Genomic DNA, 288,358 nt, shown 5'->3' with positions numbered 1-288,358 from the left:
TCGTTTGTTTATTTAATATAGGAAGAACACGGATGAGTTCGCTCGGTCGGTAAAGGCAGGACTGCTACATCACCTTAAGCGTCTCATTCTCAGATTATAAAAAAAATTTTGATTGTGTAGCTGTGTGATTGTTACAGTGGTATTGTTGTGTAGGGTATACGTATCTACCTATACATTTATGCGATTCTACGTGTTGGTGAAGATCTCGTGTCATGCACCATTATTTTCTGACGGTGAGTCATAATTCTTCATCTAGTCCATATGAATTACGTACTTTCGTCAATGTTTCGTATTTACTGAATTACTCGTGTTTTCAAATGGCTCTGTAACTTTGATATGATGCATTTCAAATATTATTACATCTTATATTAAATATTGAAACTTTTTTTTCATTCATTGAAAGAAAGACATCAATTTTACCCATTAGTACATACGAATTTTTCGAATAAAAATCTGGGTTTCCCTACTTTCAAATAAAAACATATTGAACTTCTATATATTTCTATCATTTATTCACACAAACGGTGTCAGTGCAGTTGGGCTTGAAATTGACTGAAATTCACATAGTTATTGAATTTCGATTAGTGCTTTGGCTTAAAAAATACATAGATTTGAATAACCGACTTGCAGGAAAAATCCAACAATGATCTCGATGAAAAATGTCAACAAGTTAATGAATAACACAGTTTTCGGTATAAGGATGGAAAACCTTACAAAATACCGAGATTTTAAATTCGCGGAATGGAACCAAAGATTTAGAACTCTCACTGTCAACCAAATTTCCATAGTTGTAGCGTTTTTCATTTTTCGTTTTTGATGTAGATATCGTTATAGTTGTGCATTTGACACCCAACTGCATAGCCTCGTTGTTGTGAACTGGGTCCTTAGAAATCGAACAAAATTGATGTACACTGATACCAACAACCTTATGTATCAATTTACCGTTCCTGATATACACGAATGCATGAAACAGAACTTTGAATTATCTAGAGTGTGTCTTGCGGTATTATGATTTAGTAGATATCAAAAAACTTGGAGGTGCATCGGTTGCAACACCACCTCAGTAGCGTGTTATCCGAAGACGTCTACGGAACAAGGGCTGCCCCCGTTCTCAAGATGTTGGGGTTCTGTAATGAGCTGGGCTTTTGCCACTTGGGAATCCTTTGCCAGCGACCAGACTAAGAAGGGAGGACGGTCCCGGCATCACAACGAACACTTTGTATTGCGAAGATATTGCGGAGGTTGTACCTTCCAATAGTTAAGAGAGTTCTCTTACAATTATTCGATTCAACAATGTGAATGATTATTCCAACTAAATTTCTGATTTGGAGCCGTTTATTCACCCTTTCATGTACTCGGATTCTACCTAAGTTTTTATTCCATAAAGTTATTATTCATTGACTAGCTCGGGTTTTTCCTTTTACGAGGAGTTGAAATTCGTCGGAGAAGGTCAGTTGAAGACATGTAGAAATTATGTTTCATGTTAAATAGCGACGTTACATAGCGTCGGCCTATTTGACAGAGCGATATTACTCTCAGATGCTAAATTCAGGAAGAAAAATCTTAAACTGGTGAGACACTCTACTAAAAAATGGTTACCCAATCAAATTGATTCTTGACATCCAATCACAAAGAATACACAAAGCTTATAATAACACCACCATAAGCGAAAATGACAAACCCAAAATTGTTGGGTCCATCCCCTTTGTTAAAGGCTTATCACAAAGTCTAAGACGCACACTAAACAATTGGCAAATTAACGTTACGTACAAAATTACAAACATACTCAACAACCTGTTTACGCATCTGAAATCCAAATGCCAACCATGAAAAAAAAAGATATTGTCTATAGAATAAACTGTAACGATTGTCCAAAATGCTACATTGGCCAGTCCAGTCAACATTTGAAGAAAAGAATAACTAACCACAAATATGATCTTAAATGAAGGGACCCAGACAAATCTGCGTTAGTGCATCATGCCTTAACCGAAGGACATTCTTTTGATTTTGATAATACCAGAGTAATAGACCAAGAAGGTCAATGGCATAAACGTCTCATAAAAGAGATGATTCACATTTCCAAAAATAATACTGTCAACAAGAGAACAGACATTCAAAATCTAAGCCATCTTTACCCTGATATCATACATCATCAAAATTAGCTTCATCTGTGCCCGCTCAAAATTCGAAATTTAAACTCATTCCCGCCATATAATCAACACATCAATTGTAACACACCACTTCATCCAAATCAAGTCAATTTGTCAGCCATCTTCATCCATGTCACGGCAATATCACTTCCTCTCCGATCGCCAAACAGAACACCTTTAGTTCTAGGAATGTCACTACTAAGTAAGTTGAATTTGTAGTCTTAAAGGTTTACTTTAGCCAAACGCACTCGGTATCTCATTATTAAAAAAAGTTTTGTTTTTGTTTCCCCTAAGTCCAGGCGAAATTTGAACAATCAGAGCGTAAAAGCATAGCTCTGAAACATAACCTAAACCAACATGTGGTAAAACCGGTACAAGTCTAACTTCAATATGTTAGCACATAGATAATTTATGGTGTATGTTTCACAAATTTTATCATCTAAGAGTACTGTTAGAATTTAGAATCTTATTATTGTTTTTTTTCTTTCTTTTCTTTTTCTCTCTTCAATAAAGAAAGCCTGATGACGGCAGGCAGGGCCCGCCGAAACGTCGCTATTTAACATGAAATATAACTTCTACATGTCTTCAACTGACCTTCTCCGACGAATTTCAACTCCTCGTATACTTAGTGGTCACGAATCTTCACAAATTGTTTTTCCTTTTACTCCGTGTGGGTTTTTTCGCCTCAGCAATTTGTTATTCGTTTATCAAATAAAATATCACGTGATAAGTAAAAAAGAGTAATTCCTTTTTTTAGAGCAAAGGGATATTGATTAATGGTTTCGAAATCGGTTATATTTTTTGTTCAAAATTTTCTTATTTCTCAGATTCCGATCACCTATCTGCTGCCAGTGAGACGTATCGCGGACAGTTTAGCAAAAAAAAAAAAAGACAAACCCTTCTGGCAGATAGTCGGTTAAATATTTGGGGATAACAATCGCATTCTCACTGCCAACAGAACTCCTTTTCATTAATTTTTTGGTGATTATTATGAATTAATAAGATCATTTCAAATTCCGCGTCTTCAATTCACTTATGTAACATCTCCGAAAATATTACAGGAATGATATTCATATTTTTTCAATACTTTCATGAATATTTTCAATATTCAGCGAATGAATGATCATTATCAGAGTGAAATTACCTGAAAAAAAGTAAAATTTAAGAAACAACAGAATTCTTAATTCTTACATTTAATAACTAGTAAGCGTTATTTTGTTAACTTTTTGCGGCACAGCGTCTCATATATGAGATACCTTTTGTTGAATCGGTTATTCAAGATTTAGATCCAATTTTGGAGATATCGCTGTCACTTTTTTTTGCATAATTTGACTTTTAGGACGTCAATGTTAATGTTTTAAGAGGGATTATGAGAGAATATGGCGGACTGAAAGTGTAAAAATTGATCTGATTTGCCTGAAATTTGTTACTGGCGGGTTTTCGGGGTCACTGAAGACGCATCCGACGTCAGAATTTCAAAATTCAAGGTAGCGGATCCAATATGACGAACTGAAAATATAAAAATTCGCTCATATTAGGTCCACTGTTTTGAATTTCTCAAATCTGACCTCATTTTTGCCATCAGTGACCTCGAGAAGTTTCGTATACCCAGTTTTAAGAAATTTGACTGCAAGAAAAATGTATATTTCAAAGGGTCAACTGAAATTAATATTCTTATCAGCATTCGTTGAAGTGCAGAGAAAGGATCGTTCGCCTTGTTTGTTGGCCATTTTCAATAGGGCATCAAACTGGCGAAATTGGTCTCATTATATGATAATCAAAAATGTATCTTTATTTGAATGCATAGATAGCAGGACAGCTGGTTTCACAGACGATGGAAAGTTGGATAGCTTCAATAGCCGGTCGGCACTCAGTCTTGCGACGAACATGACAACAAGGCCGTTAATTGGAATAAGCGCATTTGCTTGCATTTCTTCTTTGGCAGTCTTGTTACTTGCTGTGGAAACTAATTTTTTCAAAAAAAAATTCACACTTGCAGAATTAAAAGACATTTCGATGTATCCAGACATCCCATTCTGCGGTGCAATTATGCTAAGGGCCTGTGTTATCATGTCTTCAAATTGCTTCTCGGTGAGTATATTTTTTCGAGTATTTGTCAAATTTAAGGAGGTTGGCTGCTGGAAAATAGATGAAACATCATGAGAAGTGCTTCGAATTTATCAATTCGGGATATTTCTGAGTTAGAACTTCGTTATTAATATTTATACCACACAGGCAGAAAAATGTCTTACCATTTTCGTAAAAATCTATCTAGTGATGTGTTATTTTTCTTGTTACCTTAAATTACTGTCATGAATGTAAATCTGGTGCTCCAAAATTACATCGGTGTTTGGTCTCAGTGTCCCAAGGTCGTTAAGGCTGCTAGAAGGGTCCCCATGGTGATTCACACCGACGAGTGATTTCCGCACATTAAATTCTCGATAGTTGAAAAATGATTCATGACTTCATTTTGTAGAAGTGGTACCTTGGTCGTAGTTAGCCACAACTGATATTGTTACAGTAAAATGTTAATGGAATAGCTTCAGAGCAGCTAATACGCGAATGCATGACGGTGACACAACAAACATGGTCACCGGTTGGATCGAATGCAATCACATGGAAATCACATTTTGAATATACAATGCTTTTGTACACCCTAAAGGTATTAAGCACTATTTGTCCCTAAACAATATCATGGAAGAAGTAGTTAAATCGCAACCCTAAACTGTAAATTGAATCAATATTTAAATCATTCGAATTAAGCGGGTAAAAATCACTCATACATGTGTACATGTGTAAGTCAATATCCCCATCGCAGGATCCCCTACAAAAGCCTTAGATACATTTTTTACGGTCTGCACCCCATATTCAGTTCCTCGTCTACATTGTTACGTTCTTATATTTTTGATACGAATAAAGCTAAAGATCGTTTAATCATAAGAAATAAACGTTTGTGATTGAACAATGTTTGCATTGAGCTGTGTAGTGTTTGACAGGGATTTTGATAATTTCTGAGCATGGATGAATACAATTGACGGCCTCTGGAGCCTGGTACAGGTTGTTATGCGTTAGGGGCCAATCATTAATCACGTAAGGACCCCAAGGGAAATGAACTTATCTCGGTGGTGGGGGGGTGGGTGGGGGGAGGGGGTTAAAAGTCATTCTTACGTAATATTTTAGAAGTCGCTATGTGCATAATAGACATTTTCTACTCAGACAAAATGTCCGTACAGCAATGTCTCAGGAAACAAAAATCACACAGAAAATTGAGGCGCAGTTTCAAAAACTACAAAAAATTTCTATTTAGACGTTCCACAAACTATGAGACCTATTTTTTTTTTTTAATATACAGTTTAATTTATATATTGTTATTGTAACAAATTTCATTTCATAATAAGTTTTTAAAATCCTAAAAGTGTTCATATCATCGCACTTTGAAGCTTATAAATGAAAATTATAGATAAAATCTTACCTAAGAAATTGAGGGGGAGTCCAAGGAATCTTATGTGTTCTTACATGGGGGTAGGGGTTAAAACGGCTAAAATCGTCCTTACGTAATTGATGCATGCCCCCTTAGATCGTCATCCCCACTGCCAGTACTTTGTATTATAATTACCACCATCTTAACCTTCACGTCCACCTTCGAAAGTGATGGCCTATCGCTGTGGAAAAATGTCCTTTAGTTCCAGTCTACCATCAGGATGCTGCACTACGGAGATCACTTGCAGAAAATCTGCTTGGTGTTTTTCGATTTATTGTTGTTTTACAGTTTGTTTGATAATTATCGCAATCCCTTCACGAGCAATTTCGTTTGGGTACTAGGTGTTACGGATAGTACTTCGATACTTTTAAGTAACTTTATTTTATGGGTGTATTGAGTTTCGGAGATCAGCATAATGTCTATTTTTATGTTATAGTTGTTTATAGCTTATATATATATATATAGTTATAGTATATATAGTTTATGATGTCATACCTTCTAATATGATGTCCGTCTGCGCCTATGCCGATGCATCACCTTTTGTTTGTCGTCTGATGATTGGCTGTGTTGCAAATCATTCATTGGTTTATCCTCCAAGGTAATTTATGTTTGGACTTACTTTTTTATCGATGCTACGGAAAATAGTTTCTGCTGTACTTGATGGACAATGCCATCCCTATAGTGTATTGGAAGCAGAATATCGGAGAAAATCTTTGAAACAAATTTAAAAAAAAAACTTTTGCCGAAAAAAGGAGAAAATCGAATTCTGCAGGGGAAAAAGGTGTTAAATTTGTTTCTTCAAAATCTGCTTCACGCTACACGCTGTAGTGAATACCTTCCAGATTGTAGAAATATTTTTTTAGATGTATCGCTTACTCAGAATCATGTTCACCGTTCAATGCTTCACATCAATGTTAATAACTTTTTAATTACTGAAGCTAAATAACTTTTTCTCAAATGTGAATGAAGTTCATAAATGGAAATTCATATTGAAAAAAATCATGCGTCTATCGTTATTCATGACTTAAAAAATAATATTGGAAAAAGGCTCATTTTATGACTCACAAGGGTACCTAACCCTCTTAGGTGTTTTTCTGAGAATGTGACGCATCCGAGAATTCAATAATGCAGATTTCATTGCGTATTTATAGTATAAATGGTAATGCATACGTTACGGGATATCCTTTTTTCGTTTGACCATTCGGACCTTGATTGTACCTGTTTTCCTTGCTGCATTTCGCTTCTATTGAACAAGGGGGAGTTGTAGTGGTTTTTAATTCTTATTTTGAAGCATGTTTACTATTGTCTCGTTTTCTGATCATGTTTTTCTTTTCATTCCTGTATGAGTTTGTTTATGTCTATTGCAACGGACACGTTTCTTGATACTATTTTAAAGTTTTCGTCTCGTTTACTTTTAGGCCAGGTGGCAGGACGATAAAATTGATCAGAAGTGTAAAAAACTGCTGAAAAAGATTTTATTGTTTCAAACGCTTTATTGGGTATCATTAACAAGAATTTATGTTTTACCCTACCACCAAGATTCACAGTGAATTCGGCGATGGCGAAAAGGTACAAACCCTTAGATTTACAACAATATCTCGTTTGCTGACCATTATGGAGCAGAAATAGTTCAGTACAAAACTAGAGGTGGGAAAATTCTATGGAAATCAGGTCTCATCTGACCTTTTTTTGGACCTGTCTATACCATCGTAGTGGTTAACCACCCGTATTCCGCAGTGGACTGAATTAAAATGGAGCATAGAGTCCGGACCACGATAAAGTAAAGTAACGAAGAGTACTGTCACGACAGTAATTGCATTGTGGTTTGTAGTTTACATTTCATTTTACAGCTCAGTTTCACAGATCACTTGTTTCTCATTCGAAGATAATGCATTGATAGGAGAAAACTTTAACCGGTGACTTCTGAAGGTACACTGATTGACATCTGAAGCGGCAGCCAATCTCCTGAATACATCCTAGTAAATTAAGAGTATTCTATGTGGAATAACACATTCAGAGTTAATACTAACAAAATTTAATAGAAAATGTACTTGCATTTTATAGCCAATTTCCCACAATAGCGCATACTGCATACTGCATACTTCTTTTTTCCGAACTCCTGAGAAAGGTTCTGCAATATATGTTTTAAAAATTAATGAAATAATGACTGCATAGCTAATGAACATATTTTTACTTAGATTCAACAAGACCCAGGGATCAAATCTGGCTCAGGTCTTTATGTGCTTCACAGCCTACAGAATCATTCTTGCGCACCAAATACATTCAGGCACTTCGAGGGCTTGACTATGATAACTAGAGCATTAGATCCTATTGCCGTTGGTGAACAAATTTTCACTTGCTACGGCACTGCTCACGGCCAGATGTCACGGGATGAGAGAAAAAAAAAGATCATGGAAGAGTACTTTTTCGACTGTGAATGTCCAGCCTGTTACAATGATTGGCCAACATACAAAGAAATTTTAGGGAATCACATTGGATCGATATCCAAAAACAAAGATTTGGTTCAAAAACTGAAGCCGTTCAAGAAGAAGCTATTGGAGAATAAGTACGACATTCATGCAGTGAAGAGTCTTATAGAAATATTACATGAAGAAACAACAAAGCCGTGCGAAGAAATGATCCATGCAATGCAGTTTTTGAAAAGCTACTATTTAGGTAAATTAAAGTGAATTTTCGCTTGTTTACACGGGGTGATAGATAATTGAATTTGGTGTTTAATATGATCCTGCTTCAATGCGAATATAGATGATTCCCCGCAATAAGTGACAGTCAGGTCTGAGGTAGTTTTCCTAGAGTGCACGTTAATCGTCCACGAACAGTGATTATTTCCTGCCAATAATGATGTAAATTATTAACGTTTTTTCGAATGGCTGTCTTTGCTACTTTTGTAGAGCATACCTTTCTTCTAATTAATCGTAATCCTTAGAATTCATCAATCAAGTTTATATGACGCGAGCAGGTTTTACGCGTTTTTCATGGGTGTTTTTCGTACACAAAGTACCTGTTTCTATGACGGTCCAGTGAGTCTGCGAATGCGCATGCGCGAAGTATTGAAACGACGACTTTTAACTACTAGGACTTAAAAGTGATCATTTCTGTACAGCTTTCATGCGCTGTCCCGACAAACACAGTGAACCGATCTGACATTTCGTGACCCCAACCTTAATTTCGTGCTTCGTGAAAATATGCGTAACATGCTCTTGTTATATAAAATATATCGTGTGCAACATGGAGGCAACGGTCTTTTCGCCTCGCGTATTTGCAATATTTGTCTATGGCTCGTATGCGTGCTCACCTGTGACTCATATTGCAAACTTACGCTCGGCCCGAAAAGACCGTGTTTACCTCATTGTTATACAATATACTACTGTACATCTTTAATTAAGGTGCAAATTTTCTGGTAGTACTTGCAGTTTCCACAAGAACCAGGATATGTGGAAACACGCCCAGAATGTTATGAATTTCAATATTAAAACTTTACCCTCTTGAGAAAAAAATAACCTTTTTCTGTAAATCAGCCATTGAAAAATTTCTTTCGAGGTTACATATTACCATCCTGAAAGAGTAACTATTTGGCGTTATTCGAGAATTACGTAACGCTATTTTTGACTTGTTCCGGCCCTCTCCTCCCCCATAGTAACACATAGCAACCTTTGCCCCCCCCCCCCCCCCCCCTCCCAAGTGTTAGGTTATGCCACTACTTGCTAAGATTATGACAAGGCGCTGAAAATTTCCAAAAAATAAAAATTTCAACTCCGTACATACAGTTAAACTGCCTGGGGATGTGAATACACGCTTTTTTGAACTTGAATAACTTTTCGATTTAATAATCCAAAAAAAAAACTGTTAGGTAACATTTGACGATGCGCCTCCTCCTTCCTGGGAGCGTTACGTAATACTTGAATGACGCCTTTCTTGCGAACAGAATAAAAATCTGTATTGTATCATTACAGGGGTATTATGAACTATTAAAAAATAGCATCTGGCTTGGATTCATATCATCAACAAAGCTCAACACAGCTCAACAAAATCTTAATAATTTGTGTTACTAGTTCGATACTTTGCAAACTAATCTAATTCTTCGTGGATTATCGACGTAAAATTTAAAAAATAATCCGATTTTATACTAATTGATTTTCTTGCGACCTGATTAAATCCTCACACGTGGAATCATCTATTTATAACTTTAACGTGATTTACATGCAAATACATAATATAGTTGCTTCTCAGAGTCCCTACAGAGTGATACGCTTTTCGGCACGGGTGATGCGCTTAGCTCACAATTTTTAGTATGAGTTGCATATAATACTTTTAATACTTGTAGTATTTGGGTTCAGTTCAGCCAGGCCGCTAACCTCCCCGGTTGTGTAAAAAGTTTGACATGATATATTTTATTTACATCAGTAAAATGTATCATGCAGTATTTTGCTAGGTTTAGACGTATTTTCATAACTGCGATATTCGAAAAATATTTTGCATTTTCGTAGAGTTTTGAAAATTTAACAAAGTGTTTTGCAGTTTCATATAAATCCCATGTAGCTCGTATCCTACATAAATTTCTGAAACCTCACGAAATCTTCTGGTCCCGAAATTCGTCCTTCGATTTGATTAACTAGAAGACTAACGTAATGGAGCAGTGTTCACATACGAGGTATAATTCAAGATTTAACAGGTTGCTACGGTCGTATCCATGGTGGAGTAGCGCTTCATCATTATCAGTATAGAGGGTTACCTTTCATAATGAAGGCGTTCCTTATTCTACAAGGATTCTCATCTTTTGGGGAATCCAAACCCTTTGACCATGGTACTTAGGGGTAAAACTGTACTCAATGCGCCAATATCCCCCAAAAAATTCATATATTCTGTTAAATTCAATGAATTGCCTAATCATCAGTAACTGAATTAAATCTAAAAGTGAGTAAGAAATGACGCGTGTAAGATACGCAGGAGAGCAAAGTCATCAAAATAAGGTTTCTTTTTATTCGTGGTGTTAAATTTTCATGTTCAATTAGAAAATATCCACAAAAATTTCCAAAAACAATAGCAATACATCGTTTAATGTTGATTGGCTTCTAAATAATGCAAAAGAAAAAATGTATCCTACTTGAACCACATTTATTATAGTACGAAAAACTGGCCACGAAATTACAGGACATGGGGTTTACTGCCTGGCTCAACTTCTGCCAGTCGAAATATTCTAAAATAAATTCCATCCGTTCAATATTTTTCAAAACGTGTTCAAGCTACTGGGCAGTTATCATGCAGCTTCTATTACTATACTTTCCAGGTAAGATCATCTGATTTAATTTATGAGGTTAGCACGTTGTATAATCTTATATGAAGAATCTAGCTGAAAAGTTCGAAGACTGCAGATATCCTAAAGTATCTATAGCTGTGGTGAACAATTTAATTGGGTTTTAGCGGGTTGCACGCAATCCACTCAACATCTAGCTTACATGAACTTTACGGAGATTCGATTCCTTTGATGAAGATGATCGCCAAATTGTCCAAAAAATTTCTGTTAATTCATTTTAATGATAACAAATTGGTGCTCAAATTTCATGAAGTTTAGAAAAATCGTTTGCATGGTACATTTTAAATTCGCGTTTGATATTAATAAAGTATTATCAATGTTTTGTAAATTTCATTAGTATTTTTCATAATCAACTCACCAACTTGAAATTTTCGAAAAATATCATCGTGTTCCCACTTCAATTCTAAAGAAACAGTGACAATTTAAAAATGGAACTCAAACGGGCTCTATATTTGCAAAAATCCTTAAAAGTTCTCGTCAACAATATTGACTACTTTATAAGATAAGAATCGGAAAAAATTAGTCACAATAAAGACGATGAGAAAATTAATTCGCATCATAATAATGTCCAAAAGTTGTCAATAAATAGTTTAAACAAAACATTGCTCAACGAATTTTTAGAAAATGTTTTCAAATTTCATGTGTATTTAAAAAAATCGACGAATTCATTTCACATGACAAGAAACAAAATTTTCCCTAAAAATGTTTTAAGCAATGTTTTGTCTAGACAATTTGCTGATAACTTTTAGGCATTATTATTATTTAAATTCAATTTTCTTATCATCTTTATTATGGTTGATTTTTTCCGATTTTCATCTTATCATAAGATATTCAATATTGTCAACGAGACCTTTTGCAGATTTTTTAAAAATATATAGCCCGTTTGAGTTCCATTTTCAAATTTTCAGTGCTTCTTCAGAATCGAAGTGGGAACACGATATATTTTACAAAATTTTGAGTTGGTGAGTTGATGATGGAAAATGCTAATGAAATTGATAAACAAATTGATAATAATTTATTACAGAAAAACGCAAATTTGAAATATACCACTATACAGAATAACTCAAGATCTTCAAAATTGACTGTTCACATTTTTTTGTACGTACATATTTTTGCACACGCGACGTATTTGTGATTTCTGAAAGCTTGCAACCGTGCATATCTTCTTCAAAATAATCGCAATTTTTTAATTTTAATTTGCGAAACACGCGTTCCATTATTTCATGTGTAGAATGCGGCGGTAAAATTCAAGGAAATCAGAAGCGCTGATTATAATTTAGTGTGGTTTGACACGGAATATGTCGTCAGCGACCTCTAAGTACCTATAACCTCGCTTATTTTGCATAAATTTGAAAAAAGATCTATAGTGCGATTCTCGAGATATCGTGTACACCGGTTTCGAAAACAACGCGTTCAAAGTTTTGTGTGTGGTTCTAGATTTTTAATCATCCGGCCGAGTTGTTAGCGGTTGGTATCAGAGCGAATAAAAATCCGTCAACAATAAAAGGTTACCAACCACATGCGCCCGGTAGCAGCGACTGGCTGCAACCACTCGTGATTAAAAATCAGCTCAAAGTGAAAATTTTCAACTTTACTTTCGGTCATCAATTCCATGACTCTTTGTAGCAGTGGCAGCTGCGTAAGAGATCGATTTCTGTTGTCTCGCGATCTCAAGCGCTCGAGCGGTCCAACCATTGAAATATAATAATACTGGAACACTCACTGCGGTGGTGGGGGTTCTGGAGAGGGAGATGGCTCAGAGGTGAAGTCCTGTCTGTTTGTATTAGCTACTGCGCATGCTTGGGACAGTTTAGGCAAAATGTAATCACGTGCGAAAGGGGCACTGATGTTCGATGTACCAGCTTTTTCTAAGACTGTACCGGTGAAAGAAAGACAGCACTTCACCTCCGAGTTTTCTCTATTTCCGAATAGCCAACCGTATACCGAGCCATGCAGTGAACGTGCCAGTATTATAATATTTCAGTTAGTCGAACACGTTTCATATAAAATCTCATAACTATTTCAATTTCGTATATATCGATGTGAAATTTCCAGGGAACATTCTGAAGATATGAAACTTGTAAAGAGTGCAAAAAAAAACGATTTTTTGAACCTTTCCAGATAGATGTGCCCCCTTAATCCAACTTTCAGAAAAATTCTAGCTTTGCAGACGAAAGCCAACCGTTTTCTTCCCAATATCCATCTTTACAAGTTAAACAATTTCAAACTCCGAAAAAGGAAAAGTGTACCAAAACTGAAGCGCCCATGATAATTTTGGATTGACTGAAGACATGAATCTTTAAAATATTTTTCTCAAAGTTATGAATTACATACAACTCCCTTATTTGATGTCAGGATCAGTCAGTTCTGAAAAATTATATAATAAAAATACATTTTTCAGATAGCATATTAGGTAATTTTTTTTTGAAAAGTATTGAATTGGATTGGAATGGAATTTTATATTATTGATGTCGTCAAGAGCACCGCATCAATTGCTTGGCACTTGTAGCTGATTCAAGTTTGGAATGATCGTCTTGGTGATGCGCATTATGCGGTGATGAATAGTATTTATAAAATATTTCTTAAAGTAGTGGAAATCTATTTACTGATTATGTCCTTAATAGTAAAAACAATAGCTGTGTGTTAAATTTCTTGTACTATTCGCTTATTAATTAGAGATTGACTGATATTGCTAAATGTGGCTTTGTTATATCTTATATAGAATTAGTATCAATAAGAATCTTTCGCGTAATGCTTTATTAATTTTTGGGAGTGCTTCTCAAACATTGTGCTTCAATTTATTGTGCATGTCAAACTCACCGAGACTCATTTGTCAGCGCAAAATTTTCAACACGTGTTACTTTTTAGATTTGTTTTACCTGATGAAGAATCTAGCTCTTATGTAAGGTAAGTGTTTGACTTAAAAATTACTGTGTATACTGCAGACCCTTTTCGGTAAAGGAATAAATCGTTACCGCATCCATAGGCCAGCAGTGGCTAACTGCAAATAGTTACACGAATGAACTAATAAGCGATGTCACCGCATACGATATATCTCCCAAACCTTGAAATATTTTGCGTCGAGACTTGTATCATCGTAATTAGATATGGGCATAAAAAGTGTGAATTGCAAAATTTGATAGAAATCAGAGCAGTATGATTTGAAACGTATTGCCGTTTAGAGATGATGTCTGGAACGTTACAACAAAAACTTCTATTTTGTCGCGCAGTTGTTCTCTTTTGATGTCAAAAATATTGCGAAAATTGAAAATTAAGTACGCGATTGACTTCCTCAAGCCATGAAAACATTTTAAATGTTATTTATCACGGTTAAAAAACACAAACAAAATAGTACTTTTTACAAAAATAATCCTATTCGACTAGCAAGGACGGGTATAATTTCTTTGGTTAAAAAAAGTGTGAAAATGCATATGCTGACTGGCAATGAGTATTGTTCTATACTACTTGCACCTGTTTCTCGCGTAGCGTGGCCTACATGTATGTGTCGGACCGTCACCTTGTGAAATGTGAATGACATTTACATGTTTGTACTTCGAATGAATCGAATCTTCAAATGAATGAACAAATGGTTGCAATTTCAGTTGAAACAATGATTTAAAATTCATGTGTTTTATATGGGTCGAAATTACAATGGAATAGCTACAGCTTTCTTGAATATTCACAGTATTCTCCAAGATATGGAAGGGTTGGGTAAAATGATCAAAACGGCTATTTATTTCAATTTGGAATGAAATTATTTATTGCACAAACGAAAGTTACACTTGAAGTCAAGTAAAAGTAACAAAAACATTATTTCCTATTGATCACAATAGTCACGAACATAGTCTGTGCTGCCGTTGTCAACTCTAGAACAATCTCGTAACCAAGACTGCCGGTTCAAATTCCTTTTGTAATTACGAGGCATCGAAATCAGTGGATAATCCATTCCGGGGCAGTAAGCTGATTTTGTTTACAGCATTGATAGCGCAAAAATATACGCGGGCGGATATCCCCATTTTACCATGCACTAAGGATTTTCATTTTGCTGATCGTGCAGATTTGTAAACAAATTCGGCTTCACCACGGTGCGATGAAGTAAACAAACGGGTCCCAGCGTTAATACGTAGCTTATAGTCTAAACTATCGGAGAAAAATATACATTCAAAAGTATACTGCGGCTTCTTCGTAACGCAGGCACTCGCTCTACCCTGAATCCTTAGAGGGAGTTCTGTAATAAAAAATATCAATAAGCGAGCGAACCATTCGACTTCCAGACAAGCCGGTAGTCTCTATAGTCCAGTCGGAATGTACATGAGTACTATTCAACAGCCGTGCCAAATCGCCATTTTTTTGTAGGTAGTTTGGACCCTAGCACTTGATCCACAAGGCCGAAAAGGTGCAAAAAAATTTTTTTTATCAATTCTCCTGTTAATCGCCCCTATTTTGAGGACCATCGGTCGTTCCAGGCCATAAATAATCCCTTATGTACTGGGAAATCCCAACTCCTATGACTCAAGGCCGCAGCCGACCCTTGCAGGTAGTTTAAAAGAAGCACAAGTGCGAGAGAGATGCAATAAAAAAAAAAAAATTTACGACAATTTATAAGGGATATATGGAAATTGTTAACTAAGCCGGGCGAGAGGAGCCGCGGGGCAAGACGCAGGCCCCCACCACGCCACCCGGCGGCACCGACGCTGCCGTCCGTATATTCCGCGCGGGAGCGACCGAATGCAGTCATGATCTGCCATGAGATTGATGCTCAAAACGGTTTCTATAATATAAAATATTATGCCTAACACTATTACGAGTGCCCCCGAACTTGAATTTCGCGAAAATGTTGAGTCAAACAGTAATAAATTAAACAAACGTAAAAATGATTGTATCTCGGCTTGTAATAAAGATATTGAGACTTTTTTTTTATTTAGATTACGCGTCTCGCTAAGACCTGTGAGGATCTTGAAGAACATTTTGGATAACTTGAATATTTAAGGCGTAACTTCTATTTGTTTATAAGCTAAAATTTTATATCCTCGAAAAACATGTTTTTTTTTTGAAAACCTATTCTTTTCAGTTAAATCCTGAATGTACATGCTGAAAAGAATCACCCTGATTTTTTTCCACCTTTTTCACCTTGTGGAACAAGTGCTATATCGACACGCCGGATTTACGAAAATTGGTCATTATTGCTAAACTGTATAACATGGCTGGATAAAACTTACCGATATCTCTTCGGGATAGTTTCTTTTACGGGATTGATGAGTTTCAGAACAGTACTTTATAAATAAACCACGTAAATACAATAATACATTTTTTGAAAAATTTTTGTTTAACAGTGATTTACCGCCAAACCAATAATTATACGTGATTTTTGCATGGAACTTATTTTGTAGATTTCATTACGGCGCACATTTTTTTGTAGAAAACATTTTTCGATAAATCTCATTCCAAAGATAATAACATCAAAATAGTGACTTTTTTTTCAAATAATTTTTTCGGCCAAAAGCCGTCATTTCTCGACACCTCAAATTTCACAATATATTCTTTGAGGTCCAAACTAGCTACAAAAAAAATGGCGATTCAGCACGGCTGTTGAATAGAAGTCGTCCAAATTCATGTACATTCCGACTGGACTACTACCGATGAATAGCACTACTCTATTAGTATGAACTAGAATAATACTTGGACGTTCACTGCAGTGGTTGGGTACTGGAGAGAGAGATAGCTCGGAGGTGAAGTGCTGTCTTTTTCTACTAGCTACTGCGCATGCATGGGATAGTCTACCAAGGAGAGTATCAGGCCTCCGGACCACGGAATCTGCTCAAGTTTGCAGGAGCATTTCCTTGGCCCTAAAAATGAACCCTCTCGTGATCCGTTCCATCTAATGGGCCTTTCTTCGTTCGCTACACGTCCTAAACTACCATAAAAATTCCATTTTAGATAAATTTATCAGGCCTTAACTGATCCCGTAATCTTGGGTATATTAGTGAAACTTTCTTGGTTGACCATGAAAATTCACATTCCGTGCGATAGCTCGCTATATTTGACCCTTGTCGCTGTGCAAGGCCAACGTAAATACCTATCGTAAATGGGCGATACTGAAAACATATCTGCGGAGCTAAACAAGAGCGTAACGATTAGTGCTGGAATCCGAATTATCCGGATTCCACAGATCCGATGCTTCAAATCCGGGTATCCGGATAACCCGAAACCTTCTGGATATGTAGACCGGATAACCCGAAACTATCTGAATATTTGGATGCGGATAACCCGAAACTAACCGGATGTTTGGATCTACCAGTTTATGTATTGTAACGCTAAATTCTGTTACCCTCTGACGAGGACTTACCGTTAGCACTTTGGCGCGATTCTCCAATTATTCGATACGATATTTAAAGATACGAAAAGATACTCGTTGGGAGCCAGACGCTTCAGTGTCAATTTTTAGAGAAAAGGAAAAGATACGATACGATAATAATAATGAGAGAACCCGTTGTATGGCTGGCTAGGCTCAGGTACTCACACGAACTGGTAGAGTGGCGGTATCCAAAGGCAGTTACAACAGTTACGGAAATAAGGAAATAAAGAAATCAAGAAATAAGCTCGAGTCAAGTAAATTAACAAGTCAATCAGTCGTGTATTATTGATCAGTTCATAAGCGGTAGATTAGTCAATTTGTTACAGAAAGTTAACAAAAGATAATTAGTCAACGAGAGGAATTTACAAGATTTTCGATAAAAGAAGCTAAGCGGTAATTCGCACAAAAATGATAGTTAACAAAAGAAATTAATCGTAGGTCGTGAGAAGCGATATAATGCAAAAAGTCTACTTAACTAGACGTCACTGGGCGACGTGATTTTACCCAAATTTCAAAAGCGGCACTACAAGAATTGTTAATTCGTTAAATTAAAGCAAGGGTGCAACTTTAGCGAAAATCGGTACTTGACGGAATTGACGGTAGCTTAGAACGATAGTTACAAGAAAATAATATTTAAATTACGACAAACGGTATTTAGCGAGAAAGATTGACAGTGATATACAATTCACAAATATCGGTAGCTTATACGAGAGAATTATTCACGGCGAGTGAATCGGTAATTTACAACAGTCAAAATTACGATATTACTTTAACAGGGAAATTCGAAATTATAGTAACGAGAGAGAATACAAAAATTATACGAGGTTGAGAGATTTAGAGACGGGATCGCAGAGTAAAAATAATATACTAAATACACCTGGTTACAATAAGTAACTTAAGTTAACACAGAAATACGATATTCGGGAAGCAAAAAAATATTACAAGGTAATAAGAAACGTAAATCAAATAATAAGCTCGATATACGATACGAGATTTCATGCACAAAGCAAATAATATAAAACAAGCGATACGATACAAAGCGATAGGCAATACTAGTAAGAAAAGTAAAGATAGCGATAGCAATAGACAGTAGAAATTACACAAGCATTTCTAGCATAAAATTACGAGAAGCAAAGAAAATCAGAGATACAAAAGATAAGCATTAAGCAAAGAAATTCAGAAATACAAAAGATAGTTATTCGGTAGTTACGAGGTCGCTCACAATAGTTTTCGGAAATTAATTACGAAACGAAATCATGCAGTCACACGGCGGCTTACGGCACCTCATCGTCCGTGGACCATGACTCACAATGATTGTAGCCCTTACTGACAGGAAGGCTGCGTCGATCCTCAGAACGAGGGTATATCAACTTTGGACGTAGTGTTTTGGGTTCGGTCCGGCTCCTGGCCGGTAAGTCGGTGAACGACAGGCTGCGGTCTGCCCTTAATGTCGAACTTACGGCATCCGAAAAAGTAGGCATTCAAAGTTGTACGGGAGATTCATGTTTACGGAACGGTAGTTGAATTCGTCGGTAGCTAGAACTGTAGTTTTCGGTAGTTGTCGATCACTCGGTGAATCAAAGAAACGTGTTGATCCCTCGATGATCGTGGTTGCGGTACCTGTTTAGCTTGCGCCGAAGCGCGGGATTACAAAATTTGTACAGAAAATATTAGTAACTAGTCTTTTTCGCCTATATCGTATCGAGCTTGCTTGGAGTACCCCGCCAGGGACGCGTTTTCGGTAGTCTCCTTTAGATTTTTAGCCTTGTAACGAGCCATTCTGAAACGCCACGTATATATTTACTTTTCGTGATGATGCAGGTGATTCGACGAAAGTCTTCGAAACTCGATTTTCGTCAATGTTCACGGACTGTATCTTTGGCGCAGTTTGTGCTAAAGCAATTTCATTGGAGACGATTTTCAAAGAACATCTAATTATCTGAAAAGTGCCAGAAAGTGGGTTCTCATATCTATAAATGCGGCTAAGTGAGCATCACTTCACAAGAAAGAAATTATTTCCCCATGCTTTTCAAATGGAAAAAATTGAAATGCACGGAACAACGTTCAAAAATTCGAATTTTATCACGTTTTCCTTGTAGGAGGATTTTTTTCTTGCCATACTAACAGATTTTCATGGAGCAGTTGGAAAAAATTGTTGCTTCCCAAAGAAACCTTCTAATATACATGTATTATACCCTTACTTGTCACCATTACTTTGGTGCTCCAAGAATTCGATTTGAATCCTATATTTCATGTGAATTTCAATTACCCAAATGATTTCGGGTATCCGGATAATTTCGGTAATCAGGATAGTTTCGGGGAGGTATTCAGATAATACCGGGTATCCGAATGTTGAATATATGCGGACAATTTCGGATATCCGGATACCCAGATTTGAAGCGTCGGATTGGATTATCCGGATCCAGGTACCGGCACTAGTAACGATAGACTGCCTGTGCAAGCTCGCGATATTCTGACTGTCAAGGCGTCCATTTCGATTTTGGCTCGCTGTGTCCCGCCAAGACTCCCAACGTCTCACTCCTCTCACTGATCATTGTTAGGAAGGATAGAAGAACCTACTCGATGCTGACTCACGATGAAACTACCTTCTAGAAGCTGACTGAACTTCGCGTGTATGTGGGTTCGTGCTTGCGCTCGATAATATCTCGATCTTGCTCGATACGTGTTGACACTGTGGTCAAGGTGGAGTGCGGGATTTTTTCTAGATGAACATAAAAAGCAACGGGACTTTTATCCGAAGATTGTCAAAACAATAGTAAGGTATGACACTGTGGTAAAGGTAGAGCACAGGATTTCCTATCAATGAAGGTGAAAAGAAACGGAAATCTGGATAATTTTATCCGATAATTACAAAAACGATGGTAACATAGAGCGCAAATCGGATGATTTTTTCCGGTGGTCGATAAAGTCTACATTTGCTATGAGGAATTTTTAATTTACTAAACATACTGCTGAATTTACTATTTTTTTTTTCAGTCCCCATCGAAAATGTTGTTCTATATGTCGAACAAAAATTCCCTAAAAGTTATAACCCTTAATATTAATACTAAATACTCGCCCAGGGCGTGAAAAGATTTCCCATATAAAATACACGTGAATCGAAGCGTTTTTTTTTTCAAATCTCTACAACTCAGTGGAATTTTATGATATCACATTGGTCTTGGTCGCAAATTACGCAGAATTGCACGATCTTCAAAAGTGTTTGGAACGGCGTAAGTGCAACTTACATTTGTGAGGTGGTACAGGGCACTAAAGTTGATTTTTACCCAAAATTCTCCTTTTTTCGCTGTTATCTCCAAAATGATTAACTGTACCAAAAAAATGTAAATAAAAACTTTGTTGGAAATTTGATTTTCTACAAGAAAGTTCCTCTGGACCAAAATGCTCATATTGATATATCTTGAGATATCGAAATTCAACTTACTTGACGTATAAAATTTTTATGGTCTATTGAATTAAACGTTTTAATCTAATATAACCAATAAACATTATGGTTTATTGAATCAAACGTTTTTAATTACTGATATTCCAATGGAATAGATTGATTGGATCGAGTCGAATCGAAAAAATCAAATTCCAATGCAATATCAATAATTTAAAACGTTCGATTCGATAAACCATAAAAATTTTATACGACAAGAAGTTAAAGTTCGATATCTCAAGAAATATCAATCTGAGCAATCAGGTCTACAGAACCTTTTTTGTAGGAAATTGAATTTCCAACCAAGTGTTTCTTCACATTTTTTTGGTCAATATGATCATTTCAGAGATAACAGCGAAAAATGGAGAATTTTGGGTAAAAATCAACTTCAGTGACCTGTACCATCTCACCAGTGTGAGTTGGACTCACGACGTTAAAGACACTTTTGAAGATCGTTCAATTCTGCGTAAAATCTGCGGTCAGTTTTGACAATCCGAGAGCGCTGACAGTTTTATACACCGCTCTAGTTCGTTCTCAGCTCGAATACGCGTCTGTGATCTGGTCACCGTATCAGCAGTCTTTCTCCTCGCTCTTCGAGCGTGTTCAGCATAAATTTCTCCGCTTCGTTTAATTTCGGTTAGGTACTCCCATGAATCTCGAAGACCATGATTATGGATCAATTTTGCGTCGCTTAAAATTACACACGCTCGAGACTAGGAGGAGGGTTGCTGATTTATTATTCCTGTACAATATTATTAGTGTTAAGTTCGATTCACCGGCATTGTGTGCTCTGGTGCGTCTTCGAGAGGGCGTTCGGGTGACACGAAATGGTGAACTGCTAGAGGTTCCATTTTATCGCGCGAATTATGCATTTTTCAGTTAGCTTCCTCGTTTATCTCGGTTATGTACTAATCACGCGTTAGAGCTAAACATGTTTAGGTGCTCTCTAACTGTTTTTAAGAGCCTTCTTTTCGGTATTTTTCCGTCAGGCTGACTTTGCTAGTTACGGCCAATTACTGTCACTCTGGACACTCGTGTGCCATAAGCCTCGCCTTTATTATTATTTTTTTTTATTTATTTTTCCTATGTTTCTTTCTCCGACTCTTTCAACTACCTAGTCTGTTTGGTAGATATGTACATTTTCTACCTGTAAGTGGGCCTCGCCTGTGTGTCATTCAATAAATAAATAAATAAATAAAATGCGACTAAGGCCAATGTGATATCATAAAATTCCAGTGAGTTGTAGAGATTTGAAAAAAACGCTTCGATTCACGTGTATTTTATATGGGAAATCTTTTCACGCCCTGAGCGAGTACTTAATATTAATATCAAGGGCTATAACTTTTAGGGAATTTTTGTTCGGCATATAGAACAAAATTTTCCATGGGGACTGAAGAAAAAATAGTCGTTTAAATATAATCACCCTAATATATATATATATATATATATTGTTACACTTTTTAGTGTAACGAATAAAACGAGGGTAAGAAGCTTAGTTAGGTGAGCAATTAAAAGGCGCTAAATGAGAAATATGCTTTGAGAAAAATGTATTTGGGGTAAAGAACGTGTTATCAGCTCAAAGTCTGAAACAGATCTGTTTTTACAATAATAGCGGTTGACGCAGCAACCTTATTCATTTGATGACATAAGAAGACTTAGTTTTCTTGCGTCACATGCCGACTACTAGATCATTAGAAAAGGGGGTAAAGCGGGTGATTTTACCCTTTGTAACACTACTCCCCCCTGAGGAAAAGAGTCGTCCCGACTCGAACAAATTAAAACAATAACGATCTTGATCTAGCATACGACGCTTGAAGGTGAGTCGGAGCTGTGGCTCTAAAAATTCAAAGACTCCCTTTCTGCTATCTGGCATTTGCCCACAGTCTCAAGGTAAACCACAGAAAACCTTGAGCAGATAGTCAAGCATTGAACTGAATTTTCAAAATTTTATGTGCCGTGTTTTCACAAAGGTCAGTGTAAAAAGTGTGTAGTGTATAGCTTCGTGTAAAATCCGAAGGAACGGTCAGTTTCCGAATTCCGGAAATCAGGAAAATCCAAATTTGGTCAAAATGATCCGGGAAAAGGACCACGGAAACAGGAGAGGTTCCAACAGAAGTCCAAATCGACGGTGGCCTTAGGAGGTTTTTAGGGCTTCTTCTCAACCTTCGGGAACGAGGGAGAGGAAAGGAGGCGAGCCGGTCCCGAATTCTTTCGGAAACTGCACACCCTAGATTGGGAGGACAAACGTGAGTGAAGGCAGACCAATCCGAATTCGCTAAGTGAATTTGAGAAAAGCACGGATCATATAAATTTTATTATTTTTTAAAAGAGAAAATAAACGATCTTATCTGGATTATCGTTGAGTGTTTCTTTAAAATCGGGGCCTTCAGTCATCCTCAAATACCAGGAGAAGGTAAAGGAAAATCAGGTTACGTCATAAAACAACCTGAAAAAGTGCTGACAAAAACTGACACATGGGTTAGAAAAATGTGAAAATCAAATAATCGCTTATCGACCATGAAAAATAACAATCGTGGCTCTATTCAGATTATAAAGTAATCAGAGCTGGTCCGACACAAAACTCGATTTCAAGAAGAATCTTCTAGAAAGAAACAAAAACTGACAAGAAAAACAAATAAAATTGTCTTCTGAGTTTTAAGTTTTTTTTTTTTTTAAGTAATAGCTAAATTCGAGTTTTGATAGTTATGCAAAAATCTGAGTAAATTCGGTTAGCTTTAGTTTCGACATTAATAACCAAAACGGGGGCGGGTGAAGAAGAAAATGTGCCTCTAATCAACCAATCTTCATGAACTTCATGAATAGTTCTAAGCAATTGCAGAGGAATCTCTGTTTCTTCCTTGCGTGCACGAGAATTAATCCGAACAAAAGAGGTTTCTGGGGAAACTCGCAAATAAACAACGAGATCTACTCTGAGTTTGAACGCTTGAACGAGAGGAGCAGAATTCTCTCTGAGTAAATGAGACTCAAAGTCTCGAAAATTTCCTAATCTGCGACGAGCTTCAATAAAATAATCGCCGCTGGAAAATCGATGTTTCCATAATTTTGTCAGGTAAAGAGGTTAATCCTAAGAGGTTAATTTGTTAGAGAGTTTTTTTGCTGAGTTAGAAGTTGGAAGAGGTACCTGCCTGTGGAGGATTATCTTCCCTGATCACTTCTCTATTTCGCCAATTATAAGCGTTTGAATCCGAGCTTTGCGTCTGAGACTCTGCTTTGCGTTTTAACGCGAAGCAGTGATTGGCGTCATGGCCTTTTTGGTTGCAAAATAAGCAAGTGAGGGTAGTAAACCTATTGTCTACTCTCTCATTGACGTACTGAGGTCTTCTAATGTGGTTCTGAGAAGAACCGCGACTATTCTTATCTTTAAAATTTCTATTATTATTGTAATTTTTATTATTTTTCGGGTTATGAGACTCGGTCTCTTCCGAACGACCACCTCTCTTTTCTATAGAGGTGTTATTATCCACCTGTACTTGGCGGAGTTTGCTCGCTCCAAAATATTGTTTTCGCATGGCCTCCACCTCGAGAGCTTTGGCCATTGCCTCTCGTAAGGAAGTTAAACCCGACGTTCCAACGGCCATTTTAACTTCCGGGTCGTTAATAGCGTTTAAAAAAGCTTGTGTCGCTAAAATATTACGTGACGGTTCGTGGTCTGGCAAAGCTATTCGCGACAGTCGCTCTATGTCTTGTCCGAGAGAGGCAAGGTCTTCGTCTCGTCCTTGTCCCCTAGTTTGTAATTGAGCAGTATATAATTTTGTCAAATGATCATTACCGTATCTTAATTTCAACGCGGAGCTGAGCTTTTCGAAGTCAGAAATTTCTTCTTCTGACAAAGCTGTCAATACGTTCAAAGCTGGCGTTCTAAGACAAGAGGCAAGTGCAAGGAAAGCACTATGAGCTTTCATGGCGGAGTCCCATTGATTATGTCTAGCAATTGTATTAAATTGTCTTTCATATTCTGCCCACGGAATTTTTCCGTCAAAAATAGGCGGTTTTAACGCACAGATAGGTTTTTCACATGTTTGAGAGGGGACTCGGAATACTCTCTGATTATCTATTTGATTTGATTGTGGGAAATGAGGTTGAGCATTTGATGGTGGCTCGGGAAAGAAGGTCTCGGTTATTATTCTAGGTCTCGAAATCGGAGAACAGTCAAGTTCTCTAATAATAGGGACAGACCTTGAATCCTGGGGAGCCTGATCCGAAAAGATCTGGCGAGGAGAAGGATGAGGCGTGGGGACAGGAGAATTTTGAGGTGTGGCTGCAGACTGGTGTAACGACTGGAAGGTGGACATCGTTGTAGTAAATAGATCATGGAACCGTTCTTCTGAACGTGTCTGAGACTCTTGTTGTCCCCGTAGAAGATCCATCAGATGCTGCTGATGACGTTCAGCTGCTTCACGTTGTTTCTCAGTGGCTTCCTGTTGAGCCTGAAGAACCTTCAGAAGGTCTAAAGCGGTGACGGTGGGCGTCAAAGGTGTTGTAACAGGGGTCACCGTCGGTGCAGCTTCTGGAGCCGCAAAAGTTGGCTCGGGAACTTGTAGGTCTCCTCTCAGTGAGGGGCTATCTCCACAACTTTCCCGGCGGCGTGAGCGGGTCGAACGACTGACACTCATCGTCAAATTCGCGCACTGAATTGACTCACGAAAGAAAAGCTTTAAATCCCGATTCTGACACCAGTGTTACACTTTTTAGTGTAACGAATAAAACGAGGGTAAGAAGCTTAGTTAGGTGAGCAATTAAAAGGCGCTAAATGAGAAATATGCTTTGAGAAAAATGTATTTGGGGTAAAGAACGTGTTATCAGCTCAAAGTCTGAAACAGATCTGTTTTTACAATAATAGCGGTTGACGCAGCAACCTTATTCATTTGATGACATAAGAAGACTTAGTTTTCTTGCGTCACATGCCGACTACTAGATCATTAGAAAAGGGGGTAAAGCGGGTGATTTTACCCTTTGTAACAATATATATATATATATATATATATATATATATATATGTATATATATCCAAATATAAAATTTATAATTGATAATATAAAATTCATTTTGAGTACCGAAATAATTCAATATCTGCTCAAGGTGAGCTATTCGAGAATTTTTTGGAATTTTGTGAACGTTAATAGCTTGTAAAACGCATTTAAAAAAATCTGCCTTAAAAAGGGATGTTTGAAAAAATCTAAACAAAATATGAGGGTGTCTTTTAGGCTCAATGCGATCATATAAAAAAAAATAAAAAAATTCCGAGAGGGTGAGGGTCATGGGTTTACACACTTGGGATGGAATACCTCATATACAGAAAAATGTAATTTCGAATATTAACTGGTTGACTCGAAAAATTAACGACGGAGCCACGAATCGAACCTGGTATCTAGAGATGCTTTGCCGGAGACTTACTCCACTAGACCACCTAGCCGCCCTGACACCAGTGTCATTAATTTCTCTCATCAACCTATATTCGAACTGTTTGTTTTCGTGTGCCGTATTGTATGTAGAAGAAATGTGAAATTCGTCGCAGAGGCACAATTTGACTGTGTCTGTGAGATGTTATAGACAGTACAGTATGTAAGACTGAGAGTGTAACTCAGTATCACTACTGAAGCCTGTTGCTATAGCAAACCAACTTCGCATTTTCGATATGACTTCTTCATATCCTTCTTGGAGGGCCGCGTCCGTCCAACAGGCTTGAGTACTGATACTGAGTTACACTCTCAGTCTTACACACTGTACTGTCTATAACATCTCACAGACACAGTCAAATTGTGCCTCTGCGACGAAATTCACATTTCTTCTATATATATATATATAGGTATATAAATTTGATTACTAATTCCAAAATTAACATGGTAATTCTTAGGGCTTTACTGAAATCTGATACTGTTAAGTATTTTCTACAAAATTTATACACGCATAATTTGAGTAGATTCACAAGGAAATTCCGAAATTTCCAAAAACTGTTGAGAAACTTCTTAAATACAGTACGTGTGACTGTGATCTTTATATATATATATAGTCACATATATATATAGTCACATATATATATATAAAGGTCACATATATATATATAGTCACATATATATATAGTCACATATATATATATAAAGATCACAGTCACACGTACTGTATTTAAGAAGTTTCTCAACAGTTTTTGGAAATTTCGGAATTTCCTGGTGAATCTACTCAAATTATGCGTGTATAAATTTTGTAAAAAATACTCAACAGTATCAGATTTCAGTAAAGCCCTAAGAATTGCCATGTTAATTTTGGAATGAGTAATCAAATTTTCAATTTCAGACAATTACACTGTAACTTTACTAAATATCAAACCATTTGCTAAATTTGGAACGTAAATGTTCTTGTAAATTTATTTAAAATTGTACTGTGAGTACGAATCCTGAAACTATAATCTTATTGATGAGTTTTCGATGACTGTATTATCTGTCATTTCCGTATGGACTGTGCATTGTATTATCAGTCAAACAAAGTCATAGTTTCCTATAAAGTAGTAGGTAGGGTGTCTGACTAGTAAACCGAACGTTGCGAACGAACGAGGTTCGAGCCCCGGTTAGGAAAAAATAAGGCGGTAAATTTTGTAATCGATCTAATATATATTTTCATTGAGTGCAGCTACTGATAAGTTGTTAAAATGGTGGTTGTACTCACAAATAATTATTAACATCAATTATACTCGTTTTACACCTATTTGTTCATTCAATATACCCATGTTTATTGAAATCACCCGTACAAAATGCACATTTTTATGAAAATTCAAGTACTTATGTGTATTTAATTTGCTAACTCTGACCTTGACAACAAAATTCAAGTTTACTGAAATTAGTACGTCATTGCGTTTGGAATATACAGACGAAGACAATTTTGCAAATTTTGACAATCCATAGAATTTTGAAGATCGTTAACGTTTTATAACTCTTTTGCGTTGGAAACCTTTAAAAAAATTAACATTAGCTATATGTGATGGATATAATCAAAACATGTACATATATGTACTGTAGGTCTTCCGATCTGAGTAGGCGCACGTGATTTGCTGGTTTGATAAACGAAATTGAATCCACACGAATTGTTATTAACATTTGATTTTTTACCAGAACCACATGTACTTTTTCAGTGTAATCGGAATTAGATTAAACATGTCAAATGTATCCTTTTTTCAGGTGTAGATTTAACTGCTGCCTGGTACGAGGAGTGAAGAAACGTAGAGCCATCAGGGACTATACCTCATATTTGCCAATGTATTTATTCCTTGATACATTATGTTAGTATAACAATGTACTTAAGTAATAAAATCCCAGATGAAAATCGGATAGCAAATTATCAAGATTGAATATACCGCACCTATTTAATCAATATTATAACTTACATGACGTATTTAATCCCTATCTTAAAAGATATATGGTAACCGACGTCCCTATTTCAATGTCTGCATTTACTAGAACTGTGTTTATACTGATTTTAAAGTTAACGTTCATCTAACGACAATTACTTTTTTGTATTTAAATGACTTATTCTAGTGAGCAATGAGTTTTTTATATCTAGATAACGTTCATTGCTAATAAACATAATTCCTATCTAACATAAGTTCGGTATTGAGTCATTAATTCCATGTCAAACCGAAGACGCTTAAAACATTGTGTATAGTCGGAAGGTCTTTCAATGCAAAGTTCCCCCGTAGTTTCGTATATATAATTTTTGCAGGAACGGGTGAGGTTGAGGTTTTTGTTACAAAATAAAAACTCGTGTTTGAGCCCTCGTATTTTGTGGTTTATTGGCTCTGGTGGGAAAAGCCTTGCGGCGTAAAAACCCACGATGATTTTAGTGTACAATGATTGTGGTTGTTGTCTTAGGGTTATGAATTCTTAGGAAGTAATGCGCGATCGCGCGATTGTGATTGTGTGTGTGTGTGAATGTACGTGTTGGTCCCATCAATAAACCCTGATGGGTGGGAAGTGTGGTTTTGGTGGGGGACACGGTCCCATATCGTCAACCCCGTTGGGTTGGAAGTGGTGGTTTTTGGTAAGGGACACGGTCCCATATCGTCAACCCCGTTGGGTTGGATGTGTATTGTATGTGCCATGGACGGGGATGTGACCCCGCGAGAGACGCGAGAGACCGTGTATCTCGTTCCGCGTCTCCGAGGCAACTGAGCTGGTGTTGAATGCGTGTATGCGCGCGCACGTCGGCCGAGTTCGGCACGAAGCTTGGCGATCATGCCCGAGCGCGACAGCGCATACCGCGTTTGTCGTATCGTATCGTGTGGGTCACACAGGCGCGAGTCGGATTGAAAATGTGTATGTAACAATAACAATAATTCTCGGCGCTTACACCAAACACATTGTGATTTTTAGTTTACCTAAATTTCTTTTATGTATTCTACGAAAGAAAGGAGTGCAAGCTTCAAGCTAGCCATGTGCCAGCCCTCGAAATTCTTGTTCTCGCACTGCAAGTTTTAAATTCACAGAAATTTTTTTTTATTCAATTCGAATTTTCGAACTACAAATTTAGATTCATGAAGGCCCTCACTCGCCATATTACACGAAAACATGATGATATTTTTTTGGTTTTGAACCGCTATAAAGGATCCACCATTACAAATTTTGGAAGTCTGACCTTGGATACGTTATCGGTGACCTAAGAAACCTCCGCCCACGATTTCTACCAGGATTTGAACATTTTCAATTTTTTCTTCTGCCATATTGGATTCGTCATTTTGAATTTTGCAATTCTGACCACAGATTTGTGACCAAGCACCCAATAAACCTTCGAGTATAAATTTTCAGAAAAATCCAAAAGTTTTTAGTTTTTTGTCAGCATATCGAATATGCCATAATTAAATTTCGTAAATCTGACTTTGGATTCGTGATAAGCCGCCCTAAAAACCTTACGGCACTAATTTTTATTAAAATCTATTTATCCATTCTCAATATATTATTATTTTATTTTTCGGAAATTTTTTATTCAAGTATCTCAAAAAGCACTAAACCAATCAAAGCCAAAATCTAATCCGTTCTAAGTTTGGCAAGGCGGAGTCGATTGAGACCAAAATCATTGAAATTCGGTGATTCGTTGTCAAGATATCGTCGGACAAATATTGATCACACACATACATACATACGTCGATCCACAAATGGTCGGAGGTGATTCTCTGAATCTCAAAACGTCGAGATCCAGTGAAAACTCGACTTTTTATTTTCGGGGTGATTGCAATAACTTCCTTTTTTCTTTGAAAACAGCGAAATGGTAAGTTAAAACAAAAGATTCGTATTTGTCGCAAAAAATCTAGTATCCTTATTCTCGATTTTAGAATACTATTTCAAATTTCAACTCATGTTGATAATTGAACAAGCAAAGAGGTATTATGAAAGGCATGAAATACCCTTCAACCGGACGTAATACAATTTTTACTATTCAACAATTTGGCCGTGTATTTCATTAGTTGAATTCTCTAACCTTACTTTTTTCCGTCGACTACCAATTTTGAAACTCTAAAAAAATCTGAGTGTGTATTTTTACTAATTGTATATCAACCAACCAATTTCCCAAGTGGATTAATAATGGGACCTTTCTAAAACAGTTCGTTCTGCTTGATGCCTTATTATGACTGTACTCACCAAGGTATGGAGTAATTTGATGGATTAGGATTCTGCAAATATTTAAACTCATATCATTAGTTGATTTCTTTTTTTTGACGTGGCACTTGAAAACTCGAATCTCACAGTTAGCCAACCAGCTACTGGTACTCAGTCATATATTGATTTCTACCTATTTCTACAATACAGATTTCTGTGTTTCAGCTAATATTTTTTATTAGAAGAAAGAGTTATACTTTCTACATGTAAAATATCCAAATGAAGCATAAATTGAAACTTTCGATATTTGCAGAACGGTAATTTACAAAAGAACCCTATACTTTGGTGCGTATCGTCATGAGGCAAGATCAAACTTTTTTAAACAGATTGCATCGCAGGTTCATTTTGAAAATTGGCGAGCACTTGATAATTAGTAAAGGAATACAAAGATGTTTTTATTAGGATTACAAAATCATTAGTCAATGACAAAAGAAAGATCAAATAATTCAACTAATAAAATTCACTGCTACTTCATTAACCCTAATTGTTCACTTGGGATGAATACATACCACCCCACACATTTTTCAAACTCCTTGTTTTCAAACTTCGCCGATATTTCACAATATTCAAACAATCAATAAACTTTGGTTAGGAAAACTGAGAGAGCTTTTTCTGCAATTCTTAAACAGTACCTAGATATTTTTTTTTTAGATTTTTAAAACTCATTCCTGAAGCAGGATGTCACTTTTTCGGACCCGGGGTGAATTTCATCCTCTGTGACCGTTATGCCTTTCCTACTGAAGTGCGAGCAATCATGGTTAATCTCAAGATATAGTCACTACAAGGAAAGCACGTGTGACTATTTTTGAAATTTGATATCATATTCTAGAATCGATAATATGAATACATTTTTTTCGTCAAACATGTATTCTTTTTTCACCCATAGAATACAAACTAAAAAACAAAAAAAAAGCAGGCCAATTCAAATTGTTGATCGATATTTTATATTTTCGTACCTTGAATTTTATAACGAATTTTGAATAAACAGATATGGAATTATGCGCCTATGACGAATTTAAAAATAAACCTATGAGAAAAACGTGCAGTAAATATACGTATATTTTGGTCGCATGAACGAAATATGATGATATTTTGACATTTCTGTATTTATTTCTTTTTATGTACGATTTGTTACTCTGCAATTAGTAAGGTTTTCAGCTGCACACTGAGTCATATTAAATAATACATCAGTATTCTATCAGTAACTGACTGAAACCAAGTGATCAAGCGAGAATTTGATAGAGGGTAAAAGCAAATATCAAATAACCATAACCGACAGTACACAGTGCTCGTATGCCAATATTCAGTAGTTTTGTCATACTTTCATACGGTATTTAAATATGTAATAACGAATTGTTAAAAACATGTCAACGAATTTTTTCATTCTGGCCTGGACGGCCAAGGGAATAGCGAGTTGTACTTCCTGGTTTGTCGGAACATATGACTTTTATTCAATTTTTAATAATAATCTTACTTTCACACTTGAGACACTTGCTTAGCGATTGATGTATTTTTCGCTAACTATAACGTGATAAGCATTTTGTATCCACATACATCACACACAAGTACGGTGGAAGCGCCATTTCTAACCACTATGTCATCTCCAACCAGACATGTGAAACGTTTTTGTTGCAACAGGTCCCAAATCTATTACTATAAATCTATTTAGTTCTATGTTGAATTAATCAAAGAAAAAGATATCATATTCAATATGGAAACGGAAGGTTTTATCACCGAATTGTCGGAAAGTCAAACTCTACAGCAATCAACGCGAACCAAATATTTTGGTACCATTTATCCCTTTGTCGCACGGTGGTACATACATATATTTCATACCTATATTTCATGGTTCGAGTCTAGATTTGCGATTAGCAGCCCGGAAAAGCCCCGGTACGCCTCGTAAACATAAAAAATATGACTTACAACAATGTGTGCAACAAAGGCTTATAGCCATCAGTTGCATTGTAGGTCATGGATATGGTCACAAATATATCAAGTGATGGCCACATGCAGTACTAGGGTGCCTGAAACAGGTACGTCTACTCACTCGTATTGAATATTTTCATCGGGTACATATGGAATAAACTATGAGAAGGTAAATGGTATTAGTCTGAGCATAAACTAGAATTGTGTTACAAACTGAAATACCATGTAGGCAACAATAAAAACATTTAAAATCAATAACTGAGAATAATCATTTGTGATTCTTTTGATTGCAAAAAAATTGAGCACCGAGCCAACTTTTCTTAATACGAATGATAAAGATTCGCAGTCTGTTGTGTTCAACAAGGTTTTATACAAAATAGAGATTTTGCAAGAAATTAAAGAGTCTGATAAAATATTAATTTTTGATGGTTCAGAAAAAAATTTCAGAAAAATCTGCTTGATCAGTGTTTCGATCTAGATCTCTTACAATTAGTAACTATTAGAAATAATGATTCAGATCTTTCCGCTCTACACTGTGTCACTTTATTACACCGACCCCTATATACTCTACTAGATCTCTGTTATCTTGTACCTCTCCGAATAAAATTTTCTTCATTAGATGTTCATTATCATAAACGTGTTCCAACCGCTTTGTTAAGCGTTAAATCACTTCTTCTGCGATTCTTCGTGTACCTCTGGACATTCGATGAGACAGGTTTGTAATCACTCTGAAAAGGCCTTTTCACTTTTGTCAATTAGATTGTTGAATTATTCGATTCTCAGGCTACTTTCTTATCATAACACCATGATGAGTATTGAAAGGCATGTCGTCGCAGGATACCCAAACTGATAATCTAAGCAAAGCTAACGATTTATCATGAGAAAATTTTCTGCGAAGTATATACTAATAGACGAAACGAGCAAGACTTATATTTACACTGAAAGTAAGTCAAAAGTGAGTTTGCCCAATTTTAAGAAATATAAGAATATATTTTTTGCTTCAAATCTTCAAAATATCCGGCGTTTTAGATAAAATAAGTTGAGCGCTCTCGTCTGGTAAGCATTCCAGGTAATTTACATCACGGGGATGTGATTATTAGCTGCTCAAATAGTGAATTTGGTCATTTCAGAATTAGAAATTGTTATTAACTTTTTCAAACTGAGATGATCGTAACGCACACATCTGATACCCATACTGTATGAACATGGCTATCCTGATTATAGAATTTCCAAAAAAATGAAATGGCTAGATTACAATCATAGAATGCAGTCACACTTGTTTGTAAACGCTTTTTCAATTCATCAGTATGTACAGAAAGAGAAGAAAAAACAACGTAAATTGCAAAAACGTAATTAACAAAGAACAAGTAAAATTTTTTGTTACGTTGAATGGTAAATCAGAAAATTATGAGTATCTTGAAAAATAAACGACCATAGCAGAAATCGGATGTAGCATCTGTGATTAGTGATCTGGTAACTTGAATTACTAGACAACCCAGAGACTCTAAACACTTTACGTGTAGTCTTTTTTCTCGCCTTTTCGAATTTTGAGTTTAGTACTTTGCTATTAACAATAATTCATGATTTTGGATTGGATTAGCCACATGTGTAGTAGTAAAGAATGCGCTTCAGCGAAGAACCATCAATCAATTTCAAAATAAAGCACATGAAACAAAAGTCGATAAGATAATAAGAGAAATTAGCGGCAACATGTTCAGGACGGCTAGGTGGTATAATGACGTAAGCCTCCTAAATCATCTAACAACAAGTCTTTTTCTCGAGTTACCATAAATTTTCGAATTTATGACTTAATTAAACTCATTTGACAAAAAAAAATTGATTAAAACATATATATCACCAAAATAAATAACCGTGCACTTTCTTATATGCATCAGTAGTGCATCACAACGTGTGTACTTACGTACCTACTATACGTGCTTAACAATGGATAAGGTGCTCTAGCAAGGATACATTAAATTTTTGGTTATATTTGATCATTTTGAAACTGAACAATAGACTAGGAACCGTGTAATATATGAGTAGGGAAGTCTGGTTGTAACAATACTGTGCAGATTTCAAGCCACACTCTGTATGGAGATCTAACGCTAGGACTCACCATAGTCTGTACCTAGGTACAATCTAGTGCGTGTCACAGAAATGAGACGTCATACATAAAATCAGCGTGAAATATACTTATAACACAATTTCGAATTGTTGAACAGAATAATAATTAACTATTCAGTTTTTGAAATCAAAATAAAAACGAATTAAGGCTCTTATAAGGTACAGTAGAATCTCGATTATCCTACCGCTCAATTATCCGAACCATGACTTGATTTATCCGAACGCCGACTCGAAAAATACGTTTTCGGAGCGAAATATACATATTGCATGATAACAAATGTGAAGCAATCGTTCATCAATTGGCAATAGACAACTATATAAGAGAAAAGTAATGAAATAATCGTTCGGTGTTTGAAACAGGTTTAATATGTATTTGGCTGTTTAATAGAGCCTGTTTGTCGATGTAAATTTGTTTTGTATATAGGTATTATTTTACCTGAAGATAAAATTGAATTTCGGTTACCCGAACTTTTGATTATCCGAACTAAGCTCGGTCCTAATTAGTTCGGATAATAGAGATTTTACTGTATATGGTTCAAATAAAAGTTTCTTTATTTTTTCATGTAAATGATGTAGATTTATTATTTGTAAATTGAATGTCATATATGGGGTAAGATCATCAGTGTCCTGAGAAACTTAAGACACTATAAACCTAAGTTTACTATAATAATTGTACTTTCCGCAAGCATTATGAATTCTTACTCAAAATTGAAATGATGCCTTATCCTTGACACAACTATAAATAATCGAACGCTAAAGAACATTTGATGTAGCTATTACTATGATTAGTCCAATTGATTATCTGATTGTTATTCATTACAGAATACTAAATTCTTGAGTGAATTATTTTTAAGATGTTGGGAATGTAATAATTGCAAACAGGAGCACAGACATACTATGTATAACGTCACATCGCCATGTAGAGTTCGAAATGGAACCTATTTCGCGAATGTTGAGAACACACAACTGAGACTAAGAAGAATTATCCAAAGCATTGGGTAAACAATAGAATTGTCGGAATTATTTTGTCCGATATGTTTAATTTTTCAGTATGATGCATAACTTATCCGGTCGGCAGCAAGAAAAAAATTTATTATGTGAATAACCATCAAGCCTATGACACATACTCTTTGTGGTTGTAATTTAAGAGAACGTTATCTTCAAATTCCATATTTTTTAATAGATAACGATTTATTGGTCAGCACATTCATTGTTCATTATATGCTTTCTGCACAGAACTTAATTTAACAATGAGAAGAGAAGACGCATATCATAGATCACACAGAATCGTGTATTCTAACATTCATAAGCTTGGCTAACAATTCATCACGAATCCAAGTAATATTATATTATAATATTATTAGTATTAGTATCTAAGTATCAACATAACTATTTGCTAAGCTTAAATCTTCTAGTGAGAAATGCAATGATTTTTGTAGATCAGAGAGTCGACTCATGAAGGGCAATTATGGGGAAATGTGAAAACTTCAAATTGACTGGTTCAATAACAGCATCAAGCCATATTTCCATTGAATTTTTCGAATGTGTTTTTCTTTCGCTCTCACTAGTATGCATTATGAAATTCCCTTCAAAAACGGCCGATATTGGGAAAAGCTGCAAACAGTGGTGTCGTGGCGGTGGGTTGATGATCTCCAATACTTTTCAGCAAGTTTCCTTGCAGAAGACTGTCCAGTGCTTTTTGTACAGTCGGATCATTGAGCAACGGCGACGGAGTTACTCCAGAATTTGGGGCTGCTGTAGTTGGTGCGGGTGTTGGAGCTGCTGGCAGAATACAATATATTTACAGGTTTTATGATTCATCATTATAAAAAAATCTTGACTGCTAGTTATCTTAGTCAAGCTGAAACAATCAAAACAAGTCAATACGCAAATTCAGTAAAAATATCGACAGAAGTCTAAAATTTTGTATAAAGCAATCTTTTGCTAATAGGAAGCAATAAGTTCATTAAAAAATTGTTTTCCGGTGGAGTCACTTTTCATATGCTTAGCCGGGGTTGGTCTTTGGATCAAAACTGACCACTAAATTCTTATATTTTCCAATTTGTATCAATTAATAAAACTCATTCGATGCAATGACAGGTTTAGTTCAATGAAATAACATTTATCAAAATTTGAAGGACAAACTGTGATGATCAGGGATGTATAGGATCACACTGTCTGGGTACTTGCTCATGTTCCAAATATTGGTACCCAAATTCATCCGAATTTAGTACAGGGTGTCCCATTTCAAATTACGCACCTGAATACCTCGTTAGGGGGGCCACCAATCCGAAAATAATCCTTGCAAAAGTTGTTGGGTTCAAAGGGAGACATTGGATGGTGACTTTCAATTTGACCTTGACCTTCAAAGCCCTCTGAAGGTCAGATCAAATTTTTTCAAACTAGAAACCTCTATTTTTGACCACGGATTCGGAAAAAGTGCAAAATTTTACGTTTAGATGGGTACTTGAGGCTCTTTTTTGGAATTACTCTTAGAGGTTAGTTTAAGGATAAAATAATTTAAGTTAAGCTAAATTTTGAAAATTTTAAGCTTCACAAAATTTAAAAAAATTGTCAAAGTTTTCAAAATTCACAAGATTTTTACGTCCGGCGTTCCGCCAAACGTGTTCCCCATCTTTTGCTACCTGCTAACTCTCCCAAATTCCCCATAGCAACCTCATAGTCTCCATCCTGTCCTCCTATTTCTATCCAGCGCTATCGCCCGTACTCTGCTAATTCTATTCCTCACTGTTCTGGATTCTCATACCTTTCGTATACTTGTACTCTTTGTCCAAGCACTTCAATTCTAAAGTCCGTCTAATACACTTCTATTCCATTCTCCGTCAAATAACTCCAATTCCAACATTCAAACAATCCACTTCGTTCAACTATACATTTAAATACGTCACTATTCCAATAAAGCATTTATACATTCAATCGTAAAGCTTCCTTACATCAAGTCTCACTACTTCCTCCATTCCTTGACTCGAGAACAGCGACGAGATCGGACACAAAAGATGCCCGAAACAACATCTCGGGTGGGAGACATGCAGCGGCGCTCGTCAGTACCTCGGCTCTATGACGTAACAAAATTTTGAATTGAAAAATTTTCAAAATGTACAAAATTTGGCCAAATTTAAAATATTTTGTTCTTGAAATAACCTCTGAAAGACATTCCACAGAGGCTCAAGTACCCATCTGGACATAAACTTTTGCGCTCCCTCTGAATCCAGGGTCAAAATAGGGGTTTCACTTAAAAAATTCGATTTGACCTTCAAATGACCTTGAACGTTAAGGTCAAGGTTAAACTGAAGGTCACCGTCTGACGTACCTCTTCGAACCCAACAACTTTTGTTAAAATGTATTCTCACGGATGTTGCGTCCACCTTCCTAATGTACTCGGTTCAGTATTATTGTTGTACCGTGGCAGTAGCAGGACCTGTTATTGACTTCAAGTACGCCTTTTCATTTAGACAACATCATATGCGTTTTCGGACTTTTTCTTGCTTGCACGGTTAAGTTGGCCAACGCAAAGCATGTTAAAGGTATGAATTCGCGGCCTTCTTACGAAATATTAATGACTAGTGTGTCGTATCAGACGGTATATATTTTATCATCCGCCAGGGAACATATATGTTGCTTTGTGTTGAGCGACTTTACCTTCGAAGCAATAAAAAGGTAAAAATGCATATGACGTTGCCTAAACGAAACGGCATGCTTAAAGTCAAGAACAGATCCCAATTGAAAACCTTGTCTCTGAACGTATACATATAATGGCACCACAAGCCATGTAGAGTGCAATGAATAAAGCAATTGTGACCCAAACATCATGGCGTAAGCTCAATGAATCTGATAGTCTTATGGCATTGATGATAAGAATTTTTTTTACCAATACCTTTTAATTACTGATAACAAAGGCTGTATTACTCTTATTCAACTCATTCGTAGTGTCTACCAAAATGTCAAATCGAAATCGCCTCAAAATTCCTATCAAAGGACTAGAAAACAGTTATAAATTTGATCATTTAGACATCCTGTCATTACACTGTTCTAATATTAACTGTCAAAAAACAGTCTATGACAGAAGTAGTTCTGTAGAAGAAGTTACTTGTACCCCAGTTTGCTGGTGTGACTGGTGTTGGAGCTGGAACTGGGCTGGGCACGGCTCCCGGAATAAGATTTGGTTTGTTACTGTTCAAGATGTTCAAAATTCTAGATTGAAGTTCAGCCTGCTTTGGGTCGCTTGCAACAGGTGTGGCAGATGCAAGATCTTTTGCATCTCCAAGTTCAATTTGGACCTGCTCTTCACGTTTCATTTCCAAGTACTTTAAAACTCTATCGTACTGTAGAACAGTTAACTGCCGGTTATCAGCTAACATGTTCAGTAAAACTTGTACAGCATCAGGATGACGATCTGTTGCACGTGGTACGTTTATTGGTACGGAGCGTGAACTTCCTGCTCTGTAGTTTGTGAAATCATGGTTTATCAGAGCAATCGCATCTTCGACGGGCATATTTCTATGTTCTGAAAAAAAGAAAATAACTCAAAGATAATAAAGATACCAGAACGCGTAAATGTTTTCGTCTTTATAAAATTTTCAAATCTCAAAATGAATGTCACCAATTACAATTCATTAATCGATATTTTGTAGCTTTGATAAAATATTAAAATTGTTATCAGCATTGTGGCGATTGAAATATTGACAGTGGATGTAGAATCAATATTTTGATGGCGAATCTTGTCATAGATATTATCACAGAAAGACAAACGTAGATGTATAAATATAAACTGTAATTGAATAGAGATATTAAATTATTCGCAAAATACACGGTAAGTAATATTACTGTAATTCCTTCACTATACGGTGCTAACTTTTTCCTCAGTATATCAACAGAGCACTCGATGAACTTGTGATGAAGCTGAAACTAGCAGCCAGAGATAGCAGCCGAACATGTTCAAGTCTTTGGAAATACAAACATGCAGTTTAGCTTCATTCTCATAAATCTATAAAAGTATTTCGGGTTCAAGGTATTTCACAAAATTTTCATTTCGGACTTCACTACCTTTGGTCCAGCCGGAATAGATATGAGACCTTTTCAAAGATTCCACCACGGCGCCAATTTTTTTGTAGGATTTTCGGACCTATGGGAACATGTCCTCAAGTATTCGTATTTTTCAATTGTGTAATTGTTCAAAATCTCTAACTATATTACTCAGTCAAGCATTATTGTAAATTGGAAATTTTTCGACCTAGTTCATATGTAAACGTAATTATATTGAATTGTAGGAGGAAATAAATATCAGTTCAGCAGGAGATGAATGACGTCAAGCACATCATGCTAAGAAACAGTTCTCGACCGATGGGGCTGAACAAGTTTGTCGCTGTTCATATGCGTTCGTTCAACGGTAGAGCGAAATTAGCCGTTCCGTCGCAGGATGGGCAATGGACGCAAGTAGTTCGACTGTAAACCCATCTCGTCCAATAAAGAGTTCACTCAATACTACGGTCGAATATAATCAAAATTACTAAGCTTTCTCCGACCGTCGACGCAGAATCCTTTCCTCGTGATAATTTTGATTCTCGTAGAATTTCTCCTGGAAGTACCAAAAACATGGTAACAAGGTCGGCATGACGGAATCAGATCCTAATAGAGACGATTCTTGTCTTCTCCTTGAGGGAGATGTCCACAACAACGATTTGGTTTTGAATGTCGAAATATTAGAAATGCACGGTATAGATAAGCTCGGTGATGCGATAAAGGAATGTACGCCAACTAAAAAGTGTTGCGATCGAGAAAAAGAGCGAACTCTGATCTATGGTTCGCAAATTAACGATTATAATCGAATGCGACCCCGCGGAGATTCGTTTGAGCACGAAATGTATGGCTTCAAAACTTCCCAAACAAATTGCATTTACTGGGCAAGTCTTCTTCTTTCGCCAGAGTAGTAGTAAGTTACGGAGGACGGGGTAGAAGATGGGGGCATTACGTCGAATATTCGTATCAGGTCACGGAATGAATTTGACGATACGAAAAAAACGAATAGGCCAAGTCTGATAAATTTGAATGAGATCCATATCTGATTGTATGCGTTGTGGTAGAAAATTGTTGATTGAGACCACACGGATGAGGTACGGGGTGTTACAGTGGGCATTCATAAAACGAAGAATACGATAGGACACCGTTTACTTGAAAATCGGACCGGAAGATGCCATATTCTGACTTTAGATTCGGATTCATCGATAAAAAGTACGCAAGAAAACATGTTTCGCATGCCGAGTTCAGACACTTTTTTCTTCTTTGTGGGCCTCTGTAAGTTTCTTATCTTTGTAGATTATGCCTCCTGGCAATGTGATAGCTAATATGGGTTCATTCACGCCCTTCTAGCTAAAGGCTGTTGCTACTAGTGTTATAAAACTTTATGTTGAAATCAGGGACATACCTTTCTGACAGTGACAAAAAAAATTCACATGATCATACCAGGCTATCTAGAAAATATGCACACCCTCTGAATAAAAAAAAAATTATATTTCGAGGGTGTGCAATTCGTCTAGACTGTGGAGTACGATGTGAATTTTTCTCAGATAGTAGCACTAACGCCCACTAAAACCTCGTAGTTACAAATTTTTTGAACATTATCACTCTTACAATAAAATATGTACTGAGAATGTTTCCGATACACGGGTATTTTAAACGGGAAAATCCATCCTGTTGGCGGCACGGGTTAGAGTTGAGGTGAGAATCTGAAAAAATTACAATTATTTGAAGTTGATTTGGAGGGTGAACCGGAAAAAAATCGTCAACACCCTAAATAAGTGTTAACCTAATATACATGTGTAGTATAAGGCACTCTCTAATCTCTATTTTCCCATCGGAGAACCAAAAACGCCTATTTGCACCAGGTTCCATCACGTAACGCCGTCTACAGGTAAAATCAGTGTGGTTAGAGGAGGGGATGAGTCCATAGACTTGAAATGGCCACGTCCGGTTACATGCCTCGTATTATTTATTAGAAATAATTATTTTTCTTGTAGTTTTGCTTGCACAAAGGAATACTGGAAATAGGATGAACATTTTAAGATTCGGTGATCGTTAGCGCCGAAACTATTTATAGAAGAGGGTCCCACCCATGGAGACTTTTTTTCAGAATGACAACATCTACAACACATCAAAAATCCATTAAGCTCATAAATGGCTTTTAAATTCCTAATTTTTTCAAATTTTTCTGAGCGAATTGGGTAGGAGGGGGGCGCAGCTTCTCAGACGTGTGACAGGGGAAAAAACTCTCGTAGCAGTCAAAACAACTCGTAACGTGCTTCCGCTAGCGGATAATCTGGGTGTTTCATTGCCAGTAGGATGTTTTCATGACAATGACTCACTTCACAGAATTCGATAACGCGTATTTTGAACAAGTGTATAGAGAATATCGTATACGCCAAGGGAGGGAAGTATATTTGTGTTATGCGCTTTATGCACATCTTGTTTTCGATCTGGCACACCTACGGTGCAGTGGATCTACGATTCATTCTGCAAACATCGCACTCAACTAAAAACCCCGCTTCCCTTCTTAGATGTACAATTAGTACACTGTACGGCAAAGGAAGAAAATGGGCCATTTGTAGTGAGGGTCAGATGAAGGTGCACGAGTCGGAGTCGAGGGTGCTGATGGTGCTTTTTATCTTACCCGAGCTAGAAATTGCCCCCCCCCCCCCCCCCTTGCCCCGCTGCGGCACACCCTGTGTCAACAACCGACAATAAGTTGACAATCTTATAATAAGGGACTTACCTACCCAATGAACCCTCTTTGTGCCGCACGAATTTCGGCAAATAAATTGCACGGATGAGGAAGTACAGAAAACGGGACGAGAGAGTATGATAAGATGTTTTCCTCGGCTCTGAGTGATCCGTAGGGTCCGTCATGTGAACAAACAGCTTGGAGCTACCAAGTCGACGAAGAGTCTGTAAGAGGATAGGCCTACGATGCGATGGTGATGCAGTATCCTCCTGCGCAAGAGACAGCTGCAGGACCGTACACGCGCATAAAAAAAGCGAGCCAGACTTGTAGTAATGTGGTCGGACACATTCGCGAGCGATGCGCTGTTGTACTGTATTCGCGTCAAAGGATAGTGGCTTACGAGCGTCTGTACAACGAAGTGGTGATGCGGTCTCAGAATCTTCCTACTGAAGAAACGGCTGGAGGACCGTACAAGCAACCCAAAAAGGGAGCCAGACATGAGGTAATGCGATCGAGCGCCTTCGCGAGCGAAACGCTGCTGTACCGTACTTGCGTTTGGGGACAGCGGATTGCGAGCGTCTGGACTACGAAGTAGTGATGCGATCTCATAGGTTTCCTGCGGTAGAAACGGCTCGAGGACCGTACATGCCCGCCAAAAAGTGAGCCAGACGTGAGGTAATGCGGTCGAGCACCTTCGCGAGTAAAACTCAAGACCAGGAAGGAGGCAATTCCGATCGCTTCCGCTCGTAGTGCACACGATATTGTTTGTTCGCCCCTTTTGAAGACGCGAATATTGAAAAAAAAACATCAGCACCATTGAGTTATTTAGCTATACACGGGAAAAAACGAAGCAGTAAATGTATATTTAATGTTTTATGAAATATATTTCTTAGAACAATTATTGACATGACAGCAACTGATAGTACGTATTTGTAACGTAAAGAGGCGCCGTATTCATTTCGGTCTGATTCCAGTGCGCCCGCTAGAGCTGAGTGGGAAGCCCTTGTCCGCCCGCTTTCGAATTGGCCTGAAACGCGCTACTTCACGCCAGCTTTACATGCATGAAATTACGCCTTTTCAAAAGCAGTCGGACAAAAAGTATCGGGTGCATCACGGGAGGAATGAGATTTGACTCGTGTGAAGGCTGCCCTCGCTTCACACTCCTCAAATTCGCCTCCTTTCCACCCTTGATACACAATGTATTATTTTCGGCATGTTACATGTCTCCAGCGTCCGATATGTCGCTGATTAAATTTCAACTGCAAGGTAGCTTCAAGAAGTTATGATCCCATACTGTAACGTTTAAGTTTCTGAGAGCACAATACTCGTTATTACCCATGCTGGTGGAAGTCTTTGTCTTTGTGTTGGTCAAATAAATCTCGAAATAATTAGGAGAAGGAGCTCTATCTTGGAAAGATGAAGGATGATGGTTAGCCTTTTCCTGATCAATGATCCCAGTTTTTTCCAGAACTATATTTCTGGTTGAGGCAGGATTTCACTCCGTAGCAGCGGATTTTACAGACGCAGGTTCCAATGATTGTCGTCCGTGCTTTCTCGCCGACTCAGGTTTTTACACCACCCCTGTGTTCGTGACAGATTCAGACGCACCAATTTACCGTTGCTGCAGTTTTCCAAACGCGTGCTTCAAAGATTGCCGTCCCTGTCTTTTTATAGACCCAGATTTACACCTTCCTCGTGATCGTCACAAATTCAGCCGCACTGATTCACAGTTGCTATTCCTAATACTGTTTACGGACTCGGAGTTTTAAACCCGTCGCCGTGTCCCGCCGCTAATTATGGATTTTACTTCTAGTAGCTTACCAATCTGCTTGATTTGCTCTGTCTAGCTAGCAGTCGCAGAGTTTTACCTCATTGCTGCCCAACAGATGTAGGATTTTATACTGTTGCTGCATTTTGAGTAGCCTTGAGCAAACTGTTAGCAGAGTAAGGATGCAAGGTATTGTATCGTAAAATATGCAGTGAATTAATCAAATTCAAGAAAACATTAAGTTTTGGCGCCAAATGCACCACACGGTCACGCAAGCAGAGTTTGTAAATAAAAATAATAACTATGAGTAATAGCAAAATAATGATTAACGCGATTATTAGGTTACGCTCCTGATTAAAATAGTCTTGTACTTCAACTGTTCTATCTCATTAAGGCTTGAAATTCCTTACATTTTCTCCTAAGGTTGATAAAGCCGCTACACAGCTATCCCATGAACTCTAATGAATTTATTGCATTGAAGAAGGCGCTTTGCCTGTGAATTTTTCTATGTATGATTTCGCTGTGAATCTAATTTTAAGTTTATTTAGCTGCCCGGCAATACCGTGGTGAGTCAGCTCATTACCGTGCCAGAGATTTGATTTCCGAAAGTAACGAGTCAGTCGGGTGATATGCCATGGGTCTGCTGATTAACGTATCCAAAACACTAATATTTATACCCAACTTTCAGTGCCGCGGACCATGTCCGAACAACGAAACGATTAGTTCCACTTCGTGCCTTGACCGCCCATGTGCATTGTCCGGTGTCTGCGTGCTTTGACAGTAGGCTGACAAGGAGAGGGCGCGAGCATGGGGTCACGGATTTCAGAGCCCTTCTGAGGTTGAAAAATACTTCGAAATAGTAAACCACAGGCCAAGTAGGAGCACCCAATTCTCAGTCGTTTTCGAGAAAAATCGATTTGAAAATCGTAGCCCTAACAAATAATTTTTCCTCTTTCTTGCCACCTGACAACGCACATTCACCTACCAACAATTTTATCGATCTATTTACAGAATGAGTGGATTGCGACACCATTATTTTTCATTCTTAAACACTGATTTATTATATCACGCATCGTATTTTCGTCTCGAAACCAGTTTGGTTCACAATCAATTCAGCGCTCTGAAATGTCACAATATGTTGAAATATGCTTGGTTTGCCGCCAAATTGATAGAAGAACTACATTTGTATCCATTAACGACGTATGTTTTCCGCTGTCGCTTTTGAAAAAAAATTACTGGTGTGAGAACGATGCAATCATAAAATGCGCATAGTGTAAGGAGAATTTATGTTTTTCATGCTTTTATGATAAGTACCATCCGAATACATGCAACACCTGTACAGACGGCAATGGTAGCGAATAATAAGGCATTGTCAACCAAGATACATTCTAAACAAAAATATTTTCTGAATCAAAATACATTATAAACCTTTGTAACATTTTGTAGTAAATCAGTTTTTAACAATGAAAAATAATGGTGTTGCAATCCACTCATTTTGTAAGTAGATTAAAAAAATTGTTGTAGGTGAACATGCGTTGTCAGGTGGCAAGAAAGAAAAAATTAATAGATAGCGCTACGATTTTCAAATCGATTTTTCCCGAAAGCGGCTGAGAATTGGGTATTCCTGCTTGGCCTGTGGTTTGCTATTTCGAAGTACTTTTCAACCCCAGGAAGGCCCTGAAATCTGTGACCCCAAGCTCGCGCCCTCCCCTTGTGAGTGCGACCGTGTGGTCAGCTGTTGTTGCCTGTTCGGCTGGCCGGTGTGGCGGCCGAACACGTTACAATATGTGGAGCAGAACCATTTAGAGAAGTTGGGATTTAGCTATACTCTAGATCAGTTTGTTCTATCCGTGGAAAATAAAGAGGATATGAGCCTTCTCACACATTATTTTACTTCAACAACTCAAATAGTGTTGTTTGATTATATGTATTTCGGACTCCTTAGACTCCCACATTATTTATGATTTCCATTAAGGAGGGATTCTAGTCTAAAGGGCTAAATATCAGGCATTTTTTCGGGTTTAATAATAAAAGAAATATTTTTTCACCATCTGAACTATTTTTTACAATCTTTTTTCATTGATTTTCACGAACTGACAATGACGTTTTTGTTAAAAAAAAATAAGAACTGAGAAAGTTATGGGCCTCCAAAAATTGCCGAGAAAAAAAAACGGATTGAGATGATTGACATGATTCTAGTGCTCTCATTAATCCAAAACAGATATAAAATCGATTTTCTTGATCAATAAGCATGTCATTCTGACCGGGACACCAAAAAAAATTTAAATTCAGAAATGTCGACCGTCTCAAGTAAAAATTAATTTATTACCGTAACTTTTTTTCCAATATTGTAAATTTTGAAAAAAAATTGAAATACATTATCATTATTTAGCGATTCCCGAGGTCTGGGCTATAGAGTTATGAAGATCCATACCAAGTTTGAAGTCAATCGGTTATGTAGAACTCCAGATTTTATTTGAACCGAATTCAAAAATGTAGTTCTGATATGAACATGTTTAAAGTTTTGACCTCGGACTTGACGTTGATTTCTGCATCAGATGAAATGGAATTTTTTTTCAACTTTTGATCCGCGATTCATGAGGTATGTAGGTGGCCTTTCGTCGCAATTACAGCTTCTTCATACGCTGATGTTTCTAGCCTTTAACTCCACTCGTTCTAAGTGTATACCAGGCATTTTTTCACTCGAGTGCCCATAACTTTCTCAATTTTTGGAAATTCGACATCGGCTTTAAGCCAAAACATACATAAAAGATGTAACTCTACTAATATGCAAAAAAAAACGATTTTCTCAAATTTCTAAACTACAATACCCCCTTAGTGAAAAGCATTATTTACTTAATCTTCATGAATCAATCGCATCTATGGATGGTGATTCGCTCTGGAATTTAGTAGTTTAAGATAATAAATTTCTAGGGTATCTATGACAAGATTCGACAAAATTGATCGATCGGATTGGAAGGCCAAATATTTGCCTTCTATTCTGCAAGATACGTAAAGATCGGACTATTTCACCTATACAGACTACAGTATCAGGGACATTAATCATAGTAATCACAGGTAAACTATCCTGTTCTTTGCGAAACTCGAGAATACACTGTTTTTAGTATTTCGTGATATAGGCGGTTCTTCGCATATTTTATGAAATAGCCCTTTCTTCTCGCCAGTGATCAATTGAAAAATTATTGAAATTATATGGACTAGGCACACGTGAAAATGATAGCTCTATATTAGATAAACAACCACAATGCTTCTTGAATATGCAAAAGAAATTTGGTGGATCACCTCTGATGAAATTGAAAACATAATCATAAACGAGGAGAAAGTGATTCACAATACCTTGAGGTAGCCCGTGTAAGATATTAAGAGTGAGAGATCTGTGTTCTTGATTTATATGCGTGACCACAACGGCATACAAACATCCACGACTAGCGATATTTCCAAGAACACGACTCAATGGGACATCTTCGTTAGGAAATAATAAATCCACTGTAAGACCAAGTTTCTTCAACCTCATTTCTATCGCCTCCGCATACTCACTATAAATTTCATAACAATAAATATGAATGGTTTTCAAATTGTTGTTGAAGAATAAGTTAACGCCGAATGTCAAGCAAGGCCAATGCATTTTTTATACAGTACTTACGTTAAAACCTTGCTCACCACGATGATCTCGCAATCGTTCTTTTCGGCTGCAACTGAGGATTGGTAATCAATTGCGCCAGAGAGTGACCTGAAATATAAGATTGAAAAACGAAGAAATAAATTATGGGTCTAAAATGCATTTAATTATTGAAATAGAGTGAACTGTAATGATCTCTCTGATGAGAAAACACTTAACATCCTGTTAAGTCATAGCTTGTTCTATTCCTCATCCGTAAAAAAAATGAAGAGGTTTAATTAGATCCGAATCTTGTCTTTATCTAATATGAAATGTATAATATGGCGAGGGAAAATCACCTACAGTTGAAATACTATGACGAAGAATTTAACAAATTCGAAATTTTATGCAGTCTTGTGCCATAACTCTCAAAAATTGATTCTAGATTTGCTCAATGCATCTATAATCGATGTTACCCCCAATTTTTTTTTTTTAAATCCTTCTGCAAAGGAATAAAAGCGGGTACACGGGAAGCCGTATAGTCAGTCTTCCATAAGTATTCAAGAAATATCAACGCACTTCCAACATCTCTCTTCACCACACGGAGATTAATCATGGTCGTGCAAAGTTCCATCGGCTATAGCAAGAAACTTATACCCAAGGAACTTGGAGTCATCAACATAAACGGATCGGACTTGTTGCACATCTTCTTCAAGCCATCCTATGATTTGGCTGGCATACGAGTTGCATGTAGAGCTACTAACGCTTGGTTCACACGCAATTACTACGGAATACCATGGAATCCAGGTAACAAATCTCACAAGGATATACAGAAGATTGTATGAAAAATCGTGAGAAATGCGCGTTACGCATACGATGAGGACGAAGGGAAGGAAAAGAAAGCATGACTGACAGAGATCTTCGATGACACAAAATCGGTCATTAATGTGGAAGATTCGCACATTCTGCCCCCTGCATTGGTAAAATTGAAACATATGGAAATGGTGCACTGCCTCGAGTTAAACCATAGTGCATTCCATTAGAAAAGATATATATATATATATATATATTTAGGCGGGTCGTATTAGTATGACGACAGCCCTGAATACATTCTAGCATAAAACTGCACCTTTGAGAACGTCCAGCCACTTAAGGCCCCGCTGACCTGGCATGTCATATACCGGGACCATCTCTAGAAACTATACAGCAACTGCGCATGCGCGAGTTTAAATCCGCCGTCCGTGCAGTCTGGCCACCCCGAATTTCAGCTGTCAACCTTTGTTTTTGTCGGCCATGTAGTTCATACGCTATTTTGAGGTTAGAGTGTCAAATAATCGAGGTAGTGACTCGCAAAGGCTTGGGAAGTATTTGTCATTGCGCCAGAAAGTTGATTCTTGAAAGAACGGTCGGAATTTAATGCTAATGCTCTTTTACAATTCGTCTTAATCGAGTGAAACAAGAAATCTGTTTAAATGTTTGGTGCTTGGAAGAAACAAAGCAGGTAAGTAGGGACAATTTATTCAATCATTTTCATTACTTCATACATTAAGAATAAAAATGACATTTTTTTCTATCAACAGACAATGCAGTAAGAATAATTGCATCTCTGCTATTCGCTGATATCTGCTCCCCCTATTCAATTCATGACACATGCAAACATTATCACTTCTTTTGTTGGTTGTTGGAAGAAGTTGTGGGTCTTACAGTTTCTTTTAATTTCATATCGCGTGCAACATATCTTTTAATCAACTTTGTCACTCTCTGGTAATTTCAGAAGGTAACATTAGATTTGATGATTCTTGATTGTTCAAGAAATTGGAATATCTTACCGTTAATAACACAACTGTGAATCTCTTTTTCTAGAATTTAGTTCAACAAAATTGTTGTTACGACTACAGAAAATTACCCAATAATTATTCGAGTTCATTTTGTGAATTTTCAGCAATGTTCGATTAAATAAATGAAAGGAACCTAATACTAAAATCAAAATATTTCATTTACTGGAATAATTTCTGAATTTCATGTTGGTGCAGTTCGAAACAAAGAAAATCTATTCCGAAGAGTAAAACTGAGGAACATTCTGTGACCCAATTTGAAAATAGACATTTTCAAAATGTACCTCAGTATCACAATTACCTTTCAGGATAACCATGTTTTAAAGAAATGTTCAGATCAATAATATGAAGATATTAACTTATCAAATTCAAGATTCTAGCCCTTGTTCCTTTGAAACAAATGAATACCTAATTTTGAACGAAGTTCATGAAAACATTTTCTCAAATAATCTCCTACTTGCTGTTATTTAAGAACAATAGACTCAAACCTAAATCCAATAAAGTATCTTCTTCATAGTGCTCGGAACATCATCCGGTAACATGAATATGCGGAAGGAATTCCTATGTCGCTGAAACCGTTATAAAATTCCTTGTTTTCAACTTGTGCCACTAGATAACTTTTGCGTTGCGAGTTCCATTTCCAATCTCAGGATGAGATTTTTTTGTTTCGGACAGTGTTAATATGGGATGCAGAAGTAATTGTAATAAATGTAGATTCACAAACTTTCAGTCTAAGTGAAGGACCATGGTAAGAGTGTAAAATTGAATCTGGTTTCAAGCTATCGAGAAGTTACCGGATAACTCCCTGATAGAGATTCATAATAAAAAAGTTAGCCAGCAAGTAAATCCTACTGTAGACCAAGTGATCATTTGTAACGTGTACTAGTAAGTGAATGCATTCTGTAGACGTTGCTGGAGTTGAACGAGACTGAAGCATGGATGATAGCTGCAACTAGCTAGTCAGATGATACCGTCAATTAATATTGGCTTCAAAGATATTTTCTACTGAAGTTATCCAACATTGTTAGATTGAGATTGGTTCAATTTACCTATCAAAACTCATTCGTAGAATCTGATTCAAGACTTGAAACACTATTCATCTGAATTGAATACCAAGAGAGTAAGAAATAAAATATCAAAACTAAAAAGAATAAAATTTGAAAAGAAATGCGAGCTAATAATACCGCTTGGATTACAATGGTGCACGGAATGATTCCTCGGCAAAATTAATTAGTAGCAACTGTTGAAAAACAAACTTATTACTATTGGCTCGATCAATCTAAAATGATCGAATATTTAGAAATCATGATCTGTGGCGTGTCGTGCTCTTTAGTTTTGTCTCAACTGATGTTCAGAAGGTGGCGACGACCTGAAGAAATTCCCTTGGGTATCTGTTGCCTGATGAAACAACGGAACAATCAGGGTCGATGGTTGGAATGGTGGCACCAATCGAGAAATCAGGGTCCTTGCCATCAACGTTTGGACCATTAGGTAAGGTATGATTTTCCTCCCATTAACCACACTTGAAACTTTGAGCCTACCAAAAAAGACGAATTTTATCATTAAATACACGTGAAAATATTGTCATATGCAAAGATCACAGAATCAGAAATTTACTTACACGCTTCGATGCCTGACAACTTTAGTCCCACTTCGATGATGGATTGTTTCCTATCTGAAAATATTAGAAGGTATCATGATCAGTTAGGAGCTTCTAATATTTTTGGACACAACTGATTTGTAAAAAATTGCATGAAAAATGAACGTTATTGTAACTCATTGCCATGTGACATCAACTGACTCCACGTTCGAAAATTACAATCACGAGTTACCGATCGTTGGATATCGTTTCAGGTGATGCGTTTGTAAGTTCCATTTATTGACTTTGAATTGTTAATTTTTCTTATAGTCCATATTTTCCCGAAATCAACAAAATTCATCGAATCGCGAATGTCACATCATGCTCGCGAGGTTATCAAAATTTGTTTATCCGAACCGCTGAACACGCGGTAATTAAACGTCGCCGTTCTCATCGCGGAACCATTTCCATGTTTTCCCACGTAATGATAAGGAAGGATATCGATTTCTTAAACTGAAAGTCAGAAACAGATCACCACGTGGTATTTAGCCAGACAATAGTACGTATCATAATTCTGTGCATACTGAAAAACACCCGCGAGGGCGCGAAAATCACGCAGCTACCACAATCTGATTGGATGAGACCAACGTCGCGACCGATATCAGCCAATCAAATCATCTATCTGTAAAGTTTCCCAACTTCTCCACCCGCGAATATAAACTCTCCCGCGCGCGTAAACTGGCCACTTTGCAAAAAGATTGCACGTGGTGAACCTCGTGTTTGATAAGTATCGTAATCCTTTTGTGAAGTTTTTTACAGGTTGAAAATGCCTAATTACAAGTTTTCTGTTCAAGAAAAAGTGGAGCTGGTGAAGCATCACCATCAAGGACTGACGTACCGGGAAAATAGAGATCATTTCGCGGCTGCCCACCCGGATCGACCGATACCGTCCATCGCGACAATCAGGAACATGGTCCTGAAGTTTGAGCAAACTGGGAGTGTCGACGAGAGGACGAAGAAAGTGGTCCAGCCAAACCGGCAACTAAGTTGGGATACCAAGCTGGACATCTGCTTGACCATCGAAGAGGATCCCTTCAAGCCAACCAGCCATGTTGCACAGGAGCTTGAGATTTCCAAGGCGTCGGTCAGAAGAGTGCTGCGTGAAGCTAAGTACAAATCGTACAAGTTTCAAGTACATCACGAACTCTTGGTTGGTGATGGCGATAATCGTCTTCGCTTCAGCCAAGAGATGATGGAACGTCTGAATGCAGATGAGGGCTTGTTGAGTCGCATTTGTTTCTCCGATGAAAGTACGGTGATACTTCTCGGAAAACCCAACAGGCAGAACACCAGAGCCTGGTGCCGAAGCAACCCTCGTCTGTTCATTCAGGCCGGCACGCAGTACCCGTTGAAGCTCAACGTCTGGCTCGGCGCCATTGGTAATCGGCTGATCGGGCCATTTTTCATCGATGGGAACCTCAACGGTGAAAAGTATCTTCGGTTACTTAGGGACCACATCGTACCAGCTCTTAGGCTGATTGAAGAAATCGTGAGTGTACCTTATCGTGTGAGGGGGGCCTTTTTATTAGCAGACTCCCTGTGATTTTGAAATAAATACTTGTTATGCTTACTAAAAGTAACGTGTCTTTTTCTGTATTTTAGGGCGAACCTGTTTGGTTTCAGCAGGATGGAGCCCCGGCTCACTTTACACGAGCCGTCCGGGATTACCTCGACCAAGAGTTCCCTGGACGTTGGATCGGTAGAGGAAGCCCGGAGGTGGAATGGCCAGCTCGTTCCCCTGATCTCGCCCCTCTGGACTATGGCTTGTGGGGCCATTTGAAAAATGTTCTCTATGCACAAGGTAGAATTGAAGGCCTTGCAGCACTGCAAGCCAGAATTTTGGACATTCTGCAGAACCTGTCGCCAGATGTTATATCGAACACAACAAATGCATTTTACGATCGGCTCGGTTACTGCGCTGCAGCTGCTGGAGGGCATTTTGAGCATTTATTGAAAGGGAACCAGTGGCCAGATGATCATGGGTGATCAGTAGGGAAGTTGAGATTGGTCTCCTTGAGTTGTAGGACGATTGTCCGGTAAGTTATCGTTTTGTTTACTTTTTCCTTCAATAATACGAGTTAGACTGTAAAATTGACTGCTGTTCTTTTTCTGTTTTTGGATGTCTGGTCAACCCTTCTTTGTTAACTGAACATCGACTGTGGTACATTGGAGTTGCGTAAACTTTGTCAACTATTCAACGGAGTCAGCGAGGATTTTTTTAGGGTATTGCATCAGGTACGTCTACTGTGACTTGCTACTTTTTGTACTCCTAAGCTTTGTGTTCAAGATACCCAATTTTTTTTTATTTCTCGTTACTGATTTTATTTATTTATTTCATGTTTATCGGTACGGATTACTGGCTTCGGGACCACTGCACTGTAACAAATCTACTCCGGAGGCACCTTCTACTGAGATTCAACGATCCATTTATTTTTATCACGGAAGTGAAGATTGGTCTCCTTGAGCTATGGGATGATTGTCCTGTACGTTATTGCGTTGTTTCCTAATTTTTCTTTAGTAACATGAGTTACACTGTGAAATTAACTGTTGTCCTTTTTATCTTTTCGTACTTGGATGTCTGGTGAACTCTTCTTTGTTAACGGAACATCGACTGTTGTACAATGGACTTGCATAAACTTTGTCAACTATTCAACGGAGTCTTTGAGGGTTTTTGAGGGTATTAGGACATTTGTCAAGTACGTTTGCTGTGATCGCTAACTTTTTGTGCTCCTAAACTTTGTGTTTACAATCAATAATTAATTTTTATTCCTTGTTACTGATTTAATTACTCATTTCATGTTCATCGGCACTGATAACTGGTTTCTGGAGTACTGCACTGTAAGAAATCTACTCCGGAGCTACCTTCTACTGGGTTTCAACAATGTACTTATTATTAATTTTATGTGAATAAAGAATCTTTTTGAGATAAACAATATTTTCACTTACCTGCCTCAGTTTGTCTAGACTCCCACTCGTTGATGACGTTTCACATTTTATTTCAGATTTCTTCAATAAATAACTAACCCAATTTCTGCAGCTTTTGATATTTGTTTCTCCATTCGAGCCTTTATTATGTCGATTGAATATCTTCGAATATCGACGACGGTATTGTTGAATGACACTATTCTTAGACAATTCTCGCGAAATAGGAATAAATATTAACATAACCTCAATCCGCTACTTTAGGCGCGAGAGATTCACAGCCTTGTCATATTTTTTGTATGTTGGTCCCCTTGGTTTGCTGACGAAAATTACGCCGCGGGGCAATTTCGCTGACCAATGAGATTGAATTATTTGGCGCATGCGCAGTTGCTGTTTAGTTTCTAGAGATGGTCTCGGTATATATTTCGTGACGTCAGAAGCGGGGAAATTGAGTGAAAAAGCCTATACGAATCCTGCGATAACGAGAGTATGAATCTTATTTGAAAATATTTTAAATCGTAGCTTGAATAATAGTGTACGTGTGAATCTCAGTCACTGCTCAGGCAAATCGCTGATAATGTTTATAATAAAGAATGATGAAGTGAATAAAATCACGCGACAACAAACATGGCCGATCGGAGCTACCGCATGTTGAATATTCACTGATTGCACTGTTCCACAATTTCTTTCACCCTCGCCAGGGAGATTCACACGTACAAAAGCACACACGTTATCCGGGAAAACTTATACTATCAGTTATTTTTTTGTAAACATGGCTCGATTCGTATACGCGTTTTTCATGTGACAGCAGCCCGTTTATGGTCCACAAGAAGTATGTTTCGATCTGTAACTGACATCATTGGTTGGATCTAACAGAACAAGCCAATGAAATCAGCGGCCTTAGTTCACTGTTCAACGTTCAGAGGCGCTGCACGTATTTATGACGTCACGATTTGATATTTTCAAGTCAGGTCAGCGGCACCTTAAGAAGTGTTGTTTAAAGGAGTTCACCGGTTGTCCAGAAAAATCATTCCGCCTGTACAATAAATGAAGTGGTTTAAGGAGTAATGAGATCGTACGACATCGCCTTCTCATCAAAAGAATTCATCTTAACATTCGCTTCAATCTCCATCAATGAGGTTTAGAATAAACTGCCTGAAAATATGAAAATGGATGACAATATCACCAGTTATTACAGATATCACTTGCTCTATAATTCACCTAGATCCTATGGTGATGTATTGGCCGGCCGAAATTTCGTAGTTAAAAACCGTCTATAGTGCGACCGTCCACCAAAAAAATGTAGACAATGTGTAGAGAAACATACTAATAGAATTTATTCCAATTGTACAATTACATACATATATTTAGAAAATAGAATTTATTACAATTATATACATGTCGGATAATTGACTGAGGGGTTTCGGTTAGGTGAACGAGAGGCCATGATTGCGAAAGTGATACGTCACGCATCCACGCCTAGGCCTCGAATTGGTCTTGGAGAAGTTCTTTCGTCTCAATCCAAAATGCGACTGCTCCAATCCGCAAACTGTTGCAGGCCGTTGCCCCGTTCGATACGTGCCCCTGATGTCTGGTACCCCGATCCCGCATCTTCCTCCTCCCCGCTAGTTCATTAAAATTTACATTATTGGACGTATTGCGGACTATTTCTAGTCACCATAGTAAACGCCACGCATCGACACGTTCCTCCTGACGGTCGCACGCCTTCATGCGCAATCATTGTATTCATATTTTATTTTCGAAGGAAACCTTAGTTCATTCTCTGCTTGCTCATTCTGACTGAACAACTTAACTAAGCGCCGTGTTCCCATATGTGCCATAGCTCAGCACTATACTTGTGCTCATAAAACTAAAACAATATGATTGTGATCAAATCAATTACAGAACTGTGAAATGATCTAACCAGATAACCAATGATTGAGCAATATTTGTGCATTTCTGTGCACCACAGTTGGTATCTCAACCAAAACATACAACAGTCAACCATATGACTAAAATAATTAACCATCCAAGGGGTCCCATTGGTACTATAACCAATGCATAAGTCAAACTAAACTGACTTTTTGACCAAAACATATGGCCCTTGGTCCTCTAGGACAAGCAGAGCAATCGTCGCTGTTACATCGCACCAACTCCGCTTACATAAGTGGGGTAGGATCTTTGTAATTTGCAATTACTAAGCAGACGCATAGATGATGTATACCACTGGTAAGTCACTGCTGACATCGGCGCTTTGTGACTGTTCATTACCACCACGATTATTACAAGGATTAAGGCTTCATGGGAACATGGAGATTACTATAAGGCATCAACCGCTAACGTTCATGCCCATAATTGTTACTTCTGTTGCCCTTGATGGCCTTCAAACAATACTTATCATAAGACAAAATTTCAACCACTTTATATAGCTCTCGGAACTTAGCATCTAGCTTACTTTGATTCCACTCATGATTCGATAAGAGAACGTAGTCTCCGACTGAGAATCTACGAACTCTCCATTGACCAATATCAAATATTTCTTCCGCTTTTGGAGTGTTTTTATCAACATAAGTGGTCACTTGCTCTTTGAATTTAGAAATATCCACTTTTCCCCCTCTTGGTCGTCGATAACCGATAAAGAAAGGAGTCTTACAACCCTACCGATTAATAGTTTCAAAGGACTATGTTTAATGGTACGACTTACTGCACGGTTCAACATCAGCAGTATTTCATCCAGGAATTCCCACCACGACTTGTCATTGTTCAGTTTTACTACTGTTAGCATATTTTGAAGTGTACTCATAACAAATTTAACCTGACCGTTAGCACGGCTCGTTTTTGTAGCAGTCAGGTGCAGATTGATACTACGAGCCTTACAAAACTCTCCAAAATCATCATTTGCGAAACATCTACCTCAATCCGCAATAATTCTAGATGGCGCACCAAATAAAATAACGCATTGTTTTATTAAAACTTTAAATTAAAGTAGTGATTGCACTGCAAGCATCTATCGTAGCGTATCCGTACGAGTACGAACTTAGTAAATGAATCATTGAATATAAAAATCCATTCTTTTATATCATTTTTCCTACCTAGTTTACCAGTAAGACCAGCATGAATAGTGTGCCATGGGAAACTGACTTTTCGGATCCAATAAGCTCGGCTTTTATTTTTCGGGAATGAGACTTCGATAGCTTGCAAGTTAGGCAATTTTCAAAAAACTTGCAAAAATATTTTGACATGTTAGGGAAAGAATAGTTTTGTTAGGCTTTCGTTCAAGTCTTTTTCCATCTAAGGTGCATGATAGATTCACGAACGTTACTGATAGCCAACCATGGAAAACTCACAAGTACTATAAGCAGATAACGACTACGATTTTCACGCTGAACTTTTCTATACAAAACACCTGAGCCTATTTAATAGGTATTCGCAATATCTCGATCAAGCTCATTATACTGTAGATTTGGAATAATATCACGTAGTGTGTCATCCCGTTATTCAGCTTGTAACCACTTTCGAAAATTTCAGCTAAAGGGCCCCGCAGCAACCTTATGGGAATTGGCTCTCGGTCGAATTGGCTGAAATTTTAGTATGTTGTAGTACATACATACCCTCCCGATCAAAAGTTCTCACAGGCACTAATGTCAAAAATCAGTAGTATCCGAGATACAAGCCTCGGAAGCGAGGTGCACGATTTTTTTTTTTGGAATTTGCGGATTACGCAATTTCGACGAATTACAAAGCTTCAAGGGGACTTGAAATCAAACAAATCACTTAAAAAAAACTGTACGGTCGATTCTCAAAGATAGGGAGGAAGCTGCGATTGATTCCATCAGTGCATTGATTCCAACCATGAAGTCGCTGGTTTACTGGAAGAATAACGTCAAATTTCGCGTGAAGAACGAGATCCTCCGACTCTTGCAATAATCGACTTGTTCTGTTTTTCACGCGTGTGCGGAATCTCCGCAAATTAGCTGTGCAGTTTTTGAGTGATATGTTTGTTTGATATTCAGTCCCCTTGAAGCTTTTCAATTCGTCAAATTCGCGTAATCCAAAGACACCAAAAAATTTGTGCAGACCCCTTCCTAGGCCTGTATATCGGAAAATACTGATTTTTGACAATAGTACCGTGAGAATGATCGGGAGGGTATGTACCTACTACAATTTACTCAAATTTCAACCAAGTCAACCGAGAGCCAATTCCTATAAGGGTTCTGCCAGGTCCTTCACTCGTCTTTGCTCAGCCCGATTAATAACGGTTTTAGTTTTCACTGGGTTGCGTGAAAAAAAGCATGGCCCATACGTTTGCGTTTTCGGTAAATGATGTCAAAATAATAAGCTCGAAGAAAAGCCCATCACCGATGTACCCGATGTGTCAGATCTAGTTTGTGACGCGATGCTTTGAGCGCGTTATAGTATAGAGATCATCTGCACTTTTGTTGGTTGGCGAAAGAAGTTGTAGGTTTTAAGATTTCTTTCAATTTCAAATCGCGTGAACCGTATCTTCTAAGTAGCATCCTGGCTCTCTCATAATTTCAAGAGGTAATACTAAATTTCATGACTTTTGAAAATGAAAGACAATAAACCAATCGGCTAAATAATTAATAGTAGGTATATTGTATAACAAGGAGGTAAATGACCGTTGCCTCCATGTTGCACACGATACTTTATATAACAAAAGCATGTTACGCGTTTTTTCACGAAACACGAAATTGAGGTTAGGGTCGCGAAATGTCAGATCGATTCACTGTGTTTGTCGCGACAGCGCATGAAAGCTGTACAGAAATGATCACTTTCAAGTTCTAGGAGTTGAAAGTGGTTGTTTCAGTACTCCGCGCATGCGCATTCGCAGACTCACTGGACCGTCATGGAGACGGAAACTTTGTGTACGGAAAATACCCTTGGAAAAAAATGCGTAAAACGTGCTTGCGTTGTATAAAATATCTTACTATCTGTAACAGAACTGTGAACCTCTTTTATTCTCGAATTTAGTTAATGTATTTGTTCCGATCAATAAATTATTGTTCCTACTATTAAAAATTTTCGAATAATTATCAGAGTTCATTGTACAAATTTTGCACAATTTTCGATTACATAAATGAAGTGGACCTAATACTAAAATTGAAAATTCAGTACTATTCGATTTATTAAAATGATTTCTGAATTTCATGTCAGTGCACTTTGAAACAAGGGAAATCTAATCCGAAGACTAAAACTCAGAAATGTAGCTCATATCTTGTGATACAAGTAGAAAATCAAGATTTTCAAAATGCACCTTAAAGTTACAATTAGTTTCAAGGACAACCATATTTTAGAGTAATGTTCAGAACATTAGTATGAAGATATTGACTTATTGGATTCAAGATTGTGTCCCTCGTATAGTTCCCTAGTTGCTGTTATTTAGGAACAATAGACTTAAACCTAAATCCGATACAATATCTTTTTCATAGTGCTCCGGAATATCACCCGATAACATGGATAATCGGAAAGAATCCCTGTGTCACGGGAACCATTATAAAACTCTTGGTTTTCAACTTGTGCCACTGGATAACTTCTGCATTTCAGGTTCGATTTCCAATCTCAGGGTGAGATTTTTTTTGTTTCAGACAGTGTTAACATGAAACGCAAAAATAATTGCAATGAATTGAAATCACAAACTTTCAATCTCAGCATAGGACCCCTTTAAGAGTGAATATTGAATTTGGTTCTAAGCTATCGATAAGTTGCAGGATTACTCCATGATTCAGATTCATAATAAAAAAGATGACGAGTGAATAAATCCTACAGTAGACCATGTGATTATTTGGAAGGCAACGCATACTAGTAATTGAATGCATTATTTACACTTGACTGGGATTCAACGAGACTCATGCATGTGTGATAGCTTGTAACGGATTTTGCTGCCTCTTAAACCTAACGCCAAATAATATATAATATGTGTCGTCACGGCATTCCCCCTCTTCGTTGTCCGCTCTGTACGTACAGGTAAGCGACGTCCGAGTGTCGTCATTTATCGCAGATCCAGGCAAACCGGCCACAGTGCCGGACAAGTATCATGCAACTCATATCGCAGGTATCGCTAATTCACGCAGTTCAAATTGGTGCACTTTACATCTCACCCGAAAGGGGTAAGTTAATCATATTTTGCGTCCTTTGGACAATGTTTAACATTGCTTAACGCTTAGTTTTTTTTTTTTTGTATATTATCAAAATTAGTGTTCTAGTACGTCTTAGTACGTCCCAGTACATCCTGGTGCGTCACGTCACGTTTTGATTTGATTCGACTCATCTCAGCGTGAAAAATATTTGAATAATCATTTTATACACCCATCTCGAATTTCCGGCTCCGAAAGCTGAGATGCTGAGTTTCGTTCTACCTCTCGGTCTAGAGAACTATTGATATAATGCTTTCCAGGTGTAAGACATTTGATATTTACGGTTTATAATGGTCAAATTATCTCAATTTGTTGAGTGCTACGACATGCTACGAGAACTTAGCATCTCGTGTGATTAAACTTTTTTTTAATCAAGAACCCCGAGAACTTTCGAAAATCTCGTTCGAAACCACAGAACTCTTCTGATATCTGTAATTTGCAGGCAAATTCACTTGGGCACCTGCTATCTGCCGGAACAATCAGGTTCGATGTAAGGAACGGTAGCATAGATAAAAAGGACCAGGGTCCTTGCTGTCAAAAAAATTTGACCATCAGGTAAGGCATGATTTGCCTCGTGTTAATCAACGTTAAAACTTCGAGCCTACTGAAAAAAAACTAATTTTATCATTGAATACATGTGAAAATATTGTAATACTGAAAGATTACAGAATTAGAAAACTTACATGCTTCGATGCCTCACAACTTTAGTCCCGTTTCGATGATGGTTTGTTTCCTAGCTGAAAATATTAGAAGCTGTTAGTATCAGACAGGAGCTTCTGATATTCTGGTATAAACTAATTTCCAAATTGCATAAAAAATTAATACTTAACAAAACGCGTTAGCACGAGCCATTAACTGGCTGAACGTTCGAAAATTGCAATCACGAGTTATGGATTGTCAGATATCGTTTAAGGTAATGCGTTTGTGCATACCATTTGTTGAATTTGTACTCTTAATTTTTTTTATAGTCCATATTTTCTCGAAATCAATGAAAAAAGAATTTTTCTTGTCACTTATTTTATTTATTTATTTCATATTCATCTGCACCGATTACAAGCTTCCGAAACACTGCACTGTAACAAATCTACTCCGGAACCTTCTACTGGGTTTCAACAATTCATTTATTTTCAATTTTATGTAGATAAAGAATCTTTTTACAGTAAACATTGTTTTCACTTACCTGCCTCAGTTTGTCCAGACTGGAACTCGTTAATGACATTCCACATTTAATTTCACATTTCTTGTTTCAATAATTAACCCGACGTCAAACAGTTATTTTTAAGCTTCCGTCACACAGATCGGTCGGTCAGGTTTGGCCGTAATTTTTTTTCTTAACACGATGTTGCAGTCGTACCTTCACCGACCGAGCGAACTCATCCGTTTTCTTCCTATATTAAATAACCAAACGAACGGAACGGGCTGAAATTTTGATGGAGCATAGCTTTTTTATAGTGGAATCGAGGAAGGTTACTCATATCCTAAAAATCGTCAAAAAAATATGTGGTTTTTTGACACGTGTCGCTAGTCCTACATTTCCCGCATTTGACAGAAAAAAGTGCATATTTAAGTGACTTTCTGCCAAAGCGAAAAGAGTGAGAAGTAAAATTAGCCATCATAAGACTGTTTTTATGGAAAATTGAGGCCGCTAGATGAAAACTAGTGATTACAATAATTTCGTAAATAAAACATGCTCTCGCGATCAGCTGTGCTAGTATAGCTGGTACGGCCGAGCGTTCCTTTGTTGGAATGTTCCTTGGTTGGAACGCTCGGCCGTGCGCCCAGCTGATCGCAAGAGCATGTTTTATTTACGAAATTATTTTAGTCACAAGTTTTCATCCAGCTGCCTTAATATTGCATGAAAACGGTCTTACGATGGCTCATTTTATTCCTCATTCTTTTCGCTCTGGCGGAAAGTCATTCAAATATACACTTTTTTGCCGCGAAAATGCGGGAAATTTGGGAATAGCAACACGTGTCAAAAAACCACACATTTTTTTGACGATTTTTGGGATATGAGTTACATTCCTGAATTCCACTACAAAAGAGCTATGCACCGTCAAAATTTCTACCTGTTCCATTCGTTTGGTTATATAATTAGGAATAAAACGGATGAGTTCGCTCGGTCGGTAAAGGTAGGACTACTAAATCGCATTAAAAACTTTTGGAAATTTTGAAATAATGCATGGTTACTCCTCAGCACTTCTACTACATGCTCCAATTGTCTTCAGAATTGAATATACTATGATTTTGTAAAATAAGCACGGTGCTAACCTATGTGGGTTTCGAAGATATTTGAGCGTGAAAATTTTACTAGGCCTTAACCGATCCACCTGTCTGATGGAGGGTTAACTAACCCAATTTCTGTAGCATTTGACATTTGTTTTTCCATTGAATCGTTCATTGCGGCGATTGAATATCTTCTGATATTGACACGTCTCTCAAAGTTGGAATAACCACTTCATCAAAATCGAAAATGACCTATATGGGGATTTAGTGCTCTTTATTTGCTAATTTATTCCCTAAATTTTGATTTTGTTGCTCCAGTAGTTTCGCCGAAATCGAAGGCGATGTCAAGTTTGAAAAAAGTTGGCAAAGCCTGACCAACGGATGACGGAATGATAACGAAAAAATGATGAGAATTTGTTGCTAATAAGTTACACTCATTTCGAACCAGAAAAATTAACCCCTGGTCCGAAAACCACCCCCGAGTCGATGGCAGGGGGCCACTGCTCAGCGGATGAAAATATCGCCCGCGCGGCGATCTCGCCGACCAATAAGATTGAATTATTTGGTGCATGCGCAGTTAATTTTATAGGTTCAAGAAATCTACAATCGTAGCGGTATAGGCGATAGTGACAGTAAAACTTTCAAAGGCATTGTCGAATCACAACCTTATGGTCAAAATTATACGATAAAAAAAAAGAATGCGTCGGACATGTATAAAAAAGGACGGGAGCCCGACTTCGTAAATTGAAAAAGGACACGAAAAGACTCGATAGAAGAGGTAAGCTCACAGGGAAGTTGATTGATAGGCTAACAAGTGGACAAGGACATAAAGAGAGAGAGCAATCTGGGCAACAGCGTTCCATAAATCGTCGACTGATGAGAATCCACAGCATGATAACTGTTCGCCTGGCGAAGACAGATGTTACAATTGGCAGAAAGAAAAAGCACTAAACAAACTGCGCGAGGATACCTATAAACCAGCTCTCCCCGATGTCATGCTGAAAGCAATTACTTCAATATACGAAGATCTAAGTGACGACATCTTGATAGCACGTTGCGTAGGAGGATTTACCCAGAACAACCACGAGAGTCTCAACTCTCTCATGTGGTCGGTTGCTCCGAAACGGGTATTTAGTAGCGCAAAGACAGTCGAAATCGCATCCTACATTGCAGCAACCATTTTCAATAAAGGCTACGGTAGTGTCCATCGAATCCTGCACATCATAAATTTGGTAATTGGACCAAATGCCATTGCAACGTGCGAAGCGGTGGACAACAGGTGAATTTCAATCGGCGAGGCTCGAGCATATGAGACCTCAAAAGAATGCCGCATCCAGCGAAAAACGATACAATCAGTGTTTGAAGAAGCTTTGCATGAGGAGGAAGGTCCACTGTAAGAGCCGGGAATAGCAGATTGACAGTGAGACATGTAAATTCATTAATTTTACAGAAAAAACTAGTGCTCAAACTTTAAATGCGTTTTTCTCCAAACTATGTTTTTCAAAACGGTGTACACGATATCTCAGGCTGCGATTTGGAACTGCTCATATTGTGGTGTCCGCTCTATCTTACCTATCCCGGTAGTTAATCGATGTATTGGAGCAGTGATTTGTGAAAATTTTGGAATAATTTTCGGAAATATGATGCGAGACCTATCAACTGTCTCAAGTTGTGTAAGTGTTCCTGGCGGAGAAGATTCAGTTAACGCTTTCAATTTTCGTGGATTAGATCGTATCTCACCCGCTGGGACGTCATGTTACAAGTAATCCTACTGCACAGAGTTTATCTAGAACCAGTCGAATTTTAAGTCTTTCCAACAACTGTTTTACAGAATCAATTCAACTGTTTAAAAGTTTCTCAACTGCCTTATGTACTGCCCTTTGCAAAATAGAAGGTGCATTCCGAAAACCAAAAGGCATAGTTGGATACTCAAATTGACTATCCGGGGTTCAATTCTTTCGCCGTGAATAGATAACTGATGAAAACCAGTTGCCATATCCAAAGTTCTGGTGGTCATTTACGAGCGGTAACAGATACCTATCAGGCACGGTATTACTACATATTGAGCTCGCGATCATCCACGCATAACCTATCAGAGCCATATGTCTTTTTAACCAAAAGTAGAAGTAGATGGTATTATTCGCTACGCGCAAGTCACATGGTGGCGCTGCCGTGGCCACTTCGCGAACTCCCCCCCCCCCCCCCCCCCCCCCTCCCCCCCGAGTTACATACAGGGTCCGTATGAGAGCGTGTAGTTATTTGCTCAACATTTTACTGTAATAGGGCTGAAATACGGGATAATACTTGTAATTAACATATATAAAAATAAGTAAACGAACTTTGGATCTATTACTTTTCAAAAGCACCATTCCGATTTGATATATCGATCTAAAAGTTAAGTTTCGTCTGCTGTTTACAAACAACTGAGCGGCAAGCGTCCGGGCGTCGTCCCCAGCGCGTACCCCAGTGCAAGATACGAATGTGTCGATGAGTTAATAAAATCAATTACGTTATTAATTATATAATGTGAATTTTGTAACAAAAAGATACACAAACTTGACCATCTATTACTTCTTATATGTAAGCATATCACAGTTGTACAGTCTGAATGAGTGATAAAACATCTAGGAAGAAACCAAGAACCCAAAAGAGGATAATTATACAGCTCTAACTAGACATTCTGATGAATTGGATCATGCTTTCAACTACGATAAAGCCAATATTTTATGGGCAGAGCCTCTCTATTATAAACGTCTGTAGTTATAAATGTGTAACATTGTTGCTCATCCGAATGCTGTCAATCTTAGTCAGGATATTGAACATCTCAGCATAATTTGCACTCCGTTGATACATCAACCATAACTACTCATTATCAACTGAGTTCTTCCTTATCTAGTGTCATACTCTCTTCTATTCAACATACTCATAGTTTACTTTCCACGTTGGAGGATCTATAGTTTAAAATCTATCTGGTTCTTGTTTTTTGTTTTATTAATTCCAAAACTAAGGTGTGTGCTTGGGAGTTACGTATTGCTCTTTTAAGGCGCCGTTGCACTGACTTGAAAATATCAAATCGTGACGTCACAAGTACGTGCAGCGCGTCTGAATATTAAACGGTGAAATAACACCGCTGATTTCATTGGCTTGTTCTGTTAGATCCAACCAATGATATCAGTTACAGATCGAGACATACTTCTTGTGGGCCATGAACGGGCTGCTGTCACATGAAAAACGCCTATACGAATCGAGCCATGTTTACAAAAAAATAACTGATAGTATAAGTTTTCCCGGATAACGTGTGTGCTTTTGTACATACGTGTGAATCTCCCTGGCGAGGGTGAAAGAAATTGTGGAACAGTGCAATCAGTGAATATTCAACATGCGGTAGCTCCGATCGGCCATGTTTGTTGTCGCGTGATTGTATTCACTTTATTATAAACATTATCAGCGATTTGCCTGAGCAGTGACTGAGATTCACACGTACACTATTATTTAAGCTACGATTTAAAATATTTCCGAGTAAGATTCATACTCTCGTAATCGCGCAGGATTCGTATAGGCTTTTTCACCCAATTTCCCCGCTTCTGACGGCACGAAATATATATATGACATGCCAGGTCAGTGGGGCCTTAAGATTATAATGGGCTTTCTGCCCATTCTTTTCATTCAATGTAACTTCGTTTTTGTCCAACATATGTGTATATCACATCATCAACAAGTAAATGCAGGTCAAGTTAACATGTGCTCTGGTTCTCTGACATTGTCTACATTCTGATTATGTAATACTCCTGTTTACATTTTTTTTCTTTGGTAATAGATGTTTTCTGTAAATAAAATTTCTTTGTGAGGAGGGCCCCCCACTCGGGCCGAAACGACAACAATTCTGTCGTCTATTAACTGAGCTTCATATCCAAGAAATACTTATTCATTATTTGTACAATCTAAATGTTTAAATGTGCTTATTCTTTCAATATTCTAACTTCACGACACTGCATTAATGTTACAGAATTATGGTGTCAACAGGATACGGTTCATAAAACTAAAAATGACAACAGAGTGTAAAATAACAGTTGATTGTTGTGTTGTGGGGTGTAAAAACAATAAATTGTTTCTTTGGGGCACGCATTAGCATCGACACTCGGATGCTTGCCGCGCGGTTGTTTGTGAACAGCAACCGAAACTTGACTTTCAGATCGATATATCAAAACGGAACGCTGCTGTTGAGAAGTAATAGATCCAAAGTTCGTTTCCTTATTTTTATATATGTTAATTAGAAGAATTATCCCGCAGTTCAGCCCTATTACAGTGAAATATGAAGCAAATACATACGTGCTCTCATAAGGGCCTGTATACATAACTCCGAGAGTAAAGCTACCACCATGTGCGCCTATATCGTTCTTCTTACCCCCTCCATGCTCTTGCACGTAGCGAATACTGGCTGATAAAAGTTCATCAATTTTATTATAGTCCAGTCACTGGAGACATAAAAGGGGGCTTTCACTGCAAAAGGTCAAGGAGAGTTCTAATTTGGCAGATTTGTAAAGTTCGGTGTCCTAATTAATATTCCGAGTTTGCGACCTTGAGCGACCGCCGCTCGTGCCGCCATATTGGAAAAATGGTACCAAAAACCAGTTTTTCGAGAATATCTTCTCTCCAGTGCGACCTAGGTCAAAAATAGTTATTAGAAAAATCATAGAGCATGCAATTTCCTGCAACTTTTGTATAAAATATTTTTTAATCAGATGAATAGTTCACGAGTTACAGCGGAGTCAAACTCAGCACATTTCTACAATTCGCAAAATCACTACAGTTTTTCTCGAAATTTCAGTAAATACCGATTACTTAATACGTACTACCGTTTTTTTATTCATTTCAAACAAATTGACGGTATTTACAAAACTTTTAGATTACATTGCTATGATTTTCTTTTAGGACTAAACGAATATTAGTGAAGACATGAGTAAATAATGAATCGTGGATTAGGCCTACTGGGGATACCACATTTAAAAAAAACGCGCCTCTCACTCTACCTCATGGTAGAGTTTGGTAATGCTAGGGTAATGAATCAGCTGGAGTTGATATCTTTCCCGTCCATTGAGGTTGTGGGGGTAGCCGTTCCCTTTGTAACTACTGTACGTAATTTCAGTGTCCTTTTGAACTGCAAGCTCAACTGGAATGAGCACATCACAGCTATTTCTAAAAAAGTTAACATGACACTTCACCAGCTGAAAGTTAACAGGGACCTGCTATCACCTTAGCTCCGTAAGAGTCTCGTCACATCACTTGTATTCCCACATATCGATTATTGCTCTGGTGTGTATAATGACCTCACAGGTACTCTTGACCTGCGGCTCCAACGCCTTGTAAATTCTTGTGTGCGTTTTGTAACTGGTGCTGGGTGCATGGAGCACATCACGCCGTATCGTCTTAAATTAGGCTGGCTTACACTTAAGAATCGCCGCCTTTACCTTTTAGGCTGCCTCCTCTATTGCATACTCAATAGTGGTAGGCCAAGTTACCTGTCACGATCCTTTCAATCATCTCAGCATGAGCGTGATCATAGTACACGATCCTCGATGCGGATACACCAGCTTGTTGTTCCCCATTGCCAAACCTCAGTTTACCAGAACTCTTTCGCGGTTACTGCGATTTACCTCTGGAACTCTCTTCCTCCAGATATTACCTCATGTAAATCATTGCCAACCTTCAGATCCAAACTGCACTCACACCTGATTGCGCAAGAACGTCGCATTATTGGCCAACTATGTTAAATTATTTATGTAATCGTAATTCATGATGATTAACCGTATCTCCTACAAACACTATATTTATTGATTAGCTGTACTTCTACGATAAGATATTCCCGTTGTAGGTGATCATTATCTCTATATACTACAGTTGGGTACATCTGTACGTCTAATTTATTCTATCTATTACGCGTAGATTATTTTTGTGATATTCTTTGTTAAATAATTTTCTGTATTGTAATTATTTTCTCATTTTCTATGTTTCTGTACTGACCTAAGTTACGCCTCCTAGGGGACATGTCCCATGGAAATAAATTATATTCTATTCTATTCATGGTGGTGCGGAAATGAGTAAAAAACGATAGTACGTATTAAATAATCGGTATTTACTGAAAGTTCGAGAAAAAATGTAGCGATTTTGCGAATTGTAGAAATGTGCTGAGTTTGACTCCCCTGTAACTCGTGAACTATCCATCTGATTAAAAAATATTTTATACAAAAGTTGCAGGAAATTGCATGCTCTATGCTTTTTCTAGTAGCTATTTTTGACCTAAGTGGCACTGGAGAGAAGATATTCTCGAAAAACTGGTTTTTGGTACCATTTTTCCAATATGGCGGCGCGAGCGGCGGTCGCTCAAGGTCGCAAACTCGGAATATTAATTAGGACACCGAACTTTACAAATCTGCCAAATTAGAACTCTCCTTGACCTTTTGCAAGTCAGAACCTACCCATTGCCTGGACTATTATGCATAACCTTTGATCTAAGCTGAGGTTCTACGGTCTTCGATTCTTCGTTGGGCAGTGCGGTTTAGTCCGGGAGCCAGCGACATTTTTTGTTACTATATTTGCTCAAGCTTGGATTATCTTTTTATCTGTCGTAATAATATAACCAATCGACAAAATCCACTCCTGCCACCTCAATCGCGGGACAACGCTTATCAGCAGATTATCAATTATGTTTGAAAAAAAACGAATGAATATGAAACATGCTGAAAACTAAAACTTTACGTATTGTTTATTGACATATCAATTAGAAAAAAATCACTTACTGCCACTTGGATAGTAGAAAGATGTACTTGTACCATCGACATAACAATGTTACAAAAAAAAATCAATAGACTTAAATACTGAAAGCTGAAGTTTTTTGTATCTATTAATTTATTACTTAAGACGGTGTAAGAATTCATGCTACCAGACATTTAACAGAACCTGGCCTCGGCAGGAGGTAGTCAAATTGTTGTTGGATAAATGACACACAGTAGAGGATGACTCTCAAGGCATTTCGAAAAATTATTTTTCATTAATCTTCTCTTTTTTTCGATAAATGATTTTACAAAATATTATAAAAATATAAATAGGTATAATAGTATATTGTATATCAAGTGCAGAAGGTTGGCAATTCCGGACGAGTGAGCCGAAGGCGAGTGCCGGCATTCACACGAGTCAGGAATGCTAACCCGCACGAGTTACACATCCTATGTTTTGTAAAACCTGTAATGGGAAATTTGACTACCGAAGATGGAAAGCAAATGAAATAAAAGTAATATCTACTAGAAAATTGGGCGAATGAAGTCGATGGGGAGAGCGAGGGGTTCCAGGGACGAAGCCCCACATTTATAAGTTTTAAAATATTGATTAAAAAAGTTGACGAATTGGGCCTAGCCTCGAGCCTCGAGTCCTCGAGCAGCCCCCTAACACTGGCAACATATCCCCATACGACGTAACGATCCGCGTTTTGTCGCTGTTTCTTAATTCTGCTAGCGCCCTGTACGTGGCGCTGGCAGTGACGTAACGATCCCATTACAGCAGTCTTGTACCTGCCAGCGCCACAAGCGGCAAAACTCTGCAACAAGTTTGAGCTACATTTCCCGAGCCGGTTTTAGCGGCCAGTGTCAGCCCCCGCCTCGAGTTTTTGTTTACCATACAAATAGAAGGGACAAAGTAGGCAACTATATCTGGAAATGGACAGGGGTTCTCAATTGAAAACAACTTACATACTTCTATCTAGCACAGTGAGAACCATAGTGCGAGATATACTGTATGTTTGCTCCTGCCGAAACCAGGTCCTGTCAAATGGCTGACAGCATAAGTTTTTGCACTGTATTAATTAATGAACTAGCATTCAAGTCGATTGATTTTTTGTTAACATCATTACGTCAATGGCAGGAGTACATAGTTCTACAATACAGATGACAGAGATGGATTTTGCTCTGACTGATATGTCAATAAACAAGAGGTAATTTAAACAGGTGACAGGCTTCTTCTTCCCCGAGACTTTACTAATTTATTTTTGCTCCTGCTGCCTTCTCTTTATTTTCCTTCTTACGATGTCAACAATCATGAGATTTGTGAACCATTTTACCACAAAAGAAAGAAGGCGTTCTAGGTCTCTTATCAGCAGTAGATTTTTCACCCTCTTTATTGGTGATAGAAGTAGCGGAGCTTTTTCGATACGCACTAGTCATTAGTTCTTGCAGCAAAGCACTTCGTGAAATTATGTCGGTAATGAACGCAAGTCGCTGTAATCGCTGCTCACGTTCAACACAATGCGCTAGCACCGTAGCTACAGCTATCTACACAATAGTCATGGATTGACAACGCGTCCTCAACGTAGTCACTAGTCTACCGGCATAGTATTTGGTGTTCCACTATCCACTCGAATTATCACCGCAGCTGGAGTCTCAATCAAACCATATTGAGCCAAGAAGAGTTTTTTAATTAACAAGGGAACACTACACTAATGACATTTTAGCAATTTTTCACACTTATGGTAGTGAAGCCTCAAGGCTCGAATAACAATTCTCCAAAGCCAATGGGCCAAATGACCAGAAATTTTCAAGAAAGTTAATTTTGAAATATTGCAAGGGTGTATGGACGCTAAACGGTAAGCTCTCAACACCGAGGACCGTGACTCACCGGCTAGCGCGTTGGTCTGGTAAGCGGTGTGACGCTGGTTCGATTCCTGCTGGGAGCAGTTTCTTTTTTTCAATTTCCTTTTTTTAATTCTATTTTCTTTTTTTTAATACGTATACCGGAGTATACCCCCATCATTCACGAGTGAAATTAATCACTTATGGTAATAAACGGATATTTCGTGATTTTCAATGACAAACGTGGACTTGCTTTCGCTTACCTCTCGCTGGAAAAGTCGGGCTTATTATTGAATATAGTAATTCTTAACTAACAATACATATGATAAATTAAATTTTTATTAAAAAATAAAAAAAAATGTTAGATCGAAAATTGATGTACAGTTCTTCTTTATTTCCGTGATAATTCACCACCGCGCCTACATTTTCGCCTGTTCCCTGCCGTGTAACATTTTTTTTCCCCTTGCTTCTACGACAAATATCACCAGGGCTCTTGCGAAACCCCGGCAGTGAAGTGAAAATTTCAACTTGCGATACGTTGTATAATTGTATGTAATTGAAGTTCTTACGTTTAATGTTTGTAAATTAGTCTCCATGGCACAATTGCAATATTTCCAAATCGATTTTCTTCGAAAACTTCTAGCCATCTGGCCTAATGACTTTGGGGAATTGTTTTTTAAGTCTTGACGCTTCAGTACTATGAGTATGAAAAGTCATTTCTAGATATATAAAATAAGAAGTTCTGAGCGATTCATCAACGCTCAGGCTCAACCCTTGGACCTAGGAACATGACCTTCAGCGAGCATCTTTCTTTCATCACGTGAGCAACTGCAAATAAGGATTTTTTTTTTTTTATATATTCCACTTCCAAGGGGATGAAAAGGGGTGAAACGTGTTTTTCGGCGATTTCTAAATAGCTCTTCAGCCCAGTCAATGAGATATCGATTTAATTTTTGTTTATAACGGGTATTCATTGGAATATCTAAAAATGTTTTCGAGGATTTCTTGAAATTCGACTCCTCACGGGATGAAAATAGGTGAAACGTGTCTCCACCGATTTCTCGGCATTTTCAAAGCCTGATGCAATATCGATTTGGTTTTTACTAAGGCTTATCATAGAAAACACCTGTAAGCGCATATCAGTATATCAAGTACAACTCATTAACCCCCAACAAGGCTAATGTAGTAGAACATTTTCATGGGTTTTTCACCTACCACCCTATGGGTAAAAATGGGGATTATTGAAAATGACCACTGAAAATAAATAGGAGCCCCTACTCTACCAATCTTGACTTTGAACCTTTCGAGCATACTTGTGTGTATTCTGCTGAAATAGGAAGAAAAAAAGATATACTTTATTTGTTGTTAAAAACAGCAAAGAGCATATAATGATGCTTCCGACTTTATGTCATTGGACATGCCAATAGTGTTTTGAGAAAAAAGATAGAAAGGTTTTATAATCATGTTGCCACTTTGAAACTTACATGAAATTCTACTCCGTGCATATAACGATGGTTTTACAGTTCAAAATGTATTAGTTGTCAAGGTACGAGAGAGCGTAGCAATGCGAAGTACTTGAGCTGATGAACGCTAACCACTAATCATTTACCCAACCGGTCTCATTGATGGTACAACTGTGACTCTGGTATCTATCGAATGCTAAGATTTGTTCAAACTGGATATTCGAATTGATGTGTGAATTTTAAATTACATCAGTTGTAAAATCATCTTAAAAATGACTTCTCCAAATTTTTCTGTAGTGAATTGATACGGTTTTAATGACAAACCTATTTTAATGGCAACAGTAGTAATGTGATAAGTTCAGTTTATACTGAGATCTTTTCAAAAATGTTTTTATGATGAAACAGATATCAGTAGATCGAAAGGTAGAATAATTAATCAGTAACATTATCACTATATGCTTGATCCTTGATAGAACTTTACTGCAATTACTACGTGATTGGTGGAGGGGTTACATGCAGAGAAACGCAATATTTATGTTGAATAAATTGAGTTCTAAGTGTACTGATGATTAATTTGCAGAAAATGTTTCTTTTCGTTCTGCTTCCCATTCGAATCTCTTCCCTCCTATGCAAGAATGAAAAAAAAAAATAAGAATTTACACTATTTTGCAGGGTCTGACATACGAATATGGTAACAGTTAAACCTTTAAAAAGTAAACTCGAAATTTAAAGCGTGGGTGAGTGAAATTGGAAGTTTAATCCTTACTGATTTTTAGCACAAATATATGTTATTATACATCAGAACTCTGAAAGAAGGCAATATCTGTTACAATTCAATTTGCATTGGCTGGAGTGTTTCAGTCAACTCATGTATACCAAAAACAGGACTGGAAATGTCGATAAAATCTCCCAATTGATTTCTAATTCACCAAAGGTCAAGGAGCCTTTAATTGCATAATACTTGTATTAAACACAGACTACAGTTTGCTGTGAAAGCATTGAAACTGTAAGGAAATACGTCAGATGCATACAAAAATAAAATGCCTCTCTCTGGCATGAAATAATACAAAAATAAATTAAAATACTATAACCACGTCAAACGCATACGTTGAGAATCCAAAAACTCGCACTTTCGTATAATAGTGTTATAAAATCACTCCAAGAGTGTAGTGCCTGCACTTTTGACCGAAAAATCCCTGTACATTTTCCGATTCATGCATTAGTACACTTAGTTTTTATACACGTATTGTATCCAACTTCATTACCAAGGACCAGCAACAATTATTGTTTTGCAAGCGTACCTCTTAAATAATGTGAGAAATCAAATTCTGTTCAATAACATACCTGTCTCCCTGTTTGCCACGATCCCAATCACGCCCTGTTTTATCTTCATTGTGGCTCCCTCTGCTTAATGGACTCCGATCTCTAAAGTTGACACCACCACTACCACCAGTTGTAACACCAACTCCGAGTCCACCGCCCCCACCTCCGATTCCACCACCACTACTGTCTCTGTTTTTATTTCTATTTTTACCACCTCTATTCCCTCTTGGCCTTCTGCCTTGACCTTGATTTTCTCCTTGATTACTTTGGTTATTACCACCAAACATGTTGCCTCCTCCTCGATTGAGGTTTTGGTTCCCAGCATTTCCACCTCCAAATTGGTCACTCCCAGCACCGCGATTCTGATTTCCCGAACCTCGGTTCTGATGACCAGTAGCAAATTGTTCTCCACTCCCCCGATTTTGGTTTTCAGCCACAAATTGGTCACCATTACCTGCACGATTTTGATTGACTGGCCCACGATTTTGATTCATATTGCCAAATTGATCGTTTACGGCCCCCCGAGATTGGTTTCCTGTTTGATTCCCCCCAAACTGATCGTTTCCAGCCCCCCGAGGCTGGTTTATTCCAAAGGAATTTTGATTAGATCCTGGATATTGTTCATTGGTGTTGTTTCGGCTTAGATTACCACCTCCAAATTGGTCATTAGGAAAATTTTGGTTCTGCCCACTGTTGAAGCCTTGATTTCCACTTGCGAACGAATCATTGGGGCTTGTGAATTGGTTATTGCCGAAAGAATTGTTGCCTCCTGGTTGCAGTGGTGGAAAGTTACCCTGGGTGTCAGATCCTCCCCCACCGCTGGATGTTCCAACACTGGCTACCCCTACATTGCCGGGTCCTCCCCCTCCTGCGGCAGCGCCACTACTCGCAGTCTGGCCATCCTTTTTAGCAGGTCGGACGTCTGGATGTAAAAGAAACTATCATCATCACAAGACCAAAATAAAAAGAAATTAATAATATGTTCATTCGTAAGAATAATTTTGTGATTGTCAATTGCATGATTGCTGGACTATGGATAAAACCAACAACTGTTGGGAATAATTTTCTTGTGCCTTTGTTATTATTCATTTCAGGATATCTTGGGGTGTCTCATCATTTTGGTAAGATTATGATGCATTTTTCATACAACGATTTCCAAGATTTAGTAATATATGTGAATTTGAATTACAGCACTTGGATGAACAGATTTTGATTCAATGTAATACAATTACCGATGAAAGCATTCTAGTGTAAAACTGACTACTAATGTAGGTTTTCAAGGCAAATGATTTTCAGTTATTATTATACAACATTAAATACTTGACATGGTTATTACAAATCAAGGATTTAGAATCAAAATCGTTTTTACATACAATTTTTTCAGGCAGTCCATACAATTAGGGGGACTGTACAGGTTAGACATTACGAAACTTTGTATGACTTTGGTAGTTTGTAACAATGATAAAAATGAATGTAACCTGCTCATACTTTTAGTGGTACTTATTGCCATATTTGTAAATAATTACATTGTATGGCATGGTTCCAAAGTCAATAATGTGGATGATCCAACATAATTAGTCCAAACATTTAAAATTGGGTTTTACTACAACTTAAACCAAATGGATAATCTTATCCAAAGTCTCATTGTCTGAATCTCTTTATTAGACCCTTCTCTATCAATCCTCCCTGAAATGTAATCCCTAAAAAATGCTGTCACGATTTTATAACAATAAATGCCCTGATTTCTTCCTAATTTAGCATTTTTTTCGTCAACATTTTTATACTTTTCATCTTGTTTTCAATTTTTCAAAGGGAATCGATAGAGAGGGGTCCAATACAGAGATTCAGACAATGACACTCCGGATTGGATAACCAGTTTGGCTGATATCGTGGTCAAACCCCATTTGACCTTGTTGGACTAATTACGATGGACCGACCACATTATTGACTTGGGAACTATACCATACAGTATAATTATTGACAAATGTGCCAATAAACACCCTTGAAAGTATGAGCCGGTTATATTCGTTTGTACCATTGTTATAAGTAATCAAAGTCACGCAAAGTTTCAACATCTTAAACCTCCACAGTCCTCTTAAGCACATTTCTTCGTATACACGTTAAGTTTGATAGTAATCGTGAAATATAAAAGTGATCTTTATTCAAGCATATTCGCAATTTCTCTTAAGAAACTTCAAGTTGACTCCCTGAAATTTCATTATGATTTAAGAGGAAACTTGGGTGAAAATTTAAAGAAAATAGATGTTTTAGTTTCTGAAACTACTAAAGAAGATGTAATCAAAAATTCCTTCCATTGGCAATTATTGGCAATTTCCAGCGCACCGAGGTCAAAAGTTCCTTGTGCATTACTATTTCATTGCAGTACATTGAAATTTTCAGGGTGCCTACTGCGATCGAGAATTTCGATCCCAGCACTGTTCCAGGAGTTTCCAAGAAAAATAAAGGGCGAGGAAGAAAGAAAAATAAATAAAAATTCAAGGACCTTACTTTTTTTTTCTTGTAAATTTTTGAGGACAAGGTAAATTGGTTAGTTGTTAAATCAAAAAATTTATATAGCAGTGTATATACAGAATTTTCAACGACTGTATGGTACGTTTGCTAAAATTTAACGTATTCAAGGCAGCGTGTTACAAATGAAATGTCACAGTATTCTGTCAAAAATTTACATATGTTAATTTTTTCAGGATAAATCAAAATATTCCAAGACTTTTCCAAGACTTAAAGAATAATTTTTGTTCTCCAGGATAGTTCCAGGATTTAAGGATATTCAAGGAGGTATATTACACTAGCGGGGCCAAAACTGCGGGCGACAACCAGACCAAATGGGTAATTTGTAGCCGATTTGTAGCGAATTTGTTGCGACAATGAAAAATTTGAAGCGTTTTCCGTTCAAGAGAAAAGCGTAACACCGCCAGCGTAATATTAACGTAGCGAGGACCAAGAAAAGTTTTTATCGAATGGATGAACTGCAGCGTTATGCGCATCAGAATTTGTAGCGTTGAAAATGCGATCGAACCTTGATAATATTGTTCCCCAGAAACAATTATTTAAGACGTGAAAATAATTTTTTTCGTTTCATAATATTAAAATCGCAAAATAAATTACTCTTGAACATCAACCGACAGGGGACCTATTGGAAAAACTCGAATCTGATATCTGGCACAACTTTGAAGTACACCCGCACTCGCAACAAATTGTTACGAGACAGTAGGAGGTCAAAATAGTTCAAATACGAATTTTGGAATCATTTTGAGGTCCACCCGCACTCGCAACAAATTGTTACGATAGAGTAGGAGCTCAAAATAGTTCAAATTCGATCTTTGGAATCATTTTCAGGTCCGCCCGCACTCGCAGCAAATCGTTGCAAGACAGTAGGAGCTCAAAATAGTTCAAAATCGAATTTTTGGAATAATTCTCAGGTCCGCCTGCACTCGCAACAAATTGTTGCGAGACAGTAGGAGCTTGGAATAGTTCAAATTCGAATTTGTTGCGAATGCGGGCGGACCTGAAAATAATTCCAAAATTCGAATTTGAACTATTTTGACCTCCTACTGTCTCGCAACAATTTGTTGCGAGTGCGGGCGGACCTGAAAATGATTCCAAAATTCGATTTTGAACTATTTTGAGCTTCTACTGTCTTGCAACGATTTGCTGCGAGTGCGGGCGGACCTGAAAATGATTCCAAAATTCGAATTTGAACTATTTTGAGCTCCTACTCTATCGTAACAATTTGTTGCGAGTGCGGGTGGACCTCAAAATGATTCCAAAATTCGTATTTGAACTATTTTGACCTCCTACTGTCTCGTAACAATTTGTTGCGAGTGCGGGTGTACTTCAAAGTTGTGCCAGATATCAGATTCGAGTTTTTCCAATAGGTCCCCTGTCGGTTGATGTTCAAGAGTAATTTATTTTGCGATTTTAATATTATGAAACTAAAAAAATTATTTTCACGTCTCAAATAATTGTTTCTGGGGAACAATATTATCAAGGTTCGATCGTATTTTCAACGCTACAAATTCTGATGCGCATAACGCTGCAGTTCATCCATTCGATAAAAACTTTTCTTGGTCCTCGCTACGTTAATATTACGCTGTCGGTGTTACGCTTTTCTCTTGAACGGAAAACGCTTCAAATTTTTCATTTTCGCAACAAATTCGCTACAAATCGGCTACAAATTACCCATTTGGTCTGGTTGTCGCCCGCAGTTTTGGCCCCGCTAGTGTAATATACCTTATTCAAGGAGCAGTAGAAACCTGAATTTTCTTTCAGGACACACACTGTAATAACTTCAATCTTGCAGAAAGGGATATTTTACTACATGTTTTTTAGTTACTCCAAAAACGTCAAGCGCGGTATTATTAAGATTTTACTAGAATCCTTCCTTTGAATGGTAATTTTTATGAGTGTGTAGTACATGTAAAGAAGAAACCTGGAATCTAATGCCCAAGAGACTAGCCTTCTCTGATAATAACCTGAACATCGACTTGAAAGTATTGAAAAAATTAATATAACTACTACCCATACCATAGACATTGTAGTTTGACATGTTTAGATTTCTAATGGTTCAAGAGTCGTAAGATTAGTTCGCATTGATTCACCTACATTCGACACTTGTGAAGACTTTCTCTGTATACGTACGGTAGAATCGAAAAGTTATGATATAGTAGATAATTGAGGATGCTTGTGAGGATGATAATGCAAGACACAGATAATGTGTCAGATTTGAAGGACATATTACCTATTCGTCTGCCCTTAAACATGCTTCCATTTTCATTCTGTATTGCGATGAGTGCTGACTGTTCATCTTCAAACTGCACGAAACCAAACCCTCGGTTAATTAAAGAACCAACAACGGTGCCATACTTCTGAAAATGCTCTTCCAATTCATGCTTGTTCATGTCTTCGGTCTGCAGGTGACCTACAAACACTCTGCTGTTGATGGTTGCCGGATCTTTCAATAATCGGGCAGCCATTGTGTAATAGATCTCTGTGTTTTATATCTGTAAAGAAACAGGTACAAATTTTTTATTTTTATAAATAAAAATAAGAACAACTTTTCTATAAAAAGACTGGATCTAAACCTAATTATGAAAAATTGGTAAAGCAAGTATTCAACTCTAGAAAGGCCCATGCTACCTTCGAGAGAATTGTAAACCATAGTTCGCAAAGATAGCTTGAAACTAAGAACTTATTACGAATTTACTTGAATACATTCTGAAGGGATGGATTTTCTATAAGATTTTCTATATGTATCTAGTTTAGTTATAGACATCAATATGTGTTTTCCCTCATATTTTCCAACAAAGATTTTTATTGGCAGCATTTACTTGTTTAAGATGTGTATGATAGTGCAGTGTCAGGCGTGTTAATCCAGGTCTTAACAGGAACCTGTCTCAATATACTTATGCTCCTTAAAAATGTGTTATACATGCAGATGACACAGTCTTTTATAATTACCAGGTCAAAGTTCATAATACTGAAGTAACGAAGCATTGAAAGAAATGTGTATTTCGCAACTTACGAATTGTTAGAAATGCAGTAGACCTTCAAGCATAAAGACCTGAATAAACCAAATATATTCATTTTGCTACTGTGTGCCATACAAATTAATTCTCAAATTAACAAATTGGATAGGATAAATACACTAATAAATTAAAACTGATCAATGAATGAACAAAAGGTAAAAAGGTGAATAAGTTTTTCTTACATCTGCTTGAAAACTTTAATTTTAAAAGCCTATGGAGTATGCGTAAGGTGCTCTATTCCGAAACAATGTGGAAAGACAATATTGGCATAAGCGTAAGTTACACAGCCCCAATTTCACGCGAAGTCAGTAAGCACATTCACACCTACGGTTAGAGTCGAGTCAGACTTGAGTTGGAGTCGAGTCAGAGTCTGGTCGGAGTTCGGTTAAAGCCAGGTGAGTCAGGTTAGAGTTTAGAAATATAAAATAGTTTTTGCAAATTTGTTTGATAGTAAGTTATCAGTGCTACTCCTTCTGAATTCATCATTGAAACCTCTTTTCCTGCACATCCGATTCACAGCGCTAACACAACTCTGACCTAATTCCAAGACAACCTTAACACAAATTTGACTCGACTCTAACCCTTGCTGTGAATGTACGCAGCGGCACCTTCCATACTTGACAAATCACTTTCCAAGACACGTGGTGCAAGAAATAATGTGTACCACATATGCTGATTCGCGATGTCTGCTTCGGGTAATTATAGCACTAGCTCTGGCTTATGCTGCGTTTATACAAGTACTCATGCAATTGCAGCACTCACCTTTGGTTTGTACAGACAAAACCACATGGGTATTTGTGTGAACACAGTACTAGCCTTCGGCTCACAGTGCAAACTTAATGTTCATCAGAAATCATTCACTTTTCGCACTATAAACACAACATAGTATTTTTGTCACTATGCAGAGATTTTATTTCTTAGGAAATGTCTTTGTTCGCGAAAGGCTTAAATCATCAATCGACATTCACAAATTAATATCAGACATGTGAAAAGACAAAATATCTGTAAGAACTTTATCTGCACGTTACACACTAATGACTTCAAAACTTACATTACTTAGAAATGAGTTTGAACATTCTTGTGAGTTTTTTTTCCATCATTGATGAATGTGAAGTGTATATTTTCACAATAGAGTACCCTGGATGGAATGACATTAGTTGCGCGAGATAAGAATTTTTTTGTCCTACGTTTGATCATCGCATAGGCCTCGAAAAATTATCATGCTTTGCTGTTACTCGAATATCACAGCCATGAAAACCTATTGACAACATTGCCAATGTTTATCAAACTCACAGAGGGTTTAATCACCACATGTAATGATCCGTATATCTTCCGAGTGACTGCAGGACTCTTGCATTACTGGTCTGATTGCATTCCAGTAACTGTACCATGAAAATAGACAGCATAATAAACGTGGAATACCCACTACCATCATGATTCGTTTCAATAACAATAAAACATAAGGAGGTGTTCTCGGAATAGTCAAAGTTACCGACAGTAAATTGTCATTTTATACTTACGCAGTGTAAGATGCTCGAAAGTACGTGTATGTTAAATTACTGTCGAGGTTATGTTCGCCCCAATCAAACTGAGCATCGGTAATTAACGACGTTGATATCACTATCCTGACTGCTCGAGGAATACAATTTTTTCCTGCGTTCTCGTCTTAGCCTGTTTCCTCCTCGTACGTACAGGTGAAATAAAACCTTTGCACTGTTTGTCGAAACTAAACGTGATGTAGAACGGAAGATCAAGTTATATTATTGTTCCAGTGCTCTATGCACGATTATATGGTTAATATTACATCACGTAATACAGTAATACATAGTCTCTGCAAGTACACTCGAAGTACACAAATGGTAATTTTATGTCACGTTCTATTTTCTGCTTTGCAATAACAATACTTAACGCTTACGCGTAGGGATATTGCTGAGGGCTCGCAGAACTTCGTGTCCTGTACGCTTGCGTATGTAGAGATGCCGTCATATGACAGGATCGTGGAACAATGAAATGAAGTGGACAAAAGTTACTAGATCCCGAATTCCGTGGTGTAGTGACGTCAGAGCGGCACTCCACGAAAATTCCCCAAGTTCGCCACTAGAAATTATCGTGAAAGTTCTGCAGGTTCTGCTAGACTTCATATCAGTAGTTGTGGGTCGCCAATAATGATTAATCACCAAAGTGAAATTGACAACGTAGACAAATTCGCGCGATTTGGATGAAACCAGAAGAAGGGAGATTTATTGTAATTTATTGGAATAAAGCTCTCCTTACGTTTTATGAGGTACTTCTTTTGTGACGTCAATGTCATCGTCAAACGTGATGGTGTTCAGCGTTGAACTTTTGCGACACCCTTAACGCGTTTGCTCACTCTCGTACCATTGACGTGTTTTTTCACATCCTCGCCCATCGTTGTAAATGCAGTGTACAGCTTCGCTCGCAATAAACTCTGTCATCATTTTCCCGTTGTTCTCGTCCTTCATCATACCCAGACGTTTCTTGTTCTTGAGCGGAATACCGTACACATTGTCGGGAGAGTAGTCCGAGGTGTCAAACATTGAGTCAACATCACGTTTGACGATATCGTAGATGTTGGGTACGTTAAATTGGTAAATAAGGCTGCCTGTGTCAGTGTACAACAATTTGGCTTTTTTGTCAGGAAAATTCGGCTTTATATAATTGTAATGAAAATCGTACAGAATAATTTTCGATAGGTGTAAAATCGCCGCACCAATATAAATTGGTTTGTTAAACCACACTTTAACTAGATTCATTTCTATAATAACCATATCAGTGTCAAATACGGTGCAACTATGAAAATTTGCCCTAGCAATGAGCGCTCTCGCACCACCTCTTCCGTCCCATTTTGTGATCAATTTGACATCTGTGTGATTTCGCACATTCTCCATAGTTTTACCAAACACGGCGTTATTCATTACCTTATACATTTTTTTCTCAAATTCAATTCTAGACTGTTTGCGCATGTTGGTGTTGAGCGTGATGTAAGACTCGAGCCATAGAGATTGTGCGAAATTTAAAACTCTATGCACTTTGACTAATATTTCAAATGTAAACTCAAACATTGTTTCAAATTTCTATAGTGTAATATACACTTCGTTTTGGGGTAAAGGGTAGTGGCGAGTTTAGTGATTTTACTACCTAGCGGTGTAAAATGCTCAGGACAGAGAGGTAAATCTCTGTGTTCCTCATGGAACTCTGTATGATAGTACAAGTCCACCTCCAGGATCTAACCGATTGGCGAATCCTTGTTATGTCCAGTCGGAATGTACATGAGTTCTATTCAACAGCCGTGCCAAATCGCCATTTTTTTTGTAGGTAGTTTGGACCTCAAAGAATATAGTGTGATATTTGAGGTGTCGAGAAATGACGGCTGTTGGCCGAAAAAATTATTTGAAAAAAAAAAATCACTATTTTGATGTTATTATCTTTGGAATGAGATTTATCGAAAAATATTTCCTACGAAAAATGTGCGCCGTAATAAAATCTACAAAATGAGTTCTATGCAAAAATCACGTATAATTATTGGTTTGGCGGTAAATCACTGTTAAAGAAAAATTTTTCAAAAAAATTATTATTGTATTTACGTGGTTTATTTATAAAGTACTGTTCTGAAACTCATCCATCCCCTAAAAGAAACTGTCCCAAGGAGATATCGATAAGTATTATCCAGCCATGTTATACAGTTTAGCAATAATGACCAATTTTCGTAAATCCGGCGTGCCGATATAGCACTTGTTCCACAAGGCCGAGAAGGTGCAAAAAAATCATGGTGATTCTTTTCAGCATGTACATTCAGGATTTAACTGAAAAGAATAGGTTTTTCAAAAAAAAAAACCATGTTTTTCGAGGATATAAAATTTTAGCTTATAAACAAATAGAAGTTACGCCTTAAATATTCAAGTTATTCAAAATGTTCTTCAAGATTCTCATAGGTCTTAGCGAGACGCGTAATCTAAAAAAAAAAGTCTCAATATCTTCATTACAAGTCGAGATACAATAATTTTTACGTTTGTTTAATTTATTACTGTTTGAATCAACATTTTCGCGAAATTCAAGTTCGGGGGCATTCGTAATAGTGTTAGGCATAATATTTGATATTATAGAAACCGTTTTGAGCATTAATCTCATGGCAGATCATGACTGCATTCGGTCGCTCGCGCGCGGAATATACGGATGGCAGCGTCGCGTCTGTGCCGCCGGGTGGCGTGGTGGGGGCCTGCGTCTCGCGCTACGGCTCCGCTCGCCCGGCTTAGTTAACTCTCTCCATATCGCCCTTATAAATTGTTGTAAACAAATTTTTTTCGTTAGATTCAACGTAGTTTGTTCTCACGAATTCGAAAATGCTCATGAAAATTGATATTCTCCAAGCCTCGCGCGGCTTAGTTAACAATTTCCATATATCCCTCATAAATTGTCGTGAAAAAATTTTTTTTGTCAATTCGCCTGTTAATCACCCGCATTTTGAGGACCATCGGTCGTTCCAGGCCATAAATAATCCCTTATGTACTGGGAAATCCCAACTCCTATGACTCAAGGCCGCAGCCGACCCTTGCAGGTAGTTTAAAAGAAGCACAAGTGCGAGAGAGATGCAATAAAAAAAAAAAAATTTACGACAATTTATAAGGGATATATGGAAATTGTTAACTAAGCCGGGCGAGAGGAGCCGCGGGGCGAGACGCAGGCCCCCACCACGCCACCCGGCGGCACAGACGCGACGCTGCCATCCGTATATTCCGCGCGCGAGCGACCGAATGCAGTCATGATCTGCCATGAGATTAATGATCAAAACGGTTTCTATAATATCAAATATTACGCCCAACACTATTACGAATGCCCCCGAACTTGAATTTCGCGAAAATGTTGATTCAAACAGTAATAAATTAAACAAACGTAAAAATGATTGTATCTCGACTTGTAATGAAGATATTGAGACTTTTTTTTTCAGATTACGCGTCTCGCTAAGACCTATGAGAATCTTGAAGAACATTTTGAATAACTTGAATATTTAAGGCGTAACTTCTATTTGTTTATAAGCTAAAATTTTATATCCTCGAAAAACATGTTTTTTTTTTGAAAAACCTATTCTTTTCAGTTAAATCCTGAATGTACATGCTGAAAAGAATCACCCTGATTTTATTGCACCTTCTCGGCCTTGTGGAACAAGTGCTATATCGACACGCCGGATTTACGAAAATTGGTCATTATTGCTGAACTGTATAACATGGCTAGATAATACTTATCGATATCTCTTTGGGACAGTTTCTTTTAGGGGATGGATGAGTTTCAGAACAGTACTTTATAAATAAACCACGTAAATACAATAATAAATTTTTTGAAAAATTTTTCTTCAACAGTGATTTACCGCCAAACCAATAATTATACGTGATTTTTGCATAGAACTTATTTTGTAGATTTTATTACGGCGCACATTTTTTGTAGGAAACATTTTTCGATAAATCTCATTCCAAAGATAATAACATCAAAATAGTGATTTTTTTTTTTTCAAATAATTTTTTCGGCCAACAGCCGTCATTTCTCGACACCTCAAATTTCACAATATATTCGTTGAGGTCCAAACTACCTACAAAAAAAATGGCGATTTGGCACGGCTGTTGAATAGAAGTCTTCCAAATTCATGTACATTCCGACTGGACTATAAACCAAATCAAGTTCGGTCCTGATTCAATAAAATCAGGTAATATTATGCGATTAACTTCATTATCAATTCAAATTAATAACTAATTTCAATGATATAATAATTCAATCACCATCTATTAATCAATCGCGATTGAACCATTTCGACTTTAGAACAATAATTTTTGACGACAGCATAAATTCGAAATCCAACAAGACTAAGTGGCTGAATATCATCTTCAACGAATCGTATCCATCGATTCGACTCCGAGGCCGAGGTGAGACTCAAGTCCAGAAACACCATCCACTGACCTACACAACCCGACGGCTCTCAATTTCGTCGATCTTTGGATCTAAGGTTAAGTCGATTCAAGTAGTCTTCTTCACGTTATTTCGAATACATTTGCAAGTTTCGTCGCGGAAGCACATTTTTGACTAGTCTGTGTAGATCTTATAGACTGTGTGTGTGGTTCTTTTGAGAGTGTGACTCTTCAATATCACTACTCAAGTCTGTTAGATGGCCCAGCCGTCTAAACAGAGATATGAGGATATGAGAATCATATCATTACGATGCGAAGAGGTTAGTTAAAGAATAATATAGATTCAAATACATATTAGGTGACTTGAAAAATTAACGACGGAGCCAGGATTCGAACCTGGTATCTAGAGATGCTTCGCCGGAGACTTACTCCACTAGACCACCTAACCGCCCTGACCTCAGTGAGAGAAGTTAATGACACTGGGGTCAGGGCGGCTAGATGGTCTAGTAGAGTAAGTCTCCGGCAAAGCATCTCTAGATACCAGGTTCGAATCCTGGCTCCGTCGTTAATTTTTCAAGTCACCTAATGTGTATTCGAATCTATATTGTTATTTCGAATCTAGTTCTGACCGTTTCATAAATTTTGAGATCACCAATAATAACATAAGAATAGGTGGCAAGCTTCTCAAGCCACCAGGTAATTTCAATTATTATTTTCCGAGAATTACAAATATTAAAAATCAAAAAGAAACAGAAACGGGCCCTAGCTGTAGATAATATACTTGGGTATTCAGAGAGTGATTCTCTGGTCTTCAGCTTGGTCCATAATAACATTTTAACCACAGAAGAATTGGTGATCTCATTCCAAATTTAAATATAAGTGACTTTTAATCTAGAAAGAGAGATACTATATAATTATAAACATCCAACTAGACATAATAATAGTTCAGCTAAGATGTTCTTGGTACTGATTAATTATTCCATTCAATATTATTAATACACAACATTTTCTAAATAGCGTAAACGATCAAATTTAGTTAGTTCTGGAGTTTCTCTGCATTTGAATATAAATTCGTCCGTCGACGTTACCTTTATATTGTGACGTTGCACCTCCACATGCATGCCACAATAAGCCCCAACCCGCAGAGCGAGGCCGAATAAGGGCGAGCCACCACGAATTTCCCCGAACGCATGGCTCGAGGACGAGCAGAGGTATTCGAGTATCAACGCCCGGCGAGAACGGACCGACTCAACCGCACGCTAGAGAGAGAGAAAAAATGGAGCCACGAGCAGTTGCATCTCTGGAGTACAAGGTCAGACTTCCACCACTAATCATCGGACCGCCGATTCTATCACCTCTGTCCCGACGAGACATCATCCCATTCGCCTTTCACACCCCACACATACACACCCACACTCGGCTATCTACTTTAAGTGTAAGGCCATGTATAAGTTTAAAGTACGAAAAGTACCCACATTCAAGTCCCATAAAATCAGATGAGAGACAATTGCACACATAGTGTAGAATCATTTTATACAAATTTGAAGCACGATACAAGGAGAGACAAAGAACATTCGAACATTTGAAACAGAGTCGGTTAAAATCACTCAGATACACGAATACATTGACACATAACCCAACAATGACAGATACAAGACACAGATGGCCGCACGGCTCGGTAACCTATCACAGAGCGCACACGCGCGAGCGCGAAACCAAAACAACACGATGTACGGCGACGCGCGCGAACAGAGAACTCGCACGAAACACTACGTACACAACACCCGCACCACCAGCGCATCCAAATTCACGAGCCATTCTGAGACGATAGAAATTCGATTTGAATTACGAATTCAGCTTACTAGATGCACCAATCATAGAACCAAATTGCGAATCACTTCACAGCACACACATGTGCGAATCGAACCAAAATATATTACACACACACTAGATATCACACCGATACACGAACAAAGACACAGAGGTACTCGTACCCGAACCGACTGTAGGTGCGGACACATACATAGGCACGAATAACCTTCACCTAGAAGGGATACAAAATCTAATAGACTTCGACGCGTATATGACACACAACCAACCATTGAAAACTTACCATACTAACACGAATAACACACGCCGTCAACAGTACCCATGCGAACTATCCAAACGTGGAAAATATGTATCATACATGTGTCGCATAAACCAAAGCACATACGAGTTTATACAAAACCACAGAGCATTGCAAGCAGGCTACGATCTAACAGACAAGCTATTATTACACAATTTAAGCCCAATATTAGACTCGGACGCGAAAAACTGGTACCGTCTAAGTCGCGGGAAATGGCAAATACGCGCGCAATTCGAGGTTGAATTATTATACACATTCCAAGATTCACCATACAGAGACAGACTTGAACACAAAATAAGAAATTACATGCAAGGACAATTTCAAAAAATCACACTTTATCTCGTCTCGCTAAGAACACTATTAGCACAACTCATACCACCATACCCAATACACAACAACTAGACATAGCATATGGAAACATGAGAATAGAATTCAAAATGTACATAAAACCATACGACTACTCCAAATTCGAACAATCAGAAAACGCGGTAAAAATGTGGGGATCAAATGTCGAGTGGGAAAACACGAGCCGACGAACAATCATATCATAAACATTTAATTTTTTCCCGCAAACTAACATGGCAGCACGACAAAACGTAAACACAGTTTCACCAGCAACCGTAACACACACAACACTTACACGCACAGCGCTATTACTCATGCCAAACGTGCCACCAGCACTGACCTATACATACCAACACCACGACAAACACAAAACAGACCACCTTACCTACAAACTCAACCATACATAAGCACAAGCACGGCACTAACAATAAGCAAGTGTCTTAAGGGGTTAGGCCACTGAAGAGGCCTAAAAATCGGCTGTTTTGGGATTTTTTCTGTAAAAACATAAAATAAATCGAGTTCACGAAGTTAGAAGTTTGTTGTACATTTGATTGATTGTAAATCGTAATTTTTATAGAATAATTTATTTATAAATGGCGGCTGTGCAGCGTTTCTCCGATGACTTCTCTATTTTGCGAGGCTCCACGGCCGTACTAACAGTTTCTGTGGGTTTGGAACTATAATGAGTCACTAATTTTTTTTTCATTGTATATAACAACAGCTAGAGAAAAACATAGGATTTTTTTTGATGCATCAATTTTTGGCCAAATGACACACTTCGAAAGTCAAACCTGCAAAATTCGCAGAAAAATCGCCAGAAGATTGTTAATAACGAATGAACGGTGCCATGTAACAAAAAATCCTACGTGCTTCCTTGGACAATATATTTTTCACGGTCTAGTTAAAATTTGAAGTGAATTGGTTGAAAATTTCTTGAGTTATCCGTACGGCCAACTTAAAAAATGCAGTTTTGAGATATACGCGTTTAAAGTTTTATGTTATAGAGAGTCATGAAAGAATTTTCATGTAATTTCTAAGGATGGTAACACTTGTGTGAATAATTAGCACTGTATTCGATAAAAAAAAAGTCCCCCCTCCCCTTCCCCCCTCCGTTCCTCGATCTCCGGGTTGGCAGTTCGCGCGAGGTGGCAACCCTGGCCGTATACGTACTCTAGTCCCCTACCTGGCGGCATTGTACTATACTTTGAAAAACAAGTACTTAGAGATATTTCCCTGCCATAATCTTTTGGGATAACATTCTGAGGTCCTAAGGAGTCATTAAAACAATAAAAAAAAATTTGAAAATTCTGGAGTGCCTTAACCCCTATAATTGCAACCAAACAGGGCATTTCAAACGAGTATACCCACACACCCAGAACCAGGGAACCGAGTAAGGGAACACCTAGACAAGGTGGAGGTAGCTCCCGAAACGAACAACACTAACGCACCCGATCATGTAGCACACACTTTACACAAGAACACACATGACCCAAGATTTCACGTGAGAGTGGATATGATAGGCTTCGAATTTAACGCGTTAATAGATACAGGCTCATCTCACTCGTATGCAGGCGTGGAAATCATTAAAATGATACGCGAAGCACAAATTGACATATACGACACACCGAACAGAACACTCACCACAGCAAATGGTTTCAAAACATCGGTAAACGGAGCGGCAATGCTACTGTTGTCAGATTGCAATTTCCATGGTAATTTTTTTTCTCTACGCTCCTCCAATGGCTGTGAAATTTTTCGCAAAAATTATTAATCGCCAATTATTGGGACAATTAGGTAGTAACTTGTCGGATTGCAATATCCATGGCAACTTTTGTTCTGTATGCTTCTCTAATGGCTGTGGAATTATTTTAGATTTTTACGATGAGAATTGTAACGCAAGGAGCTTTTCGAATAACACCACTTTTTGACATTGTTTTAAATAATAACTGAACACATGTGTAACGTTACTGATTGGAATCTAGTGAAAACCACTTGTTTTATGGAGCTTTGTTCAATGAGTTCAAATTTCAAGTAAATCGAAAAAGTATAGAATTTCACTGACGTGTCGACAGAGTACTGAAAAAAAATCACACGCTTTCATTCTGACCGGACAGAATCGCACCAATACTGAACAAACGTGTGACAGGTCCATTCACAATCACAAAAAAATCTCACCCACAATTTACGAACTCACGTCAGAAAATGGCAAACAATCAGGATCATGGCATGTAGATAACTTGAAGTTATACACATAAGTACAGGTCAACAAGAGTCTAACGCATACATTTCAACCCCAACAGGTAAAAATGGAAGACGCCCAAGAAAGGGGGCGATCTGGGATCACCCCTTGGATGGCATACCCGACGAATAAACGGACCCGACAGACATTACATATACCATTACTTCAGACACCAGGACAGCCACCACATCTACACAGATATGGACCTGATGGCACAGACAACACATACACAACCACCTCACAGGCAAGTGCATGCACACAGACCCTAGTAACAACGACAGGACACACACTACACCCAGAACCAACCACATACGCGGAAGCACTTACAACATCATCCACGCGCACCCCACAAACTACAACGACAACAACACACCTCGAACAAAATACTACACCAAATGGAACAGCCACTTGCAGTAAATGTTACGGGCTGGTCCGAAAAGAAAAGCTACACGAACACATACACATACATGAATAGGACCTCAAGCCCGGACACAACCACGCACACACACATGAACACCATCACCCACGACTCAATTAATGGACAGAATAAACAAAGGATTTAAACAAGCAGGAGAACACGATGCGTAGGTGAAATGGACACAAAAACACGACTCCAAACCAACACACACTACACAAAAACCCACAGACGAAATAGCCATGGCTATATACACACTGAAAACAGTACACATTAACGAAATACCAACACGAAGACGACATAGACACACGCACAAAACCACACACGATACGCCACAACGCCACGAACATTACACACCCCCACACAAGACCAAGAACACGAAACTTCCCTTCATTCCCACAAAACCAAAAAATTAAAACACACGACACACGATCCGCAAAACAGTCACTACAGACACAAGAACGGACACACTCAGCTAACACCGAGACCGAAACAGACTCGACCACAACCGACTCAGACGCGAGCACAGTAACTGAAGTACACATACATACACACAACAAATCAATACGAATAAACACACCGAAACGGAAAAGACAGTTAAAGAAAAAAAAATTACAGAGGAAAAGAAAAGAACGCACATCAAAACGATAAAACTAAAACATGACACACACAAATAGCCTTATACGACAGGACAGCCACTTACGCGACCCACAGACTTCCCCCGGTAGTAGCATCTAGATTCAAGAAAGGACGGGCCAGATGGACGACGCCGGACGGGCGTGAAGAGAGAAAGAAATAAGCTACACACCTAGTGCAACATAACACAACACTGCAACACAGAAATGAACATAAAAGGATAAAACGCACAGGCAACACTCGGACAACACTGAAAACTACAACACGAACCTGGAGAGCAACAGGCACAATTTAAGTACAAATCTATGTAACAATAAGCAGACACAAACACATAGACACAAAAAGCCAAACGAAACACAATTCCTACTGAGATTAAATGGAAAAGTACAAAAAAAAATAATCTGTGATATTGAACTTTTGAGAATATTTACAAAACTTAAAGACTGAATATTTACCAGAAACTCACAAAGACAAATTAGGGTTAAGACAACTAGCAGATGTAAATTAGATTTAGAAAAACAAATTATAGGCGTAGAACAACTCTAATTAAGTTAAGGAGTCGAAACGTCCACTTAAGGATAGGTTAATTAAGTTTAAGAACACATATACACAAAAATCAGAAATAAGACGCACGCACACACATTAAAAACACAAAGTACACACTACTCACCATCCTTTACTCCCCGTCCACAAATTGGCGGATCGACAGATGAGCAGTCTGGCATAAAAAGACATACGATAGAAAACAGCGGACACACAGCACTGAAAAGACATACAGGAAAAACCCATCACACTCACCGAAGATGCAACAACGAAACCCAAGATCAAAACAAGCTACATAAGTAACATACACGTATACAATTACTTAACTACATACAGACCAACAGCAACCCAAGGCCACCCTTTCTGCTTACCCTATAGGCTTCACCTCGTGTGGGGTGGGGGAGTTGTGACGTTACACCAGCGCATGCATGTCACAATAAACCCCAAACCCGCGAAGCGAGGCCGAACAAGGCCGAGCCACCACAAATTTCCCCGAACACACGGCTCGGCCATGAGCAGGGGTATTCGAGTATCAATGCCCTGCGAGCACGGACCGACAACCACGCGCTAGAGAGAGAGAAAAAAACGGAGCCACAAGCAGGTGCATCTCTGGAGAACAAGGTCCGACTTCCGCCTTCAATCATCGGACCGTCAATTCTAACACTTTCTTGACGAGACGACATCCTCTTCCTCCCTTCACACCCCACACGCACACACACGCGCACACACACACAATAACACACACACAGCTAGACTATCCAATTTGAGTGTAAGGCCACGTAGTTTTAAGAAACACGCTAATCGGCCGGGGCGTGACCGGTCGCCCGTCAGATTTCTCCATTGTTATCTAATTTTAAGTCTACTTTCGGATAGGACTAAGCAACAACGTACTCACATATTACCGACTTATCGCAAGGTAGCTCTTTCTTAGTTTTAATCTTGTTAATAATAATAATCATTAACTACCATCGCCCTGCACGCGTCCCGCCCCCACATAACGACCGTATAGACCACACTGAAAAACAAAAGCATAGTAAAATTGTATCCGTTTATTTAAACCGCAATAAGTCTGAGATGCCTGTAATTCATCTGTTAGTAGTAGAAACTGAAATTGTAGATGAAGACAATGATAAGGTAGAGAATTGTGAAAACAGTGTAATACATCATTTTGCTTGGATTCGGAATTTATCTCGATTGACAAGTTTTTAAAGTATTATCTGTCATAGTCGTACTTGTTTATTCACAGATGTCTAATGCACTTTCAATCTAAAAAATGTTTGTTGGAAGATGAAATCGATTGTATGAATTTAAATGAGACAAAAGTTATTTTACCAACAGAGAAAGACAAGATTTTGAAATTTAAGAACTTTAAACATAAAGAAACTGTTCCATTTTGCATTTAAGCAGATCTCGATTGTTTATTACGGCCTACTAATATTATAGTGTCAAAAAAAAGAACAATTTGTCAAACACATATTCCGTACAATATAGCTTATCATCTGCATTGTGCGTTCAACGATTCGATTTCAATATTCAAAATAAATCGTGGAGAGAGTTGTATCCAATGGTTTGGAAAAGAATTGCAGGATTTGGCACACTCTTTAAAAGTTTATTTGAAACGGTTGTACGTATGGAACCAAGGAATTTTAATCAAATCGACGAATTTGATTCCGCAACCGTATGTCATATTTCTGAAAAATAGTTCACGTTCAAGGACATGAAAAATCGTGATCAATTGCCATTTCACAGGTAAGTACCGTGGTGCTGCTCATCAAGGCTGCAACATGAATTATAAAGACTCGCATACTATCTCAGTGATTTTCCATAATCCATCAGGCTGCGATTCACATTTTCTAATCAAAGGATTGGCTACGTGATTTCATGGTGTTGTTCAGCTTCTACCCGTTAAGGTGCTTATAAAGACGTGTCGTACACCTCGAAAACGCGGAGATGCAAAACTTCTATACCGCTTAAGCGATCAGAGTGCAACTTGGGCAGTTAATGCCTTATTTTGGCAAAAAGTGGAGCGTATTTTTAATTTCTCAAGATTTGGAAAAAATTTTAGAGATTGGTTACCACCAACAGAAATCGACCAGATTTTCACAGTTGCACTAAATGAATCGAACTCTCCCGTATGATGCCACTCGGCGGTGATGAAACACACATTTTGAGCCCAGTACCATGAGATTTGATGGTGAAATGACAAAATGGTAGCTGATCTGGTTTTTGATTATGAAGAACACCCAAATCTCTATTTGGCGTCATTTGTTACCGACCTTTCACGCATGCCGGTAATCTATGGAATTTTCTTCCAAATGTTGTAAAATAAACGATACAGACAACAGATACAGATCTGGAAACGATTACGAAATGGTGGGACCCGTTAACCGATTTAAATATACTTAAATTTTTTGCCACTACGTGGTATTGCTGCTCAGTAGTGTGCAACAAGGACAGAGTAATTCTTGGCTGTCACTCTCACTCTTGTCAACGTGACACATGCCGCGTTTGACCGTGGGTGTACTATGTATCAGACCGCAGCGACGCATCTGCCAGTGAGCGAAAGGAATTGCGGAGCTCGTAACGGGGATACACAGCTTTATTGAAATGAGGTTTCATTTCCAGACCTGTTACATATTGCTTGTGCGGAATGTCTCAATTTTACAGTGACGACGATGTGTTACCAACGTTTTGCACGAGGTAGTTGTTGGTAATGAAAAACTTCTTTTACCGGCGTGGTCAGTTGCTTAGTTGATAATAGGTGAAACTGCTTACAGCCCCAAACCAGGCCAGACCCGAAAAACTGTTACAAAAAAATAACCCAAGCAGAGCTGTGAGTCTTTATATATATCTTCAGTCACCTTTTATTGGAGGCCTCGTTGATATCGGCACAAGGTATGATAATCTCTTATTGTTAATTTTAATTCAAGAAAAGAAATGCGAATCACATTTTTCCATTAATTATTTTGCTCAATCTTATTGGTAGTACTCTAATCACTTTACTCTTGAAAACATTCCGTACATTGAATTTGTCTCCGCGCTCTCCATTTTCACAATTTTCACTCGATCCACAGTAATGCGTTTGATCTTCGCTGTTAATTAAAACCAAATCTCTAGAGTCACGTTCTTGACAGAACATTTTCGATTTAATAATATTTGGCTTGTTTGTTATGTAAGTCACATTTTTACAACTGTTGTCACTGTTACTGTCTGTATCACTATTGCTATTGCTACTTGTGAAATCCGCATCACTATCAATACTGGATTCACCATCTGTGCCAGTAGCGTTACTATTGATATGACTTTTCTCCCCTGAAAAATCAAGAAACATATCTTTTTATTGGTAATATACTATATACCATACCGTAAGGTATTGAAGTATGATATACTTTCGAAATCTGTATACATACGTTTGTTCAATTGACTTTTTAATGCAGATAGGTATTTCCGAATAATTGCGTTACCAGGTTCGTGTTCGATGACTAGAAGCAGACAAAATGTTGGTTACGACAATGATTGTAGAAAATCGTAGCGACACGTTTCTTAATAAAATTTATGATGTAAATGTAAACTGTAGTTAGCTGCATGCGGAACCCGAAATACGATTGATCACTATACCAAAACACTTCTCATCATTTCTAATTACTAGAAGAGATAGATGAAAATGTTTTTTGAATCATAATGATGTGAAATTCTCTCAGATTTTGACCTAATTTGGACAAATATTTATAAATTTATCTGAAATTATAATTGTGGGAACGTGATGTACTGTTACACAGGCGGTGTTAAGTATGACACTGAGAATATTCATTATGTTGAAATTTACGCCAAGTGGAGTGAACGTCTATAAACGCGCTAAATTTCTCGCAATGACGTATTCTTGAGGTCTTGTGAAGAGGTGGTTAAAAAGAGATCTACTCTATTATACTTCATTTCAGATAGTATTTATGATATTATATTCCAGGTATAAGCCAACTATACGGAAATTCTGAGTAAAACTTTAAAAAATTCTAAGCCACCATAAGTATGCTACTGTGAAATTCGAATTTCAGGAATTGCATCTTCAGGGATTCTTGCATTTGACATTTTCGCATGTACATTGGACTGATCAATCACATACATTTCACTGCCAATTATCGAAGTCGACAAAGTTGATAGTTTGTAACAGATCGCTCTCGTTACTTCATTCCTTAAATATGAATGAAAATAAAAGAAAAGAAAATAATAAATACTGAGGAACTTAGATCTCTATTGCAACGTTTATAAAGGAGTGTAAATAGGGTAAAAATAAAAGATGTATAATAAAATAAATAGAGATGTAAAAATTAAAAAAGGTATATAATAAAATAAATATAGATGTAAAAATAAAACAAATAAATAGTAAATAAATATAGACGTAAAAATAAAAGATATACAGTAAAACAAAAAATAGAAATAACAACATAAAACAAAAAAATATAGTAAAATAAAAATAGGTGTAAAAATAAAACTTATCCGTAGTATGCCCCGTAGAATTATGTGTCAGTTATTTGCCTCGCTCTTCGCCTTTTGACCATATGGTTTATGCGTTATCGTAGGTTTTTATATATATATATATATATATTAGGCTGATTCAAAAAAAACAACCAATTTTTTTTTTCAAAATCCTCACACAAAAACTTCCGAGAAGGTGTAAAAAGACACCTGTAAAAAGCAGAGCCCTTAATATTATTATTAAGAGGTCGCGCATCGCAAATTTCTATTTCCCGTTTAAATAACACAGGAAAATTTTTTTTTAAACTTTGGAATTTTGTATTTTTAGAACGGCTCATTGAACTACCGGACCAAAGCATATTTTTGTAGGAAATTTGACGCTCTACAAAAAAGGTCCTTACAAAGTTTTCGATAATCACACTCCTTTAAAAGTTATTCGAGGTCAAAGTTGAACTTACAAAAAAATCCAATATTTTTTTCTTCTTTTTGATGATACTATTAATCTTTTCTCAATATTTTGTTATCAAGAGGTTAAATTGTTGAACAATTACATTTTTAAATAGTTGAGTGCATCAGTTATGGATTCTCCATGATAACATGTTCATTTTTCAACATCGTATTATTGTAAGGTAACTTTATATTGACTAAATGGGAAAATTAATGACTGAAAAAGCCCAATTCGATTAAGATATATTTATTGTTTCATATTTTATAACTTTTAGATTTAGATTTCTCATCTATAATATTCTTAAATAAAGACTATTTTAAGGTTGTTTTATTAACATTGGATTTTTTTGTAAGTTCAACTTTGACCTCGAATAACTTTTAAAGGAGTGTGATTATCGAAAACTTTGTAAGGACCTTTTTTGTAGAGCGTCAAATTTCCTACAAAAATGTGCTTTGGTCCGGTAGTTCAATGAGCCGTTCTAAAAATACAAAATTCCAAAGTATAAAAAAAAATTTTCCTGTGTTATTTAAACGGGAAATAGAAATTTGCGATGCGCGACCTCTTAATAATAATATTAAGGGCTCTGCTTTTTACAGGCGTCTTTTTACACCTTTTGGGAAATTTTTGTGTGAGGATTTCGAAAAAAAAAATTAGTCGTTTTTTTTTAATCAGCCTAATATATATATATGTGAACTTTGTAAATCAGTGCTTTTCTGATAACACGTGTTATGGGTTCTGTGGTCGACGGAGGAGTGAGAGCGAGGTTTGGTCAAGGCCGAAATTATCGACATACGGATCTGAGGTCAAATTTAGGTTTGATCAATAACCTGGTCGAATAATTTCTTAGGCGGGCTTATTTGAATGGTACAAGTTTGTAAGAATGCGAAAAATGAAAGCCACGTGATCGCATCCTAGGTACCGCTGGTATAAAGTGGTAAATATAAGAAGAATGCTATAGCGTGCTTGTAAAAAATTGTGACAAAGTCTCTATGCAATACAAGAATTTGTACTTCCAACAAAGCTGTGTGTGCTAAATTTTGATGGATCATCTGAAGTCGCTAGAATCTCTGTAAGCAAATTAAAAAATTGCCATTATCTTGCATGATCTAAATTTATTTCATACAATGAAGGCTGAATGGGCTCGCCCATCTAAATCTGAAGTTGGGAAAAATAAAAATCCCTTTGAAAAAATTCTAATAGTTTTTTTTTGAGCTAATGATAGTCATCACGAATAAAACAACAGTCCCACAGTGTAATTTAAATAAATCTGAGCTATTCAGACATTTTTTTCGTCTGGTTTTAATTCGATTCTAACTCGTTTTGTTCGCTAATCATAACCCTCACAAATTGTCAGAAAAAAAATTCATGAAATGTAGTTTATGCTATATTGTAGTTATCACTCGGAAATCTAATTGATGACAAACATGCGTAGTACTGTATTTACGCAAATCTATTCTCATTCACTCTGGAGGTAACTATTTAAAAAAGTTTAATCAGCCCATCTCTGGAGATCTCTATAATAAATGGAATAATCCCAAAAATATTAGTATCGGATGAAAAACTCCAGAGTTTAGTCACTTGAAGCTTCCGAAAATTTTCCGCAAATTGTTGATATCTTAGTTTCTGCTATTCGAATTCGTTCAGATTTGATTCCATTACATTGCACATACGTTATTCGAATCGTCTTCACTGCTATTGGCGCTAACAACATTAGCGGAGTTTAACCCTTATGTGCGCAGCCAGCTTTTAACACATTAATGCCCACCCAGGATACCTGGGTACTCATCTCTAGTTCTTATTATTTTTTTGAGCGAGGATATGTCAACGGAACCGTCCAAAATCGATTAACTTTATGAAATAAACATAAATAAAAAGTATTTGAGCTATTTTTAAGTCTTATAAGACAGTTCAATTGCCGCAAAATGAAATTGGAGCAGGGCTTCCGAGCACTCCAAAGGCAGCGTGCGGTCAGTTTTGATCTTTGGCGGTGGCAGATGTTTCAAATGTTGGCGGCAATGGCAGTAACGAAGCATGGCCTTATTTACTTCTTATTAACCCGTGTCACCTCATTAAGACATTTATCAATATTAAAACTTATTTTCAGGTGACTAAATCATTTATCATCTATAAGTGCGGCTACATGTTTTCAACCCCCGTATTTTTATGGTAAAAAAATTTTATTCGATAGTTAAATACGAAAATAGCTTCTACACAAGTTGAATCACGAGGATCAGGTAGCGCAAATCGAAAAAAATTAGAAATTATTGATGACAAGGTGAAATAGTGGGCACTTGGACACCCGGGTGCACACTTAAGGGTAAGAGGTTTTTTTTCTTTTTTTACCTTTTGATTCAGACTGTGGGACCCATTTATTCTTGAGATTTATTTTAGTTTTATTGTTATGATTGGTACATAGGCCATACAGTAAAAGTCCCATTTTTGTACAGAACGCGAAGCACAAATCAGCCGTAAGACCTTGGTTTTAATTGGTCAACGTAACGTTACCTCTTGTTCTATCGTTTTCTTTCAATCCGCGAGTTCTCAGGCATGAGACTGTGCTGTGGCAGGACTTATTCTGTATTTACAGATTGTTAGTTTCATAATCAGTACCGAAACTTACTAGTTTCTGCAATGCTTCTGGCTTTGTTGTAATCCTTAGTCATAGTAGCTACGATAAACTGCAAGTGTTTTATGAATATATGATACTCAGTACACAAACCGTTTTATCTACAAAGCTTATGCTTAATCATACCTGCATTCGATCAATGTGGGATATGGGATTTTCCTTATTCTGATTCATTACTAATATGTTAAATCAAGTTTGGAGAAAAGCATAAGCTGTACCGTAAATTGAAGAATTATATTTTTATGTTTCTAATTTTTTGCGTGTGAATTTTTTTCATATCTTCGTTTTTTATTCCTGAAGCAAAAATAAAAAATTTAAGTTTTTACATTACGATTATAAAAAAAACATTGTCCTATTATCTAGGTATTTAATTATCAGCAATATGTTACCGACGGCTGAGTAGTACAACATCGTATCTCAGTATTCAGTTCAACAACGTAATATTTCAGAATTTGGTTGAAAACCATCGCGTCTCAGCATATGGTTTGATTTCATCATATCTAAAGTGAACATTTCAGTCTCGAAATATTTTAAAATTGCGCCACTGCTGAGTACATGGTTTTTGAAAGAGTCAAGGTGCTGATCAACTTGTAATCAGTGATCAATATTTAATATCACTTCACTCGATCATAGCTGAATTTTCGAGCATAATTGATTTTTACGTGACTCATCCACTTTAGTTTATGAATCACTGTTCATGAGCATCAATTTATATACATGATGAGGCATTCAAGGGGGTATTCTGGTCTGGAAATTCAAAAAAATCTATCGTTTTTCTCGATATTTTCGAAGTTTAGACTTTTAAGAATGAGCCTCTAAGAAGATTTTTGGAAATTCGAAATATTTTCGGAGTTACGGTTATTTTTATTATGCGCCAACTAGACCGATCCGGCCAAAACAAATCAATAGCAGACGGTAGAAAGCTTCTAAAAAAAGTTAGAACTGCTCGTATGGCTGAAAGAGCTTCAGAAATGTTGCATTTGAAATGTAAAAAGGAACATTGTATGAGGCAGGGATCGCTGATTAAAAACATGACAGTATAACATACCATTAAACGTCTCAGACTGTCCGAAACGAGACTCCAAACTTTAAACGCATTTTTCTCGAAACCACTTTTTTCACTCTAGTTAAGATGATATCTCGAGTTCTACTTGAACGATTAACTTGAAACTTGGTGGAAATGTTCTTTGTATATCCCCCCATGGTTGGGAGCACGGGTTGAAAAAAAAATGTTGTAATTTTTTTAAATTCGGAAAACTTAAAAAACAGGAGCTTGAAAAAAATTTGTTTCAAATCGTCGCCATATTGTGGAAAAATAGCATATTGTGCACCAAGAGAGCGAAAAGGTTGCTCCCTGGGGCACACGATATTTTTTTTCACACATGCATGGAAACACCGATTTCGCTACCATGTCGGTAAGTAGGGAATAGACTCAACTGCCGGAGGGCCAGCTGAGACTTGGTAGGAAAAAAGAAGGGGAAACTGGGAGGAAAGCATAGACTTATAAGATAGACTGAGCGCTCTTATGAGTCGCTTGAAGCAAGGATATAAAGGACAGAGATATGTCCGGAGTATTTCTCTCTCTGTCTGGCAATATTAGTGGCGGGGACTGAGTAGAGGAGAACGAGGAGAAATACGCATATGACAGGCGCAAAGCTGTTCCACTTCCACTGCTCCGTTGTCTCCCACCATGACGCCGATTGAAAAGAGAGAGCAGTACTACCGGATATCTCTGTCCTTCATATGTAAGCGTCAGTGCCTCTTATAGAAGCGCTCGGTCTATCTTATAAGTCTATGGAGGAAAGCAGAAGGAGAACTGGGAACAAAGCATTTCTGGGAGAAAAGCATAAAGAACGGCTCTCCGGTCGGTAAAACAGTATTTTGCTACCCCGAAAATGGTAGCGAAATCGGCGTTTCCACGCATGAGTGAAAAAAAAATTTTCGTCTTCTTCCGTGCTATGGACTATTGAGACGTCTTTACTAATGAAGAATTTCTTTGGATTTTTTGTTTCAGAACACTACAAGAGTCAAAAGCATGTCAACCAGGACGCGCCTCTTTTTGTAGTACCCACTTTACGCTCCTGTAACTTTTTGTATTTTTTTTATCAATGATTTTTTTTTCTTGTATTCCTGAAACGTCAATAAAGTTCTTGTAGAAAAATGGATAGTGAAAATATTTTCTATCTCTTTTTTATCTCACTTAAAAAAATGCCTAAGACTTAGCTGACCAAAATACCCCCTTAAGTTGGCAAATACAAATAACTTAAAAATGAAGAATTTTCAAGAAAAATATTTCAAACCAAAGTTTCATCATCTTCGAAACGCGATCTAATAGCTACGATTTTTCAGGCCAGTGGAAGAGTTCACGGACATATGAAGATCAATTTCCTTTTTTTTTAATGGATACCCCTATATTTTTACAGATCCGTATATCATGTGAGAAAATACGCAATTTTCGTTTTAATAATTTATTTATTTGGTTCAAATGTTTGTGATGGAGCATTCTAAAAATTGACGAATACGTCACACATAAATATATTTTGCACAAACCAATTGAAAAACATTATAATGGACAATATATGGACCAATTGAAAAACATCATTAACGGAACGATTTCACATCACTCTGTTGAAGCAGTAATCAGTATAACACATGTTCGAAATAATATCCTTCGAGTTCGATTCACTTCTCTATGCTGTTTGCGAAAGATTGCATCCTCCTTAGTAAAACATCTCTGTCGATATTTCGGCAAGCACTTCTAATCTGTTCTTTTTTATTTTCCTATGTAGTTAGAACATCTCTATAAACTTTTTATTTGAGCCATCCTTATAAAAAAAATCTCTAGTAAGGTCAAATCAGGTGATCGCGCCGGCGAATGTACAGCACTACCTCATCCAATCTAACTATCAGGATAATCCCAGTTCAATACTGCCCGTGCAGCCACTGCACAATTAGCTGGACAACCATAGTGTTGCATTGACCACATCCTTTCTTGTGATAGTAAATCCTCAAGAATTCGTGGTAATTGTTGGAAGAGATCATTTCGAACATGTGTTACAATGATTACTGCATGAACAGAGTGGTGTGGAATCGTTCTATTTATTAAGTTTTTCAAGTGGTTTGTGCAAGAGATATTTATTTGTGACGTGTTCGTAAATTTTTGGAATGCCAAATCGCTTGCAATCAATTCAACCGAACAAAAGAATGGTTGGGACAGATGGTTTATTCTCTCACATAAAAGACGAATTTGCAAAATAAGAGGGATATTCATTTAAAGAAACGAAATTGAACTTCAGGTGACCGTGAACTCCTCAACTAATCTGAAAAAATTACAGCCTCTAGATTCCCCTTCAAAGATGGTAAAACTTTCGTCAGAGTCATTTGTCTTGAAAGTATTTCATTTTCAAGTTATTCTCGTTGCTAACTTGAATACCGCGCCCTGTATACATACAACAGTCATAAAACAACCTTACAAATTTTATTGAAAACTAACGCTTAACGGGAACAATTTCAATCATTCTTTTTCAATGAAAAATCAACACCTATAATTCAATATAATAACACATAATACAGTTAAGGCTTACTTATACCGTTGTGCACCCATACAGAAGAGTCCACAGCCCACAAGCTGAATTGAATGGTACTCGAAACAATATATTACTTGACCCATGAAACTACAAAATTTTCCGATAGAAGCTTTGTCTACTTTCTAGAATCAGTTATGTTTTTCACAAAGAAACGTTAAATCAGTTTGATTGGACTTCATAATCATGAAACAAAGTGAATATGTCATGTGAAAATGATAGCAATACACATACTTTCCCGAATTTAGCTACGGTTTAGTCAAGTGATATTAAATCTCAAAAGCAGCTTATAAGTTAACTAGCATTTTAACTGTTGCAAATATCATGTACTCGGAAGCGGTGCATGGTCAGATTTTTTTGTGACTGTAGTGTTCACTTGAGATGCGGTGATAATTGAATCAGAATTCTAAGATGCGACGGTTTTCAATCAAATTCTAAAACACGGTGATTCTCAATCAAATTTTAAGGCACAATGATTCTGCATTAAATTTTGAGATACGATGTTTTTGAATCCAATTCTTGAATACGGCACTGTTAACTGAAGTCTTGAGATACCATTTTTTGAACAGAATCCTGAGATACTCCGAGGTCATGGATATATTTTTCGGGAAGATAAGTGATTTATACCAAATTAATTTAATTCCAATCAGCGCGTAAAATATCGAAATAGACGAGATGGCCGAATTGTGGAAGAAATTTTGAAAAAATATGCAGCAGAGCTGCCAAAGCAAAATATTCGATTGTACGGTTAAGAGTGACGAATATTGACACTGGAATTTACATGAAAGATGATTCAGTATTTACTATATTACGAGTGAATGCCACTAAAAAACAATCATGAGCTATGAAAACATTGGATTGCACATTTACCTGAGCCGAAATGGTGTTTGACAATTTCAACCGTCGTAATAAGCGTCCGAGGGATTTCGTCGAATGAATAGGTTACAATTATTAATGTAAACAGAAGAGTGCTATTCAGATTGTTTATATGCATACTTCCCATCCTATTCAAGATATATCGAAATGTGGAGTTGTTCATGGAAAGAGAATAAACGTCTATTTATGTTTTTTCCTTCGGTTTCAAATCTACGAAAAAGTGTAAATGTAGTAGTGTTTGTGCTCGGGGGAATCTGATACGAAAAATAATGCAAACCAACGACTCCAGTAAAAGACAACAAACTCGCCACTTCCAATCTTAACTGGGATCAGATTCTCGCTAGCTAAAATTGGGAGTTACTAATTGAAAAAAAAGGATACAGTTTCGAAAAGCCTATACCTCCGCTCAATTCGAAATTTCATATATCCATGTATTTTGACTCGCTGATCACGAATATGATGATGAAAATACCCGGGAATTTGATGTTCAAGATCAAAACCCACGAAGACTGATTTTCAAAAACTTTTTCCATTTTATTCCAATGAGTGATGATTGTTGGAATTCGGTAATGCTTGGAGTAATTGAAAGGCAGAAAATATTTTAATTCTTTAATCTAGAAGAGACTTACCTATGAACACTAAACCTATGAGTTCTTATGTATTTTGGCGTCCTGAATCCGAATCTAGGATTCGAAATGACTTTGCACATACCATTTTATTTTAACATCAAAAAACCACCATTAAAAACAAAAAATTCACTATCAAGGGCATCAGCACTAGGCAACCGACTGAAAATGACTGCAAGATCCAATCTTTATGTATTTTGACGCGCTGAAACCGAATCTGGAGTAAGAAATGCTTCAACAACCACCATTTGGTTTTTTTAATTTAAAAAAATCAACCGTATCAACCAAATTTTTTCATAAAGGGGATCATCAGTAGGAAACCGAGTGAAAGATACTGCAAGGTCCAATCTATCGGTATTTTAATGCGCTGATGCCAAATACGGAGTCAAAAATGCTCGAATACACACTTTTTCTTCAATATTTAAAAATTAACCTCGAAAACGGAGAATTTATATAAAAGGGATCAGATACCGAGTGAAAATAACTGCAAGATCCAACCTTTATGTATTTTAATGTGTTGATGCCGAATTCGGAGTTGGAAATCCTGAAACACATTTTCTTTAATATAGCAAACCACCCATAAATACAGAAAATCCGTTCTAAACGGTATCAGCATTTGGAAATCGAGTGAAAGTCACTGCGAGATCTCATCTATAATATGTATTTTGATGCGCTGACGCCGAATTCAGGGTCAGAAATGCTCGAACACGCCCCGTTTTTTTTTTTTTTTATATATATATATATATATATATATATATATATATATTAAAAAGAAAATGGTGTGTATTCGAATATTTCTGACCCCGGATTCCGCGTCAGCACATCAAAATACTGATAGAATGGATCTCGCAGGAACTTTCACCCGGTTTCCTAATGCTGATCCCGTTTATAAAAATTTTTCCTTTTATACGGTTGGTTTTTTAAAATTGAAAAAAATTGTAGTTCAAGCATTCCTGATTCCGGATTCGGTGTCAGCGCATCACAATACATAAAGATTGGATCTTGCAGTCATTTTCACTCGTTTACCTAATGCGGATGCCCGTGATGGTGAGTTTACCGTTTTTAAGGGTGGTTTTTTGATGTAAAAAAAAAAAAAATGGTGTGTAAAATCATTTTCAACCTCGGATTCGGATTCACCTTGTCAAATTACATATGGATTCACAGGTCTAGTCTTTGGTACAGACCACTTTTTTGTGTGCCAGTGTAATTTGCAATCTATTCGAATTCATTTGACGTTCCGAACTGTCCGCGGGCCTTAGCAGGAGTGAGATACGCAGCACACACCTGTTCTCTGCGCGTGTTACTGTTTTTCTCTCAAATATTACGTGACAACACACACAAATGAGGATTAAAAGGAGGCCCACATGTGTGTTTGTGTCTACTCTCGCTCTCGTACAATATATATGGGTCATTCCCTGTCAATTCAACAACGTTTTTCGAAGACCTCTTCGATTTAAAAATTTTTTGAATTTGTGATTACACATGCAGAAAGAAGTGTCCATCTAAATTTTTAATTTTTTATCTTATCCCGTACCGCAGTTATTGATTTTATAAGAAATATCCATAAAATATTTATAACTTCTACAAAAATCAAAATAGTTTAACTTTTGAAAAGACTCCTTTTTTGGTTTTTTTATTTACTTTTTAGGGGAAAAATCAGAAATCAAGAAAAAAAAATTTTAACGTCAGTTTGGCCGTTTTAGCCTATTTTAATCCCATCTTCATTAGTGTCTCAAAAAATTTTTTTCTTACGTAGAATTTTGAGTTTTTTTTTTTTAAATCTAATTGAAATTTTTTAAATTAATAAAAGTGTCCACTCAAATGGAAGTCGACTTGTTTTGGGTAAAAACTGCTAAAAAGAGCCAAAATGATGTTACGGTATGGAGGGACGGTATTGACGAGCGGTTGTCAATACCTCCTTATACCCACCCGGGATGTTGGTTCAGCTGCCTTTGGGCCCGACCTCGTCGCTGTCCTCGATCCGGGAATGATGGAAGAAAGGATAATGAAATGGAGAAGGGTTACTTTCGATTATGTAAAAACTTTATTAGAATTTGGGAGTAGGGTGGAATAAGTTAGCGAAGTGCTTTGAGCAGGTAAGGTGATTTTTGGAGAACAGGAGTTGGAGCTTGATGTTGAAGGTTAGAACGTCGGGATCGGAGTGAGTGCTCAGCGTGAGAAAGGAGCGAGAATCCAGAATAGAGGGGTATAGAAATAGCAAGATAAGGGCGATAACGGGTGGCGTGAGGCTAGATGGAAATAGGAGGATAAGATATGGAGTGTAGCGTTACGATGTGAATGGCAGGTCGAGGCGCGAGGTTGTCGAGGACGGTGGGGGAGACGTATGGCGGGACGCCGGACGTAACAATGAAATTAAATTTTTTTTTTTTAATTTTCGATTTTTTCTTTAAAAAGTATAGAAAAAATAAAACAAAACACAATGACCCACCCAAAAGTTGAAATATTTTGATTTTTGCAAAATTATATATTTGATATTACACAGATTACCTGCAGCGATACACGAAATACATTCTTTGTAATCGTGAATAAGTATTACATAATATAAGCGCTAACCAGTAATTCATTATTCATGTCTTTTCTTAATTATCGTTAATATTAAGTTTTGTTTAAACATAAGTACTTATAATATAATTATTAGAAGGGCTTACTTAGTGTCGAGATAAGTAAAGTAAGGTACTAAGTTGAGTGTACAGTTTAATAAACTGTGGTCAAAGTGCCATTGCATGAATAAAACTATCATTTATTTTGTTCAGGCAATGCATTAGCTCATCAATAATTTCTTCAAACCCAAAATCCCAAAAATTCGATCTAAATAACAAATTGGTAAGGCAAGTTTTCTTTCGAACAAAAATTATCCTTTTTTGTTACAATTGTCATGAATCCTTGAGTGTAAATATAATACAATATGTTATTATATATTATATATTACATTGAAATGTACATAACATATTGTATAAGATGTACAATAATAATTGTATACGTAATTACCGTACATAACATTTACTATATTGAAGGCAACATACAATCTTCAAAATGTCATACAAAACTTTAATTAGGTGCGTATCATTGACGCGGGCACTAAATTTACCACGCTACGCTTTTGGCTTAGAAGGAGGGAGGTACTCGGGTTACTCGTTCCCTCTCTGTCTTTCCATTTTACGACCATGTAGTACTACAACAAGCTCTAAGGGTGTTTGCCCATGACCTACTAGTGCCCATGACTTAGGGTCCGTGTGTGACGTCGAGCGGTATTCCACGAAAATTCCCCAAGTTCGCCACTAGAAATTATCGCAAAAGTTCTGCTAGACTTCGCATCAGTAGTTGTGGGTCGCCAATACCAATTAATCACTAAAGTGAAATGGACAACGTTGTGACGTTGGAGCGGCACTCCACGAAAATTGCCCGAAACTACCACTAGAGATTATCGCGGATGTATAGCTAGACTTCACATTAGTAGTTGTGGGTTGCCAATACCGATTAATCACTGACGTGAAATGGAGAACTTTGTCGAATTCGCGTAATTAGGTATCAACGGGGAGTTGGAAGTTGTTGTAAATTATTGGAATGAAGTTTACCTTACCTTATATAAGATGGCTTCTTCTGGAACCGTTGAATAGGTGTGATGAAAGAACTTGTTTTAAATGAACATTGAATTTAGATTTGGAATTGGTTTAAAATGGATGATATTTCGATTAAACACACAAAATGAGAATGAATAATTTTAATAATATAAAATTGGGTAATGAATCGGGCAGAGATTCGTCGTTGGAATGCTAGTGCTAGAGGATTTTACCGCGAGAATCTACTGGGAACAAGTAGCTACTGGAGGTAAAAACCAAGAGAGCGAATGAACGCTGGGTGCTCATATTCATTTAGATCGGTAGCAGTAGGGGTGTGAATCCCTATCCTCAAGCATTGGCCCACAACAACATATTTCTTCCGCTTATTCTAAGAATTACAACTCGGTCGGTACGTTATGCTATAGGACTTATTAGTGCCGGGTGCAAAATTGGACTTTGGACTGTCCCCTCAACTCTTGTCCCATACCACCATCCTCTTCTCCTTATTCTAAAACTTGAAACTAGGTTGGTGTTCATCTTTTAGGATTTGAATCAGTTCATGTTATGGGTGTGAGTTTTATGTATATTTGTGTTGGTGAATGGCCCGTTACAAGGCCAAAAATCTAAAGGAAACTATTCTTAAACGCGTCCCTGGCGGGGTACTCCAAGAAAACTCGGTGCAAAATAGGCGAAAAATACTAGTTACTAATATTTTCTGTATAAATTCTGTAATCCTGCGCTTCGGCGCAAGCCAACCAGGTACCAGGTCGACCACAACCACCATCATCAAGGGATCAACACTTTTCTTGATTCACCGAGGGATCACCGTTTAGCGAAAACTACAGTATCCAGCTACCGACGAATCCAACTACCGTTCCGTAATCATGAACTTCCTGTACAACTTCGAATGCCAACTCTGTCGGATGCCGTAAAGTCGACTTCAAGGGCAGACCGCAGCCTGTCGTCCCCCGACTTACCGGCCAGGTGCCGGACCGAACCCAAAACACTACGTCCAGAATTCATGAGGCCCTCGTTCTGAGGATCGACGCAGCCTTCCTATCAGTAAGGGCTACAATCAGTGTGAGTCATGGTCACGGTCTTACATACAGGTCTTGCAACAAAGGTAGTGGGGGTGGTTTATTTCACGGGTGCTAATTTATTTCAGTTTGTGGCCGCCAGGCCGGCGTTGTGATCGTGGGATGATAATCAACGCGTGCGGAATGCAGCGCCAACCTAATAATAATATTATTGTTGTTATTACAAGCAATAAATTGTTATGAATGAAAGTAGTTAATACATTATGACGCAGGCGTTGATTTTAGGTTATATGCTTCATTTCAAATATAATTTCGGTGGCACATTTTCATCCCTACCCCACGTACATCCCTAGATAGCAGCGCCGCGACATGGCTATTTCAAACACTTGAAACACGGACAACAAAAGAACCACGTCGCTCTGTAGAAAATTGGCTTCGTTGCAAGACCTGTATGTAAGACCGTGGTCATGGTCCACGAACATTGAGTTGTTGTAAGCCGCCGTGCGACTGCATGATTTTTTTGAGTAATTAATTTCCGAAAACTTATCGTTAAGCGACCTCGTAACTACCGAATCAATATCTTTTGTATCTCTGATTTTCTCTTATTCTCGTAATCTTATGCTAGAACTGCTTTTGTAACTTCCACCGTCTCTTACTATAGCTATCTTTATTTTCTTTACCAGTATTGCCTATCGCTTTTGTATCGTATCGCTAATTTTATTTATTTGCTTTGTGCATGTTTTGTATCGTAAATCGAGCAACTTGGAGTACAGCCGAGCGTAGAGTAAGCCGCTAAATACTGCTGCACCTTTTTTCTATCGCTTATTATCGATTTTGTAGTTCTTATTACCTCTTAATATTTTCTTGTTTCCTAAATATCGTATTTCTTTGTTATCTTAAGTTGCTCATTGTAAACAGGTATATTTAGTGTACTATTTTTATCTTGCGAATCCTTCTCTAAATCTCTCACTCTAGCATAATTCTTGTAAACTCTCGTTATTGTAATCTCGAATTACCTTGTCAATTCAAGCTCATAATTTTGACCGTTGTAAATTATCGATTCAACTGTTGTTAATAATATTTTCTCGTCTAAGCTACCGATCTGTGAAAACTATTAATCCATGTCAATCTCTCTCATTATTTACCGTTTATTGTAAATTCTATATTATTTTATTATCACTAACGTTCTGAGCTAACGTCAATTCGTCGTTTACGTCACCTCCTGCATTTGGTCACGTTGCCTACCATACGGCGTTTTGGAAAAGATAAAGTTTCATATGATATCATGATATTTGAAGAGCGCGGGTGCTGAAACTCAGCACCCAGTGTTCATTCCCCTTTTTCTCGACACCGCGCGAAAGCGCGAACGAATTACTGTGACATTTTTAAATTTTGGGCGATGCGCAAACCACGTGAACGATTTAAAATGATTGAAGCGCCTTATTTTAGCTGTAAAGCTATCTGCTACATTTGTTACGTGTTATAGGCCAAAGAGTATAGGATAGAGTGGAAGGTCCCATAAGAGCCAATGTATAAAAGCGTACCTCGATTTTCAGGACGCTCTGGTAGCTCTGAGGAAAAGTAAAGTACCCCCACTAAGATTTTGGCGCTCCCTTTAAGGCCCAGCTGACCTGGCATGTCATATATATATTTCGTGACGTCAGAAGCGGGGAAAACGCCATTACGAATCCTGCAAGAATGGAAGCACGAATCTTACTCGGGAAATTTTTAAATTGAAGCTTGAATAAAAGTGTACGTGGCTAACTCAGTCACTAGTCATGCAAATCGCTGATAATGTTTATAATAAAGAATAATGAAGTGAATAAAATCACGCCAAAACAAACATGGCCGATCGGAGCTACCGCATGTTGAATATTCACTGATTGCACTGTTTCACAATTTCTTTCACTCTCACCAGACAGTTAGCCACGTACAAAAGCACTCACTTTATTCGGGAAAACTTATACTATCAGTTATTTTTTTGTAAATATGGCACGATTCGTAACGGCGTTTTTCATGTGACAGCAGCCCGTTCATGATCCACAAGAAGTATGTCTCGATCTGTAACTGACATCATTGGTTGGATCTAACAGAACAAGCCAATGAAATCAGCGGCCTTAGTTCGCCGTTCAACGTTCAGAGGCGCTGCACGTATTTATGACGTCACGATTTGATATTTTCAAGTCAGGTCAGCGGCGCCTTAAACCGGGGAATACAGTGAAGAATTCTTAAAACTTCTGATAATAAATTTTTTGCAATGAATTCTTCAGTCAACGCTGTTATTACAGAACGATCTCATATTTTTCTCCATATCTGGCAGCCTATAAATATGTTTGCATGGATACAGAACATAACGTAAGCATCGACATACACATTTCTTCTATGAATGTGATGTGAATTTACTATAAGACAAAATTAATGAAATAAATGGCAACAAATATCAAACACATTGTATCGAAATTATATATTTAAATAGGTAATCTTCAATATATAACATCAAAAAAGTACTTATATTTAAAAAACGTAAACAGTCATGTCAAATCTTAATAAAAATATATATCCGTACATAATACTGTATCATAAAGAATGGTTACATAAAATATTATATCAACTCAAAAACCTCTTGTATTTTTTATTAGTTTCTACCAAAACAACCATACACGAAAATCATTACATTTATTTTCACAGTATATGAAGATACGTGAGGAGCCACAGCATTCCCGCGAAAGTGAGGTTATATATTCTAATATATATATATATATTATATTTACTTACAGTTGCTGTTTACTTGGTAACGAGAAAAACGTCACTTGTTTCCCGTTATTTATGCTTTGATTTTTTACATATTTGTTATTGTCACATAATTTGATGTCACAAGAAATTGGCATCTTTGGAAAAAGTTCGTTTGTTACCCAATTCTTACCATGTATTCTTACCACTGATTCTTACTCAAAGAATATGGCGCCGCGTCATCACACCAACAAATAATACTACATCGCATGTTCACTGACGCTACACATACACGTTATACTTTTCCTTAGAGCTGCTAGGGGCGCTGTAATAGGGCGATACGGGTACCTTCCACTCTATCCTATACTCTTTGTTATGGGCTGTCCGGTTGGAACCATAGACTTATAAGATAGACCGAACGCTTCTATAAGAGGCACTGACGCTTACATATGAAGGACAGAGATATCCGGGAGTACTGCTCTCTCTTTTCAATCGGCGTCATGGTGGGAGACAACGGAGTAGTGGAAGTGGAACAGCTTTGTGCCTGTCATATGCGTATTTCTCCTCGTTCTCCTCTACTCAGTCCCCGCCACTAATATTGCCAGACAGAGAGAGAAATACTCCGGACATATCTCTGTCCTTTATATCCTTGCTTCAAGCGACTCATAAGAGCGCTCAGTCTATCTTATAAGTCTATGGTTGGAACCTGGACCGCACGGAACTGAACTACTTCCGGCGCATGCGCAGTAATTCATTCTGGTGCCAAATAATCGAATAATTGTAAATTATAAAAAATAATTTTTTTACTGGTGATTTTATTTCTTTCTGCGGAATTATTTCACGGTGCTGATTGCGCAAACGACGCGCAAACGATTGCCTCTACAATATATCTGAAATTCTGTGAGTCTTTCGTGTGATACCATTTTCAAAACACGGGTGCTGAAATTCAGCACCCTAACTTTATTTGCATTTTTCTCAAAAAATGAGCGAACGCGCAAACGAGACCGAGTGTTATTCTTCATATTCAAGCTACGCGCAAACGATCTAAACAACTTTCAGCCGATTATCTTGACTTCGGGTGCCAACTTTATGAACCTCCATATCACAACGAAACAAAATACGAACGAAGGCAACGGGAAAAAGAATTGGTTCAATTATTTTAGAATGTCTTTCAACACACCTACAAGAAGCCTATACATTTATACATATTACGTTGCATATTACAACGAATTCACATGAAAAATATTGAAGCTACGCATCGTGATAAACGCGCACGTATATCGGTGTAGGGGAAATTTCTTGGAATGTTTGTTCAATTGTTACTTCTAAACTGCATTATCAAACATCTACAAACGAGCAATAAACGATTGCCTGACGGGAACTTGAATTCCGATGCAATTTCCAGTCAAGGAGGAGCTGTCGTCATTTTGCTACGCTAGGTCCGGACAAACTGTGGAGATTTTGATACCCCATCACTATTATTTCAAAGATTGCGAATCAACATTCGACTATCAAACGTCTGGATTGTGTAATTGAACACCTGTAAATGAGAAACAAACGATTACCCGATGCGAAATAGACTTTGGATGCAATTTTCAGTTAATGAACAGCTGTGGTAAGTTGGATGCGCTGAGATTGGATGAACTCTCGGAACTAGTGCCTGGCTACAGTAGTTTAGTTTTTTTATTTTTGCGTGAAGGGCGGGGGAGGGGGGGGGGGGGAGGTTTTTTGTTCCAAATTTTACAGATAATTGGGGGATTATTGAAGGTTGGAGAAATGTTTATAAACACCTACGATCAACTTACAAATGATTTCGGACAAGCAGAACTCAATTCGACCGTGAATTGCACATGTAAGGGGCTAACGTCACTCGAACTACTTGAACCAATTTGTTTTATTAATAACGGCTGAAATATTGAATTACAAACGACGCGAAATCACCTACAATCATCTGCAAGCGACTAGCAAACGATTCCGTACAAGCAGAACTGAATTCGATCGCAAACTGGAACTATATACGAGAGGCTAACCAGTTCGTGGGGCTAGTTTATTAGAAAAAAATCTAGGGGGAAATCTAGGGGGATTTGAAGGTAAATTTTGGCAGAAGTGGAGGGGGCGGGGGAGAGCCATCTGGTAACACTGGTCACTTATCACGCTACGCGCGCGTATGCTATACATCAGTCCCCCGATACCCCCGATACTATGATGTATACAACATCCTATCGTGGAATTTATTGTCATATTGTCCGAAAGTAAGCAGTGTAATTTAATAACGTCTTCCTTAGCTTTGTTGAAGAAAACAGTAGGACGAGTAACTGTGTACCGTACTTCTCTACAATGGAGATAGAACGTAAGTAAGACTATAATTTCAGACTACGAAAAGATGCTTATCAACGAAATGATTTTATTCAGGATTAATAAAGAAGAAACTACGCGCCAAAAAAGATGGCAATACACTTCAATTTGCCGAGGCTACAAATAGCTTAGCAGATCTGTACTTTCAACTTGGTCGATTGGATGATGCTAGAGAACAATATACTGAGCAAGTTGAAGCTTGTCGTATTCTTAATGACAAACTTAGCCTGGCTGTCGCTCATCGTATGATCGGAGAGATACACTTATCTCTTGAAGATTATCAACAAGCACTAAAACACCAAAAACTTTACCTCGGTATGAAATTTCATTTCCTTTTAATCTCACAATTTCTGAATCAATGTGAGAACAAACACCCTTAAAACAAGTAGTAAAGTTACAGACAAGTCGGTTTCTGCTTCATCAGCACATTTTGGAGCCAGCTGTGCTGTTCAAAGAACCCAGATAACAAAATGCAAATTCCACACAATTTGCAAGCATAACATGACGAGTTGTGTGCAAATCAGCTAATTTCACTTCCACACACGTTATCAGTTTTGCATTCATAAGACGATCAGCAGTAATTAGGCACAAATTAGCAGCAATTATGTGGCAAGTTATTGCAATATGAGTAGTGTGCAATGTATGATCTGACACTTGCACTTACCATGCTGCTAATTTGTATATATATTTTGTGCAATAATCTCAGTCAAAGTGTGATATCTTATATTGTAATTTACATGAGGCTTATTTGTGGTCCGTTTATGACCATCAGATCGCTAATAGTAATGTATTAGTGGTTTGCACGTAATATATATTGATCAAAATATAGTAAGTCATAAGGTTCTGTTAATGTTATCTGACTTGAGAAGAAAATCGAATGAAATTATTCATGTTCAAGCATGAAAATTCAAGAAAGATGTGTGGTGCTAGGTACATTCAGTACACAACATCAAGTCTGCTACACCATACACCAGAGTATTTCATGTCTTTCTTATTTATTGAATATCACTCATAGGTGTTCATCATAAATTTCGTTTAAATTATTTCCAGGCAATGAGAATTTAGTTGGTTTCACTTGAATTTAGTCAGTTAACGATAAATTTACATAACCAATTATTAATATTTCATTTCTTTCACTGTTCAGTTACATTAATATCATAAACTCACTACCTTGTTATCGATAAATCTGGACCTACTGCAAACACATTCAATTGAATATAAATTATATTATATCATTTGTATAAGACTGATTGTTAGATAGTTGAAAAGAAATATCACAAAACACCGAGCTTTTATTTTTGATAAATATTTATGTAATTTTACGTATCACTCCTACTGCACACCATGTAATATTACAGACTCCCTGGTTTATTCATCACATAATTTTTGACTAGAGTAAAACTAACAAAACTGACGATTTCCTTGACCAACGAATTGATCATTAAACACTTTTTTTTATTTTCAAGTACTTAATACCTGTGACATAATACCTCGAAATTTGTTAATTTCTACAAATTTTACGCTACTTGGAGAAATAATTAAACTGTAGTTTTTTCAAGAAGCATTGTACCCTCGAACAATCTGTAAATATCACGACCTCCAGAACTTGGCTGATGTTTAATAGATCAACCATGAAGCATTAACTTCTGCATACTTGAAACAATTTGTGTTAGAGAATACCTTTGAATAATATATTAATATGATTGATGGGACAGAACAGAGGGAGCCCAAGAGATGAAAAACGAACTGGAGGAGCAGCGGGCATTTGCTACATTGGGCAGAACTTACTTTTGTCTGGCTGAAAGATTTCCAGAAAAATCTGACGAGCAAATTGAGGCGCTTACCAATGCTAAGAAGGCCTACGCGAAGAGTATGTTCCTATGTGATAAGTAAGAGTCCTGTAATAACTAATATAAATATTTATATAATTTTAATCCATCCATTACCATTAATGAATAACACCATGATTTTTGGAGTTGAAGTTTATAAAATTAGTGCAATGATGCATTTTTTTTTAAATTGTTACTTTGTTCGATACATATTGTCTAAAATTCATAAACGGTAACAAAAAAATAGTCGGACTTTGCGCACTCAACTTTTTCAAAGTCATTCTAAAGATGAAACATAATTATTGCTTTTATCCATCTTTTTACTTGAACTTTACTAATACTGCATTTTTTTTCAATGGTTGATACTATGAACTTCAGCTTTATGATTTTTCGTGACGTTTTTCAGTCTGGTATGCTACACACCTTTAATCTTGGAAAAATCCTGGAAAGTCCCTGAAAGAACATAGCCGGGTAAGAGGGGAGGAGCAGCCCCCACACGGATTGATCTGAAATTTTGACGAAAAGTTGCCTCTGACGCGTAACGAATTTACCCCAAATTTTAACCTTGTAGCTATACTGGAATGGAAAATGAAAATACATGTAGCCTTTTTAAACGATCCAGCTATTTCTCCGGATATAATGGACCGATTTTCCTTGAAAAAATATGTACCAAGGATGTACTTAAGACAACCCGTAGAAAAAAATCGAGATATTATACCGTCAAAATATATCGTCAAAATTTCCGATCAATCTGCGCGGGGGCCGCTCCTTCCTTCTTACCCGGTTGCGGCCTTTCAGCGTCAATTTTAGCAAAGATACTAATGTACGATATCTCGAAAATATTGAATTAAGAAGAACCGAATTTGATTGAGGTATTAATAATTTTTCAAAAGTTGACGTAGTCGCACTAGACCAAGATCTCAGAATAAGCCGTCGAATAAGCATGCCAAAAGTGCCCTTCCACCAAATGGATTATTTCGATGATTAACTGTTTCCTCTTGGCAAATGACTGATCCATACCAAATTTCCACCAATTAATTGCGACAAACGTGATTTTCAGTTGTTTCGCGATAACTGCTATTTCTACTCGAAAAATTCTGAAAAAAGCACAGATCCAGCCCACGTGTGTAATGTATACACATATCGAGTATTTTTTCAGATTTTTAAGTATCAACCTGGGCCTTCCAAAAATTTTTGAACATTTAGATCGCTGGTTTCCGGGGGATTTTGAAGAGGTACCACCTTGTTCTTATTATAGTATAAACATCTGCATTTATGTGATTTTTGTGCCGGCATTTATGTGCCGCCGAGTACCATAATCACATGATAATGAAAAACTTATCGTCAATTTTTGCCGTGAAATCAGAAGAAATGCCAAGCACAACCTCCCCGCACGTACGCGTCGTGAAGTCGGATCTCGCTTTTCGCGTAGTGATATCGAGACATCATTCCAAGAGCTACGTACTTGGCGGGCACATAAAAATCTGCAATTTGCTGTCAATATATGTATTTGTTTCTTCCAGCTCTATAATCAAAGAAAGAAAAGTATATATGTGTTGACCAATTTTTTTTATTATATATCTTGAGGCTTGAGCAACAACGGTAGCGACACAGCACACATCAAAGAATTGCTGTCATCTTTTCTTTGAAAAACTATTTTTGCGTATTTAGTAGGATATGAGGCGAACTACTGATTGTATGATTTGTTATTTATACTTCCGGCCAGCGGCTGTTTTGAACTGGTTGTTGTTTATCGGGAAAGGGAAAATCGCTGTCGCGAGCACACGGACGTGTGCGTGCGGCGGCTTTGCTAGCGCGTCTGTGCGCTCGCGCGCAGCGTTTTTCCCTTTCCCAATAAACAACAACGAGTTCAATTTTCATTATTTTCAAGTAATAGGTAGATATTATTCACTGATATTATGTCATAAATTTGATAGCGGAAAAGATTGACAATCGCCTCTGTAATGATATTTGTATATACGTGACTAAGGTTTTTTTTCTACACAGTGACGTATTATTCTTGATAGTCCAAGCCCGAAACTTTGAGAAAACAATAAGAGAGTTAATTTTTATTGGGCTCATAGTATGTAGTGACACTGCAGATTAACAACTCGAACTTAGTATATCCAGAGTGGCAATTTGAAAAGGTTTATTTACTGTTTTTGAGCCTAAGGAATATTACAAACAATTTCCAGTCAGTTCTTGAATTTGCGCGATACGGGATACACTAAGCAGCTACAAAGGATTTTCAATTTCTCTGATTAATCTAAAGTCATGCCAGATTATGTTACTTCAATATTTAATTTTCACCACATGAATAAGCCCTCAAAAATTGATTTAAGGTGTTTGCATGAGCAGTCATTATCCCTATGAATATAATTTTGATCATTATTACAATTATTCGAATTAGAGCAAATAATATTATCATCGCTTGTACAATTCCGTTAAAGCCACAAAGGCGTAAGGAAAGAGCATCGGAAGAATATTAAAAATGCTCTTGGAATGATGTTTCGACATCACCACACGAGAAGCGAGATCCAACTTCACGACGTGTACGTGCGGGAAGGTTGTGCTTGGCATTTTTCCTGATTTCACGACAAAGATTGACGATAAGTGTTTCATTATCATGTGATTATGGTACTCGGCGGCACATAAATGCCGGCACAAAAATCACATAAATGCAGATGTTTATACTATAATAAGAACAAGGTGGTACCTCTTCAAAATCCCCCGGAAACCAGCGATCTAAATGTTAAAAATTTTTTGAAGGCCCAGGTTGATACTTAAAAATCTGAAAAAATCCTCGATATGTGTATACATTACACACGTGTGTTGGATGTGTGCTTTTTTCAGAATTTTTCGAGTAGAAATAGCAGTTATCGCGAAACAACTGAAAATCACGTTTGTCGCAATAACTTCGAGCAACATGGAGTTAAAAGGTTAAAATTTGGTATTGGTCAGTCATTTGCCAAGAAGAAACAGTTAGTCATCGAAAGAATCCATTTTGTCAAAGGGCGCTTTTAGTATGCTTATTCGGCTATGCCCTTTATGATCTAAATTAAAATTATGGAAAACTCGATATCATTTTAAACTCCCCAATTTTTTATCCAAAAAAAAACTTTTCAGTGAGGGTAGGGGGAAATAAATATGTGCAGAAGCTCAAAAAAAAACAATTTGAGAAAAAGTTGAATAAAATTACAGAAAGATAAAAATCACGACATTTTTTTACCTACATCCTTACATTTGTCTTTCATTTCGCCATCAGTTGCTCGTATCTAAAATACAAATACCCTTTTTACAATCAGACGTAATTTGCAAAATCTTATGAATGGCATACTCGACATGTTGACCCACGTCGGCTTAAATTTTTCCTTTTAAAACCCTCCAAGTTTCGCATAAAACCTTTTACTTCATCTCTATTCGTTTCCGAGATATTTGCCGTGGGCAATTAAAACCAACCACCCTGTATACTTTGCTGGTTAATTTGAAAACTTAAAGGGCTTATAGTGCTTCAATTCTTTCACTTTTTTCTTATCATCGAATGAGAAGTAATTTTTTCAACTGTACTACATTCAACGACATATTTTTTTTTTGTTTTAGTACATATATTCTCTTTATTAAAGTGGAGCGAATTTTTATAAAATTTAAACTTTGAGCTCGAATAATTTTCGAACCAGCAAACTAAGCAAAAAATTGTAACAAACCTTTTTACAGAGCGTTTAATTCCCTACAAAAATATTTACTTCTCATAATTTTAGGTAAATTTGTCACCAAGTTATAAAATTCAAAAGAACAAAATATGTTTTTAACATGTTATTTCCATAAGAAACTTTGGCGGGAAAGCGGACTATCTTAGAGTTGATATTAAGTGTGTAAAGGGAATCAGGGAATTTGTTTTCATATATTTGGAAGCGTTTGAGCCCCTGGGAGCATGAAAATTCAAAAACACCCCTGTTAAGGGACACCCTAGTGAACCAAGTACTCTGCAGAAATTACATCTATAAATTTCCCGAAATATGTCACTTTTTTAATCACATTTTTATCACTAAATGATCACTTTTCAAACATTCGCACTTATTTTTATCACTTTTTATTGACGTTTTGGTCAGATTTGGCCAGCCGCCTTCAGAGACGGAAAATTGCTTTTTGTCATATTTGAGATATTGCATAGCTGTATGTTTGGTGCAGTCTAAATTAAAGGCTCTTTTTGAAAGCACAAGATTTTGAAGAAACACCTGCCACAATTAAATAGTGAAAAGGATAAGTTCAAAGCTTGACAGATAAAAAGATATTTTTGTAGGCACAAGTAACGCTGCCTTAAATAATCTAGACTTACGATCAGCACAAAACCCAATACTGAGTGAAGGGCTGCGTTCTTTGTTGCAGCCTCATATTCTATCACTGAACTTATATGGTTCAATTCAAGACAGAGAATCTCATATAATAAAAGAGCTGTTTTCTCTTTCTCTATCTTCCTCTACACGTGTATTCTCATTCGACATCTTGATAACGAATTGGAATCACCTGAAAAACAAGCTATGACCGAGAGTGAAGATTTTACAAAAATCATGATCTCGAATCAAGTCTCAAGAAAGTTTGACAAAATACGTCAGTACTTCTTAAATTTGCTTGCGTGCAAAAAATCAGTTTCAAAATTGGATGGGGTCAACGTCAGGAACTAACCGAAATTTTGAATTATAAATTTCAAAATTAAGCGAAACAAGAAGCAACGCATCCGGATATTCTTGACTAGATAATCAATGCTTCGCCATTAGCATAGGAGATTTTCAAACTTATACAATTACGGTTGTAAGCATATTATATACATCACATAGTATTTTAACACTAGGTCATTAATATATTGTAAATACTTTGAAAAAGCCTCTCGCTAAGGTGCCAAAACGTTAAATGACATGATTTGTTAGATTTTTCATCGATCTGTGATACCAGAAGCATGTGTGAAAAAGTAATGAATTTTGGTTCCAATTTATATATCAGCATGTGACATAGATGGTCTTCGCTATTGTTACGCGCAATATTGAAAGTCTAGAAGTAATGCAATGTTCAACAGTATATTACATAGCCCATTAGAATTTGTTTGACCTTCGAAAATCTTATGTTTCATCAACATATACGGGGTTAGAAACGCGCAAAATACTTTTCGGTAAATATGCGGTTGCACTGTTTCTCACACAATTCTTTATCTTGCTCTGATTGTAGATTTCTCTATAGTAACAGTGACTTTGATTCAAAATCGGTGTCGAATTTTTTGATCGCAAGCCAAAAACTTGTCCAAACTTCCTACACAATACCCCTTCCAAGGATATTCTATTAGTGTAATATTTTTCATTTATCTTTTTTGTTATAACAAAGACTTCGGGGAATCCCAAAGGCGGAAATGGCAACGATACGTGCACGTCTTCTATTGAACTGGGGTCTGGTATTAGACGCCCAGATGAAGCCTCATGAGGCCATCAACTTGTATGACAAATGTCGTCTGATATGCTCTACATACAACTTGAAGGAAGATGAGCATAGAGCTTATCTTGCACTTGGAGCTCACCATGAAAGACAATGTAACAAAGAGAAGGCCCTCAAGTGTCTGGATTTGGCAGCCAAAACTGAAAATGTTTCTATGAAAGCAAACGCTCTGCTGGCTAAAGCAGAGTTGTTATTGAAATATGGTAATTGGCTGAATGCTCGCAAGGATTTGGTAGTGCTTTTCTCAATTAAAGATCTACCTCAGTCCACCCGAGAACAAGTAGAGAAGCTACTTCGCATTGGTAAGTCAAAAGTTCACTCACTCTTACTGTATTTTCATACATGACGTACTCTTCATACTTTTCTCTTTTACATACAGCTGTGACTCTCAGCAGAACTGAAAATATGCTGAATACTGATATAGGAAATAGCAAAATCCAAAAAAATCGAATTCAACTTTACGAGAAGTTAGGAGACGCAGCTGCAGCTGTTCAGTGCTATGATAAGGCATTGGAGTATTATGAAGAAATGCTTGCTCATGCGGAAAAGGAAAAATCCTTTGACGGAATTACAGCAGCACTAATTTCCTTAGCTCAGACTTTGAAAGATCTAGGTCGATGCGAGGAGGCTTTGACTTATGCACAGAGAGAGCTAAGCATGTGCTCTGATCCTCGTGAAGCCTGCAGATCAGCCCTGTTTTCAGCCGATCTCTTAGAGTCAACAGGTGCGACAAGTTCAGACGTATGTCGCATTTACGAACTAGCTCTATCAAAGGCTAAGCTGACCAGTATTCAATCTTTAGAAGTAACTGTTCTGAAAGCATATCTCCATTATTCGGAAACCCAGACTTTAAAGGACGCTGAAGAAATCAGAGACAGGCTGAATCAGTTACTCGATACAGTACCAGAACTCGATAGTGAAAAGGAAAATTCTGAAAATCTCGACATTGGAGCTGATATAGATCTTGATGAGCTCTCTGACTTGGACCTACCAAACTGCGAAGAAAATAATAGGTCAACTAGACCGAAAACAACACGCAGTGGTCGAACGGGTCTAGTCATTAAAAAAAACGAAAGAGGAGAAACACAGCTTCATGTAGCTTGCATAAACTGCAACATCGAACGAGTTGAAAAATTAATTAACGATGGACATCCAACAGACGTAAGAGATAACTTTGGGTGGACGCCGCTGCATGAAGCAGCTAATCACGGTTATGTCGAAATAGTAAGATTGTTGTTGAATGCTGGAGCTGATCTCAATGACCCTGGAGGTTCTAACTGTGAAGGAATCACACCACTACATGATGCGGCAAGTTGTGGAAACTTTTCTGTTATGAATTTACTGATAGAAAGTGGAGCAAATATTTATGCAGTAACAGAAAAAGGTGACACAATACTTGACTCTCTTGAAGATTGGCGAAAAAGAGCTGAGGACTTATCAGACCTAGATAAATCTGAGTACGAACATATGCACAGTAAATTATCTCAGAAAGGTGTAACAAGAACAAAAGTGAAGAATAGAATGAATAACGCTTTAGACAGGAAAAGCTCACATTGTAGCGATTTGCTTGATGAAGAGGAAGACAAAAATACCGAAAGACAGAATGTCTCAGCTGGCGAAGTTTACAAACAGACGATAAATAGTCTGCGTAATAGAGGAGCACGGCTAGGTTCATTCACTAAATCCTCACCTTCCCACAAAGATCTTGCACCTCTTTTAGATTCTGATCAAATACTGCTAGATGAATGGCTTGACGATGATATTGGCCCCAATTTAAGTAAGAAAAAGAATAATCCAACCGATCCTCTATCTACTGCAAAACGGAAGTCTGCAGGTTCAGCATCAGTAGAAGAAAGGAAAAGCAAACGTCAAAGAACTGGAGTGAACAATAAAATATTTTCTTCCACTTTACAAGACACTGAAACAGAAGAAAGTTGTGATAGCAATAGTTCTGAAATGTGTGAAGTGATTGGGGAACCTGATGAAGTTAGAAGTTTAAGAAAACAGTCCACTTTGTTATCAGTAGGCTTTTCCAGGTATTCGGTATCTCGCACTCCATCACCAAGTGCTTGTGTAGCATCAAAAAATGAATCTCAGCAAGAAGTGCAAGTTGAAGAGATGAATGTGGAGGTTTTGATTGAAAAGAAATTGTTTAAATTACAGCTCCGCGTCTCGAATGAAAAAAAAATCACTACTGAAAGCATCGCACGACATGTCCAAAAAAAATTTAATGAAGAAACTGGATGCATGCCGGATATTGATCTCATTACACCCAATGAGGAGTCAACAATTTCGCAAAATACAATTAATTCTTGTTATCTGAATTGCAAATCACTTAGCTTGATTGGCAACATTCGAAAAATGGATATCCCTCCAATCTCTGATCGATACAAAACGATTTGTAGCAGTTGCAATATTGGTAAGACTATTGCTGTATTTCGTGAAAAAACATTTACTGACTCACTATAGTAATTTATGTCATTATATTAACTACTGAATAGAGCAAAATTCAAGGCGGTTTTTGTTTTCAGCTGTAGATGAAGGAACTGTGAAATGTCTGAAAACGTGCGAGAACACTTCCACATTACGACTACGAGGTCGTGAGACATTGAACTGCGATATATTTCCGGTATTGAAAAGTCTACAGTACCAAATCCATCTACAAGTCTTGAATGTATCAGGAATAGAACTTAACGACTACGGAGAGACACTGAGTAGCAGCTTGGAGCAGTTGACTTTATTGCAGGAGTTACACCTGCGCTGTTGCGATATTGACTCAAATTGCCTGTCTCGATTTAGGCAGTTCCCTTTGCAAATTCGAGTACTAGATTTAAGTTATAATCCCTTGGGTAAACAAGCATCACATCAGTTATATACGCTTTTGTCCTCCTTGAGAAATTTGCAAACTTTGAATATGAGCAATTGCGAGCTAGAAAATATTTTTGCCGGCACGAGCAACGCTGCCTTAAATAATCTAGACTTAGCACAAAACCCAATAGCGGTTGAAGGCCTGCGATCTTTGTTGCAGCCTCATATTCTATCACTGAACTTATCTGGTTCAATCCGGGACGGAAAATCTGATGTGTTAAAAGAGCTGTTTTCTCACCCTAGGTTTTCACTTGCAACATTAGAATCTTTGGATCTCTCTATGTGCGATTTATGTGATGATGATTTATCACGCATTCTTTCACAAACAGCTAATCTTTCTAAGCTTGTGGTAAACGGCAATATTAAACTTTCGAAACGATCTTTACTTGACGTGTTACAACGCAAACAGACACTGGCATATATCGACTTCAGTGGATGCTCTGTGATTATTGACCCCCCCGATTTCCAAGTTTTCATCTGCTGTCCTGAAATTTGTACTCTTGTGGTTAGCATGGCATCTGGAGTTCAACAACCGTGGCTTAAGCTATGGGGTGGTCAAGGCTACATACAAACATTACCTCACAATGTAGTAATATTTAATCATCATTAATTAAATAATTATTTAGGGAACTTTAGCCTTAGGAATCCTGATTATTTTTAGGTTGAAAGAGTATATCAAACACAAAGAAAGCAATTTTTGATTCGAATTCTTGTGTTAATTGACACATTCTTCCAAGTTGTAACTAATTTAATTTACATTAAATATTTATTATTCACGTATACCTTTGCTTCAGAGGAAATGTGTACATTTTATTGCCAATTTTACAGTTAATCTTGCTGACTTCGAAACTGTGCAAAAAATGCTCAGCATAAATACTATTCAAACTTTCATTCAGAGTCGGAAGCCAAGCATTCAGTTTTTCCGTTACATCTCCTAGGCACCATAGGATGCTGATATGAAAAGAGGCTTCCTGTAGAACATGAGAAATGTAACACTGCTTATAACAGAGACTTAAATACCAGTGAACATTGTACGTAGCAGATTTAGAATTCTATAATAAAAAAATGTAGCCCACGAAAAATTTCATTACACACGCAATTACTTTTACGACAAAAGTGAAAAATCTCACCTCATAGAACGATGGTAGCTGATACTCTGCAAGTATTTTATCAATATTTACGACGAATTGTTCGAGGAGTTTATTCCTGCCTTCACACCGTATACCAAGAAATGTTCGAGTCCTTTCCTCGTTGCAGTAGACCTTCAAATCCCTAAATTCTACCACTATTTCACCTGTGGATTGACACAGTTTTTGTAAGCTTTCTACAAATGATTTAATCCAGTGAAATTTTAGAACCAAACACCGAGTTAAACTTAAATGGAATTCTGTATAGAACTTCAAATCTTCTTTAATTGCAATCTGTTGTGGTAGTTTCCTCAACCATGAATGTATTGGGTTGGAACCAGCATCTGCAAAATTTTGTAATTTGAATTTAGACACTCATATATATATATATATCTGTAAACAATTTTATCATCATTGAATCCATATTAAATGATGCATTAAAAGTTTATATTATTTGTCTAAATTTACAGTTAATGTAAACAAGTGTTGCCCAATTTCCACGTTCGTGTTTAAAAGTTCTTGTTCGACCATCGTGTTGGCTGGGATCATCGTGAACATCTTCATCATGTTTCGTACCTTTAAATGACAATATGCTCTCGGGAACAGAGAATCTGAAATGATAGATCGACCTTTTAATCAAAAAGCATCCTCATATCGATCAAGGAATCGAATGAAACTTTGTATGGGTATATACAAAAGTCCAAAAATAAAACACGTATATGTTTATGTCAGTTAAATTTGGGCATTAATACTACATTTGCTCCTTCTCTATGAAAATTCAAGCGATTGACAATAAATCAACAGTAAAAGGATCCCACAAATGTTGTATGTAAGTTATTCAGAACGATACATAAAATAAATCTACAATCGCAATGCATTATCGAAAATTTCAAAAGTAACTTTTTCGAAAAATCAACATCAAACTGCAAGAAAAAATTTAAAAAACTTTCGAAAAATCATTGAGGCCACTGTGAATGAAAAAATCTCCGAAAATCTTCAACGACCTATTTTGGTTCAAATTACGCTATTGGACATTTTTCACGTTTAAGGTGTTCTTTTTTTTGTCCTGCTGATTGGTAGATTTTCTAGAATCAAGGAGGAAGTGTAGTAAAACCGAAATTCACCCGTTGCATACATAACTTGTGTCAGTTTACTGTTGGCTGTTGGGGATGGACTATCTATACTGCGCCTCACCAAACCTAACCTTACTAAATGAAAAAGCACACCTTTGTAACAGATTCTTTCCAGAGCTTGGAACTTCATCGCGGTTTATTTTCGACTCATCCTGGGTGTCGGAATCCTCGGATTCGGATAGGTATGACCGGATCATATGCAAACCTGCCATTTCAGTTATTGTCGCCAACTCAAAGTCGGATCAGTCGTTTTTACTGACTGATGGCACTGAGTCCCCGGTGACACTCGCAGGATTAACCCTTCCGTTACCTATTCGAGGTTGAATTCATGGCGATTGACGTGAAAAAAACAACAAGATAGACCACGTTTGGTGATAGTTTTAATTTATTTTCATTATTATCATCATCAATAATATGTTACAAAGAGCAGGAATAGCATGTACTTTTTCATCCTATCATATGCACACAGGTCATACTGTGTAATTAAAAATTCACTAGTCGGGGCGAAAATATATACACTCTATCCATTTTATATGCGCCCAGCAAATGTGCCTGCTTCAAGTTGATCGTTCCATTTGTCGATCCACCCATTGGGACACAGTGAAGTATAAACTTTTTTGAAATACTGGCAGGGTTCGTAATCCTCACCGCGAGCTTTCTGGCAACGATGGAAGTCCACGAAGCTGTGCCAGCAGTGTCTGTTTCCCAATAATGCAAAAATCAATATTAGTATATTTATAGGTATGATAAAACAAGTATTGAAGCAATTTATTGGTTTTTAGCCAGATAAATCTGAAATAATTGTATAAGTACATTGATACCAGTTGTTAACTGAACACAAAAGACAGAACACGTCGAGCAAATTTTGAACGTAATCAAAACTTTGTTGAACAGGTGAAATTTTGGCAGAATATCAAATGTCCAGAAAGTTTATTCAAATTGAAATATTTTTGCGAGCTGTCAAATTGGGTTTTTGTTTCTGGTAATTGTGATATGACCATTTGTAAATTACTTCTTCGATGTAAGTTACATTGATTTTATGTCAACTAGATAGGGCAGAACTTCTCGGAAAACATTGCTGCTACAGTGCTCATATTTTGATGGATTCTTAAAGATATGATATTTTTGAATTTGAGAAACAACATTGATGTATGTAACTTACAAGAGGAATTTTGGTTCTTTGGATTTTGAGAATCTATTCCAGGTGATAAAAACTAGTACTTCGAATTTCGCACAATAGCATGTGAAACTTGAGTAAGATTTAAATATAAACACATTCAAGCATACCAGGTAACGTGTTCTTTGTTACAATTGAGCCGTTTTAAAATTTTTCAATTCTCTGACGTTGTTTTCTAAAAATCCTTGCTTCATAGCAACCCTATTAAGCGATTCATACTACTCAAACAATAACAAAAAATTTGTTCCAGTAGTGAAAACGATCTACCTCACAGATTAGTATAGCAGAGTATTGTAGTTTTCCTATAATTTTCGTGGATCATAATTTTTTGTTTAATTATTGGTTGCCTGCTGAATGTTTGAAGATTTTAGTTACAATTTTAAAAGTTATTCTTAATATTGCTCCGAAAAATAAATACGTCACTTCAATAGAAACCAAAATTTTTTTTCAAGTCATGAACCTCGTACTAAATCGTGCATATCACAAAAGTTGTACAATTCGAAGAATTAAAAATAATTTGAAATTGACGAAAATATTTGAGGTATAAAAAGGTATATCAAAGTTCCTCACCTGGTTTGATTCTGATTGGGAAATCTTGGATCGAATGGCGCAGTTTGCAATTTGTCAGCAGTTAAGATAGCCTCAGGCATTGTAGAGCGGTAAGTTTGCTGAACAATTACAAGATAGTAGTTACTTCGGTACTTTAAAGATATCTCAGTATTCCATAACATGTACAACAGATAGCAGGACTAAGTAGTTTGTCGTCTCGGAAGTAGCTCACAAGGAAGGTTCGAATAAGTATTCAGATAGTCTCTCTCGCTCTCTAGTTCGTAATCTCTCAGTCGCTTACGTGGCTATTTTTTTTTGTTTTTTTTTTTTGTTTTTGATAATCTCGTATATATGTATATCTTACTGTAAAACACTGTGTTAAAGAAGCAATGTGGAATGGTTGGCCAAGCTGAGAGCGTTACATTATTTAGTTTTCAATGCTTTCCTGTATTTTAATAATGAATAAAATAATAAAGTCAAAGCAACAGACATTTATATTTATTTGACCAATGGTCTGGTATTATCTTCTTCTTGACAGCACACTTCACGATACTTCTTGACCTCTGCCATATAAAGCGACCAGGCATCTTTCGGTTGATCAGTGATAGGCTCACTTTTCGGTTTGGCGACCATTCCAGTCTTTAAAATTCTTCCTCCTCGTCTCTTACCGACCATAAGTGGGGGAGGAGGAATAGTTTTTTCATGAAGAATAGAGGTTGACGATGTAGCTGGGGAAAATGAAGAGGTGGCTAATGGCTGCGGCGCACTAGCTGGCTGCATTTTTTCTTGCATTTTTTTGAACATCTCCATGAAGCTACCATCATTTTTGAACGCATTCGGCTGCATGGAAATGTAGGGCTGTGACAGAACAGGCTCCGCAACATCTTCGTGTTGCGCATCAGACTCATATAATACTGTTCTATGATGCCTCCTGCTATCCCTATGCCTGAATCTGTCTCTACTCTTATTTCGGGTTCTACTGTGCCTGCGTTCATTTGACCTCGACCTGCCTCTTGATCCAGACCTTGAGAATCTATCCCGTCTCGAGTGCATCCTAGACCTTTCCTTATATACTTCCCGGTCCTTGTCTTTATCTCTTGATCTAGAACGTCTGAATGATCTCGTCGATGATGATCTGGACTGGCTTCTTTTTTTTCTTCGCCGTTCCACAGGAGATTCACCCTTAGAAAATTTGTTGCTTTGGAGCATTTCTGATGATGGTAAAGGAGATGGCGACCTGCGCAAGACGATTCCGCTTTTGTGTCTGTTGTAGACGTCGTCGGCAGCAAAGCCCGAGCTATATGGAAAGGGCGAAGATGGCGTAGGAGGTGATTCTGAACTCTGCTGATGCCTCGCCCCACGATCAACGTCTTTTGAGTCCATGGTGAATGGCTATTATGCACCTCTTCAAGCTGGGTGGACGAACGGACACACCTACAAGGATAGAAACTGCCTTCTATAAGTACATGACGCGCAAAGATCTGCAATGCCGAGACAGAGATTCGTGGAATACAAGAGTTAATGTATGAACATGTAGGTAGATACTGATACAGGTTATGCACACCTACACGCGTGACACAGTGAATAACAGCTAGAACCATTCGACTACACTTCAGACAAATAGTGCACATCATAGTTACTCGTTGGATGAGTAAAATAGATTATTAGCAAAATTTTGACCCTTTTCCAATGCAATGGTATTAATCGTTTCTTTAAGGACGAATTTGACACCCTTTCATTTTTTTCGTTGCAGTTTATCCCTAAGGCATTTACACAATCTCCAATATTATGAAGCCTGGGTGTTTCCAAATATGCCTCATTTTGGGGCTTCAAATTGCATTGCTTACTGAATACTTGCAAATATGAAATGCTATTGGATTCGACTCAATGTCAGCTGTGACAAATGGTGGAAGGAAATCGGGATTGAGATATCGAAGTGTACGTTGATAGCTCTAAATCAATGAGTAAAGTATCAGCTTTGCTCAATTTACGTTAATGTAGAAACTCCGCGAAATTTCCTAAGCGATATTCCTTGGTCAGAACACAATCAAGCGACCGAAATCGCTGATTGTGTGTGCAGGATTATGACGGACACGCAGGGTTCACAACTTCACAAGGAAATGAAGCGCAGAAGGGCAAAGAGAGCGAGAGAAAGACGTACTGTTTTCTGTGATGATATTACTCATTCGTTGTTTCTTACTATGTGCCTCACAATCAGGTAGATGCTTATCCTTTGCGACAATAATTGCAAAATATAGAACCAACCAATTTGAACGACTGCATCATACATACGTTTCGAGCATACTTCCGTTGACGTGATACGTCCTGACTATAGTTTAATTATTATGGTAACTGAATGAATAATTTAACGCGTGATATTGCCTAAATGACCATCTAATAACGCCTAAGATTAGCCAGATTATTTCTATAGCAATACCTGTTTCAGCCCTTCGATGAAAACAAAATGGCTACTGAGCAGTCGAGAATCAAACAGGAGCCGTTACGTCATGCAACACTGCCAGACGTTCGCTGTTGAGCACCTAAGCCTATGCCACTGATGCGTTGCCAAAGGGTGCGTTCCGAAATTAGCTTTCAGTGCTGTCAACAATCTTTCGTCTCTTTTGTGCCGGCGAGTTTGTGGTTCGCTTTGCCTCTGCCCTAGGGAGTTTTTAGCGCTGTTAGCTAATTTCGGAATGCACCCAAAGTCTATGCTAACAGCGCCAGCCTGCAAGGGGCACGTTCCAAAATCTACTCCCAGATTTGAAAAGGCGTGATAATGGTGCCGTTCAATGAAAATGACGAATCAAATGTGACGTCGTATAGCACTCTACAACGATTTCCAGATGTTAGACACTAATATCGATCGCGCGCGCACCGCTCACTCACAATCAGTATATAGTTGGGCCACCAATTAACTGAGCAACGTTTGTTCGATCGCGCTTTTCAGAAAAATCCGAAAAAGTAAATGCAATGTAATATGTATATGTATATTAGACTGTATCGAAAGAATTGTCCATTTTTTTTAAATGGTATACTGAAAATATTGTTCAAGATGACGAAAAAGAAATACCATAAAAATTTCAGATTTTAATATTGATATTTAGATGTGCCTCATCGCGATTTTCTACTTTCCATAAGAATAACATGGCATAAATGGTTCTTGCTCCTTGCGATTTTTATAACTAGATAACGACGCGTCGTACAGAAAATTTATATACATGTTTTTGTAGGAAATTGAACGTTCTACAAAAAAGGTCTCTTGTCATTTTACGATAAATCTATTCTTTCAAAAGTTATTTGAGGTCAAACATCAACAATGAAAATTTTTGAAAATATATATTATATATATTATATATATATAGGTCCTTTGTTGATGTTTGACCTCAAATAACTTTTGAAAACGTTCAATTTCCTACAAAAACATGTTTATGAATTTTCTGTACGACACGTTGTTATCTAGTTATAAAAATTGCAAGGAGCAAGAACCATTTTTGCCATGTTATTCTTATGGAAAGTAAAAAATCGCGATGAGGCACATCTAAATATCAATATTAAAATCTGAAATTTTTATGGTATTTCTTTTTCGTCATCTTGAACAATATTTTCAGTATACCATTTAAAAAAAAAAAATAGTCCATTTTTTTGATACAGTCTAATGTATACAACATGTATTGTGGGATTGCAGCTGGTCTTATTTTCAAGATTATATAGTGTAATGTGGGTTGCTTGTGGTACGGCTCTAAACTCCGTGCTCGCGAATAATATCATTAGATATGATATAATTGAGTACAATGAGTGTTAGTTCGTATGCGTTCCGAGATTAGCTCTCAGTGTTATCAGCAATCTCTTATCATACTTGCACATACTCTTTGGCCAGGGGGTGTATTCCGCCAGGGAACTGTGGCAGTCCAGTAACGGTAAATTTTGAATCTTGTAACTAGCGGCTGGTACTATTTACTGATCATTTACTACCAAAGTGTTCCACCGTGCTGGACAGTAAGAGTGATAAATTTGATCTTCAATTTCGGGTGAAAATCAAAATTGAAATTTCAATGGATTTCACACAGAAATTAACAATCACTGACTCTGAAATGAAAAAAAACTCAAAAGTTGTGCGGCTCATGCTATAACGAAATAAAATATCTTATATTAAATTGCTTCATGTCAAAATAATCATTCATCTTGTACTTTGATCACGTACCGGAAATGTTGCTGAAATTTTACATTTGTGTATCGAATAATCACCGTTTCAATGAAATTTTCTATTCGAGGTATTCTTCGTATAACCTGATTTTTGAAGAGGATTTCATAATGAGTCGCATCCATATCATCGTCACTATCACTATTACTAGATGTAGTAAAAAAATGATCTACGACTATGAATATACTTCTGCGTTATCCATAATAATTTCACGAGTATAAAAATTAAGTGGAATTCCGCAATATTTTGACGTGCAACAATAATTGTCAATTACGTTAAGTTTGTTAAGTAAGAATTCAGTCACTTGATTGATTTTTGAAAATTATTGAAACAGAACACTTCTCACAAAACAATTGTCAATAAAGATAATGATTATATTTCAAATGTAAAAGATGACAATAAAATATATTTATTCAGGATTTATTCGAGATGCTATTCTAACAACAATAACACTCATTTACTGTCCAGCACGGTGGAACACCTTGGCAGTTAATGACCAGTAAATATTACTAGCCGCTAGTTACAAGATGCAAAATTTAGTATTACTGGACTGCCACAGTTCCCTGGCGGAATACACCCCCAGCCGGTTTCGGAACGCACCCTTCATTGTTATAGTAAAACGATAATGTTACAGTTTTGATGGTGCGAGGATTTCGTAACATTTCAGGTCTACTATTATTATTATACGAGCACATACATACATATTCCATCTAGGGTTATTTCGAATAGTTAGATGGTTTGTTCGACATCTTCTGGTTACGAGGTTCTCACCTTTGAATTGGATTAACTGGTGTTAAGTGATAGAATGGTAATAAAGAATAAAACGTTCGAGCGTTCCCGTCGGATGTTACAATTCCGTGATTCCATTGTGATATTTCAGTGGTTTTTCATGACTGCACTTAGTGCGCGCTGGGTGCGATTTTTCTAGGATTTCGCTTCTGCTACTGGTTGAAGACTGGGGAAATTGCACACTCTGTAGTGCTCTGCCTCGTCGCACATTCGACTCTGCAAATCAGATACCTAATACCTTAATCGCCTCATAGCCTCATATCCAACGCCTCATAGCTCATGTTTCGTGACAGTGTCAAGTATTTGTTTCACAACATTCTGAATTCTTATGCATCAAGATTTAAATTGCCATACTAAACCGAAGTAACAACATAAATAAATTGTGTTGAATGCAGTGTTTTGATTCTTAGATTTCTTAGGAAAAGATTTCGCCATTTAACTGCTCGTAGAAAAATAAACCCGGGTGTTTTGGCGCCCGTTACTGCCTCCAATCCTGCATACGGCATGTGACATTCAGTAATTGTATACAAATATTTCAATTCATTGCCACTTTTATTATGCAACATCTAACACAAGTTTTCCATTACCTACACATTTTTGGAGTAATCACATAAGCTTTGACAAAAAATTATTTTTTTCCCCGACAAATGACGTTTCCTTGCGTTTTTAGGAACTAACTTAAGTATTTCACTAAGAAAGTATCCCTCTGATTCTTGAAATGCAATTTCATTTCGAACAGCCTAATTAAGTTGAAATACTCAATTGTAATGTAGCAGTTTAACTATTGAAAATATGGGGGATAACACAAATTGATAATAAATAAATTATCAATTTATTAACATATTTTATGCTCACTTTTTGGTTATCGCGTAAACTGTCAATGTTTAAAGTTGCTCCTTCTTTTCCATGCACATTTATTACATTGAAGCTATAAACTTGACATTATAAATTATCATTCTTGTATTAGACTAAGAAAAGTATTCAGTAAGCGTTGATAATAATTATCATGTTTCTTATTTATTTACCCTAGATGTGGGCCGAATTGTTTCCCTGAAATGACAGCAGCTGCATTCGCTACTGTAGGCGTAGATTCAGTGGCAATGGCTACAGAAAAGATTCGTAGCTCTGACTTTACAAACAAGGTGAGAGATTGTTCCGAATCAAGTTTCTGAGTGACAATAATCTTTGATGAGGTAGATATTTGTAATGTTTTTTGGAAAAATTACAATTTAATAACCTTAGGATTGCTTTACATTCAGTAAATCATAATAAAGCATAACATATACATATATTGCATATTCAAATCCTTCTGAATTATTCTCATTTTGTTAAAATGGCAATTTTTTTGTCAATCTCGTGTCATGTTGACCGGAGGACTGTGATGAAATTTTGATACTACCGAGTACGTTGTTTATGAAATGACTAAATAGAATGTGATCAAAAATTCGCTCCAACAAAATTTCGGTTCTGGTAGTATGTGTTCTGAAAAAAATTTCAATCTCATGCGGTGAAAGTACATGCGCTAGGAACTTTCAGCAGCGGTGCGCTTGAAATTTTATGCCAAAAGTTCCTTGCGCATATAGTACTCTTTCATCACAGAAGATGAAATTTTTTTTCAGGATACATACTACCAGGATTTAAATTTTGCTGGCAGGAATTTTTGATCACATCTTTTTCAATCATTAGAAAAACGAAAAACTAGATATAATCGAATTTTCACCAGGATCCCAACTCAACCCTAACAATTTGTATTATATGATTAATTTCTATTTACCGTGGTTATAATTGGATTAGATAGTAATAAGTAATTATTGTTGAATCATGTTATAATGGTGATGCTGGGCGTCATTGTAACAACTTAAACAACATTTTTCCATACAGATTTCAACAAATGGTGGTTTTAAGGGCCAGGAAATGTACACAACTGAGTTTGAAATTAATGAAGCTCCTCCGAGTGCTCGAACGCTACTCACAAAAGGCTATGTTCAAGAGGAAATTAATTCCTTTTCTGGTATGAAATAACTATGCATTGAAAAGCCATTATTGAAGGCACGGATAGAACAAAGGCTTAAGTCAAGGAGGGCAATTTTGTCAATAATGTTACAGTCAAACTCTATAAACTATAGTAATATTGTAGCTGTGAGTAAATGTTACCAACACTTAATGTTGGTACGTTCATGGATTGAGAGCAGGGTCCAAATTTGTCCGTTCTTTCAAAGACCTCCACGTCAAAGAACAACTATGTGAACAAATTTTGAAAGATGGTACTATGGGCTTTTATATTCGCTATTCTACTGAAATAGTTGACATTATATCGATTTTTAATATATTGAAATGTTTCGGCAACTATGCCTTTGCTGATTAATTTTACTTTTATATTCGCTTATACCATTGCATATACTTGTTTTATGCTGACGATGTGGTAATTCAAAGAAAATATCACTCAGATGAGGTTTTTGCATGTAGTCAATCGATTCTCGATGATATTTTTAGGATACAGCAATGATGTGTAACCGATAACTTGCACTCGAAACAGTTCAAGATAAAGGTAATGCCGTTCACAGTATGTTAACTGGTTGTGTGATGCAGGGAGAGAGAGGAAGAAATTATTCTCCTTAAAAATTAATGTTTCATTGCTTCAAATCTTTACACAACAAAACGATTTTTAGATTTTTCGATTCTACAGAAAAATTGTATAAGAAACTGTGATAAAACCTGTTTTCTATCAGGTTTAAAAGTGGTGATAGTTTGGAGTTTTCAATTTTTTGAAATTCTTCTGGTTTTAATTTTAGTAGGGCAGGCTCATGGGTGTTTATTTTTAACAGTTTATATAATTACTGCAATATGAGACCAGAAAGCTACTGTTCTGTGGTCTGCTATAAAATTTCAGCGCAAGGGATATGTTAAGTTACGATTAAGTATCTTTTATTAGCTTCTCTTTCTTGGTCCACGATCTTATACCAGATATAAGTGAGCTTGATTTCGAAAATCAAAACGGAACTCCTAAACAATTGTGGTATATTTTGTCGGAAAGATGTTGTCAATGAAAGAGCGTGCAAGCACAAGATCAAGTAATATTCCTGAAACATTTATTCTAAAGTTCTGATCTGAATTTCATCTGGTATGATGTTGCAGGGCACCGAGAAAAGGAAACTACTAAAGGATCACACTGCAACTATGCAGTGGGTCATAGGACAATAGATTGCTAGTCTCATATAGCAGTAATTATAATTTCCTCTGGAAACGAAATTTGAAATAACGACGTCTGTCGAGAGAATTTAGAGGTATAAGTGGGGAATATGGATTTGGATATTGATTTCTGTGCTAGCGTCTTGGGAAGAAAGTAGTTTTCATGCCAATAGCAATATAAACATTATAAACATAAATAACTATTAAAAAAAATACTCATGAGCTTTACCAGTAACTAGAATGAATACTGAGAGAAATATTGAAAAATATACAACTCCAAATTGTCACAACTTTCACCCTCAGAGAAAAGAACGTTCCAATTACAGTTGCTGAAGTGGTTTTTTCTGTAGAAACTAAAAATCCAGAAATCCATTTATCGCGTGAGGTTTTAGACCATTAAAACATTGGTTTTTAAGAAGCATCATTATCTTTGTAGCTTAATTAGCTAAGCTTTTTGGTAAAGTTATGTTTAAGCATCAGGCACATTTTTATAGTGCCTTAAAAGACCTTTCATTAGAAAAAAGCAACGTCAAAATATCCTCAACAGTTTTAAGGAAAAAAGCTTTTGAAAGGAAGAAATTGTTTTCATGTAACTCCAAGACTTTGCATTTTGTAAAGTAATTTTTAGACTCCTGATTGATAGAAGAAAATTTACTGTACTAATGCTTCTCTACATGCTGCTAATGGTAAGACTGCAATTGATTCTGGGTCCAGAATCCACCTCTCAATTGCGCTTTATTATTTCGTCTCAATGGCAAATACAGAATCGCACTGCTCCATCTTTTCAAATTTTGTTGCAGCTATTTTTTGTCGTGATCTTGCTGAGAAACCAAATTTCACTCTTCTTATGGTGCGAGTTTAAGAAAAAGAACAGAAATAGTTGGAAATAGCGTAGTTCGAATCTTATTATAAGCGCGTGGTGTATCTTTCATCAAAAATCCATGGCAGACAGGAAATATAGCAGTTTTTTTTTATCTTTTCGATTACAAAATCTTTTATTTAGGACCTAATTGTTCCATCTGTGCCTTTAACAGTTCTTGATTGAAGGACTTTGTTGCCCAAAAAAACTTGTGTGCCTCACCTTATTGTTAGTCCAGTCAAATTAGCAAAAACATAAAAATTAACCAGTAAAAAGCTATAAATTGTTGGGTACCTTTATTTTGGCATATTTTTGAAGATAGTGTAAGTCCAGACCCTTACTTCTAAGGCTCGATCCATCATCTCAAAAAAAGGTGCCCCCTCCAGTTTTTCATCATATCTCGGTAACCGTTGATCCGATCGCGGTCAAGGTTATTATAAAATTTAAAGCTCATTAAATTCGCTATAAGAAAGGTACGATTCATTTTATTCATATCTTCAATAGTATATCTGTAATACATTGGTAAACACGGAAACAATTTTTACTTATACGCTGTGCTCTTGAATCTATGTTTCTACGCGTTTAAGGCTCCCTCGACCCTCGAGCACTTCGTTCCCTCGCCCGTTTTGTCGTTACGCAGCAGGCCCAGCTATAACCAGGGAATATCGTGAGACACTATTTCGTAGATATTATTATCACATTCAGGATGAAGAATTTGAAAATGTTACCAATAGTTTTTTGATGGTATTTTAAACGCGCAGAAGCATGGATCCAAGAGCACAGTATATAAGTAAAAATTGTTTTCGTGCTCACCGATGTATTGCAGAGATGCTATTGAAGATGTGAATAAAAGGAGTCATACATTTTTTTATAGAGAATTTCATGAACTTCAATTTTTATACTAACCTTCACCGCGATTGGATCAACGATTACTGAGATATAATGAAAACACTGGATTGGAGCACTTTTTTTCAAGGTGGCGAATCGAGCCTTGGAGGTAGAGGCCAGGACTTTGACTATCTTCAAAAGTATGCCAAAATAAAGGTCTCCACTAATTTATAGCTTTTTAACGATTATTTTTTCTATTTGCCTCATTTTAATCTAATTCACTGGACTATGTGCTTGATGTTCAACCACTTCCTAATGCTTTTGTATGATACAGATACATTTTTAAATAATTACAAAGTAAATTAAATTATAGTAAGACGCGATTAACTCAAGTAATTTACATGCAATAATGTACGAACACAAAAATTTTCTAACTTTCAGAGCATGATATATAGTATATAGTCAGGATACTTACCGGCCAAGTAAAATGTCACTTATTTTGCCTATCATCTTAGTGTACAAGGCGTCACACAGTGAGACGGGATCGAGAATTCACGGCGAAAAGTGCAAAAATAAAGTATTTATTTCGGGGTTCTATAGTGGTGGGTTAGACGTAGTAATAGGCCGAGGGTCGAGTTCCAGGAAGCAGAGGAGACGATACTTTATACCTGCTATTGTGTCGCAGTTCAAAAGTGCCCTTCGCTCGAGACAGACGCGTCGCTCTGTGAGCTAAATTTTCAGTGTGCTCTAGAAAACGACGCCGTACGGCCCAAACTCAAGCTATTTACATTTTTCAAAATGGATTCGAAAGGGGAAAGTAAGTAGAATATTATCATGTAATTAAATTTTTTTAATAATGATGTATGTGATATCAGTAAACGAATGATTTGTCCGAAAATAAACGTAAAATCGCGACTGAAAGTTCGAAACACGTAGAGAAAAGTTGAATTGCCGTGCATTGTCAAGCGGCCGGACTTATTCTAGGTTGTAGATTAATCAATCGTTTAATGAAAACTGCAAAAAAAAGATGCGATTTCTTGCGCCACCGCTACCGGTGTAAGTTTTTGTGATGAAAAGTGCATTTTTCTCAATTTCGAACAATTAAAACATACAATTTGGATATGTGATTCGTATGAAGGTTGTATGGTATGAAATTAACTTTCCAGGGATGTACTCACCTTGTGGGCCCAGTGCCCCAGGTGGGCCCAGTGAGGCCCAAGTAGATTATTTTTGTCATTATCCTAATTTTTTACAGCGGATTCACATTTCACGCTTCGAAATTGAAATATTTTCTATCAAGACAATTTTTGGTGGTCTATAATCTATCTATAATATTTATCTATTTTATTATCTATAATAGTGAGTAAGGCTGAATATGTAATTGCTTATTCATATGTATTATACTTTGACATTCCAGAATCTACCGAAGATGATCCTGCACCTGCTGGATTGACAAGAAGAGACATGTTCGTGCTCCTGAAAGATAATTTAAAGAGTGGTGCAGCTACAACGTATTTAAAAATTGAACAATTCATGACGGAGAGATTGAAACGACCTTTTACTCTGTCGGACGACGTTAAATCTGCAGTACGCCGATTATTATCCCAATTCAATGAAAAGTGGACGCAAGTTTCGAGGCATGAAGGAAAATTTGTCGAAAAATTTTCAACATGGCTCAGTGTGTTTGTTCCCCTGGAAGAAATCAAAGAAGCTGCAACAAAGTCCAGCAAGTCCAGCATGAGTCGGCTTTCTTCAGGATTTGCCGAAGCTAGTGTGCGCACAAAACGGCAGAAAACTGAAGATTTGCGTGCGACTACAAGCACTGAAGAACTGGCTTTTGCGACTCAGATGAGCCTTCGAGCAGCTAGTAGAGTGGATGCTGCCAAGGTTGTTCAAGATGTGACACTGGGAAGCCCATCAAGAGCTAAGAAGTATAGAGAATCTTTGGATTCGATTAGAGAAACTCCTTATACTCATGATAAAGCCCTATCGCTTGTAATTGACCTTAATTTGTCACAAGCTGACTATCAGAAACTTCGGAATTCAACCAGAGAGCAGCAATGTACGATATTTCCGCCATATAAAGCAATATATCAAGCGAAGCTTCGATGTTATCCACGGAAATCAGACATTACTGTTACAGAATGTAGTGCTGAAGTGAAACTGCAGTCTCTGTTGAATCATACAATTCAGAGAATCTTGTTGCTTCAAGAGGCAGTTATTGATAGTCTTAGTAAAGAAAGTGTTCGCAACTTGAGTTTAATTTGTAAGTGGGGTTGCGATGGCACTTCTGGTGAAAGTACATACAAACAAAGATTTACCGACGATGATGGAAGCAAGTCCGATGCCAACATCTTCTTCACTTCACTAGTTCCATTGCAGTTGATATCAGTCGACGAAGAAACCCAAAATACCACTATTGTGTGGAAAAATCCTAGGCCATCGTCTACCCGTTTTTGTCGTCCAATTCGAATTCAATTTTTGCATGAAAATACCGAAGCCACTACTGTGAGCGAAATGGAGTATATTAAACAGCAGGAGAGTCACCTTGTCCCTTTCGAAACTGTCATTAACGGAAAAGACATAACCGTTTCTTTCCAACTTGCATTCACCATGATAGATGGTAAAGTTTGCAATGCAATCACGAGTAATGCTTCTGCTCAACGTTGCTATTTATGTCAAGCAACTTCAAAAGACTTTAACGATATCGATGCAATGTTGAAAAGGAAAATTAATGAAGATCATCTACAGTTCGGGTTATCGACTCTGCATGCGTGGATTCGCTTCTTCGAATGTTGTTTGCACGTAGCGTATAAACTTGAAATCAAAAAGTGGCAAGCGCGTAGTCCAAATGATAAAGAAATTGTTAAAAACCGGAAAGCAATTATACAAAAAGGTTTCCGCATACGAATGGGTCTAGTAGTTGATCAACCAAAGCCCGGATTTGGTAGCTCTAATGATGGGAATACTGCTCGACGATTCTTTGAAGATTCAACCACTTCTGCTTCGATTACGGGGGTAAATGAAGACTTGATCAAGCGATTTTACGTTATATTGCAAACACTTTCGAGTGGCCATGAAATTGATCCAATCAGATTTCAAGATTATGCCGTGCAAACAGCTCGCGACTTTGTAACGTTGTATCCGTGGTTTTACATGCCTACTTCGATGCATAAAATTTTGATTCATGGCACAGCAATTATACAATCTGCAATATTGCCAATTGGACAAATGTCCGAAGACGCCCAAGAGTCTACTAATAAATACATTAAAAAGAATAGATCAGATTTTTCACGAAAATTTTCACGAACGAAAACCATGGTGGACGTTTTCTCACGCCTACTATTAACGTCTGACCCATATATTTCGAGTCTGCGCAAATTACCCGCTAAAAAAATGAGATCATTGCTACCAGAAGCAATCCAGTTATTAACTGCGCCAAGCGTCTCAACAAGTGAGGAGAGCTCGAGCCTTGCATCATCAGTTCAATTCAGTGACTGTAAATCAGATTGTCCTTCCGACGATGAATAAAGTTGTATAGTTACTCCAATGTTCAATCTTTCACATGAATCTAATTTTAAGGAAAACATAACTATTATAATGCAATGTGACGTAAATAAAACACCTTTTATACAAATGTCGTCCATATTGAATCCGCCATTTTTTTCCCGCAATTTCGACTCCGGATTCGTAATCAGCGACCCCAAAAACCCCCGAGTAAGGACTTTCACCCCGATTAAATATATTTTTGAATCAATTTTTTGCCGTACTGGATCCGCCATTTTGTTTTTCGCAATTTCGACTCCGGATACGTAATCAGCGACCCAAAAAACCCCCGAGTAAGGACTTTCACACGAATTGGAAACTTGATAGACTTTTCGCCGTGAATATTCGATTCCGTCTCACTGGCGCCGCAACTATTGTAACACACAAGTTTTGAAAATGCCATAAAAAATGCAGAAATTTATTTTCTCACACTTTGTTATTATATAGCTGTTTTTGTTGTTTTTACTAGTTTCGTAAAAATATAATGAGATTTTGAATTTGTTTATAATAAATTATTATAATTTTCAAAGAACAATTATTATAACATAATGTTAAGATAAAATAAATAAATAAAATTAGTAACAAGAAAAAATTGAATACAACAAATTTTCAAAGAGCAATAGCATTAAATTCCGACACTCCTTTGAAGAATCAACTTCAGACTCAAAAAAAAAAAAATGCTTTCGAAGCCTTTCAGAGACACTACGTCAATCACTTGAGATTCTAACCTCAAAAATCGTATCAACTAAATCGCAGCCATAAACAGAGTTTGATGGCTGAAACTCGGGGTGGCCAGTCTGCACGAACATCCGATAAAACTCGCGTATGCGCAGTTGATTTTATAGTTTCAAGAGATTGTCCCGGTATATCTTTAAACATCCAAAGGGCTCAACAGCCCCATTCTGTACACAATTCTGAACAAAAAATCTCCAACACACTTTTATTTGAGGCAGAAATAACGAAATGGCATGGATTTTACGAAATCGCAATAATAAATTTGTAGAATGAATGCCGATTCTTTATATCTGCGTCGAATGAAAATGTGTTGGAATGTTTTGTTGAGAATCGTTTATAAAATGGGACTGTTAAGCATTTTTTCGCGTCTGTGATACGTGGACTTCGATATTTGGAGATATATACGTCAACGTTGGATACAGTAACCTGTGTTGTGAATTTTTATACATCTGATCTCGTTAGTCGTATGATGGCGGATAAAAAAATTATGTTGCAGTTAAGGAAAATGATCAGAAAATACGTAAATAGAAACGATTGATATTTTCCAATTTAAAAGAGACATACCGCATCTTCAAGGCAATGTACCCCGATTTGAAGATCGGCATTTCAAAGTTTTGGGAGCTAAGGCCGAAACACTGCGTACTCCCTGGAGCTAGCAGGACTCATTCAGTTTGTGTATGTGCGTAACCATTGTTAGATAGTGCAAGAATAGCACAATTGACAGCAAATACGCTGCATCCATTGGATAATTACAAAGATTGTTTGAAACGAATGATGTGCAACCCACCCGCAGCCAAATGCCATCTGAAGCAGCGTATAAGTTGTCCAGGCACCGAAAATGTAGTGACGCAGTTGGAAGAATCATTCGAGGAGGAATTGATTGATACCGTGATGTACAGACAATGGGTATCAGTGTGCAAAAAAATCTAGAAACTATGCAAACACCTGTCGAAGATTTTTTGGAAAAATTCCGAGCACAACTGGAATCGCTGGTGACACATGCATTGATGGCTCAGCAGCAGTTCGGTTATTTAAAAAAAGAAAAGAATTTGAATCAGGAGAATGTTTAGTGATCTGCGATTTTGCAGAAAAATTTGCGTTTGTTATCCAGGACGTGATTCAGGATGTACACTAGAACAACGACCACGTGTCGATACATCCTTTTGTTGCCTACTATAAAGAAGACGGAAACGATAAACACAAGAATTATATAGCAATTTCAGAGGGCCTCAAACACGACACCATCGCCATCCATGTTTTTTAACGAAAATTTGTGGAGTTTCTAAAGCGTGAAATACGCGAAGTTAATAAAATCATTTACTTTTCTGGCGGAGCTAGCGCACAGTATGAAAACCAACAAAATATTTTGAACGTATGTCATTACAAAGAAGACTGGAGTTAGAGCAGAATGGTTGTTGTGATGGCATTGGCGGTGCCCTTAAAACATTTGCTGCGAAAAGCAGTTTAGAACCGTCACAAGAACCGATAAACAGTCCCCATAAATGTTTTTCTTGGGCTAAGAATAATAAGAATGTTAAAAATATTTATATGGATTTTTTCACTAATGAGGATTATAACGAAGAAGCTGTTGCATTACAAGCTCGATGCCAAAAAGTGAAGTTAGTACGTGATACAGTGAAATTTCATTGCATCAAACCTATTTCAAGGAAGCAAGTTGTTGCTAAGAGATATTTCAATACCCAGAATTCAAGTAGAAGTATCGTTTTCCAAGTAAATCGAATATTAATAGAAACGAAAAGGGTATAGTGGGGGAAATCTGCCCCCGCGGCTTTTTGATTTGCATTTGGGGGATCGATTTGACGTAAAATAAAAATAATTCAGCTAAATTTTTACCTCTTTATTATCTACACGGTTTTCGAGATTTTCGAAAAAAAACTTTTTTTCGATATTATTTTTTTTTCAGTAGTAAAATTTAAAATTAATGAATGGTGATTTTTTCCCCAATTTTTAGGAGTAAACGAAATGAAAAAACACTTTCCTTATGAATCTCAAGTGGAAAGCCGATTCTTAAGAACAAAAATAGAACTATAATAAATTTTCTTACCGTGTTATTTAAAAGTGTCCACCTTGGTGGTGGAACTTTGTCAGAAAATGTTTTCTATACCCCTTTACACTCAGGATTTAAAATTTTTTTTTGAAATGGTGGAACATTATGAAAGAAAATGAAAACTAATTTTTTTTTTACAAATCGTTCATTGAGGAGACACGTCAGTGAAACTCTAAACTTTTTCGATTTGCTTGAAACTTGATAACTTGAACTCATAATGAAGCTCCATAAAACAAGTGATTTTGACTCGGTGCCAATTAGTTACATTTCACATGTGTCCAGTTATTATTTAAAATAACGTGGAAAAGTTGTGTTTTCCGTAAAGCTCTTTGCTTTACAATTCTCATCGTAAGAATCTCAAAAACTTCCATAGCCATGAGACGAGCGTAAAGGACAAAAGTTACCATGGAAATGGCAATCCGACAAGTTCCCACATAATTAAGAATTTTCACAAAAATTGTCAATCACCAATTATTGGGACAATTAGATAGTAACTTATCCGATTCCAATTTCCATGGTCACTTTTGTTTTATATGCTCCTCTAATGGCTGTGGCATTTTTTCAGATTCTTACGATGAGAATTGTGACGCAAGGAGCTTTTCGAAAAACAGAACTTTTCCACGTTATTTTAAATAATAACTGGATACATGTGGAACGCAACTGATTGGAACTGAGTAAAAACCACTTGTTTTATGGAGCTTTATTATGAATTCAAGTTTCAAACAAATCGAAAAAGTTTAGAGTTTCACTGACGTGTCCTCTTAACTCTTCGAAGCCTAGTGGGAACCCACGTTCCCACCTCGGTTTTCTTGAATTTTTCTAATTTATTTACTTTCTTACGTATTCAGATCTGATTTTTTGCGCTTTTCAGTTACTTTAGTGATCAACGAACATAAAAATGCAGTCTAATGAGCATAATTGTTTATAATTCAATACTTATACACAAGCAAACTAAAAAAATGACAATTTTTTGGAAAAATTTATCCAAGGAAATAACTTGAAATTTAGTGAAAGTGGATTTTTGGGGTCGCTGATTACGAATCCTAATTCAGATTTTTTAAATTTAGAATGGCGGATATAATATGGTAGCGAAAAATTGTGGAATTTTGCTGAAAATGACACATATCTTGAATCCGCCGTCTTGAATTTCGCAAATCTGATAGCGGATTCGTAATCAGTGACCCTAATAACCCCGGTGTGAGAATTTTCACGATCAAACGATCATTTAAAAACTGTATGCTTCAAAGGGTTAATGCAAGATTTTGAAAAAAGAAAATTATTCTCTTTTTTCACAACGTTCCACCACTTCAAGAAAAATGAAAAAGTTCCTTAGTGTAAAGGATCATAGAAGACATTTTATGACAAAGTTTGGCGGTGGACACTTTTAAATAACACGGTAAAAAAAGTTATAATAGTTTTATTTCTGTTCTTAAAAACCGGCTTTTTACCTAAGATTCATAATGAGGGTGTTTTTTTTATCCCGTTTACTCCTAAGAATTGGGAAAACAATCATCGTTCAATAATTTTTAATTTTACTATTGAAAAAAAAGTTGAATCGAAAAAAGCTTTTTTTTCGAAAATCTCGCAAACTGTTTGAGATAATTAGCCAAAAATTTAGCTGAATTATTTTTATTTGATGTCAAATCGATCCCTCAAATGCAAATCAAAAAGCCGCGGGGGCAGATTTCCCACACAAACCCGGCTATACCCTTTGCGGTTTACTTTAATATTTTATTGAAATGTACCTAAAGTTCTGCAGTTTATGTTGAGTAATTTTGAGTTTATTATTTAGTACGTAATTACTTGAATACCACTGTGACCTATTGCACTTTATGAAATCTATCCTAATATGAAATATTGTTCTTGACGTACGGTAGCTGTCGCACAGCTAAGAGTTCTAGTTTCGTAATATTATGTTCTGAGATTTGAGATTTTAGTTAGGTGCGAATTTCCATTGAAAATTTTTGCTGTTACAAGTCGAGTATTCAGTATGTAATGAAATAAATAAATTCGTTATATGATAGATTCAATGAAGTTGAATATGTGTATTATGCCTCCCGTCATTCCTTGTATGTAAAGTGGACAAGCCTTGGTTTTGGTGCGCTTGCGTACGGGGCCAAGTACGACGTCCCGCATGAATCAATCGCTTTTTAAATATAGTTCACCTCTGAGTTCCAATTTGAAACTTACAGGTTTCTTAGAAAATGAATCAAGGACCATGCTCATATTTTTTTTCAATTTTCAAGGAGGGTTATCATCTTGAAAATCACGTTTAAATAATATACTTCATAATAATAAATGGAAAATCATTGATTCTATAAATTTGAAATAAATAAGATCAAAGTACGATTCAAGAATTTCAACATGAGTTTTTGTTGCAATCTGTACGACAAAGGGACCCCGAGATATCGACGTTTAAAGGAGAGCATGATTTCAATTTTCTGCTGATTTTTCCGAAATTCAACCCCTTGTAACTTTTGAACCATACGAGTCAAAAACAATTGTTTGAGCATGAATTTCCCCCAAAGGATCTGTTAGAAAAGTTACGACAATTTTTAAGCACATGCCGTTGGAAAGTTGTCCCGCTTGATGTGGAATAATTGATAAGTCTGTGATGCGCATTCGAAGTGAACTGAGTGAGGCTAGATCTGATACACACAACACACCTGACGCTGCAGGCCATTTCAGGCACGTGTTACGAGCATCAAACCTCGTTTTTGATGCATTCGTGATGATTGATATTGTATGTAATTAGTGACGAAACCGGGGAATAGTGATTCGCATGCGAGCTTCGCACTTGTCTTCGGCTCGTTTCGACTCGTGCTTGTGCGCAGCGTGCGCAGACTCATTACCTTTCCCTGATTTTCGTCAAGTGTTGTATATTCAATCCTCTGTTGGAAACGAACGAGTTATTGTTCCAATATTGACATTTTAAATCAGAAATTCGATGTATTACGACGCGTGTTGGGAAAATTCTTGTACTTTTCAATGACGTCTGAATTGAATTTCTCATTGGTCTATGTAAATTAATGTTCTATTATCAGTTCAGTCATACAAGGATATGGATTTTCGTTTCAGATATCTACAGTAGAAGCTCGGTTATCCGGGGTAATATGGGGAGAGCATACGTCGGATAAGTGAAGTCTTAGATAATACGGAAAATGTGCATAACTCAAGCCATCACGTTATTACTCGTTGACTTCAGAAACGGAACTGTCGAGTCGATAGCTTGCAATGTAAAAAATAGCAAGAAACTTTTATAAGTTTATCCATGTTGAAACAAATTAGCCGTACAAGACTATTTGATAAATAGGCATAGCGGATTACTTTGTTTTATCCAAGGTTCTCCGTATTATCCGATCTTACACCTCGGTTAATGCGGAGTGCTCGGATGAGATGAGCATCTCAGATAATGCGAAAACCTCCAAGTTAGAACAAGTTAATTCAAGGTCGGAGAAGCGAGGTTCTACTCTGATTTGTGAATTTCATGCGATATTCCATGTTAAATGTATTGTAAATTTCATGTAATTCTTTAGAGTGATTTATTAGGAAGGAACGCCATTATTAAGTTATTTCAGAATTGCCTGAAAACTGTGGTTTACTAAAATAAAAGAAAAAGCCGTAAACATAGTATTTTTCCCAGTATTTTTCTTCGATCTATACCATAAACCAATTTAACTACTGAAAGTACAATCAAGTATGAACAACACCTTTTGTAATTAAAATTTTCTTTTCTTTCGTCAAATAGTTCTTCTGTTATTCATGAAATTGTTACTTATTCCATTATCTTCTTCGTTTTATATTAATTTGTTGATTTTCTATAAACGTCGTATGAACTATGTTCGAATTCTTCGAGTTCTAAGATTTTTTTTCGGTAGAATCATACGGTAATAGAAAACAGCCCATGGAAATTCTTTATACACATCATTTGAATCTGAAATCATTGAAATTTCACATTTTTCATTCGACCGTTTCCGAGATCATCGCAGGAGTTTGTCAAAAATTGAAATTTAGAATTTTTTTCGACGAAGCATGCGTTCAAATAAATGCAACATCGCAATTTTTAATGCCCTTTATTAATCGTTTGACTGTGAGGTCATGTAAATTTCATAGTTTGTCTGTATCTACCTAGCTGTGTTCAAGATGATCGCGGAAGTTCGTCAGGAATTGAAATTTCATAATTTTTCGATAAAAGCATGATGATAATGATAACAACAACGACAACTACCACGACCACGACCAGTCCCCCATACCCTATCGGATATGCCCCCATAAGTGGTCAGCTTGTGCGCCTCGAGGGAGGTACGTGACCATCATTATGCGTCTGCAGCCGTCTTAACTTATTAACGTCCAAAATGTTTGACACCAGCTTTAAACGAGTGTAACTCGGTCAATGTTTATGAAATAAATAAGACATATTCGAATAACAGAAATGCATATTTAGCTATACTTTTTGTGATTTCAAAAAACATACAGATTTTTGAGGTCTGTTTTTAAAGATATCTTTATGTATAGGAAACATAGGGCGCATATATATATATATGGATGTATGGTCTTTCTTAAAATTCTACAAGTTATACTCGGAATTCCAGGGGTGTCCAAAGAATTTTATGAGTCCTTCCCAGAATTCTATGGCGTTTACCTGGAATTAACCTGACTCCAAATGTGGGTGCGTGTGTGGGCGCTCGCGCGTTCCTGTGCGTTCGGGTGCTCGTGTGATATCGGGTCTATTCAAGTGTGTTCAGGTGTGTCAGGTTGCGGTAGGGTGTATTTGCGTGTGTATGGACGAGGTGGGTCAGGTTATGCATGTCAGGGTTCTTGGATTCCCGACACGGTAGTCGCGGCAGCAGTGAAATATCTTCATAATATAGAAATATACATAGGGCACGGGGTAAAAGGGGGAAGTAGGTTTAGGGGGGATAAGGAGGGGGGAGGGTAGGTGGTAAAGGGTTAGATGTTTGTACATATGAGGGTATATATAAGCAAGTTCACTGATTCCAGACGTTTGATCCGGCTTCACCCCTTCAGAGCGTTTTGCAATTTTTTGAGCTGAAAGACCTCATCGAAAAGCAGTATCCCACATTTTTTCAACTTTTTTTCCTTTTTATCTTCGATGTTATTGTATGGGGTATTCCATAGAGTTTTTCAATTCTTGTTTTGTTAATTTTTTTTTTTGCGTTTTTTGCCACTGCTACGGGATAGCGGGGAGGTATTGACGAAATTGAGAAAATGGCCTTTATCTGAAATATAATTTTTAAAGAATTTTTGGAAAAAAAATGTTGTCGTAAAATCTATTCTTTCCAAAATTGCATACTTCAGTGCAACACGTATTGAACAAACCTCTAATAATATCTTACTATTACAAGAAAAAAAAATATTTATTTCAACTTTTTTTGGGTGTCCGTCGTGCCCCGGTCTCCTGTAAATATAGAGTAAAGAGTCCAATCTTTATAGGTATGAGGGTATATATTAGGGTGATTAAAAATAAAAAATTAAAAAAAAAGTTTCGCGCAAATGGGCTTAAAAGTTTCGCTTAGGTATAAAAGTAAACCTGTGAAAACTTGAGCTCTTAATATTAATATTAAGATGCTCCGCATCGCACTTTTCTATTTTTCATAAGAATAACACGGGAAAAAGGTTTTTGCTCCTTTCGAATTTGATAATTAACTGACGACGCGTTGTGCGGAAAATTCACGGATACATTTTTGTAGAGAATTGAACGCTCTACAAAAAAGGTCTGCTGTCAGCTTTTGATAAATACATTCTTCAAAAGTTATAGGGGATCAATTTTTGACCCTAAATAACTTTTGAAATAGTAGATTTATGGAAAAATAACAAGAGACCATTTTTGTGAAGCGTTCAATTCTCTACAAAAATATGTCTGCGAATTGTCTGTACGACACGTCGTTGGCTAGTTATAAAAATCAGGTTGAGCAAAAACCATCTTTCCCGTGTTATTCTGATGGGAAATAGGAAAGAGCGATGCGGAGTATCTTAATATTAATATTCAGAATTCAAATTTGTACAGGCTTACTTTTATACCCAAAGCAACTTTTCAGCCTGTTTCCGCGAAAAAAAAATTAATTTTTTTATTTTGCATCACCCTAGTATATACATATGTAGGGTGAAGGGTTCAATCTGTATAGGTATAAGGGTGCAGAGAAAAGGTTAAATAGGAGGAGAGTGGGCAGCGGAAAGAAGGGTGGCCTTCCTAGATTCCTGATACGGTGGTGGCGGTGGTGAAATATCTTTCTACCTAATATAGCGATGTATACATGAGCGCGCGTGTGTATGACTGTGTTCGATAGTTCAAAATAAACTCAAGTACGGGTCTCATTTTACAATTTGAAAATTTCAATGATTTAGTTTCAAAAGTATTCATACATGGTGTTTTGTTCCTTCTCAAAATAGCATGCACGCACAGTTGATGCTTTTAGCCAATGTTTCAAACCATTGTTAACCGATTCTTACCACGAGGGGGCAGACATCTATAAAGAATCTTAATTTTTCTTAGTTTTTCAAATTTTTCAAAAACATTTTTGTTTTAAATCGTTAATTTATACATTAATGGTAATTTCTTGTATACATTTTTTTTAAATTCTCTATATCTATCGTGTGGTGTGAACGCGTTGTCCTAATGTCACATGTACTCAAAGATCACCAACCTTCATTTCTAGCTACATGAAATAATAATATATATGATTACAGACTTGAAAGATCTATTCTGGGGCGGGGGGGGGGGGGGGGGGGGGGGGGGTGCTTTTTGCGTAGAATTCAGCTATCAAAGTATTAGAACTGAAACGGTTGTTCTAAGATTTTTTTTTAATTTTGTATCTAACAAACAAAACAAAATATCGTAAAATCCATATGATTGTTCATTTGAAGTACAATTCGAAATACGTACAAATTGTTTCAGATTTCCCAACTGATTTTTAGTATATATGATTTATATAAAATGGAAAAAAACGACATATTGTCATGCTATATAGGCTGGATACCAGATGGGGATGATCTCGGCAGATGGAGACTGAGCTTCATTGGCTGCAATTACTGAACTCTCTCGGGAGCAATTAATTAGCGAATTATTTCTACAGCGAGTAAATACCCGTATCTCAATCGTTAGGACATTTTACATTTTCGGCACAAAGGGTGGAATCTCTGAAATAGGGATGATTTTCGATGGTGAAAACTGATTTTTTTTTGGCAGAAACCGGTATACGGGTGCTGCAGAAAAAGGCGAAAAATTCCTGGCGGCAGGGATTAATTAGCGTATAAATCTTGTGTGTGTGTTTTTTTCATCTTGCTCATTAACTATTGCTATTCTTTTTGGAAGGTGGCAATACTAGGTTCATGTTGCGAACGTACAGTATTTTTTTTAAAAATGGTCGAAGCAAAGAATTTGTCATTTAGGTAATTAATTAGCATTTAACGATTGAAAAAATTTCCTATGTATCTTTAGTCGTTCTGCTGTATTGGCATTGACACCTTAAAGGGGTATTCTGGTCTAGAAATTTGAAAAAATCGTTGTTTCTTTCCTCGATATTTTCAAAGTTTAGACCTTTGAGACTAAGTCTCTAAGTTGATTTTTGGAAAGTAGTCTCCACTTTACCACCCTGCGACTTTTGGTATTTTTGATTTTTTTTTCATGAATTTTTCTTGTATTCTTGAAACATCAATAAAGGTTTTGTAAAAAGAAGGATGGTAAAAACGTATTTTATTTCTTTTTTATCTCACTTAGGAAAATGCCTAAAATTTAGACCTCTAGATCAGAATACCCCCTCAATAGATCTGGTAGTCAGGCCCTATGGAGTGACAGTATTGACTCTGAGAAGTCCGAGATCACTCTGTGTTCGGTACATGTAACGATTGCGAAGTACTTCATGCTTCAAATATATACCATTCTATTGCTTATCTCGACTTAATAATCTGGTAAATTAGTGATGCCATACTCTTATACAGAGATGTCCTGTATAGGTATATATGAAGAACTGAACAATAAATATTTTAATGATTAATATTACAGGAGCCATTGTATCTACTCGTGGAAGGTTTATGACGGAGCAAGAAAAAATATGTTCTAATCAGCGATCACTTTATTTGTATATACAAGGACATACAAAGCACAATATTGACCGTGAGTATGTTTCTTATTTCAACAATTATAAGCATCTTTAAATATTTATTCTGTATAAATTACAAATATTTATTACTGACTTCACCACTTTACAATTCTATTTTGCAGTCTTTGAATTTTTACCTGATTGTGGATAGTACCTAATAGATTTTTTATACTTATTTCATTACAGTGGCTATTCAGAAAATAGGCGAAATTATTAAGACTGAGCATCAAAGCTTTTTAAACAGGCCCAGCAGATTTACAAATGCTCCTCCGCCTTTGATGAGCCTTCACTCGGCTGTACCGACTGTGGTAAGACATTAGCGAAGATTTGCCGACTTTGACGCAGATCTATTCTTAATCGCTTGAACGACACTGATTTGACCAATACTATATGAAGAAATTTCAATAAAATATGATTCATTTTATTTTTCTTTCCGTGGACAGGAAAAGATATGTGTTGGGATTGAAAATGCACCACAGGGGTTCGATTTACGTGGTAGAATTATTGGCGCTGGAGGCTCGAACTTGTTGTACATTCGAGGTGAAACTGGAGCTACGGTAACATTGCGAGGACGAGGTTCACAATTTATAGACCCGGTTTTGGGCGTGGAATCACCAGAGCCACTACACCTATATATTGAGTAAGAATTAGATATTGTTTCAATAATTAATACTGATGCATGTTTAGTTTTGTTAGACTAGTGTGTAATAGTTGAACTGCATTTTAGGAACTTGCAATAGTCCTTTTCTTATTGCTCGAATATTTTTGATTGGTCAGAGTTTCGTGGTTGCACTAACAAGTAAAATGGCGAAATTTCATTTTATTTGAATCTAACAATAAGGGTGGTTGGTACCAGATTTCAATCAGAAAACGCTAACCGCAAAAACCATAAAAATGCCAAGTTAGAACTCAGCCGGCTATCTATGACCGCATCCGTACCCGGCCGTGATGGTAATACGGCACATTTTAGGTTTGCCACCCGTCGAATACCCGCACGTATGAAGTATAGGACGAAATGAGAGGAACTTATATTGAGGAGTTGAATGTTTGAGTACAATTGATTTATTGTAAAAGATGTGAAAACTATAATGAGAAGAGGCGGGGGAGCAAAAAGCAAGAGGTGAATTTAGATGTTGGCTGTATGAAAGATGACTTCAGAGTGAAAATGTGAAAGGAAGGGTGCAAGGGACTTGCTGGTTGTAGTATCGGAGTAGAGGGCAGGAGACACAGTGAAATGATGAGAAGAGGATGCAGGGTATAAGGTAGCTGTAAGAGTGTGGGAAAAGAATCTAAGGTCTGGAAGACGTAACGTGTACGAGTAACTTGATTTATCAAAGATAATTAAAACACAAAATAATCACTAACATAGTTCGACGATTTAAGCTACAATACAAATTGTTTCGCTAATTGCCTTCAACTCTAAATCTTCTGGTGACGGATTTTTTCGTCTGCCCGGCTTTTGATAACACTTAGGATGTCAGTGCTGCGTTCGTGAATTCATTGATATTATAGAAGTCGTGTGAGGTGTTGCCTCGCTGTACCGCACCAGAACATTTTTTGACATCGCACGTTACAACAAACGTTTACAGATCGGCAGTAGGGTCATTGCGCTGGAGGCAGTTAATAGAGTTCTTCTTTTTCTTCTTCTTCTCCTCCTCCTCCTCCTCCTCCTCCTCCTAATACTTGTCGACGAATGAGTTGCAGAGAATCAAAGTGCGACCAAAATGACCTTCAGAGTTCGTTTTGAATTTGTTTACTGAATGGCAAGGTGAAAATCACACCCACACCACACTTTCTTACGTAAACGCATGGGTGGAACTGTAGGGATGAAGCCGAAAGACAGAAGGGGAATCAGACTGTCATGCTGAGGAGCAATACCGATGTACAGGGTCGATCATTCATTTATTGCTGAACACTAGCGATATTATGGCAACGTGAAAATAGGTAGAGATTCGTGGCAGGTTAGATTGTAAGCTAATCTTGGAATTGGTATTGCGTTCAACAATAAATAAATAACCTTGTATTGCTTCTTAACATTGCCGACGGTTTGATTCATTACCATTCCCGATGCCGTGCCAGTTGAATTCAATATTTCGTGAGCATTTTTTTTTCTAGATAAAGAAATTTTTAATGATACTTCCGGTTCGGTTCGCGCGGTTGGCTCGGAACATGTACCCCGTGAAGATGGTCATGTCCTTTTACACCAGATACTCACGACCAAGGTCTAATTTAGGAATGGGAGTGGCGTATTAATAATTGAATATTCGGACAAGAAAGTAGGTTTAATTTATTAATTTCACTCTCGCGGATGCCTCTGTAAATGACAAAATATAAAAAGCTGCAGGCTGCAGTCACCATGATTATGCTAATTTTATATCAAGTGTTGGAAATTTTTTTTAATTATTCACATTCTTATTACAAATTACGCATTTCTTTATTGTATTTCTTTTGAATGTAATTTGGAATTGAAAATAAAGAAATCAATAACTACATCGGTCATTTGTAATTTAGTCAAAAAAAAAAAATACTAACTACAATTGTAATTTATAATTAGAAATATTTTAAAAAACAAATTAATAATGTAATTAGCATCGATTTTACTTTCAACTACAAATTATAAATGTAATTCGAATCAGTTTTTCTTCTAATTACAAATTCCGAATGTAATTCGAATCAGTTTGTTGTGTCTTTAATCTGTTTAATTGAAGATAAATTGTTCTAGTGTTGTTTTTAGAACCTAACTATTTATTTACAAGTTCATATAAGGTGTCTATAAGATATATTGATAATTCGTTGACTAGATAGTTAGTTAAAATCAGATATTTGATTGGTACTTGAAACGGTTCGGTAGTTGCTTGAGGTCTTGATAGGATTGTTGGTGGGTTGATGTCTGGATGAGAACTGACTGTGTCGAAGAAAAAGAAGAAGGAATGTGAAGGAGTTTCAAGAAAATGTGAAGGGTGTAGGAGTTTACTGATTCGTCAATTTTTCCTATGGGTTGATTATTGCGATTGGTGGGAATCCAGGATGGGTCAAGAAATTGCACCGGAAGTCTTGGTTGTAGGGATGGAAATTTTATATATAAGAGGAAAGTGGGAGCTTGCAGGTATGACCTGTGCTTGAACAATACGCGATCCTTCCGCACTTTCGCGTACCTACTGTCCGGACAGGCCAGCGTCCACATCTGGCAACAAACTGACTATTGATAATAGGTAAAAACCCAGGGGTAATAAAGTAGTGAAAACTCGCGCTGGAAGTTCCGTACGACGCTTAGACGGTTCATTTATTGCTAAGTTTATTGTTTAGGGTCGCAGTTCCTTCAGCGCGATTTTGTATTGCCAGATGTGGGACTCCTGTCCTTTCCGGACAGCTCGATACAGCTTAGGAACCACCGTCCAGGGAAATCCCAGCCGTACAAGAATATATGGATTAACGATTGAAGAATTGGCTAATTATATCAATTAGATTGTGTTGATACGCAACACAGTTTTTCTTCTAATTACAAATTACGAATGTGATTAAGGTCGGTTTTTTTCTAATTACAAATTAAAAATATAATTAGAATCGATTTTTCTAATAATTACGAATTCCAAATTCATCCATCCAAATTCGTGCTGAACCGGAACGATACATGCCCGACGGCGAGTGTGTGTTTTCGGTGTCCGTCGAGTAAATGATTGACTGCTGCTACCTTTTTGTATGTATTTAGGTATGTAACCTTGAAATTAACGGATTATATTGTATCCCTGGCTCGTACTCAGCCCCTTTTCGCACTTATGGCTCATTCGTTGTCTCTCCTATCTAGCAGACTCTCCATTTCACCTGACTATCGCCTTCCATTCCCAGAATTTTGATCCTGTAATTTGTTATCTGCATTTGTTAACGATTCACTCCGCTCGTCCCCAAATACTTCTAACCTTCCCTCTGAACTGCACACTTTGTTTTAACTGTTCCGTCAACTTCCTCACAATAAACATTGTAACGTACAGCTTGTCGCATGCCTTACTAGCGTAGCAGTGCCTGTATATACCACGGTGACCAACGAAAGACAACGATACCCGAACATAGACGACGTCACTCATACCAAGGAGGTGATTACCGATTGATCAACAGCTCTCGACGATATCCGAAAAAGACAGAGTTTTCGCAAACGAACACTAGCTTGACAGGACGCGGGACAAATCACATGGATAAAGAAGGGACTACGGCAATGCAGTGTAACGAGCGACCACGGCTAGTATAAATACGAGTGCCGCGGAGGATATCGCTAGCAGTTGACGGGCAAAGCGCCGAACTGTTTCACCATAGATCTCTAGAGCAGTTGATGGGTCAAGTGCCGAACTGTCTCATCACAGTTTTCTACAGCAGTTGTATGGCATAGCGCCTCAACCTATCTTCGCATTAGAACACGAATCGTAGAACTCATTAGCAGTTGACGGGCAAAGAGCCGAACTGTCTCACCTTTTGTAACGGATTGTCACGCATCCGGAGGGCATTACCGAATGTTGAGTCATTTCAACGTTTATTGAAGAAGGTTTTAAGCAAAGCGCACTTTCACGAACTCAGAAAAATTACGCAGTCGAGTTCACGATAGCACGGAATGTCGAATAACCGGTTAATTCATTTAGATGGTAGAAAAGGGAGGTAATTTTCAAACAGACAAAACATTAGGAGCTGAACCTACGAATTCATGCATTTTTGATTTTTTTTTGTTAGTGATTTTGTCTGTTCAAATTTCAGTTATTATTTATTTATTTTTTTTCTAAGGATTTCATGCCATCTGAGCACAAAGCGCAGTTTGTATCATTTGTGATTTGACCACCAATTTCCATTTCTGATTAAATCTGATTTGTTAACACAAAAGATTTAGGCAAGTCTCGGTTTCTCTGTCCATCACCATTCCTAAAACTTTTAGGTTCATGGTAAAGTTTGACAGGCAACCAAAGCAGTCCCGGGTCTGCAGGTTATTAGTTGAGTCGAGGTCATTAACTCACGATTGACAACAGGGAGGCGACTTTGTTTTACTAGTTCGCAAATAGAAGTGTGCACCGGCTATTCAATATCACCGATCAGATGACATACACCTTTTCCTTTTGTCTCCGATAGGCTACATAAGCAAAAGAGCTATTGGCGTGAGGGAGCAACAAGGGAATTGTTCATGCCTGAAGGCGGCTTAGGCACCATTATAGTCCGCGTAGCATCATTTGTTTTTTTAGGTTTTTTTTTTAGGTTTGGCAAGGTCGATCGATCTTTCTTCCAAAGAAAGGAGGTCAAAATTAATATTAATTTCACTATAAATTGCAGCATTTACAGCAATAGGACTCACAACAGTGCCGTTTTCACATAGGCAGCAGCCTCGAAAAAACCGGATTCGTTCCGATCAACATATAATTGATATTCTTAATATACTGTGACGAGAACATCCTATCCGCGATCGAGAAGGCAAGGCTTGGAGGCGTCCAGGAGCACAAACGGGCCGATTCTTGTACGCCGGCGATCCACGGCCTTCCGTGGGTTTTTTCCTCTTATTCGGGCACCGAGTCTGGAGTGCAATACTTTACCTGGCCAAATTTTTCGCTAATCGATACCGCAAAATTTCCATTTTTCACCCGTCCAGGGTTGAGGGCGCTGTTTGTAACGGGCATCCAAAATGTTACAACACATAGAGGTCGCATCCCAATACTCGCACGCGTGGCTGCGTAAAGGCGACATCGGTACACTCTGCCTCTGGTTCTGCGCCGTGATTAGCTGAGTGCGCTCACCGCCTTCTTCGTGTAAATATACTATGAATCAAGCAGGCAATCACTAAAACACCTCAAAATATGTACAAGAATAACCTATTAACCAAATTTTTAAACAAATTAACCAAAACAAAAACCACAAACCACTAGGGGGATACAATTGGTATACAACTTTCAGACAATACTCAACATACAGCCATCGCGAATCATCATTTTGCAGTTTATAGGTCGGAATTATACATTTTGTGGGCATTTTTATCGTTTGTTTGAATGAAACGATACCATGAAAACTTGTGAATGCAGAGCAATCGAACTAATGCTAGAAAGCGGGAAGTGCGCTCAGCCAATCACGGTGAAAAACGAGAGAGGCAGAGTGTAACGGTATTGCCTTTACCCAGCCACGCATCCCAACGTTGGAATATTACCTCTATATGTATACGCTCGATGAGTGGAACCGACAAGAATTTAAATGATTCCAAGTTGAATTTCTTTCGACGCATATCAATCAGAAATGTCCGGAAACGAGATTCATCGATTCATCTTCGACTATTGGGATCAGCTACGATTATCAATCGTAAGAAATCTTTGGTCTCATACAAGCGAGAGGTATAGTGGAATGAACTATTTTATCACACGTTCATGAAAGCAGGGCTCTGCGTCGCAGTTTAGCGGGATGGAAGTCGCCAATTTCATCTCAGTGTTGTAAGGTTAGGTTCGCACATGCGCAGTTCACAATCGTTTCATTTTTGTCCCTTGGGAGATCACTTTCGTCCCTAGGGAGAAGAAATTGACCACTCGCGTCTCGTAAAACTACCACGTGAATCCCAACCACTGTTCAGGCACTTGTTACAAAAACTATCGTGTTTGACAAGGAATGAAAGTTGATGATCGCAACTCGTGTGATTGCCGCCCTCGCTTCGCTCGGCCGCAAACTTCACGCTGGTTGCAATCGCCAACTTTCGTCCCTTGATACACAATATACTATATCGTTTTGCGCATAACGGTCTTATTACTGTGGTACACTAAAAGTGCGCAACCGGTTAGGCCCATTCCGTTCGGAGCGAATCGGATCCGATCCGCGACTGTGTAGCCTTTAATATGATGAAATATTGCCATAATGTGGTTCGTGTGAATCGAACTTTTTTTAGTCTACGTTTCATACTAAAAAATACACCTAAAGCGCCCCCCCCCTCCCGTCATGATTTTCACATGATTAATGAACTAGGGCGAACACTCATCAGCTGCATTATTGAGCATCTACAAAAGTTTATTCTAGCTACTCAAGTAAAAACTGAGGTGAATCAATTATCAACAAATTGATAATGCCATATTTTTCATACTTAGAGTTCAACTGGGGATGTAATTATACCGATTTTCGTAATAAGTATTCCTTGTGTTGAATTGTTCAGTTAGCATATGCCTTTAATTTTTTCAACTGTTCGCATCCTCAGCAGTTTAGAATAGTACTTTATACACAGTACATATAGAAGGCTGTTGCTGCGGTAATGCTCAGCTTAGTACTAAGGTACCTCTGCACGCCGCTAAATAGCGCATAGTTTGGTAACGAGATTCTCTTTTATGGAATGGAAACTGAGATTTTTTGTTTATCATTATCATTTTTTGTGGTGTGATTGTTATACGCTTCATGTATCCTTTGTGTTCGAATGTTTTTAGTGAGTTTGGGTGGATAGCTATTTTTTTGTAGAGTGTCTCTCACAAGTTTTGAATTTTTTTTTTTTAGATTGTGAACAATGTTACATTGGTCAATCCCACCAACATTTAAAAAAGCGAATAGCTAACCACAAATACGATCTAAAATCAAAAGATCCAGACAAGTCTGCACTGGTTTATCATTCTCTAACTGAAGGACACACATTTGACTTTGATGATGTTAAAATTATTGATAAAGAAGACCATTGGCACAAACGATTAATTAAAGAAATGATTCACATCTCCAACAATAATCCAGTCAACAAGAAAACTGATACCCAAAATCCAAGCCATCTTTATTCTGACGTCATCTAATTCCACCTTGAAATTCAAATTCCAATTGAATTTCCGCTCATGAAATCAACACACAAATCGTAAAATGCTACTGTAATCAAGTATTGAAAATGGTCAGCCATCTTAAACTGCGTCATGAAAGATCACTTCCTCCTCGATCACCGAAACATATAACATCTCTAGCGCTAGGAATGTCATTTTTGAGTAAGTTAACACTCGATAATTTTTTGAATTAAATTTAAGTCAACACATTCTTACATTTATCTCAACAAACTTCAATCTTTTGGCACGTCCCTGGTATAAATATATCATTGAAGCACAAAATTTTAAGTGCAATAGAATATAACCTTAATTAAGCACGCGTTCAATTCCGCCTTAAGAGGTAGTAACACAGAGTTAGTGCTTATATGTTAAATATTTTTATTCATTTTTTTTGGTTTTCTTTCACTTTTTTCGAAATAAAGAAGCCTGATGACGGCATTCAGGGCCCGCTGAAACGTCGCTCAAATTAAATGAAATGCATTTTGACATTTTCTTTCTTCACTGAACTTCCCCGACGAATCTCATTTATCTATACTGTGTATATTATATCGAAACAGTTCCTTTCTTGAAATGTATAAGATTTTACTGAGATTCATATTGTTGACTTTGTATGTTTGAAGCTTTATCTTGTGTCCCGGAAGATCAACCATAATGAACAAGATGTACTTTATCAACTCGAGTTTATTCATCTGACTATGTTCGATACACTGGGCACTCAATGTTACGTATGTCGTTCCATATGCTTCAAGTTTCGATTGATCGAGCTTATTAGCAAAGTTTTCAGCAACCAAGTTTCTGTAAGTCTTCTAATATTTATCATGGAATCTCGATATCCACAGCGAATTGAGTTTTTGATTAAAGTTTATTGATTGGAACTTCAGGTGAATCTTGTTTCCGAATCAGGTGCTACGAAATGAAAAATTTGGTTCACAAATGTCACGTTGCACAAGATTTGATTGTTGAAAGCTACACAACATCAAGAATAAACATGTCAGAATTATCCTCCATTTTATGAACGTTTACTTTGGAGTGACAAATCTACATGCATAAAACTATGCTGTTAAATTTGTATCACTATAAATTTTCCAAAAGACTCGACTTCAAATTCTGAATGTTTTAAAATCTCAAATCTTTCTATAAAGTGGTATTATAAAACTACTTTTGATGCACCATAAAGTTGTTTGATAAAATCTGCGGACAGATTCTACCATAATGGTCGAAGGGACCAATCGCTTCGAAATCATCAAAGATTCACGCGCGATTTCCTGGTGATTTCGAATACTTAAAAATCGCCTGGATTCCACTAATCTTCAAGTAGGTTCTAAATGTTTGGAGATATTCGGCATACCGCGTGCCATCGGCTGTTCGCTAACGGATTTTTCTCGTCAGATGTTTGCAACGCGTTACATTTTCCCGCTTGACGCAATTAGTCACGCTGATACGTGGACTGGATGAGACCAAGCAAGCTAATCTCGTTGGCATGATTGCATACAGCTCGCGCAACAAGGGATACATGCCTACTCACAATCATTGACATATTTTCCAAGTGCGCGTGGGTGGTGCCGATAAAGTCCAGTGGAAAAGATGTAATCGCTGAAATGTGGAAGCAGTTTACTCTCCCATGATCTCACAAGTGGATTGATATTTTGAACGATTTATTGAAATCCTACCACATCATTAAGCATCGGATGATTCAGATTAAACAGGAGGATGTCACTGCTGTCAGCGTAAAACAGCTACATCGGTATGCTTACAAGCCCCGGCAAATCAAACGGAGTAACCGGAAGCGAAAGTGCAGACGCGGCGTTCGAGTCCGAATTAGCAAGTACAAAAATGTATTCGAGTGCTATACATCCAATTGGTCGACGAAAATATTCACCGCGCGCAAGGTAAAAGTACCAATTCACCAACGTACAAACTTATCAATTATCAAGATCATTCCACCGAACAAGGGACTCAGTAAAGTAAAATACCCCGATGGCTATCTGATGGAGAAAGTATTACGTATGAGTGGGTATCAGGTCTGTGTGAAGTGGTTGGGATTTCACAGTTCACACAATAGTTGGATGAATAAAAATGAAATGTAGAATAATTTGTATACGTATTCAGAATGGCAATGAAGCATTCAATTATAAAAATATTTCCAGATTTCTCCTCCTTTGTACGTATGCAGCAGCATAGCCAATATGACAGAAAAAAGGTATAATTATACACAAATTTTTTCACGCGATTAATACACATTTTATTTTTTGGAAACTTTTTTCATTTCCCGAAAACTTTGTTTCATTTTCTGTGTTACGACCAGCGTTCGGCTACACGTCTCCCCCATCTTCCTTGGCAACCTCTCGCCTCTACCTGCCAACTCTTCGACATTCCTTATCGTGACGCTATACTCTCCATTCTGTCCTCCTATTTCCATCCAGCCTTACATCACTCGTTATCGCGCTTACCTTGCTGATTCTTTTCCCCACTATCCTAGATTCCGGCTATTTTTCGTAAAGTATGCTAGTAATCCTCGTCTAAAACTCACTTCTATACCAACGTTCGAATAATCAACTTCAACTCGAACTTCCAAGTTCAATCTCAGTTCCAGGCTAAATAATCATTTCACCTATTCCTAACACACGTTGCCTAGTTAGACAATCACAACTTCCTCAGTTCTAATAAAGCCTTTATACAACCTAAGGTAAACCATCTCCATCTCATTATCACTGATTCTATCATTCCCGGATCGATGACAGCGATGAGACTGAACCCAAAGGTACCCGAAACAATATCTCGGGTGGGTATAGAGACGTATTGACAACAGCTCGTCAATACCGTCCCTCTATACCATAACATCTGGAACTTTTTTTCAGTTCCTAACAACTTTTTTTTTCATTTTTCTAACACTTTTCTGCGAGGATGGTTAACCGCATATAATTATTATAATTATGATTTTCTTTCATCATGTTGGATATGCTGCTCAGAAAACCTGTTGAGCCTGCACACCCCTATCAATCTCTTGAGTCCCCCATATTGTTATAGTTGCTGGTTTTGAACTTGCTCGGTCGAGTTGTTAAATATATATTAATTTCCGATATATTAAATGCAGAATTGCATTTTTGTATTTTGAAACTACGAGAAAAGAAAGGATAAGCAGTTCCTAAATTATCAGTCTCAGAACTCGAAAATGCATTCTTGCAACTAACTATCTTGTCAGCATTGCGCTAATAGGCTTCTTCAAGGCCAATTGTCTTGCACTGATGCATCTATAAACCAATCAGAAGTCTTTCCAAGATTCCCACTTCAAACCAAACTGATGCAACCAAGAATCATTCCTTGAATTTAGAACTAAATTGAACGTCGGAGAATACAGAACCAATTCAAACTTCAGATAATTTAGAACTCTTTGAAATCAAGAACAGATCATTCTACGTCACTGAACGCTTATAACCAGAATCTCCGAATTTAGTATAAGTAAATAAGTATAACATTATTGTAAAACCAAACCTCCAAATCGATTACAACAACATCATACTGTCAATAAATGTGTATTTGAATTATAAGTATATTAGAGTATATTGAAGTATTGTGTAGGAATAATTATTTCAATCACGCATAATGATAGTTGGCACGACCCACAAAATAATTCAAGATCAAGGCAGGCTGAAGGAAAAATCAATACGAGCAAATCATCAAAGTTCGTATTCCTGGACATCACAAGGTTCATGAATCCAGCTTAAACCGAAAATCACGCATTAAATCAAAGATTTCTCTCGACGGTCTTCCTAGAACGTAACACCATAACTGGATATTGTACCTACAAGCGCTCTTCAACAAGATACGCGAAAGTGAAATAACACCGGACTTTTGGACGGATATCATCATTAAAATGTTGTACGAAGGAATAGACAACGAAAAAAATACCTCGAGTTACCTACCAATAGCGCTTGCCAATTGTGCAACGAAAGTCTACGTAATTAATCTGCAAACGCATTGCTACATGGTGTGAGCTTAAAAATAAAATTCCCAAACAGCAATCAGGCTTTCGGGAAAATCGTGGCTGTTTGGAAAACATTTACACTCTGAACGCGGTAATACAACTGTACTTATGGAAAGGCAAAGGGAAATTATACGGACTCTTCGTGGACTTCAATGGAGCCTTTGATTCAATAAATCACGAATTGTTATGGCGCAAAATACGAAGTCTACGGCTCAGCACGAAAATTATTAATGTTATAGCTCACTTATACGCCAAAGTGACTGCAAGAGTTTCTGATGGAATGGAATCTTCGCAACCATTCAAAGTCAGTGAAGGCGTACTACATGGAGAATCCTGATCCCCCATTCTTTTCGCACTGTTCCTGCATGACCTGGAGTATTTTCTAAAATCTAAGGGAATCAGAAGCGTTTCTGTTTCCTAAGTTATTGAGATTCTACTATTAAGCTATGTAGACGATATGGTAATCTTCGCAGACTCATTTATCACCATGAAGCGGATCCTCAAGTATCTTCATGAATATTGTCAAGAAAACCACCTGATAGTCAACCTAATCAAAATCCAAATCCAATCATTCCAGAAGGGAGGGCATGGGCATAAGACAAAACAACCCGCTTTCTTTTATGGCACAGAATTGATTGATTATGTCAAGGAATACGTGTGCTTGGGTATTACTGCGACCCAAACCAGACTAGACGAGAGAGCAACAAAAGAATTTCTGAAACAAGGCAAAATCAGTATACTCAGTTACATTGCAATTGATATCCAAAATGAAGCTTAATTCGTTCGAAATATTTGTTAAACTTTTTGATTTTCCAGTCGCATGAGCCTTGCTGTGCGGCGCACTAATATACTCAACTTGACACTTACTGACTTAATGGAATTAAAAAAATACGGACCATGTTTTTTAAAGGACTATTAAGGTGCTTATAAAGTCGCGTTGCATACCTCAAAAACGCGGCGAGTAAAAACTCCTATATCGTTTAATAGATCAGAATGAAACTTGGGCAATTCATGCCTTAAGGTGCTTATAAAGACGCGTTGTACACCTTGAAAACCCGAGAATGCAAAACTCCTATACCGCTCAAGCGATCAGAGTGAAACTTGGGCAGTCAATGCCTTATTTTGGCAAAAAGTGGAGCGTCTTATTACTTTTTCAAAATTTGAAAGAAAAATTTTACAGATTGGTTGCCACCCACACAGATTGCCACTGCCACTCGGCAGTGAAGAAACACACATTTTCCCATGAGATTTGATGGTCAAATGAAAAAATGGCAGCTGATCTGGTTTTCGATTACGAAGAACACCGACATCTCATTTTGGCGACATTTGTTACCGACCTTTTACGCATGCCGGTAATTATTTACTAACATTACACGCATGCATCGCCGACATGCGCGTAATGTCGGTAAAAAATGTCGCCAAAACGAGATGTCGGTGTTCTTCGTAATCGAAAACCAAATCAGCTGCCATTTCGTCATTTCACCATCGAATCTCATGAGACTAGGCTCAAAATGTGTGTTTCATCGCCGCCGAGTGGCAATCATACCGGATAGTTCGATCCATTCACAAGTGCAACTGAAAATTTAGCCAATTTCTGCGGCTGGTAACTAATCTGTAAATTTTTTTTCCAAGTTTTGAAAAAGTAAAAAGACGCTACACTTTGTGCCAAAATAAGGCATTAACTGCCCAAGTTTCACTCTGATCGCTTCAGCGGTAGAGGAGTTTTGCATCTCCGCGTTTTCGAGGTGTACAACGCGTCTTTATAAGCACGTCAAAGGGTTAAGGACAGTTAGAGCCGGGAAAAAATGAGTGTTTTCAATACATTTTTTTCATAGTAATTAGATTAATTTCATAAAACCAATTATGCATAATTATTCTTTGATGTTTCAAGTATATTTCTACCAAGCTTAGTAAGAAAAAAATTTCGACAGAGTTATCGCCATTTTTTCTGACCCTGGTTTTCAAACATCGTTAGTAGTGACAACGATTACACCCGTCTGGTTTACCTGAAATCAATCAGATAAGAATAAATCACTAGTTCAATAGTTAATCTAGTCGTTAATGGAGGCTTTTTTGATTTTTTTTTTAAATTAGCAATATGGCTGCTTCCGAAAGTTTTTTCGTCGATTTTGAAGGAAACAAGCACTAGTTTTTTAGTAACATAAAATGGATTTTTTTAATAAAAATTAAATCCTTTCATTAAAGACTAGCTTTTGATGCTTCCAATAAGCTGTGTAAATTCCCTCGAAATCCGTCCACTGGTTCTTGAGTTACAGCTGTCACCATCTTCGAAAACATAGTTTCGAAAAAAACGCGTTTGAAGTCTTGGAGCCATCTTGGTATTACCTTTTCGTGTAATTTTCATACCGGTGGATGAAGTGATACTTTTTTATGTATTTAAATCCGCTGAATCCGAATATCGCATTAGTTTTTTCCAAAAACCCAAGCATTTAATTTTTTAAAGGCAATTGTTTAAATTATTATTTTTTTAAATATTTTGGGCTGTTATAAAACGAAAGTTATTTATACATTTCCAATTTCATGCGTTGTCAGTGGTACCTTCGGTGTTTCACACGTCAAACATTCCTTTACAGGTGTAAGAAAACAGCGCGTGTCACGTGTCCGGTTGGGCGATAAGTCTGATTCGTGATTACAGTGCTCACCTCTGCGTCTCACGCTGTAAATTCACACTCATTGTAAATTGCTCACTTTCTGCACTAGTAACACAATATATTACTTATGCATATTTTTCTCTCTCAATCTTATACTTTTATAATAAACTTATGAAAGAATTTTTTATAATTTTTTGCATCATTTTCTGTTAGTTTATAAGATTTCAGAATGTCAATTACTGTTGAAAATTGCTAAGATTAATAATTTTTCGACAGACATTCAAAGCCAGTGGCACTTCAGAATGCAAAGCAACTGGCAATTAACTTGATTCAAACGATGCAATCCGAACTACAATCTTACATTCAACAACAACCACCCCCAGTCCAAACCCAGCAAGTCATAGAACAATCTCATGTACAGCAAATTCAACAAGGTAGGTTCTCTCAGAGTACTGAACTGTGGCTTTTCAAAAGAGAAATGCTCATCCAACAACGTTAATACGATAGGTTTATATCGAAAATTTTTTTTTCCTTAATAAGTCTCAGGAAAATGAATTCACCAGTTAAACAGAAGAAATTTAATTAATTGAAAATATCTTACTTAAGTTCATTATATTTTTTCTATTTACAGCACAGTTCCAGACTATGAATATTGGTGCTCTCGGTCAGCCTAATGTAGTCACCATCCAACACCAAGGTACGTACCCATAGCAAAAACCTAACGCAAACGGCTCGAGTTAGCGGCTGAACTGTTTGAACTTTTTTTCAATGTGTTACAGTGGTACGTTTTGCGCCCACGTCTTCATAAAACATTACCTTTATGTGAGATTCGACAATATTTTGATTATTGGGTGTCAGTGTCTTACATTGATAAACATTGCCATTTTTGGCCGCTAATCTCAGCCGTCAGGTTCAGTTTCATGCATATGAATATGGTTTTCTCTTATCGTGTAATTATTCTTGAAATTTATGAACATTGAAAGGCATATAATTATAGCGAAAATGATCAAAACCGTATTTCTATTGTAACGAATTTAATAAATTAAAGTGTAAAGTTAAAATTATAAAATATACTATATTAAATTAATAATGAAATAAAATAAACATATAAAAAGAAATGAATGCATGTATAAATAAAAATACAAATAAATATAAATAAAAGTATAAATAAATATAAATAAAAGTATAAAGAAGTATAAATAAAAATATAAATAAATATAAATAAAAAGACAGCAATACAAAATTAATAATAAATAATTAAAAAGAACGATAAAATTTTGAATAAAAATCCCTTTTAGGTGATCACTTATCTTTTTTGATTGGATTTGGGCGTTATTGTTTGGCGATCGTCGTTTAGTCGGTCCTTAATCCTTTATTAAAAAATATATGTATATATATATATCCCAACAGGGTCGTCGAAAGAAATAAATAATGTAAATAATTATTAAAATCACAGCAAAAGAGAAAGTAAAGGAATTTGCTTGGCCAAGCCTACATATAATGTCTTACTTCTGTCACGTTTGCGGACCGACTGTACGATAGCGCAAATCCCAACGCCTCGCCAGTGCCGCACATATACACCTCAAAACAGCGATACATATGTGTATATACATACAGGTTCTTACACTATTTATACTGATTATACTATGATGTCTATCTATCTATCTATCTATATATAAAAAAAGGTTTTTTAAGATTAATGAAGTTAGCGTTTTTAAGATTGAAATTGTTAGACGCATGAAGTTAGCGTTTTTAAGAGGTTGACGAGAAGGTGTTTGCCGTCGTCCAGGACCAGCGTTCCGTAGTTTTCGTGCTCCAGGTCGCCGGGAATGTATTTTCCTTCGTCCAGGACCAGCGCTACGTAGTATTCGTAGTGTGGGTTGACGAGGAGATGTTTGCCGTTCACCAGGTCCAGCGCTCCGTAGTTTTGGTGGTCCAGGTCGCCGGGAATGTATTTTCCTTCGTCCAGGACCAGCGCTACGTAGTATTCGTAGTGCGGGTTGATGGGAAGGTGTTTGCCGTCGTCCATGAAGAGCGCTCCGTAATTTTCGTGGTCCAGGTCGCCGGGAATGTATTTTCCTTCGTCCAGGACCAGCGCTACGTAGTATTCGTAGTGCGGGTTGATGGGAAGGTGTTTGCCGTCGTCCACGACCAGCGCTTCGTAGTTTTCGTGGTCCAGGTCGCCGGGAATGTATTTTCCTTCGTCCAGGACCAGCGCTCTGTAGTATTTGTAGTGCCGGTTGACGAGAAGGTGTTTGCCGTCGTACAGGGACAGATCTCAGTAGTTTTTGTGGTCCAGGTTAACGCGAATGTGTTTTACACCGTCCAGAATTTTAGTAAAAGCTTAGCGCTACCACGAGGGGTCGTCCAGAAACAGCGCTCCGTAGTACTCGTAGTGATTAAAAAAATTAATTAATCTCTCTATCTACTAAAAAGATTTGTGGAAATACGTGAAGTTAGCGTTTTTAAGACGCTTGAAGTTAGCGTTTTTAAGACGCATGAAGATAGCAGTTCAAGCAGTACATGGCTCCACATTCTCTGCCGGACCGCGGCTGACAGCGACAAGCTTCACTCGATCAGCCGCATGGCACCGCCTTTCTCGCAATTTATCTCATAGACAAAGTAACATATAATTATAAATAACTGGGTTCGATTAATCTGTCAAATCAGAAATTCTAATTTAAACTCATAGCAACGCATGTGGAAGCCACAGCAGAAATAGCTGTGTGAGGTGCGAAGCACCGATTCTCTTGGTACATGCGCTCATAACCCATAACTGACGGTTTAAAGAAAAAAAAAAAAAAAAAAAGAATCCCTCTGTTTCGTAAAAAAATATTGATCAGACGCCTGAAGGCATTCGTGGTCCAGGTCGACGGAACAAGCGTAATCGTGGTCCACGTCAGAGGGACGATATTTTTCATAGTAAAGGAGAAGCGCTTCGTATTCGTCGTCCAGGTCGGAGGGACGATGTTTTTCGTCGTCCAGGTCGTCGGAACAAGCGTATTCGAGGCGCTGCACGAGCCCTGATACGAGTCGGAGGTGAGTCGTAGACGAGCTGAACGGTGTTGCATGAGGATGATGTTTTTCATCGTCCAGGAGCAGCTCTTCGTAGTATTCGTGGTCGAGGTCGACGGATCAAGCGTATTCAGAAGGACGATGTTTTTCATCGTGCAGGGGCAGCGCTACGAACTGTTTGATTAGGTACTTATCGGTACATGTCGCAGGGACGATGTTTTGCGTCGTCCAGAACCACCGCTCTGTAGCATTCGTGGTCCAGGTCGACGGGAATACGAATTCAGTAATCAAGAAAGAAGGTGCGATGTTTTAGAAACACAGAAGGGGACTTTTGCAACCCAAAGATAAAGCAATATAATAAAACACTGAATAAGGACATCTCTTATATTTACTCTATTCAATCGGGTGACAAGGTTAGCGTGGGAAACTCCAGAAAGTACATCTCTTACTCTTTGAACAATAAACGAATGAAACGCACAAAAGCGCGAGGCGCGAAGCGCCGAGCTTCAGTGGGCTGAGGCGCGCGTAGCGCGCCAAGCGGGGTTGGTGCGCGAAGCGCGCAGGGGCGGAGCCCCTAGTTGAATAAAATAATAATAATAACAATCGTTTATTGTGACATTGGGACAAGTCCCTTTTACACATTCCAACTGAGGTTGGGAGATATACAGCGTGTGCATAAAGAGAGTAATATATTATATATGTTGGCATATGTGCACAAAATTAGAAATTGTCGACCATGTAGAATAGGAAAGGCAAAGAATTCATGGAGCAGATTTATAGGGCATTTTCATCGCGCAAGTCACGTTGGAGAATCCACGAGGATAGGTACTGTTTGAATACAGGAAGTGATGTGGCTCCTGTTAACTGTGGTGGAAGCGAGTTCCATAGTCGAACTCCAATGGCTATAACCGACCTCCTTAGAAACTCAGACCTGCATTGTACAGGAGCAAGCGAGTTGGTGGCGACTGCAGCGAAGCGCGGGTTAATCCTGTGAGCTGGGCGCAAAGAATTGGCGAGATATGCAGGTACCCCTAGTTTAACTAGCGAGTAGAGCATGCAACCGACGAAGAATAGTCTTCTATTCCGTGGGGTGAACCAACCAAGATCTTTTCGATGGCTCGAGATACGTTCGAACCTACGGCGGTTTAGGACAAACCGAACGCAATTGTTGAGCGCAACGAGCAATCTTGCATCCTGCACTCCGGAAAGGTCGTTGAAAACCACGGAGCAATAGTCAAAGTAAGGTAGGACAAGGACGCGGACCAGCCATTGCTTGAGTAGGGGCGTCATCAGCCTGCTGTTTCGTCTCAATAGGTGCAGGTTGGTGTTGGCCTTCTTGATAATTCCAGAGACATGATCATCCCATCTGAGAGTGTCAGTGAGCGTGACCCGAAGGTACAGAGCAGATCTCACGTAGTGTACTGGCTGTCCATTGATAACAATGGGAGGGAGAAGATCATGATTAATACCTCGTATATAGTGTGGGCTCCCAATGATCATAACCTTCGTTTTCGAAGCGTTTAGTGTGAGGTAGTTGTTGTGCGTCCATTCGCCGACCCTGTTAGCTTCCGCTCCTAGCGTATCGAGCGCGAGTAAAAGGTTGTGTGGGTAACAGTGCAAATAGAGAGCCAAGTCATCCGCGTAGAATATGTGGCAGCAGTCGCTAAGAACAGTGGGAAGGTCATTCACAAACAGCGAGAAAAGGAGTGGACCCAATACACTGCCCTGCGGAACCCCTGAAGGACCGAATGCCATGAGGATATAGCGCCAGATTCACCCAACACGGCCTGTCTCCGATTTGAAAGGTACGAGTGGAACCACAAGAGTGCATGTTGAGAAACGCCAAGTTTTCGCAGCTTGTCTAGCAACAGGTTATGGTGCACTACATCAAAAGCTTTCGAGAAATCAAAGAAGACAACGATGGTTAACATCCGTTCATCCATAGCTCTCCTACAATCATCAGTGAGCTTTGTTAGAGCAGTTTGTGTGCTGTGTCCTTTCCGAAAGCCAGTCTGCAGAGGGTCGAGAAGATTGCGCGAAGACAGGTAATCCAATAGTTGTTGATATACGAGCCTCTTGACCACTTTAGATAGGCAACACAGTAAGGAGATTGGACGGTAGTCCGAGACGTTCGACGGGTTACGTGTTTTCTTAATCGGCCTAATGTAGGATTCCTTCCAGCTATCCAGAAATGAAGCATATGCCAAGGAGTGATTAACGATGTCCAGTATAGCTGGCAATAAGGCTGGAAGACACAGCTTGATAAACAGGGCCGGAATGCCATCTGGATCCGCTGCATTCGAGGATTGTTTCTCGATGCATTGCAAAAGTTCCTCGGGTAATACGTAGGCAAAGTAGAAGTTCCTGTCATCGAAGGCAGCCTGCCGATGGATGACCTCAGCAAAGGAAGGACCGACATGATTTGCTGGGTCTTGAAGCACCGAGCTGAAGTGCTCATTAAGTTCATCCACCGAGCATGTTGGAGCAGAGTCCTTCTTGGGCTTAAGTAGTCCAAGACGTCGCAGTTGATTCCATGCTGGTTGGCCACGAACTCCAAGCAGTCGTCCCTCGAAATATCGTGTACGGGCGAGGTCGATGTTACGCTGCACATGATTACGGAGCACCTTGTACGCATTCCAATCTGCCAAGCTCTTGGTTAGAGAAAAGCGACGATGTGCCCGATTGCGCTCGCGCATCTGCGTCCGTATGTCCTGGTTAATCCAGGGGGCGGGCGGAGAGCTTATAAGCTTTCTCCTGAGTGGGGCCACCATGTTTAGAGCAATACTCAGGGTCTGGTTGAGAAATTGAACCCTCTCATTGACGTCAGCACTATCGTAGTAGGCCTTCCAGTTGGTATCGAGTAGTATCTCTTCCAGTGACGAGTGATCGATGCGGTCGTACGCACGTGATTCGACAATCCTCGGCAAGAAAACCATGGCTTGGTATCTGTATTCGATGTACACGAGCAAATGAGCAGACAGATGCGGGCCGGCGTTTTTGCCCCACGACGATACGTTGTCAGAGTCATCCACTGCCATGATGTCAACCCACGTAAAGCGTTCTACAGCTGCGGTGTAGTGTGTGGCACCATGGCCAACGATGTTCAGGCCAGCATCTGATAATAGTACCCTTACTTGCGTAGCCTTTGGAAAATTTTCGAGGAGATCAGCATTTAGGTCTCCCATAACGATAGCTCGATTGTAGCGTTGTAGAGTAGAAGAGAGCACTTCCTCAAACTCATCGAAATCGGACGTTAACCCGACATAAGGTGGACGATAAGCCAATGCTACGAGGATTTTTTCTTGTCCAGCTCTCCAGACCTCAACCAACATGAACTCAAGCTTTGCCCTGCTGACCGGTAGTTGCATGCCGTCTGTTGATGTACTAACAATTCGAGCACAAAGAGAATGATGTACGAATAAGGCAATCCCACCCCCTCGTCTGTTAACACGGTCGTTGCGCAATACACTATGAGTTCTGGGCGAGACCATAACATCAGGGATGTGAGGCTTAAGCCAGGTCTCGCTCACTCCGATGATTTCGTAGCGTTCTGCTTCAAAATAGTGTATAAACTGAGAACAATGACACACGATTGACTGCGCATTCACATGGCACACTCGTAAGTCCGCACTGCCTGCAAGATTGCCCCCAGCTGCCTCCCCTAGACTACGTCAGTCCTTACCTGTGCGTTTCGAGACACCATTACCTCGCTGCTTTGGGTTTAGATTTTTACTAATGGCCTCCTTGCTCGCAGTCGCGACCACTGGTTTTCCTGTAGTAGCAAAGGAGGAGGCAGAGCCAGTCCGACCCAGAAGCTGCCTGTGCTGCTAACTCACATAGGTGGAAGGTGGTAAGGTGGCGGAGGGAGTGTTTTCAGCACACTGCGGGGTCTGAGGAGCTCTAGAGGGGTTTTCGCTTCGGCGATGGTGTAAGGCTGGCACTATTGTGTCCTTTGCAGCAGTTGAGAGGGTCTTTTGCACAATGCGATGACCGTTGCCGTCATAGAGCACCCTGAGGCCGCGATCTCCTTCCGCCGTCCGACGAGCAACCTCGGCTCGCGCTCTAGAATATTCAGCTGCCTGTGCAGGAGTTCGATCTGGGTATACCGGGACCATCTCTAGAAACTAAACAGAAACTGCGCATGCGCCAAATGATTCAATTTCATTGGTCAGCGAAATTGCCCCGCGGAGTAATTTTCGTCAGCTAACCAAGGCGACCAACGTACACGAAATGTGACAAGGCTCTGAATTTCTCGCGCGTAAAGTAGCGTATTGAGGTTATGTTGATATTTATTCCTACTTATCGTGAATTTTCTAAGAAAAGTGTCATTCAGCAATACCGTAGTTGATATTAGAAGATATTTAATCGACACAATAAAGGCGTCAATGGAGAAACAATTACAAAAGCTACAGAAATTGGATCAGTTATTTATTGAAAGAAGAAATCTGAAATTAAATGTGGAACGTCATCAACGAGTGGGAGTCTAGACAAACTGAGGCAGGTGAGTAAAAATATTGTTTATTTCAAACAGATTCTTTATTTACATAAAATTACAAATAAATGGATAGTTGAAACCCAGTAGAAGGTTGCTCCAGAGTAGATTTGTTACAGTGCAGTGCTCCGGAAGCCAGTAATCAGTGCCAATGAACATGAAATATTAAAATAAAATCAGTAACAAGGAATAAAAGAAATAGTGTATCTTGAAACACAAAGCTTAGGAGTGCAAAAAGTAGCAATTCGTTTTTCTGTCGCAATTTATTGAAAATTAGTGGTATTCAAAACAATTAGAAGCTCTTGTCTGATGATAATATCTATTAATATTTTCAGGTGGGAAACAAACATCATCGAAGTGAGACTAAAGTTGTCAGGCGTTGAAGCGTGTAAGTAAATTTCTGATACTATGATATTTGCATATTACAATGTTTTCACATGTATTCAATGATAAAATTCGTTTGTTCTGACAGACTTAAAGTTTCAAGTTTGGATAATAGGATGAAAATCATACCTTACCTGATGGTCAAAACGTTTTGGTGGCTAGGACCCTAGTTTCTCGATTGGTGCCACCGTTCCAACCATCGAACCTGGTTGTTCCATTGTTCCATTAGACAACAGGTATCCGAAGGAATTTCTTCTGGTCATCGCCACCTTCTGAACATCAGTCGTGGCAAAATTGGAGAGCACGACACGCTACAGATCATGGTGTTTGAATATTCCATCATTTTAGATCTATCGAGCCAATAGTAATAAGTTTGTTATTCAACAATTGCTGCTAACTAATTTTACAGAGCAATCATTCCGTGCACCATTGTAATCCAAGCAGTATTATTGGCCCGCATTATTTTTCAAATTTTATTTTTGGCAGTTTTGATATTTTATTTTTCACTCTCTTGGCATTCAATTCAGATGAATAGTGTTTTAAGTGTTAAATCAGATTCCAAGGATGAATTTTGATGTGTAAACTGAACCAATCTCAATCTAAAAATGTTGGATAACTTCAGTTGAAAATGTCTTTATAGTCAATATTAATCGACAGTATCATCTGACTAGCTAGTTGCAGCTATCATCCGTGCTTGAGCCTCGTTCAACCCCGGCAAGGTCTAAGGAATGCATTTACTTACTAGTACACGTTACAAATGATCACTTTGTCTACAATAGGACTTACTTGCTGGCTAACTTTTTTATGATGAATCTTTATCAGGGAGTCATCCGGTAACTTATTGAAAGCTTGAAACCAGATTCAATTTTATACTCTTACAATGGTCCTTCATTGAAACTGAGAGTTTGTGAATCTCCATTTATTACAATTAATTCTGCATCCCATATTAACACTGTTCGAAACAAAAAATCTCATCCTAAGATTGGAAATGGAATCTGCAATGCAAAAGTTATCCAGTGGCACAAGTTAAAAATAAAGAACCTTATAACGGTTTCTGCGACAGAGGGATTCCTTCCGGATATTCATGTTACTGGATGATGTTCGGAGCACTATGAACAAGATATTGTATTGGATTTAGGTTTAAGTAAATATTTTCATGAACTTCAGTGAAAATTAGATATTTATTTCTTTCAAAGGAACAAGGGGTACAATGTTGAACCCGATAAGTCAATATTTTCATATGAATGTTCTGAACATTACTCTAAAACATGATTATCCTTAAAGTTAATTGTGACACTAAGGCACATTTTGAAAATGTTGATTTTTAACTTGTGTCACAGAATTTTTCTGAGTTTTACTCTTCGGATTAGATTTTTTTAGATTAGATTTGAAATTGAAAGAAACCGTAAGATCTACAACTTCCTTTTCCAACCAACAAAAGTGGCCGATGATCTCTGCATGTGTCATGAATTGAATGGGAAGAGAAGACATCAGCGAACAGCAGAGATGCCATTATTTTGGCTGTATTTTCTGTTGAAAGAAAAAAATTTCATTGTTATTCTTAATGTATGAAGTAATGAAAATGATTGAATAAATTGTCCCCACCTACCTGCTTCGTTTCTTCCAAGCACCCAACATTTGAACAGATTTCTTGTTTCAATCGAATAGGACGAATTTTCAAAGAGCATCAGCATTAAATTCGGACCGTTCTTTGAACAATCAATTTTCAATAACAAATGCTTCCCAAGCCTTTCCGAGTGACTATCTCAATGACTTGATATTCTAACCTCAAAAATGCATGTGAACTACATCGCCGACAGAAACAGAGTTTGACAGCAGGGTCTCGGGGTGGCCAGACTGCACGGACGGCGGATTTAAATTCGCGCATGCGCAGTTCCTGTTTAGTTTCCAGAGATGGTCCCGGTATGGAGACGTTCTTGTAGTGCTCGTTCCCTTTGAGGCGACTCGTCGAAGTGCGGATTTTTAGTGCGAGCTCGCGCGAGGCGCAGGTAATTTTGAGGAGACGCGGGCGTTTACCACGCACACCAGTTGTGCTGTGTAAAATATCATTATAGGTGTGAAGAGGTAATTAATGTGATGTAGCATCATCTTTCATATTAACTGCGCCAAGCTTTTTTTTAAATCAGTACCATTTTATACAATTTAATGAAGATTTTCATTCTATCTTTTCTGCAGGTAAGAACATTTCGAGAAGTGCAATAAAAAGTTGCAGAACTACATTTACTCGAGTAATTAAAATTCTTTGGGAATTTATAAATATTTTTCATTACACGATAATCTTTCTTCTTCGTCAGCCAATAGAATGCTACTGTAGATGAAATCCAGATTCATCTGATATGCGTCCATTTATTCGTACAAAATAATATAATTAATACGCTTTATGCAAAACTGTTTTGCTAACGTTAGTTTATTGTATTATTCACCCAGTTTTGATTATAAATTATTTTTTTAATTTTTCTGCCAACAGAGTATGTAGATTACATTCTTGTTTTATTTGCAGCTTGAAGTAGTTACTTCCTCTCTATTAATAATGTTGTTTTCTCTTCTTATGGGTCATGATCAGATCAATGACTCCTTGCTTTATAATTTGACCCATACGTATAGTTGGGCAGTGATTCCAGTTCATACCTTGAGTAATTTCACTGTAGTTCAAGTTTTGCATACTGTTTCTCTGAAAACTTTATGAAACAGACATAATTTTATTCAATCTTCGAGTTTTCAGTGTTATTCACCTTGAATAGCTATTTCCAAGTTGCATCTTGCATATTAGAGATTTCTTGTATCAAGTACGTAGAATATAATCCAAGACTGCGATCAAACAGTGATAGATGAGATTTACATCCAGCATGGTTTATGAGTGGCAAATATACGTAATAATTTACTAGTACTTAATCAGACACGTGTCGTACAGTTGTAACATATTTAACATAACATTGAAACTGTTAGTATTAGGGTAAACAATAGATTAACCTTAATGATAACAATTGGTTAACATATTACAATGACAAGGGATTACATCTAATTTTGAATTGGCAGATGCAAGTCGTGTGGTTCGAAGCGATTATTCAATGACAATTTTATTGTAGCGTACGTTATTTAAATAATCTGGTAGATAGCATATTTCACAAGGTATCAATTGATTTGACCAGATTTTACAAGCTATTAAGTGATTCAACTGATTTCACAAATATCTTGAAAGATTTTATAACACTCTTAATTATTTCCCCGTTTTCAAATTAATTTTACGACATATCATCATTCTCATTTTAGAAGATTTAGAAAAAGACTAGAATTAACCGACGAGGAACATCTACACGGTGTACAAAGCGCAGCGCGACGCGAGCTTGAATTATTTCATTAATTCGGGACCAAGGAGGCTTAGTAGCTAATTAAACGTGAAGTGAGGTATTTGTCGCGCATTCATCTCATTTTTGTAGCGTACGTATACGATTTTATTGTTCCGGCCCATCTGCCGAGGCAACCCCGAGCTTTGAATGCGAGAGTTTGAGTCACACGGGCTTCTTGCTCTGTTTGGCAGAACTCCCGTTACACCCCGTTGTCGCGTCCTCTCCCCACTCCGTGCCTTTGGGGTGTTTCACTTGATCCAAGCAAGTATTTAGACACCCCCGAGGCGTGATTCGCATTTTTTAGGGGTTACATTCCAGTTTCGAATGCAAACGCTTGATTGACACGTGCTTCTTGCTCTGTTTTGCATCACTCCCGTTGCACAGCGCATTAACTCCTCGCTTCGCGCCTTTAGGGTGTTTTACTTCAACCAAACAAGTATTCAAACACTCCTCAGGGGCGTGACCCCCACCTTTTAGGGGGTGCATTCCAGTTTTGAATCAAGTTACCTCGACCGGCCCATTCCCACGACCGCTTTCGTGTGACGGTGTCAGCAACAGTCACAATATTGATTTAAATAAATAGTCTCGTTTCACGGGTTGGGTCGTTATACGGTTGACAACATACAAAACCCAGTATGAAAGGCTGCTCTTTTAATACTGCGAATGGTTGTTGTCAATCTGATCAATGGTAATGTGTACATCTAGGTTTGCCATCGGCATGCGCGTAACTGAGATCTATTTTGGGCTCGCGGAATCCCCCCGACGGCGATAACAGAAAAGATCAACGTTTGTCGATACACGACTCTGATCAGCATTAATTGGAACTAAATTTCTCTTCTTGGAGAAGCGTAATTACCTTGAACTAAATTTGACTTTTTCGGAAAGGGCAATTACTTTGAACTAAATTTGCCCTTTTGGAGAAGTGTAATTAACAGAAATTGTGACTTGATTTTTTTTTTTTACTATCTCGTAAGGCTGTCACAACAGGGAATATGAGCGCTAACAAACGGCCGTAACGTGCAAGACAATGAATCGTCGGGCCAATATCGAAATGAATATGGAATCCCATAAACTTTAAAAAAAAATTAAATGCAAGTAGAAAGATTGTTGGGCGCCAGGGCGTAATGACCAAGGAACAATATTTACGATTCAAGATGAATTCACTTCACCAATAGAAAAGAAGGTAATCAGCTACTCTCAGCGGTTAGACCTGATCTCTCGTTATGCTCAGCTGTCAGTTGGGCAGAGGGGAATGTGGGGGCGATGAGCGAAACAAGAAACGTCAACAGTACACAAGAATTCAGTAGGTAAAATTGGAATTTATTGAAAGTCGGCAAGGCAGATTTCAAATACGCTCAATACCCCTTTTAGGGCGATGGGAAGAGTGGGGAGAATGAAAATAACAGTGCTATGATTAAATACGAATACACAAAATTTACTAGGGATATCACAAACAAGACAGTAAGAAATAGTTTACTTACAAAACAAAATAATCACTTAGGTCACAATTCTTCAACAGAGACGCAAATATAAGCGACTCGAAATGGCCAACAAGAAATCACAACCTGAAATGAAATATCCTACTTAATTAATTATTGGGAAACAAGTCGTTTTTGCTACGATTAAATCGATTACTGTATTGTATTGTATGTATGAACTGGAGATAGCCGGGCGCTCAGTCCTGTTGGACCATTGTGCCCGGGCCCGTTAGGGGCACCCCTAATATGTAGGAAACGAGGTAAGGCCGGTCAACTTAGCGAAATGAAGCAGCCTGCCCACCCCTATGTTCTCAATTTTGCCTCCACCGGGGTAGTTAGCTCCGAGAACCTGCGTGCGTAGTCCCTCGGGCCCACTGCACTGGGTGATGAGGGGGAGGGGAGTCTCCTGATCCCCCTCGCATCTCGGGCACAGGGACTCTGTTTTGAGTCCCAGGTGTGCGAGGTGTTTGCCCGTGTACCAGTGTCCGGTAATAAGGCCCATCACGGTTTTCACCTCGGTTCTGTTCAGTCTTTTGAGCGTGGCTGCTAAAGCCTGCGATGGCCCTTGGAAGATGGCCCTCGTGTGAGCTATGCCTGGTGTTTTGTCCCAGAGATCCGCGAAGCGGGCCTCCGTCTATTGCTTGGATAGGCATTTTACGTACCCTGGGGATAAGCCGGGGAGGGAGCCCTCGTCGTCCGCTTGGTGCGGGGCCCCCTCACTGACCAGGTCGTGTGCTCGTTTGTTGCCCTGGATGCCGCTGTGTCCTGGCACCCATACCAGGCTCACGCGGTTGTCCTTGGCCAGCCGTGATAAGACGGTGATGCAGTCTCAGGTCAGCATCGACCTTGCGACGTTATCGTCTAGGTTTTTGAGTGCCGTCCGGCTGTTACTGCAGATATATATGTGTTTCCCTTCATGGGCCTTGCTCAGAATATGTCTGGCACAGGCTAGTAGGGCATACATCTCAGTTTTTAGCACCGAGGCTGTCGGTCTCAGGGCGAGCGACCTGCTCGTCCTTGGTCCTCCGCACCAGAAGCCGGCCCCGGTGCCCGTCTTGGTTTTGGATCCGTCTGTGTACCACACGAATCCTTTTGGGAAAAGTCCTTCGTCTGGGTTGTTTGCCCAGGTCTCTCTGGGCGGGTACATAACCCTGAAGGCGTGGTTGAACTGGAATCTGCTGGGGCAGTGGTCCCCGCACAGTTCCTGAGTTGTCCGTGGCGCCCCCTCCCGGTTTAGTATCACGGTGTGTCCCAAATCGGTGCGCTTCCAGAGCCGTATGTGTCTCAGGCGTAGCGCCGCCCTCCAGGCCTCTTCCTTTACCGTAATGTGCGGGGGCGGCAGGTCCAGGAGGGCCCCCACGGCAATTGTCGGGGTGGTCCGAAGGGCCCGTAATGCCTAGGATCGCCATCCTGCAGACACGGTCGTATGCCTTTCGGAATGTAGCCTTGCTCATTGCAGGCCACCATACGAGCGAGGCATAGGTGATTTGAGGTAATATGATGGCCGTAAATATCCATCGGACTACCCTTGGTTCTAGACCCCAGGTTTGGCCCACCATCCTTCTACAGGCCCAGTACGTGGCCGTGGCCTTCTGTGCCTGGTGTTCGATGTGGGCCTTCCATGTGAGGTTGGGTCTTAGGTGACTCCTAGGTAGCGTACCTCGGTGGACAGGTTTAGTCTCGTTCCAAAGATCTCGCCGTGCCCTGCCCTGAGCTTACGCTTTCTAGTGAAAAGTACCATCTCGGTCTTGCTAGGATTGATCCTCACTCCCTGAGATGTGCACTAGTTCTGTACGAAGTCTAGTGCCTTCTACATCTTACTTGTCACGGATGGAAAGTGGTCGCCTGCGATGATCAAGGCCACGTCATCGGCGTAACCCACCGCTGTCACCTTCAACTAGGTTTCATAGCAGGGGGGAGAGAACGCCCCCTGAGGGCAGCCCTTGCTGTCCCGGACGCTTACTTCGGTTCCTCCGAGCTTGGCGGTGACAGTCCTGGTCTGTAGCATCTGCCTGATCCAGTTGACCAGCATAGTGCTTAAGCCGAACTTGAGGCAGCCTCAAAAATTGCGTTGAAGGAGGTGTTGTCGAACGCCCCTTCCATGTCCATGAATACGCTGAGCGCTGCTTTTTCCGGTGGAGTTGCCCCTCCACCTCCCTTACCAGGTGGTGGAGTGCCGTCTCTGTCGACCATCCAGCTTGGTAGGCGTGCTGTGCCCCCAAGAGGGGGGTAGCGGCTAGAGCTCTATCCCTCATGAATCTGTCCATTAGTCGATCCAGTGTTTTTAGCTGGAACGATGTAAGGCTTATCGGCCTCCATGATTTGGCGCGGACGTAGCAGCTCTTTCCCGATTTAGGTATGAAAACTACCCTGATCTCTCTCCAACTCATGAGTATGTAGCGTAGCACTAGGCACGCTTTGAAGATTTTGTTAAGTCTAGTGATTAGAACCTCGCCACTTTCCTGTAGGACGGCTGGGAATATTCCGTCCGCCTCTAGGCTTTGAACCTATCGAAGGTGTCGATGGCCCACCTAATCCTAGCTGTTGTTACGATTTCCCCTGCTGTTTACCGTGGGCCTTGCAAAGCACGCTGCCTCAAAGGCTTGGTTGATGGAGGTTTGGAGATGTATTACTTCGCTCTCCACCTCACTGGCACTGTTCAGGTGATTACAGGGTCCCTGGAGCCTCCGGTTGAGTTCCTTCTTGTAGGAGAGCCAGTCTGTGGCTCTGGGACTTCTGCGCATGCCCGTCGGTTCCAGATCGCCTAGCGCTGCGAGGAAGAACTTTATGCGCCTGTGGATCTGAGAGTGTGAGTCCTGCACCCGCCAGTCGCTGATGAGGTTCAGGAGCCTGGGGCTGCAGAGCGTGAGATCTATCATTTCCTGTCTATCAGGGGTGATAAAAGTTGGTCTCGATCCTTTATTTAGGATCTCGATCTCGGCTGATGAGAGGTACTCCAGCAAAGCTTCACCCTTCCTGTTGGTGTTGGAACTGCCCCAAATCGTGTGGTGCCAGTTGGCGTCGCAGCCCACTGCGAGGTGTAGCCCGTTGTCCGTGCAGTACCTGATCACCTTTTTTAGTTCTTCCGTTTCAGGTGGTTCCATAGAGTCGTAGGGGAGATAAGCGGAGCAAACGACTATGTCGGTTGTTCCGGCCCTCTCCCTTTTGAGCTTGATCGAGGCTGCCGCTAGGTCTCTGCTACAAAACTGGCTGAGCCTTAGCGCCTGATGTCTGTTGTTGACGAAGACCGCCGCCCTTGGACCGGGTCCAGCCGTGCCTTCCTCGCACACCAGCACGCTGATCTTCCTGTCTAGTCCTGAAACAAGTCCCCTGTTAATCCATGGTTCTTGAATGAGTGATATGTTTCTTTGCTCCACCGCCAGGCTTCGGCTATGAATAGCCGAAGCTGCTTTGCAGTGTTGGAAGTTAATCTGCAAAAACTTGATCCTCCGCGCGGGCATTGGTCCGTGCGATGTCAACTTCGCTGTTTTTAGGGGTGTGAGGGTGTCTCTTTATCGAGTCCTCCCTTTCCCCCTGTCCGCAGGGTCCCCAGCTGGCTGGTGCCCCTGTGGCCGTTCTACTGGTGCGGGGAGCGCACCCGGCATTGTCTTTTGTGATCCTGCCTGTACGCTCTTCCGCCCAGCTTTGCTGAGTTCATGGGCTCTAGAGGTGCGACCCCTGGGCTTCATGGCGCAGCTTCTTCTCCCTCTCGCGCACTGAACCGCGGGGTGTGGGTCCTTGGTCCCCGCACCCGATGGGGCCCCGCCATTTGTCGAGGCAGCGGCCCGGCGGGAGGGGGGGGGGGGGCGACACCGATACCTTCTCCGTTCCTGGGGGCCCTTCTTAAAGGAGATACGCCCGAGGCCGAAGTGGGCCACGAGTCCCCCCTTCCTCAGACTGTCCCTTGATTCGGAGTCAACGCCCAACGCCAGATGGAGGGACGTGGGTCCGTCCTTCCTGTCCCAGACCCTCCAAAGGTGATTCTGGGGATCGGCGTTCTGGCGTTTTAGCCTCTAGATGATGGTCTCCGTTTCCACCGGTATACCGGGGATGAAGACCATCATCCTCGTGAGCCTGGGCAGTTATTCCCCTCCCAAAATTCGGAGGGAAGCCCTAGCCCAAGCCCCGCCAGGGAAGGAAGCGTCTGACGTAGCCAGGTCAGCGCCCCTCGTCTGAGCGCATGACCCACAGGACCACATTCCTGGTCATGCCGGCTCTGCTCGAATCGCGGGACCTCCTCCCCATCCGGGATGGAGTCCAGCGTCTCTCTCAGCGCCCGCACCACTAGGTCGCCCTGCTCAGAGCTGAGAGTGGCCTCGGGGTAGTCCGTGGGGGCGATAACCGCCCTCTGGCACCCCCTGGCCGCCTCTCCGTAACTCCTGAGTCAGGGTTCCTCTCGGCCCCTTTTGGTCTTCGATACTTCCGGCGCCTGGGCCTCTTCAGGCCCGTTCCCTCCGACAGCGCCCGGCAGCCTTTTTGTTGCCCCTTGGTATCAGTTCACCCCGAAGCTGGGTGACCCGTCCAGGGGTGCGCTGGTGTGTTTGGCGGTTCTCAGGGTTCATCTCCGAAGAGGTCCTGAGGGCCAATCTGGCCTTCTTCGCCCTCTTCCTCGACGCTCCACTGCGGCGAACCTTACCTGTGTTGGCTGTTTCTGGGGGTACGGTGATCTCGGACTGCACCGGTCCCTCCACCTGCCCAGCCCCAGTGGTCGTCGTTAAGACCGCCAGGGCGCGGTGTGTCACGGAGACTAAGGCCTCCTCGTCCGCGCGCAACCCTACCATCTCGGCGATAGTTTGCGTCTCGTACGAACTGTTTTCCGTGGAGACCCCCGTGTCGGTTTTTTTTTTGCGTTTTTTGTTGTTGGTTATCCATAGGACGTCCCACGAGTGTGCAGGAAAAAACGGTCCACCCCCACTGAGCCTGCTATGTGGGGGTAAGGCTGATACAACGGGGGGGGGGGGGGGGGGTACCCCAGGGGCATTGTTCGCGATACTGTAACCCCAGTGCCATCCAGCCCTCGGTACTACAGATCCCACCTCGGCTTAAGGAGTTGGTCCGCGGCCGGGGCCTTAGTTCCCCTGGGCCGGTTTTTACGCTGGCCGGGTCCCGTATAGCCCCAGCTAGCCAGGGCGTCATCCACCCCCGTCCCGTGGGCCGGTTGCTAGCCGGTATCCCGGTCCCGAGCACGAGTTCGTGGGGTCTTCCCTGGCCGTCCTCCTATCCGCTACCTGGAGACGCGCTCGGTCGTTGCTTAACCTATACCCCTTATCCGGTAAGGGGAGTGGGGAGCCGATAAAGTTTGGCGTAAAGCAACTCTAAGTCGAATGAAGGCTTATTTCATATGCAAACCCGGCTAGGCCCTTACATTTACCACTGACCAGCTCCGTCAATAACAGGAAAAACAAACGATACGGTGGATCGTAGACACATAAAGTTTGTATAGAAAGAAAACTCGTTTCGGTTTTGATGGCAAAAAATCACGAGCCACTGCAAACCCATCAACGAAAGCTACTGTACACCTGTGGAAGTATGATATTTGATTGTGAAACGAAATTAGTGTCTAGGGTAACTGAATCAGGTTAATATTGCAATACAAATCAATAGTGCCTCTACACGCTGGCCGCTACTGGTTGTGTTGTGATACCAACCTAAATAAGTGAGTACCTTAGACAGGATTGAGGATCAATCATCACGTGTGTATATTAATAGTATCTGCCCCATAGTATGAATAGTATATTATACTGGTAAAGAGAGAGAGAGGTAAGCGATTTTAATGAGGGCAGCCCCACCCAAATCAAGATTGCACCTCTCTACTGAAGGGCATACGATATTTTGTATAACATAGATACGACTACGGTCGTTTTTTTAAGCTAGTGGAGTTAGTTTTGCTCATCAAGTTATATAAACACAAAATCGCCTTTCTTGCCGTTGTTCTTCCTACATCTCACTAATCTGTTTTCATGAAATCTGTTCCTATTTATTATTTCAAATACTATTTTTTATCAATAAATATTGACATCTAAAAAGCCCATTATGTTTACTTTTCAGACATTATACAACATCCACAGAGCAGTGTAATGACTCTCCCAGCAACAATACTCACTGCCACTGTTGCTGGAGCTCCGGGAGGAGGTGTTGGTGTTCCTCCACCTGGCGTACACATTCCTGCCCATTCGGGTCCTTTGGTGACTTCTGATCAACCTCAGGTACCGTATAAACATAATTTCCTGTAAATACTTTTTACTTTCAAACGAAGAATACAGTGGGGTTTTGATGGATTTGTGCTGTTATTATCAATAAACTACATTCTCACTATATCAGTTAAAATGTGAATTTCGTCGCAGAGGCACAATTTGACTGTGTCTGTGAGATGTGATAGACAGTTATGTGTGTAAGACTGAGAGTGTAACTCGGTATCACTACTCAAGCCTGTTGGACGGACGCGGCCCTCCAAGGAGGATATGAAGAGGTCATATCGAAAGATGCGAAGTTGGTTAGCTAGAAAAATGTAATTTCGAATATTAATTGGTTGACTCGAAAAATTAACGACGGAGTCAGGAATCGAACCTGGTATCTAGAGATGCTTTGCCGGAGACTTACTCCACTAGACCACCTAGCCGCCCTGACACCAGTGTCATTAATTTTTCTCATTCACCTGTATTCGAAATGTTTGTTTTCGTGTGCCGTATTGTATATAGAAATGTGAATTTCATCGCAGAGGCACAATTTCACATTTCTATATACAATAATTAGTTGAGTTCGGTACATGGGATCCGTTTGCGCTTTTCACTCTCGAAAATTGTTTTCTACAATTTTTGATACACATGCATTAGTTGTTTATCGCTTGTGGTCCAAGCTGTAGCCTAAGTTCTTACGCGGAAGAATATTATCATTTATGTATTCATGAATATCACGGGTTAACCTCTAATAGCCATGATAAGTATAGCTACAGTATGGCCTTGGCACGGGTAAAACAATGTTTAGGCTGTTGAAAATTAAATACGCTTGGGGAGACAATTTTATTCAACGAAGATTTGTACATTGACTATTTGTTTCTGAGATGTCCGCGCAGCACTGAAATACATCAGTACATACCGGGAAAATCTCTTGAAACTATAAAATCAACTGTTCATGCACGAGTTCTATTGGCTGTTCGTGCAGGTTAGACACACACCGAATTTCAGCTGTCAAACTCTATTTCTGGCTGACATGTAGTTCACACGAATTGTTGAAATTAGAATCACAAATAATTGATGTAGTTACTAAACGGCTTGGAAAGCATTTGTTATTGAGTCGGAAAGTTGATTCTTCAAAGAATTGTCAGAATTTAATGGTATTGCTTTTTGAAAATCCGTTTTATTCGATTAAAGTGAGAAATCTATTCAAATGTTGGGTGCTCGGAAAGAACAATGCAGGTAGGTGGGAAATCATTTCTATAGTTTCATAAATGAGAAGTAACAATGAAATTTTTTTGTATCAACAAAAAATAGAGCCAAAATAATTGTATCTTTGCTCTTCACTTATAGCTGCTCCTTCTGTTCAGTTCATCACACGTACAGAGATCATCGCCACATTTGATGGTTGGCGAGAGAAGTTTTAGATTTTAGGGTTTCTTTTAATTTCGAATAGCGTGTAGCAGATCTTCTGAGTAACTCTCTTGCTCTCGTAATTTCAGGGGGTAATATTAGAGTTTATAAATTTGACAAATCGAAGAAATCAAACCGACCGTTCAAGAAATTTAAATACCTTAGCATCTGTAATAGAACTGTGAATTTCTGTTTTACTCAAGTTTAGTTAAACCAAATTTACGAATACTTTGTAATCAATTTATTCGTTTTGTTTAATAAATTATTGTTTCTACTATTGCAGATTTTCCAATAATTTTCAGAGTTCATTTTACAAATTTTGGACAATGTTCGATTAAATAAATGAAGGGCACCTGATACAAAAATTGAAAATTCAATGTGTGTGTGCGTGTGTGTCGGTAAAAGCGATGGTCGAATCGGTGGTTCGTGATTGGAGGCAGAAGTATAACTTTTTGTTGAGATGCACCTCTTCCAGCTTCGTCCTTCTCTTTTCTCTCTTTTTCGAGGATCGTAGGCTGGATGTCGTAGGTCCGTAACATTTCCGCGCAGGTACAAGAGTGAGTTCGTGATCGAGCTGCGTGTTCCGGTGAACTTGGGTTGGCTCGGCGTTGTTCGGCCTCACTCCGCGGGTTTAGGGCTTATTTTGACATGTTTACGCTGATGCAACGTCTCGAGCAGATATGAGTTAAGAGCAGAGATGCAATTATATTGGCTGCATTTCTTGTTGACAATCTCTTTGATTTTTCAGTCATAAACTTTAATATTAGCTCCTGTAATTAAGTAAGGTAATCCTTCTGGAAGTTGCTCAGAAGATACACTTCACGGGATTTGAAATCGAAAGAAACCCTAAAACCTAGAATTTCTTTCGCCAACCAACAGAATTGGCGATGATCTCTGTACGTGTGATGAATTTAACGGGAGGAGCACATATGAGTGAAGAGCAGAGATGCAATCATTTTGGCTGTATTTTTTGTTGATTTAAAAAAGTTTAATTGTTATTACTAATTTATAAAACTATAGAAATGATTGAATAAACTGTCTCCAGTTCTCCACCTACTTGCTTCGTTTTTTCCATGCACCTTACATTTCAACAGTTTCTTATTTCAATCGAATAAAACGAATTTTCAACGAGCAAAGGCATTAAATTCCGACACTTCTTTGAAGAATCAACTTTCCGACTCAATAACAAATGCTTTCCAAGCCTTTTAGAGTCACTACCGCCATTATTCGAGATTCTAACCTCAAAAATTCGTATGAACTACATCTCAGCCAGAAACAGAGTTTGACAGCTGCTACTTTGGGCCGGCTAGCCTGCAGGAACAGCTGATTAAAGTCGCGCATGCGCAGTTGATTTTATAGCTTCAAGAGATTGTCCCGGTATACCTGTGAACGAAGAGTTCAGAGTTTAGTTCAGAGTCACACTTCGAATGTAATTGCGACAATGGGTTGCATTAAAATGATCTAAAACTCTGCGCTGCTAGCTGCGCCATCCACACAGAAGCCGTAGCTTAATCCACATCATTTTAGAAATCACTGCGGTCCGCCAGAAATTCTGAAATAATGAAAGAACAATTAGAGGTATCCCTGCTTTGCTCAGTGGTTCCATGACAGAATTCTGTATGATTCCGTATGATGCCATCAGCCAAATCGTGTCTTCGAAGGTCAGAATATCTAATCTGAGTGCAGTTTTTGTCATCCGAAAACCGTTGATCGATACCTAACGATTTTGGTAACCTGGAAGAGTATGTCCGCTGTATGGGACCCATTGCCAAAGCAATAGATAGGCTGCAAGGCGAAATCTATTGTTACGATGGTCACTTACTGCCGATTTTAGTAGCTACTCGTAGGACATTTTTTTTACTACAGAGTAACGAAGGCATCCAGAACTGTCGACCGCTGTGAGAGGGATTGACATCTGCACTGGAGACGAGGTTTGAGTCCGTCTTTATACTTAAACATTCCTGCAAAAATGTAGCTATTGCTGCCGTGATGCATCCTAAATTTAAGACACGCTGGCTTTCTTGTGTCGATGCTGCGAACAAGACAAAGGTACGCAACCTAGTTGTAAGAGCTAGGAAGGAAGCAACAGCAAGCCGAACCTGTGGAAGAATACGACGATTATTTTGATTTTGTTCAACCAGCTGGTTCCCAAGAAGCTATCGCTATTTTTGGTCGTGGAGAGGCTAAAATAGAATTTTCGCGATATACAAATGAGCCAACTACCGACTTGGTTATGTTTAGGGATTTTCTGATTATGAGGTCGCTCTTTTTTAAATATATCTCTATCATGATCAGCTCCTGCGAAACGATTATTTAGTTCTGTCAAAGACAAATGCTAAAAAAAAAATATTTTTAAGTTTTGAATCAGTATCCATGTGTGATTCAATGACTCATTGACTCGTAATTTGTAAGTGGTCAAAAACTTGTTAATACCTACGGCAGCATATTTCTCTGGTCGTTTTTTTCGCTTTTATTATGTCACGATCCTTCCTGAGTAAATTTCAATTTCACTTGCTCTTATCCCTGGCTGGTGGTCTTACGTCTTAATTAATCGGAACGTCATTAATCATCTTCCTGTGACACATGTTTTTTTTCGAGTGGACCTACGATGAATAGTTCAAACCATTGCACTTTTCACGAAGCTTAAGAGTTAATACTGCTTTGTGTACACGAAATCAAGGGTTAAATTTATTAAAAAAAAATAAATATAGTTTTTCATTGTGTTTTTCATACATGATAATATAAGTCTTAAAGTAGAAGAATTTTTCCATACTATTATTACGAAACAAAATGGCGGTGGAGTCGCTGATGAAAGGAAACTTCTTTTTTTGCATAACCCCCACAGGTGACCACCTGCAGGACGCAATTTTCAATCTAGAACAATAATCAAAAAAGATTTCAAAAGATGATGACAAAATCTAATGAAGTACGTAGGATTTTTCGGAAATATTAATTCGAAAAAGGCGCTAGTATGCTCCCTCTACCCCTGCACTACTAGTTTCTTGCATTCTTCCCCCCATATAGACACTCTCAACTCACCTTCCATTCGGCCAACGTCCAAATTCAACTCTCTTCCCTTTTTCCTCCTTCACATCTTCTCACTGTACTCTCCGCATCTTCGACAATAAATCAATCATATCCTCAAACATTCAACTTCTTAGTACAAGTTCCTCTCATTTCCTTTTATTCTTCGTACGTCCGCGAAGTCGACTGATAACGAACCTGAAATAGGCCGTAATAACATTACGGCTGGGTGTGAATGCGGTCATCGATAGCTGCTCGTTGTGATCTCAATCATTCATCTAGTACTAATTCAAAGGAAAAAGTTTTTTGTTAGTTAAAAAATCGGGCAAAAATCAGTCATAAAATTGTTAAATTTCAATCAATCGAAAAATCGTACCTACTTCACCAGAAAATGTCATTATAAAGCTACAGTTGAAATTTGGAGTTGATCGGCTGAAAATTGAAGGCATTAGTTGCGAGCCCGTATTTATATCCTAATCCAACCTCTATCAAGCTGGCACCGCCACAAAAGAAAAACGAAGTTTACTATATAAAATAATTAAGTGCTAATTAGATGCTAATTAAATGCTGTAAAGTCGAATTTGTCGCTCCGCGATTTTTCAAAAAAACCTGTGGCGGTGCCAGGTTGGACTCAAGCTAGCAGCGCCACAACGAGAAAACTACTAAGGAAGAGTGATTTCGAAAAAATGATTACACAGGAATTAAATGCTAATTAGATGCTCGAAGAATATCCAAAACTCGAATTTGTCGCTCCGCGTTTTTTTTTTTTAAATTGTGGCGGTGCCAGCTTGGGTTCAAGCCAGCAGCGCCACAGCGAAAAAACTACCAAGGGAGAGTGATAGCAAAAAAGTGATTACGCAGGAATTAAATGCTAATTAGATGCTCCAAGAATATCCAAAACTCGAATTTGTCGCTCGTCGTTTTTCATTTATTTTTCAATTCTTCATACCATTTGTCGGGCTGCTGACGCCATTAGGGGGCGAATCAACACAAGGGGTGGAAAATTTGAAAATGTAACTACTCAGAAATTAAATGCTAATTAGATGCTCCAAGAATATCCACAACTCGAATTTGTCGCTCCGCGTTTTTTGAAAAAAACTTGTGGCGGTGCCAGCTTGAGTTCAAGCTAGCAGCGCCACAACGAGAAAACTACTAAGGAAGAGTGATTTCGAAAAAATGATTACACAGGAATTAAATGCTAATTAGATGCTCGAAGAATATGCAAAACTCGAATTTGTCGCTCCGCGTTTTTTGAAAAAAACTTGTGGCGGTGCCAGCTTGGGTTCAAGCCAGCACCTCCGTTAACCTGGCACTGCCATAATGGAAAATCAAAAAACTAACTATATCACAATTCTACGCTTATTTTAGGCTATTCAAATGCCACGACGCCGAATTTCCTGCTCTTCAAAAAACCGCAAAAAACGGAGGTGGTGCTAAGTCAACGTTAAGCCAGCACCGCCACGCCGAAAACTAATGAAGGGTGAATAATTTTGAAAACAGGATGACGTAGGAATTTTAGGCTCATTTTAGGCTCTTCATGCGCACTAGTCCCGAATTTCGTGCTTTTGAAAAAAAATACACAAAATTCCTTACAGACATTGACCACACGAGTAAAGTAGGTGAACGAATTGGAATTTCGGGACGTTCAGGGGCATTATGGGTTTTTCAAATATGAACCGACGATTTTTCGGTATGACTTAAAATGGAAATAACTTGAAATTTTTTTTACATCGGATACGGATTTTTCTTACATTCGTTAAGTTGGCACAACCATTTACAAATATCAAAATAATATCTTTTGGATAATTTGCCGTTAATTAGCTGCTAATTAGCGGTGAAAGCAATTATTTTGCCGCGTTTCAAATTTTTGAAAAAATCGACGGCTCTGCAAACTTCACAAAAAGATAGCACATCCACGTGGTAATTCTGCATGAAGGGATGATCGTAAAAAATTTTCAAAGGCACTCGAATTTGCCGCTAATTAGCCGCTATTGGCTAATGAAACTTTGAAATATTCCGGAACCCGAATAAAAAAAAAAAAAAACTGATGGCAGTGCTGTCTTCTCTCGAAATCAGCACAACCACGTACTAATTCTGCATGAAGGGATGATCGTAAAAAATTTTCAAAGGCACTCGAATTTGCCGCTAATTAGCCGCTATCAGCTCATGAAATTTTGAAATTTTTGAGACGAGAATTTAAAAAAAAAAAATCAATATCTCGATAATGGAATGGAATAGAAATGAGTCCGACATCATGAACTCTAGAACTTGTTCGAATTGTTCACGATCTGTGAGCAAATAGTGATACTGCAGACATGGGACGTAATTTGTTTGATTCTCTTTCTTTCGATTGCGAACAACTGGGACTATTACTCGTGTTAGCATAGAATTATAGAACTAGTCGATTACTGTTCACCCTTCATTAGTTTTCGGCGTGGCGGTGCTGGCTTAACGTTAACTTAGCACCACCACCGTTTTTTGCGGTTTTTTGAAAAGCAGAAAATTCGGCGTTGTGGCATTTGAATAGCCTAAGATGAGCCTGAATTTGTGGTATAGTTAGTTTTTTGATTTTCCGTTATGGCGGTGCCAGCTTAACGGAGGTGCTGGCTTAAACCCAAGCTGACACCGCCACAAGTTTTTTTTAAATACGCGGAGCGACAAATTCGAGTTTTGGATATTCTTGGAGCATCTAATTAGCATTTAATTCCTGCGTAATTACTTTTTTGATATCACTCTCCCTTGGTAGTTTTTTCGCTGTGGCGCTGCTGGCTTGAACTCAAGCTGGCACCGCCACAAGTTTTTTTTAAAAAACGCGGAGCGACAAATTCGAGTTTTGGATATTCTTCGAGCATCTAATTAGCATTTAATTCCTGTGTAATCATTTTTTCGAAATCACTCTTCCTTAGTAGTTTTTTCGTTGTGGCGCTGCTAGCTTGAGTCCAACCTGGCACCGCCACCGGTTTTCTGTTTTAAACGCGGCCTAAAAAATTTGAGCTTTGGATATTCTTGGAGCATCTAATCAGCATTTAATTCCTGTGTAATCATTTTTTCGAAATCACTCTTCCTTAGTAGTTTTTTCGTTGTGGCGCTGCTAGCTTGAGTCCAACCTGGCACCGCCACCGGTTTTCTGTTTTAAACGCGGCCTAAAAAATTTGAGCTTTGGATATTCTTCGAGCATCTAATTAGCATTTAATTCCTGTGTAATCATTTTTTCGAAATCACTCTTCCTTAGTAGTTTTCTCGTTGTGGCGCTGCTAGCTTGAGTCCAACCTGGTACCGCCACAGGTTTTTTTGAAAAATCGCGGAGCGACAAATTCGACTTTACAGCATTTAATTAGCATCTAATTAGCACTTAATTATTTTATATAGTAAACTTCGTTTTTCTTTTGTGGCGGTGCCAGCTTGATAGAGGTCCTAATCCAAGCCCCTTACCCAAGCTGACGCCTTTCCCTTGATCACATTCATAATTTAATTATTTGATCATTAACAATGAACCATCTTTACCATTTAAAACGTGTGTCTCCCGTAAAACCGATCCCTTCCTTCTTCTATTATTTCCTGCATTGGGAGTAGTGGTAAGTAAGTGCATAATCGACGTGTAAGAACCCTGAAATAGCCAAACGACTCCCTGACTGGGCGTAGAGTAGGTTTCGGTAGTCGCTCATCGAAGTTTACGCTTTCTAACCCATAATATACTTTTGTAATTTGTGATCGATTCGGAAAAAAATTAGAAAATATAAATTGTAATTTCTAATTGATTATAATTTTGCCCAACACTGTTCCGAGTGAAAGGATAATTCAGTAATAAAATCCATTCATATACCCAACTGGTTGGATCTTCTCTAATATTTTATGCGTCCTCAACATTGTTAATTTGGGCACTGTTACGTCCTGAGAGGGACGTCGTGAGGAGGTTTGAATCGCTGCGTGATTCAGGTTATGTTCTTGACGTACGTAGTGGTTGATTATGAGCCTGGGAAATCTTCTGATCAGCGTTTCGGGTTTCCACACTCAACTTACCTATCAATTCTGAGAGTTTGTTATTTTGAGCTCATGCCAACCATCACTATGCGTGACTGGAATAATTAATAACTGACGACACCACTTGGTTTTCATACACATTTATTCACACAAACTTCACAGGTTTCAATAGTAAAGTTTACAGTGGTTAATAACTGTTGATGTTCACTTATAACAATGATGAACTGTTTTAAGCTACTGGTGATTGAATTAGTTGTTCGATAACTTGATTCTGCGATTTTAGTTTGAGTCCTGATTTGATTAAAAGTTCGATAGATTCTCACTGAGTCTAAACTTCTCTATGATATCTGGATTAATTCTGTTCTCTATGATATCTAAAGTTGTTCTGCTTTCTATGATGTCTGAAGTTATTCTGCTTTCTGTGATGTCTGAAGTTATTCTGCTCTCTATGATGTATGAAACTATTCTGATCTGATTTGAATCAGGATTAAGAAAAGGGGTGGAATAAGTAGGAGGAGCTGAAAAGGATCGCGGGTTCGCGTGGGTCTGGGATGATTGGATGAGGATGTTAATTAATATGGAGGTAAGGTTTCTGATTAGTACGTAGGATCTTGGCGGGGAATTAGCGTGAGGTGGTTGGTTCAGAAAGCAAGCGGCGATACGCTAGTTGGCCGCGTGATCATTAAATAAGGGCGCTATCCCTTATTCTGAGAATGAGGTTTTATCTCTTTCTGAGTCATGTATGATTTCTCTTCCCACGTTTCCAATGTTTAGTCTACTCGATTATCTTTATTAAGTGTTAAGTTATGAATTTTTAGTGCAAGTGTTTATTACCTGAGGTATTGCAGCTGAGAATCGTAAATTATAGTTTAATGTGAAAGCTAATGTTGAAAGATATAACGGTCAAAATGTGAAAATATATATACCATGTATGTTAGAGCCTTATTAATGGAATAATGGTGAATATTAGAATTACTGATCTAAGGGTAATGCATATTACGATGGTAATTGTGTATGTAGGTATTAGTTAAGACATATGGTAAGAGCGCATAAAGCTCTCTTGAGGTAACTACGCGTCGATACAGATAGGATGCAGCGAGGGCGCCGCCGTAGTTACCGGCAGGGACGTAACAGCACTAGTGTATTTGCGGTTAATTTGAGGTCATAACCGACAGCCGAAAAAAATCAAAGATCAGTGCTGTGAACCGTTGCATGTTACAGTGCTGCAAACACCGAATTCTATTTCGGGACAATCTCTGCAGTGAGCTATAAGCAACCACATTGGAAGCACTGGTAGTGACAAAAGAAACATAGTCCGAAAAAATAATTATTCTTTTCGTCAGTAGAGTGCTCTTGCGACGGGCGGTTCTAAAACGCCACGCTAATATATTACTTATACGATTAATATACAAGAGTCCTCAATATACGCGAATTCACGCTTTCGAAAGTGTATCAAGAAAATTGTATTACCTACACTCATTAGTAGTGTACCAATTATGGGATCAAGTTTCACGGTAGCGAATCGCTGCCAAGTACCCGTTGGCCAACGAGCGCTAGCTGCGAATCGTTTAACCAGCCCAACTTCTACCCGAAATCACGGCATCATATCTTTGACGAGTGAACATTTTTTAACGAAACATACAGGACCTAGAGACTTTATTTATCTGACCTTATTCTGTAAATCTGATTGGAATCTGTGCTGTGGTTTCAGACATATTAACATCTTTTTCCTTGTTCTTTTATTATTCTCCGCTCCTGGATTCAAGACTTCAATAATTGACGAACGGCTACGCGCATTGACTCCGAGTTGAAAAGAGGGGTTAATGTTACCGGAATCTTGGCCCTATTAAGGTGCTTATAAAGACCCGTTGTATATCTCGAAAACGCGGGGATGCAAAACTCCTATACCGCTCAAGCGATCAGAGTGAAACTTGGGCAGTTGATGCCTTGTTTTGGCAAAAAATGGAGCGTCTTTTTACTTTTAAAAAATTTGGAATAGGAGTTTTGCATCCCCGCGTTTTCGAAGTGTACAAACGCGTCTGTATAAGCACCTTAAAGACTTGGTGTATCTATAATTACGGTGTGTGCGTGTGTGTGCAACCATGACCTTGCGTTCGGCTACTCTCTCTCTCTCTCTCCCTCCTCCCCTCCCTCCCTCCCTCCCTCCCTCCCTCCCACCCTCCCTCTCTCCTTTTATTTTTAATTTTTCATTTATTTTTAATTTTTCATTCATCTTTTGTTAAGTTGCTGTCTCTTCTGTGTCTGTATCTATATTTTACAATATTGTTATGGAAAAATAAACTAATCTATCTATCTATCTCTCTCGATCTTGCTGTCCCTACGTCTAGGACGGCACTGCACCAGGGTTCGTTTGAGAGTAGTGCTGCTACTGCGTGGAACCGTCTTCCGGACGGAATTCGCGCGGAAATCTCGCTCCCTGCTTTCAAATTCTGGCTACACTCTCACTTTCTTCTCGATTAGGAAACACACCTCCTCGATTAAAACTCTACTCTACTCACCACCATTTTCTTTTCTGTCCCGCAGGGCTATTCTCGTTTAAGTTCAACCTAATTCCTCTATTTCGGCGGTTACTCACATCTCGCGAGCTTTTAGGTTTATAAATCTATTTTTAATTTTATTTTTATTTATATTTTTTGTTATCTAATTGTTATTGTTATTTTTATTTTTATTTTTTATTATCACGCTTCTATTTTTGGATCGAAATGTCATTAATTATAAGATCTACACCATACTGTATCGCACTTATATGTATAATGCTCTTATGGGTTAACTCCCAGAGCTTGGGAAATAAAATCAATCAAATCAAAATCTCTCTCTCTATAGCAGGTATATACTTAAACTACGTGACTCTATTTTCGTCTCTGGCAGTCTAAATTCTCACTTAGATTATCCTATAGACTATATTCTAGTGTGATTACAGTAGAAGCAGTGACTAGCCGTTTAATCGAAGTAAATATCAATAATTCGTATTGACGAAAATGTGGCGCTGCACGGTTTGCAACAAAACAACCAGAGGCCTTGATACGGTTAACTGTATGGGTGATTGTGGTTGCACAATTCATGTCGATTGCGCTATACAAAAACTTGGATACGATAAAGACAATTCGAACTCTATCAACGATATCTTCTGTAAAATATGCGTCATGCAACGTTCCTCTATCATCCAACACTCTCCTCCATCTGTCAATCATGGAAGATCGTCCTCCAATATCACGCGTGAAGATCTTATGCTTAAACTTCATTCAATGAGCCCGACGAACGCTGGCCAATTTAAGCAATTACAAACGTCAATTCTGGGGGTCGAACAAAATATAGCGGAGCTTCCCTCAGATGTCTCTGATCTCTCTACTTCTTGCGAAAAACTTAACGATCGTATCGCTATGCTTGAAGTAAACTCGAACACCACACGTTCAGAAATATTAAACATCAAGGACGACAATATAGCTCTAAAAACTCAGGTTGCTGATTTTTTTAATCGTTTCTCTAATACTGAAGCCTACAGAAGTCATGCTGAATTAGTAATATCTGGATTACCGATTGGCATCGTTGATACACCTGAAATGATGATAGACAAGGTTTTCAGTGCTTTAGGGATTCCAGGACTGATTAGTGATATTTTGGAAATACGATAACTTCCCAAAAAAGCATCTTCAGCAGTTGGTGAACGTAATAATCCAGCTCCCACTGCAACAAATTTGCTGTTCGTGCTGTTAAAATCATCGAGGGTACGAGATTTCATAATTAAAAAAAAAAAAAAAAAAAAAAAAAAACCAGAAAAACGAGAACTGACGGTGAAGGATGTTTTTTTATTCAATCAACGGGGAAACATTTTATTAATGATTTCCTGCCGTCTTCAACCTATCAGCTGCTGCGTCGTACGAAAGTCAAGGCTAAGGAACTTGGATATAAACATGCATGGCACAAAGCTGGTAATATTTGTGTTAGAAGAGGTGATAACACAGACATCATACAGAAAAACACCGAGAACGATTTAAACTTGCTAACTTGACTACAGCCGGAGTTAGCGAACCGCGACCTCTCTTCGATGCCAACTAATATCCATTCTTCTAGCCTTAACCTTAATATTGCTCAATTTAATGCGAACTCTCTGTTGAGTCACATAGATCTTGTACGTGCTCACTTATCGAACAAACAGTATCATGTCATCTCTGTATCCGAAACGTGGCTGCACTCTCAAGTGTCCGATGACCTTGTACATTTAGATAATTATTTACTAACTAGGGGCTTCGCCCCTGCGCGATTCGCGCACCAACCCCACCTCGGCGCTACGCGCCTCACTATTTCCTTATACATTGTCTATTAGACAGATGAATTCACCATTTTTTTCTTCTTGCCTTTCTTGACTTTCTCCATTGCCAACGTAAATCCTGGCTGTCCTTTTGAGTGTTTGGTGATATATTTATATTTACTATCATATGCTTGTTACTTTTGATACTTATTACTCACTATCTGAATTTTATTTCTGTAAGACATCAAAGTGTCCACCGTCTCCGTCGCCGGTGAAGAGTATCGAGAATTGTCTTCTATCTTGGGATCCGATCTGGTGTGGATGAATTTGTTCTCCGCGATACACGATTAGACATATCGTAAAAATGTCCGCAGCTGCAGCTAATTCTGTTTCTCCCCCGTAAATTCCCCTTTTATTCAAGTGTGATTTGTAATCACTAGGTGACCTAATCACGGCACCGTTTGACTCATTACCTGTAATAAAACCCGTAAATGTTGACCAATTGTCAACTATATTTGAAACGATACTCAGTCTCACCTCTGCGTGTCGATCTTGAGTGCCGTGCGCGAAAAAGACAATTTCCGTCGTGAATCATCTTGATAATTCTCACTTGCATATTTATTTTCTGTGTGTCATAATCAGATAACTATAAATATATTTGTCAAAGACTGTCATAAACACCCGAGGACAGCTGTCAATCACTTGACACTATGAACATAGTAAGTTTTGTTTGCTAGATGCTTTTTTTTTGTATCCGGCATCTCACCCCACCGCCAACTTCATGCGTATACTATTGTTATTATAATCTTTTTTACCTGTTGCTGTGCGGTACAGGATTTTTTTATTAGATAGAGAGATACGAAATGACAGGCAAGGAAAAAGGAGAGGTTGCGTGGCATGTTATGCCCACGAATCTCTTGCTGTCAAGCTGTTAGCAACCTCACCAAGTCAATTCTCAAATTCACCCGAATATATCATCCTAGAACGACGCTGTCACAATAAAGAATCACTTTTGTTCACCTCTATGTACCGGAGACCCAAGGGTCACTTATTCACTGATTTTTTCTCGGTGCTCGATCAGTTCGCATTTGCGTATAAAAATATTGTTATCAGTGGAGATCTCAATTGTAATCTTTTGAGCTCGAATTATGAGGCAGAGTTTCTTCGCCAATGTGTCACATCAAAATCATTACATATAATTGAATCGAGCGCTACTTTTCACACTAACTCTGCTCACTCTTGGCTCGACGTATTTATTATTGATGCTCCATCCAAGCTATTATCGTTCTCCAAAACGGATGCGCCATTCATAGCGGGACACGACTTGATCGAACTGGTCTATCAGTTTGAAACGCAGCCTATCGTGGATCGCAAAATCTCGCGACGTAATTTTAAGCGATTTAACGAAGTAAATTTTCGAAATACAATTGCATCAGGGCTTCAGATTAACCAAGCGTCTGCACCAAATCCATTTCTCTCTCATATTGATATCGACTCTTTTGCTGAATCACTCTCAGAGACTATTACTTCAGCCTTGGATTTTCATGCACCGAGACAAACATTTCAGATTCACAAACAACATGCGCCTTGGTTGACTGAAGCTTTGAAGATACGTATCAAGAAGCGTAACGCTCTGTATAAGAAAGCTAAAAGATCGGGTAGTCTTCTAGGGCTTGCAATATTTAGAATATACCGTGATATGCTCAGTAATGACATTAAGGAAGCTAAAAACAATTTTTACTTGAACAAAATCTCGTTGATTACTGATGTTACCGAACTATGGAGAGAACTAGCTAAACTTGGGCTAGTTAAACCTACTACTTCTTCGCCACTCAATTTTTTCTCACCACAAGAATTAAATTCTTATTTTGTCAGTATTTCATGATCCTCCCCAGAGTGCGATGCATACGAATTAGAGTGTATACTAGCAGATGAGACATCAGACCATCCTCAATTTGAATTCACACCAACCACTCTCAATGACATAAAATCAATTGTTGAGTCTATCCCATCGTCTCATTCTGTGAGTCCCGATGGAATATCCAATTTATCGATCCAAAAGGCTGGGCCTCAACTATCTGCTAGTCTAGCAACCTTGTTTAACCACTCTTTCCGACTTTCGTGTTTTCCAACTATATGGAAGCGCGCATTCATTCGGCCATTACTAAAAGTTAATCCTCCCCTGTCTCCGTCAGACTGTCGACCTATAGCGAACTTATGCGAGCTTTCTAAGATATTTGAGAAAAATTGCTCATAAACAAATTATCGAATACCTTAATACATACAACATTCTGGACACGCGTCAGTCCGGCTACAAGAGAGGCTTCAGTACACAAACCGCTTTATTGCATATATGCCACGATGTGAAACGTGCTGTTGATGAGAGACGCCTTACCATCCTAGTATTATTTGACTTCAGCAAGGCATTCGATATGGTCTCAAGTAGCAGTAGTATGTTGGTTCTGGACCACCGCGTGTGCGTATGTCCGTGTGAGGTGTGCGTGCGTCCGTGTGACCGGCCTAAGCTGACTTAACGTGGATATGCTGGTCCGGACCAACGCGTGTGTGCTATGTGAGGTGTGTGTGTGTGTGTGTGTGTGCGCGCGCGCGCGTGTATGACCGTGGTTCTCAACCCGCGGTTCTCGAGCGTTTTCTGTTATCATTAGTGGGTGATTACCATCGCAGTGCGTGTGTGGGTGATTACCATCAGAGAGTGCAATGGTAAGTAGAACTCCCGTTCACGTCTGGTCAGCTGCTCGTGCAGCATGTGTCAAAAATTAATCGCCACGGTAAACTATTACCGACATCCGTAAGAAGTATTCTTTGTGGTCCTTTGAATTGTGGAAAAACCAACGTAGTTATCAGCCTTCTCATTAATCCCAACGGATTACGTTTCCAGAATGTATACATATATTCCAAGTCTTTGGCACAGCCAAAATATGAATATTTACGCGAAGTGTTGAATCGTGTACCGGGTGTGTCCTATCTTACCTATTCCAACAATTGTGACGTAATTCCGGTGGTGCAATCCAAGCCGAACACGATTTTTATTTTCGATGATATTGCCTGTGATAAGCAGGACGTGGTTAGGGAATATTTCTGCATGGGCTGCCATAAATTAGTTGATTGTTTCCATCTGTGTCAAACATACACAAGAATCCCCAAACATCTGATTCGCGACAACGCAAACTTCATAATTCTTTCCAAACAAGACGCTAAGAACTTGCGGCATGTTTTCGATGATCATGTTAATACCGATATAAAGTATGCTGAATTTGAAAAATGATGCTCCATCTGCTGGCGTTCGAAGTATGGATGTCTTACGATTGATAAAGATAGTCCTATGAATTCCGGCCGATATCGCAGAGGGTTCGATGAATTTATCATAAAAACGTGATGTAACCCACCTGAGGTTACAGTGTTACGTCTGAATGTGCACCTATAACATCTTTAAGTATGCTGAAGACAGCGAAATCTGAGGCCGATTTGAAGCGCAAGATAGTGGAAGCAAGCGATGCGGCGAGGAAGAAATATCAAGCATTGAAAACTGATCGCATAGCCCACAGCGAAGCGATGGAGAGAACTTTTAAACCGATTGTTGAGCCGCTGACTGCTATAACAATGGCATCTGAGTTCAAAGCGGGTGCTATAGCCTGAAGTGTATGCTGAAAATGATGATGATGAATTGGATAATAGTATGGCTTGGGACTATTACAAACAGACTCCAAACTCCGAATATCGCATCCGAAAACCGCGTCAATCGCTTGTTAGGAAAGTATTTCAACGCAGAGGGGGTCTGGAGAAATCTACACCTAATACACGCGAAAGCAGTGATATTGAAGATGACGCGAACGTTACGATTGAGCGACCTATTCCCGTCTTGCGTGAAACGGTTTACACGACACCAGTCACCGAATCTCATACGGAATCGCCGCGGTCGGCGTTGATGGAGCAGATGGCTGACCCTGATACTTCAATGCACATGGAACGCGCGTTCGAGGAAAACTTTGTTACTTTGGCCAAGAATTATATAATGAATTCAATTCGCGATACGGCAAATACAATGGATTCAGTTTACGGAATTAGATTTGTGAACAATTATGGGGTCGCTGGTTTCATGATTGGTGACTCAACGATTGAATTTGAGCTAGATCAGTTTTACGTTAAAAACATGCGATTCAAAACAACTCCAGGCTTATTGGAACTCATGTTTAAGAAAATCCCCGACGAAGACATTTACACGGATCTTCGTAAATATCGCGACATCATAGATTCGACAAATACCCACAAAAGAGGCTATCTAAAAACTGGTCAAGTATGCGGGAACAAATCCTACAAATATCGGAACATTATACGCAAGCTATTTCCGAGTCGCTCGACACTCGGTGAAGGTCTCAACACCATTAAACATATCGTACGAAAGAATTCTTGAGTGGAGTATACATATTGGGATGATCCAAACGAGTTGGTGGACAGGTTGTGGTTATTGAGTCGTTCCGAGGCTGCCGGTAACACGACTCACACGAATGAGATTATCTCAATAGTCGAGGAATAGGGTTGTTCACGATTTTTTTTTTATTCTTTCAAAATAAAGTTTAGGTACCAAAAATCCTTGAAAAAAATATGAAACGCAAATATTCCAAGCCAAAACGTTAATTGAAGCACTTCAATTATGATGCGATTTGAAACGGTCCCGTCTTGGGCGCGATTACACAAGTTCCCGAGTGACGTCATAATTGGGCAAACTCGGGACCTGGTCCATTGAAAATGAGTGAATATCAAGAAATAAGAAAAAAACGTTCGTACAAGTGGTGTTTCGTTCCACTGTGTCAAAATACCAGTTTATCGGCACGCTCGAAAATATTTGTACCCGTACCAAAAGGTGAGGTGAGGAAGAAATGGTTCGAACTAGCTCGGCGTAGCGACTTGACCCCACTTCAAAACGCTTTATACTGTTGTGAAGATCACTTGGACGTAAGTTAAAATTCTGTTTGACTTTATAACAGTCATTTTACTTGAGTGAATCAAGATAATGTATCTGTAACGAATAAATTACACTTTCAGTATAGCTGATTCTAGCTGTCATCTAACTCTTTTTGTATATATAGTTACAGGAATGTTTGGAGAACTATAGAAGAGTTGTGGAAGACAAAACTGCCTCAGTAAGACTAAAAACCGGTGCGTTACCTCATAAATTTGACTGTCAGCCTGACAGACAACGCGCGTTTTCGAAACCTGTGCGACCTGGTGTGCGTAAACGTGAGACGAGAAAGGTTCTTCAAGAAATAGAATCAGAAGCGCTTTCGAAGATAGAAAACATTGATCCAACACAAACAGCTGGGGACTCGGTCGCTTCAAATCTTGTGAATCTCAACTCGGTCGGAGAGGACATTGTGAACATCGGTCATGACGAAGTTGTAGAATGTGGATATGTGTTCGCAGACCCCATTTCACCTTCTACGAGTGCAGTATCTGAAACTTTACCTGTACAAAAAGATGTTTGTGTGCAAGTGTGCCTTTACCTCAGCCGAAGCCAAAGTTTAGAAGTAAAACTTCTAGCTGCGTCCCTCTTATGCAAGATGCAAGTTGTTCGCCCATAAAGATAAAAACAAGTGTAGGCCTTCTAAAAATTCAACAAGAATCTTCACTGACGACATCCAGCAGTACCACATGCAACTTGGACAATACATTGGAAAATTTTACAGAGTACTTGCCTTCTGATGAAACAAGTAAAGAGGCTGTGAAACAAAGTGTTTCTGCGCGAAAACAAGAGATCCGAAGAATGAAACTTTTGATTATTGCTAGTAAATCGAAGATGTACTTGGGAATTCCAGATAATGGCTTTTTTATTATAGAATTACTTCACAATGCAACAGGAATCAAAGTTGAGGATATTTGTTTAACGCTATCTAAAATTAAACTGAATGACACGTTTGCGAGGCTTGGCGACGAGTTCGGTATTAGTAGTGGCAACGCCAACACAATATTTAGACAGACGATCCCTTTGCTGGCACGCTTTCTAAAACAGTTAATCGTTTGGCCTTCAGCAGCTTCAATAAAGTTGAATTTACCATTACCATTTCGCGCTAGATATAGTCATGTCCAATCTATAATTGATTGTTTTGAAATCGAAATCCAGAAACTTGGCAACGCGATTCACCAGAGTGTCACTTGGTTGGAGTATAAAAAATGTAATACTCTGAAATATCTTATATCCTCTAAACCGGATGGAACAATCAATTTTATATCCCAAGGCTTTGGAGGCAGAACGACAGACGCTGTGATTGTACAAGAAAGTGAATACCTGAATATACTACCACCAAATTGTGCAGTTATGGCTGATCGAGGTTTTAAACACATAGAACCACACTTACAGAAAAGTGGATGCACTCTAATCCGGCCACCAAGTGTTGCAAGTACTGCAAGCCAACCAAGGCAGAAGTTATGGAAACTAGACGTATCGCTAGCCTTAGAATCCACATTGAAAGAGTTATCCGTAGAATTAGAGAATACGCCATACTCAAACTACATCTAGTAGTTCATTACTTAACCTTTGATATATTGGATGAAATTGTAACCATTGCCGCAGGATTAATAAATTTACAAACACCTATAATCAAACAATAATCATATACTCTGTGATATATTTCCAAGGACATATGTGATAACTTATTTTTGGAACAATAATAAAAATAATATGCGTTATAGATTTCATATTCCGACTTTATCTATTTCATAATACATTTTTATAATACCAAATATAGTTTGTATAATATCAAAGAACTCTTTGTTCTTATTTTTTCCTCATTGCTTTTCTTTTGCAGCTCTGAGAATGAGAGGGTATATATTCTCCTTCCAAAAAGCCATGGCTTTTTCTATGAGATCAAATACAAAATCTTCGTCATAGTCTACACAGATCAATCTAATTTTATGACTCGTTTCGAAGTTATGATTGGCTACGCAGAAAAACCCTTTTTTACCTGTTTCATGAACATCTGAAGCTGAATTTGGGCCAAAAACTTTTTTGCAATTTGGTGATTCGCTGTGATGTATCTAGATTCCGCTTTACGAGTCATTGGACACTTTATCTCGACTACGAAATCATTTCCTACTCCATCAGGTGACGCACCAATAACAGGGAACCTCGATCCGACCAGCAATCCACAATCTTCTATGTTTGTTTTCAACATCTCTTTCAGTAATTTGATAACTTCTTTCTCTAATCTTCGTCCTCGTTCCATTGCTTAGGTATTCGGTATTGCCTGATTTTTGAACTTCCGATGACCTGCTCTACCAAGGATCCGTTTTTCGTCTTGCAATGAGCCATTTTATATATCCGAGATGCCGTGATTCGTCCATATCGTAACTCATTCCATAATTTTGATTCACTTTGAGTTTGGGTTTCTCTCCTATCTGGGATGCATTGATTCACAGTCATCGTGTTGCTTGCGAAGCTTAAAAAACTTTGTACTTCGGTGTTATCTGAACAGCTACAGAATTGGAGCATAATATTATGCAACGATAAAACCGGTGAATCGTTGTTTATAAAATGCCTTGAGATCTGACAGTCGAATTGCCTTTTCTGCAGTTCATCTAGCACAGTTTTTAAAAAGTCTGTATTATCCGGTAGATCTGGATCAGCTCTGCGTGGCCGCAAATCTTTGGCTTTCAACGATCGAACATTCGCTGCAACTTGAGCTAAGCGGGGCTTCTTCCAGTAGCATACAGTAGCTGTCGGTCAGGCTCTTCGCTACACCGGTGGACCCACATTAAAAAAGCGATAGTGTGTTTACAACCACCTTGAAACAAAAGCTATATTAGTAATTGGTAATCTACGTTCGAATTCAATAATACCTTACCTGCTGATGCCGCACAATCCTCACAGGTCACCCAGTCAATCGATTCGTTTTCTTCGTCAACCATCATTGAGACATTATATGCTTTGCTATTCACCCTGTGCTCTGGACACACTTTTCCACGAACATCACAAAAACTGCCTTCTCTTCTAAGCTCTACGTACCCAACTGCAGCATCACCATAATCCTCCCTTTCAGCTCTGGAGGTAGAACAATTTTTATAGGTTATGGTATGCCACTAAAATTGCAATACGTTCCTGTCATTACACTATACATATGTATAAATATGGAGTCTAAATAATCAAATTCAACTGTTTATATTGTTATCAATCCCAATTTTCGATCGTAAAATGTAAAGTTAATGATCTTGAAACAAAACCTACCTTCGAGCTTTGACACCGCTGGTTTCAGCAACATTGAAATATTCACTTTGGGAGAAAAAGTCGGTAACCATTAGTAAGGTGACTTTCGGGAGATTGTCTGATTGTGCTTTAACAAAGCCGAGATTCATTTTGGATCACAATACTACATGTGAAGCACAAAATGAAACAAGCTAATATATTTCTTATGGGGCTTGTTCGAATCTACCCAATTATGACGTCACGCGACAGGCCGCCCAATCACAGCGCGTTCCTTCCCGCCACAAATTTCGTCATATTTAACTTTGTTTTTATTAATAATAACAATTATAAATTCCAATTGGATGCTGTAATTCACTTTCATATTACACAATCTTTACGAAACAATGAAAATCAGATTTTTTTATTTTTTTTCGAACAACCCTATTACGCGAAGCTAACATTATTGTTTGAAGAGTGAGTGGGGAGAAAATACAGCTGGTTAGAGAGCTACATGCACCGGCTCGTCGTAACTGTAAGCGTCGACGAGTGATCGTGAAAGGCTTTGATGACTTGTGGCAAGCGGATTTGGTCGAAATGCGGCAGTATGCCAAAATAAATAAAATTTTCAATTACATTCTGACGGTCATTGACGTGTTATCCAAATTTGCGTGGGCTGTAGCATTGAAAAATAAGAGTGCTCAATCGGTTGTCGACGGATTTAAAGAAGTTCTTCAAAGTGGCCGTTCGCCTAAGAATCTTCAGTCGGACGACGGTAAAGAATTTTTCAATGCCGAATTTAAAGAGTTAATGAAGAAGCACAACATCAACCATTACTCGACCTACAGCGCTATGAAGGCATCGGTCATAGAACGTTGGAATCGCACACTCAAGGATAAAATGTAGCGTTCATTCAGTCTGTATAGATCATCCAAATGGATTGATAATATACAGCAGTTGGTGGCGGAATACAATAAGAGCAAACATCGTACCACGGGTATGGCGCCGATAAAAGTGAATCGTAAAAATGCAAACCACTTACTCGCAACAGTCTACAGCAACGTTAAACAAGTTAAGCCGGCAAAATATAAAGTCGGAGATTTCGTTAGAGTCAGCAAGTACAAGACGATATTCGCGAAAGGTAACACGCCAAATTGGTCGATGGAAATTTTCAGGATTCAAAAAATACAAAACACAAATCCACGAACTTATCTTCTGATCGATCAGCAGTCAAACCCAATCCAGGGGGGTTTCTATGAACAAGAACTGCATTCCGTGAAATATCCCGACATATATTTAGCGGAGAGAGTTTTGAAGAGGAAAGGTGATAAGGTGTTCGTGAAGTGGTTGGGTCTGGATAAATCACATAATTCTTGGATAAATGAAGACAATGCATTGTAGTCGTTTTATTCACACCGTGTTTATATTTTTTATTAAATAAATATTATTTCTGTACAGATAGTGTAATTTTTACATGTCCCCAGGGTAACGTGTCTGTACTATGAGGTAGTAAATATCGCTTATCATCGTGATGGCTTAAAGAAAGTTTCAATTGTCGAATTAAATACACTTTATGCAGATTCGAACAAATGGTTCGCTGCGTTTTAGAAATACTCTCGTGCTGGTTAAGGCAGTCGAGATAATTTTCGAAAGTTATTTGATTGTTCAATACATTATTTTTCACACCTTTTGTTCTCTTCACGATCTTATTATCATCCATTCGCGTCGCATACATTTTGGATCGCAATCCGACAAATTCAGTCATTATTTCACCATTTCTCTCATCCTTTATTAGTCCTACAACTTTTTTGTTAACCTGAGGGATTTTATAAATATTATCCGCAGGATAATCGCTGGTGTCGAATCTGTCAATATTGTCGCAAATGAATTCATAAACGTCGCAAGATTTGATTTCGTAAATAAGACTATCCGTATCGGTATACATTAACTTACAATTTGATTTCAACTTTGGTAACATAAAACAATAATGAAAGTCGTAGACGCAAATTTTGGATAAATCTAGAATGGCCATTTCGGCGTAAATTGGCTTGTTAAATATCACTTCGAACCTGTTTAGCTGTATCGCAACGAAATTTTCACCGAATATACTTAGACTGTGGAAATTCGGTCGCGATATCAGTGCTTTGGCACCGCAACGTCCATGCCATTTTTGCGCTAACTTGACGTCGGAATATTTACGAAAATTTTTCATCGTTTTACCAAATACCGCGTTGTTCATCAGTTTGTATAGATTCTGTTAAAATTTGTTGGCACTTTTGGCTCTTAACGCCGTGTTCAAATCAATATAACTCTTCAACCATGCTGATTGTTTGAATTTCAATATTCTATGAATTTTACGCAATATCAAACCGTTTTTCACACACTGTTGCAAATTACGATAATGTATAATATAACGTGTCTTGTTCTGCAACGTAGCTAAAAGTTTCGGAGTTTTCCCATCGGGGGGTTTTTGATGATTTGGACAAAAGGGTAAGTCTTGATGTAATACGTGAACATTGGTGGGGTATTCTAAATCTACCTCCAATATTTATCCATCATCAGACTCTTCACCAACGCGCATGAAATCAAAATCATGTACTCGATGCACCCATTCAAAATTTCTACAAGGCAGGTACTGAGACATCGCCCAACCATACAAATTATTTACGTCCAAGTAGAGCAATGATATGGTTTCAAACTGTGGATTGTAATCTGTCATATATTTATAATTCGCCATATTGTGTCGATTCGAGCATTGACTCAATTCTCCACGCAAGCCTCCTTCAATGAACAGCAGCATATCAACGTCCGTGAGCAACTCCAGTTGAATTTTCGTGTGAAAAAGCATGCAATCCCACGTAAAACCGGGTGAGGTACAATAGTGTGCTGGATCGAGCTTATATATTCGGAGGCAATTATCGCCCAATGTTGTGATATTAAAACTGCCCCAAACGTTCTGTGCATAAGCGTAGTCTTCGTCTTTAATGTGTTGATCGTTCAATACGTTATGAAATGATTCTTTCAAGGGTAATGACCGTTCATTGAATCTGTCGGCTTCAGTCACGTAATCATATGGAAATATCCCTTTGCGGGTTAGAAGATTGAATTGCGAATCTGTGGCGTTGGGGAATTGACATTTTAAATTCGTTAAATCGTTGTGCCGCAGGTAAGAACTTAGTTCAGCTAAACTCGAACTCATATGTCGATAAGAATCGATAAATTGAAGTCTTACGGCGAGGCTGTGAAATGTCTGGGTGAATGCTATGTACTTTTCTTTGGTAATTGGTAGAACACTGAGCGAGGATGATTTAATATTAGCCAATTCACCGATTATGAAGTGCGCATCGTAACCACTCAAGTCGTGGAATGTAACGGGTACGGTGCGATTGAGTTTGTAATTCAGATTACAATTTGAATGTGCAGGCCCGCGATATAGTCCTGTAACATGACAATGATCCTTCACGCGATCATTTAGATTCACAAAGTTTAGCTCGCAAATGTGACAAACTTCAGCATTTTCGAATTCAGTCTGTTGTTGATTCGACAATTGATACATCGGTTTTTTTTGATTGAAGTATTTGGCTACCCTGACTGCGATTCCGTGTAATTGATGGGCTAACCATTTCTGACAATCGACACCCCGATAGGAATTGTAGTATGATAGCGACTCATCGTGGCTATATTTAAAATAATAACCTACGCTGTAAGGTAGATGTTTCTGATAGATCTTCGTATGCGATGATTCAGAAGATTGTGAGGAATTTTCCATCAAACACTCAAAATCTGCGTAAACTATGTATGGTACTCGCATTTTGTTCGAGTAATCCTCAAACTTCAACCACTTGTTGGACTGATCTGGAAGCGTGAGTTTACAAGGTTTATCTGTACTGCAATCAAGCCTGTGCGCGAGCAATTTTGCTTCGGAATAGAAAAAATGTAAACATCGATTACAAACATAAATTGCATTCGTACGTGCATTTAATTGACGATTGACTAGTCGCGATAAATTTCTAATCCAACAGACGTGTGTTCTTTCATGGGAGAATTCGTCGTCAAGGTTTTCATCTTGTAGCATGAGCAAGTTGATGTGTTTGATACGTGGATTTTCATGCCGACTGATGAGTAGTGGTAAGTCACGGAAATATTATTGAGTTTTTCAAATTTCGGAATATCGTTTAATTTTGTGAGGAATTTGATGCCAGTGAAATTGAATACTTGATTGTAATGGAGGTAGGAAGTTACTCGATTGGCGTGTGAAGCCGCGGGATGTCGAGCGGATACGCAAGCCCAAGCAAAACAAGCGTTATCGGCCTTTTTAACCTTAATATCGCTCGGCAAGTCTATCCACATCGAACCTACCAACGGTTCATACTTGTTAATGTTAACCAATAAATTATCTATACTAATCAAGGCCCAGCCACTATCGCGCTCCTGAAATTCTTAGATTTGAGCCAGTAGAGGTGATGCAACATACTCTTCGTACCATTCCGCCAGATTCGAGGTTGTTTGAAGAGTGGCGTTCTTCGTATGGAAGAATTTTGTTTCGGATTTCACATCCAGGACAAAAGTTGCAGAAAGCGTGGTGTTGACTTTCAGATTGTGATGCTGGCGAAGCAATGTGTTGAGTGTTGAGGTCCGTTGTCAGAGAAAGAGTATGTTGTTGATTTGTAACGTTTTATTATAACAGCACGAGGCCGGTCCTTTTGAGCGTACAAGTTTTATGTATATAAAAGAAGAACATAGATTACACAAATATGATAGATAAAGAACTGACACCCATCTTAGTGTCTACCTAATATGATAAGTTAGATTGTCCAACTCAACATCCCGCCTCAATCGATACTTATTCATTTTGACAAGGGTTACTTTATTTCTCTTAATCCTAGGTTAAATCTATTTCTGACAAACTGTTCACCTGTCATATTTTTAGTTAGAATGTCAGCGACCTGTTCTTTGGTACTGATATACTCAATCAAAAGCAGATTGTCATTTACTAGATTACGTATAAAATTAAACTTTACATCAATATGTTTCAGTCTTTTGTGTTCCCATTTCTTTGTTAATTTAATGCATGACTGGTTGTCTTCGTGAATAGTAATAATTGTTTTTGCATAGCCAAGGTCCTCAAGTACGTTTGATAACCAAATTCCTTCTCTTGCTGCTTCGGCAAGTGCTACATATTCTGCCTCGGTTGAGGATGTCGCTACTGTTGCTTGCTTTCTCGTACTCCAGCAGACTGTTCCACCAAAAACTTTAAATAAGTATCCTGAGGTAGATTTCCTGTCACTTGTGTCTCCAGCCCAGTCAGAGTCTGCATACCCTACAAGTCTAATTTGATTTGTTTTGTCAAAGAACAGTTCATAGTTGAGTGTTCCTTTTAAGTATCTTAAGATCCTCTTTAGGTTTTTCCAGAGTTCTTCTGTAGGCTTATTTTGCCGGCGACTACATATGTTTACTGATGCGCTGAGATCTGGGCGTGTAGCTAACATGACGTACATCAAGCAACCTATCAGTTCACGTACTGGTTTCGTTTCTATTAATGGTGCATTGATTTCAGATGCATTTGTCATTGGGTCCATTGGTGTTTTTGATTCCTTGCAGTCTGTCATTTCAAATCGGTTGAGTAATGCTTGTAGATAATGTTTTTGATTCAGGTAAATTCCGTCTTCATTTCTCCTTATATTTATGCCAAGAAAGTTCTTTAAACCTCCCATGTCTTGCATTTCAAATTTGCCTTTCAAAAGTTTTTTATTTCGTTTATTTCTTTTTCGTCATTGCCGGCTAGAATCATGTCATCAACATAAATAATTAGATACATGATTTTCTCTCCAGCGAACCTCGTATAAAGACAAGGATCATGTTCCGATTGCTTGAACTCTTGACTGTTGATTAATTCATTGAATGTTTTGTTCCAGCAGAACGGTGCCTGCTTGAGTCCATACAAAGCTTTATTTAGCTTGCATACTAGGTTAGGATGTTCTTCTTTGAGTCCTTCTGGTTGTTTCATATAGATGTTTTCTTTGATAGTTCCGTGTAGAAAGGCTGATTTGACGTCCATCTGATGGACTTGCAAATTTTTATTATTTATTATTGCGAGCAATATTCTAATCGTTGTAAGTCGAGCAACTGGTGCATAGGTTTCTTCATAATCGAAACCTTCTCTTTGCATGAATCCGCGTGCTACCAATCTCGCTTTATACTTTAATATCTCTCCATTTTTATCTCTTTTAACTCTGAATACCCATTTGCTATCGATGAGTCTCATGTTTATATCCTTTTTTACTAGAGTCCATGTTTTGTTGCGTTCTAAGGCATCTATTTCTTTGTCGATTGCGTTTTTCCAATATCTGTAGTCTGGTTTGGTCTTTGCTTCTTCGATACTTCTTGGTACGTCGTCGATGAATGATTCAACGCTGTATGCTTGATGATCCAGTTCGTAGTCCGCTAAGTGTGAAGGTATTCGCCTTTCTCGATGACTTTGTCGTGGAGGTATCTCTTCGTTTCTGTTCAATTCATTTCTATCAGGTTCATCTTCGTTTCTGTTCAGTTCATTTCTTTCAGGTTCATCTTCGTTTCTATTCAATTCATTTCTTTCAGGTTCATCTTCGTTGGCTTTTCGTTCTTCTCTTGTACATTCTATTTCAATAGTGGATTTTGTTTTTTTTTCTTTGCGTAGGTTTGTAATTGTCTTTTCTTCATGAAATAGGACATCTCTTGCTGTTGTGACCTTTTTGCTGATTGGATTCCACAGTCGATATCCATTGTGAGTATATCCAATCATCAGATTTAGTTCACCTTTAGGGTCAAACTTTCCTTTTATCTTTTCCTTCGGTATGTGACGGTACGCCACGCATCCAAATATTCTTAAATTCTTAATATTTGGTTTTTTCCCATAGAACATTTCAGCTGGAGTTACATTTGCTTGAAGCGCTGACGTAGGACTTCTATTCAGCAGGTACGTCGCACAGAGTATGGCTTCTCCCCACATTTCCTTTTTTAAATTTGATTCTGCTATCATCGCTCTGGCTTTTTCAACTAAAGTTCGGTTTAGCCTTTCGGCTACTCCGTTCAACTCAGGTGTGTAAGGAATAGTATACCGCACCTGAATTCCCTTGGCTTTGCAAAAACTTTGGAACTCATTTGATATATATTCCCCACCGTTATCACAGCATAGAGCTGACAAACTGGTATCAAATTGGGCAGTTACCATAGCTTCAAAGTTCCTAAAACATTCGAAAACTTCACTTTTATGTCTTAACAGATAGACGATAGTGAAATGTGTATAATTATCTATAAAGGTTAAAAAGTATCTTTGTTTGTCGTAGGTTGTTGGATTTATCGGACCACAGACATCAGTGTGTACAAGTTCTAATGCCCTTTTTGTTTGATAAGTTGTACTTTTGTTGAAAGGTAATTTTGTTATCTTGCACTGTGTACATATTTCACATGATTTGATTTCAACTTCTGTAATATCTAATCCTTTGACCATGTTATTCTTGGATAATTGTTTAAGATATTTTTGACCAATATGACCTAATCGTTTATGCCATACTTCAGCAAGTTCTGTACTTTCGCAAATGTTAGCTTCTACTTCCTTCAATATTTCAAATTCTATTTCGTATAGATTATTCACTCTTTTTCCGTACGCTATTTGCTTAGAACCCCTTTTAATTATTGCTTTATCGTTTTCAAAGATAATTTTTAAACCTACTTGTGCTAAACGCTGAACTGAAAGTAGGTTATGTCTCAAATCTTTAATATATAAGACATCTTTGATATCTGCACTTTGGAATTTCTTATCTACATTTAGTCTTACTTTAATATTTCCTATCTTATTTGTACTTAGATATTCTTTGGATTTCGCTACACAGACCTTTATAGGCTTTTCCAACTCTCGCACGTCTGATAGATATTGTAGATCGTTGACCATATGGTCCGTAGCTGCTGAATCGATGTACCATTTCATACCACGGCCAGTTGGCGTTGTAGTCGAGGCTTGAGTCAGGAACGCCACGTATTCTTCATCGTCGTCATCATTGGAGGAGTCAGAATTTGCCAGGTCCGTGTGGTTTGCTTGTTTTCGGAATTTGCATTCCCTTCTGTGATGCCCAAACTTTCCGCAGTTGTGACATCTGTAGGCAGGAGATCGCCATTGATTTGAGTTTGATTTGTCGTCGTTCGTTTTAACGTATGATTTCTTCTGATAGCCCCATTTTTGATTACTGAAGAAGGCTGCAGATGAGTCAGTTGAATTTGTCTCTTCAGATTGATTTTTCTTCTTCATTTCTTGGTCCAGAAGTTTTCCTTTTACAAACTCTAGAGTTAGCTTCTCGGGATCCAGTGTCTCGAGTGCAGTGACGATTGCATCGTAAGATTTTGGAAGGGTGAGCAGAAGATGACATACGATGTCGACTTCTTCAATTTTTGCTCCTACAGATTTGAGTTCTCTTACGGTTTCATCGAAGTTAATGAAGTGTTTTTCGAAAGATTCATCCTCTTTCAATTTCATCGTGAGCAGTTTTCTTCGTAGGTAGAGTTGGCTTGCAATTCCTTTTCGTTGAAAGACTGCTTCCAGCGCTCGCCACATTTGAAACGCCGTTTTCTTTTCTTTCACATGTTGGAGTTGCGAGTTCGAGATGCATTGTATGATCAGCGACTTACATTTCTTATCGAGTTTTAGGAAGGCTTCGTCTGGAGCCTCACATTCCTCTTCAATACATTGTTTGACTTCCTGTTGGTCAAGGATGATTTCCATCCTGAATTTCCAGTGATCGTATCCATTTCCATCGAACTGATGTATTCCAAACTTTTCCGTTGTATATTTTTCCGCCATCTTTCCGGTCTGTCTCACGTGTTCTTGGCGTGTTTTCTTTTTCCGTTGTTGCTCGTTATTTATTTATTTATTTGTTCCTCTTTACCTCTAGACGTTGTTTGCACTCCTGGGCCCATAACCTGTTGAGGTCCGTTGTCAGAGAAAGAGTATGTTGTTGATTTGTAACGTTTTATTATAACAGCACGAGGCCGGTCCTTTTGAGCGTACAAGTTTTATGTATATAAAAGAAGAACATAGATTACACAAATATGATAGATAAAGAACTGACACCCATCTTAGTGTCTACTTAATATGATAAGTTAGATTGTCCAACTCAACATTGAGTTTGTCCAAAATAACGGTGTATGCAGCTGTGAGGAATAGTTTTAGATCGCTGATTCGAAAGTTGGTGATTACCCCGGTGATCAAACGGTTCTCGAGCGCAGATTCCAAATCATCCCATTGAATGGCCGGAGCGTCGTGTGAGCCGCCTCGAATTGAAGGGTTTAACACAGCGCGTTGAGATATCAATTTAACAATGAGAGTCTAAATCTTTCGTTTATTGACAAAACTGGTGGTTCGATCTCTGTACAAGTCGTTGAGGGTTTTTAGAAGTTTCAGACTAATAGTGTTCCACTGCGAAGCGAGATCCTCATTGGAGTCCGTGGTCAGTCGCTAGTATGCAATGTCTAATTTATCAATTATGGTATGAAACTCATCAAACCGGTTTGCCATTGTGCCTCAAAAAACTGTTGCGAAAATTATATGAGCAGCACTCGCAGCTACTCTTCGCGCAAAGTATTAGCAATTATGCTATAGTTCTCATTCGCAGCTCTAACATAAATATATTCATCGACTACGGAGAGATCCTGGTGAAAAAAGTATATTGGTTTCCACTCGATGTCTTCGAATCTGAATATCGCTGATGACTGTAATGGGATGCGTGGTTCGCAACGAGCCGGCTCGTCAGATTGCGTGAGCAGGGAAATGTGACACTTGTGACAGTATTGGGGAAAATCAATCAAGTTGTTGCACGTTGATTTGAAATATGCAGTTCCTAGAGATCGCGGTCGGATTGAATGATCACGTATGACTTGTTTATAGCACTGATGGCACACGTTCAGAAAAATTGGTGGATGAAAGAATCGATTATCACTTTGATATATATCGCAAGCGTAGAACTGATAGGCGACGAACTTGTAGTAATACATTGTGAGGATGCGAGATAGCAGTGCAGCATTTCATATTGTGGTGTGGAGTGGTGGGGGGAAGCCTTTTAGCGGCGGCGGGGAGCGTTGTCGAATTGAATAACAATGTATTGACATGGGTGACCTTTTGAATGGTGAGGGTTAAGCGAATGCGGTGGAGAACGGTATAAGAACGTCGTGCCGAAAAAATACTCCTAGATATGTTATCATGGTGGAACAAAATACGAGCGATTATGAGTCCGAGGATGAGCGATGCAGCAGACATTTGCTTGTAAGAACGGTAGAAATTGGTGCGCTTACGAAACGAATTAAGAGAGTTTGCCTGGTGACTGCTGGGTACGAGACTGATGAACAGCTGTTGTGTCCAGGATGTGCGGATGCTTATGATATACCGGTAGAAGATGGAATGGCATTTATACGTCATTCGACTTATAGCAGCGCTGAAGATGCATCAAGTTGGCCCAATCAACCGCAGAATTGCGGATTGTGTAAGGATAGTTTGGATTTGATAATACCAAGCAGTATATCTCTATATTGCACATCAAAATAAAGAATTATTGTAACACTATATAGTTTTTATCGGGGTTTTTATCAATTTTTCACACGGGCTATAAGTTATTGAGCCGTAAAAACAATCCGCTAGAACATGACTACAGTATGGGGGTGAACAAATATTAATTCCTATCTGGTGTATGTGTTTGATTCGGTTGAAGTCTGGAGATGTATTCCATTAGTCGACGGTTCTGGTCCATAAGTTGTTGTACGGTGGCAGTGTCGTTTGCAGGTTTTGATACCTCGCGCTCCGGTTCGGCGGTGGTTGTTCCGATTGGAGTTGCATGTGATATGAACGTCGTAGGGGGGGATGCCGGGTCCTCTGTTGAATTGTCACAATCTAGATTAAAATGATTTGTAAGTTTTTGTCATGAGCGTATAATGAACTTGAGTTTCATGTCGATTTTGATCATAGCAAGAGTTTGAAAGTAAGAGGCGATGGTGAAAGGTTTTTCGACTGACTCTGAAAAATAAGATTGGTATGGTGTCAAAATTTTTGATAGACCTTTTGCACTGAATAGTGGATAATTAAGACTCACCGGCGGGTGCGGCGGTATGGTAATGCTCGGAGTGGTGTCGTTGGGTACTGTGCTGACTGTGGAAGCGGTTGTTGATGATGTTATAGTTTCGGCTGAAACGATAAAAGCTTACATTACGCAAAAACATGGTGAAAGACTTGCGTAGGCTGAAGATTGAGAATACTCACATCGTGAGGTGGTCGCGACGGTCGTTGTGGTTGGGCGGTGAAGAAGTTTGTGGGCAGTACCAAAGTGTACTGCGGAGGGTAATAAAAAATGTTCTAAGGTGTGCACAAAAAGGGTATAGTTAGGATGTAATAGCTACCTCCGGCAAAAGTCTGATTGAATTTGGTTGTTGTTTTGTAATGGTCGATCACTTCACTGACGACTATGTGGACGACTTGACCATCACCTTGCACCCTAGCATCCGGGGAGTGATAGAACACGTCGAGGTTGCTGAAGTTTGAGGATGGTTGTTCGTACAGCGGTCGAGCAGCCGCAAGGGTAATGAAAGCAAAAATTGAGACGATGAAGTACATGATTGCGATGCAGTGCAAAATCAGACTGTGAGCATCTGCAGCAAGACTATGCGCTTGATAGTATGAATTTGGCGGGTGCGGGGAAGTGCATCTCTGATGACTGTGTGCTAATAAGGGTAGGTGAATGTAGAAATAGTAGATTCGCGAGGTGCACGTTACATTGTTAGAAATAACTGCAACTTTGTTGGCGGGTGGGAGTATATGCATTGAAATTGGGCTGCTGGCCAGGCGACATTGTATGCACCGTTATTTTTGGATGTGCTAAATCGCGAAAAACCGACAGGTTTATGAGAAGGGGTTAATTGAGCGACATTGAAAGTTTTTCGCGAAAACAAGGTAATTTTGGATGACAGGTTTATGTGGAAGTTAAATCCCCCCGACGTCTTAATTGGGCAGCTGGCCAGACGTGATCGAGCAGCTGACCAGACGTGAACGGGAGTTCTACTTACCATTGCACTCTCTGATGGTAATCACCCACACACACACTGCGATGGTAATCACCCACTGATGATAACAGAAAACACCCGAGAACCGCGGGTTCAGAACCACGCGTTGAGAACCACGGCCACACACACACACACACACCTCACATGGACACACACGCGTTGGTCCAGAACCAACATATCCACGTTAAGTCAGCTTAGGCCTGTCACACGGACGCACGCACACCTCACACGGACACACGCACACGCGGTGTTCCAGAACCAACATACTACTGCTACTGTCTCACATTCAATTTTTCTAACTAAACTACGTAAAATCGGTTTCTCTTCCAATGCCCTCAAGTAGGATATCTTCTTACTTGACGGGTAGGCACCAAGCCATTATTGATAATCAAGGGGGATGTTCTAGTTGGCTAAACACAACCTCTGGCGTGCCTCAGGGGTCTGTGTTGGGTCCACTACTATTTTCACTTTTCATTAACGATATCGGGGCAAATCTAAAATTCACACAGCATATGATTTTCGCGGACGATACACAGATTTATCTAAGTTGCCTACCCTCTCAACTTAACGATGGTATCGCTCGGATCACGCACGACGTACGCGTGATTGCCCAATACGCGAATGAAAATGGACTAAAGCTTAATCTGTCCAAGTCTAAAATCCTCAGACACGGCAGTAATAATTATATCAGCCGAATGAATGCCGCTTCTTTGCTCCCGATTGTTGTTGATAATGTTACTTTTCCGTATGTGGATGAGGTACGTAACCTCGGTGTGATAATGTCAGAAAATCTTTTTTGGCGAAAACAAATTATGTCTGTCTCTAAGAAAGTGAACTTTTCCATTTATAAGCTAAAATATCACAGAAATGTCATATCACGCGAGCTGCGTACCATGCTGATAGTCTCACTTATTTTCCCACTATTTGACCACTGTTGCCTTGTGTATAATGATTTAACATGTGAACTCAATAATAAGCTCGAAATATTAATAAACGGTGGAATCCGATTTATATACCACTTGGGACGTAATGTGCACATATCGTAGAGAACTTGGTTGGCTTACCGTAAAGTCGAGACGACTCTATTTTCTCGGTATTATAGTTTTCAAAATACTGCATGGCAACTCTCCTTCTTATTTGACTGAACTTTTCACTCGTCCCAATGAACCGATTCATTCATCTAGACAGCAAGCACCTGACTACTTTCACATTCCGCTACACCGCACGTCTATATATCGCGACTCATTTTTTCTTTCAGCCATATATTTTTGGTATTCACTTCCTGCTGATGTATCTGCTTCTCCTACGCTTCCTATCCTGAAAGATCGCTTGCATCGTTACTTGTTCGCCAAAGATGGTTAAATTCTGGTCTAAGGTAGTCACGCGTGTCTAGTGACCTCGTTGACTTAACTTACACTTGAATAGCATATCTATTATCTGTTTTTTCGATTTTCATCCACTATGCCGTAGTTATTAAGGTTATAATAGTTATTAAGATATTATTAGGATTATATTAGTTATTATGATATTATTAGGGTTATAATAGTTATAAAGATATTATATTGTCTTTACATTACTACAACGATATTTTTCTCTATAAATGCTAATTTCGTGCTTGAATAGCAATTAAAATCCTGTACTACCTTTGGTTACACTAATTCTTCCTATCATAATTTTCATATCATTTGTAATTTAATTTTATTTACTATTCTACATACAATTTCTACTCTGTACTGTAATTACCTACATAGTTTTGTCATTTGCCACAAGGTATAACCATGGCATAATAAAAAAATCAACCAATCAATCAATCAATCAATCTCTCTCTCTCTTCGTAGGTACGCTTGTGCACGTTGTTTTTTCTCTCCTATTATCCGAACGCCTACTGCCGCTTTTTGCCCTCGGGCATTTTCATTGCAGGAACTTTCGCATGCTACTTTTTGCGACCCATCCCTTTATTATACTTTTCTGGATGGTCTCGCCCTCTCTGGTGTTCTTGGCTTGGTTTTCTTGGGACCGCTGTGTTGATGACATAACCTCTCTCCTGTCAACTACGCCTGTTTCCATCTGCGCCGCTTGACGCCGTCAATCTTTGGCTTCGTCCGCATTGGTTACTGTACACCTGCCGCTAGTCACTCTACCTTACCGGCCGAGCTTTTCTATCAACGCCGTACTTTCGTGTCGGGGGCTGCGCCTGACTGTAGGCATGCCGCCTTGCGCCTGCTTTGCTTGCGGTAGAACCGTTGTCCTCGTCACAGTATCTTGCGCCTCTTGCCGTGCAGTCTATCACCCAGGCTGCGTTAAGAAGAAGGTATGTTGCCTGCGCCCTGAACTTTCCCGAAAGCGAGAGGTTGCAGTTATCGTCTCGGCTGGCACTTCTTCATCTGTTCATACGCTTCCACCTGTTTTGCCGTCACAGGTGGAAACTCAAATTTGTATAAATTTCCCTGAAAGTCATAGACTGAATTAAAATTTTCTGAATCATCAATCAAAAACTGTTAAAATTTGCAACCATTGGAGTTTGACGATGAATATCTTTGAAACGCTTAATTTAATCGACAAATCATAAGAAACCATTTTTGTAGAACACTTAATTTCCTACAAAACTATGGACTGCGCATTTCATAAAAAAATTTTTTTTACGAGTTATAAAATTCATAAGCAATACAGAAATTTGTCTGAAAATAGTCCAACTTAAACCTTTGATACCTTTCAAACGGTGAGGTTAACGGAAAAATTATAAGAGACCTTTTTTGTAGAGCGTTCAATTTCCTACAAGAATATGAGGATAGATATTTTTTAACGAACATTTAATAGAGAGATATAAATTTTTGTTTCTGATACTGAGGAAGAAATGGAAAACTGTAAAGCGGAGGATCTTCCTATCAAAATTAAGAGCTCATATTTGGTGAGTATTTTTGAGAGGTGTATAGCAACCGAATTTTCAGAGTACAAAGTGGAAAAAAAAATAGTTGGTTTTTTTGACCCACCCTAATATATATACAACAGGTCAAAGCAATATCCTTACGTGCTAGACAGAGTATGACGGGCCCATAAATCGGCGGAGCCGGTACAATAGTTATATCTCTATATATATTGTAACGTGTACGCCCTTTCTAGGCCTTTGGCCTGTAGAAAAGTGCACCGTCTGGGTTCTTCCGAAGCGAAGTGAGTTTAAATTCTAGTTTTTAGTAATAAATTTTTGGACCTCCTCTCTGTATTGGGAAAACTTTAGGCTTAATGGTACTCACCTTCAAAACCAATCTGTTAACTTTTCGGACTTGGGTGATACCGAAGCCGTATTATTTGTGAACAAGGATTTCGCTGAGGTGCTCCCTTTTTGTCGACAACAGCTTTTTTTAAGCCAATGCGACCGTCTTGGAGACACGCAGCTAGATCGTTGACACCTGTTCGGCAACACGGGATTACCAGTGTGCCCTTCTAATTACAGACTCGTGTTATATAAGAGCTGTCTGCCTTTGGTTTATGTTTTGGGTGAATGACCCGTATTAGCTGTGACGTACAGACCAGGGATAGCCGTGGCTGTCTGTCAAATCTATTGCTCAGGAAAGTGGCTGTCAAGGAAACGAATATGAGTCTGTAAATACTACTTGATTTTCTAGATTTTTATCAAATTCAACTGATCTCATAATACAAAAAGAATACAAAAACCTTATCAACTAAATCAAAAAAATATAGCAAACAAAAGAAAATTATAAAATAATAATGCTTGAATTTATCGGTTCAGCTCCTACGTTACATTTGCTGCTCAAGTTCTACGGTTTTCTCCTAACCTTTTATCTTTTTACTGACTTTTCGCAAATTGAATCTAAATTAGGTAGTGCCCTCTAGACGAGTGACACCCCTCAAAATATCGTGAGTCAGACGGCGTGCGCCGGTATTCCGCTGCTTGAGTCCTTCTGTGCTCCTCCTTTTATACCTGCGGGACGTCGCTTCTGTCGTCTGTGTGGCGTTCGTCCCTCTTCCGGTTGTCTGCCTGCGTGCGTGGAGTTTGGGTGTTTTTTCCCTGTCTGGTCTCGTCGTTGCGTCGTGTTTATGGTCGCGCACCTTCGGGTGTTCTGGTCCGTGTCCTTGTCCGTCGTATGTATTGATATAAGCTGTCGCCCGAGAGTTGGGCTGACGGCTGTATCGTTACAATATATTTATATATCTTTATATTTATATATATATATATATATATATATACATAAGACGGAATGAATCTAGAATATTCTGGCGGAAGGCCGGACTGCTAAATTTACAGCGTGATATAGATATGTGTTGCAAGCACAATCGATTCACACTTCCAACTACGAGTCTGATGTCTGAGCCTGGTGTAGCAGAGACTGATTTAACAATGGGCCAAACGGCCCTCCATAAGGGTTTACTCGCGGTACCCTTCGTGTGAGCAGCGTGCGTGCCTGGCGGGCGCTTAGGGCCCTCAGGGGCTGCGCGCGGCTCTCGATGTTGCGCGCGGCGTTCGGGGTTGCGTGCGGCTCGCGGGGTTGCGCGCGGCCTGAAGGGTTCGGGGCCTAGTGACGAGGTGGCGGGCAGCGGGTCGATTTCAGGAATCGGTTGCGGATAGATAGGTGGTCGGCCCGACTGCCGGTTCCCTCGTGACCTACTGTTTTCCCTGCTGAGTGGAAAAAAGCAAGAGTCATCCCCTTGCCGAAGGTCAAAGTGCCGTCCTCACTGCAACAGTTCCGTCCTATAGCAAACCTGTGCCTTCTCTTAAAGGTATTAGAACGAATCGTACTGGAACAGCTGACCACCTATCTTGAGGATCGTTCTCTTCTGGACCCGTACCAGTCGGGTTTTCGGCTGGGATATAATACTCAATCCGCCCTCCTGAAGCTGACGGAGGATGTTCGACGCGGTATTGATCATCGTCAAGTCACCGTTATCGTACTGTTCGACTTCACCAAGGCTTTTGACACCATCTCGCATTCGGTGCTTCTTGCGACGCTGTTTGCTCTGGGCTTATCCAACCATGCCTTAACCTGGTTAGCCAGCTACCTTATAGGCAGGCGGCAAGCTGTGGTGAGCCAGTCGGGAGAACTCTCTTCTTGGGTGGAACTTCATCGTGGTGTCCCGCAAGGCTCGGTATTGGGACCGTTACTATTTTCGCTCTTCATCAATGACCTATCGCGTGTCCTGGTCTTCACGCAGCACTTGCTTTACGCTGATGACCTGCAGATCTACCTCCAATGCGCGTTTGATGAACTCCCTGCTGCTATTGCGCGCCTAAACGCCGATGTTGATGCTGTTCTGAGCTGGTCCGTAGCCAACGCTATTCAATTGAATGCCTCCAAAAAACCCAGGCAATAATAATTGATAGCTCCCCTTTCATCAAGAGACTTGGTGATTTCGAACCTCCTCAACTTGTCTTGAACGGTGTCCCTATTCCGTATTCCTCACCTGTCCGAAATCTAGCTCTTCTGATTGATAGTAAACTCACCTGGACGGCTCACATCGATGCCTTAGCTAACCGAGTGCATTTCACTTTTCGCCAGCTATCAGCCTCCCGTCGCCTGCTTTCCACTCAGCTTCGGAAACTGCTTGTTAGGTCATTAATTTTTCCTATTATTGACTACAGCTGTGTCGCCTTTAACGACCTGTCTGGCGTCCAAAACACGCGTCTGCAGCGGCTTCTGAACTCGTGTGTGCGTTTCGTTTCCGGTGTGGCGCGAGACGAACACATCAGTCCCTTTCGTCGTGATTTGGGCCGGCTCTCGGTCAGAGATCGAAGACTATATTTTCTGGGCTGCCTCCTCCGCCTGATCTTTGATTCTGGTGTTCCTGCCTACCTAAGGGAGCTCTTCAAGGCCCGTGCATGCGCCTGGTTCCTCTCGGCTTATTAGGGGCGAATATCTCGTGCCACGCTTCTCCACTGAGACCTTTCGCGGGTCATTCTCTGTTGCAGGAGTTTATCTTTGGAACTCACTCCCGATGACGGTGCGTGAGACGCGTTCGTTACCCGCTTTCAAGGTGGCCTTCCACCAGCACTTTTTTGCGACTGAGTCTCTTCAAGACTAGGGATGACCATCGCCTCTCTGTTCGTTGTCTTCTCGCTCTATTTCCTAGTTTTTAGTTCTTAGTTTGTACTTGTTAATTTAATTTTAAGCCTGCTGTCTGCTTACCTTGGTGCCTGTATTTCTCTTGTCTTGCTTGACGCATGTATTTCTTGTAAATGTATCGGCAAGCTTATCCAACATTGTTGTGGATAAAATAAACTTCTATCTATCTATCTATCTCCCTTTCACTCTCCCCCTCCCCCGCCTACCCTCCCGCCCCTTCTCCCTCCGTGGTCCTAAGGGCTTATTGCGACGTGAATGTGGTGGTGCAACGTCATAGTACAATCTCTGCATGATCTGACGCTCGCAGACTCGACTTTATTTCGTTTCACCATAATTGCATCGTATACTTTACTTCCTTTGTTTTTTTTCGAATAAGAAATGAGTTCATCTACGGCCAAATGCAGGAATTGAATGTATATACTCGCAAATTACGTAGTTCTTGAAATAATGTCTCGATATCACTGCATGTATACGTGCGGGAATGTTGTGATTGGCATTTTTTTCTGATTTTGCGTCAAAAATTAACAGGAAGTTTTCCATGGTGTAATAATTTCAGTACTAGACTTTTCTTCCATATTTCAGATGTTTTGATCTTATAAAACTTATACTATAAAATGTTTTAGCCATTCTGTATTTTAGCGCCATAGTTATTGAACGGATCGTGCAATACAATGTTAATTTTGAGATCAAGATTGATCTATTTCTTATTCAATAAAATTCTAGACAATGTTTTCTGGATTTAAAGGCGATGTTATATTACGCATCATGATATCTGCTATACAATGTTTCACTAACTCAAAGACTGGGCTTATACAGGGTAACCCAGTATCCGGGGACCACCGGGCACTGACAGATTCTTTGCAAAGAAATAAGACTAAAATTGTTCTCGACAATTTTTTTTTAAAGCAACGGTTTTTGTGTTAAAGCCGTTTGAACTCCACCAATCACAGCGCAGATGGGATCGAGCGCGCGAGCCAAGTGCGAGGCTAGTGTAGTTGAGCCCGATGCAGCGTACGCTGGCCTCGCGCTAGGCTCGTGCGCCCGGCCCTATCTGCGCACCGTGATTAGTGGATTTCAAACGGCTCTAACTCAAAAACCGTTGCTTTAAAAAAAATGGTCAGGAGTAATTTTAGTCTTATTTCTTTGCAAAGAATCCGTCACTGCCCGGTGGTCCCCGGGTACTGGGTCACCCTATATAGGCGAGGTGGTGCGGAGCGCTGTCGCAGTAACCAATCAAAATAACTGAAATATATTGTTTACTAGATTTCAAGCATTTTTATTGGTTACCGCTCAACCGCGCCTATGTGAACCTATCCTAACACCAAAATACGGTATGTGTGGCTAAAAATGTTACATTTACGAGTAAATAATAGTTACTTGCGGCCCTTCCAATATAGGTCAACTCTCCTGGGAATGATAAATGATGAGTAAATTTCATGTACCTTGTGACGCCCAAAAGGCATCATGTATTATAATCCACGGAAGCAATCCACTTCCCTCGAGTCAATCATTCCTTGAATTAACTTTAGCCGTCGCAAAACACGAATATAACGTATAAAATACTGAAACTAGCCATATAATATTCGAAGCGAGCATAACCAAAGAGACTAAGATGATATGTACTGTAACGGCCACACTCGCCTTACGGGGAAGCTAAGGACAAGCTGGGTCGCCAGCACACGCTCGCAACGTGCACAAGGAATAATTATAAAATTTAATTGAAATCAGAAAGGAAAAAGCTGTTGGGTGCCAGGTCGCAATGGCCACGATATAAGTAGTGATACGTTAAAGCAGATCAATCAAAAACAAAGGAGGTAAACAGCTGGTCTCAGCTGCGGACCTTGACCTCGGGATGCTCAGCTGTCAGTTTTTGGCAGAGGGGAACGTGAGGGCAAAGAGTGAAACAAAACACGTTAAACAAAGCACCGTAGGTAAATAGGTAATAGAGGAATTTATTTGAGGCAGATAAGGAAGGTCTCAACTACGCAACCTTGTACATGCAACCTCGTCGATAAAACAGAGTACAAGTAAGTCCCCGTGACGCGTCGCGGAAGGCGACGGGAAACGCGTGGGGAAGAAACGAAAATGACAATATTTTAACAAAAGAATAAATATCAAAGATACAATTAATGGACGGGGACGCCAAGCCAAGCGGCTCAAAATGGCTAATCTAGAACGCTTAAATTGATATACAGACTAGATATGGGCGGAATAATTAAGAGACGCTACTAATATTAACAGAGAATCACAATCACATGCATACACACACACACTCACACTCACACAGGGGGTGATACACGTGATAGTACAATAGAAATAAAATGGGGAGGATAATATTAACAAAATATTAGCACACACCAGGTAAATAAATTAAAAGGTAGTTAATCTAAAGATAATAAGCACACGAAAACCCGAGAGGAAAGCAACGGATGGAAGTACCGGTAATGGCGGCTTCGATCGGTTGCGTCTGAATCGGAAGAAGGTATATTCAAGATAGGTGCAAGGTAATAACTCGGGGAGTCGTGCGGGAACGGGAGCTTACTCACAAGGTATAGGTATTGTTAATCCGTAGGTGATCGCAAACTAACGGAACACAAAGAGATTGAGAGAAACGAAACACAACGGTATTTTCACAGGAAAAGGTAAGGCACGTCAGGTCGCTACGATAGCAGGACGAGACGTTAACGATAAGGTATAGAAAACGAAAAGGTACGTCAACTCGTTACGATAGCCGAACGAGAAGTGACGCTATCATGGCGGTCTTCCCCTAGCTTAATCAGCGTTGCCAAAACAGGAACAGAAGACAGTCGGGAGATGGCATTGGTGCGTCGTCTCTGGGGAAGGCGGCCGGTAGGTGTCCCGGCAGGGCTCGCGGCTCTCAACTGTTTCGCCGGGTCTCTCTCGTCGTACGATAGGCGGCTATCCGTCAGGTTGAGCGGAGTCGAGCGAAGGTGGTATCATTCACCACCGGTAGTTGGGGCCGTTGTCGGCCCGCTGAGGAGGAGTTTGCATCTGGTTGACACAGATGGAACTGCGATGCTGGACTGCAAGGATTTGCGGTTCACCGATGTGACGCTAGATTATTTTAGGGGTATCGGAATCCGCGGAATCGGTTTGACGTCGTCCGATCTCGGCGGTATTGGCTCGGAGATGCCCTTTTTCCCCTCAGCTAATGGACTCGTCCCGTAGATAGACGGAAGCCATGGAGATATCTCGGGAGTTCGGTAGTAGAGACCCAGGTACTCGGCTGAGGCGTTGAGGAACCTGCCCGGGGTCAAGCCAGGGAGATGCTCACATACCCAGGTTGTTAGATGCGTTCGGGAGGTTATGTACTGCCGGCGTTCTCCTTGTTGACGTGCTCTCGGGTTGTCCGCTCATGGGAAGGGATTGGAGGTAGTCGGGACATAGGGAGAGATACTTAAAACAAACAGAATGAGGAAAATATTCTATATAATTCTAATTTCGCCCATATTGTACGCCATGACTTCTCGTTGCTACCGTTTGATAATAGAGTTTGGGGTGGAGGTGGCGGTCCATAACATGCGTCGAAAGCGCAATGTTACAGTGCATATTAAGAAATATACCTATATGAGGCACGCTAAATCGGCACAGCAAGCAAAAACCCATATCCATAGAACACACGGCGTCCGAGCCTCGCGTGCCGACAAAGAGGGGGAAGCAACCAAAATAGTATACAAGCCGGTGCCTCAGACACAGGTGAGCACTCTCTTCTTCCAGCTCTCCTTTGGAGAAGCTAATTCCCAAACAAAGGATCAGCCGAGGTCGCTCAGTTGATCCAATTATATACAATGTGTTCTCATGGTATAGCGGCTATTTAAAGTGTTATATTCTTCTACTCGAAATCTCAGATCATTTCAAACAGCAAACCTATATAAATTTCTATTATCTTTATTTGATGCACTGCAGCTAGTCAAACGATCTATAACGATCGTCATTGATTTCAATACAAACATTTAATCAATTAATTCGGTAGCTGGCGCCGATATTAGCCCACACAACTTTCTGTATTATTTCATTGTTATTATTTATCATTATTATTATTTCATCACTCGATACCATTTGATTCTTCATTTTCTTTTCTTTTTTTTTGTATAATGTTACACGCCTCATGGCGAAATAGACTGATAACTCTTATTTTGTCCAACAAACACGAAAAGAGAGATTCAATTAATCACCCACACCTCCATCCCACGGGCTGCGTCTTATCACTATTGCAGTGAGAGACCCATTGCCGGTACATGCACACGCACGCGCGCGACTGCGGTCGTGCGCTATTGCAGCGCACTCTGCATTGCTCAATCACACCTCCACTCACCTCACCGGCTGCATCTTCTCACTATTGCAGTGAAAGATTCATTGCTACTACACACACACACGGCTGCGGTCGTGCGCTATTGCAGCGCACTCTGCATTCCTAAATCATACATCCACTCACCTCGCCGGCTGCGTCTCACCACTATTCCAGTGAAAGACGCATTACCACTACACACACCTACACGGCTGCGGTCGCGCGCTATTGCAGCGCACTCTGCACTGCTAAATCCTCCACTCAACTCACCGGCTGCGCTACGCACTATTGCAGTGGTAGATTCTTTGCCACTCCACTCACATAGATCCTCATACTCCCGCGCACAACGTTGCACTTCCGCGTCAAAGGACGAGCAGCACTCTTGGGCAAGAACCGCCCACACCAACACCGATCGATATAACTGTCACTAGCGAGGTAAGGGGATAAAGTACGTCCAACGCGTCTGTGATAGGCACAGCAAAAAGAGACGTTACAACCTTAGAAATAATTTACGTATAATATAAATAATATTAAATATAAATAAAATTATTTGATTTTGGATTAGGGTGTAACCCTTCGTTGGCCACTTATATTTTTGCTCACATCGTTGACCACTTAGGAATAATTTGTCCTAGGCTGTTTTGTACCCACTAAGGGGTGAGCAAAAATTATAAAAAAATTGAGATTACTAGTCTGGGGTTTCTTTTTGATATTCCGACAGTGAGAATAATTAAATATTTACTCATGCCATAAATAAATATCACCAAACAATAGAAAATCGATTTGAGTGAGCATTCTACTTCATAATCCATATCTCGGACCTGAAGCTTTGAAAAAAAAACATACTAGAGATTAATACCCTAAACAGAATGTATTTGTTTAGGTGTGAATTCCAATAAAATTGAACTATCATTCAAAAAACGAACTTTTTATTCACAAAAAATCTCAATTGCAATTTATAAAAAGGTAAATTTCAAAGTTGAGAGATCTAGAGGAAAATATTTACATGAAAAAATCAAATAATTTATATGAATGATTCTCTTCTTCACATCCACTCTCCTCTCCTAAGCTCACTTCATCATACCTTACTGGTGGATAATTTTGCGAAAGGTAACGGTTTTTTCTAAGTTTATCGTCCATATTGCCAGATATACCAATTCTTTTAAATTTAGTCCACGACGAATCATTTTCTTAGATGGGTTAATACTGTTGAAAAATGTACAATTTAATAAGGTAAAAAGAATCTTAGAAAACTTTTACTTAAACAACAATTTGACGCTGTCGGCTACCTACGATGAATTCGTCCTCTCACTAATCTTAGACGGTCACTGTATAAGAACGGCTGCACAAAACTAATGCGCCTCGGCATGAGACCCTGTGGTTAGAAAAAGTTTTTTTAGGAAGTGGCGGAAGATCACCCCTAAGCGTCACTCCTGAGATACTATCGTTTTTTTACATCATCAACAGGGCTGCTCGTTTGGAATGCATTACTCGCTGTATTCAAAATATTCGAACCTTTTGCTATTTCATCAAATTTCAATTTTTTTTACCTTATGTTATACGGTAACTAGCAAGTATTAATTTGAATCTTAATCAGAAGTCGGAATTTTGGGAATAGTTTGGTCATGTTTTTGTTTTTTTTTCAAGGAAATACAGAGCTTCATACCTCCGCCACCAGTCGGTCAGATGCAACTAATTGGTCCGCCACCAACGGTGAGTCAAGTACAATATCAGATACATCCAGCCCAGTCTCTACAAATTCAGGGTATTCAAGTACCTCCACCTGGAACTGAGTCGTCGCCACAATCGCTGACGCAAATGTACGTTATGAGTCAACCTCCTCCGCAATCTCCATCGCAACAGAACTTCGTCTCCAGTAGTAGCGCCCCAGTCAGTGGAGCGGTTTCATACGTCTATACGCAGCCGAACATTCAGCGACCTTCAACTCCGTCGCACAGCATTATTGAGACAGTGAATGTTAATTTACATCAACCTCCACCATCTACGTCCATGAATATTACACAGCAGCCTCCTCCTCCTCTCCTTCACCTACACTTCCCCCCACCCAATTTTTCCCACAATCAACCACCACCGCCGCTACCTCAGACTTATCAAATCCATTACCAGCCAGTTCAGACGCCCGGATCTCAGTCACAGACGCAGTTTGTCTTACAGCCTGGAAATCACATTGTTCAGCAAGCACATGAACCCCCTCCGTCGCAGTATTTTGAAGGACAGCCTTCTTCTCAGTTTCACTTGCAAGTACCTCCACCTTCACCGCAGACGTTTTTAGTCTCTAATTCACCATGTGGACAACACCAACAACCACCTCCTCAAATTGGAGAAGTACTGCAGGACCAACCGGATAATAGTCTTGAGCAAGGGCCACCACAGCCTGTCCCACCACCCCAAATGGTTCCACCACCGTCTGGCAGTCACGGGCAATCTTGTGTTGAAATGATGGCTCACGTTCCTCCACCAACACAAGTCCCCCCACCACAAGCAGCGCCTTGGTTATATCAAACTCAACAGCCGCAACCAGTTCAACAATCACAATCTCAAATTCAAGTGAGTACCTAGTACGGAAAAGTGCTAATAATTATTACATTACAAGTGCGAAGAGTGGGTGATTGCCGAGAAGTGTGAAGTTGCAGCTTCAGTCGAAGGTGACTGCTGCGTTGACATGAATACGAGTGTGAACGCAGCATGAGCCAAGGCGAGCGCAATAATCACAATCGTTAGATAACGCCTCTCTACACGTGTATCAGAAATTATTTTTTGCAACCCCTGAGGGAAAAGTTTGATCTGAGAACACGATCGTATACACAGGTTCGGAAACTTTCGTGGTAGGGCTGAGTCTCCTACTTGAAATTTCAAAAAAATCATTAATCTGTAGGAAAGCCGCTATGTTTCTATGGAGGCTTTTTTTTATGAAATTAGAAAAAATGGCGGCGGTTTGAACAAAAAGTATCGAATTTAGCCTATTTTGATGACAGTTTTTCGTAAAAAAGGAAGATTTAACAAAAAAAGTTTCCATAGAAGCATGAAGAATGACGTGAAAAATGTTCTGTCAAAATTTCAAAGGGATTGCTTGAAAACTGTTTCTTTCAGAGTTGCGTTTTGACAAACACCATTCCGAGAAAAACGCATTTAAAATTAGGGGTGAGGAATTTTCAGATAAATCGTCTACTTACAATCAATCGGCGATGCCAGGTTCATACAATATTCCTTCTAAATCAGACCGATTAGCTTATCGTAACCATAAAAAAAACAAATCGCGAACATCTGTTATTTTTCGGGGGGTCACACTGTGACGATCCTCAAGGGGACAAATCCGAATAGATGGCTAGAAAAGTAGGCGAAATTTAAGGAATTTTTATCTAAAATAGTATATTGTATAACAAGGAAGCAAACACGGTCTTTTCGGGCCGAGCGTAAGTTTGCAATATGATTTGCAAGTGAGTACGCATACGAGCCGAAGGCGAGTATGCTTGTGCGAGCCGTAGACGAATATTGCAAATACGCAAGGCGCAAAGACCGTTGCCTCGATATTGCGCCCGATACTTTATATAACAAAAGCATGTTACGCGTTTTTTCACGAAGCACGAAATAGAGGTTAGGGTCGGGAAATGTCAGATCGGTTTACTGTGTTTGTCGCGACAGCGCATGAAAGCTGCACAGATGAAAGCTGCACAGACATGACCACTTTTAAGTCCTAGGAGTTAAAAGTGGTCGTTTCAAATTTTTACTTAATTCATTCCTAACGGGTAACAGTTTCACTTATTAGTTATGTTTATAGATAAAATTGAAGAACTACTATACATCAAAAAAATCTAAAAGAAATAGGTTAGGTTTTGAGTTTACCACTTACTACTTGATTGCAGCACTTTCGCACTCGTGATAGGTTTCCGGAACAACTCGCCTCAATAAGAGACTAATCCCCGCTACGGAAGTTTCCGGACCTGTGTATATGACAATGTCTGAGAAGCATCGAAGGTGCCACTCACAGCACATAAAATTAGAGTTAGGTAACTTGCTCCCGATGACACAATGCGTACACTGCGAATAAAGCCTTAATGTATAAAATACAGCATTCCAACTGTATCCACGTGTCAACGTTGTTTTACTGCACTGTTCGGAAATAGGGCACAGGCTTTAAAAATTGAACTCTCCAAGCAAGTTTGGAAAAAACGTTTCCGGTTCAATGAACCAACCGTAAACACCTCTTGAAAGGTTCCCTTCCGAGTTATGCGCTCACCCCTGCTCCAACACGTGCATAACTTTTGTCCACTATGCTTGACTTATTGGTAACCAAAAGTTATATACATGTGTTAGCGCGGGCGGTGACCACGTGAATACGAAGTGGCCTTTTGAGTTACACTCGCAGTACAGTGTGTCCGTGGAGTTTATACCACTTGCAAGTAATGTGATTTCATCTCTACATAATTTACCGTTTTCGAAAATAACCCCTGGAACAGGTATTTCATACCCAGGGGCCATCCAAGTGTTACCTCACTCGTGTTCTGCAAATTTTTTATCACACCTCGAACGATAACGATTGGTAACGTTTGCTTGTTTATTCAACTACTGTTTTTAACGTTAGCTACCGCTTCTCAAAAAGTTTATTGCCAAATCGATGCATTATCTGGGAATGGCGGAAATGCCATCTATAGTCACATCCTGACCAATTTATTCGTACTTTATCGAACATTAATTATTTTCAATTATTAATGCACGTTAACATGTTCAATTAAATGCATTGTGTATTATCTTTTTCCTTAAATGCATAAAACAAACGTTATATTTGCTAAGATATTATTAGCGAGCAATTGATGCATTATTAACACTTCCTTTTAAAGAAGTTTTTTTATTATCTCTCTCTCAAGTAGGCGGTGTGTCGGCTTTGAGGACGCACTTCGAATATCTTATGGTTAGCTAATGTTTGCTTGGAATGCCTAATACTATAGGGTAACATTTGATAACGTTTCTCTGAATAGCTTACCCCCGTTTCAGCGTTAGCGAATACTTGAATGGCCTCTTATGGATGTAGCCAACTTATTTTTGATAGCAAGGTTAACCACTGCCAGATAATGTCTTACTTCGCTATTCAAATTTGTAAATTCAGCACTTTCCATTTTTGCAGGCCTTAGCAATGGAGTTGTCTATTCTCAAAAGCATCCGGCAACAACGTAAATTTGTTTACAAAAGGCTCGAGTGAATACAGTGCTGCTTTTAGTTTGATAACGTTTGTATGAAAACTCTGCTCTGACAGATGCCACCAACCTTTAGTCCATTTACCGCGGCAATATTCGCCCAGCTCATTATCAGACAGTGAGGAATCTCAGACAATTTTCGTGGTATAACTTGTAACCTAGATTTTACTATGCGATTGCCAGTCCGGAGAACCCGACAATCGCGAACCTAGGAAGTACAGTAATTCGGCACCCGCTATGATCCCTGTTTAGATGTTCAAACCTAAATACTTTCAGTCGGGCGCCATGTGCAACGCTGCACCGGTTTTCACTCTATTTTATCTATCTCGGTCTTATCGCTACACCTCAGCTCGTTCAGTATTCTAAAGAGGGGATGGGTGATTTGAGGAGAGAGAGAGACACGTCTCGCTGATTAAAAAAAAAAATGTAGATGGTACATTCTGCAAAGATTATCCATACCAAGTAGAAAAATAATAAAATGAAAAGTTTCGAAAACGCTACGGCAACCGGACAAGAAAACGAGCAAATTCATTTCGCTTTTTGTTGTGTCCCACACGACACTTTAGTGAAGTGAGGGTATTTAATTTAAGATAAATTGTTCTGGTATTGTTTTTAGAACTTAACTATTTATTTACAAGTTAATATGAGCGGTTTATAAGATACGTTTATAATTCGTTGACTGGATGGTTCGTTAAAAACAGATATTGGATTGGTATTTGAAACGGTTAGGTATTCGTTGCTTGAGGTCTTGATAGGATTGTTGGTGGTTGATGTCTCGACGGGAACTGACTGTGTTAAAGTAAAGTAAGAAAGAACGTGAAGGAGTTTCAAGAAATGTGGAGGGTGTAGGAGTTTACTGATTCGTCAATTTTTCCTGTTGGTTGATTATTGCGATTGGTGGGAATCCAGGATTGGTCAAGAAATTGCACCGGAAGTCTTGGTTATAGGGATGGAAATTTTGTATGTAGGAGGAGAGTGGGAGCATGCAGGTATGACCTATGCTTGAACAATACGTGATCCTTTCGGACTTTCGCGTACCTATTGTCCAGACAGGCCAGCGTCCACATCTGGCAGCCAACTGACTATTGATAATTGGTAAAAACCCAGGGGTAATAAAGTAGTGAAATACCCGCGCTGGTAGTTCCATACGACCCTTAGACGGTTCATTTATTGCTCGATATTAGGTATATTGTTTAGGGTCGCAGTTCCTTCAGCGCGGTCTTGTATTGCCAGATGTGGGACTGCTGTCCTTTCCAGACAGCTTGATATAGCTTGGGAACCACCGTCCAGGGAAATCCCAGCCGTATAAAAATATATGGATTAAAATTGAATAGTTGGTTAATTGTATAAATTGGATTGTGTTGATACGCAACACTTTTCATAAATTAAAAGATTGAAAGCCGTAAACGAACGAACAAAGGTCGTATTTAATCCAGCTTAATCTACTGAGCGTTAACACTCGTCAATCAAATCGTATGGCTAATTATCAAAATTAAAAGCGGTAATCGCCACAAATTTTCAAAATCTAACAAACTAACGAATTTCCGCAACTATAACGCACATACTTCAGAACAGACTCACATAATAAACTAGCGTACCTGTCGCGATGATAACTAAATGAAAACTGCAATGCTCTTGACGAGAACTGTTGAATACAAAAAAAGTAAGAGAAAGATAATACAGGCACACGAAAAAATGTTGTTTGAGCGACGGATACGACAGTATTTTTCCTACGTATTTTGAGCTGCTGATTCGATATCCGACGTCGGAATTGAAGTTCCATGTACCATCTTTTTTGTTATCGTCAAAAAATGCTGTTAATACGTCATTATTCTTGTTTAGCGTCAGCTAGATCGCTTTGGGAAGGTCAGTTGGCCGCCTAATACTTAGTTAGTCACATCTTTACATCGAGTTAGAAATATTAACACTGTAGGAATCAGAAAAGACCAATCCAGGGCTTGCAAAACCCGTATATTCGGCGAAAACTACGGAAGAAACAAATATTGTCCTTATTTTCCAACGCCAACACTTTACAAACTGCGACAGACTTAGATATATGTAAATTCCTTCACCCACCTATTTTGTGCTTTCAGAAGCCAATATGTCTCTACCGACAACAGTCAAAAATGTCTGGGATCGTTTAAAAATATCTCCCGCTTTCTGCTGTAACGCACTTTTTTTTTCTTCAAACAACCTATTTAGAGGATTTTTTTCAGGTTTTATCCCTTTTCTGCATGTTCTCCTCTTCAAAATCAAACAGAAATCGGCCATCTGTTAATATCCCAACGCCCCTGATATCGACTTTCATTTCTTTGAGATTGTGATGGAAACGCTCTACCTGTTTTGACTGTAGTCACCAAGGTTTTCAGGAAATGAGTTTTCTCTGATTCCTGCAATGTTGATATTTCTAACCTGATGTGAAGATGTGACTAGCTAAGTCTAAAGAGGGCAACTGACCTTCTCAAAGCGATCTAGCTGACGGTAAACGAAAATAATGGCGTATTTACAGCTTTTTTTGAGGTTAGCCAACAAATGGTACATGAAACTTCAAGTCTGACCTTGGATATCGATTCAGCAGTTTAAAATACGTAGGAAAAGTACTGTCCCACTCCACCGCACAAACAAATTTTTTTTTTGTGTGCTCGTGTTATTGGTTGTACCGAAAAGTGTCATTTGGAAAAGTTGTTGCATTTGAAGGGAGTGAAAATGAGTTTTGGAAGTGAATGTCATCCCAAGGTCATATCTTATGAGATTTTGGTGGATTGACAAGTGCATTTGGGTTAATGGACATTTTGAGCACTTGATAATATAAATTACATGTAAGAAGTATTGTACGTGCCGATACAATTCATTCTCTTTGAATTTCCGCCTCCATTATTTGATTATGAATTTTGAAGCCAAAGGTGATGGTTGCACATGGTCATTGTTGCACATGGTTGGACGTGTTTCAATGTCAGCTTGCTTCTGGTGAGCAAGAAAATAAGTAGTCCTGTTTAAAAAAATATCGCGACCACTGAAATCTCATAAAATATTACCTTCAGATGACATTCGCTTCGAAAACTTATTTTCTCTCTTCAAACGCAACAACTTTTCCAGATGACACTTTTCGATACAATCAATTACAATTACAGCCAAGTTTTTCAGGATGGCAGAGTTAAATAGACCACCGTGTATATTAGGCTGTGCAAAAAAATATATTATTCAAACGCGTGTCAAAATTTCGGTAAAGCATCTCAAATAGTATATTTCATCCAAATATGAGCCCTTCATATTAATATTTAGAGCTGCCTATTTTTTTTCATTTTCCATTTAAATTACACGTAAGGAAAGTCGAAATTTTTTTTCCCGCCAACGGTTTGACTTATAAACTATCTAAATACAGATTCTTTTTGGAAATTTCACGCTCTATAAAAAAGTACCGAGATTTTTCCCAACTCTATCCGTGTTAACGACGCCCTCGAGGACGTGACGGAGTAGCCCATAATTCACGAGTGAAATTGACGACTACTGTTACGATAGACTTTGGCTAGGTGAGAGGGTACGTCGGGTATGCAACAGAATTGATCAAATCGAACAATTTCTTTTCAAGGGAGTTTATTGTTTACATTTCGGTAATTATACTATTTTATTGACAGTCTCAGTGATATGCACGCGAACATATCAATCGAACATATTGTCCCAACAGGCGCCATGTCGTGAGGCTGTCACAACCCTGGCATTTTCAAAAGGAAATCCGTCTCCTTGAGATTGCCAACCTTGGAGGTGCCACAAGGTCGCTTAACTACTACCGACCAAGGCCTAGGCTCAAAGCATGTGCTAAACGAACCAATCGTCGTGCACATCCAGCTACTATCTCGCGGGGCTGTTACTAACTTGGCTCTTCCCGAGGGAAAACCATCGCCTGGAGATAGCCAGTCAGCGATTGGTATTCGCGTAAGCCCCGCCCCCTATATTGGTCGATTGATACATGCAAAGTCCGACAATCTCTCTACCGTTACAACCACAGTTTCGCTTCTTTCAAAGGGCATAGCCGAATAAGCATGCGAAAAGTGCCCTTTCACCAAACGGATTCTTTCGATGACCAACTGTTTTCTCTTGGTAAATGACTGACCCATACCAAATTTTAGCCTCCTACCCCCCTTGTTCGAAGTTATCGCAAATAACGTGATTTTCAGCTGTTTTGCGATAACTCCGCTATTTCTACTCGAAAAATTACGGAAAAAATCACAAATCCAGTAGACGCTTGTACACATACCAAGGATTTTTTTCAGATTTTTTAGTATCAACCTGGACCTTACAAAAATTTTTGAACATTTAGATCGCTGGTTTCCGGTGGATTTTGAAGAGGTACCACCTTGTTCTTATTACAGTATAAACATCTGAATTTATGTGTTTTTTTGTAATTTTTTCAGATTCTTACGATTGGTGCGTCATTGTCAAAAAAATCAAAAACTGACATTCTTAACTATTTTATGGGCACGGCTTCAAGATAAGGGCACAGCCAGATAGGCCGGTTAAAAGTGCCTTTTCACCACACGATTCGCGGACTAAGTTTCGTTCTGAAGCAAGTGAAATACATATTTTCACATGTAAGTTGATGACCCCCTCTTCTCAATTTTTTTCGATGCGACACCATCATAAAAAAAAACGGCCAGAATAAAAAGGTTCCTGTTTGTGAAAAACGTGAATGTGTGAATGGAATTGTGAATACGTGATTCACTGATTTTACAAAACCACACTATGCAAATCGGCATAGCACAGCACATGCCCCTAGAGGGCGATAGCCATGATGGCGTTCGACATGCCATCTGGAGGAAAATTGGTTAAAGTGTAGCTCCTCCAGATGGCATGTCGAACGCCATCATGACTATCGCCATGATTTTCTGGAGGAAAAATCACGTTTTTGCGATAACTTCGAACAAAATGGGGATAGAAGGCTAAAATTTGGTATGGGTCAGTCATTTACCAAGAGGAAACAGTTGGTCATCGAAAGAATCCATTTGTTGAAAGGGCACTTTTGGCATGCTTATTCGGCTATGCCCTTTCACATTTTTACTGAATTAAGCTTCACGCTCGCCAGCAAACCGATCAAGAGATACGTACCATGGCAAGGAGAGGGGTTATTTTATAAAGAGATAGAATGGACACTCGACACATTATGCAATTTATAAAAATAAAATGAAATAAAATAATCTATTCTCCATATGAAGCGATACAACAAAAGAAAAAACACTCAATTCACTTTCCGCGATTTAAAAAGAAAATAAAATACAGAAAACAAAATGTCAAAAAATCTGAAATCTATTTGCGCTAGTCGCACTCTCGATACTGAACAATGGTACTCAAATCGAAAACAACAGATTATTCGAAAACGCTAATCACGATCGTACTCAAGAAAACTAGGGCGTTAATCGCCACGGATTTCAACTTAATACTAATGATGGCGCTATTCGCCAACTACAGAAATAAAGAAGGGAACGTGTCGAGGCTTACAACTAATTATATCGGTAATCACCAAAGAAAATTGAACACATTGATGAATATCGTTGACGCGCTAATCGCATTGACGGCACAGTAAAATCCTAATAACTAACGCGTTAATTGCGATCTAATTGAAAATGAACAGCTGACAAAGTAAATCGAGTGGTACAGCCGATACGCTACTAGCAACGTCACTAAAATCTTAACTCTACTTGCGCTACTCGCAAAATACTCAATAACAGAAATCAGAAAATGGAAGATATTCTTCGCTTAATTATTAAATCAGACCTAACGTAAGCTAATCGCAACGAGTCCAGCAGAATTTGGCTGTACGCAATTTACAAAATAGATGACTCCACTAAAAGTTACTCTACGCGTTATCGCGAAACCCAAGCTACAGCCACGAACCAACAAGATCGGCAAATGAATTTCAAGCTCCTTTATAACGTAAGTTCATAATGGCCAACCGTTAGTCGGTGTGCCGATCTTAACCACTCGACATTTGTTTTCAAGAATTTAATAGTGCTTACCGCGTCTCATCCATACCAAAAATTCCTCTACGCCTTAGTCGGACATTCGCACTCTTTTCTTCGCGAATATGCTAGATCGTAGTCCGGCGACTCGATAACGAGATCCTATCCACAACTTAACCCTTAACGGCCACACCTCACCCAGGCCACATAACGGCCACATGGGGTAACTCATTACCCCACGCCGAAAAACGCGGTTGGACAAGATGTGTAAATGTTTTAAGACTTCTAACCAATTGTTTCATGTTCGTTGACGAGTTCTTGAATATTTCTAATGGTTTAACTTGGTTAATTTATAGATGGCGTTCTAAAAACTGGTCATATAAGTCAAAATTCTGGAAAAATGGCTTTTTTTGCAAAAAAATTCACTACTCCGCCATTTTGCAATATTAAAGACTAGAACTTCAGGGTGGTCCGCACAATATATACCACTACCACAAAAAATAACAGTATCCACCAATTATTCAAAAAGTATATTTATTTTGCAAACTTACTAGAAGGAAAAATGAGAAAAATTACAAATCATGAAATTGACTTCTTTTGCGTTTTATTAGATTCAAAATACATATTTATGATCGGGAACGTGAAAAAATGTTATCTTTATGATGAATGAACAAAAAAATACAACATATGAGTCATATTTATTGCCCAGAACACTCCATACATAAAGAAAACCGATGTTCCTTGCAAACCGGTCTACTACAAGCCGAACATCCGATACGCGATTTTTTATTTTTTTTTAAGTATATATATTATATATATCATATTTTCATAACCTAGAGCCTACTTGTTTTCATCCAATGAACATACTCAAGATTTCTTCAGTAAACAATTCATCTTTCACATCAATAGACTAGATTTTATAACAACTAAGATAAAAAAAAAAATTTTGTCACTAAAAAATCAAAAACTTACCTTTATTTTATGGATTGACACTGCAATAAGTCAATTAAAAAAATATTTTTACTGAACTGCGGTTATGGCCACACTGGGGCAACTAGTGGCCCCAGGCCGAGAAAACGAACGCTCACAACGCTACCATGCATTTCTTTGGCTTATTATGTAGTGAAGTCACATCTCACACATGTCTGTCACCGACAGATGCCGTTTGTTGTATTTATTTAAAAGGTTAAAGACCTCTAATTCCACTTTTTTTAAGACTGGGGTAACTAATCACCCTGTGTGGCCGTTAAGGGTTAACTTCTTTTATTTTCCAAATCTTAAATCGCTCCGAAACTTTCATGCACCAGGACTCAAGTGTTGAGCTCCGCTACGCGAAGCCCAGATTCAAGCATAAGCGCTATCAGTCGCGAAAAATTCTTCGGATCTCATTGGTTCTCGGATTACGAAATTCTTAGAGTCTAGCTTATCGCTAATTTTGATGTCTGCTGCCGCGGACTGCTGGTTGGTTTCGGACTCCCCGCGTGCTCCATAGTCGTCAGTGGTGTGACGTCGGGGCATCAGTTCCCAAAAGTTCTAGAAGTTAGTCAATGGAATCCGTTGATGATAATGCAACTAGACGCAGTCAATAGTTTGGGTTGCCAAGTACCGATTAAGCATTAAAATGCACTGGAAAACTTGGATCAATCGCTTGTTCCAGATAAATCGGGCTTTCTTTCTAAGTAAGGATTAAAAGTGATAATCGCTTACCTTTTGAGATGTAGAACTTGGGATGAGATATTTCTCGGTTGAGGTGTTGTTTCGTTGCGATGATGACGCGAGGAGAAACAGGGATTCGGGTGTAACTACTTTTATTCAAAATGACTAGAAAGATATTTAAGGGTATTTTATTCTCTCTATACATCGTTTACAAATACAGGATACTGGATAATTGATTGGAAATTGGGATGGAGAAATCGCTAGTCCTTAGCCAGAACTAATGCTCTAAACGAAATGACGTGTTTTAAGTGCGTGACAAAGAATACTTGTCACCCAAAGACTACCTAAAGTCAAGAGTTTACAGGTGGGACCGGAGATACTAGCCGAGAGAGCGTTTTGATGCGTGGTAGCCTTATTTATAGAGACAGTTGGCCATGTTCTTCTAATCCCCTTCTTTGTTCTTTTAGCTGTACAACACCCTGCTCTCTCCCCTGCTCTATATTTTAGTTCTAAGGTGGTCTTATCTTCATAGGGTGTGTTAGGATCGCCACTCGTCAACGGCCACAGCCCACATGCGGCTGAAATACGTATATTTTGTGTGTGTTACGTATTGCCGAATACCGGTACACAAGTGAGCTTTGGTTGCATCGGTTACTTTAACGCTATTCGTTTCTTTACCTTCAAGCGTTCGAGTATCGGGATTGGTTTCCAATGAGTTACCTATTTCTTAATAAGATCTTTTTATTACGTCTGTTGCTATGTGTATCGGCGCATTATGCTATGCCGTGGTGTATGGATATATAGGTATAATCTTATTTTTAGCTTATAAATTAATATTGGTTTGTGGTGGACTGATTTGTAAGGTGTTGTCTTTGTTTTATTAATGTGATAGTGTTATTAGAATTGTCGCTAGTACTTTAACTATGGTTCTCTACGCTTATTGGCATGGTATTGACTTTATAAATTGAATACTCCAGTGTTAACTAATGATAAAATGTAAACAAATCCAACATGCAGTACATCAGTCACACGCACGATGTAGGTTATGTTATGTATCCCTCAATCGTAGCGCCACCTGGATTTTTCTTCAATAATGGAGTCACTGCCTCCTATTGAAATTCTGCCTCAGTTGCAAGACTTGTGTATAAGACCGTGGTTTTTACATAGATGATTTCCTTTATGATCGTGGTCCAACTATACATTGTCATATGATGGTTGCCTAGTGCCTGGGCTGACAAGATTATCCCGTGAGTTGACTTACTTTCGCGCGTTCAGCTGGTAAGCTGTCGGTATCTCCCCCGAGTCACTGGTTATATGGTTCCGCAACCGCAACTGGATATAGATTCTATAATATTTATATATGTCGTAATATGTAATAGTTTATAATAGTATATGTGCGATTATTAGAAAACAGGGGGCACTGGTTTGGAGGCTATGTCGACGAGCGGTGAATACCAAATTGTATGTGATACAAAGAATATCAATTCGGTCCGAGTGACAATTGCTCCCAATTGCTCCTCGATCGTTTATGAGCATTCTAACAATTTAAACATTTGCTCCTGCTTAATTATCTAGAAAACTGGAGAAAAACTAGAGCGTATGATCTCTGGGTAGGGTAGACGAACGGCGAATTTGAAATCGTATCAGAAACAAAATATGTCAATTCCGTAAAAGTGATACTTGCTTCTGATTGCTCGTCGATTTAGTTTCGATTGACTACCAATTACGTAATTTGCTCCATTGCAGTTTCCGAGAAAACTGGGAAAAACGACACGTATCCGCTGCGTGGCGAAGGGTCGAGTAGTAACAGTTTAGAGTCGTGAACCTGACGAAAAAACGATAATTCGGCACAAGTGTATATTGTTTGTAATCGCTCCCCGATTTTTCAACGATCACCTACCAGTTTCGTTATTTGATACCGCACAGTTTCTGAGAAAACTGAGATAAACGACATCGACTCGTTAGGTAGCAGAGCTCCCAGGACTCGCAGATCCGAACTTATATTGGTATCGAAAGAACGATACTTGGACCTAAATTCAGTATGTTCGTGATTGCTCTGTAATTTTTTATAAGCATTATTCCGATTCAGTCATTTGCTTTGCCTAATTATCGAGAAAACTGTGAATAACCAGAGCAAGTAGTTCGTAGATTATATCGACGAGCGGGGATTCAAAATTCTGTCCGGAACAGAAAAATGTCGATTCGACCCGATTGGTAACTACTTCTAATTGCTCCAGAGTTCCTCTTCAATCATCCACTAATTTTGTCATGGGGGTTAATATAGCCTTAAACCCTTGAATATAAAAGGAAGATATGGCCCAGGGGTGCAGAGGTATATGGCGTACGTATAGTTGCGTATACGTAGTATTTCCAATTGACTTTCCTAATCATTTGGAGACGGTATAAAGGAAGAACTATAAAACTGCTCAATTTGCTTGCCAACTATACGTTTAATCAATTTCTATCGATATAAATATCGATATAAATTTTTTATCGCAGTCTAAACTATGAAAATGACTTTGTGAACTTTTGCAAACGATTTCCGAACGATTGGAAACATTCACTTTGAGTGAATATTCGAGTAGCCAGCCAGGTATGCGGCAGTTTCAAATCCATCGTTACTCGACCCTGAACCTTGTAAGAAATCCCTGTCATTTTCCTAGTTTTCTCGAATACTACGACGACTGACAAGCAAAATTGGTAGGCAATATGAAAGGAATCGAGGAGCAATTAGACGCAAAATGAACTTCAACAAAATTATAATTTTTTTCCTGAGGTACGCGAGTTCAAATCCGCCGCCACTCGACCCCCGACCTTGGAATAAGTTCCTTTTATCTTACCACATTTCTCGAAAACTGCGGGGAAGCGAGTGGCAAATTAGTAAACAATTAGAAAAAAACCGAGGAGCAATTAATAGTTGTCACCTGTACCGAAGCGACATATTTTGTTTCTGATATAATTTCAAATTCACCGTTCGTCTCAGTTGCCTACAGATCATACGCATACGCTCTGTTTTTTTTTCAGCTTTCGCGATAATTAGGCAGGAGCAAATGTTCAAATTCTAAGTATGCTCATAAATGATTGAGGAGTAATTATGAGCACTTGTCACTCGGACCGAATTGACATTTTTTGTATCGCATACAATTTGGTATTCGCCGCTCGTCGACATAACCCCCAAACCAGTGCCCCTTGTTTTCCCAGTTTTCTCGAAAACTACGAGGGACCAAATTACGAAATTTGCGGAGCAATTACTAGCGATACGGGAGCAATCAGTAACAAATGTCAGATTTTTCATATCTTCATTTGTCTGCGCTACATGTCAAATCGAATTTGACCACACTTCCCCTCGCGAAATCCCTTTTTCGGTTTTTGTTCATTTATCCGAAAACTATACAGAAGCAATTAACAAAAACGATTAAATATTCGGGGACAAATAAGGAGCAATTCAGAGCTTTTCTAATTTCGTTGGAATAACCATCGGCTTTTTCCGAACATTTGTTTGAATTTGGTGTCATTTTGCTGGTCCGCAGGTACCCGAAACGTTTATTTCGTTTTTTTCGAAAACCGTGTGGGCGCAAATAATAAAACTTACGGAGCAATTGGGAGCAATTAAGAAACTATTACTTGGTACAAGCATTTTTCCGAAATTCCATAATTTTTGATAATCAGCAAGTCATCCGGCGGCTCCCGGAAATGTATTTTTTTTTTTCCATTTTCTTGAACTCCATGCGGGAGAAAATAATAAAAAATAGAGAACAATTAAGAGCAATTGCTGCGTTGTCTTTCTCTGTTATTGTTGTCTCCAAATGCTGTCGAATCCGCCGCCGAGTCCCTGCCTGGTGCTGCGGAAGAGGACCGTTTCTACAAGTTCGTTTCTTCTAATGGTGTTATGACCGAGCTGTTCCTTTCTACGATTTGCGACCCTACAAGTTCGTTTCTACAAGTGGCGCTTCAATTGAGAGGTTTTTTTTTACAAGTTACGGTGCTACAAGTTACTTTCGATCAGTGGCGGTCAAATAATTTAAATTAAATCAAATTAGATTAAATTGAATCAAATCAAAATGTAAGGAATTGACAGTTAAATGTATGAGAAACAAACTTGTAGGAATGCCATTTGTAAAAACGAACTTTTCGGTTGTACAGCTACTTTGAGAAACGAACTTGTAAAAGCGGACTTGTAGGCTCGTAACTTGTAGAAACGAACCTCTTAGTACCAGAGCCAGTTCCAAAATTTTTGTATCATCGCCAAAAAGACATTACCTTATAGAATTGGTAGTTTAAATGACTTTGAAGTAAAAAATCCGATTTTCAGACATTTTGTGCCTTCCGTCTAACCTGAGCGCATTTTCAAAAATGTCATAAATTTAGTCAACTTGTATCATAGCAAAACGTTTGATTTACGGAATGTAGTTGGATGATATCCCTGAGATACCGAAAACACCGTTTTCAGACGAAAATACCGTTGCACCTGCCTAGGAAACCATTAAAAACAAAAATGATACAAAAAAAAAAAAATTATTCCAGCACCGCGTTTGAAAATCATTTTTATAAGTAAATTTGGGTTAATCGATGCTACACAATCGGATTTCGGACAAAAATCTTCTTGCGTGACATTTTCAAAGCATTTCGCGAATGTAATAAAATTTTACCGGTTGGACATGATAAAATTAATTTTCCAGATGCAGAATAAACCGATATCAGACAAATTAAATGTTGCACGGGCCCTATGAGACAATTTAAAAAAAAAAAAGTTACCCGAACCGCTGGGACTGAACTCAAAGGATGTTTAAAATTACATTAATACAAAATAAAACAGTGATGAAGTACGGGTAAAAATATTTATTAAGAATAACAGTTTATGCTTTTAGCCATTGTCGGACTCATTTTCATCGTCTTTTTCATCGCAGTCATCAACATCGCTATGGATTATAGGCAAGGCGCAGAATGTCTGAAAATAGTATTTTGGTGAGCTCGGTAGCGATACAAAGTATTTGAAACAAATTTGAAGCTGATTGCTATGATATGAGTCGGCTAAATTATATGAGGTTTTCGAAAACGCGCTCAGGTCAAACGCAAGTTGCGAAATGTCTGAAAACAATAAATGTAGTAATGAAATTAAAAAAACTATGTACATTTTCAAAACCAAACATTCTGTGATCATGAAATCTGGCTTTTTTTCATAGCAGAAATCACCCCCGCAACCGTGCAAGGGTTCTGAAGGTTACTACTCCCTTGGCGTGTTTAGGCTCATCTCAACTATCGATTATATATTAGAGTGGTCTCAAGAAAAAAAAGTTTTTTGCCTATCATCTCAATAGCTTCTCTAAGGTATAAAAAAAATTCCATCCAAAGCGCAGCTTGATATCTCAATTCTCCATTCAGCTCAATGAATTTCTATTCTTCCATTTAAATAACACGTAAAAAACGTTTTTTATGTTTTCATCCAGTGAAACTACGAAATGAAAGGAACTAGGACACTACGAACTAGGAAAAAATATCCAAATTGTAATAAAAAAAAAGTATACATGTGAAAAATACTATTATTTTTACAGCAATATTATTGTAGAGCAAATAAAATTGACTTATGACCACATTTTTATAACCTATACGTATACGATATTGTAACATATGTTAGAAAAACCAAATTCCTACTCTATGTTAATGATTTAAAAATCCACACAAGGATAGATACTGTGAATGAGTACAAAGAAGGAGTTGATTGAAAATTACAATTTTTTCTCTAAATTACCATTCATTTGCACTTTTGTTCGTGCCTCGCTCTCGCTTGCACGCTCGGCTCAGGCGGAACGAGCCGAACGCTTCACTCGGCTCAGGCGGAACGTTACTGCGGAACGTTACTATGAGTCATAGTCCAGTTGAATTAGCAAAAAGAGTGAAAAACCGAAATACAGGTAATTTTTTTTTTGAAATCGCTTCTTCGTAAGATAGATATTGAGACAATCACCATCCACAGTAGTAGGTAATATATGAGAGTTCTGGATTTAGTTCCAATTTCCGCCACCAGCCCCCCTATTCCTACAGGCCGGGGCGACTGCAGCGCCGCTAGGGCGGAGGGCGGGGGGGATTCCTGTCGGGTCTTGTTCGACGGCGGGAGGCTCTAAGTTAGACCACTTGAAAAAATTCCTGGAAATGCTGCCTCTCAGCTCATGCCGATAAAAAATGCAGTGGGATAGGGACACAAGGAGGAAATTAAAACCATGACAGAATATTTGGAAATGTGCTTGTGCACCATTATGTACTATCGCAGAAACCTTATACAGAAATTTACTAAGCGGTTCAGTCTTGGCTAATCGTCGCAGAGTTGGATTCTCACCATCTGGGTGCAATAATTACTGACTGCTGCTACGTTTTCTCAAAAGGCTTTTCCCGAATAACCCTTTTCGTCAGGTCCCATAAACACAAATCACCCGGTCAAGAGTCTAGGGATCAGAATTCATCTCTATGCAGCTCGAAGCCGTTCTTCGCCAGCCGATTCTCCCACTGTGTATCTTTCCCGTTTTTTTTTCACCGATAGGGAAGGTGTGGGCGTGTGCAGGCTCAGACGTGGTTGACCAACAATTTTTATCTTGGAAGCTGCTGCTGCAGAACGCTGAGCCCCCTCACCCCCCACCCTCACGATCCTTCGGCATAAGGACAGCACATCCATTGCAGACTCATCAGTCTTACATAACACGTGGAAGTGAAAAGTTCAGAATATCATCGTCACCAACGTCAAAGTCATGGCCACCGAAGCATACATGGGACTCGTCGAGCAGATGGGGGAGGCGTACAATTTGCTGCGCGAGCAAACTCCCGGAGAAGGAAGTCACGATGTCTTTAATCATTGGATTGGTATTGGAGTGGCAAATAGACAAGTTTTGCAAGATATTCTTTAACAGCCGAGAATGAGTGAGGGGGCGAAACAGCAAATCCAACATGAGATCTCCCTTATACAATCCTGGGTGGCAAAGGTCCAGCAGCAACAGCGGCAGCACGGCCTCGTGATAGGCGGCAATATCAGCAGTCCAGCGGGTGTACAGTGGGACGATGTTGACGGCGCTTTTGCTAACCGGACTCGCACCGGTATTGTCACCAATCTTGGCCATAAGGATTCGGAGGTCTTTCTGAGCGACGCGCAGCGGATTATCGTCGGAAAATTGAAGCTGGCACAGCGTAATGAGGGGAATGTGAAGGTCAACATGATATTGACATGCAAATTTGAAAACGTCAAGCATGACGAGGTCGCTGCGGAAGTTAAAAGCTTCAATACATCCAACGTAACGATCCTCCCATCGAGTGATATAGACGGCTGGTTCGCGGATGCAAAGAACAAACTGCTCGTAAAGGTCGAAGATTTCGAACAACGCGATTCCGGCTGGAGTATGATCGAGATCTTCAATATTGCCGTAAATATCAACCGATACCAGCCTCTCGCTGAAGGAGCTTCAACATTCGTCACGCTACCCATGGACATTCAACGCAAGAAGGCGGTGGTCAACGTCAAAATCGAGGATGAAAGATGTCTTCTGTGGGCCGTTACCGCAGCTCTCCACCCGATCGACATCAATGTTAGCCAGATGCGTAGCTATCGCCGATATATATATTCGAGAGTTGGACTGCACAGTCATCAAATTCCCCGCTCCTCTGCATGATGTGGAAAAGTTTGAGAAATTAAATAATTTGCGAATCAATGTATATGCAATAGAATCCGAAACTTTTTCGCTTCATGCAAAATCCGAGAAAAGCATCATCGTGCCGATTTATTTGAGTAAAAATTTGCATAGCGCAAACGTTGACACGATTCATCTTCTAATGCTTGAAAGTAGTAATTGTGCCGAGCATGACATGAACCGCGAATTCACACCAAGATTCCACTTTGCTTGGATCAAAGATCTCTCACGATTGGTTAGCAAACAATTATCTCAACATAATGGCCAACTGTTTTTATGCGACAGATGCCTGTGCCACTTCGCTGTGAAACACGCCTACGACCACCATCGGCAGGATTGTATTATGTTGAATAAAGTGCGCATGGGATTTCCAAGATCTGAAGATTTAAATTTAAAGTTTAAAAATTTCAAAAACAAAGGCACTGTCCCGTTTGTTGTTTACGCCGATCTCGAATGCATATTAAAATCCGAACCTGTAGACGAATTTCAAAACTGTAAAACATATGAAATTCAAAAGCATATCCCGCACAGTGTAGCATACTACGTACATTGCGCGTACGATGCGACCTTATCGGAGTTTCACGGTAAACGCGGTACCGATTTCATAGATTGGTTCATGCAGCAGCTTAAAGATTTATCGGTTAAAGTAGAGTCATGAATAAAAAATATAATTCCGATGGAGTCTCTCACCCAAGTGCAACGCGATCGTCACATGCGCGCGAAAAATTGTTATATTTGTGAAAAGCCGTTTACTCCCGAGGAGAAAAAGTGCCACGATCATTGTCACTTCACGGGTAAATATCGCAGTCCTGCGCATAATCGGTGTAATTTGAATTTCAGAGAGTCGCATACAATTCCGATAGTTTTCCACAATTTGTCCGGTTACGATGCACATTTTTTGATTAAATCCCTAGCTTTAACTTTTTCCGGAGCGGTCACACTGCTACCCATAAATAAGGAAAAATATATATCCTTCACGAAGCAGGTTGATGGGACGATGATGCATTTGAGATTCATCGATTCGTTTCGATTTATGCCTAGCAGTATTGATAAACTTTCTTCGTATTTAGGCGATGTCGATAAACATATAACACGTTAATTTCACAATAATCCCGCGCAGTTCCGCTTGATGAGGCGCAAAGATGTTTTCCCTTACGAATACGTCGATTGTTGAGAAAAACTCGACGAAACTCAATTACCTACAAAGAATCATTTCTACTCACACCTCTGCAATTCAAATATCACAGACGCCGATTATGAGCACGCCAAAAATGTTTGGGAAGAATTCTGTTTAGAGTCTTTGGGTGCCTATTCCGATTTATATTTGAAGACGGATGTTCTTTTACTTGCTGATATTTTCCAAAATTTCCGGGATAGCTGTTTTAAAACATACGATTTAGATCCGTTGCACTACTACACGGCGCCTGGGCTTGCTTTTGACGCGATGCTTAAACACGCAAAGGTGAATTTAGAACTTTTCGATGGCCCCGAAATGGTTTTATTTATTGAAAGAGGCATTCGAGGCGGCGTAGCGCAATGTTCTAATCGACACGCTCGCGCCAATAACAGATTCATGGGCAAAGATTTTGATCCGAATAATGTGGAATCGTATCTTATGTATTTCGATGTGAACAATCTTTACGGTGCGGCTATGAGTGCACATTTACCAATCGACTCGTTCGAATGGGAGCATGATCCTATCGATGTAACAACCCATCCGGACGATTCGCCGATCGGTTACATCCTGGAGGTGGACTTGGACTATCCTACAGAGCTCCACGAGGAACACAAGGACCTACCTCTCTGCCCTGAGCATTTCACGCCGCCAGGTAGTAAAATCCCTAAACTCGCCACCACCCTTCTCCCCAAAATGAAGTATATACTACACTATAGAAATTTGAAGCAATGTTTGAGTTTAGGTTTGAAATTAGTCAAAGTGTATAGAGTTTTAAAATTCGGACAATCTCCATGGCTCGAGTCTTACATCACGCTCAACACCAACATGCGCAAACAGTCCAGAAACGAATTTGAGAAAAACTTTTACAAGCTGATGAATAACGCTGTGTTTGGTAAAACTATGGAAAATGTCCGAAATCACACAGATCTCAAATTAATTACAAAATGGGAGGGAAGAGGTGGTGCGAGAGCGCTTATCGCTAGGGCAAACTTTCACAGTTGCACCGTATTTGATACTGATATGGTTATTGTAGAAATGAATCAAGTCAAAGTTTGGTTTAATAAACCAATTTATATTGGTGCGGCGATTTTAGACCTATCGAAAATTATTCTCTACGATTTTCATTACAATTATATAAAGCCGAATTTTCCCGACAAAAAAGCCAAATTGTTGTACACCGACACAGACAGCCTTATTTACCAATTTAATGTACCCAACATCTACGATATCGTCAAACGTGATGTTGACTCAATGTTTAACACCTCGGACTACCTCCCGACAATGTGTACGGTATTCCGCTGAAGAACAAGAAACGTCTGGGCATGATGAAGGACGAGAACAACGGGAATATTATGACAGAGTTCATTGGGTTGCGCGCGAAGCTGTACACATTCACAAAGATGGGCGAGGATGAAAACAATCACGCCAATAGTACGAAAGTGAGCAAACGGGCAAAAGATGTCAAAAATTCAACGCTGAACACCATCACGTTTGACGATTATAAGCGCTGCCTGTTGGCTTACAAGGAATTGACTCGATCGCAATGTCTAATTCGTAGCAAAAAAAATCAAGTGAGCACTATCGTACAGAAAAAATTGGCTCTGAGTTGGCAAGATGACAAGCGACAATTGATACCTGTGCAGACCGACACCGTACCCTGGGGGTTTGCCGCTGCCCCATAAAACTAATTATAGGATTAGCTGTATGTATAAAACTGCCGCGAATATTTACGTTTGACACCTTGGACGATCCTCTGTCAAATCATTTATTCAAAAATGAAAAAAAGTTTTCCAGAAATGAAAAAAAGTTTTCAGAAAACGAAAAAAAGTTTTCCGGAAACAAAGAAAAGTTTTCGGAAAACTAAATCCCCATTTAATTAACACGTAAAAAAAGTTTTCCTACTATGAAAAAAGGTTTTCCAGAAATGAAAAAAAAAGTTTCCAAAATTAAACATGTGTATTAACCGGATGGAAAAAAATTCCTTGGATCATTATTATTACTGTTATTACGGATATGATCTTTATGTATACATGGGAAAGAATTGACGAAATATTTTGTATAACTGTATGTTTTATTGTTATTCTGGAGAATAAGTACAAATTATGCTACACGTCTGTTTTATTTATCCAACTGTTGTGTGAACTGCCAAATCCCAACCACGTCACATGGAGCTGATCCCCACGCTTGCGTAATACTTTTCCCACTAGGCAGCCATTGGGGTATTTTACATTACGGAGTTCCTCTTTGGAGAAGCCTCCGTCGATGGGATGATCTTGATAATCGGTAAGTTTGTACGTCGGTACATTGGTATTTTTCAAGTCGTTCACGGTGAATATTTCCGTTAACCAATTGGGCGTATACATTATTTGCATAACATCGAATCATTTAACTTAATGCGATGCTACTTACACCGATCATCTGCTCATGAAAAGTACGAACCCTCACCAAGGCTTATCATGTCCCACCGCCGCATCCCCCTCCCCCCCCCCATTCGTCCTTACCTTCCTCCTTCCTCCTCCCCCGTCTTGGCACTTCCTCTTTATCATCTCAATCCGTCGGCCTGTGGTGAAATTTTCAGTAGGTGAAAAAATATAAATATCTAAATAAATGAGCAAGAACATTGAGAAGGGCTCGAAAAAAAATCATTCTGCATGCTAGTTAAATAGGAAAATGCTGGAAACTATAAAAAAAATTCAAAATGCAGAACAACCAAGACAATCAGCTAAGCCGTTTATTTTAACCCACAATATAAGGGGGTTCGGTAGGCTGAAAGATCTAACTCCGAGTCAGGGGGCCTTTTAGCTACTGAGCAGCAATGACCAGAAGTAATTCATACCTGGAGCCAGTCGGCACCTTACCTGCTATAAAATGTGTAGATATACCCGTTTGGCGCCTCGGGAAGTCCTTCTTCAGACCCAGACGCCATCATAACTAAGTTTTTCACCCCAAGTATTTGCAATATGAATGTATGGTCAGGTATGAATTGGTCAGGTATGAATTACTTCTGGTCATTGCTGCTCAGTAGCTAGAAGGCCCCCTGACTCGGAGTTAGATCTTTCAGCCTACCGAACCCCCTTATATTGTGGGTTAAAATAAACGGCTTAGCTGATTGTCTTGGTTGTTCTGCATTTTGAATTTTTTTTATAGTTTCCAGCATTTTCCTATTTAACTAGCATGCAGAATGATTTTTTTTCGAGCCCTTCTCAATGTTCTTGCTCATTTATTTAGATATTTATATTTTTTCACCTACTGAAAATTTCACCACAGGCCGACGGATTGAGATGATAAAGAGGAAGTGCCAAGACGGGGGAGGAGGAAGGAGGAAGGTAAGGACGAATGGGGGGGGGGAGGGGGATGCGGCGGTGGGACATGATAAGCCTTGGTGAGGGTTCGTACTTTTCATGAGCAGATGATCGGTGTAAGTAGCATCGCATTAAGTTAAATGATTCGATGTTATGCAAATAATGTATACGCCCAATTGGTTAACGGAAATATTCACCGTGAACGACTTGAAAAATACCAATGTACCGACGTACAAACTTACCGATTATCAAGATCATCCCATCGACGGAGGCTTCTCCAAAGAGGAACTCCGTAATGTAAAATACCCCAATGGCTGCCTAGTGGGAAAAGTATTACGCAAGCGTGGGGATCAGCTCCATGTGACGTGGTTGGGATTTGGCAGTTCACACAACAGTTGGATAAATAAAACAGACGTGTAGCATAATTTGTACTTATTCTCCAGAATAACAATAAAACATACAGTTATACAAAATATTTCGTCAATTCTTTCCCATGTATACATAAAGATCATATCCGTAATAACAGTAATAATAATGATCCAAGGAATTTTTTTCCATCCGGTTAATACACATGTTTAATTTTGGAAACTTTTTTTTTCATTTCTGGAAAACCTTTTTTCATAGTAGGAAAACTTTTTTTACGTGTTAATTAAATGGGGATTTAGTTTTCCGAAAACTTTTCTTTGTTTCCGGAAAACTTTTTTTCGTTTTCTGAAAACTTTTTTTCATTTCTGGAAAACTTTTTTTCATTTTTGAATAAATGATTTGACAGAGGATCGTCCAAGGTGTCAAACGTAAATATTCGCGGCAGTTTTATACATACAGCTAATCCTATAATTAGTTTTATGGGGCAGCGGCAAACCCCCAGGGTACGGTGTCGGTCTGCACAGGTATCAATTGTCGCTTGTCATCTTGCCAACTCAGAGCCAATTTTTTCTGTACGATAGTGCTCACTTGATTTTTTTTGCTACGAATTAGACATTGCGATCGAGTCAATTCCTTGTAAGCCAACAGGCAGCGCTTATAATCGTCAAACGTGATGGTGTTCAGCGTTGAATTTTTGACATCTTTTGCCCGTTTGCTCACTTTCGTACTATTGGCGTGATTGTTTTCATCCTCGCCCATCTTTGTGAATGTGTACAGCTTCGCGCGCAACCCAATGAACTCTGTCATAATATTCCCGTTGTTCTCGTCCTTCATCATGCCCAGACGTTTCTTGTTCTTCAGCGGAATACCGTACACATTGTCGGGAGGTAGTCCGAGGTGTTAAACATTGAGTCAACATCACGTTTGACGATATCGTAGATGTTGGGTACATTAAATTGGTAAATAAGGCTGTCTGTGTCGGTGTACAACAATTTGGCTTTTTTGTCGGGAAAATTCGGCTTTATATAATTGTAATGAAAATCGTAGAGAATAATTTTCGATAGGTCTAAAATCGCCGCACCAATATAAATTGGTTTATTAAACCAAACTTTGACTTGATTCATTTCTACAATAACCATATCAGTATCAAATACGGTGCAACTGTGAAAGTTTGCCCTAGCGATAAGCGCTCTCGCACCACCTCTTCCCTCCCATTTTGTAATTAATTTGAGATCTGTGTGATTTCGGACATTTTCCATAGTTTTACCAAACACAGCGTTATTCATCAGCTTGTAAAAGTTTTTCTCAAATTCGTTTCTGGACTGTTTGCGCATGTTGGTGTTGAGCGTGATGTAAGACTCGAGCCATGGAGATTGTCCGAATTTTAAAACTCTATACACTTTGACTAATTTCAAACCTAAACTCAAACATTGCTTCAAATTTCTATAGTGTAGTATATACTTCATTTTGGGGAGAAGGGTGGTGGCGAGTTTAGGGATTTTACTACCTGGCGGCGTGAAATGCTCAGGGCAGAGAGGTAGGTCCTTGTGTTCCTCGTGGAGCTCTGTAGGATAGTCCAAGTCCACCTCCAGGATGTAACCGATCGGCGAATCGTCCGGATGGGTTGTTACATCGATAGGATCATGCTCCCATTCGAACGAGTCGATTGGTAAATGTGCACTCATAGCCGCACCGTAAAGATTGTTCACATCGAAATACATAAGATACGATTCCACATTATTCGGATCAAAATCTTTGCCCATGAATCTGTTATTGGCGCGAGCGTGTCGATTAGAACATTGCGCTACGCCGCCTCGAATGCCTCTTTCAATAAATAAAACCATTTCGGGGCCATCGAAAAGTTCTAAATTCACCTTTGCGTGTTTAAGCATCGCGTCAAAAGCAAGCCCAGGCGCCGTGTAGTAGTGCAACGGATCTAAATCGTATGTTTTAAAACATGTATTACATAATGTTACATACAATTGTATGCGTAGAAAAAAAAATGCACAAGCTTCGTTGAATGCGTAAATATGTTTTGAAAATTTAGAGAGTATTTTCGTAATATTTTTCAGGTAATTGACAACAACTTTCGTTTAGGCGTTTTTTTTTATTTGGGGCCTCTATAAAAAGTTACAGCGCATCAAATGATAGAACAATTTGGTGCGGATAGTCCTAACGGGAGCGAGAGAGACCAAACGCGCCCGAGAGAGACGAACCGTTCCCCCTCCACTCGCACCCGTAAAACGCTTCCGACCGCACAAATCACCCATACTTAGATCGGCTCATTTCGGAATGCATGGCATATTTTCTGATCAGATATATTTACAACTGAAGTACACACATATTTGAGAATCTGCATATTAAATTTCAAGTCGAAGTATTAATTACTTTCATTGTTATTAACCGAAACGCGTTATGCTGCATATCTACGGAACCACTGATCCGAATCAAAAAATTTTTTTTTTCAAATACTCATTTTTTCAATTACCAATCGGGTACGGAACAGAGATTTTGAAAACACGTGAAATCGTAAAGTTATGCCGCTCTTTTGTTTCGGAATTTCGCATGTTTGTCTAAGATATTGTTAAAAACATCTGAAAAGGAATTTTTTTTTTGAGTTGCGCGATCGATACTGCATACTTTAAAGTGTGTGCAAGAAAATAATCACTGGATGGAAAAATTTTGTTTGGCCGTGATGCAATTTGCAATTAAGGCTCTGAATGTTTAAAAGAAATCAATATCTCGAAAACGGTTCGATCAGCTATAACCGCGTTTCGCATACTTCTTTATACTCACATAAACATTCATTCCCAAGATTATTAAGACTATTCCACAAGTTCTGTACCCATTACGAAAGATTGAAAGAAATACCACTTTTTACGAATCAGCGGGCGCTGCGCATCCAATTTCAAATTGTCAAACATCGGACAGGTCCTATTTTGTAGGGAATTTCTTCACGAACAAAAAAGGTATGTATAAGTTTTTTCGAAATTCGCATGGAAACGGATATATTCACGAAAATGTGTCGCAATTTTCATAAATCGATTTTTTAACAATTGTTGCACAACTTTTTTAAACTGTGAATGGTTATTTTCTCAATATCTATCTTACGAAGAAGCGATTGCAAAAAAAAAAAATTACCTATATTTCCGTTTTCCATTTTCGGCCACTTTTCAAGCTAATTCAACTGGACTATCATGCTTTTTCGTGAGTGCAGCCGGCGTTCATCGATTTATAAGACGTTATCACGTCAAAAAATTATTCATAATTGATAGTTTATACTTTACCAAAAGACATGTGTTTATTATATCATAAAAATAGTCTATAGTTTGATCAATTTTTTAATAAATACATGCAGTCACTAAAAAAGTTTTCAAAAAGTTAAAAATCATTTCAAACCCATAAAAATTAAATAAATTATCTAGTAATAATGTCAATTATTTCAAAAAGTTGCTGTATAACTAAACTCCCTAAAATTTAATCAGTAGCGTGTATTCAAAGCTCTATAACTTTGTACTCGTTAAAATGAGGACAAAACTATTTCAGTGCTTTTTGGTAGAGAATTAAATTTCGTACAAGAATAATTTATGCAAAAGTAAAAAAAAAAAAATTTTCGTTGTTTTACTGGATAAAAACGTAAAAAAACTTTTTTTACGTGTTATTTAAATGAAAAAATAGAAATTCGTTGAGCTTAATGGAGAATTGAGATATCAAACTGCGCTTTGGAGGGAATTTTTTTATACCTTTGAGAAGCTTTTGAGATGATAGGACTTACGAAAAAAAAAAAAAATGTTTTTTTTGGATCACTCTATTATATATGGTTTCATCCCTGTTGCGATGATACGTGGTTTTGGCAACTGACTTTCGTACTATCTTGGTCGTAGCTCCACTTGTACAAGCGAACTTGTAGAAGCGAACCTGTCAGTCGTAACGCCACTTGTAGAAACGATACCCTCTCGGTGCTGCACATACTTGAAACAAAAGTAAACAAAAACTGAAATATTTTGTTCTCTACCCCGTCAAATGTCTCCTCTCAAAATTTCGGATGCGTGACTCTCATCCTGGTGTTCTGTTTCGAAATTGTTGACGATTACTATCGTGAGATCTCTAACTTCAAGTTCCGCCCAGGGTTCGGGAGCTGTTCGCGGCACCACGAAAGGTCCTTGGATCGTATAGATAGAGATGCGCCAGGAGGACTCTCAGCAGTTCTCACGTTAAGCGCCGAGCTGACTCACTTATTGTTAGAGACGGAACGTCGCTCATCTTGAGGGTCTACTCGAACTTTGCTTCAAATTTTGTGTTGGATAAATTTTCAAGCATAGCGCTTCAATTTCAAGAAATAGATTTCATATAAAAGGTAGAATCCACGATAACAGGTGTAGGCGATAAAAGAGTTTTACTTAGAATACAATAGGAGCAGAATTGAGGATTTCTGTTTTTGATTTCAGTTTTATTTAATTTTTTTAATATAGCTCCATATGATTAATTCTATAAACGTTGAACTCTGATTTTATTCATGTTTCGATTTGATAAATTCAAATTTCGTAAACATCCAACGTATCTGTTTTCTGTTCAACATTATTAAATATCTAAATCGATGTCGGATAGAATCAACAGACGGCGATTAGTGAAACCAAGGTAGTTGAACGGCCTTGATGCTTGAGCGATCCTAGTCGAGGAACGATACCTGGCGAACTTTAACCTGACAGGCAGCCACTGTTCACAGTCTGGTCTGTGGTTTAGCCAGTCACCATTAAATGAATCAGGATTTTCAGCTTTGGTTTCTTTATCTAAGTCTGACGAGAAAGACGCCTCTGGTTTTCTCGAGTTCATGCAGTAGGAGTGAGAACTGGTGAAATCCTGTGTCTCCGAAAAGCGAGCTCTAGTAACCCCGAGTCTGTGAAACTCTAGCTATTTCAGAGTGTTTTCGGATCGGCAGGATCTGTCGGTCATTTAGCCCAATAAGAAGAAGTCCTTTTATTAATTGTAATCTTTCCAATTTTCAGCAATTAGGCAAAGACACTCACACTAACGTGGTGTTCTCACAAGCTACCGCTTCGAGAATAGACAGACACGTTACAATAAATATACTTACGTAATAAAACAATTAAAAGAACAGTGAAGTGTGCTGATTCGGTTACCCTTAACCCCAGACGAAACAGGAACTCTTTCGGCTTTGTAAAAAACAATTGTAGGATATATATCTCTCTCAATGGTGAATAATAATTATTTGTAAAAACATGATTCAGGTTCAGCTCCCTCCGGCAAACCTGCCTATGCACTGCGTTCCTCCGCCACAAGTTCAAGCACAGATTCAGTATCATACGCAACAAATACAATACCAGAATGGGCAGATGCAAGCACAGGTTCATTATACGATTCAACCACCACCGATGCAGCAACCTCTTGATCAGACGCTTGATTCGCCTCAGCAAAATCAACATGGCGTTAAAAGAAGATATTCTGATGGAGAATTGTCAGAGGTAATTGTAGATTGGTACTTCAAATTTAAAATACATTGTGCATTTGAGAATTATTGCCGTCGAAACTGGACTTTTGTATTGGCAACAGACTGCCTGATGTCGAACTTCGACCTAGTATCACTATCTTTATTATAGTTATAGCAGAAAAATGATTTTTTGTACATTTGTAGTTAATTTCTTGCGTATAATGCAATTTTTGAAACAAAGCGATTCAATATTGTGAAACTTTTTGAGGACTATAGGATACATTAACATATTGTTTAGCTAATATGCTTAGTAATATTGAGATAAAAAAAAAAAAAAATGCGTGACCAACTTACCTGCCCAAACGTCTCATCGCTTAGTTGCTGAAAATTGTTTATCGCAAAATGAACAGGGAAAAAAACGTTCAAGCCCCCATTTTGATATAGTTTCAAGGAAGGATAATCTAAAAAAAATATTCAAACACTCGTTTCTCAACGTCGTACTATATACTATTTTAAATTTTTCTTAATACGATTGTTTGACAAATTGAAACAAATGTGTTATTCTGTACATTTTACGAATTCTTTACAATTATCTGTTACTTTTTTCACCTGCGGGACCTTGGCCGAAAGGTCACCGTAAAATGAAATAAAAACTCTTATTTCATTGTTTTTTCATAGGGATCCCATATTTTAAGATTTATTTTAATCATAGCTCGCGTAATAAATGTTGAGGGCTGACAAAAAAATCATTTTCAAAGTAATGAAAACTGTGATAAACTGATTTTTTATGTTATCTCAATCCCTGTGAAAAAGTATCACAACATTTTGAGAGCGGTGGAATCAGCTTGACGACACGACTATTCGCGCGAGTTTTTCGATGTTAGTTACATTTTTGTATAGCTACATCTTTGAAGCTATCCGCCATACAGGGATTTGCCACAGTACAATTTTGTAAGGAGTGTAGTCTGTTACAAAGTTATTGCTAACTATTTTGGTTGTAGGAGAAACCGTTCTACACTAACGACGTGAAAACTGGAATTTGCATGCTCTCGCGCCTCTGAGGAACGTTTAATTCTCAGTGATTCCAAGAGATTCTCATTATACACCCCCAAATGAACAATTACCACCAACATTTGCTTTCGTCTTTAATTATTGTAGGGTCACCCGTCCATACGGCTCGCGATGACTGGACTATAAGCCTTCTTTCAAGTTACTTACAACACATTTGTCATGAGTTCGAACAAAAAAAAATAAAAACTTTCTTCGAAATGGTGATAGGACGCTTATATTTAGCAAAAGGCTGTCTTATGTCCATGCAAAATGAAAGGTTCATTGCAAGACCAGTTTCGACCACGAACACTTCTCAAATGCTTACTCAGCTACGCCTTTGAGAAGGAGTCAATATTCCAATAATAGTTCTATATAAGATATGAACTTTGTTAGGAATCGTCTCAACCTTACGGATCCCAATCTCTTCAACGACATGGAACAGGGTAAGTTGTCATGTGAATTCTTTGATTTGAATACTGATATGGTTGACTATAAGATCCATAGTGTTTTGCGGCTTCCACATAGATAACGTTTTGCATGAAATTAATAGAATTATCTTCACGATTCGCATTCATTACATGGATGTATACTTGCCAGTATCATTTCATGCAGATCAGTTCAAAAGTTGATTCTGATCACTCTGGTTTTCTTTTATTGTTTCATTTTATTTGCGAGTGAAAATATTGAAAATTTTCGGGCGTATCGGATAAAGTGACCTCATTTGTTTTCACCGGATGCAATCCATCTGCTTCAACGATATTTCAAGTATTATATATATGTTTTAGAACTGAGATTTTCGGATTAACTAATAGTAGCGTAATAAGTTAACAATCCACATCATACGTATAGATATTAAATGGATTTTTTGTTTTATTGAAGTTATATATATCGAGTGAACCCCTCGATATCAACGAGTGAACGGTGACAAGAGTTGGGCTGAATAACCAGAGGAAAAACCACCGATTGTAGCAGTTTTTTTTTATGAACTAACAATTTACCTTTCTTCTGCAGGAGAGAAAGGGCGGGGAATACTTGAGAGAAAGAGAGGAAAGATGGTTTGAGCTTTCTGTATGCCAGACCAAAATGAGCTTCAAATTGCAAAGATTTAAAAAATATGAAGTGGAAACATAGTTTATTTTTATGTTACAATATTAATATTTCTTTATGAGTTAATCACAAAGTCGATCAATGTTACTAATTACCTCGTGCAAATTAGTACACAGTCGTTAGTTGCGACTCACAATTCTGAATGATAGGAAGTAGATCGGCCATAATATCAAATCTCACCAATATGAGGCCAAATCTCCGAATGGTCAAGACTTCGAATCATGGGTTTCGCGAGTGGCCAAAATTTATAATACGTGGTTATGATTTGAAAATATTTCTGGTATCAATTTTTGGAATTGATATGAATTAGAATTAAAACGCCAGAAGTTTGACGCTCTGCAGGCATTTGGTGTTTTGGTCAATTGCAAGTTTGAACCATTTGGAGGTTTGGCCCCTTGAACTAATATACAGGATGAGTTGCTTCAAATATTAAAAATGGACGGGGTTTAGTAGACGCCAAGGCACATCCCTTCAGCCAATCAATGGTCAGAGCATTCGCGTCAGCAGACACATTGAAGTGTAGTAGGGAACGAACTTTGATTATCAATTGCAGAACTGGTACCGCTTACCACACTTTCATCCCGTTGATTGGCTGAAGGGATGTGCCTTCGTATCTACCGAGTCCCTCCCATTCTCGATACTTGAAGCGATCAACCCTGTATTGCAATTGGGCGTAATGATCAATTTGAATTCTGACTATTCATAACTACAGTTGCAACTGCATACATTTTTCACAAAAATTATATAACTACTAGTAGCATGCCATTGTTATAATAAGATATACTAGATTACATCTTTCACAAAGGCCTGACAAGCATAGATAATAGGCCAATGATTTTTGGTACGAACTAATCAACGAGAAATATTTAGATATGATGACTTTCTAAATTGAGTGATCATACGTTTACTTAATGCCTTCTATAACGTGTTGCTTTTTGGAAAATGCGTTAAAAAGCGTGTTCAAGGATAACAAAACGAGGTACTGTGGTAGTTGTACTAGTGATTCACTGGACACTAGTTTACGACTGCAGCCACATAAAATGACCAAAATAAGTTTTGAAAATGTATGTTATAGGTAACAACAATATTTTTAGACTCTCTTTATCATAGTCAAGGTATTACATGACATTCGAAAAAAGTTGCTTAATAGAATATCGTAAAAATTTTCGATCAATGTGGATGTTCGGGTGGTGGCTAAGGAAGCTGTCACTATACAGCATGCCCTACCCTGAAATTCCATGCATTTATAAGTAAATGTTGTTCACTTAATTTTCATAACGAAACAAGCTGTACCCACGACTTCGCCTGCGTGAGAGTGTTTTTTTTTAATCAATAGACTTCAAGTAATATCAATATCAATTTGATGACATAAGCAGATATAGGTAGGTAACTACATCAATCCCGTGAAGACTGCCATCCTTTGATTCGAATTTTCACAATAATCAAATGCGTTAACATGACTGGTCAGAATATAAAAAGTCAAGGCAAGGAATATGGAAATACCGAGAAGAACGCTTTTATTACCGCGAAACATGCCAAATTCTATCTGGGTATTTCGAAATGAAGCACATTACACAGTCTACAGAAATTGATTTGTTCTGAATTTGGTATACCGTAATCGCTATAGTATGAAACTATGATTATATTCACTTTAAGGGCGAATGAATTTTGGTAGGCTGTTTAAGGTATTTGAATGTGGATGACTCCAAGAAATCAGTAACAAAAAAAGGAACGCTTTTCTAAGCACCTCGATATTCTTTATTCAAAGGTACTGCTAGAAGCGTCTCGTGTCGTTGTAGCTATGTGATCTTCTAGTTATATTTATTCAGTGACTGGTAAGTGCAGTTTGTTTCGAATTTCATTTTCGATTATAAATTGTTTACCTCGTTTTCCAATACACGCGACCTTCTACTTGGACTGGACAACGTCTGCGTGAATTTACGGCCATGTTCTGGTAGAGCAGTGGTCTCGTTTACTAGTGTTTCCGAAAGAAATCGTATTTTGCCGAATATTTCTGTATCCACTGTATGATTCTTACAAAGTCGTCTTAAGTCAACTTATTCGAAAATGTTAATATTTTGCAATATCCAATCGCAAGTAAGCAGTTTGTAATCATGTTAGCTTCATTGAAATTTAGGGGAATGTGCCAAAGAAATTTCTAAAGTGGTCATTCACCGATGCAGTTACTCTACTAAAATTTTTGCCTCGCCTTCAAAATCCGGTACTAAAGTGTAAACGCTTCAAAACATTCACGCAAAAAGTGAAACAACTTAAGAGTGTTGCCTGGTTAAGAAGTGCGGTCTCTTTCACGGCCCGTTTCACAGTCGAACCACGCGTATAAGAACGAAAGTAACAAGAGAACCTATCACTTTGGTGAATTCGTTTTATAATAGTGCTCGTTGAAAACATGTAGTAAAAGAGAGCCAAGAACTGCGTGCTTTTTAGTAAAAATTGATTGCTCGCATTTTTTTTTTTTTTTTGGTTATGCAACTAAGAATAGTATGTTCCGGAAGCGACATAATATCAACATTATTATATCTCAATTGTTCCGATTTATTGAAACAGCCAATCCGGCTTACTGCGCCGGATTGAATCTTGTTGTTAGACCCTTCGTAAATCGGCATACGTGGTGGCGTAGCATAATGACAATTTTGACGCGAATTTTATCCTTAACACTAGAAAAACCGAGGTAAAATTTCATATGAAGTAGGAATTTCGAAATGAAATTGTAAAAACATTCTAATAAATCGAAAATAAAATTCATTATATTACTCCGTTACTTATCGGTGCAAAAGTCTTTAGGTCATTGCGGGAAAAAAATGTAACATGGAGTAGGAATTTTGAAATGAATTTGTAAAATCAATTATTTTTACTGGTTTGGTAGTTCTAGTGCTAAACTGTCCACTGTAGTAAGAAGGTTCCGTTCCGGACGAATCTTCAAGATGTATAGGCATGTAGGTCGAAACCATGCAAGACAGAAAATTACACAAGTTGTCCTCTCTCATATGGCAAACACCAGTGTAAAATTTTAAAGCGATTATCTGTACGATACCGAAGTTATTTTACTTTTAATTTTTCGTGATCTTACATAGAGCCGGACAGTTTCCCGTAAGAATCAATTTAAAATCACGAATAAGTAAAACTCAAATAACTTCGGTATCGTTCAGATATCAAATTCTACACAGGCGTTTAAAATGAAAGCGAGAACAATATAGGTGAACGGCATATCACCTAGACAACACTCTCAATGATTAGATATCTCTTAAGGATATGGATTTTGGGGATCTTTAGGGCCATTTATTGACTACTCGCCTGCTGATGACCCTTGAGTGAGAAAGAGCCAGTTATGCGGGTTTTAGGTAAAATCGACTACACAAGTCGCCACGCTTTGGTAGAATTGAATAAGTGAGGCTGTATTTTGAAAATAGAATGAACAAAACATGTTTGGTATTTATTTGTACATGTTTCAAGATGACGAACACATTTTTTTCGGTATTTTTTTATTGCAACCTGTAGTAGACGGCGGTAAATAACCTGACAAAAGAATCAGAAGCCCTTCTGTAGATATGATAAGCTGTTACGGACTCATCTTACATAAAAAACTGAATTAGAATTAGAAATGATATCAAGGGTCATGTTTATTTTTCACTCGAAAATGCAGAATACAAAACGGTAATGACTGCTCCAAAAGTTATGACTGCACATATGGTGGTACATATTGGCGTGAATTTTAGGAATTTTGTTGATTTTCTGGATTAAGGTAATTCTATGACTGTTTTGACTCTCGAAAGCGATAATTTGTAATTTTTGTGTGTTTGTGCGTGCGTGCGTACATGCGTGTGTGTGTACGAAAACAAGTATCGTGTGCGACGGGCTTTATTCAACTAATTGTATTCTCCACTATTCCGTATTCTCGTTCCTTTCCTGCTTTGCCACTTTTGTATCGAACAACTATTCTTATTCACCCTTCATCAAATATACTTTAATTCTAACGTTCATCTAATTAACTTCAATACCTACGACTAGTCTATCAACTTCAATTCTATTATTTAATTGATCAACGTCTAAATAATCTTGAACGAATTGCACCTCGATCCAAATAACCAACGTCAAGTTCCATTTTAAATATTCATTTCACCTACTCTTGATCCACTTCACCTGATCACACAATTAAACCTCTTCCCAGTTTTAGTAATGCATATATACAACCAAATACACACCTTTTTCACCTCATTATCGCTCCTTTCGTCATTCCCGGATCGAGGACAGCAACGAGATCGAACCCGAATTTACCCAAATAACATCTTGGGTGGGTATAGGGATGTTTCGACAACCGCTCGTTGGACCAACTCTTCTCTATCCCGTAACACTTACGATTATAAGAGAAAAAACATTCTGTATATTTTTTTCATCCTATTTATGAAATATTTGTTTTTCAAATTAAAGGAAGAGTTATTCCATTCCGGATTAAAGCTCAAAAACTGTTGATATGTGAGACATATTTTTTCAGAATTACTTCTAATTTCTAAATTGTGTCGATCAATATAGTCGTTTTCAAAAATTGTAGCTAATTCAAATCAATCCGAAAAAAATTAGTGCCCTCGAAAGTCAAAACAATCATCTGAAAAATTGAGCTAAAAATCAAAGATATCAAGTCGGACACAGGTCGAGTTGGCATGGAATGCCTAATAAACAAATCACGAAAAATTTTGTCATTGTATGTATTACAGTTTTTCTCAAAATAGTCTCCTGAGAAAATTGAGTAGTAGTCATACTTCGGGGTAAAAGTACTCTTAAAGTAGCACCAAAATATACGAGTATATTTTTACACATGCAAGACTTTTTAATTAAAAATGAACATATACCTGAAAACTAGGTATCATCCAAAATAATTTAGACATTGTTCATTTCGTGATTTTTTCAATTTTCATCGAAAAACATGAGCACACTTGATTGTATAAAGAGCTGTTTAATTTTGTTCATAAAAAGGAATAGGTTACATTCGATCATTCGCGCACTATTTTGATGTAAACCGGCAGATTTGTAAATTTTCGTAAATTTGAAACACGATTACTAAAAATATTCATCTTTTCCGTATTCCAAAAAACTTTTTTATTTAAATGATACTTGGGTCTATTCCATAAAATATGCTACTTTGTAATGATACAAAAATATTGGATCATTAATCAATGATCATATTATATTTTTTATCTGTCTCGTGGGTGGGTCAAAACATTATTTGTAAACATTTTTCCCAGCTTCGTGCGTGTGTTCTATAGTTGCACCTCAGTAGCAACTGGTCTGAACTTTGAGTAATTTTGACCAATGAATTTGTTGAAAAATTTTGTCAAAATTAAATTCAGCTAATAGTCGATAACAATTGTCAATGCATGTTATTTATTTCATGAGTTATTATTGCGCATATGGTAGTACTACCTACATATTCATTTACAATTGTGACTAAATTTCTCAATGTACTCTCAAGTAGAAAATGTACGGTAGAGGTTCGTATCTAAAATGTCCATGCCAATAAATGTACACAAGTTGGATATAAATGTAAGGAAAACTTATGCTTAAGACTGACTTAATTATTTCAGAATGTTGATGGGTGTATCCAGTTAATGTATACGACTCTTGTTCAAATAATATTTTTGATGTATTACCACATTTTAATGAGAATTGACTGACTTGTTCAAGCAGAGAAAGTGACCGCCAGCACCATTTCTCGGTTGGCCCACCACCAGGAAGTATTGGCTCAGCAAACGGCGGCAGAAACAAGCTGCTTATACCGTCTTCACATTCAGGTCTGTAGCTAAGAGTATTAGAGAAGGAAGAGTGCTGAATACCAGAGAAAATCCACGATTATTCAACCCAATCAGTAGTGATAGAAGACTTGAATTAATTTTCTTAAGCTTTTCTTTACATTCTCGTTTTATAAAATTGTATCATTTTGGCAAAACGAATCGGCACTTATTCTGTGAGAAATTATCTCCACTGCATTGGTTACAGCAATTCATATACTTGATTCGCTTTCATGTCCATCCATTCATCAATTTATTTAATCCTTTAGTGGCCATTTTAGTAATTTCTTACGTCGGGGAATCAGCTATTTGTTTAAATATGATTATTGATTTTTATCAAAATTGTTTTCAAGAATTTGACAAGTTTTCAAGCATTCCGATAAACGTTGCAAAAACGTAATTTACTGAAAAGTAGTTTAGCCGCATAGAACTTTGCTAAAACTGCCTCTTTGACAAAACTTTTACCCAGAAAGATGTCTAGCAATTTGAAAAAAAAAAAAACATTTTCCGTACCTGAATTTGGTTGTGGCTATTGGACGGTTAAGCATACCCGCGTGTAAATAATATTTAAAGCTTTCCAGAAGACATCTTTGCGACTAGGTGATCTTTGTTCTCGTTAATGTGCGACTAACAATAAGAGATGTAATAACAATAAGAGATATAACTGTATCTCCTGTTAACAAAAATGTATGTGCACATTACTGCTGTGACATGAATTGTTGAGGATGCTCAAGCAGATGAATTTGAAAGTATATTTTAACGGCAGATAATTTAATTTTTAAAGAAATGCCAGTTTTAACCCTCCGCCGACAAACATGAACGATATCGTCCACTCTGACTTTCTCACTTATCGGTGTTTCGGAAATTTTTCCATGTTTAACAATTTCTATCAATTAACTAATGAAAAATCTCATAATGCGAACTATTGAAATATCAAGTAGGTACCTGAAACTGATTACCTAAATTTTTTGGAAATCTTTTAAAAGCTTCACGAGGGGGGAAAAAAGCCCAGCACGAAATCGTCCATGCTGACTGGCAACGTGAGTAAAAACCATATGGCCGGCGGAGGATTATAATTTACTTTCCTCTAGACTTGTCATTTTTCCGTCAGAGATGTACTTTTGCCAATTTAAAAAAAATGTATTTGCAAAAAATTCCGACTTTTACTACAAAATTTTCCGACTGTATACATGTGAATCTAACATTTATAGGAAGAAGAGTAACAGCAACTTTTATGTACCATTTTTGACCTTTTCATTGAAGCTAGGGATTCAGTTGAATCTGGAACAAGTTAATTGGATCTTGATGTAGAACAAAAAAGGAAGTTGATTTTTAAGACATATGAAGAAAATATGGTCAAGTACTTCAGAAAGTTTGTCTCTTTTCACTAAGTCACCCAATAATGTAGAGATCAGTGAGGTATGTTCAACATGAAAAGTGTAGTTTACCAGCGTTATTTAACCCTAGCATGCCATACCTATTTTTTCATGGCGTACCAGCCACACCTAAGTCTGTAGTACCCCACTGATAATTTCCATCACATCACCCTAAGTAGAATGGTCGTATTTTAATTTTCTCTCTTTCTTTGGATAACAATTGGTTGAGATATCCGTTTATGCATTAACAGTCGTGAAAGATGAAAACTTACTGCGAAAGAATACGGAACGAAAAAATATTATCTCTCGAGTAAAATTTGCTCATGAACTATCCGAAGGCGAGCCCCAAAAATGCAAGAGGTCAAAATAAGGAATTTCAATTTTTTTACAATTTGCGTGTTTTGTGGAAGCGTATAAAATATCCGACATTCTCGTAAAGTTTAAGGTCTTTTTCAATTTTTTTTTTCTCTGGAATTCTCAATATTTTAATTACTAAACGAAAAATTACATAACAAACATTGAATTCATTGGATCATAATCGAAAGCAATGGAAATGAAAGGAATATGTCAGTCATAATATTGTACGATAGCTTTTTATTTTTTCTTTCGTATAGGATATAAAAATCAGCGCTGTTTCTACGTAGATAGCCATCCGAGTTCAACAGCTTTCATCCCCCCCCCCCCCCCCCCCCTCCATACTCAGATGTTCACGAGTGAATTTTACGTTAAAAAACAATAGTCGTTGTAGGTTTTACATTTATATGTATTTTTTGAGATCGTATATTTGGTATTATTATATACAAGTAAAACATGAAAATCAGAATGTATTCATATGAATTATGAATAGGCTATTGTCTTTTTATGTGAAAAACATTCGCCTAGCCTTCAGTTCCGAAAACTTTTTGATGACATCGCTATTATCAATTCATGGAGATAATTTTTTTCGGATACCTGTATCCTTCCTCTTTAATCCTGAAGAAAAAAGATGGAGAAGTTACCAGGGCCGAAGAAAAAAAATGAAACGTCTTGTCGCGCGTCACCGCGCGCGCCGATCCACGTCAGCGCTACTCCTGCGAACTCGGTGTGTTGTATATATGTATATGTATCGAAGTAAGGAGGTCAGTCGCATAACTCCAGGTTAAAGAAGCTGCATAACCGTTGAAAGAAATGGTGAAAAAATATCGGTTCAGAAGCATCTGATGTTGAATAATCTGATAGAATTGTATCGATTATTCCGTGATCGTTGTCCGGGTAAAAAAATCGATGTTTCTAAATTTGCAGAGTTGGTGAATTTTTAGTAGTATGCGATTTTGCTGAGAATTATGCATTTGTTGTACAAGATTCCACGCAAGGGTTTCACTAGACCAATACCTAATCAGGCGACTATTCATCCAATCGAGGTTTACCATAAAATTTACGCCGACGACCGGTTGAGGCATTTTAGTTTTGTGATAATTTCAGAGCATCTGAAACATAATACATTCGCGGTTCATTTATTTAAAAAAATGGTAATCAACTTTATGAGAGAGAAGTTTCAAAATTCGATTCCTATAGAAAAAATAATTTATTTCTCCGATGGAGCAGCTTCCCAATATAAGAACAAAAATAATTTCATAAACATAACACATCACTTTGAAGACTTTCAATGTGAAGCCAAATGGCATTTTTTTGCTACATCACATGGAAAAGGGCCGTGTGATGGTGTTGGTGGAACTGATAAGAGATTAGCTTCACGTACGAGTTTACAACTGATTGGCAATTCCGATCCTATCCAAATACCGCTGGATCTGTATAATTGGGCAGGTTTTCTATTTTCAAAACATATCTTTTGCGTACTGTACGTCTGCAGAACATCAAGCGGAAGAATCTATTTCACAAAATCGATCCGATAAAGGCTTGACAGTTCGTGGCACTCTAAAATTACATGCGGTCATTCCAGTATCTCATAAACTCATCAAAACAAAATTATTTTCCGCATCAGAAAAATTTTATTCGACGCAAATTATAAATTAATTTCAAATAGAGGTTGGCTACTAAGCATTATCCTGCGAATCATCGCTGAAAATATCGGCCCTTCTCAGAGCCACCAACATATTGCAAGATAATCTATCAGTCATGTAACACAAACTGAGTGAAATAGAATTAAACCCAATTGCAGCACAGGAGTGCTCAACGAACCATAACCGTACTGGAATTCTCAGAACAGGTATACAGTATAACTCCGAGAAAGGATGATCAGTGGATGGATACTCGAGGGCTAGGGTCGTTAATATCTATTTCCGTAGAATGGATAGCCCGGGTAAGTGGAAGAGCATCAAATCAAATTGAACTCCACTTTATCGTATATAATATACGCAACACACCGAGTTCGCGGGGGTAGCGCTGACGTGGATCGGCGCGCGCGGTGACGCGCGACGAGACGTTTCATTTTTTTTCTCCGGCCCTGGTAACTTCACTATCAATTTTTTTTTTTAGGATTAAAGAGGAAGGATACAGGTATCCGAAAAAATTATCTCCATGAATTGTTGTTAGTCCCGCGGAAATAGCAGCGAAATCGAAAAAAAAACGGTAAAAAAATATTGAAAGAAATTTTTTTTTTCCAAATGATTTTTTTTTCATCAAAGTGCATTCTTTTACGAACAGAATGATTGCAGGATCAGTCCGCTCCGATGTATACTTTCGGAGATATGAATTTTCAAACATAGCAGTGCAACAGTGGTGTACAAAACTTTACATAGCTCGAACTCCGCCATTTTTGAAAAAATTTCGAAATCCTTGAAATTTTTTTTTTTTTTCACATAGTACCACGGATATTCCAAATGGCGCAAAGATCCGTGACTTGACGTTTTTTTTTTAGTGAAGCGACGTGGATCCGCTCACATGTCTCGTGGTTTCTTTGTGTGTCGGTTTCCTTCTGGCCAATCGTTGCCTGTACTAAGGGCTCCACGAACAGAAACTCTTTTACCGCTGTTTTCTGAACTGATTTCCGTTTTATGTATTGCACCCCAGACAACTGCTTAGTTATTCTATCAGACATCGACAAAAAATTACTCTCTATCATATTACATCCACTATCCACATCGTTATTCTATCAGACATCGACAAAAAATCACTCTCTATCATATTACATCCACTATCCATATCGTCCGCAGAGGTACATTTCTTAGAATTGATACGCCACCGCTGAACTGCAAGAAATCGAGACATACTAAAAATCTTGTTCTCCAAAAACTTTATGTGCATGTTACACAATCCCAAATGATAATACGCTCACCTTCAGGCTAGCGTCCACAATCACGTACACCTACAGAAAATCGACTATTAAAAAGTAGTCTTCAACACATAATCTGGTTTCATTGTCAGATATACTGCTAAAGATGGGAATCTCCATGGTACATAACCTTATCTACCGCAACGTGGCGCACTTTCGCTGTCAGTCGATAAAGTCGGATACTGTTCATGTCCCCAAGCTCACTCAAGCCCACTTTGTCCGCTCACAATCAGATTTTTACCCAGGACTGACCACGGTCTTACATACAGATCTTACAACGACCGTGGTGAGGATAGGCCCGCTTAGTGTCCCAGTTTGTTATTTCGATTTATGCCACAAGGTCCGCTGATGGTGTCGGGATGTCGTGTGCGTGAGAGAAAAAGCAGCTTCTGTCTCTCGTTCATCCAAATGTAACGCATGCGCTGTCAACCCTACACCGAAAATCGCTGGGTTCCCCTAAAGTTGACGGGAAGGGGAAGCACTTCCCAGTACCACTAGCGACGCGTTGTGGCGGCTTGAGAATCGAAAAACTTGGACACTAAGCGTGCCTACCCCCACCACTGATATTTTCGTTCGTTGCAAGACCGGTATGTGAGACCATACGACTGACTGTCTCTGTCAATCTTTAGCCAATTGTATGCTGGAAAAGAACCATTTTGATTTGCGGCATTTTTGCAGGTGAGGTTGATTGCGAGTCGATCCCAAGAATGCAGAGTCAACGTGATAATTTTTGTGTGCGATTGTGAGAGAAAACGTATGCTGAAAAGCTCTATTAAAAACCGTACTGTGGCTGCCCCTTGAACCCCTGCTAGAAACGGCGCTGTATAATATAAAACATTTCGCGTTGATATAAGAGTAATGATAATTATAAAAATTTGCTTAATCACCGAAAATAGCAATTAATTACTTAGTTATTCATTTACTTGTTCATTAGCTTATTCATTTATTTTTCTACTCATTCACCCCAGATAAATTATTTACATCACGACTCAGTACCGAATTCTAAGATATAAAAAACAAAAATTCGTATTTCCAATACCTTTTATTATTGAAAAACAAACTAAGCAAGATGAAAATTTATTCAAATATATAATTCAGTATTCAAATACATAAATAATGTTATTGCTGAAACACATTTAACGTTTGCTGAAAATGAAGTGGAAATTAATTTAGCGATGGCCACTCAGCTAAGTATACTCGATGCATCGATTAATCGAGTCCAAAGAAATAAGCGAACACGGTTCGATTGAATTGGACAAAATTAATCGATTATTCAAGAATTTCGTATTTTTTCGAGATGGTGCATATGAAACCAAATTTTGAAAATATCAGTATGTAGTCATAGCGGAAAAGTTTTTTGGTAATTTATAGTTTCATTCAAAATATTCTTCAATTTCAGGTGAAAATATTCATTTATCTTTCACTTATTATTATATAAATTAGGTAATTAGTAAGTAAAACAATGATAATAATTAATACTTTGCTCACATAAATTGATATTGTATTGTGTCGTTGATGGGAGTAAAAAACAAAAACCGATTGAATGAAAAATAATCGAGTCGGTCGAATAATCGGGAAAAATAATCGATTATTTTTGGTTATTTTTATAAATTGTCAAATGTAATTTCGTTGAGAAAAGTTACATGAATGCCACACCAGAGTATCTGGGGCCTTCACTCCACCTGCAGTGTACACTGTTCAGTGACTAACATAGAAACTATTAGACCTCCGAATCATACATTCTGCTGTAACTAAAAAGGATGTTTCATTTGTCCGAAATATGGAGCTTCTGATGTGTAGTTCCGTCCATTGGATCGTTGCTTAATTTCCGATTCATTGGGTTGTCAAAAATTTGGAGTTTATACTTTACTATAGATCTGAAATAAAAATATACATATCCATTTACCCTTGAAATCACTACAGAGCCTGTTGTCAAATTTTAACAGAGGATAATGAAAATTAATATTTCAGGGAAAAATATACAACAAGTTTCTTTCAATAAGGAATTTCACTCATTTAATACTTTAATCAATTTTACTCGGGATAAAAAACAACCCAATGGTACACATCAGAAGGTCCATATTTCAGGTTAAAAAAACATCCCCAAAAGTTTCAGCAGGATCCGTGATACGGAGGTCTGATATTCTCCCTGTAAGCGAGAACTCACGCGTTCAACCTCAAAATCTTACCTACTAATCTCAAGCAATCCGCAACGAATTCTTCCTCTATCAGAGTAGTAACGTTTTATTTACGTCTTAGAGATACCAGTGTGGCATGCTAGCGTTGAGCTGCGAGATGGTAATACTGATTATATAAGGCACAGGGGGACACGATGTACCGGTAGCTTTACGCCACCTCTAGAAAATTTTAGCATAGAATGGAGCATATTGGTGGAAACGTATTGGAAAAATGTTTCCTCGGAGACTAAAACATGAGACAGAAACAAATAAGTGTTACTGAACGAGAATAGTTACGGTACATTCCGGGACTTGACTGCAACAATTGTATTCACGGTTTTCTTATCAAAGTAGACGGTATTGGATTTGCTAACAGCGTTAGTAACATTAGTAACTTTAGCTTAATATTTGCTCACCGTCGCATTAAAAAGAAAAACACGGTCGCAAGATTTACCTGCAGTGAGACCTACTAGTCTTTATCGTTTCAATGCAATTTATCATATTTCTCGATGGCGCTGTCTTTTTTTTTGATAATTGACACTCTGTTTTCAAGCTTCTGTCAAAAAAAGCTACCTCAAGGAACAAGACTTGGTTACAGTAATTTTCCAGATTGTGATAGCATTCTTTGGTTCAACGTCTTATAAAGTTTGCGTGCCTTAACTATTTCAACGATAACTGTGGCTGAGTTTGAAAAGCTTGTGGTAGTCTTCTTAGATCGGTTCGCAGTTCGGCCATAGCTTTGTACACAGGCATAGGTTAAGATATTTTGCCATTTTTCGGTGATAGGTACGGTCGCACTTAAAAATCGTTAAAAAACCTTTTTTTAGTAATGCTCTATTTCCAACTAAATGCAACGAGATTTGTTAGAAAATATTTCAATCAAATGGGGTCAAATGTAGGAGCTAGAATTGTGCAATTTCAGTTCTCATAGAGAACTACAATGAATTTCTACGCAATTACAAATTCTGATTCTTAGATAACAATAACATGAAAAATTATCAAACATCTGGCCTAAATATAGCTTTTCAACATTCCATTTCATAGCAGTAGCAAACTAAGTGCATATTACGTAAGTTAGCCAATGTAATACTATGAAAAATTGTTCTATCAAACGATTCCTCATATTAAGCGAAACGAAGAATCTTAAATTTGTGAATTCTTTTTTGCCGAATTAGTATTTTCATAAATTCTGTCCGTGAACTGGAATCCAGCACTGCTGTCGATACTCTTAGACTGTAGTGTACATTGATAATTTTCAAAGAATCTTAACAATAAAATAATTAATTACGTGAACTATAATAATAACTATGAGATGTATTCGAACATTATTCGATATTTCAAGAGGTCTCCCTCCAAAGGAGTCTTTTGTCATCGCTGTATTGAACTTGTCAGATTCTTAATACGTGTAATCTAGTAATAATGCGTAAATTTTAAACTGTGCAGAGAGTGCCAATCAATACTGAAATGGGTACGTAACGGCCTTTGTAACAGCATTTCATTATACAATTAGATATTCTCTTTGGTAAAATCAAAGAAACTGCCAAAACTGTTCATTAATATTTTCGTGTTTGCTGAAGTTATTCTGAAACTCGTCTAGCCATTTAATTAGAATGAGCTTGGTACGGCTAAACTTGAAGATTTTTAGAGGCGGTCATGAGCAAGCACCTGAGACCAGTCCGACTGTATAAACGTTTCTTATGCCGTATACTTATGCTTAGCTTATAATTATACGAACCTTATTGATCGGCACTAGTTTGTTCAGTGCCTAAATTATTCATAGAATATTACGTATGTGAATTTTTACCATATTTCTAATCGTCCTCAATGAATTTAGCACAATAAGGGGAACTATTGGAGTAGCAAATCTATCATAAAATTGTGTTGTTATTATGATTTTTGTGCATTCATATTTCAGAACTCTCTGGCCAATGTACTTCACAATCAACCGTTTCATACTCTATATCCCGGGCTGCTAGATTTTACCTTAGAAAAAGATGAATATATTAACAATTTATTTTCAGATCTGGAGCTCATGACTCGAGAAACCGATTCGACTTATTTGATACTCGGAAATTTATTTATTTTCAGATTCCATGCCACGCCGGTTCTGCAGAACTTTTTATATTAATGTCGAAGACCTTTAATTTTTAAATGCATTAACTGTTGGATTGTTACAGCTCGTCAAATTGATTAGCTTTTATTGAGCAGTTCATGAATGTTGTAAGATTTTAAAGATTTTTAAGCTACAAATAATATTTAAAAAAAAACATTGCTTTCAGTCTTTTTCAGATCGTCATTCACGTAGAGTGTTTCATTTTTGAAAAAGTGTAAAGCTATACCATTGGATTTTTTTTTATTACGTTTTAGCTACTGAAGAGAAACTTTTCAGATCAACTCTCATACCAATGTCACTAGAAGCAAACAGTGAATACTTTTGATATTTCAGAATTCAGTAAACTTCCAGCAACGTCAACTCTAACTGTGCTCATTGCGTATTTTAATTTTTAAATTTATTCAGTTATATGGAAAGCGGATTCAAAAGCATGCTGAGATACAAATCTGCACTTATCGATGCTTTAAGGATTGAATCAAAATTTTTATCTATTATTATGGACTTTTAGCAACCAGCCAACTGTTATTACCCAGAGCTGAGCGATTTCAGGAAAAGGGAAAATTTGCAGAAATTTATTATTTCAATCTCTCTTCGTAAATTGATTTCCAGTTACATGTTCGCTTATCTATAAAATTAAAGTCTATTGATTGTCCTCACCACGAAATGTAGATTGTTGCATTTTTTTGACGATATATTTTCTGTTTATCAGGTGAAAAACGACGTGGCGATAAAAACGTCTTCAGACAAGGTATATCTATTACTCGATAAATACTTTTTAGAATGAGAAAGTTGTCTTTTGAATTTTGTCATTGGAAAGAATATTCATACAAAAGAATGTGGGAGGCCTTGAAGGAGGTGGTCACACTTTCATGTTTATTTTTTAAGTTAACTTTGAGTAGCTACTATTGATATAGAAAGGTTCGCAAATAACGATTTCACGGCAGAAAGGTACTAGTTTTATCTTTTTATTAAAATTTAAAGTTGAAAAAATGGTCCATAATTGTTTAACGACACTCATTTTACTTGATAAGATATTTGTCAACACTTTTCAGATGTAACTTCGAAACATTTCATTGAGTTTCGATAGAGTTTGTTACACATTCTGACTAAGCTGGTTAAGGATGTACAGGTGCGCAGGTCGAAATCGTTTTGGGTTAATAAAAAGGATACAAATTGTTCTCACTTTTATTTTAAATACCTGTGTGAAATTTTGAAGCGATTGTCTGAATCATACCAAAGTTATTTTATTTTTAATTTTTGATGGTTTCTCAATGATTTTTACAAGAAACTGTTAAGTAAACTGGCTCAGTGTAAAATCACGAAACCTTGGATGTAAGATAACTCCATTGTGGTTCAGACAATCACTTCCAAATTTTACAGAGGTTTTGAAAATACAAGTGAGAACAACTTGTATAATAAAATTATCATTGACCTAACACGATTTCGACGTTCGCGCCTGTACGTCGTTAAGAACACATTGCAGACTTTGAGAATTGTTCTAATTGGCAAAGCCGGTTCAATAGTTTCGGCATAAAGTGATGTCAAACGAAAATACAAAGTATTACATGCGGTTTCCCCTTTCTAGAGTCAGATCGTCACTATTCTCCGTTTCGTTACAACTTTATTACATAGTAGTACTTTTGAATCGATCCAATTCCAGTGCCGGAAGACAAGTATTATTGACGGAAGATGCTAGTATATTTGTTGACTGTCGAGATAGAAGTAGTCTTTATAAAATATAGACTGGAACTAATTCTTGGACTAAAAGTTAAAAAATATAGTGTTGTCTTTTTTTTCTATTGGCACCAGTTTACCACCTGTCAATGTGTTTTTTGAAAGTATCAGCACCACAAATTTCGGCTGTAAAGGTTTGAGCAAAAAAATCCCGAATGTACAAAAAAAAAAACGCAGATAAATAGTAATTAAATCTCGAACGAAAATAAAAAATTTTTGAAAGTGAGTGTGCTAACTTAATGAGCTTCCAAATTTGGTCTCTATCCAACCAGATTTAATCATGGCATCACTTCATAGATCTAAATAGACGTGCAGTGAAACTTCAGTTATATGTTTTTCAAGGGGTATGGTCATACTGACGTACAAGTGAGAATAACGTTAAAGGGGCCATTCAAGTATTAGCTGACGCTAAAACAAGGCTAGGCTATTCAGAGAAACGTTATCAAATGTTACACTATAGTAAGAGACATTCCAGGTAAGCGTTAGCTAACATAAGAAATTCAAAGTGCGTGCTCAGAGCCAACACGCCACCTGCTTGACAATAATAAAAGAAATTCTTCAAAAGGAGATGTTAATAATGCATGAATTTCTCAATAGTATAGTATCTTATCAAATAGAATGTTTATTACATGCATTCAGAAAAAAGACAATATAGGGAAGACCAGGGCACGACGAACCCCCTATGCCGCTAATTATTTTTTCTGGCTTTTGAGCACTGGGTACAAGTTGTTTTGATCCATCTCGAACAAAGTCATCATTATTTTGTTATAACTTTGAATTTAAAATAAAATTCTTTAAAATAAAATAATTAAAACAAAAAATTTATTTTTATTTTCTTCAAATAACTCTGCAGTCTTTAATTCTACCTACATTGAATAAACAAAATATCAGTATGCCTGACGTAAAAGAATTATATTCCGGTACAAATGGCCTTTATATCAAATAAAGTTTTTTTTATTCTTTGAAAAACATTTTTTTGTCCTTAAAGAATGTTGTATACTTTAAATCAACACATATTAAAGAAACCTCTAATAATATCTCAATATTTTTAAAAACTTATATTTTTCCAAAACTTTTTTGGAGATCAGTCGTACCCCGGTCACCCCCATAATGTATTTAATACTCAATGAATAATGAATTCACGTCTACTGAACATATTAATGTGTATACATAATTAATAATAATTAATATTTAATAATTGGTATGGATTAATTAGTTTGTGACTATAAATCTGCCATTCCTAGGTAATCAATCGATTTGCCAATAAACTTTTCAAAAAGCGTCAGTTAATGTTAAAAAATAGTTCTGGGCAAAACAAGTAACGTTACGAATCATTATCACTGAGGGTAGGATGCAAAGATTTACAAAAAATGTCTTAGTTAACACTTGAATGACCCTAAAGTGAAACACTTAAACATTTCAAACCTCCGTGATTGCAAAATAAAGAATATATAATTTTCAGCGGTTTTATTATAAGTATAACCATTTTGTCATATTTGCATTCGCCCCTAGTGAAATCGAGTGATATTAATAATTACAGGGTGTCACTGCAGCGTGCGCCCGGGTAAAGTTAATCCAATGACGGTGAGTAAAGAACCTTCCTTTAGACGAGGTGCTAACCTGAACTTTCCAGAACGTGTTTGGGACAGGGATAGGCTTATATGTAAAGCTTCACTATCCAGCGTCAGACAAGTACTCGAGATATCAAAACGCATGCACCATTTAGCGGTTTCGACAAAAAAAATTAGCTGTAATAACATAGAACTGTACAGAGCACTACGGTTGAGGATAGAATACCTACATAGTATAGGTTCGGAAAACGTATAAACGAAACAAACTTACCAGTGTGGAACGTATAACTGAGGTTTCATTGTAATTGTATTTGAATATCCATAGATATGTTTTTCAACTAAATATATGTATATCATTCATGAATTCAAATGGTTCAATAAATTAGATATGGTTAGTGGTTGTACAAGATAGGATAAAAACAAAAATCAGATCGAATCCGATCGAATCATTTTTTCCGCGATTGGAACACAAAATTCAACCATAATGCTCACCACCTTTCTGTAGTCGGGCGAAAATGATAATCGCACCGACAGTTAATTCGTTGTAGTACTTACTCTTTTTTACCCATCATTCATCTATGTTCAGGAAATGAGCAAAATTATGCTGCTCCTGAATCAGACGGAATGATTCCTATTGGACCGCCACCCCAGGCACCATGGCAAGCTTACATGAGAACTCCTTGGGGACGACCTCCACTGCCACCTCGAGATGGAGAGCATCATGTGTTCTACCCAGTACCTCCACCGATCAACATGCCTCCTCCGCAGATCCGGCCTCTTAGAAGTAAGTGGAGCCACTCTCGTACAGAAAAGACTAGTGTAAAACTAAAAACACGACTATTGATAAACACTATTTAGAATCTCGCCATCATTCGATTTAAGACTGTAAATTTACGAATACTGGCGACTATCACTAGTATAGCGTAGAACAGGGTAATACTATTTCAGTATTACTTACAGATGAGTAATACACAACTAATCAATATTACGTTACTCGTGAATGGTAAATCGAATTTCTTGGAAGTTTCGAGACGTGAATTCGCAAATACTGGAGAGTACCCATAAGTAGTACGCTGGTGTACCGCAAAGTAGAGAGCGGGGCTAAATCGTCTCACAGCGCCAAATGAAACATTCTCTTGGAATTAAGGTAATTCAACCCTTTGAAAGGATCGTCTTAGAAAGAGTAAAAAAAATTACAATTGGTAGTGTAAACAAAATACACATTCAAATTATAATCCAATTAATGACATTCAAATTGACGTCAATAACTGACAACACATGTTTTCTTTATTTTTTTAGCATAGCTCTTCGGCCCCACTATTCTCAATCAGTATTATCTTACAATTAGTAGTACACTACTGATGTAGCACAAAAACAAACAGTATCAGTATAAATAATATCAATAGCAGCAGTATGATACTGGTAAGTGGCCAATCGTTATGTACATTTACTGGTATTACTTCATAAATGTGTGGTACTCTCTAGTGTTAGCAAAATCTACAGTTTCAAAACTGCTATAAAACTCGATTCAGTGTGTGGTATACTACTGGTGAGTAGTTACGGCCATCGTAAATCACGGTAACTCATATTACAACTGTACTTATTGGTTCATCCAATAAATAAGGTTATAGTTACGAAATATTAAACTCGCTAACTGTATACCGTGAGTATTTGCATACCTATGTGAGCCATGTAGCGCGCGCTCACTCCACCGTGAGTTCGGGTGTTCGACGACAAAGCGCGCGCTACATGGGCCGCCCGTGCCTGACTTCGGACTGTTTCCTTTCCTCAAACATTTACGGTATTCGTGCCATCAGGGGACCATCAGGGCATACACCTTAGTATAAATAAATATATCATGATAATAAAGTATTTTGCATTCACCTCAAGCGTAGTATAGGATTATACGGAATCATTTAGCTGTCGTAAGGAAACAATTTGATTTTTGTTCTTAAGAGGTCTACTCAACTGACGAACGAAAAGAGGGTTTTATCAAGATTCTTTTTAATAAGTTTTAACTTTAAATATTGATATAGGCTTTGTTAGGCTTTATAAGTACATTTAAAAAAAAATGTATTGATTTTAATTACTTTTTATACATGAAAATCGTAGTTGAAAATCAGTCTGAAAAGAAAGGTACCGTAGGTTGCGGTGTTGATAATTTCTTGGAGATGGTTAACCTTGAACCAAAAAATCGAACAGTTTTAGATTCAGCATGTTAATGGCCTTGGGATCATTCGTACGATTTTTGATATTTCCAAAATAAACAAAATAGCGGCCATTTTTCGAAAAAGTTGAAAAAGACCGCTCTTTTTTGCCATTTTGTGCAAAAAAATATAATTAAAAAAATTTCAAGAAACCCACGATTCATTCCAAGTCCTATAGTTGTGAAGAATATGTGGTTACAATTTCATAAGGATCGGTTCAGTAGTTTCGGAGATTTTATCAACACGGTGTATAAAAACGTTGTTTCGAGAAAAAAAACCGTTCAATCCCCGAACGGGCCTGACGACAGCGCGCAGGTAGCAAGGTAAAGGTAAAAAAAAATATAGTTAGAGTGCTCCGATCGTTATGAAATTCTAGTATAATGTTTTTACATATGTAGGTATACTTTCAAAAAATGTAAAAAAAACGATTTTTTGAAAATCATCAGTTGGGTAGACCCCTTAAATCAAAATATGCGGTTGCCAGTTCCACCCTTTATTCATGCATACGCGACTTCACTTTATTTATACTTATGGAATATGCGTATTTTAAAAACCGCGGGTAAAATGAATGGCTTATTTTATACTCTTTGTTTAAATTTATAAGTACATGCGATGAGTATAAAATGAAGAATTGGCCTGAAGCATTCCACGTTCTTTTATAATTCACATGTCTGTATGGTAGTAGTAGTAGTACATATTATGATTAAATATTATTACTAGTCCACTAATTGCACGAGAACACGCCTTATTTGTTTTCATCGTGGTTGTAATCAGTAAGAAGTTTATTAACTACCGGAAACGTTATGCACCTTTCATAGTGACTACGTACTGTACTAGGTACTTACATTAGGTATGTAGTCACTATTTGGTTAATTTACTACTTGTGTCGTAAGTACTTGAATCTTAGTAGTTTGTTTCGTAAGAGAGCTATTTTAAAAGGCATCAAAGAAGATCTGATCCTTATGTTTGCTCAAGCAATACTTAACATTTGTTTCCAGATCAACTAGAAGAAAGCCGATCACAGCAATGCCGCCAAAATGTAGGGACTGACCATCTTTCCAGCCCCGAATATCACCCAGTACCTCATTATACATCAAAACCTCCCCCATATAATTCAGTGCCGTTAATGCAATCTGTTTGCAACCCTCCGCCGCCTCCCCCACTACAACAGCAACGACAACAGCAGATGCGACATACGCAACCCTATCAAGTTCCAATCTCTCAATCTTATCAATCATCCATGTCATGCCCACCATGGATGAATTAGGAACATGAAGGTGCTCAATCTTAGTAATTATGAACTAACTACAAACAATTATAATAGACGGATAATTATTGTGATACCAAAAATCGCGAGGCGGTATATTTTAATGCAATAATTGATTTATATCAGATGGCCAGAATAAGTCCTGGAACTAGTCTAGATATATATTTAAATTATTTATAGTTAACTTTTTTTTTTAATTACGTTTTTCAGCTAAATCGACTGTAATTAATTTGCTTGAATGTAATTTTACTGAAAATATGGGTGAAAACAGATTCGCTTGTTGAATGCTTTGTTGTCATAAAAAATGTTTTCCGATATTATAAGATATCATGAGCATTATTACCTCTGTTTCTTTCACAATAGCTTGATACTGTCCAGAATTATTAGTCAAAATATAGTGTATTTGTAAATAATTGGAAAAATACCTCAACGCTTGGAACGCTAATATTGCAGTATTACCAGATGAGAATAATTTGTTCTGAATAGTGAAGCCTTGTCATACGAACTACTATAATACTATTTTCCACCGCGTGGCTCAAACAGCACGCGGTTTGATTCATATTCATCTTACTGTTAGTAGAAAATGATAGATTGGTAGATTGGTAGAAATAGAAAATAGAAAAAAAAATCCAGTCAACTAATTTTATGTATAATTGTTTATAAGTTATGAAAAAAATATATTCAGGGAAATTAGTCGATCACATGCTAACAGTGAGTTCATGAACGCCCTCTAGATTGTCGATTTACAGTCGATGATAAGAAATTTAAGTTAACGTCAATTAAAAGTCAAGAGAAACCTCGAAATTTTATTATCAAGTTGTCTCTTGACACCGTCCGTGTCAAAATTTTTGACAAGTACCTCTCGAGTGACTGAAAGATACTGGTTTGCGTTATTCGCTTTGTCAAAGTGCTGAAGCACACCTGTAGACTCAAGTTCCACTTCCTGATATCAACCCTTAAAACACTGGCAGGAATGCGGTTCGTAGCCAGGGCTGAAGTTCGATTTATGTTTTCTAGTACAAACTTATTGAATGAAGATATATATACATAATATGTGTATTCGCATAGAGTGATGATACAGTGTTCAAAGTGGATTACAATATTTGATATCAGAGAAGATAATAAATGGTTAAGGCCGGCGGGCCAATTAGACGGCCAAGATTAAGCCGTTTTCGCGAAACGTTGTACGACGAGAAAAAAACCAATACATTGTTGGATATGAGATAATTTTTTTTAAATTTAAAATACACATGAAACTAACCCTAAAAGTTCATTTGGCTAATTGGATTTTTCCCCGTCCTTTCACTTCGCGAGAACGGCTCAATTTGGCCTTCCAATTGGCCCACCGGGCTTAAAACAATGTGCAATGAGCAAGTGGTGGTTGAAAGAACAAATGTTTAAAGAAAACAGAGAAAGAACAAAGGTGAAGATTAATTTAGGTGGGTGAGTCAGGACGGAGGTGGTTTGCAATCTGGCCGTCATTTTTTACAGACCTGCCGCCAAGGAGTTCAGTACACGATTTACCGTATGGCCCAATCGGTGTCCAGGCGGATAAGTTGGTGATTCCCTTCTGTCCTGGGCCAGTGACTCGTGGTTCTGTTCTTCTTCTAGCAGCAAGACAAGAATGCCCTTGTGGAGTACAGAGACCTCGGTGAGAACTTTTCTCGGCTGACTACTCGATGTTGACTGACTCTTAGCTGTCTAGGATCCCTCAGGTCAGCTCCGTCGGCCTGCCACGGTGGAATTTTGACTTTGATGGGGGCCATTGAGCAATCGTGCCCTGTCCACCTTTGGCGTCGTATTCCTTAACCTGGTTGCTAGTTTGTCGAATTGAATGAGCCACCTTCCGATTCATCTGCAAAGTTCGTTCTGATTGCTGGTTGAATTCGCCGACGCGACAGAGGAATGACTGATCGTGAGTCATCCGTAGCCGGGCGAGAACGGAGCTGAATGCTCGTTCGTAACAAGGATAAGATTTTCTTGAATCTGTAACATGTATAATGGTTAATGCTTCGCGATATCTATTTTTGGTCGACTCTTCCTCAGTCTCGACGTCTTTGAGGAAATTCGCGGACCCATGATGGATATGGTACCCAGTTTGCACTTATTTTCTGTCATTATTAGATTCCGGTGAAATATTACCATTCTGTAAAATTTTTAACACTCTTAAGCCAATTTTTTGTCGAATTCATATTGATTTGAAATAGTAAAATTCAGTCAGCATCTCGGCAAGTTTACTACCAACAAGTGTCTTTAAATGAAGCTATATGCTTACGCGGAGAGGATGGAGTTTGTATTTATCGTATCATACCCGATAGTGCGATCAACTCTACGCTCCTGCATCCGAGCCAGTCGTAGAAGAGTACTATATCCTTACTGATGCACGCACTACCTGAACAGCCGTGATATTTGCCACGATTAGGCTGCACTGCAATATGGGCGTCTGCATGCGTATTTCTACGCCGATTTTTCTATAGAACGTTACTTACTACGTTACTTACGTCGCTTATCCGCATCGCTCTCAGGCAGATAAGATTATGAAGAGGGACGTGAGACAGGCCGCGGGAAGTGCAGAATAGAATAACGAAAGCACCGAAACAATTTTAACGTACTAGCGTTATAATTGAAAGAAAAGCAATGCAAATCGCAATTACAAAATTAATTAAACAAAAAATCAAGACGCTAAGAGCGCAACTAAAGTCGCAGAACCTAATCTCCACAATGTCATTTTTCTTTTTTCTTCAAATAGCGTACATTGAAGTAGGAATTTTTCTTTATTTCGTCACTGTAATTCCTACAAATATTTATACAGGAAAACGGGAAAAAGGTGATTAATTCATGCATATATGTCGCATCGCCGTGGAGTTTGAGATTTTCAAACAGAACTAACTCCAGACAACGCTCTCGATTATCGGCCAATGTTTCTGTAACCTTAGGTCCGAGGTGCCAAGGTTTCGGGCTGTATGGTTACAGAACAGGGGCGTAAGTAGGCATTTAGGGGTTCCGGGGCAAGGACGCAAATTGGACCTCCTGTCTCAATAATGAAAGATATTTTTCTGGAGCCTGTCTTTCCACGCTTCATAAATTTGTTCCGAATAAAACAGTAAGTTATTCGATTCGTGCGTTGTATTCATTGTAAACTAAAATTACCATTCAACCAAGGAAGATATTTCAGATTTCCGACTATACATATTTGGTATCATAATTAATATACATAAAATATTAAATTGAAATAAAAATTTGGAATAGAAGATATCAGAACACTGTTCGATTAGCTAAAATGACATTCTGGCATCTTTTTCGTTTCATACGAAAACAAAAAAGCAAAACATCACAAATAAGATTATAATAAAATATTACGACTTCATTTTTTACCTTCGTTTTGAGGGCTACCTCTACCTCGGTGGCCCCGGGGTATTGCCTCGGATGCCCTCCCTAGCGAAAATGGAGTGTGAATCGAAATGTGAACGGAAGTTTAATAAAGATGTTTGGTAGTGACAAAAATGTATGACGTTGCACCACCACATGCACGTGACAATAAACCCCAAACCAGCGGAACTGAGCCGAATAAGGCCGAGCCGCCCCGGATACCTCTGAACTTGCATGGCCCGGCCGCGTGGGAGCTCAAGAGAAAGAGAAAGAGCAAGAGAGAGAAAGAGAACGAGAGAAGAGCCCTTCGTTTCCACTGAATCCAAAGGTGAGACCACCACCTTCTGCATCCGTTTTGCCATTATCGACTGCAACCTTCCCCCAGACGTCCCCCCCCCCCCTCACACACACATATGCACACTCGCACTCAACTCACACGCACGCTTAGACTAACAAGGGAAGACCGCCATAACCAGGAACCGCATCTGGATGAGTCTTTTCCTATTTTAGTACTTCACCAGAAGTGCGATGTAGTTAAGTGACACGATTAAACTCTCAGCCGTTTACGAGAAAAATTACGAAAAAAAAATCCGACAACGCATTCGAGGACAAATTAGCCGAGCTAGTCCAGGAATTTTAGGTTGTATGTTCGAAAAAAATCATCGGACTGTAGTCAACAGCTCGATCGTGCAAGATCGTACAATAGGCTGCGGTGTTTTGGGGAAGTTCTACGCTTGCTTCAAATTCCAGCCGAATGTCCACCGGTCCGGTTTTCAGCGATTCATTCTGTTTCGAGCAATCGATAACGATCAGGGGCGCGTGGTTTATAAATTCACTTTTCAACAGCTAAGATTCGGCTTTCTTGTTGCCGTAGGGTGTTCGGAACTGAATATATGTTGGGATATTTCGGATGAGAAGGAATGGTTTTGTATTAATCGGTAAACGATAAACGCCGTATGAAACTTGTTCAAGAAAAAATATTTTATTGATACTGAATTAATAACGTGGTTTCTCTTACGCATTCGCCGGAAGACTGACCGCTCCACACACATCCGTCCACACCAGCACTCCTCTCGTCAAAAGCTCAAACCGTCTTTCCCTTAGAGCGCACGCAGGAGCGGGAGATACGAGTTCGATAAACTCATTTTTCCAACACACTCACCGTTTGAGAACTCGTTATTGCTAACAAACTAGACAATAACTGAAATTGCTTTCTCGGCAACGCTTTAGTAAATATATCGGCTCTTTGGCCCTCGGTAGGAACATATTTCACTTCGATGTCTCGACTAGCTACTTTCTCACGTACATAATGAAACTTAATGTCTATGTGTTTTGTGCGCTTATGATACTCTGGATTTTTCGCAAGCTTAATCGCGCTTTGATTGTCGATCCAGATTACCGTTGGTTTGCTTTCGTGCACACCGAGCTCCTCGAATAATTTTCTTAGCCAAACAGCCTCGCGTGCAGCAGCTGTCGCAGCCACGTACTCCGACTCCGTGGTGCTAAGCGTT

At 38.4% G+C, this 288,358-nt stretch overlaps 8 protein-coding genes and 2 long non-coding RNA genes across 18 annotated transcripts in view; 4 read left to right on the top strand and 6 right to left on the bottom strand.

The window, feature by feature from the left end:
- LOC124411800 (SET and MYND domain-containing protein 4-like) overlaps nt 1–28,336 on the top strand; it is a 63,143-nt gene extending 34,807 nt beyond the window's left edge. For 3 of the 4 annotated variants that reach the window (XM_046891267.1, XM_046891259.1, XM_046891251.1), the window contains 3 exons: nt 3,958–4,241; nt 7,830–8,307; nt 27,954–28,336. In XM_046891267.1, coding sequence (XP_046747223.1) covers nt 3,958–4,241; nt 7,830–8,307; nt 27,954–27,988 — 797 coding nt within the window. In that variant the 3' untranslated portion in view covers nt 27,989–28,336. The remainder of the gene's footprint in view (nt 1–3,957; nt 4,242–7,829; nt 8,308–27,953) is intronic. The other variant, XM_046891275.1, reaches the window with a different exon arrangement.
- On the bottom strand, nt 192–26,275 carry LOC124411823. The gene is made up of 3 exons (XR_006929715.1): nt 26,105–26,275; nt 10,204–10,218; nt 192–204 (listed from the first exon to the last, which is right to left on the bottom strand). It is a non-coding gene; the product is annotated as an uncharacterized LOC124411823 (long non-coding RNA).
- A 7,726-nt stretch (nt 28,337–36,062) lies between the features above and the next one.
- On the bottom strand, nt 36,063–80,989 carry LOC124411789. Of its 3 annotated transcripts, XM_046891238.1 has the most exons (8): nt 80,845–80,989; nt 78,538–78,799; nt 74,496–74,700; nt 73,800–74,396; nt 47,643–47,729; nt 47,336–47,535; nt 38,590–39,000; nt 36,063–36,257 (listed from the first exon to the last, which is right to left on the bottom strand). In XM_046891238.1, exons 2-8 carry the CDS (start codon nt 78,770–78,772, stop codon nt 36,064–36,066), a joined length of 1,929 nt encoding a protein of 642 aa, XP_046747194.1. In that variant the 5' UTR covers nt 78,773–78,799; nt 80,845–80,989; the 3' UTR covers nt 36,063. The 3 variants fall into 3 exon arrangements, with proteins under 3 accessions (XP_046747194.1, XP_046747175.1, XP_046747185.1); XM_046891219.1 differs by having other exon boundaries at nt 73,800–74,700; XM_046891229.1 differs by having other exon boundaries at nt 36,063–36,254; nt 73,800–74,700; nt 80,845–80,988.
- A 5,479-nt stretch (nt 80,990–86,468) lies between these two features.
- Nucleotides 86,469–91,343, top strand: LOC124411483. Its single transcript, XM_046890602.1, has 2 exons — nt 86,469–86,551; nt 90,013–91,343. The coding sequence occupies exons 1-2, from the start codon at nt 86,516–86,518 to the stop codon at nt 90,424–90,426; spliced, it is 450 nt and encodes a 149-aa protein (XP_046746558.1). The 5' UTR covers nt 86,469–86,515; the 3' UTR covers nt 90,427–91,343.
- A 22,437-nt stretch (nt 91,344–113,780) lies between these two features.
- On the top strand, nt 113,781–125,072 carry LOC124411460 (tonsoku-like protein). Of its 2 annotated transcripts, XM_046890569.1 has the most exons (6): nt 113,781–113,876; nt 113,939–114,196; nt 115,602–115,770; nt 121,084–121,493; nt 121,571–123,610; nt 123,723–125,072. In XM_046890569.1, exons 1-6 carry the CDS (start codon nt 113,864–113,866, stop codon nt 124,667–124,669), a joined length of 3,837 nt encoding a protein of 1,278 aa, XP_046746525.1. In that variant the 5' UTR covers nt 113,781–113,863; the 3' UTR covers nt 124,670–125,072. The 2 variants fall into 2 exon arrangements, with proteins under 2 accessions (XP_046746525.1, XP_046746534.1); XM_046890578.1 differs by lacking the exons at nt 113,781–113,876; nt 113,939–114,196 and having other exon boundaries at nt 115,625–115,751.
- Nucleotides 124,783–126,618, bottom strand: LOC124411474 (U6 snRNA phosphodiesterase). The gene is made up of 4 exons (XM_046890589.1): nt 126,413–126,618; nt 125,655–125,797; nt 125,190–125,530; nt 124,783–125,030 (listed from the first exon to the last, which is right to left on the bottom strand). The coding sequence occupies exons 1-4, from the start codon at nt 126,529–126,531 to the stop codon at nt 124,833–124,835; spliced, it is 801 nt and encodes a 266-aa protein (XP_046746545.1). The 5' UTR covers nt 126,532–126,618; the 3' UTR covers nt 124,783–124,832.
- A 77-nt stretch (nt 126,619–126,695) lies between these two features.
- LOC124413919 (cytochrome c oxidase subunit 12, mitochondrial) lies at nt 126,696–130,584 on the bottom strand. The gene is made up of 3 exons (XM_046894730.1): nt 130,483–130,584; nt 128,067–128,164; nt 126,696–127,017 (listed from the first exon to the last, which is right to left on the bottom strand). The coding sequence occupies exons 2-3, from the start codon at nt 128,144–128,146 to the stop codon at nt 126,849–126,851; spliced, it is 249 nt and encodes an 82-aa protein (XP_046750686.1). The 5' UTR covers nt 128,147–128,164; nt 130,483–130,584; the 3' UTR covers nt 126,696–126,848.
- On the bottom strand, nt 128,383–130,142 carry LOC124413910 (serine/threonine-protein kinase fray2). The gene is made up of 2 exons (XM_046894719.1): nt 130,065–130,142; nt 128,383–129,479 (listed from the first exon to the last, which is right to left on the bottom strand). The coding sequence occupies exon 2, from the start codon at nt 129,426–129,428 to the stop codon at nt 128,544–128,546; it is 885 nt and encodes a 294-aa protein (XP_046750675.1). The 5' UTR covers nt 129,429–129,479; nt 130,065–130,142; the 3' UTR covers nt 128,383–128,543.
- A 2,720-nt stretch (nt 130,585–133,304) lies between the features above and the next one.
- Nucleotides 133,305–284,057, top strand: LOC124416408 (trithorax group protein osa-like). 3 transcript variants are annotated; one of them, XM_046897431.1, is made up of 16 exons: nt 133,305–133,398; nt 134,066–134,177; nt 134,917–135,046; nt 152,284–152,394; nt 152,567–152,688; nt 152,824–153,020; nt 167,041–167,198; nt 167,396–167,461; nt 185,550–185,707; nt 230,665–231,585; nt 259,605–259,838; nt 261,248–261,297; nt 267,662–267,765; nt 277,409–277,447; nt 280,591–280,788; nt 283,210–284,057. In XM_046897431.1, the coding sequence occupies exons 1-16, from the start codon at nt 133,364–133,366 to the stop codon at nt 283,476–283,478; spliced, it is 2,904 nt and encodes a 967-aa protein (XP_046753387.1). In that variant the 5' UTR covers nt 133,305–133,363; the 3' UTR covers nt 283,479–284,057. The 3 variants fall into 3 exon arrangements, with proteins under 3 accessions (XP_046753387.1, XP_046753388.1, XP_046753389.1); XM_046897432.1 differs by having other exon boundaries at nt 133,323–133,537; XM_046897433.1 differs by having other exon boundaries at nt 133,323–133,551.
- LOC124416411 lies at nt 178,712–188,463 on the bottom strand. Its single transcript, XR_006930765.1, has 3 exons — nt 188,206–188,463; nt 185,692–185,693; nt 178,712–178,724 (listed from the first exon to the last, which is right to left on the bottom strand). It is a non-coding gene; the product is annotated as an uncharacterized LOC124416411 (long non-coding RNA).
- Nucleotides 284,058–288,358: the final 4,301 nt, after the last annotated feature.

This window comes from Diprion similis, chromosome 2, assembly GCF_021155765.1.
Source record: "Diprion similis isolate iyDipSimi1 chromosome 2, iyDipSimi1.1, whole genome shotgun sequence".
Classification (NCBI taxonomy): domain Eukaryota; kingdom Metazoa; phylum Arthropoda; class Insecta; order Hymenoptera; family Diprionidae; genus Diprion; species Diprion similis.
This window is presented reverse-complemented; position numbering and strand designations above follow the sequence as displayed.

Coding starts and splice junctions, on each gene's coding strand:
- LOC124411789 (XM_046891219.1), bottom strand. CDS start 78,772: ATGGCTGCCCGATTATTGAAAGATCCGGCAACCATCAACAGCAGAGTG. Junction 74,701..78,537: donor GTTTAAGGGCAGACGAATAG/GTAATATGTCCT, acceptor TTTTACATCCAG/ACGTCCGACCTGCTAAAAAG. Junction 47,536..47,642: donor GTGGTGAGCAAGGTTTTAAC/GTAAGTACTGTA, acceptor TGAAATTTATAG/TGAGTATGCGGAGGCGATAG.
- LOC124411474 (XM_046890589.1), bottom strand. CDS start 126,531: ATGGCAGGTTTGCATATGATCCGGTCATACCTATCCGAATCCGAGGAT. Junction 125,798..126,412: donor GGAAAGAATCTGTTACAAAG/GTGTGCTTTTTC, acceptor CTATCATTTCAG/ATTCTCTGTTCCCGAGAGCA. Junction 125,531..125,654: donor AACACTTGTTTACATTAACT/GTAAATTTAGAC, acceptor AAAATTTTGCAG/ATGCTGGTTCCAACCCAATA.
- LOC124411460 (XM_046890569.1), top strand. Junction 114,197..115,601: donor ACACCAAAAACTTTACCTCG/GTATGAAATTTC, acceptor GGGACAGAACAG/AGGGAGCCCAAGAGATGAAA. Junction 115,771..121,083: donor AGTATGTTCCTATGTGATAA/GTAAGAGTCCTG, acceptor GTTATAACAAAG/ACTTCGGGGAATCCCAAAGG.
- LOC124413919 (XM_046894730.1), bottom strand. CDS start 128,146: ATGCCTGAGGCTATCTTAACTGCTGACAAATTGCAAACTGCGCCATTC. Junction 127,018..128,066: donor CCCAATCAGAATCAAACCAG/GTGAGGAACTTT, acceptor ATTGGGAAACAG/ACACTGCTGGCACAGCTTCG.
- LOC124416408 (XM_046897431.1), top strand. CDS start 133,364: ATGCATCAAGATTTAAATTGCCATACTAAACCGAA. Junction 133,399..134,065: donor AATTGCCATACTAAACCGAA/GTAACAACATAA, acceptor TATTTACCCTAG/ATGTGGGCCGAATTGTTTCC. Junction 134,178..134,916: donor GCTCTGACTTTACAAACAAG/GTGAGAGATTGT, acceptor TTTTCCATACAG/ATTTCAACAAATGGTGGTTT.
- LOC124411483 (XM_046890602.1), top strand. CDS start 86,516: ATGGAGCCACGAGCAGTTGCATCTCTGGAGTACAAG. Junction 86,552..90,012: donor TTGCATCTCTGGAGTACAAG/GTCAGACTTCCA, acceptor CAACCCCAACAG/GTAAAAATGGAAGACGCCCA.
- LOC124413910 (XM_046894719.1), bottom strand. CDS start 129,428: ATGGACTCAAAAGACGTTGATCGTGGGGCGAGGCATCAGCAGAGTTCA.